The sequence below is a fragment of the Chelonia mydas genome, chromosome 19 (assembly GCF_015237465.2).
Source record: "Chelonia mydas isolate rCheMyd1 chromosome 19, rCheMyd1.pri.v2, whole genome shotgun sequence".
Taxonomy (NCBI): domain Eukaryota; kingdom Metazoa; phylum Chordata; order Testudines; family Cheloniidae; genus Chelonia; species Chelonia mydas.
Window position 1 is genome coordinate 17,574,043 of NC_051259.2, and position 260,921 is coordinate 17,834,963.

A 260,921-nucleotide genomic window follows, 5' to 3' on the forward strand; every position below is an offset into this window, starting at 1 on the left:
CACAACACCGCAACGTTCTCGCTCAGGGGTGTGAAAAAACACCCCCCCGAGCGCTGCAAGTTTCAGTGCTCTAAAGTGCCAGTGTAGACAGTGCACCAGTGCGGGGAGCCGCCCTCCCCTCGTGGGGGTGGGTTTTCACAGTGCTGGGAGAGCTCTCCCCCAGCGCTGGGGCCGCGACTACACCAGCCACCATTGCGAGTGAAGACACACCCTAAGACTCTGTCTTCAATTGCTGATAACTGCAAAACATTTCGCACTTTGGCTGAAGTTTCCGTTCCAGGCACCCGCCTCGGGCTGATTTCTTTTTTTTTTTTTTTTTTATTTCAGCCAAAACAGTTCAGCTGCTCTGAGACCCGGGCTTGGTAAAAATATGTTGTTTTGCACATCTTAAAAAAAGCTTTGTGACCTTTTCTTTGAAAAATTCTGGCACTGTTATGCTTTGGAGCAAGGACAGCTGCAAACAATTCACAAGACACTGGAGAAACAGGGCCACTATATATAATGAACAGGGCCAGATTTAGGGGCAGGCAACCTTCTGGGGTGCCGTAAAGCATCGGTTCTCAAACTTTAGTAACTCAAGGATCCCCATTTTGATTTAAAATTTTGCCGAGGACCCCCAAGCTCCCCTGCTCAGCCCCAGGCCCCACTCCCCACTACACGCCTTCCCCCAAAGTCCCACCCCTACCATTTAATGCCCCCTCCCCCGCCCCTCCTCTTTCCACCCCTCCCCTGAGCATCCCCCCCCCCCCCATCTCACCCTCCCTCCCAGCGTCTGCTGGGGAACAGCTGCTCCCTGGCGTGCAAGAGGCACTGGGAGGAAGGGGGAGAAGTTGATCAGTGGGGCCAGCAGCCCCAGACACAATTCAGCCCCCTCCCCTGAGTACACCCCATCCCCACTCCTCCCCCTTCCTCCCAGCGCCTCCTCCAGGGGGAAGAGTTGATCAGCAGGACCCGTGGACTCCCTGGAGTACCCTTGTGGACCCCAGTTTCAGAAACGCGATGGTAAGGTATTCAAAAGTTTAACAAAAGGATGGGGTACCAAAGATGCTCCTCGCCTGGTGCGCCATTTTGTCTAGCGCCAGCCCTGATAATGAAATTTGTTTAATCTGACACAATCTTAACACAATGTCCTGAAAACAGCTGGGAGAATACTGCGGGGGAAACACTGGGGAAAAGCTGCTTAGATTTTAAACATAATAATGTCAACTGGGGTTTTATGCTTAGTCACTGAAAAATATTCTATTAAACAATCTGCAGGTAGGAACATTTCATTTCATCTGCAAAATCTGATAAGTAAATACTGCAGAATATTTGCAGAAATCTTGCCTTTGTAATTGTGAACATTTGTACCAGAAACCTGATTCTAAGAATTATGTCAACCCAACTAGGTAACAGGATGTGAATTGTGTCCAACCAAGCTATCACAAATTCTGAAAAAATCACAATGTGCAATCTACAAGACCACAAATTACACACTGCAAGTATTTGACGAATAATTTTGAATGGCAAAGAAATTTGAGAAAACTGCAGTATGTTGCAAACAGTTTGCAAGGAAACAAAGAGGCAAAGTTTGGCTGATAAAAGATTTTTTTTTACAAATGACTCATCCAGCTTACACAGACAAGTGTAACATGATAGGTGCACAAGATACCATGTCTCCATTTTACCTGGTGTCTTCTCATTTACGGAAACACACTGTACCATTTAACTTACAGTAAAACACCTTAATGCAGACTCAGAAACATTTGAAACCATCACTGAAGTGTCACTGACTAGTTTTGAACAATTACTGGAGACTTTCTCAATATTTTGAAGATATCACTTTATTGTTAACAGATAAGTGCTTTTTTACAGATTGTAAGGGGACAGAAGAACTGAATGATAATACTTAGCATGTATCCACTCACTATACTCCGCACCTGAACATAGCCGTTATGTGGATAACTTACCCCCATATCTCAATGTCTGTACTCTGACCGGTTAAATTTTTACCCCCAGTCGGGGAGACTGCAGATTATTATGTAATCCTTACTCCACCAGCTCCTAAATCGAATTTCGCACCCCTTGATAATCTGTACCTTATCCCCTGACAACCAGAAACTTCTATGCTTGAACTCTGTACCGTTTCTTATTTCAACATTATCTTAATAAAATTATTAAACAGCACTTAACATCTTCCCAGTGCTTTACACAGGTCCTGAGACAGCCTCTCTCCTTGTGAGCAGTAGAGATCAGTTGTAGTATACAACCTTTGAGTCCCATGATTTTGGCATCAGTTCAGCAAAGCATTTGGTCACATGCTTGATGTCAGCAGGAGAAAAGCATGATTAAAGTTAAGGAAATCCAAGGGAATTTGGATTCATGCACTTGGGGAGACAGGACTGAGGTTATGTGCCTGGTTTCCCCTGGAACACATGAGATTAAAACAGAGAGAGGACTTTTGCTGAGATGAAATTACAAAGACCTGTTGTCAGTTCCAGTGTTCCACTGACATACTGACTTGCTGGGGCTGGCATGGAACAACATGCTGGGAACTCACCCATGTGACAACTTGTGGACGTGCCTGTGGCCACACTAATGTGCATCAGAATGGTGTAACCAGCTGAGAACTCCAGCGACAGAAACCTAGCTGGCACAGACTTGTGGGCACTCAGAATTGGGGATGACGTGTCCATCAGAAGAATACCACAGGAAACAGATGCATGTTCAAGACCTTTAGCCGACTAGCCTGTTGCAATTCCTGTAAAAGCACATTGTGGCAGAAGAGTTAAAAAACAAAGACTTATTGAAAACTGTTGATTCTTTGAGGAATATAATGTACAGATAACCAGTCGATTGGTTTTTATAAAAAGGGAAGAATGTGTGGCACAACGATTGTTGTGTAAGCAGTGTCAGGATGAGCTCCACCCTGACATCTGGTGGTGAGGTGTGGCAAGTTGTGGAAAAGAACTTCAGGGGCTGATCTCATTTGCATAGGCACACCCACCCCGCCTAGCATGAGGCCATAGCTGCCCAAATGGTCACTTTGGCTGCTGTGGGATCCCCAGTGTCTCTGTTATTGGGGCAGGAAGAATAAATTGTTATTACCCTGATTATGGGAACTGTGCATGGAACTGTACTGGGCCTTTTGTTAGGATGGAGGGACTCACCATCAACTAAGTGGCACTCGCTAGGCGAGGGTCATGGGTTCCAAAACTCTGAATTGAGAGAGGTTGGGGATAAGTATTAATACTTGGTGGCATGGGCCCCTTGGTGAGGGCCTTACATGCTAATTGCACTTCCTCCTCTCTCCACTGTGGAATATCAGAGCTAATTTTGATTTCATTAGAAGTTTAGTTAGAGGCCACTGAGCTCACTTTGGGCTAATAGTGCACTAGGGCTAAGGCTCCCCTACAAGCTGAATTCACCAAAGAGCTGAACTGACTAAGAGCTGAAATCACTGAGTGTTGTGTTAAGTAGTGGGGGAGCCTGAAGATATATTGTGGAGCAGTTTGCGGGATGGCTGGTGGAGCAGTTCATAGGACAGCAGGAGCTGCTGGTGGGATGCGGAGCAGTTCGTGGGATGGCAGGAGCTGCTTGTGGGCCGCAGAGTGGAGCTGAGCGAAGCAGTTTGTGGGGCAGCTGGTGGAGCGGAGCGGAACCCTATGGAGCTGTGGGGTGGTCAGCTTCAGATCATGTAAGGTGCCTCTTACCCCCGTCCCATCTCCACCCAGGTTGGGAGGTAAAGCTCTGCAGATAAACTTTCGGACTCTGGGGCTGCCCTGACCAGGGACAGAGACTTTTGGGTCATTGGACTTTTGGGACTTTGGGTGATTTGGGGTTGCTGGACTCAAGAACCAAAGGGAAAGGGGCATGCCCCAATTTGCTTGGGGTGGGTTTTTGCTCATGGGTTGTGTTATGAATCCTGTTGGTGGTGTTTCCCCAACATAATGCCACATTGTTTCTCTCTGTTATTAAAAGGCTTTTTGCTACACTCAGACTCCGTGCTTGCGAGAGGGGAAGTATTGCCTCTTGGAGGCGCCCAGCGGGGGTGGTATATATTTGTCCTAGGTCACTGGGTGGGGGCTCGAGCCGGTTTGCATTGTGTTATTGGAATGGATCCCCTAGATATTGAACCTGGCCCTTGTTGCTGCCAACTCTGACGGGCAGAAGGGTTACAGTTGTGTGGGGTGTGGCTGTAAAGGTCAAAGGACTCACCCCTGCTATGGGAAGGCAGGACCCTGAACTGCAGCAACAAAGGCCTTGTTTTTGCAGCAGAGCGGAGTAGAGTTGTCCACTTGCTGTTACTCCTCTCAAGTTAGCCCAGTTTGAGTGAGCGGTGGCCACCCTGTGAACTCACGGGCAAGTTGCTGTATCCCCATTGGCTCTGTGCTCACCCAGGTGTGGCACAAGACCTCAGGAGGCAATCCCAGGATTCTCAGCGTTGCAGTCAGCTGAGCGGCACTGTACATTCGTCTGCAGTATATTGCAGGAGAATTATTCTGCCTCTTCTGGGCCCACGAAGGAATTGTGGGAAGGCATCGGAGGACTAGTGGCACTTGAGTGGCAGTAGCCTGTGGGCACACTGCTGAGGTGTCATGTTTGAAGCTGACAAGTTGTGCTTATTTGAGCTTTAGCCCTTAACCACGGACGGGCCTGCCAAACTGAGATAAAAAAGCACCCCTGCTCTCAAATGAAAGGTTTCTGTGTATGGACAGGAGTCGAGTTAGGAGCAACACTTGAGTTAATTTAATTTTGCAGTGAAGATGAGCTCAGAGAAGTGGCTGTAGGTTGCAGCCCCCAGTAGCCACTATGTTCTGCTACGTTAAAGCGATGTCGTTGTCAGAGTAAAAATAACGCAGTTGTTAAATATAAACTCACGGGGTTAACAAGAACAACAACACACCAAAGGTGGATTTCAGGCAAACGGCTTCATTTTGAGGTAGGGAAAGGGCTGTATTTTGTCAACCCAAATCATTTTTGTCATTAATTGAGGTGGGAGAATCATGGAGTCAGACCAGAGAACAGGAGGAATTACTCCTTAAGCACCTATATGTAATGTGAAAGATTGTATTGTTACTGGGGATTTCAGTGTGGGAGACATATGCTGGAGGTCTCATCCAGTCAACAATAAAACTTAGAGATTCTAAAAATTAAAGATGATTTTCTAAGACAAAAGTTATTGCATGCAACATTAGTAGGGCCCTACCAAATTCATGGTCCATTTTGGTCAATTTCATGATCATAGGATTTTTAAAATAGTACATTTTATGATTTCAGCTATTTAAATCTGAAATTTCACAGGGTTGTGATTGTAGGGGTCCTGACCGAAAAAGGAGTCGTGTGTGGGGGGGTCACAAGGTTTATTGTGGGGGGTTGTGGTACGGCTACCCTGACTTCTGCGCTGCTGCTGTCAGCGGCGCTGCCTTCGGAGCTGGGCGGCTGGAGAGCGGCGGCTGCCGGCCGGGAGCCCAGCTCTGAAGGCAGAGCTGCTGTGAGCCGCAGTGCAGAAGTCAGGATGCCAGGGGATGGGATCGCCACCCTTATTCTGCGCTGCTGCCTGCCGAGCTGGGCCCTCAGTCAGCAGCCACCGCTCTCCGGCCGCCCAGCTGAAGGCGGCAGTGCAGAAGGAAGAGTGGCAAGACCACAACCCCCCTAAAAATAACCTTCCAACCTCCCTGCAACTCCCTTTTGGGTCAGGACCCACAGTCTGAGAAACGTTGGTCTCCCCCGTGAAATCTGTATATTGTAGGATAAAAGCACACAAAAGACCAGATTTCACAGTCCGTGATGCGTTTTTCATGGCCGTGAATTTGGTAGGGCCCTAAACAGGAGGTAACTATTTTGGCCCTCATTATCCCAGATGAAGGTGATTTAATCACTGGACTGGAAGTTGGTGGTTGCTCAGGGACCAGAGATCATGACCTAATTACATTAATTATGGGCAAACAGAGAACAGTCCCAACCAGTTAAATATATGCTTGGTAATTCAAAAGGACTAATTTCCCAAATCAGAGGAAAATTATGAGTGAAATTAACTGGGAAGAAAAATTTATACAGAAGAATGTGATTGAAAATTGGGAGCTCTTAAAGAAGAGTCTATTAAATGGCCAAATGGCATAATTCCACAATCAAGAAAGAAGACAGTTTTTGCTAAAAGTCCATCCTGGTGCAGTGGCAAAGTGAAGGCAGCAATTAGAAATAAAAAAGCAATATATAAAAAGGTAAATAGATGTAAGTTACAAGTTATGATGTGCAGAAAATTGATAAGGGAAGCTAAAAATATCTGGAGGAAAAACTCTGGCTGGCAGGACTAAGGACAGTAGGAAGGAGTTTAAATAAGTTAGAAGTAAAATAAATCCTAGCAATGGTATAGGCCTGTTACTAGATGGAGATGGTAAAATGATGTTGAAAAGCCAGAAGTGTTCAATACATATCTGTCCTGTATTTGGAAAGAATCAGGATGCTGTACTTATATCATCCAGGGATGATCAAGTACTTTCCAGCCCATTAAAACTACAAAGGATGTTAAACAACTTCTACTAGGAATAAATATTTGAAATCAGCAGGCCCAGATAGCTGGCACCCAAGTTATGTTAATTTTTCCCACTGATGTTAATTTTTAATAAATCTTGGAATACTGGGGAAATTCCAGAAGCACGTAAGGGTGCTAATGTTGGACCAAAATTCAAATACGGCAAGCAGGATGACCCAAGTGATTAGAGACCTTAGCCTGACAGCAGTACTGGGCAAAATAATGGAGAGGCTGATCTGGGATTCAATAAAGAGTTAAAAGAGAGAAATATAGATAATGCCAGTCAATACAGTTTTATGGAAAAAACAGGGCTCATCAAACAAAACTGATTTCATTCTTTGATGAGATAACCAGTTTGGTTGATAAAGGAAGCTGTTTATATGTAACACATTTAGACTTTTGTAAGGCATTTGACTTACTACCACACAAAATTCTAATGGAAAAATTAGCACTTTTCAATAGAAATAAAACACATATTAAATGGTGTAAGAATTGACTAGCTGACAGAGCTTAAAAAGTAGTTATCAATGGGGAATTGTCAACTGGCAGCGTTTCTCCTGGAGTTCTATAAGGACTGGTACAAGGCCCGATTCTATTCAATATTTTTATCTAAAACTTGGCAGTATAAAATCATATAAAATCACTGCTGATAATATTTGCAGATAACACAAGACTTGGGGGAGTGGCAAATATTTATGAAGAAAGGGCTGCCATAGGGCATGGCTATACAAACACTTTGCTTGCAGCAAGCTGGGGTGTAAATCTTCCCCACTCACTTGTCGTGCACATTGTCCATGAGGACTCTGCCGCTGTGCACCAACAGTTCCCTGGTGTGCTTTAATCGACTCCCATTTCAAAGTGGGATAGATCAAAGTGTATCGTGGAACTTACAGTTTGTGGCAGCCTTGTCCCCCCATACACAGTGCACAGCAGGCTAGTGCGGGGTAGATTTACACCCAGCTTGCCTCTAAGCATTTACCAGACAAAGCCACACAGAGAGATCTGACTACATTCAAACAAAATACATTGTAATATAGTCAGATGCAAAGGCATACATCTAGGAACAAGGAATGCAGACCCAGGGCCGGCTCTAGCTTTTTTGCCGCCCCAAGCAGCGAAGAAAAAAAGAAAAAGAAAAACCCGATTGAGCTGCTGCCAAATTGCCACTGAAGAGGAAGAGAGGGAATGAAGGACTCGCTGCCGAATTTCCACCGAAGACCCGGACATGCCGCCTCAATAACCACCTTCGCTGGTGCCTGGAGCTGGCCCTGTGCAGACCACACCTACAACACAGAGAACTATGGCCTGGACAAGGATTTGGAGGTTGGAGTGAACAAGCAACCAACTGAACATAAGCACCCAGTGTGATGCTGTGGCAGAAGGGGCTAGTGCAATCCTGGGATGTATAAACAGGGTGATGGTGAGTAGGAATAGGAATGTGATTTTATCTCTGTGTATGGCACTGGTAAAACTGATACTGGAATACTGTCTGTCCAGTTCTGGGGTTCACATTTTTAAAAAGGATGTTGAAAAACTGGAGAGGGTACAGAAGAGAGCCACAAAAATGATTTGAGGGCTGGAGAAAATGCCTTACAGTGAGAAACTTGGAGCGCAGTCTGTTTAGTTTAGGAAAAAGACAACTGAGAGGTGACTTGATTACAATGTACAAGAATCTTCCCAAGGAAGAAATACCAAGTACTAAAGGACTCTTTAATCTAGCAGGTTTCAGAGTAGCAGCCGTGTTAGTCTGTATCTGCAAAAAGAAAAGGAGGACTTGTGGCACCTTAGAGACTAACAAATTTATTTGAGCATAAGTTTTCGTGAGCTACAGCTCACTACATCCTCTAAGGTGCCACAAGTCCTCCTTTTTTTAATCTAGCAGAGAAAGGTAGAACAACCACCAATGCCTGGAAGCTGAAACCAGACAAATTCAATTTAGAAGTTACAGGCACAAATTGTTTCTGTGCTTAATCATCCTCTATGTTAAAACACTATCAAGGAAAGTGGTGAATTCTCCACCTCCAGACTGGTTGCCTTTCTGGAAAATATGCTTTAGCCAAACACAAGTTATGCTTTAGTCAAGCATGTTATTGGGCTCAATACTGGGATAACTGGCTAAAATTGAGTGGTCTGTGCTCTACAGAAGGTCAGACTAGAGGATCTAATGGTACCTTCTGATCTTAAACTATAAATCTTCCTCTCCGACTCCTATTTCAAACAGTGAGCGAGGAGATCCACCCCACCAACCAAAATGAAATATATGTAAGCAGTGTCAGTATGAGCTCCACCCTGACATCTGGTGGTGAGGTGTGGCAAGTTGTGGAAAAGAACTTCAGGGGCCGATCTCATTTGCATAGGCATACCCACCCCGCCTAGAATGAGGCCATAGCTGCCCAAATGGTTACTTTGGCTGCTGTGGGATCCCCAGTGTCTCTGTTATTGGGGCAGGAAGAATAAATTCTTATTACCCTGATTATGGGAACTGTGCTTGGAACTGTACTTGGCCTTTTGTTATGATGGAGGGACTCACCATCAACTAAGTAGCACTTGCTAGGCAAGGGACATGAGTTCCAAAAGTCTGTGAATTGAGAGAGGTTGGGGACAAGTATTAATACTTGGTGGTATGGGTTCCTTGGTGAGGGCCTTACATGCTGATTGCACTTCCTCCTCTTTCTACTGTGGAATATCAGAGCTAATTTTGTTTTCATTAGGAGTCTAGTTACAGGCTGCTGCACTCACTTTGGGCTAATGGTGCACCAGCACTGAGGCTCCCCTACTACAAGCTGAATTCACCTAAGAGCTGAACTCACTGAGTGTTGTGTTAAGTAGTGGGGGAGCCTGAAGATATATTGTGGAGCAGTTTGTGGGATGGCTGGAGTGCCTTGTGGACAGGTTGGTGGAGCAGTTTGTAGGATGGTGGGAGCTGCTGGCAGGCCGCGGAGTGGAGTGGAGCTGAGCAAAGCAGTTTGTGGGGCGGCTAGCGGAGCGAAGGCCTGTGGGGCGCTCAGCTTCAGATCATGTAAGGTGCCTCTTACCCCCGTCCCATCTCCACCCAGGTTGGGAGGTAAAGCTACGCAGATAAACTTTTGAACTCTGGGGCTGCCCTGACCAGGGACAGAGACTTTTGGGTCATTGGACTTTTGGGACTTTGGGTGATTTGGGGTTGCTGGACTCAAGAACCAAAGGGAAAGGGCATGCCCCAATTTCCTTGGGGTGGGTTTTTGCTCATGGGTTGTGTTATGAATCCTGTTGATGGTGTTTCCCCAACATAATGCCACATTGTTTCTCTCTGTTATTAAAAGGCTTTTTGCTACACTCAGACTCTGTGCTTGCGAGAGGGGAAGTATTGCCTCTCGGAGGCACCCAGCGGGGGTGGTATATATTTGTCCCAGGTCACTGGGTGGGGGCTCGAGCCGGTTTGCATTGTGTTATTGGAATGGATCCCCTAGATATTGAACCCGGCCCTTGTTGCTGCCAACTCTGACGGGCAGAAGGGTTACATATATAGACTCTGCAAGGCCACAGGGCAAGTCAGTGGCAGAGTAAGGATTAGAACTTTCTGACTCCCAATGGTGTGTGTTTTCCTGTAGATTTTCCTGCCTTTCCCATCCCTGCTCATTGCAATGAATGTTCGTGGTTAAACATCAGACAGCAGAATCAGTCAGATAAGGATAATGAAAGACATTATGGTTTTCCATGGTGAAATGGTAGGATTTTTCTAAGTAACCCTCACCCTCCCTAACACAGTGCATTATTCACACATACATATCTTTCAGGTCCTGCCATCAGCACGTCCAACACCAGATTAATTTGAAACTTTGTGCCTTTTTATAGTTGTAAAATTTGAGTAATCTGTTGTGCCTGTGTCCTCCAAGAGGAGACACAAAATGAAAACAGACTGCGCGTGTGTTGAAAAAAAGTTGTCAACACTTCATAAGAAATGGCAGATTATGATGTTTCATTTTTATTGTTAAATTGCTGTTGTGTCCGCATGGCTGTCATTTGTAAATCCTTTAGAGCTCCATTATAGTTTACTGTGAGTTAATTCTGGAGGGAAACTTCTCTCCAGTCTCCACTATGGATCTCTTGCCTATTATGTATGTATTCCATACATGGAACTTTGATTACCCCAAAAAGTGAGAGGTGCCAGACACTCCATAAAACCCACTAGGGACTTTGCTATTGATTTCATATGGAAGGTGCTCAGATACTATGGTATTGGGTGTCAGTATAAAAACAGAACATAGATTCATCTCTCTCTCTCTATCTAGTTTTACACCTTGTCCATTTATGTGCCTTATATATTAGTTAAAGTCAACATAAAAAAATCTTCTATTTCTGAGTCTTCTCCCATATCTGAGTCAGTGGGATATTTTGGGAACATAGGAATTGCGATACCAGACTAAACCAGGGCTCATGTCCAACATTGGCCAGTACCATATACTTCAGATGTGTGAGAAACCCCCAGATAAGCAGCTCTGGTATAACCCAGTGGTTTTCAAACTGCAGGTCACGACCGAGTAGTGGGTCGCAGAATGTAAGGCACTGGGGCGCGGCAGCTCTGGTCACAGGAAAGAAAGGAGAGCAGCAGAATACGGACCTTGGACTTCAGAAAGCAGACTTTGACTCCCTCAGGGAACTGATGGGTGGGATTCCCTGGGAGAATAACATGAGTGGGAAAGGAGTCCAGGAGAGCTGGCTGTATTTTAAAGAATCCTTATTGAGGTTACAAGGACAAACCATCCCGATGAGTGGAAAGAATAGTAAATATGGCAGGTGACCAGCTTGGCTTAACAGTGAAATCTTTGCTGATCTTAAATATAAAAAAAGAAGCTTACAAGAAGTGGAAGATTGGACAAATGACCAGGGAAGAGTATAAAAATATTTTTCGGGCATGCAGGAGTGAAATCAGGAAGGTTAAATCACGCCTGGAGTTGCAGCTAGCAAGAGATGTTAAGAGTAACAAGAAGGGTTTCTTCAGGTATGTTAGCAACAAGAAGAAAGTCAAGGATAGTGTGGGCCCCTTTCTGAATGAGGGAGGCAACCTAGAGACAGAGGATGTGGAAAAAGCTAATGTACTCAATGCTTTTTTTGCCTCTGTCTTCACGAACAAGGTCAGCTCCCAGACTGCTGCACTGGGCAGCACAGCATGGGGAGGAGGTGACCAGCGCTCTGTGGAGAAAGAAGTGGTTCGGGACTATTTAGAAAAGCTGGACGAGCACAAGTCCATGGGGCCGGATGTGCTGCATCCGAGAGTGCTAAAGGAGTTGGCGGATGTGATTGCAGAGCCCTTGGCCATTATCTTTGAAAACTCATGGTGATTGGTGGAGGTCCCGGATGACTGGAAAAAGGCTAATGTAGTGCCCATCTTTAAAAAAGGGAGGAAGGAGGATCCTGGGAACTACAGGCCAGTCAGCCTTACCTCAGTCCCTGGAAAAATCATGAAGCAGGTCCTCAAGGAATCAATTCTGAAGCACTTAGAGGAGAGGAAAGTGATCAGGAACAGTCAGCATGGATTCACCAAGGGCAAGTCATGCCTGACTAATCTAATTGCCTTCTATGACGAGATAACTGGCTCTGTGGATGAGGGGAAAGCAGTGGACTTGTTGTTCCTTGACGTTAGCAAAGCTTTTGACACGGTCTCCCACAGTATTCTAGCCAGCAAGTTAAAGAAGTATGGGCTGGATGAATGGACTATAAGGTGGATAGAAAGTTGGCTAGATTGTCGGGCTCAACGGGTAGTGATCAATGGCTCCATGTCTAGTTGGCAGCTGGTATCAAGTGGAGTGCCCCAAGGGTCGGTCCTGGGGACGGTTTTGTTCAGTATCTTCATAAATGATGTGGAGGATGGTGTGGATTGCACCCTCAGCAAGTTTGCAGATGACACTAAACTGGGAGGAGAGGTAGATATGCTGAAGGGTAGGGGTAGGATACAGAGGGCCCTAGACAAATCAGAGGATTGGGCCAAAAGAAATCTGATGAGGTTCAACAAGGACAAGTGCAGAGTCCTGCACTTAGGACGGAAGAATCCAATACACCGCTACAGACTAGGGACCAAATGGCTAGGCAGCAGTTCTGCAGAAAGGGACCTAGGGATTACAGTGAACGAGAAGCTGGATATGAGTCAACAGTGTGCCCTTGTTGCAAAGAAGGCCAATGGCATTTTGGGATGTATAAGTAGGGGCATTGCCAGCAGATCGAGGGACGTGATCGTTCCCTTCTATTCGACATTGGTGAGGCCTCATCTGGAGTACTGTGTCCAGTTTTGGGCCCCACACTACAAGAAGGATGTGGAAAAATTGGAAAGCGTCCAGCGGAGGGCAACAAAAATGATGAGGGGACTGGAACACATGACCTACGAGGAGAGGCTGAGGGAACTGGGGTTGTTTAGTCTGCGGAAGAGAAGAATGAGGGGGGATTTGATAGCTGCTTTCAACTACCTGAAAGGGGGTTCCAAAGAGAATGGATCTAAACTGTTCTCAGTGGTGGCAGATGACAAAACAAGGGGCAATGGTCTCAAGTTGCAGTGGGGGAGGTCTAGGTTGGATATTAGGAAAAACTTTTTCACTAAGAGGGTGGTGAAACACTGGAATGCGTTACCTAGGGAGGTGGTGGAATCTCCTTCCTTTGAGGTTTTTAAGGCCTGGCTTGACAAAGCCCTGGCTGGGATGATTTAGTCGGGGATTGGTCCTGCTTTGAGCAGGGGGTTGGACTAGATGACCTCCTGAGGTCCCTTCCAACCCTGATATTCTATGATTCTATGATTAAAAGTCCCATCGGCGGTGCTGCCTGGTCTGACACTGCACTGCATCCCGAAAGTGGCCAGCAGCAGGTCTGGCTCCTAGGTGGGGGGGCCACGGGGCTCCACACGCTGCCCCTGCCCTGAGCACCAGCTCTGACAATGGGAGCTGCGGGGGGGCGGTGCCTTTGGGCGAGAGCCACGCAAAGCTGCTTGCGCGTCTCCGCCTAGGAGTTAGACCTGGTGCTGGCTGCTTCCGTGGTGCAGTGCAGTCCGCGGTGCCAGGATAGGCAGGAAGCCTGCCTCAGCACCCCGCTGCGCTGCTGACCGGGAGCCACCCGAGGTAACTGGGAGCAGACCTGAGTCTCCCCCAAACCTGGAGCCCCTTCCTGCACCCCATACCCCTCATCCCTAGCCCCACCCTGCAGCCCTCACCCCCGCACCCCAACCCTCTGCCCCAGCCCTGAGACCAAACCCCCCATCCCCAGCTCTGTTGGGTCACGGGCATCAACAATTTCTTCAACTGGGTCAGAAGAAAAAAAGTTTGAAAACCACTGGTATAACCTACTGTAACAGGGCATGCTCTATCCCTGTCCTCTGATGCCCCAGAAACCTCTCAGACTCTGTCCAATAAGTGCTATGTACAGCACTTCTGTATCTTAAGCTCTTTCCAACAGGGCCAGAGAGGAACAGAGGTGTCCCTTCCTTGAGATCTCTGGACTCAACTTGCCCAGGTCCTCCTTCCTCAATGTGTGTTTCCTATACTCTTCAGCTGATGGCTAATTGGCCCATCCAATCTCCCAGCCTGATCAGCCTAGCTTGCATGTTCCTCGTCAGCCTTCTGCAAGGGAGCTGACCGATGCCTAAGGGATAGATAAGCCAGAAAACATCATAGTGGCACTATATAAATCCATGGTACTCCCATGCCTTCAGTACTGAATGCCGTTCTGGTTGCTCCATCTCAGAACAGACATCAGAACTGGAAAAAGTACAGAGAAGGACAACAAAAGTGAACAGCTTCCACGTGAGGAGAGGTTAAAAAGACGGGGACTGTTCCGTTTAGAAAAGAGATGACCAAGAGGAGACAACCCCCTTCAAACAGTAGAAATAAGAATAATAATATAATAACCTGTGGCATGGATCTAACTCAAATACCAATTCTAAACAATATACATCCAATATACTTATATTAGAGCTAACACTCCTTTAATTAACAACTTAAGAAACAGGGTATAACAGACTAAGATTAAACGTCACTACTAATTTAAATCCACAGGGGCAGTTGAATAAAATCAATTAACAAATACAATATACAGTAATAAATTAAACTTATGTAACCGGCATTTACGCTGCCACCATTCACCCCACCCTGCAGTGAATGCTCCTCTGGATTGCAGAGTCCTAGACACTTGCTTGCATGGGAGCGCTGGAAGATCTGCAGCTGGAGACACACAGACCCAACACAGTGCTATCAGTCTAGCCAAGGCAACAAGCTACACAACCCCACTGAAATTGGAGTTGGCTCCACCAAATGTCAGCAGCTCTGGGTCCTGGTTCGATGGGAAGATCCCTCTGCCTCTCTTCAGACTCAGTCTCTCTGCTGTGCCCCTTCCCATGCAAGTACTTTCCCAAACCAGCGTGGTGGTTACTCACAGTTCCTTGACTGCAGGCCCACCTCAGTCAGCTCTAGGCACAGCAATCGTCTCTGCTCTGACTCCAGTGAAGCCACCAACAGCCTGAGGCTCCCTACTTGATCAAAGACCCTGCAGGCTTCCTAGCCGCAGTTCCTGGTATGGACAGAGCTCCACACCAGCAATCTCACACCCTTTCCCAAAATGAAGTCCACCACCCCTCTCCCTGCATGAGGAAGTCTCTACTTCTTTCCCCAAGGCATCATTTTTTTCATCTTCCTCTGCAGCGTGGGGCACGGGTCACTTGCTGGAGGATTCTCTGCACTTTGAAGTCTTTAAACCACGATTTGAGGACTTCAGTAGCTCAGACATAGGTTAGGGGTTTGTTTCAGGAGTTGGTGGGTGAGATTCCGTGGCCTGCGTTGTGCAGGAGGTCAGACTAGACGATCATAATGGTCCCTTCTGACCTTAAAGTCTATGATCTAATTCTATGATCATGGGAGTTGTAGTCTCTAAGGCTAGATTGCATCACACAAGGTTTCCCCTGGAACACTCCCTACACCCTTTCTCTCCCTGGCTTGCGTCCTGCAGTCTAGGGTTCTCTGGCTACTTCAAGCCCTTTTTTCAGTCTTTCCTAGTGTCACTGTTCCCTCCTGCCAAGGGCCTGTCTTCTTCTCAAACGGGAAGGGGTTCCAGTCCATCCCCAACACCACTGGATGGGGGCAACCTATCAACCCACAACCCCAACCCTTTTCCACCTGAATTTTCCCCAGTCCTCCAGAGGTATCTTGGCCATTGGGTAGCGTTCTCTCCCCCCATGGGTACACTCCAGCCTCAGCCACTCCCCTGGCAAGATCCAGTGTGGCTTTACCACATTTTTACTGGCCAGTGAGCATCCTGAGGCAGTGTCCACTTGACCTCTCTCCTGTCCCTTCCCCACTTTTACAGTGACGGTCGGCAGTTTTCTCCTCCACTCCCCACAGGTCCCAGTGCAACTACAAAATTCAGCCAGCCCACAGTCCATATAGGCACAGTCTATCATTATATGTTCCTGGCTCCCACATTGGTAGCAGGTGATTTCTCGACTTCCTGAAGGAGTTGCTTTTGTCTTCTCCCTTTTTCCCCTCAGGTGGCTTTACCACTGAAAATTTTCCAACTTTCTTTCCCAGCTCTGGTTTCTTCACTGGGCACAGCCCCCTTTTGGGAACGTCTACTTGCTCATACTCCTCTGCATGAGCAGCCAGTATCATAGGCCGGGGGAGGCTGTGCCTCTCCAAACAGCCTGATGTGGCCCCACCCATGCTCCACCCCCAGGCCCCTTCTTCTAATTCCTTCGGCCTTCCCGCTCTTCCCTAGCCCAGGCTGGCTGGAGCATGCCACCGGGACACAGAGCGGCTGGCACTGCACCACCCGCCCAGCACTCAGGGTGCTGGGGTTGGGGGCCAGCCTAGAGCCCTGGGGCTGGGGGCACTCAGGCAGCCTGGGATGCGGGGGCCAGGAGCCATGGGGGGGGGGGGTGCTCTGGGCTGGGCTCCTGCAGGGGAGGGGGCAGAAGGTGAGGATGAAGGGTGGGGCCTTGGGCAGAAGGGGAGGGGCCAGGGGCTAGCCTCCCCCAACGGCTGGTTCACTGGCCACCCACGCTCCTCTGTGAGTTTGACTGCCAGTTCCAGTGTCATGGGTTGATGCCTTATAAGCCATACTTGGGGGATTCTCAGGCAGGCTTTGAAGAAATTGATGCAGAATGATGGAGTCCATGATTTCATCCATGCTCTACATATCTGGCTTTAACCAGTGGGTAGTCCAATCCGTTAATCTTTGGGTGAACAACCTGGGCCATACATCTCCAGCCCATCTAATGACCCGTAACTTCTGCTGGCACTGTTGTGTAGATGGGCCAATTTGGTCTAATATGGTTGACTTAACAACATCATAGTCTCTGGCCTGCTTGTCACGTAGGCCACGTAGGCCGCTTGAGCCTCCTGTGTGACATAGGGTGGTAACAAGAGGGTCCACATTCCTCTGTCCCAGACAGTGGCTATCACTACACTTTCAACTATCACTAGAAATGCATTGGGGTCATCCACAGGCCCATTTTACAGGCCAGCACCCTGTGTCTGACTGTCGTTCCCTGTAACAGGATTCACCAGTCTCTGAAGCAGCTGTTGCTCCGCCTGCACCTGTTCCTTGACAATTCCTGTTCTGCTGCCCCACCTGACCCGCCACCAGCGATTGTCTTTGCAGTTGGTGTGATTGTTGGAAGGACTGCAGAATCTTCTGGAGTTCCTCCTGCTGGTCATCCACCACTACAGAGTCTGCTCCATCTGCTAAATCCTTGCAGTGGCTTCCCCCATTTGTTTCTCTGTCACCACGGCTGGGGAAATTGGATTCCAGACAAGCCCCCGTGTGTAATGGGACATGCTCTATCCCTGTCTTCTGATGCCGCAGAAACCTCTCAGGTGCTGGCCAATAAGTGGCAACTTGTGTGATTTATTTACATTCCCATCACCAACACAGGCTCATGCCACAAATTATTTGCAGCACATCTTTACCTTTAGCTCTTTCCTGCAGGGTCAGAGAAAACCTTACTTGAGATCTCTGAACACACTGGGTTCAGGTAACTCAAGTCCTCTCTCCCCAACTTCCTTCCTGTATCTGTCTTACACCCTTCAGCTGATGGCTAATTGGCTCATGTAGCCTCCTAGCTTGATGAGCCAATTTATTTGCACCTCTCCAATCAGCCTTCTCCTTCTCTGATGCCCAAGTGATCAGAAATGCTGGCTCGGCTGCTAGCTTTTAGCCCTCTATCCACATCTGCCCTAGGGGAAAATTCTTCCTATCCATTGTTGTCTTACGCTCTGGATGTGAGAGTGTATATCCCTTCTAATATTGGGGGTGGGGAAGTATCATAAGTATAAAGGGAAGGGTAACCACCTGTCTGTATACAGTGCTATAAAATCCCTCCTGGCCAGAGGCAAAGTCCCTCTCAGACAGTTTTTGGCTGAGAAACATGACAGGATGGGTTTCAGAGTAGCAGCCGTGTTAGTCTGTAGTCGCAAAAAGAAAAGGAGTACTTGTGGCACCTTAGAGACTATCAAATTTTTCTTGATTCAGTCCTTCCTGCATTAACACTGCTCGCTACATCACACTCGGACGCATCTGTGGTTACTAGGAACAGTTTGTCAAAGTCTGGGGCCCTTAGCACAGGGTCAGACATGAGTGTCGCTTTAAGCTGGTTAAAGACCTTCTGACTTTCTTCAGTCCACTGAACGGCATTTGGCTGTTTCTTTTTGGTTAGGTCTGTCAGCGGGACGGCGATTTGGCTGTATTGCGGTACAAATCGCCTGTAATATCCAGCCAAGCCTAAGAAGGATTGGACCTGTTTCTTTGACTTTGGGACAGGCCACTTTTGGATAGCATCCACTTTGGCCTGTAGGGGGTTGATAGTTCCTTGACCCACCTGGTGTCCAAGGTAGGTCACTCTGTTTAGGCCTATTTGACACTTCTTAGCCTTAACAGTTAGTCCTGCCTCCCTTATGCACTCGAAGACTTTTCGTAAATGTTCCAGGTGTTCTGCCCAGGAATCCAAAAATATGGCCACATCGTCAAGGTAGGTGACTGCATATTCTCCCAATCCCTCTAGGAGACCATCTACATGTTTTTGGAAGGTGGCGGGTGCATTTTGCAGCCCGAAAGGGAGCACATTAAATTCATACAACCCGACATGGGTGATGAAGGCTGACCTTTCCTTGGCAGATTCATCTAGCGGTACCTGCCAGTACCCCTTGGTTAAGTGCAAGGTAGAGATGAACTGAGCCTGTCCCAGGTTCTCCAATAGTTCATCTGTGTGTGGCATTGGATAGTTGTCTGGGCGAGTTACAGCATTTAGCTTACAGTAGTTGTCAAGCTTCCTTCCCCACTCTAAACTCTAGGGTACAGATGTGGGGACCTGCATGAAAACCTCCTAAGCTTACTTTTATCAGCTTAGGTTAAAACTTCCCCAAGGTACAAACTATTTTACCTTTTGCCCTTGGACTTTCGCTGCCACCACCAAACGTCTAACCGAGTTTCTGGGAAAGAGTTGTTTGGAAACGTCTTTCCCCCCAAAATCCTCCCAACCCTTGCACCCCACTTCCTGGGGAAGGTTTGATAAAAATCCTCACCAATTTGCACAGGTGACCACAGACCCAAACCCTTGGATCTTAAGAACAATGAAAAAGCATTCAGTTTCTGAAAAGAAGAATTTTAATAGAAGTAAAAAGAATCACCTCTGTAAAATCAGGATGGTAAATACCTTGCAGGGTAATTAGATTCAAAACATAGAGAATCCCTCTAGGCAAAACCTTAAGTTACAAAAAGACACAAAGACAGGAATATCCATTCCTTTCAGCACAGCTTATTTCCTCAGCCATTTAAAGAAATCATAATCTAACGCATATCTAGCTAGATTACTTACTAAGTTCTAAGACTCCATTCCGGTTCTGTCCCCGGCAAAAGCACCACCCAGACAGAGACAGACCCTTTGTTTTTTCCCCCCTCCAGCTTTGAAAGTATCTTGTCTCCCCATTGGTCATTGTGGTCAGGTGCCAGCGAGGTTATCCTAGCTTCTTAACCCTTTACAGGTGAAAGGGTTTTTCCTCTGGCCAGGAGGGATTTTAAAGGTGCTTACCTTTCCCTTTATATTTATGACAATAGTCCTCATAAAAACATATCTCCCCATCTGGTTTGGGAACTAGACCCACTGGAGATGCCCATGCACTGCCAGAGGGGCGGATTACCCCCATCTGTAGCATAATCTGGACCTCCCTTTCTGACCTCCCGTCAAACAGTTTTAGCTTGAGGAGCCACCTGATAAGGTTGGGCTCTAATTGGGTGAGCATTATCTGTGTCAATGGAGTGGTATGCCTGTTCAGTCAGTCCTGGAGTGGCTGAGAACGTCGGTGCGTAGCTAGTGCACAGCTCCTGGATCTGCTGTTGCTGCGTATGCCCAACCTCTTCCACGCCACCGGCACTTTTCCCTTCGTAGTAGACACCTTCAGGCCACTCAGCGTCATCTCCTCCCTGGGCTGTAAACTGACAAACCTTTAATTCTCTGGAATAAAAGGGCTTTAGAGAATTAATATGGTACACCTTAGGCTTTCGGGTTGAGGTGGGGAATGCTTTGAGATAATTAACAGCTCCCAAGCGCTCCTGGACCGCGAATGGCCCTTCCCACGATGCTGCCATTTCGTGGTCCTGGAGCACCTTTAAGACCATGACCTAGTCCCCTACTTGGAAGGAATGCTCTCTGGCATGTTTATCATACCAGGCTTTATGCTCTTTTTGAGCATCTTGTAGGTTTTCTTTAGCAAGGGCTAAAGTGCTTCGGAGGGTGTTTTGTAGGTTGGTTACAAAGTCCAGAATGTTAGTTCCTGGAGAAGGTGTAAATCCCTCCCTTTGCTGCTTCACCAACTGTAACAGTCCCTTAACCTCGCGGCTATATACAAGTTCAAATAGTGAAAATCCTAAACTGGGGTCTGGTACAGCCCTGTAGGCAAAGAGCAACTGCTGCAACACTAGGTCCCAATCATTGGAGTGCTCATTCACGAATCATGGCCCCCAAAGTTCCATTAAACTTCTCCACCAGGCCATTTGTTTGATGGTGGTAAGGGGTGGCAACCAAGTGATTCACCCCATGAGCTTCCCAAAGGCTTTCCATGGTTCCTGCCAGGAAATTAGTTCCTGCATCTGTGAGGATGTCGGAGGGCCAACCTACCCGAGCAAAAATGTCTGTTAGTGCCTGGCACACACTTTTAGCCCTGGTGTTGCTTAGAGCTACTGCTTCCGGCCATCGGGTGGCAAAATCCATGAAAGTCAGTATGTACTGCTTCCCTCTGGGTGTCTTTTTCGGAAAAGGACCCAGAATATCCACAGCTACTCGCTGAAATGGAACCTCAATGATGGGGAGTGGCTGGAGAGGGGCTTTGACCTGGTCTTGGGGTTTTCCCAGTCTTTGGCACACCTCACAAGAATGGACATAGATAGAAACATCCTTGACCATTCCCTCCCAGTGGAACAACTTTCCCAAGTGGTCTTTGGTTCTGTTCACCCCAGCATGGCCACTACGATGATCGTGGGCTAAGCTCAAGAGCTTTACCTGGTACTTAATTGGAACTACCAGCTGTCTTTGAGGATGCCAGTCTTCCTGGTGCCCACCAGAAAGAGTTTCCTTGTATAAAAGTCCTTTTTCTACCACAAACCGGGATCAATTAGAAAAGCTGAGAGGCGGTGGGTTGCTTCGTGCTGCCGTCCAAGCTCCCTGGAGGCTTTCATCTGCTTCCTGCTCAACCTGGAACTGTTCCCTTGATGCTGGAGACATCAGTTCCTCACTGGATTGAGGCTCCCATCTCTTTGGGGCCATGGGTTCTAATCCCACCCCTGCCACCATGTCAGGGTTCCCTCCCCACTCTGAACTCTAGGATACAGATGTGGGGACCCGCATGAAAGACCCCCTACACTTATTTTTACCAGCTTAGGTTAAAAACTTTCCCAAGGCACAAATTTTGTCTTATCCTCGAACAGTATGCTGCCACCACCAAGTGATTTAGACAAAGAACAGGGAAAGGACCACTTGGAGTTCCTATTTCCCCAAAATATCCCCCCAAGCCCTTACACCCCCTTTCCTGGGGAGGCTTAAGAATAAACAAGATGGGCACAAACCAGCCTTGGATTTTTAAGACCCAAAAAACCCAATCAGATTCTTAAAAAACAGAACTTTATTAGAAGAACAAAAAAAGATAAGAGAACAACTCTGTAAGATCAGAACAGAAGATAATCTTACAGGCAGTCAGATTCAAATCATAGAGAATCCCTCTAGGCAAAAGCTTAAGTTACAAAAAGACACAAAAACAGGAATACACATTTCCTCCAGCACAGTGAATTTCACATGCCAAAACAAAGAAAACCTAACACATTTTCTAGCTAGATTACTTCCTAACTTTACAGGAGTTGGAGGGTTTGCATCCTTGATCTGTTCCCGGCAAAGGTATCACACAGACAGACAAAAGCCTTACCCTCCCCCGCCCCCACCGTCCAGATTTGAAAGTATCTTGATCCCTCATTGGTCATTTGGGGTCAGGTGCCAGCCAAGTTACCTGAGTTTCTTAACCCTTTACAGGTAAAAGGACTTTGCCTCTGGTCAGGAGGGATTTTATAGCACTGTATACATAAAGGTGGTTACCCTTCCCTTTACATTTATGACAGGGAGGTAGAGGGAAGGTGACATTGTGGGAAAGCTTGGTCACAGATACAGGTTTCGCATTTTGTTCCGAATTCACTGCGGTTTTTGCTCATCTTGATCCTAGGGTGGCCACCTTTGTTGGATGGAAATAAGGGAAAACCACATGAAAAATAAGAGACAACACTTTGTTTTAAGGGGCATTTTAGGGAAACACCATTTCCCTTAGCATTACTTGGATTTTTCTCTCAAGTGTACATTTCTACTGCCTTCAAGTACATAATACAATTATCATCAGCTTCAATTTAATGTTTACAATGGTCAAGAGATAGCCCTTAAAATAAGGGTTTGGTGGTCACCCTATTTGATCCCTTACAGAAGTGGGTTCATCAGTTCTGGTCTAGTCACTAGTCTAGAGCAGCTAACCTACGAACTCAGTTAGCTAAAGCCAATAGTGTAGACCCTGCACAGTCTGGATTTCCATCCTTGGCATAGGACAGGAACTGCACTAGTGGCTCTGTTGTATGATCTCTTGGTTTTGATGGACATTGGGCAGACATCCATTCTCATCCTTCTGGACCATTCTTCAGCATTCAACATTGGCCTTCTTGAAAGAGGGTGCAGGGTCCAGGGGAACATGCTGAAATAGTTTGAGTCCTTCCACTCAAGGTGAAATGAAGGATCAATCCTCTCTCCAATGCTTTTCAATATCGACATGAAACCTCTAGAATTGATAAGACATCACAGACTCAAGTTCCAGAATTATACAGATGACAACCCAGCTCTATATTTCCTTCACCGCATATGATAACACCACTGTCACTAAATTGGCTCAGCACTGGGCTGAGATTAGCTCCTGGATGAAGAAAGGCTGGTTGAATCATAGAATATCAGGGTTGGAAGGGACCTCAGGAGGTCATCTAGTCCAACCCCCTGCTCAAACCAGGACCAATCCCCAATTTTGCCCCAGATCCCAAACGGCCCCCTCAAGGATTGAACTCACAACCCTGGGTTTAGCAGGCCAATGCTCAAACCACTGAACTATCCCTCCCGCCCACTACACATAAGCAAGATGGAGCTTATGCTGGTTGGTAGCAGGAAACATTTTGAGGCGCTTTGTTTGACCTCCTGTGGTCGAAGATATACAGCCATAACTGGTTAATTCAGTTCTCAGTTTAGAAGTGCTCCTGGATTCCTCATAGCCACTAATCTCACATATAGTAACATCTGTGAGTAATGCTTTCTACCATCTCAGTTAGCAAGGAGACTGCATCTCATCCTAGTGGACAATGACCTGACTTCAGTAACACACATCTTTTGTTACCTTCCAGCTGGACTACACCAATACCCCGAGCCCTTAGAACACGCCAGCTACTACTGAATGCTGCGACATGTCTCCTCAACAATACAAGCTACCGTGAGCTCGTCTATCCTGTCCTCTGCTCTCTCCGCTGCCTTTCCATAGACTATATAGTCCAGTTCAAGCTCCTGGTCCTTATTTAAGACACTCAATGGCGTGGACCCAGGGTAACTAAAAGATCATCTGAAGCTCCAGGATTAGGACCATGGTCAACAATTCAGCTCCTCAGGCATAATGGAGCTGCCCATGGCAAGGATAAGTTCATCTGTGCAGGAGTTAGGGGCTAGTCTAAGGGTATGTCTACACTACGAAATTAGGTCGAATTTATAGAAGTCGGTTTTTTAGAAATCGGTTTTATATATTCAAATGTGTGTGTCCCCACAGAAAATACTCTAAGTGCATTAACTCGGCGGAGTGCTTCCACAGTACCGAGGCTAGAGTCGACTTCCGGAGCATTGCACTGTGGGTAGCTATCCCACAGTTCCCGCAGTCTCCGCTGCCCATTAGAATTCTGGGTTGAGATCCCAATGCCTGATGGAGCTAAAACATTGTCACGGGTGGTTCTGGGTACATATCGTCAGGCCCCCTTTCCCTCCCTCCCTCCGTGAAAGCAAGGGCAGACAATCGTTTCGCGCCTTTTTTCCTGAGTTACCTGTGCGGATGCCATACCACGGCAAGCATGGAGCCCGCTCAGGTAACCGTCACCGTATGTCTCCTGGGTGCTGGCAGACGTGGTACTGCATTGCTACACAGCAGCAGCAACCCATTGCCTTGTGGCAGCAGACGGTGCAATAGGACTGGTAGCCGTCATCGTCATGTCCGAGGTGCTCCTGGTCGCCTGTGTGAGGTCGATCAGGAGCGCCTGGGCAGACGTGGGCGCAGGGACTAAATTTGGAGTGACTTGATCAAGTCATTCTCTTTAGTCCTGCAGTCAGTCCTATTGAACTATCTTATGGTGAGCAGGCAGGTGATAAGGATTGCTAGCAGTCCTATTGCATCATCTTCTGCCGAGCAGCCATGAGATGTGGATGGCTTGCAGTCCTTCTGCACCGTCTGCTGCCAGCCAAAGATGTAAAAGATAGATGGAGTGGATCAAAACAAGAAATAGACCAGATCTGTTTTGTACTCATTTGCAAACCCACGCCCCCCGTCTAGGGGACTCATTCCTCTAGGTCACACTGCAGTCACTCACAGAGTAGGTGCAGCGAGGTAAATCTAGCCATGTATCAATCAGAGGCCAGATTAACCTCCTTGTTCCAATAAGAACAATAACTTAGGTGCACCATTTCTTATTGGAACCCTCCGTGAAGTCCTGCCTGAAATACTCCTTGATGTAAAGCCACCCCCTTTGTTGATTTTAGCTCCCTGTAAGCCAACCCTGTAAGCCGTGTCATCAGTCGCCCCTCCTTGCGTCAGAACAACGGCAAACAATTGTGCATCTGAGTTGAGAGTGCTGTCCAGAGCAGTCACAATGGAGCACTCTGGGATAGCTCCCGGAGGCCAATACCGTCGAATTGTGTCCACAGTACCCCAAATTAGACCCGGCAAGGCCGATTTAAGCACTAATCCACTTGTCAGGGGGGAGTAAGGAAATCGATTTTAAGAGCCCTTTAAATCGAAATAAAGGGCTTCATCGTGTGGACAGGTGCAGGTTTACATCGATTTAACGCTGCTAAATTCGACCTAAAGTCCTAGTGTAGACCAGGGCTAAGGCTGTGAAAGGAACTTGCAGAAGAGCTAAGAACTGCCTGAAACCTCACCACTTTCTGTTTGTGCCAAGAACAAGCTGCATTTCTCTGACCTTGCCTTCAATAACAAACACACACAGTTCAGCAGACATACAATAACCAAATAAATCCTCATACAACTTCCCTTTTAAGTAGGGCTGTCAAGCAATTAAAAAAATTAATCGTGATTAATCGCACTGTTAAATAATAAGAGAATACCATTTATTTAAATATTTTTGCATGTTTTCTACATTTTCAAATATATTGATTTCAATTACAACACAGAATACAAAGTGTACAATGCTCGTTTTTTATTTATTTTTCTTACAAGTATTTGCACTGTAAAAAAGAAAAGAAATTTGTTAGTCTCTAAGGTGCCACAGGTACTCCATTTCTTTTTGAGAATACAGACTTACACCGCTGCTACTCTGAAACCAGTATTTTTCAGTTCACCTAATACAAGTACTGTAGTGCAATCTCTTTATCATGGAAGTTGAACTTACAAATGTTCAATTATGTAAAAAAAAAACTGTGTAAAAACAATGTAAAATTTTAGAGCCTGCAAGTCCACTCAGTCCTACTTCTTGTTCAGCCAATCATTCAGGTAAACAAACTTGTTTACATTTGCAGGAGATAATGCTGCCTGCTTCTTGTTTACAATGTCACCAGAAAGTGAGAACAGGTCTTCTCATGGCACATCTGTAGCCGGTGTCCCAAGATATTTACGTGCCAGATGTGCTAAAGATTCATATGTCCCTTCATGCTTCAACCACCATTCCAGGGGACATGCGTCCATGGTGATGATGGTTTCTGCTTGATAACAATCCAAAGCAGTGCGGACAGACGCATGTTCATTTTCATTATCTGCCACCAGCAGAAGGTTGATTTTCTGTTTTGGTGATTCAGATTCTGTAGTTTCCGCATCCGAGTTGCTCTTTTAAGACTTCTGAAAACATGCTCCACACCTTGTACCTCTCAGATTTTGGAAGGCATTTCAGATTCTTATACCTTGAGTCCAGTGCTGTAGCTATCTTGAGAAATCTCACGTTGGTACCTTCTTTGCGTTTTGTCAAATCTGCAGTGAAAGTGTTCTTAAAACGAACATGTGCTGGGTCATCATCCAAGACTGCTATAACAAGAAATATATGGCAGAATGTGGATCAAACAGAGCAGGGGACATACAATTCGCCCCCAAGGAGTTCAGTCACAAATTTAATTAACGCATTTTTTTTTAATGAGCATCATCAGCATGGAAGCATGTCCTCTGGAATGGTGACCGAAGCATGAAGGGGCATATGAATGTTTAGCATATCTGCCACATATATACTTTGCAATGACGGCTACAAAGGTGCCATGCAAATGCCTGTTCTCACTTTCTGGTGACATTGTAAATAAGAAGCGGGCAGCATTATCTCCTGTAAATGTAAACAAACTTGTTTGCCTTAGCGATTGGCTGAACCAGAAGTAGGACTGAGAGGACTTGTAGGCTCTGAAGTTTTACATTATTTTGGTTTTGAGGGCAGTTATGCACCAACAAAAAATCTTCCTTTGTACGTTGCACTTTCACAACAAAGAGATTGCACTACAGTACTTGTATGAGGTCAGCTGAAAAATACTATTTCTTTTATCATTTTTACAGTGCAAATATTTGTAATCAGAAATAATATACACTTTGATTTCAATTACAACACAGACTACAATATTTTAAAAATGTAGAAAAACATTCAAAATATTTAATAAATTTCTATTGTTTAACAGTGCGATTAAACTTGCGATTAATCATGATTAATTTTTTTAATCACGATTAATTTTTTCAAGTTAATCACGTGAGGTAACTGTGATTATCGACAGCCCTACTTTTAAAAGACAAGGGAGAGAGAATCATATGCGATAGATAGTCACGTTGCTTAATGCACTTCTGGAAAGCACTCCTACTACAGTGACGAGGGCTGAATGAGAACCTGAATAGGAAGAAGAGTCACAGAGAAAGTGTGTCACTTATGCTCACTCTTGAGGTGATGGCTCCATTGTCCCAGTGGAACACAGCTGTTGTGGAAGGTCATGATCACCCAGAGTGAGAGGGTCCCTCAGATAAATTGACGTCTCCAATGAAGGGCTTTGAATATGAGAACTTGAATCTGATAATGATATTGAACGGGAAGCTAGTGCAGACAGAAGGATGCTGGGCTCTCAGTGGCCTGTGTTGTATTCTGAACCAATTGCGATGTTTACAGATGTATGGTTTCTCTCTTAGGGAGAGTGTGTTACAGTAACTGAACCTGGAAGTTATAAATTATGGGTCAATGTGGCAAATCCAAGAGCCAGAACTGGTGTGCAGGGAACAGTGTAACTGGGAATCTTGCTGCACCCTGAGTTCTGAATGGCAGAGAGAAGTGTAGGGATACGTGTTGCTTTGCATCCTTGCTGGGGCAGGTATCAGATATCTGTTTTAAGGGAAGGGGGTGAGATGGGCCTGTGCTAGTTACACTAGGGTGCAGGCAAGTGGGTGTTGGGGGTCTGTGCTGCTAGGAGGGTGGTGCTCAGAAGAGAGACTGACTGCAGCTGAGGACTGTATCTGTGACTGGTGGAGATCTGTGCCCTGACATCGTGCTGTGTATGTGCGGGGTTTCTACGTTGTTTGGAGGAGCTCAGTGGGAGGCTCAGTAGATGGGGTAGGGCTCCATGCTGCCAGAGGGGCGGGGGCTGTAGCAGAGACAAGGCCATTGCAAAGAAACTAAATTAATTCTTTGCATTGGTCTTCACAGCAGAGATCCCCACACCCAAGCCATTCTACTGAGGTGACAAATCTGAGGAATTGTCCCAGATTGAGCTGTCAGTAGAAGAGGTTTTGGAACAAATTAGTAAATTAAACAGTAATAAGTCACCAGGTTCAGATGCTATTCACCCAAAAGTTCTGAAGAACTCAAATATATGAAACTGTAGAACTGCTGTCCACATGCACCGGCTTCCTCCAGGCCCCGGGGGTGCTCAACCCCCTGCTCCGCCTTAGGCCCCGCCCCCACCAACCCTAAAATTAGCCTCTGTATAGTAAAGAATAGAATGATCAGACATGTAGATGAATGTGATATGTTGGGGAAGAGTCCACATGGCTTTTATAAAGAGAAATCATGCCTCACCAACATTCTAAAATTCTTGGAGGGCTTCAACAAGCCTATGGACTGGGGGGATCCACTGGACATAGTGTACTTGGACTTTCAGAAAACCTTTGACAAGGTCCCTCACCAAAGATTTTTAAGCAAAGTCATGGCATAAGAGAGAAGGTCCTCTCATGGACCTGTAGCTGCTTAAAAATAGGGAACAAAGGGTAGGAATAAATGGTCAGTTTTCACAATGGAAAGAAGTAAATAGTGGGATCCCCCAAGGATCTGTACTGGGACCTTTGCTATTCAACATATTCATAAATGATCTGGAAAAGGGGGTTGAACAGTGAGGTGTCAAAATTTCCAGATAATACAAAATTACTTAAGATAGTTAAGTCCAAAGCAGACTGTGAAGCATTACAAAGGGATCTCACTAAAGTGGGTGACTGGGCAACAAAATGGAAAATGAAATTCAACGTGGATAAGTACAAAGTAATGCAAATTGGAAAAAGATAATCCTATATTCTAATATTCTGTATTATACTATACATATAAAATAGAAGGGTCTAAATTAACTGTTACCACACAAGAAAGATCTTGGAATCATCATGGATAGTTCTCTGAAAACATCGGCTCAATGTGCAGTCTCACTCAAAAAAGCTAACAATGGTAGGAACCATTAGGAAAGGGATTGATAATAAAACAGGAAATGTCATAATGCTACTGTATAAATCCATGGTCTGCTCACACCTTGAATACTGCAAAAAAGATATATTAGAATTGGAAAAGGTAGAGAGACAGGCAACAAAAGTGAACAGCTTCCACATGAGAAGAGATTGAAAAGCTTGGGACTGTTCAGTTTAGAAAAGAAAGACTGAGAGGGAGACGATAGATTGTGAGTGGTGGGGAGAAAGTGAGCAGGGAAGTTCTATTTACCCCTTCACATAGAACACAAGAACCAGGAATCACCCAGTGACATTAATAGGCAGCAGGTTTAAAACAAACATAAGGAAGTACTTCACACAACGCACAGTCAACCTGTGTAACTTGTTACCAGGAGATGTTGTGAAGGCCAAAAGTATAACTGGGTTCAAAAAAGAATTAGATAAGTTCATTGAGGATACGTCCATCAATGGCCATTAGCCAAGATGGTCAGGGAAACCACGCCATGCCCTGGATGCCAGTAGTTGGGACTGGGCCACACAGATGGATCACTAGAACTCACCCTGTTCTGCTTATTCCCTCTGACGCATCTGGTGCTGGCCATTGTTGAAGAACATAAGAACGGCCATACTGGGTCAGACCAAAGGTCCATCTAGCCCAGTATCCTGTCTTGCAACAGTTGCCAATAGCAGGTGCCCCAGAGGGAAAAAACAGAACAGGCAATCATCAAGTGATCCATCCCCTGTTGCCCATTCCCAGCTTCTGGCAAACAGAGGCTAGGGACACCAACCCTGCCCATCCTGGCTAATAGCCATTGATGGACCTGTCCTCCATGAACTTATCTAGTTCTTTTTTGAACCCTGTTATAGTCCTGGCCTTCTCAACATCCTCTGGCAAGGAGTTCCCAGGGTTGACTGTGTGTTGTGCAGAAAAAATACTTCATTTTGTTTTAAACCTGCTGCCTATTAATTTCATTTGGTGACACCTAGTTCTGGTGTTATGAGAAGGAGTAAATAACACTTCTTTATTTACTTTCTCCACACCAGTCATAATTTTATAGATCTGTCATATCCCCCCTTAGTCATCTCTTTTCCAAGCTGAAAAGTCCCAGTCTTATTAATCTCTCCTCATACAGCAGCCATTTCATACCCCTAATAATTTTTGTTACCCTTTTCTGAACCTTTTCCAAGTCCAATAGATCTTTTTTGAGATGGGGTGACCACATCTGCACACAGTCTTCAAGATATGGGCGCACCAGGATTTATACAGAGGCAATATGGTATTTTCTGTCTGATTATCTCTCCCTTTCTTAATAATTCCCAGCATTCTGTTCGCTTTTTTGATGGCCGCTGCACATTGAGTGGATGTTTTCAGAGAACTCTCCGCAATGAGTCCAAGATCTCTTTCTTGAGTGGTAACAACCATAGGCGCCAACTTCTGCTGGTGCTGGTGGGTGCTCAACCCGCCCTGCCTCCGGCCCCACCCCAACTCCACCCCTGCCCCGCCCCCTATTGCCCACGGCCCACCCCCATTCCAACCCTTTCCCCAAAGTCCCCGCCCCCTCCCCGCCCCTATTCCAACCCCTTCCCCAAATCCCCGCCCTGGTCCCGCCTCCTACCCTGAGCACACAGTGTTCCCGCTCCTCCACCCTCCCTCCCAGAGCTTGTTACGCCACAAAACAGCTGTTTTGCGGCAGAAAGCGCTGGGAGGAGAAGCGGGGACGCGGCACGCTCAGGGGAGGAGGTGGCGGTGAGGTGAGCTGGGGCGGGGCAGGGAGCTTGGCTGCCGGTGGGTGCAGAGCACCCACCAATTTTTCCCCGTGGGTGCTCCAGCCCCAGAGCACCCACGGAGTCAGCACCTATGGTAACAACTAATTTAGACCCCATCATTTTTACGTATAGTTGGGATTATGTTTTCAAAAGTGCATTATTTTGCATTTATCAAGATTGAATTTCATCTGCCATTTTGTTGCCCTGTCACCCAGTTTTGTGAGATCCTTTTGTAGCTCTTCGCAGTCTGCCTGGGACTTAACTATCTTGAGTAGTTTTGTATCATCTGCAAATTTTGCCACCTCACTGTTTACCCCTTTTTCCAGATCATTTATGAATATGTTGAATAGGACTGGTCCCAGTTAGACCCCTGGGGGACACCACTCTCCATTCTGAAAACTGACCATTTATTCCTATCCTTTGTTTCCTCTCTTTTAACCAGTTACCAAGCCATGAGAGGACCTTCCCTCTTATCCCGTGACTGCTTACTTTGCTTAAGAGCCTTTGGTGAGGGACCTTGTCAAAGGCTTTCTGAAAATCTAAGTACACTATATCCACTGGATCCCCCTTGTCCACATGCTTATTGACCCCCTCAGTGAATTGTAGTAGATTGGTGAGGCATGATTTCCCTTAACAAAAACCATGTTGACTATTCCCCAACAAATTACATTCATCTATGTGTCTGACAATTTTGTTGTTTACTATAGTTTCAACCAGTTTGCCTGGTACCGAAGTCAGGCTTAACAGCCTATAATTGCCGGGGTCACCTCTGGAGCCCTTTTTAAAAATTGGCGTCACATTAGTTATCCTCCAGTCTTTTGGTACTGAAGCTGATTTAAATTATAGGTTACAGATGACAGTTAGTAGACAGAATAATGGGCTAGGTAGACCACTGGTCTAAGCAATACTGGGGAGGTTATGGGAGGGAACTGCGTGCAAGGAAAAGTCTCTCTCTAGCTGGGAGTGGTGGTCACTGCATGTGTTTGTGCTGGGGATGAGATAAGTGGGAGTTTCTATGGCTGGTGAGAGTAGATGAGTGAAAGTGATTTTGTGGCTGGGGGAGACTGGTGGGGGGCAGCCAGGGATAGGTCATGGGGAGGCTAAATGCCATGGAAGAAGGCAGGTGTGGCTCAAGGTGTCTGTGCTGGGGGGTGATCGGTGCGTGGGTAGTTGGGGGTGTGTGCCAGGGAGGGAGGACAGGTCTGTGCTGGAAGATCGAGGGAGGTAGCCTAGGGGAGGTCACGGGGGGGCTGTGGATCAGGGTGTCTGTGCTGGGGGGGTGCCAGGGAAGGAGGGGGTTATGTTGCAGGAATATGGGGGGGTAGCTGGGGGTATCACAAGGAGAAGGCTGTGCGGGGGAGATGGGGAGCAGACAGGTGTGTCCCAGGTAGGAGGGGGCTGTGAGGGGGGACAGATGGGGGAAGAGAGGGGTGTCTCAAGAAGGAGAGGGCTGTGCGGGGGGAGATGGGGGGCAGACAGTGGTGTACCAGGGAGGAGGGGGCTGTGTGCAGGGAGATGGGGGGCAGACAGGGGTGTCCCAGGGAGGAGGGGGCTCTGCAGGGGAAGTGAGGGGGAGATGGGGGTCTCCAAGGGGGGAGGGGGCTGTGCGGGGGAGATTGGGGACAGGCAGGGGTGTCCCAGGGAGGAGAGGGGTGTGGGGGGGAGATGGGGGTGTCCCAGGGAGATGGGGCTGCACGGGGGAGATATGGGGGGTAGATGGGGGTGTCCCTGGGGGAAGGGGCTGCGTGGGGGAGATATGCGGGGGAGATGGGGGTGTCCCAGGGGGGAGGGGCTGTGTTGGGGAGATGTGGGGGGGTGTCCCAGGGGGGGAGGGGGGCTGTGTGGGGGAGATTGGGGTGTCCCGGGGGGAGGGGGCTGTGTTGGGGAGATGTGGGGGGGAGATGGGGGTGTCCCCGGGAGGGGGGGCTGTGTGGGGGAGACTGGGGTGTCCCGGGGGGAGGGGGCTGTGGGGGGGAGATGTGGGGGGGGAGATGGGGGTGTCCCAGGGGCTAGGGGGGCTGTGTGGGGAAGACTGGGGTGTCCCGGGGGGAAGGGGCTGTGTTGGGGAGATGTGGGGGGGAGATGGGGGTGTCCCCGGGAGGGGGGCTGTGTGGGGGAGATTGGGGTGTCCCGGGGGGAGGGGGCTGTGTGGGGGAGATTGGGGTGTCCCAGGGGGAGGGGGCTGCGCGGGGGAGATGTGGGGGGGGGAGATGGGGGTGTCCCAGGAGGGAGGGGGGCTGTGTGGGGGAGATTGGGGTGTCCCGGGGGGAGGGGGCTGCGCGGGGGAGATGTGGGGGGGAGATGGGGGTGTCCCCGGGAGCTGCTCGGGGGAGGTGGGGGGCAGCGGGGGGGCGATGGGGGTAACCGGGGTGTCCCGGCACGGAGGGGCCGAACGGGGGGGTCTCCGGCCGCCCGCGCCCCCCGGCCGCTGCTGTCCCCCGGGCGGCAGGGGGCGGCGTCGGCGGCTCGGCTCCCTCCCGCCGGCTCCCGCCCTCCCCGCGCGGCGCGTCGGGAACATGGCGGCGGCGGCGGCGGCGGCGAGGGACTGAGCAGCTCGGCGGCCGCGCAGGTGAGGGGGCGGCGGGGGGCGCGGCCCGGCCCGGCCCCGGCCCCTGCTCCGGCTCCGGCTCCTCCCGTGGAGCGGCCCCTGCCCCGGGCCGGGCGCGCAGCCCCCGGGCCCGGCCCCCGCCAGGGCCTCCCCGCTCGGGCCCGCCCCGCCCCCGGGCTCTGCGCCCCGACTCCCGCCCTGCCTGGGGCCGGGCCCCCGCCGGGCCCTGCCTGGGGCCCTCCGCGAGCGGGCGCCGAGGCGACCCCCCCGGCCTCGGGGGCTCGGGTCAGCCGCGCCCGGCGCGGGTCCGGGGGCCGAGCGAGCCGCGCTGCGAGCCCCGGAGGGGCCCGCGGGCCGGCTTGTGCCCGGCAGCCGGCGGCCCCGGGGTGCGGCCCCGAGCGCGTCCTGACGCGGCTCCGGCCCCGGCCCCGGCCCCGGCCTGAGCTCGCAGCTCGGGAAGAGAGGCGAGCCCGGCAGGCGAGCCCCCGGGTTCGGGGCGGGGGAGCCCGCCCGTTTTCAGCCGCCCTGAGAGGCAGCGCCGCTCCGGGGCCGGCCGGGCTCCCGCCGTTACCGGGCCGGCCGAGCGGAGGGGCGCGGGCTGTGGCTCCGGCCTGGGGCCCAGCCCCGCCGGACGCTGCTCTCGGCAGCCCCGCTGCCGCCGTGGACGCGGTGCAGGCGCCGGGGCCCCTGCCGGAGCGGGGCCTCTGTCTGCACCCAGACTTCAGCGCTCGTCGGTTCAGCTTCCCGTTTGTGGCGCCGACGTGCGCTCGGCGCTGCGGGTTGCGTTGGCGCCTTTCTGTGCCCGGCGCGGCTCGCCGCGGTAATCTGGCGCTGGCCTTGCTCCGTGCCTGGCGGCGGGGGAGCCCGAAGTGCGGTGTTACAGCTGCCACCTGTTGCCCGGCTGTCATGTTGTCTTCGCTTCAGCGTGTGCTTCTGTGCTCCGGCCCTGACAGGGTTAAACGTCGGAAGGCATTTGCTTTTGCTAAACTCCCAAATATCTGACCAGTCACAACGGAGTGTTGTTTTTTTTTAAACCTAGGCGAGGCAGGATGGCCTTGTGGATAAAACTTCAGGCTCTCCTTTCTGGGACCAGGTTCAAGTCCAAAGCAAGACTCAGAAAGAAATAAGTTGAACTGTCTTAACACAGCCAGGGAAGGGAATTTGGATGGAGCAAGCAGTGCAGTTGATGATTGGTTTGATATAGTTGTCATTTCTGTGTTCAGATTTGCTGGCGTTTTTGGTATTTATTTGATCAGCTGTGGGCATTGAAAGCCGACTTAGAATCTAGAGTCTGCTGTGTTTTACTTAGCAAGACCTGCCTGTAGCTGTCTAATAGAAGCTTGGGCTGTTCGTGAAACACATTTCAGGGGGGAGATCGGAGGGGACCAGCTGCCTGTGACTTATTTATTGTTCTTTTTATTAATTTTGGGAGGTGCTCTGACACTGCGGGGATGAGGGCCGTATAAGTGCTTAGATAGATGGATGTGTAAGTTAATTCAGTAATAATACTTAGTGTTTATATGGCAGCTTTCATCCAAGGTGCTCGGAGTGCTTTATGGAAACTAATTATACCTCACAATCCCATGGAAAGTGGGTGAGTAGTATTAACCCTGGTTCACAGGAGGAGAAAATAAGGCAGAGAGAAGTGAAAGGACCTGCCAAAGCAGCACACTAACCAGTAGACCACACTTCTGTCTTTTTAAACTGGGAAAATGGCAGGAAATTCCTTCTCTCCATATGGATGTTTTGGGATGTTGCTGAGGTACTCCTCTCAGTGTAGCACAATATAAAAATGAACAAATAGAGGATGGTGCTGGAATATCTACCACTGAAAAATGTGGTCTCTTGCTCCTGAGGCATTTCTGCTGTAATGTAAAGGGTAATCCCAGTGACTGGGCAGATAAATCCCATAATTACTATCCCTTGGGGCTTTTCTTTGTTTCCCCTTTGAAAGGTATCTATAGGAAAACATCTGATCCTTCCACAACCCTCAGAATGATGCACTCTGATAGAACTGGAAACAGAGCAAGAAAAGGTTTGACTGTTGTATAAATAGCAAGATGTTTAAAAATAAACAGTGTCAAATTTGCTGCTGCATGTCATTGAGGTTTAGCTTACGTTTTTTTGAAGCTGCTGTGTAGAATTATGCCAATATTTTCAAGTCTGAATGGTTAAGTCTTATTTTCAGAATTGCTGAGTACCTCAGCTTCCTTTGACCTCACTGGAAGTTGTGGGTGTTTTGCACTTCTGAAAGTCAGGTCAATTATTTAGGTGCCTAAAATATGGAGATCAAAGCCTAACTTTAGGTATTGACACTTGACTGTTTTGGTCTTAGCTCTATAGTATTGTTTACTGTTGTTGTTTATATGATAAATCCTGCTTCATATTGGCTAAAAAATCCATGTGATGACTGTTTCTGTTTATCTCTTTGGAAATCAGTAACACTGTGTGTGGTCAGGAAGAGTGTTTATCAATCAAATTTCATATATAAATAAATACTTGCTAGCTGGTTGCAGAGAGTCACCTCTCAAAAAAGGACAATAGCTTTTTCTGCATCTCCAGCTTTATTTTCCCATTTCAATGTTTTTCACACTTTTCCCATCCTGGCCGTGATGAAGATTTCCAGACGTTCTAGCTCAAGACATTTTGAAGATAGTATGATGAGCCCACCAAGGATTTCATGATCGTCACTAAAGCCATATAGAATTTCACAAAGACAGTAAGGCTAGAACTCATCTCCTGCTCTGAAAGCACAGATTCCTACCACTTGAGCTAAAGGACAGTTACCATTAGCTGTAGCATTATAAGGTCTCTGACACACACCTGAGTAGTTCTGAAGCCATCCAGTAGAGTGTGGTGCACATACTAACAAGTTAGTCCATTACAAGAGGTAAGAGTGTATGTAACATAATACATATTTTTATTTGTTTTGGGTTTTTTTACATCAAAATTTCTTTTCCCTTGAGGCAGATATTGACCTCAAATTCTTTTTGGTCAGTATTTACATCACAGCTCCATGAATCATAACTTTTCACTTCAAGAGAAGTCCATATCTGTTAATAACTTTTTATATTATTTCAGAACAGCAAGCATGAGACTGAATTCACTTTATTAAAAAAAGAAAAAAAACCTCTCCCCAAAAGCCCCCAAGATATGTCCAGAGGTTAAAGCGAAAGAGTGAGTCAGCCATTGCTGGCTGTATATCCTTGGGCAAGTTGTTTCACTGTCTCCCTTGGATTCCTGATATAAAATGGGGATAATACTTAACTTTGACCTACTGGTCTGGAAACATAATGAAATAATTTTTATAAAATGCCTTGGCATCCTTGGATGCAAGGCGCTGTAGAAGGGCAAAGTGTTGGTATTCACCAACTAACCAACCTTCAAACTATAGGGAATATTTTTTGGGTTAGGAGGGGCGAGAAATGAGCTGCACCTTTTATCTTTTTACTTTATGTAAGAGTAACACAAGAAAAGATTGAGACAAAGGGGTGGACAGAGCACTGATCAGATTTGGGGGGGAAACGATGAAGAAACAAAACAGTAAACGTGCATGTAAACAAATCAGTTGAGCATCTGTGGGGAAGGGGAGGACTGGAGCTCTGGATGGCCTTGTTTTATGTACCTTTAGAATGTGTGTGACTGCTGTCCTACAAAGCTGACCAAATATATGTTTTGTCAGGCTGTGAAATTCACATACCTGTGTGCTGAGCTGTGTTTTTATGCAGAGGCCTGTGCTTGTTACATGAACCATTCTTATTTTCGGAATCTCGAGCAATATGCTACCCGTTGCTAGGTCTGTGAACTTGCACTTCAGTGCCATTGTAATTGAGAATTTGATATGTCTGAGTTTCTCATAACATTAATTAATATTTTCATCTTTGTCCGCTTCCCCTCTTCTTTTTCTTTTCTTGTCTATTTTTCCCATTGCACTGAGTATTCAGGGAAAACAGCTGAAATTCAGTTACATTTTGTGATGAGAAGGCAAATTTTGAATCTGTTAGTCTTTCACTCTCCAATTTTTCAGGTTAGTGGAGAAGTTGGCCTCATTATGGACTCGGCTTCACCCATTTTGTGGATAGACAGAGAATCTCCGTTCGTAGGGCTGTTGATCTGTGATACATTTGCCCAAAAGAACAGAATGATACTTTTTTCAGAGTAGCAGCTGTGTTAGTCTGTATCTGCAAAAAGAAAAGGAGGACTTGTGGCACCTTAGAGACTAACAAATTTATTTGAACATAAGCTTTCGTGAGCTACAGCTCACTTCATCGGATGCATATGAGCTGTAGCTCACAAAAGCTTATGCTCAAGTAAATTTATTAGTCTCTAAGGTGCCACAAGTCCTCCTATTCTTTTTGTAGAATGATACTTAGCGCTTTTACTGAGTTTTTTCTCATAAAGAGTTTTAAGTAATCCTTGCAACTCCACCGTGCAGTAGGTAGCGGGTCAGTATTGTCTTTCCTTTGGTGATAAGGAAACTGAGGCACAGAGATCAATTGATTTGCCAAGGCCAGAGAAGGAGTTTGCCAGAGTTGAGAGTAAAACTCTGGAGTTCCTGTCTTCCAGGTCTGGCTTGTGCCACTAGACCGAACACCTCTCTCTGAAAACTTTCTTCATGCTGCCCGTCAAATAGCATCAATATGATCTAAATTCACAAACACTTTTTGCAAGTGTCCGACAGCTGACCTGCTCAGTCCCTCCAGCCCTACTTTAATTAGCTCTTGTGTATGCCTGCATGACATAACATGAAGAGTCCAGAAATCTCCTGGGGGGTTGTTTTTTGAGCTTTGCTATGCTACAGGAATGGAGCTGTTAGTGTCACTGCAAGTTTGTAAAACTCAGCTGTCCTCCCATTCAGAAATACACAATTCCTCTTTCCTCTCTGTTCTCCTGACAATGTGCCAGAGACTGTGTGGGCCTCCTTCATGTTGATATGTTATCAAGGGAGCTGTTCCAATTCATACATTGCTGGAGCCACATTTACTGCTGTTTGGTGAGCATGCTGGGGGCAGATACAGTGCAATGCAATCTCAGTGGAATTGTTCTGGCTTCCCCTAATGCGTTATTGATGTCTGTGGTGCTGGGAAGGACACTAGGAAGAGTAGTTACTTTGCAGCAAGGATTACTGCCGTGCATACTGGCTGCGTGTGTGTGTTTAAAAACGTCTGGTGTTTCTTTCAGTTTTGGTGTCTGTACGCTGCAGTCCACGTTGAGAACTAGGCGCTGCAAGTCCTGACCCAAAACCATGTTTTGCTTAGAACCCATAACAACGTATCAGCCGTGTCTCTTTTGCTTTCATGTAGTTCAACTATGGGGTTAATTAAACCATGAATTGTATACGGCCAGTGGCTGATTAACCCTTAGAATGAATGTCCTCATCCATAGAGCGTTGGGAGCTGGGAACTCTGCTTCAGTCTTTGTTTTCATTCACCTCCCCCTGGACAGCAGCACTGCCATATTCCCTTTTTCAGCGCGATCTCTCCTTCCCAGCTCCAAATAAATCACATCCTCTGCCCCCAGCCCCTTCCATTCAAAATAGTAGGACACCCAGCGATTCACCTTCTCTGCTGGCAGAGAGCCTTGTGCTCCCTATCCACCATCTCCTGACTGCTGTCAAGTGTGCTAGCACATCCTCTCTGGGCCCTGTGCCAGAAACTCTGCCGTGACCTGCCCTCCCAGTATCCCTGCTGTTTCCCAGCCTGAGGGAGAAGCCAAGAGCCAGCAAATAGAGGGCGGTGGAGCGCTGTATGAGGGCTGGCTGAGAAGAGGTATGTTCTCTGCAGGGGAATGTGGACCGGTAGGACTCACTCTAGGCAAGTGTCCAGCTCTGGCACTCCCTTGCATTGGCCGGAAACATACCCTTCCCAGTCACAGCCCACCTCCTGCCATGCTGCTGCGCAGTAGTTGCCCTTAACTCTGTAGAACTGGCCAGTCCCCAGTGTTAAACACTTGGAGATTAGCTTGTATCTCGAGGTTTACAGCATGTGGATCAGACATTCTGAGTGTGCATTCCCTCTCCCATAATGTCTTTCTGGGAGACATTGTGGATTTTGTTCTTGGCAACTCACCTTCTGCAGCAATGCCCACTACTGCAGAGAGTGAGATGTTTGTGTCTCTCTCTTCCTGGGGGGGCATCTTTTTGATCAGTCTTGGTTCCATCTTTTTACGTAACATGGATTTTCTTGCTTCAGTCATGACAGAGCTATATGACTCTGCATGAGAAATGTTGCACGTTTCCATATTACGTGAGGGGTGTGTATCCAGTCAATGGGATAGTGACCAGAAAGGGAAGATGATGGAGTTGGAATGAGGTGGTTACACAATCGCCTTTCTAAAAAATTATGTTTTACAAAATGTAAATGGTCTTAGTGTTCGTGTTCCTGCTACCCATTGGCTGCTCTTATTTTTGCACTGACCCTGGGCACTTTGTCTGTCCTGTTCCAGCAAATTACAAGAACCACGTGAAAAACATCTCCACAGTTACTGTTCAGCTAATGGGAGACTGCAAAGTTTCAGCCTCAAACTTTCACTTAATTTAAATTATGAATCATAGAATCATAGAATATCAGGGTTGGAAGGGACCTCAGGAGGTCATCTAGTCCAACCCCCTGCTCAAAGCAGGACCAATCCCCAATCAAATCATCCCAGCCAAGGCTTTGTCAAGCCTAACCTTAAAAACTTCCAAGGAAGGAGATTCTACCACCTCCCTAGGTAACGCATTCCAGTGTTTCACCACCCTCCTAGTGAAAAAGTTTTTCCTAATATCCAACTTAAACCTCCCCCACTGCAACTTGAGACCATTACTCCTTGTCCTGTCCTCTTCTACCACTGAGAATAGTCTAGAACCATCCTCTCTGGAACCACCTCTCAGGTAGTTGAAAGCAGCTATCAAATCCCCCCTCATTCTTCTCTTCTGCAGACTAAACAATCCCAGTTCCCTCAGCCTCTCCTCATAAGTCATGTGTTCCAGACCCCTAATCATTTTTGTTGCCCTTCGCTGGACTCTCTCCAATTTATCCACGTCCTTCTTGTAGTGTGGGGCCCAAAACTGGACACAGTACTCCAGATGAGGCCTCACCAATGTCGAATAGAGGGGAACGATCATGTCCCTCGATCTGCTCGCTATGCCCCTACTTATACATCCCAAAATGCCATTGGCCTTCTTGGCAACAAGGGCACACTGCTGACTCATATCCAGCTTCTCGTCCACTTTCACCCCTAGGTCCTTTTCCGCAGAACTGCTGCCTAGCCATTCGGTCCCTAGTCTGTAGCGGTGCATTGGATTCTTCTGTCCTAAGTGCAGGACCCTGCACTTATCCTTATTGAACCGCATCAGGTTTCTTTTGGCCCAATCCTCCAATTTGTCTAGGTCCCTCTGTATCCTATCCCTGCCCTCCAGCTTATCTACCACTCCTCCCAGTTTAGTATCATCCGCAAATTTGCTGAGAGTGCAATCCACACCATCCTCCAGATCATTTATGAAGATATTGAACAAAACCGGTCCCAGGACCAACCCCTGGGGCACTCCACTTGACAACGGCTGCCAACTAGACATGTAGCCATTGATCACTACCCGTTGAGCCCGACAATCTAGCCAACTTTCTACCCAGCTTATAGTGCATTCATCCAGCCCATACTTCTTTAACTTGCTGACAAAAATACTGTGGGAGACCATGTCAAAAGCTTTGCTAAAGTCAAGAAACAATACATCCACTGCTTTCCCTTCATCCACAGAATCAGTAATCTCATCATAGAAGGCTATTAGATTAGTCAGGCATGACCTACCCTTGGTGAATCCATGCTGACTGTTCCTGATCACTTTCCTCTCGTGTAAGTGCTTCAGGATTGATTCCTTGAGGACCTGCTCCATGATTTTTCCGGGGGACTGAGGTGAGGCTGACTGGCCTGTAGTTCCCAGGATCCTCCTTCTTCCCTTTTTTAAAGATTGGCACTACATTAGCCTTTTTCCAGTCATCTGGGACTTCCCCCGTTCGCCACGAGTTTTCAAAGATAATGGCCAATGGCTCTGCAATCACATCCGCCAATTCCTTTAGCACTCTCGGATGCAACTCGTCCGGCCCCATGGACTTGTGCACGTCCAGCTTTTCTAAATAGTCCCTAACCACCTCTTTCTCCACAGAGGGCTGGCCATCTACTCCCCATGTTGTGATGCCCAGCGCAGCAGTCTGGGAGCTGTCCTTGTTAGTGAAGACAGAGGCAAAAAAAGCATTGAGTACATTAGCTTTTTCCACATCCTCTGTCACTAGGTTGCCTCCCTCATTCAGTAAGGGGCCCACACTTTCCTTGGCTTTCTTCTTGTTGCCAACATACCTGAAGAAACCCTTCTTGTTACTCTTGACATCTCTTGCTAGCTGCAGCTCCAGGTGCGATTTGGCCCTCCTGATTTCATTCCTACATGCCCGAGCAATATTTTTATACTCTTCCCTGGTCATATGTCCAACCTTCCACTTCTTGTAAGCTTCTTTTTTATGTTTAAGATCCGCTAGGATTTCACCGTTAAGCCAAGCTGGTCGCCTGCCATATTTACTATTCTTTCGACTCATCGGGATGGTTTGTCCCTGTAACCTCAACAGGGATTCCTTGAAATACAGTCAGCTCTCCTGGACTCCTTTCCCCTTCATGTTAGTCCCCCAGGGGATCCTACCCATCCGCTCTCTGAGGGAGTCGAAGTCTGCTTTCCTGAAGTCCAGGGTCCGTATCCTGCTGCTTACCTTTCTTCCCTGCGTCAGGATCCTGAACTCAACCAACTCATGGTCACTGCCTCCCAGATTCCCGTCCACTTTTGCTTCCCCCCTAATTCTTCCCTGTTTGTAATCAGCAGGTCAAGAAAAGCTCCCCCCCTAGTTGGCTCGTCTAGCACTTGCACCAGGAAATTGTCCCCTATGCTTTCCAAAAACTTCCTGGATTGTCTATGCACTGCTGTATTGCTCTCCCAGCAAATATCAGGAAAATTAAAGTCACCCATGAGAACGAGGGCGTGCGATCTAGTAGCTTCTGCGAGTTGCCAGAAGAAAGCCTCATCCATCTCATCCCCCTGGTCCGGTGGTCTATAGCAGACTCCCACCACTACATCACTCTTGTTGTTCACACTTCTAAACTTAATCCATAGACACTCAGGTTTTTCTGCAGTTTCGTACCGGAGCTCTGATGAATAATCTGATGAAGAAAGTCCTTTGGATCCTATATATTTATATAGATTTTAAATTCCACCCACTATATTGCCAAGAAACTATAGAGGAGAAAAAACCCTTAAATATCAAAGCTATGTTGGCCTTGACCTACCCCTGCCACTTCTCTTACAAACAGTGTTTCTAGTGCCTACTTCTGGTTCTTGTACAGTATTATTATATTATTTATTGTTTGCATTGCAGTAGCACTTAGGAGTTTCAGTCATGGACATCATTGTACTAATCACAGTAATTAACGGTCTTAGAATTCTGCTGACATCATCAGTGATGGTGGGTAAAGGTGAAACATATTTTATTAAAGCTGTATAGTGTGAATTGCTGAGTTATTTGATATTTTCATAGTTAAAATGCATATGGTTTGTATAAAGTTTTCAGGAAGTAATGTCCTTCATTAAATCAACAGGATGTCATTAAAAATTACACTTCAAAACATGATCTAGTGATACTACTGATAAAGCCATTGCTGGTGAGGAAACAACAGTAATAATGTTCTCCCTCTCGAGACAATAATATACATTTTAAATGAAGATATACTTTCTATGGAACCTTATGATTTACAACTAATTGCCATCGGGGGTTGGCCTAGATGACCTCCTGAGGTCCCTTCCAACCCTGATGGATATTCTATGATAAAAGGAGACATTTGTAACCTCTCTAAGGGACTATCATAACATCGTTATGTTTTTCAGGTCACTGGTTGATAATTTTTATGCCACACTGAAATGAGAGCTATAAAACTGAAATATCTTGAGATCCATTCTGTAGTTGGAGGAAATGGGGGTATTCTCCCAAACTCTGACTATGATAGTGAATTCTTTACTTTCAAAGTCAAAATGAGAGAGACGGTGAAATCCTGGTCCTGTTGATATCAGTGAGAGTTTTGCCATTGACTTCAATGGAGCTAGGATTTCATCTCAGATGTATTATTGTAGTGGAAGTATTGAGGCTCTCAGTAGAACATGTAGGTCTTCATAATATGACCATACCACTTCTTCATTGTGTGTTTTCTGTGCAGTAGCATCTACTGAATGCCTTCTACCAAAATGAACAATTCTGATGTATTTTCCTAGATTAGATTTTCAGAGTGTTGGTCCGTCCAACTTCATTAGCATCACTGTGGACTGTCTTGTGAGAAGCTGGAGCCACAATTGTACATGTTCATGGTGGTGAATTCTCTCTTGTAGTTAGCTGTGGCAGTGGAAATCATTGCTATAGCAGTTTTCAGTCTTTGTAGGCCCTGAACAATCATTCTTCTTCCATTTTGCATGTGCTCAATTTCTTGCAAAAACTTTTCTTTGCTGTCCACATAGAGTATATCCATGTTACAAGGCCGTAACTCTTGGTGTCTGTGGTAGCTTTGACAAGTGACTATTCTGCATACACTTCAGACAGATGTCCAAGCATTGGAGACCCTTATACTCATTGACCTACTTTCTGTGGTGTTAGCTAGACTCCTGCATAACTGTCCAGCATGAATTCAAGCACATGCTCAGTGGTACAGTTTGATATTTCAAAGTGACATAGCCTGTCAGGACATGCTCCACAGACAGTCCTGAGCTGTCAGCCACTGAGGCAAATGCTGGAATCTGTGCTGGCAGCAATATGTCAGCTTCCACCAGATGTGACTCTCTTTAATTTTAATCTCTCTGAATGCCAGTTCAGAAGCAGTGTCTCTCATGATTCCTAAGTTGTGCACCAAATCACTGGAGGTCAGAATGATTTTAAGACCACTGCACTCGGCACAGTGTTCTGCATCTCTGTTGTCCATGAAGTCCTCTCTGAAATGCTTGTGTAGTGGAGGATAGGCATTGGTGGTGGCTTTTAGAGATCTCTCATTCGATGTCATCCAGTGGATATCAATGACAGCTTGTCAGTACCGATCAGCTGTGATCCGCTCTATCTCCACACTCACAGCTCTTGTTGAGTCCGTGGTTCTTAAGAGTTGTAAAGGACATCAAACTTGCTGAAGACTCTCTGGAGGTGACTGACCCCACTGTCTTGTCATGTCATGTCTCCGGTCTGCGACTGCAGCAGTGCCAGATGACCAGGTTGCGACGAAGTAAAAGCTACTCCCTGCATTCCCCCCCCGCGTGGCAGTTTCTTCAACAGATGCAAAAGCAATAGTTGCTCTGCTTCAGGAAGGCTTCAGTGACTTGACCTTGCCTCAGGCAGCCCCAGAGACTCCGATATTGCCCTGGCATTCGGCACCAGCAAGAAAGTAGTTCTAAACCTGAGTAGCCTCATTATTGGTCTCCGTCTTACAGGAGGGCCAAGTGGTTGCTTGATGGTCTTGATTTATCTGTCATCAAGCTGAGCTTTGCAGTCTTCTGCATTGTTGAGACAGTTTTAATTTTCATTTATGGCGGTAAACTATTCAATGATACCAGCACATGCTGCCTCCGACGAAAGAACTCCTCTCGCATTGAACTTGGTCAATTACTGCATGTTGATGTCAGCTGAAATATCAGTAAATGCCCTCTAATATTTTGTGGTTTTATAAACTGTACAGGATATCTGGCAGGTAGTGTTAAGCAGTGTGCTCTGTAACAGTGTATTTTTTCCTTGTTAGTCATACTCTGCATGTTCTTTCGCAGCTACAGGATGGGATTTTGATTGCTTGTAGTCATGATTTTTTTTCATTGACATCTACTACACCTACAGTATTCAAAGTAAGACTACATAGAACCACACTTCTTAGAGAGTTGAGTGCCGTGTGTGGTTATTTTTTTATTTTGGTCAGTTTCCAAACTCTTGTCCTTTCACGCACATGGAACAACCCAGTTCCTTGTTCCTTGCAATTAGCCCTGGGTAATCAGTTTGGGTTTTCTCACAGGGACTGGCTAAGAATTCCCATTCAGTGCTGTTCTGCTAGATGTGGTATGTGCTATTGGGGTAGAGTAATTAGGTGGCACACAGGGACACTTGTTTTCTTTGTTGGAATCTTCACAAGTATTGTTTGCATTTTGCTGGACTTCTCTTCACAGTCAAACTCAACAGATTCCAGAGAACATTTTGCCTGTTTCAATAGACTCAAGATGTTGAATTCTGGGATCCCAGCTTTCTAAGTAACAAGACAAACCAAAGTTAATTCTATGCAGTATGAAATGCTAATAGCAATTGATAACAGAAATCTTCTCTGAGCTCATTTGGACTCCCCTGGACTGGTGCTGCTGCAGCTCCCTGTTTCTTCTCCCAAGAGGCACAGATGTATTAATACAGCTCTGTGTGACTGAAAAAATAAAATAAAGGTGTGTGTGTGTATACATACACTCATTGGTTTTGCTCCCCCACCCTCTGGGGTCTGTCTGGGGTCCTCCAAGCCCCCCTCCTTCTCCCAGCTGGCTTGGCTGGGCTCCGCTCTTATTGGCAGGGGCTCTGTTCTGGTGTGATCAGACTGTTGTTCTTGCTGGTCAAGGTGTAGTGTCTGAAAATTAAGGTGTGGCATGGCTTTTGCTCTAGGCTTGTTGGGTGGGCTGTTCCCCTGTCTCCTTCTCACTTTGTCAGGAGTTGGACTTCTGCATATCTTCTCCCCTTGAAACAGCAGCTGAGGCTCTCCTCTTTGGTTTCAGCAATAGCAGGTCTGTCATCTGTTTGGCTCTGCTACATGCAATCAGGGACAGCCTGGTGTTGGCTACCTTGATTGGCTTCCACTCTCCCCATATGATACCCTGGCAGCTACAATCATCTTCAGCATTTGCACTAACATCTCCCAGGTTCAAAAAAGAGAGCTGGTACCAGGGTATTCTTTGAGTAGTGTCCCTGAGGGTGCTCTATTTCAGGTGTGCATGTGAAGATTTTTGGTAACTGCCCATTCAGCCTCCACGTGTGCTCCAGACATTCTCGTGCCCTGTTGTCTTATGTGGTATCTTCATTACTGGAGGCTTGCAACCATGGTAGCCCATTCTGTACGATCCTCTGCTAGTCTCTTTGTGGATGAATAGTCCTTTTCATCGTCCCAGGATACCACATCATCCATTCAGCTTCTTTTTTTGCCTCATGTTCTTCTGCCATCTGTTTTCCTTTCCAGTTCCCCTAAGCATTCATCACCTGCTGAACCTCTTAAAATGTGCCCTGCAAATTGAAACTTTGTTTTCATAAGCTCTCTGACTAGCGTTTGCTGGTTCCAATAATTTCCAATGCTGTTTTGTTGGCTACATGGTCTATCCATAATATTTTCAGAATGCACAGCTACATAAGGACACATCTTGGAGAACTCCAGTTACTCCACAAGGAGAGTAATCTCTCCTTTTCAGAGGTGAATCCTTGCCTCTGAAGCTTATACATCTGCTTGGTGTGGCAGAGCCTGGATTTCTTGACTCTTGGGGTATGCAGTAGGGCTCACTTTCCCTAGGCTTTCTCTGAGACAGTGATTTGAATAAGGAATAAGAAGACTGAGTTGGAGAATTTTATTTGTGGTGAGTTGGAGGAGTTTTTTGTGGATGTTGAGTCAAGGAAAGCTTCTGCATATACCTCTAGGATGAATGTGTATGTTCCGGGAGTTTTGTTTGGGCTCTTTTGATTAAGTAGAAATAATTAATTTAGTGGTATTCTGAATCATTCCTGTAGCACCGTTAGTTTATATGCCACATTACATACTCCTGTGTGTTCCCTGCCATGAACTTTACAGTCTAAGACAGGGCCCTGCAAAGCATAGGTGCAGGGTTAATTAAATGAAACAAAATTCCCTGAGCATGTGTGCCGAGTAGAGATTTGGGGCCCAGTCCTACTCTCCTATTTGTAGCATGCTTAACTGCCTCTCAAAGAAGCCGTCACTGCCTTTGAACAAGGGGGTGTTTGGTTACCTCCTGTGTAGGGAGGACAGTCACACCTTGGCATTCCACCTTGATGATATTATGGAGCCCAAATGCTTGTCTCCTGCTTCTGTTTTTTAAAACCTTCCTCTGATACGGAGTGCTGAAACTGCTGTCTAAATACTATTGCATGGCTGTGCCTTCATAACAGCCAAAGGCAGAATCCTATTTAAAGGACTCCAGTGAACCACATAGCAGTTCCCGGGCAAACTGCAGGTTGTTTTGATTTATGTTTAAGGTTTGGCATATGGCTCAGTGCAAATTAAAACAGCTACATGATTGTAAAGTTACTATCATGACTGGCACCACTTTGGCCTCTTTGTTCAGTCTCATCCGAGTGCTTGGGGTATGAGTGAATTCCCCTGCTTCTTCTGGACACGATCCCTCCAGGTTAAGTGTGGAACTTTTTGGCATGCTGGCATGGGGCACAGTTTCACTGCTACTGCTCAAGCTATTCCTGTTCTGTGGACATAGATCTTCGTTCTTCAAGGCTGTTAGTCCCACAAGCCTCAAACTTTAATAAATAAAACTGAATTAAAGCCCAGATGGTCCAGAGGTAGGGCCTGGGACTCGGGAGACATGGGTTCAGTTCTCTGCTTTGCTCCCTCCTTCCTGGGTGACCTCACACAAGTCACTTTGTGTCTCCAGGCTTAATTCTCAATCTGTAAAATAATATTTCAGTGCCTCCTGGGTGTGCTGTGGGAATAAATTGTTAAAGATTGTGAGGTGCTCGGATGCTGCTGTAATGGAGGCCATCTCGGTACTTTAGATATCTCAACTGTAAGAAAGACTGCCCCCTGGGATGGGAAGATGGGTGGATTGGCCTCTGCTGGAGTGCAGCTGTGCTAGCAGGGCCCCACTGCAGTTATAAAACCAGCTAATAATTATTTGGGCCTAAGGTTACTGACAGCAGTGCCTCTGCAAAGCACTGGGAAACAGGAACCTGCTGCTTCTTCAAGAGCAGCTGAATGGATTTGTGGAAAGGCGGAGTCTTTGTGACCTTCCTTTCATGTCTGGATCTGGCACGTGGGCACCTGTAACCCCAGGGAGGAGAAATGATAGGGCAGTGCAAAGTGCTGGAAATCATATAAGCAGCAGAACCAAAGATGAAGAAATCTCCCCAGAGTAATTCAAAAACAGAGCTGAAGCCTCTATAACTCTATTTACAGTAACAATGGAATTTGCTTTGTATGATTTGATTACTGAATCCCCTCCATGTCAGACAATCTTCACAGTGGGGTGTTCTCCATCTCCAGGTCAACTGGAGGCAGATCTTTGCTCTGGACCTGGGCTTAGAACCATCCCTCATGAGGGGCTCTCCAGAATTCTCTACCTCCAAGCAGCAGATCCAGGACTCCCTTTGGAGCGGAGCTTTTACAGGATTTTTAAAAGATTGTAAAATCAGTGTGTCTCAGTCAGTTCATTGGCTTGGAGGTTTTTCTCCTCAAAAGGGCTACAACTTTAAAAAAAAAAAAAAAAAATCTGGCTTTCTGAGGAGGGTTTAAAAAAGAGCCCCTCCCTTTCCCCTCCTCCCTAGTCCTACAGGCTCTCCATCGTGATGGAGCAGCTGCAGGGTCAAACCTGAGTGGACAGTGGGGCAGCCAGCCAGCGCTGCTCCTTGCTGCTGCCAGTGGTACACATCATGTGTAATGTGCATATAAAGGTGCCCCAGACTTTCAAGTAAGTTTAACAGTGCTGGCCTGAATGGGGGCCTAACTAAACAAGTGCTTATGTTCTTAAAAAATGAAACAAGCCAACAAAAAATTTGAGTTTTTTAAGAACAGGTTAGACAAACGCTTGTCAGGGATGCAAAAAGAAAAGGAGTACTTGTGGCACCTTAGAGACTAACAAATTTATTTGAGCATAAGCTTTCGTGAGCTACAGCTCACTTAATGGGATGCATCCGATGCAGTGAGCTGTAGCTCACGAAAGCTTAGGCTCAAATAAATTTGTTAGTCTCTAAGGTGCCACAAGTACTCCGTTTATTTTTGCGGATACAGACTAACACGGCTGCTACTCTGAAACTTGTCAGGGATGGTCCAGGTTTACGTGGCCTTGCTTCAGTGCAGGGGGCTTGACTTGATAACTTCTCCAGGTCCCTCCAAGCCCTACGTTTCTATGAGCGGAACCTACAGAGAAATAAAGGTAGCAGAGGCATTTAAAGCCTCAGGTACAGTGCCTCCTATTATTATGCACTCTGTGAAAAGAGCAGTGATTTTTATGGGCAGAGTGATTCCATACCTCTTATGCAGAAGTCTATAGGGCTACTACAGGGACTTCTGCCCACACTTCTCTAACACTGTGGTATTGACATCCTCATCCTTGTTGATGCAGCATTTGTAGAAAGGTGTTTTGTGACAGGGTGCCTAATAACTCTAAAATCCCTTTCAATTCTACATTGGTAAATTGAATCCTTCTCCCACCCTAAGGGATGATTTACTGTTTTTTCTGCATCATACTGTGAAGACTATCTGACGTGGAAGGGACTGAGAAAGGGGAAATTCTGTCTTACCCGTGAATCTTCACTGTAGGACTTTCCGTGTCAGACAGTCTGACCTTTGGAGGATTGAATTATGTCCATTTTCTGACTATTGCTCATTTGTTAAATAGTTTGAAAGAGAAGAGGGTGTTCCTCCAGGAACTCCCAAACTTTCACATCAAGGCTCTGCTGCAAATGGCTTGCGTTGTATAGCACTTTTAAATTTTCTTGTAGTTAGTTTCCAAAGCTGAAAAGTACTGTCCTTCTGGAACGTTCTTCCTGTGGGGCCATCCTAAACCCAGATTCAGAGCAAATATCTGGCCTGCCTCCAGTTGCTATAGTGATGGAGAACACCCCGCTGTGAAGATTGACTGACATGGAGAGTCCTACAATGAAAACTCACTAGTAAGACAGAATTTTCCCTTTCTGTTTAGAATTCTGGAGACCAGAACTGTCTTGTGGGAACTGGCCAGTGGCTGGTATAATCTGGTATCCTGCCTCGGACAATGGCCCATGCCAGAAGCTTCAACTGGAAGACATACTCCTGCCCTCCTTCCTTTGCCTCACAAAATGCAGCTACTTATGTAGTACTATACCATAGAGAAGGGTTTTCTTGCTCACCCCAGCTACCACTCAGCTTTTACCTTGGAGCGTGGTATTGATAGGCTATGTAATTTCTGTCTCAGCTGTGTAATTACAGATGATGTTCTTTATCTGGATGTCTAATCCTTTTTTGAATGGTACTGCTGCATCGCATTGATAGTGTCCAGCAGCAGCAAAATTTATTTCCTTCTATCTGTTTTAGATGTGTCATGTTTTTAATGTTATAGAAGTATCTATTGTACTCTGGGACGGGCAAATGGGAGTCCTTGAGTGACCTTCTCTACACTGTTCATTATTTTATATAGCGCTAATATCTCTCCTCTGATTTTTCTCTTTTTCATATTAAATCATTCTGGTCTTTATTCTTTCCTTGTGTGACATGATTTACATTTACAAAAGGTGTATTGGTTTGTTTCTGTCCTGTTCTCCACATCAAAGGTGTATGTCAGAATACCTGCAATCTTTGGCGCTTTGGTGTAGCAGATTGAGAATTCTGTGGCAGCTTCATTTAAATTAAAATACGGAAGTTTTAATGCATAAAATATGATAATGCATAAAGCAAGCAGTACATTAGCCTCTGTTATTCAATTTGAGATTAAATTCAGTTTTTTATTTTGTCTCCATAGTTTCAGTTTTTGATATGCCACAGAGCTTTGTGTGTGTACTGACAATGCATACCTGCCTTGTAGAAGTTGTCCTGGGGAGCTGGAAGTTACAGCAGTTCTGTAGAGGCATACTGGGGCTTTTGGCATCTAGGGGATTGTGGGATAAGTACATTAGATGTATGTTTCTGCTAAAATGATGTTCAGTGAAATAGTTAAACTTCTTAGGTTTCAGAGTTAATGTCGTATTGAGATACATTTGCACCTCTGACCTATTTTTTCAGGAAGACTGCACTACATCAGTATACATTTGGTTCATGCTCTTGAATTTAACTTGATGATAATATAGGCTGGAAACTTAGTCTTTTTTTAAAAAAAATGAAAGCTTTGATTCTGGAGTGCAGTGCTGGATTCTGCAGCCAAAGCATCACAGGATACTGGTTACAAGTGTTTTTTAATTCTTAACTATTTTGTGTGATACTGAAGTAAGTTTCGCTGGCCACTGATTCCTAGGATCATCCTCAAGAGCTCCTTTGAAAAAACACACATACAACACTGGTCACCCTCTAGTCCTCCTGCATAGTAGCTCTTTTTAATGTTATATTATTTATTTTATTATTAGCTTGGCTAATTTGGTTTTTAGTTCTTTCTAAATTCCAATATAAATCATCTGGCTATGGAGATCTACTGGAATTTAATTTGTCTAACTGTGCCATCACCTCTCTTTTGATACCTCTGTCACTGACAGTGCCTCCTTATCTGTTCGGAGTAACCCCAAGGAAGCTAATTTCCTCTTATCCTGTGATGAACACTGGTTGAAAGCTATAATTTAGCTTCTGTATTGTTTCCTTCTCCTCTTTGATTGCCTCCTTTATATGTTGGTGGTCCAGCTGACACACACTCCCCAGGGCACTCTGCTTCTGAAGTTCTTGAAGAATTCCTCATCTATTTTAGAGCCAAATTCTTCCATCAGTTACTGGCACACCACTTTTGTTGTTTGTTCTTCAAATAGCCTCCTAGCCTTCAGTCCCTTGTACCATGTTGTGCATGTGTTGGCATGTATATGTACACCATTTTTCTCTTTGCTGTTCCTCCTCGCCTCCTTTACCTTTCTCCACTACAGTTCCTTCACCAAATCTGGAGGAGGAGGTGAAGGAGGCATTTCTGGAACAAATAACAGAAATAGCCAAAACACGTGATCTGAGAGTAGTGGGGGACTTTAACTACCCAGGCATCTGTTGAAAAAGTAATACAGCAAAAGAGAAAATGTACAGGAAGTTCTTGGAATGTGTTTGGGACACTTCTTGTTTCAGAAAGTAGAGGAAGTAACCAGAGGGCAGCCATTTTTGACTTGATTATGAGAGGAACTGGTTGTGAATCTGAATGTGGAAGGCAGCTTGGTTGAAAGTGTTCATGAAATGACAGATTTCATGATTCTAAGGAAAAGAAGGAGTCAGAGCAGCATAATAAGGACAATGGACTTCAAAAAGGCAGACTTTAAAAAACTCGGAAATGTGCAGTGTAAGGTCCCATGGGGAAAATATCTAAGGGAAAAAAATAAATTCAGAAAAGCTGCTAGTTTCTCAAAGAAACAATATTAGAGGCACAACAGAAAATCATGTGGTCACAAAGGGAAAATAGGAAGCTAATTTGGGCTGCACCAGGAGCTCTTTAATGACCCGAAGATCAGAAAGGAACCCTACAGAAAGTGGAAACATGGATACACTGCTAAGGTTTGAGTTCAAAAGAATAGCACGAGAATGCAGGGACAAAATCAGAAAGGCTAAGGCACGAAATGAGTTACACCTAGCAAGGGACATAAAAGCCAATCAGAAGGTATTCTGTAAATACCTAAGGATCAACATAAAGATGAAGGGAAGTGTAGGTCCTCTGCTTAGTGTGGAAGGAGAGCCAGTAATGGATGGCACCAATAAGGCTGAGGTGTTTAATGTCTGTTTTGCTTCAGTCTTCACTAAAGAGGTTAATTGTGAACAGCTGCTTAAAAAATTTAATATTAACAATAAGGGGGAAGGAACACAAGCCAGAATAGTGACAGAGCAGGTTAAGGAGTGTTTAGATGAGTTAGCTGTATTTTCAAGTCAGGAAGTCCTGATGAAATTCACCCTAGAGTACTTGAGCTTGCTGAAGCAATCTCAGAACTGTTAGTGATTATCTTCAAGAACTCATGGAGAATGGGTGAAGCCCTAGCGAAGGGCAAACATAGTATCTATCTTTAGAAAGGGGAACAAAGAAGACCTGGGAAATTATAGACCAGTCAGCCTAACTTTGATATCTGTAAAGATACTGGAACAGATTATTAAACAATCCACTTGTAAGCATCTAGAGAATAACACGGTGATAAGGAGTAGTCAAGAACAAATCATGCCAAACTAACTGAATTTCCTTCTTTGACAGGGTTACTGGAGAGGGGGACATTAGATGTGATGTACCATGCGTTTAGTGCGGCTTTTGACAGAGTTCCAAACGAGGGATACATGCTCTAGATCGGGGTGGCCAGCCTGGGGCTCTGGAGCCACATGCGGCTCTCCAGAAGTTAATATGCGGCTCCTTGTTTAGGCACCGACTCTGGGTCTGGAGCTACAGTAGACAACTTTCCAATGTGCCGGGGGTGCTCGCTGCTCAACCCCTGGCTCTGCCAAAGGCCCTGCCCCTGCTCCACCTCTTCCTGCCCCTTCCCCTGAGCCTGTCATGATCTCGCTCCCCCCACCCCACCCCACCCCCCCACCCCCGACTCCTGCATGCCACTAAACAGCTGATTGGGAGGGAGGGGGAAGCGCTGATCGGTGGGGCTGCCGGTGGGTGAGAGGTGCTGGGAGCAGGGGCGATGGGAGCTGAAGGGGGGCTGCTGACGTATTACTGTGGCTCGTTGCCAATATACATTGGTAAATTGTGGCTCCTTCTCAGACTCCGTTTGGCCACCCCTGCTCTAGATGAAATTACTATAAGGTAGATACAAAGCTGGTTGAAAGCTCATAATCAAAAAGTAGTTATCCATGATTTGCTGTCAAAGTGGGAAGATGTATTTAGTGGGGTCCTACAGGGGTCTGTCCTGGGTCTGGTGGTATTCAGTATTTTCATTAGTGACTTGGGTAACAAAGTGGCAAGTGTGCTTTTAAAATGTGTGGATGACACCAAGGTGGGAGAGATTGCTAGCACTTTGGAGGATAAGATTAGAATTCAAAATTGTAGACCAGTTCTCCAATTTACCAAGGTAATCAACCAGATGAAATTCAATAAAGACGACAAAGACAAGAGTCTGTCACTGTGGACTTGTGTAGGGCTTAGCCACTTATTTTAGGAATTTTCAATCGGGGTTTAGGCAGTATGGTACAAGTGAAACTGGCCTTCAGACCTCCTGTGACCTGGCTAAGAAGGGAAGCGTGACTTTTGACCTAAATATCTGGAGTAAATCTCCAGCTGGCTTTGATAATCAATAGTTTTTTTCTTATGACAAAAATACAAATCCTTTGACTTGCTGGAAATGGACTTACTAGCTAGCCCTCCTCAAACTGGGAAGCAAACACAGATCAGCAGCTAGGACTTGCATTGCAGCAGTACCAGGAAAAACATTTCCTGCCGCCATGTCCAGTTCCTCTTACTAATTGCACAGAATTGCCATGTGCAATTCAAACTGCAATTTCCATGCTGGAGATTGTGTTACTCTCATTGCCAGGTTAATTTTACATTTCCATGTGTTTCTTTAATAAATGTCAGGTCTCGCTCTCTCTCTTTGTTAGAGAGCAAGAACAACCCCCCACCGGGGACCTGTACAGTGAGCACAGAGATTCGCATATGCTGCTGTTGCTAATTTGCGCTGCTGCGATAAATTTAAAGTTGCTCACTTGTTGGAGAAAGACCCTTCTGGTTTCAGAAGGTTTGACGTGTATTGTCCACATTAGCAATAAGAGATTTTCTAAGCAGCCTGGGATGAAAGGATACTTATTTTTCTCCACTGCATATTTATTTAATATTGCAGACACTTGTATGATGCAGAGCTGGGAATTTTATCATGTTTATTTCTTTTGTCCTAGACATCTTCAGGTTGCTAAAGCCAAGCTAGTTCCAGCCTAGGGACGGCAGCAAGCGGTATAATGCGGAAGCCAGGCCCTCAGAAAGGTAAGTGGTAATGCTCGGTCTAGGCGAAAGCCCTTCGATTAGTTGGGTATAAACTAATGAATCAATTGTAGATCATTAGAGAGTTGGTATGAAAGTGGAGAGAAAGCTCTGGGGCAAAGCCCGAAGGGAGTGGAGTAGGTCTCCCTTGGACCGTAGTCCAGATGGGTAGAAGTTAAAGAAAAATCTCTGTTGTCATTTAGTCCATCCCTGTGCCAGTGCAATCTGCTCACAAGAGATGCAAAGCTGAACTGCTGTGGAGACCTCTCAGTCCCAGTGATGCTGCGGGGTGCCACCAGGTCAGGACAGAAATCACTGGGGGAATAGCACGGGGGAGCTCACCCTGCAGCTATCTGCACTGTACCTGCTTCATAGGTAAGACTTCAGTTCCCATTGCTGCAGAGTCCCTTCACCATCTTATGCACAATAACAACTGTCACAGACCTTTTAAGGAAGCACTTAGGCTGGCTTGGATGGCAAGACTATTTGAAGGGAGCTTTTGCTATTGTCATAGCACCCCTGCAGCATCTGGGGCATCATGTCAGGCAGCAATATTCCACTGTGAAGCCTGGTCCATGCACCATCTGCTAGTGCTCCCAGCATGATCTGAGCTGGTGCTTTCTGTTAGAAGCCCTTCTAATGAGGCATGAAACTGAAGACCAGCCTACCTTGTGGAGATCAAATATATCACAGGAACTTACCACTAGTTGCCTGAATCTTTCATCCCATTACAAGGCTATTGCAACTGCAGACACAGGGAGCACTGTGCAGTTACAAGCAAGCTGCCTATGTGCTGTTTGCCTAAACAGAAGGATAAACCCAAGCAGTCTGTTTGCATCTTAGCAGTTAAGGGCTTTTGTTCCTTAAAGAAATATTGATTTCCTTTAGTGTTGTTCCATACATGTGCATTTCACTGGAGTGATCTCATCACACTTTCTACAAAGGATGGGGGAGGGGAGAACAGTAAAGAGTGAAGCATCCACTGCAGTTTTGTTCACATCTGCCACATGCACACGTTTATTGCGGTAGATTTCCATGCTTGATTTCTTCCCCCTTCCCTTTATTTTTTTTATGTCTCCTTTGCTTCTCCAGAGGTTTATCCTGCAGGAGCATTATTCTCTTTCTAGCACCACTTGTCCTTTAATGAAGTGAAAGTAAATGAAGGAAAACAGGGAGCACATGCTGGGAGGCAGCTGGAGGGCCTGGAAATAAGAGGCAGGTTGATTAGTCATCAGTGTGGCCTCTCACACCGCTTGTCATCTTTTTGCTGCGTGGAGCAGGAGGCTAGCCACTGTTGCTGTTGTGACCTCTGTGTTGTGAATGCAGTGCCATATGTTCCAGAATCAATCCATGTGCTGGATACAAACAGGTTCCTGTCCTATTTACCTGGTTTTCTATAATTCACTGAACTTTTTTAGCTAAAGTAATTTGCACAGTGGAGCCCCTGTGTTCCTGGAGTTTCCTTCCCCTTTTGTTGGTTTTGTGTGCTGCTAATGAAGGATTTTGCATTAAAAAAATTAACTGCAGAAATGTGACTTATCCTGCAGCAAACTCAATAAAGTAATCCAGAAAGCCCGAAGTAGTGAGCATTTGAGCAGAAGTATGGTATGGGAGGGCACAATCCTGCACTGCTGGGGGTGGGGGCATTAAGTGCCCCCATAGGTATTCTCCATCTCTGTCTTCTGAGCTTTGTCTGATCCATCCTTGCTTTTCTCAGGAGGGTTTAGAACATCTCCCTCCATGTGAAGTATCAGTTGTTAGTCTGCCTGGGAACACAGATTGCCCAAAGCCACATTCTGATTGGCCAACTGGGCTCGTTTTTGATGGTCAGAGTTATGCACCAAGTCCAGTCATTCACATGTGGGGTGTCCTCACTATTATATTGACTGTATGTGACAGCAAAGGGAGGTGCTTTGGAAGGTGTGGGGAAAATAAGGAGCTGAAGGAGAATATGGCTGTTTTAACCTGGCCTCTCCCCTAGGTGGGCCAACTGCCCTTTCAGCAGTAGTTTGTGGCTCTTTCAGGTTCTTGTTGAGAGCTTTTAAATCCATTTCCCTACATCTTTTTCTCGTGTCCTTTCACCAAAAGCTTCTTTTCATGTTGGAAGAGTATATTTCATAGAGCTCCACAAAATTGCTTCTTAAAACAGCATCAAAATAGCTTAAAATAGCTTTAAAAATGCAATGGAAAATAAATGAGCTAGACTGTAATAGCAGTAAGGCATGCTGGGGTGTGCATTAGTCAGCTACCAGTGCATGGTGCAGCCTCGTTTGATAAGCAGCTCACCCAAACCGGGACTAGTAGCCTATTAATTCATGGTCTGTCGGGTTCCATGTGTGGAGTTGCCTGTTTCGTTGCTTATCACACTTTGGGAAGGGTCTTTAGAATCCCTCCATTTTTATGCCACTTCACAGTCTGTGGCCACCATCTTTGTGGGCAAAGAGGACTTGAAGTGACACCCTGTGGAGCCATTTCTTGAGCAGCCAGTGGGATGCTATCGAGCTGAATTTGGCTCTTTATGCAGGAGTTGAACAATACTCAGTGTTTCAGGCCCTGATGACCTGGGCAGTGAGCACCCCATATTGGAGCTAAGACTCCTGATATTTTGTGTGTGATCCCTTCAGGACTTTGGAGGAAACCCATTGATGCCCAAGCCCCTGGACCACCAGGAGAAGGGCTAGGTAGATGATGGGGAAGGGAATAGCTGCACTGACCTTTATTTGGAAATGGGGATCTGATCCAGGCTTCCCCCTCCCATAAAACAGTACAGGGGGAGGCAGCTTCCTTTCACTTTCATTTCCCCCCTCTCAGCATCTGTCCCTGAAGCCCACCAGCCTTTAGCCTCATTTCAAATGTTAAAAACTAGAAGGTGAAAAGGTTTGTTCCTTGCCTCTTGGCTCATCATTAACCATGAATATTAGCACATGAGAGCTGGTAGAGATTGAGACCCAGTAGACACCTGAGGGCGAATTTTCCTTCTCTTGAACTCAGTAGGATGAGGCAGATAAAAACTGAAATGGGGGCTTGGTAGATTCTGCCGTGGATGTTGATGGGGAGCGAGTGAGTCAAACAGTGGGAGCTTTTCTCTTGACTGGGGTCATTTCTTCCCTGGGAGATACAAAGTGCCTGTGAGTCAGAGGAAACCAAGGCAGTGTCCAGTGAGTAGCTGCTTGACCACCTCATGCTGATGAGTAGAACTGAATCAGACGGGCTTCCTCATTCACATGAATGCTTTGTTTCTTGTCTTAGCCATAGACTGGGTAGATGGTAGAAAGCACAAGTATGGCCACCCATCAGAGTCTCCTTCCCAGTACCAAGGTAAGAAGGTGCTTCTCAGCTCCCTTCTGGTTTCTCTCCTTGAGGTCTCTGAATTGCTGAGGACCGAAACTCACCGCACAGGCTGGAAAACTGATGCAAACTGCATTTAAGGGGCCTTGCCCGTAGCAGTAATATGTAGAAATGACTGTTTGCACGAGGATACATGTTCTCTGGCACTATAGGGTTTCCTTACTTCTAGGTGAACTGTTTCTTTCACGTTCATGTGAAATGGTTAATCCGGGCCCAGTCCTGTGGGTGCGATTGTGACTGTATCTGAACACGGAATACTACACTTTCCCATTTTTCCAGCAGCAGGATGTTGGTGTCCACCCCAGTAGACTGGAGCCCCTTGTGAGTCAGCCCAGCTGGCAGTCTCTTAGGAGCTGAGGGCAAGGTCTGGAGTTCTCAGCATGAGAGTTAATCACTCCTTTCCTCCCTTAGAGACCATGGTCTATCCAGTTCATTGGCAGGGCAGGTTGTGGTAGTGTGCAGAGCATCTGCAGATTAAGTTTATAAAACTGACAGTTCTTGCTGTCTTTCAGAAGAGACGTCTGGGTGAGTTCTGACTGCTTGGAGCAGTGTAATTTATGACAAGGCCCCACTTTTTACCTAGCTTTATAATCTGGGTTTGTTAGTAAGGTTTAATTTACAGATTCCCCACTAAACGCATCTACTGAGCCATAAGAAATTAACAAAGCATTCCCAGAGTGAATAGTTCCTAACATAGAACACTGCATGCCTTTGTGTAGGGCGTTCTTATGTTTCTTAGAGCCATTAAGACAGCTCCCTGCTGTGCATGGGGACTCTGTGTTATAGGGAAGTGTTGGGTCTCTGGGTGTCATTGGGCCCTGAGATATATCCTAGGGGGCAACTCTGGGGATTCTCATCTGTGTCTCAGGACTATGCCCGAAGTCATGAGCATTATCCACCATCAGAGGGCGCCATCATGGCTTGGAGAATCCTGCCTAGGCCCCTCCTGGTAGTCTGTAGGGGCTCCTTCATGATCTCCGTTTTGCTGGGTGCTGCATTGTTCCAGGGTGTGGGGAGGGTGTATTTTTTTTCAGGGACAAGATTGATTTGAAATGGTGCCTCTCTCTGAAATTTGATAACATGCTGGGTTTTATCCTTTATCATTCTCCATCCCATGCTGAAAGTCTCCAAGCTCCCAGCCAGGGTGAGGAATTGCTAAAGAGATGCACTGTGCTCAGGATCAGTTAATTGTCTATAAACTGAACAAGTACTTGCGTAACAATAGGAATCCCCTCACTGTAGCAAATGCTCAGCTGCATATCACAAAGCTCCACACAAGGCCTCCACATTTGGCTGTGACAGTACAGATACAGCTGCTTTCTGGGTGACAGGGTGTGACAAAACGGGAATTTTTCGTAATATTTTGTATGACTACTGTGTGTGCCACAGTTTCTCCTGTGTGCTGCATGGTTAAGTAGGTGGGTGGGAAAAGGCTGTTTGCTCATTGCAGAGACCTAGAGATCCAGGTGTGACTGTTGCCTAGCTGTCTGGGCACTGGGCCCAGACAATGGCCCAGTCAATTAATTATTGGGGGAGCCAATCAATGGCCCAGTCAATTAACCTAGCAATTAATGATTGGGGGAGCCCACCCTCTGCAGAAAGCCAGCCAGTTTTGACCAGCTGGAGAACAAAGAGCAGGGTGACCATTTTTGTCTGGGAAACCAGAACAAAGGACAGAGGAGGGCCCTTGAGGGGGCGCGGTCATTACATGTGGGCTGCTGGAAGCAGGTCTCACTCTTCTGGACTGAGACTAAAAGGGCACGAAGAGAGCTCTGGGCTCCAAACTGACCCAGACGGACCAGGCTGTAACTTTCTGTTCTTCGTGATAACCTAGGACTCTCTATGCTGTGTTCCAAACATCTAGTAAGCCTTCTGCTTTTACAGTGCTGGCTCAGAGTCAAGAGTTGGGGTGTACATTGCTCCTTTTGGGTGGATAAGTCTTCTCACGTGCCCAATTCAGGTGGACTCGCTGAGAGAAGCTTATGGTGTGTAGCAGGGGTGCTGAAGGCTCCGAGGCTTGGTCCCAGGAGACGGTAAAGCCAAGGGACGTATCCCAGTGAGAGTATGACCCCAAGGGGGTTAACACACTGAAGGTGTTCCTCCCAGGGACTGTTCCACAGCTGTGTGAGAGCACCAGATTCATGGATCTGTGACACAGGGGGTCCTAAACACAATGTGAAAATGGTTCCTGGCGGAGTTAAAACTGGACCAGGGCACCTCCTAGGACAAGGGAGTGGCAGCACATACTGTTCTAAACCCATTAATCCTGAGTGAATTCTTATTCTGTATGTGGCAGGGCAAGAAAGTGGAGTGCACTAGGAGTTCCACTGGTACTTGTGGTGAATGTGAAACCTAGATGAACAGCTCTGTGTTAGCGAGAACCCATGGAGAGTACAGTCAAGTAGGATCTGCAGGAATTCTGCTGTCATCAAAGAATGAGAGCCTGGCTGCTTGGGAGGCTGACTTCTTGCATTTTCGAAAGCCACTAATGTGATTGGAATTGCGAGCAGAGAAGACACTGGCGTTGTCGTTTTTCTGTACTGAATCTGGACAGACTGTCCTGCTTTCGTATGCTGTCCTGATACTATTTAGCAGGCTCACGTATGGACTGCAGGCTTTAATGGGATGCCTTGATCTGGGTAGGGCAAACTCTCCTTGCACAGATGCGACATGAAATGCACATGCATCATGTTCAACAGGATTGATGACTCCTTGAGGATTGAAATGCTAATGGAGCCCAAACCAGATTTCATTTAAACACACAAACAAAACTCCAGCTTCATTCAAATTCCAGGCAAAAGAATTGCATTAAGTACAACATATGGTTGTGAATTTAAACCGATGCAAATCAGGAAGTTAAGACTTATGTTGGTCACAAGTCCCGTAGCTTGACCTCTTGTGCACGTGGAGTGTTTTTCTTTAGTAAGTGGTTTTTAAAGTGGGCTAGGGCCCAATTCTTCCACTTTTACTCACGCTGATTAGTACCTTAATTGAGGATACTCATGGAGCAAAGCACTGCCTAGAGCAAGGAAGTGTGACAGCATTGGGCTTTTAATCAATATGTTCATGCTAGCCAAGTTACCCGGGGTGGTGTAGCTTTGAACTTCTTGGCTCTTGTTTGTTTAAGGCCCAGCTGTAACTCTGTATTATGGCATGTTCCTCACTGAATTTCCTGGTTTTGTTATGTTATAAGCATATTGGTTTATTTGACCCTGCTGAACAAATCAATATATGATTATTCAGGTTCATGTAAGAGTGGTGCTCCCTGCATATTGGCCAAAATTTGTGATTTGCAGGAGGAATGAAAGGAGCAGCAGAAGCTGGGGGGGGACACGGGACGGAGGGGTGTCTGACAAGTGAATTTAGTGCTAGTGAAAGATGCTAGAGACAGTGCTAGAGACCAAACTCTTTTCCCATAGAGCAGGCATCAGCAAGGCAAGCTTTCCTCCCTCTGCTCTGTCCACATTCTTCACCGCCGTCCGCTTTTAGGGGTGTGAGAGAGAGAGTTCGGTCTTCATGGTCCGTTCAGTCCTCGGCGCCTCTGCTGAGTCAGCCAGCAAGGGGGTCAGTTAGCGCCAGTTGAGATGCTAGTTTATGTGAAGTGAAGAGCTCACTAAGAACTGGACTCCAGCCACCAACTCATTTTGTATAAGCCACAGAACAGCCATTCAGCATACAGGGTTCAGTTGCTACCGACTTGGGCCCTAGAGGCAGAATGATCCATATCCCATCCGAAAAGTAACAGAACCCTGAAAACAGAATATTTGGGCTGTGTTATATGGGAGGTCAAACTAGATGATTACAGTGGTCCCTTCTGGTATTATAATCTATGAAAGTACCATTCCTAAGGTGGCATCAAAAGGTGGTTTGGCATCTGGCTCCTGTGCTTTCTTGAGAGTGTGCACCAGGGGTGCTAGGCTCCAGTGCAGACAGAGTTGGAATTGAATGTGCAAGTTAATAATCATGTTTGGATCAATCTGGGGAGGGACCAGAGAAGCCAAGGTTAAGATGACCAAGCCTAATGTATCTATATTAAATTGTTTGCTCTGTTTCCCAGTGCAGAGCTCCGAATATGTTCTCTACTCCCTGGCCAAAAAAACTTCTGGATATATCCTGCCCTGTTCTGCATCACTGACTGCTTTCCCTTCCTTGGCAAAACTCTTGTGTCAGTCCACTTGGAATCTGTAAAATGGGGTAATTTTCCTGCCTTTGTAAAGCGCTTTGAGATCTCTGGATGAAAAGCATTATACAAAGGGCTAAGAATTTTTATCACTTCTGCTACTAATACATTGCATTTGTGTAGAATGCACAAGGGTAAGTCACCCAAAGTTATCTGTGCCATTCGTTGTCTACAAGGGAGTGATTTTTAAAAGAAATGTCCTGTAATAAAATGTGTGCATATGTATATAAAGGAATTACCAATACAAGATTGTGGAGCCCTAAATTTGCCACATTTGTTCTGATTTTTTTTTAAAAAGTCAGTTTTCATTAAACAGAGAAGTCCTCTATCCCCCCTTTTTTGCCTCAATTCTTTAAAAATAAATTGTTACCAAAAAAAACCCGTGAGAACTGAGAGAGTCTCTGTTTCACTGCTGTGTGTCTACTGACATTATAGTGCAAAGGCAGCAAACAGCACTAGAGTTTAAGCTTACATAAGTTTCCATCCTAACACTCTGTTTTCAGTGGCACGCAGCTTTCTTAAAAATTCACTGTTCAGTCTGGAATCTTCTAGGTTTGGTCTCTGCCAAAAGGTGGATTGATTTAGAAAGTTCGAGCAGAAGGGCTTTGCCTGGTGTTGCATAAGAGGAGAGAGGAGGAAAATAAACCCACTTCTCCCATAGTGTAAAAAAGAAAAGCTTTTTTGGGTAAAAATCTGAAAAGCACCTCAGCCTCTTTTCAAAAGTGATTTAGGCATGTAGTGTCTATGCAGGTTGGTTAAACCTGGCTTATACTCGTTTAGCTTGTAAGGCATGTAAGAATGTCCATTCACAAAGTTGCACTGGTTTCACTAAACCAGTTTAAAATCACAGCTTTAGTTAAACTTAGACAACTTTTGTGTGTAAACCAGTCCTCAGTTTGCTTTGCAGTTAAGCCTTTCATCTTCTGGATTGCAGCTATGGGATGCCGTGCTCTTTGAAGAGACAATGAATGCTGGCTAACTGCTTAAAATACATAGCTTAGAGAAAGGAGCACTTACATTAACAATCTGTCAGCAGAAATATACTGGGCCATTATAGCAATGAAACAAGTTTAAATACAGTGTAAAAGAATGAAAAAATGTGTGCGCTACTAGTGTGCATGTAAGATTACAGACGAATGGTGTTTCTAATGTAGTATTTGAGAGATGGTGTCCTTACAGGTTCTGTCATTGTTCTTCCTGCATATACACATGGGGCAGAGTGAAGGTTGTGTGTATAACCTTAACTTTTGTATTTCCAGACCTTCGAGTGCTTAACCGCACCACCGTCTATTTTCTCCTTAATAAAGCTTTTATATCAAATAATAAGCAGATTAAAAACCTGATCTGTACAGTGGGAACTGTAACCGACTCTGTAATCATTCTGCTGCCACTGGTGCTCTTGTGATGATTTGAAAATAGAGGTCTCTTGGGTGCTGTTTGTGTGAATAGAAGCGAATGTCATGCAGGCTCTTGTAAAAGATCCTTTCTTATCTGCTTAGTCTAAGTGGCAGGAGTCTTGATCTGCTTCGGCCGCTTCAGTAAATTCCTCATTTAATAAGAAGTCTCCCTGGGTAGCTTAACGCTTTCCCTGGCCGTGCATGTACATTTGAAAAGCAGCACAGACAGTGGTAAAATGTGCTCAGCCCTTCCCCTAGTGGCGGTTTCCAGCTGAAGGAGCCTTTGCATTGAATAGGATCGCCTCTGTAAATCCCTGCCTGGAGGGTATGTCTGGGCTGCGATTAGACACTCACTTAGCCTGGGTCTACGCTGCAACTTTCAGCACTAAAATTGCAGTCGTTCAGGTATGTGAAAAAACACCCCCCCACCCCCGAGCGGCAAAAGTTTTAGTGCTGAAAAGCACCAGTATAGACAGTGCTGTATCGCTGGGAGCCGCACTCCCGACGATAAAGCGTGTTTACATTGCCCACGTCGCCGCGCTGTAACGTGGGCAATGTAAACACACCCTTAGATGCTCACGGCTGGCCCTTGCCAGCTGACTTGGGCTCGTGGGGCTCTGGCTGAGGGGCTGTTTAACTACCGCATAGACATTCGGGCTGCAGTCCTACCTTGCAGGGTCCGAGACCCTGGGCTCCAGCTCATGCCCGAACATCAGCAGTGCAGTTAAACAGCCCCTTAGCCCAAGCTCCGTGAGCCTGAGTCGGCTGGCATGGGCCAGCCGCAGGATTTTAATTGCAGTGTAGACAGACCCTAAGCTGTGAACCTACTGTCCAGGACCGGTGATTTATTGCTGACCAGTCCACTCATCAGCTACTACAAACTGTATGATTCCTGCCCAGATCCGTTTGGTTTCTTAAGAGGAAAAAGAGCCCCAGCTAAGGCAGCAGCCATAAAGGCAATAGAGTATAAAGCTTTGCTGTTGACTTTGGGGTGATTGAGCTCTCATCCTTCAGTGACTTGTTCTTAACTCCGAGACTGAGCAGTGTGTTAAATGTATGGCCTGAAGGAGCAATTTGCTGGGAGAGGCTGCTTTCTCCTCTGGCAGCTTACATCATCATGCAGCCTGTGGGTTTGTGAGATCGGTGAGAAAAGCAGCTTGTACCCAATGCAGTGCTACCACCTCCCCCTCTCCAGCCTGGAAATCCAGGATTTTGGCGGTGCAGAGGACAGGCCAATACAAGCCAGTTCTTCTCGTCTCTTGGATAGAGATCTGGCAATAATAGTGTAAGGAGCCCTGGGTGGCTGCTTTCCTGAGCTTTTTGCTGTTTTCTAGGGTCCCATTTTAACCCCCTTTTCCCCCTCTTTGCAGGTCACTTCACCTGGGATAAATACCTGAAAGAAACATGTGCCATCCCAGCTCCTGCCCATTGCTTCAAGCAGGTAATTTGTTGGGTGGCTTCTTGGGTGCAGGGGGCGAGGGTCTTTTTATGATCCTCGAGCTCTGATTCAGGACAAGCCTTAGAATAGGCTCTGGCCCTTTAATCCAAGACGGAGGTGCAGCAGGGAAAGCAGACCCTTGGCAGGACTGTGCATAGTTAAGCAAAGATAAAAGAGATACATTTATTCAAGCCATGAATGTTATAGAATAACCCAAAGGACTTAACTCTCAGATGTGCATGGGTGGGAACATCAAAGCTCTGTGTCTCTGCTGAGCTCAGGTGCTGGAGGGAAGTGTATATAAGCTAGATCATTGCTTAGTGTAGTTACGATTTAGATTTCACTGAATGCAGGCCAGTAAAGGGAGTTTTTTGCACAGTTTCCCTTCTGCAAAATGCCCTGGATCTCGGTGAGCTGTTTCACTTTCTCCTGGGCCATAGTATCCAGTATTGGCTATGTTGCCTGGCTGTGCAGGCTGTCAAAATCATTGGTCAGGTTGATGTGAGGGCCCAGGACTGAACTAGCGGGGGGTGGGGTGGGTCAGGATTGAGGAGCATCAGCCGAACTGTGTGTGGAGTTCCAAGATTAGCCTGAGCTACAGCTGGTGCTTGGAGCGCCTCACTCACCTGCTCAGAATGTATTTGTGTTGTTGTGTTTTAAAAGCAAAAAGCGTCTGTGTGTGTTCGGGGGCTGTTAAATAGCCCCTTGTGTGTTATGCTGGTGGGTGTCTCAGATGGGGCAAGGCCCCAGAAAAGGAGTTGGCTCAAGGTGAAACTTGTGGCGAAAGGTGATAGATTGTGGGTGGCTGGGTGCCAGGGCCTTCATTCACTGAGCTCTCCTTGCTGCTCTCTGCATTGGCCTGGAGGGCACTGCCCATCCGCAGTTGCCAGGAGCCGTGGGGCTTGGGGCTGGGGTTCTGAGAAGGAAATGGGACATATGTGAAGTCCTGGCTCTTGTTCTCTGCAGTCGTACACTCCGCCCAGCAATGAATTCAAGATCAGCATGAAACTAGAAGCCCAGGACCCCAGAAACACCACCTCCACCTGCATCGCCACTGTGGTGGGTCTGACAGGAGCACGGCTGCGCCTGCGTCTTGATGGCAGCGACAACAAGAATGACTTCTGGCGGCTGGTGGACTCTGCTGAAATCCAGCCCATAGGGAACTGCGAGAAGAATGGAGGGATGCTGCAGCCCCCTCTGGGTGAGCCTGAAATCCTGTCATCCGGCCAATGGAAAACAGCCACAAGCTGGGGGGGGGGACACCTAATACCCTTTTTGCTTTCCCTGCTCAGTACAGGAAGGCATGGACTGTACTCACCTACCGGGTCTTGTTTCACTGTGTGTGCTTACCAAGGGGCTGTCACTAATCTGACTTTCCTCCACGCAAAAACAGACAGGTTCTCCCACAATGCACTGGGAATCAGAGGGCTCAGTTTACTGAGGTGCTAAGAACCATGGGATATGACCAGAAGTCCTAGCACCTCTCACAGGTGAGTGGAGCACCAGTGTGGACTCACTGACTCTTGTGTGGCTTTGCAGTGTGGCTGCTCACACCTGGGCTATGCCAGCCCGGAGACTTAGCCCCATGTGCAGATCACGTGAGTGAATCTACTGTGCAGACATCCCCTCAGTCTCCCCAGCTCTAGGCTGGCCTGACTTTGGCCCAACACCTGTGGTCCCTGTGAGCTGCGCGCTTGGGCAGCCGTGCAGAAGAGATTCAAATGCTGCCCAGCTGGTTAGAGAGCACGCACAGCCAGCAGCATGTGTTCAGGTGCCCCTCCCCTGACATTGTGCCATCCTGCAGCTACTCCCGGGACCCTCCTGCTGGCTGTGCAGAGCAGGGGTGGAGGGGAGGAGGATGCTGATGTTAGGGTGTCCCCCGCCCCTGTACCCCATGTCCGCAGAGCACGGCAGAGGGGACAGCCTGGCTCAGGAGGACTCAGAATGTCTGAGGTATGAATGGTGAGTGTCTGAGTGCCTTTTTTAAAGAGACAGTGCACTGTTTCTGAGATTTCCCCAGCAGCCAGCTCACACAGTCTCTCTCTCTCTCTCTCCCTCCCTCTGTATCCCATCTCTGAGGAGGGGAGACAACAGGACTCAGGACAGATCAGAAGAGCTTTCAGTGAATGTCTTAAAGAGACAACGCACACAAACACACACACTCTCACACTGTGTGTCACTCACCTCCCAACACATACTTGCATTAATTTGTTGATACTTCTTGGTACTTTCTGCAATGCACATATATGCTCTGTAATTTTATTCTTTCAAAGTATGTTATTTTAGTGTTTTGACTGGTCAATGCATTTCATAATTTTTATTTCTCTCTTGCACTTAAGTTTAATTCTTTGAGTTGTGATTTTTAAAATGCCTAACTTGACCTGGCTGGAGTAATTAATTATCCCTATGGTAACTTTTAGAAAATATATATTATATCTAGGTTTTTTGTTTCTACTGGTGGCGCACATCCACACATACCTTGGTGCACATAACAAAACTTATTCCCACCTGGATGGAAAAAATGAGGGAACATTGGTGCGAGTAGTGACCAATCTAATTTGCAAGTCGGGCTCAACGGGTATTGATCAACGGCTCCATGTCTAGTTGGCAGCCAGTATCAAGTGGAGTGCCCCAAGGGTCAGTCCTGGAGCCAGTTTTGTTCAATATCTTCATTAATGATCTGGAGGATGGCGTGGACTGCACCCTCAGCAAGTTTGCAGCTGACACTAAATTGGGAGGAGAGGTAGATACGCTGGAGGGTAGGGATAGGATACAGAGGGCCCTAGACAAATTATAGGATTGGGCCAAAAGAAATCTGATGAGGTTCAACAAGGACAAGTGCAGAGTCCCGCACTTAGGACGAAAGAATCCCATGCACTGCTACAGACTAGGGACCGAATGGCTAGGCAGCAGTTCTGCAGAAAAGGACCTAAGGGTTACAGTAGACGAGAAGCTGGATATGAGTCAACAGTGTGCCCCTGTAGCCAAGAAGGCTAACAACATTTTAGGCTGTATAAGTAGGAGCACTGCCAGCAGATCGAGGGACGTGATCGTTCCCCTCTATTCGACATTGGTGAGGCCTCATCTAGAGTACTGTGTCCAGTTTTGGGCCCCACACTACAAGAAGGATGTGGAAAAATTGGAAAGAGTCCAACGGAGAGCAACAAAATTATTAGTATCAGAGGGGTAGCCGTGTTAGTCTGGATCTGTAAAAGTGACAAAGAGTCCTGTGGCACCTTATAGACTAACAGACGTGTTGGAGCATGAGCTTTCGTGGGTGAATACCCACTTCGTCGGATGCATGCAGTGGAAATTTCCAGAGGCAGGTATAAATATGCAAGCAAGAATCGGGCTAGGGATAACGAGGTTAGTTCAATCAAGGAGGCCCTCTTCTAGCAGTTGAGGTGTGAACACCAAGGAAGGAGAAACTGCTTTTGGAGTTGGCGAGCCTGTCACAGTCTGTTTAATCCTGAGCGGATGGTGTCAAATTTGCAAATGAACTGAAGCTCAGCAGTTTCTCTTTGAAGTCTGGTCCTGAAGTTTTTTTGCTGCAGGATGGCGACCTTTACATCTGCTATTGTGTGTCCAGGGAGGTTGAAGTGTTCTCCTACAGGTTTTTGTATATTGCCATTCCTAATATCTGATTTGTGTCCATTTATCCTTTTACGTAGGGACTGTCCAGGTTGGCCGATGTACATAGCAGAGGGGCATTGTTGGCACATGATGGCGTATATTACATTGGTGGATGTGCAGGTGAATGAACCGGTGATGGTGTGGCTGATCTGGTTAGGTCCTGTAATGGTGTCACTGGTGTAGGTATGTGGGCATAGTTAGCATCGATGTTTGTTGCATGGATTGGTTCCTGAGTTAGAGTTACTATGGTGTGGTGTGTAGTTGCTGGTGAGAATATGTTTCAGGTTGGCGGGTTGTCTGTGGGCGAGGACTGGCCTGCCTCCCAAGGCCTGTGAAAGTGAGGGATCGTTGTCCAGGATGGGTTGTAGATCACTGATGATGCGTTGGAGAGGTTTTAGCTGAGGACTGTATATGATGGCCAGTGGAGTTCTGTTGGTTTCTTTCTTGGGCTTGTCTTGCAGCAGGAGGCTTCTGGGTACACGTCTGGCTCTGCTGATCCGTTTCCTTATTTTCTTGTGCGGGAATTGTAGTTTTGAGAGTGCTTGGTGAAGATCTTGTAGGTGTTGGTCTCTGTCTGAGGGGTTGGAGCAAATGCGGTTATACCTCAGCGCTTGGCTGTAGACAATGGATTATGTGGTGTGTCCGGGATGGAAACTGGAGGTATGAAGGTAGGCATAGTGGGTGGGGGGTTTTTGGTAGAGGGTGGTGTTAACGTGACCGTTGCTTATTTGCACTGTAGTGTCTAGGAAGTGTACCTCCCGTGTAGACTGGTCCAGACTGAGGTTGATGGTGGGGTGGAAGCTATTGAAATTGTGGTGGAATTCTTCCAGGGTTTCCTTCCCATGGGTCCAGATGATGAAGATGTCATCAATGTAGCGTAGGTAGAGAAGGGGCATGAGTGAACGAGAGCTGAGTAAGCGTTGTTCCAGGTAGCTATCCTGCAGCAAAAAACTTTAGGACCAGACTTCAAAGAGAAACTGCTGAGCTTCAGTTCATTTGCAAATTTGACGCCATCCGCTCAGGATTAAACAGTCTGTGACTGGCTCGCCAACTCCAAAAGCAGTTTCTCCTCCCTTGGTGTTCACACCTCAACTGCTAGAATAGGGCCTCATCCTCTCTGATTGAACTAACCTCGTTATCCCTAGCCTGATTCTTGCTTGCATATTTATACCTACCTGCTTCTGGAAATTTCCACTACGTGCATCCGACGAAGTGGGTATTCACCCATGAAAGCTTATGCTCCAATATGTCTGTTAGTCTATAAGGTGCCACAGGACTTTTTGCCGCTTTTAAAAATGATTAGGGGGCTGGAGCACATGACTTATGAGGTGAGGCTGAGGGAACTGGGATTATTTAGTCTGCAGAAGAGAAGAATCAGGGGATTTGCTAGCTGCTTTCAACTACCTGAAAGGGGGTTCCAAAGAGGATGGATCTAGACTGTTCTCAGTGATAGCAGATGACAGAACAAGGAGTAATGAATGGTCTCAAGTTGCAGTGGGGGAAATTTAGGTTGGATATTAGGAAAAACTTTTTCACTAGGAGGGCGGTGAAGCACTGGAATGGGTTACCTAGGGAGGTGGTGGAATCTCCTTCCTTAGAAGTGTTTAAGGTCAGGCTTGACAAAGCCCTGGCTGGGATGATTTAGTTGGGGATTGGTCTTGCTTTGAGCAGGGGGTTGGACTAGATGACCTCCTGAGGTCCCTTCCAACCCTGATATTCTATGATTCTACTATTAAAAAATCTGTGAAACACAATATACTCTTCTCACGCCATCAGCCCTTCTCTCTCACTTCCATCATGTTCAGAGCATGATCATGAGCCATAGGATGGAGGGTGTCTTATTGGACCCTTTCACTTGTAATGTAGAGAATAACCAAGGAGAAGTATGAGAGTCCAGCTCAATCATTGCTCCTTAACCCACAACGCTTTACATTTACTTTCCGGTCATCCAGGCATACTTGTGCCCATGCACTAAAGGCCAGCACAGAGAATTGGGTATCAAGTATAGATGCTGGCTGGAGCACCAGATGGATGGGTTTAAATTACACCACCACTCTTAATTAGGGCTCCCTGCTGGGCAGTAGACTGACCCAGTTTGAGGCCATTAAAAGGGGGAAAAAATTCACCTGCTTCAAATAACGCTCCTTGAATGAAAGTGACAGACTCAGCATTTCATCCTTCTTGTTTAAAACTTTATTTGGATACAGTTATATAAATGGCCTGTATATTGGAATTCGCCCTTTCTTATCTCAGTTAAACACCACTTCACTCCTTGGCGGTGGCCAAATGGGTCTCCAGTGAGCCAAACTGATGCTGACTCTGTCCCAATTAACCTGATGCTATCATTCAGCTGCCAGGTCCCCATGAGGTATTTCTGTAAAGGACCCATCCAGTTAGCACATCCCTGTAGAAGTGTATTAGACTGAGCAATGGCGGAGGATGAAGGAGTTGCATATGGGACTCTGTGGTGGAGACCATTTCCCCTAAAGCCCCTCTGGAGGGTCAGGTGGACATACTGTGTAGGCTGTCAGCTAGCCGTGACTTGGGAATGGGGCGCAAAAGAAGAGGGATCTTGGCAGGGAAGGGAGTGGTGTGGGATGGAAGCCGCACACCTTACCACGTGAGGGTATGCGAGTCCTAGATCACTGCCAGTGCAGGGCACTGTGACTGTGGGTTCCCCAGACCGCACTGATGTGTGTCTGCTGAGGATCTGGCCCTATGAGTCCCTAACCCAGTTCAGTACAGAAGACATTGGCATGAGAAATCTCAGTTCTTTGATCACAGCCACCTTTTCTCACTTCACTCAGCTGAGCCAAAAAACCTGTATGGAGTTACTTCCTGCACATCTCTGGTGAAGCCAGAATGAGCCAGCTTTGGAGAACCTTTGGGTGTTGAAATGGCCCCAAACTTAAGCTTTGGAGCATACAGTGTATAGGCCCAGGTCTGGCTTACTGGCTGGATGTCATGAGTCTTGTCCCTTGTCATTTCCAATGTGTCATAGCTGCTAAGACCTGCCTGCTGAGATGGGGACTGAGAGGGTGAGGTTGAGAGGCAGTCCACTTCCTCCAAATACTTCATAACAAATTGTATTCTGGCCTTTATGGATCTTCCTGCCATGAGCAAGCTGATCATTTCTGGTGCGTTGCACCTCTCCCACTGACAGGCGAGTCAGGATCTGCTACGTCTGTCAACATTTGATTGAGCCATATTTTTAAAAAATGAAGTACCAGCATTGTGCCCATAAAATCTGCTGTTGCCCACCCACAGTAGGGTGCCTGAGACAAGATGCTCACTCAATAGGGGAAGCTGTATCTTGTGCGTATGCAGTTACCTGGACATGCCCACATGCATATTTTGCATATAAAGCCCAAGGGTCTGTTTTGAAAAGTTGGTCCTGATGACAGAGGTGTTTGTGCTATTCCTCGGTCTGCCACCAGAGGGCAAAAAGAGTAATCGCGTTACAGACTTGCAGCTCATCTCATGCAGTAGGTAGTTTGAACTGGATGTGGAGCATCTATCATGCTGGGTCATGATGGGACAGTCCCTGTCACTGAACTGGTTACCCTTGTGATCTGTCATAGAGGCAGGGTTGGGGACAAGAAGTGGCAGATAGTCGTCCTCCCCTCTCCTCCCCGCCTTATCTGCTGATCTCTCTTAGCCCAAGTACAGGTAACAAACCACACTCCTGAGCTGCTGGCCCTCAGCTCCCTCCCCACAGAGCACCAAAGCCTGGCATGTGACACTAAATGCCAAGTCTCTCACTTGGTGTCTTTCACGCCTACCGAAGCGCAGTTGTTCAGCTGCTGTTCCTTGGTAGCATGAGTAGAAGCTGCTGCTTGCTGGTGAACTGGAGGCTTGGGGGGACATTCTCCCCTTTCCCAAGCTCACCCGACCAGCTGGTTTTCATGTTCTGTTTCCAGGGTTCATGACAGAACTGTGGAGATCAGCGGTTTTCAAACTGTGGATCGGGACCACAAAGTGGATCACGATCCCATTTTAATGGGGTCGCCAGGGCTAACATTAGACTTGCTGAAGCCCAAAGGCCGAGCCCCAATGCTGGGGGCCAGAGAGCAAGGACTTTGTCCTGGGGTGGGGAGGCGAGGCTCGGGCTGTGGCTTTGCCCCTCCCCCTTCCTCCCCCAGGGGTGGCAGGGCTTGGGTGGGCTCAGGCTTTGGTCTCTTGGAGTTATGTAATAATTTTTTTGTCAGACGAGGGGCCACGGTGTAATGAAGTTTGAGAACCCTGGAATAGACTTAGCTTGTTGGGACACCTCTGACACTTGGGCCCTGTCTACAATGGCAAAACTTCCCCCTGTATTCCTCACCTCTGCAGCTCCCAGGGAACTGTCAGTGGAAATCCAGCCCCAGGGTTAACTTCAAAATGCTATAAGGATTTAAAGGGCAGCCCTTTGCCAAGCATCAGAAATTGACCCTTTGGAGCTGAGGTGCCAGGCTGTCAAGCCAAGGCACTGGCACGGGACTCCTCTTGTGAGCATGCTTTCAGGGTCTGCACTTCCTGTAGCTGCCCGCTTCCCACTTTGCGTTGGCGGAATGCCCATGGTAATGGGCTGGCAGAGGGGTGCTCCCTCACACCATATCCTAGCACAATTTCTGTCACCTCCATTTTCTCTCTTGTCCTTTGTTTTTTTTATTCCTTCTTGTTTTCTTTTCTGTGCTCTCCCAAAGAGGACTGAGAGCCTGGCCTTTCTGGGATCGGTAATGTCAACCATTAAAAAGAACAAGCCTTGTAGTTCCCCTTCCTTTCCCCCTTGTGGTGCTGGCATGTGTGGGGTGGGAAGCATTGGCTGCTGGCGTTGCTGATCAGACATGATGCATTTTCTTACTTGGTAATAGTTTAGCTTCTCAGGTACAGACCCATGTAATGAGGAGCTCATCAGCACAGGTGCTCGACCCCCGGCTTTGCCCCAGGCCACACCTCACTCCGCCTCTGCCCACCCCCTTTGCCCCCTCCCCTGAGCGTGCCCCATTCTGACTCCTCCACCGCCCCATGAGCCTCGAAACAGCTGATTGCGACAGGCAGGAGTCGCGGGGAGGGAGGGGGAGGCACTGATCGGCAGGGCCCGCTGGCTGGCAGAAGGTGCTGGAGGGAGGGGCGAATGCTGATAGGGGGCCTGCCAGTGCGTGCTCAGCACCCATCATTTTTACCCCGTGGGTACTCCAGCCCCGGAGCACCCACAGAGTTGGCGCCTATGCTCATAAGTAACACATGGAAACCCTCTTTCTCCTCAACATACCCCTCTGCTCCCCAGAAGCCCCTTCTTGGTGCTTCCATGGGCATTCCTGTTACTCAGGTGCCCAGCATGGTATTGATACCAATTGCTGTCACCATCTTACCCAGCCCAGCTCCTACCTATGCCTGTATCTTAGCTGCTTGCGACTCACCTCTGTGGGTGAAAGGTCAGCAAGGAAACTGCTGGCCTCCATAGGATGTGTGTATGCACCAGGGATAACGTCATGGGCCTGACCCGGTCCTTGCTCATTAATGTCTTCTCTGCATCCAGTTGACTGCCATGTGCAAACACAAATTCCATGCAGAGTGCTTTGCCAGCAGGGCCAGACAGGAGAGGGAGACTCTGTAGTAAGCCAGGGAGATGTCACAAAAGATGAACCAGTGGTCAGCATGGGTGCAAAGGCAGAGCTGCCAGAAGGTCAGGGCCTTTTATTACAATGAACAAAGTCGCAGCCATGTTTGATTGTTTCCAAGTGGGGAGCAGTGGCTGACATAATCCAGTTTGCGTAAAGGGCCGTTCCTAGCTCTCCTGTGTTCAGAAGAATATGGTGGTGGATCTTAAGGTGCATGAAGGCTGTGACTGGATGAATAGTGCAAGGTGTTCATCAGAGCAACCTGAGTTCTGCTTCACCCAATGGGCCCTGCCGATTTTTAATAGTCTCCATCTCTGCATCTGTTCCGCAGGTTTTCGGCTGAATGCTTCCTCTTGGCCCATGTTCCTCCTGAAAACTCTGAATGGAGCAGAGATGGCTCCTCTCCGAATTTTTCACAAGGTATCGTATTGCATGCAAAGGGCTCCCCTTGCCACAGGGCACCCAGGCCAGCTCTATGCTGTGCTCTCTGGTGTGTAGTGCAGTTAGACGCCTGCGGTTGGCCCGTGCCAGCTGACTTGGGCTCGCAGGGCTCGGGCTAAGGGGCTGTTTAATTGTGGTGTAGACATTCTGGCTCAGGCTGGAGGCTGAGTTCTGGGACCCTGTGAGGTGGTGCTCCAGTTTGGCCAATGAAGAAGAGTCCCAGTGAGACCTGGTGAATCAGAGCTGCCTGAGTGGGAGTTGGGCAGGTGAGAGCTACCAGGGGACTGTGGAAGGTCTTAGAAGGAAGCAGAAAGTTGTCCCTGGGAGAAGGCTGAAGACAAGGAGAGCAGCAAGAGAGTTTTGCTACCTGGTGTCCCCAAACCAGAGAGCTGAAGGCAGGGGGAGGTGCCTACAACTTGAAGCTGGAGAGGACTAAAGGCGGGGGAGCTGTGGACGGCTTACCCACTGACGTCTCCATGAGAGAGCTGGGCCCAGAGGAGCCTTGAGAGGGGCGGGCAGTGAGGGATGCTCCCAGCAGAGAGGCTGGGGGAGGTTCGCCCTGGGAAGAACAGGGTTACAGTCCAGAGGGAAGGCCTGGGGTCACTGTACTGGCAGAGGGAAAGAAGAGGGCTGAGCAGGAGCTTAGATGTGACTGAAGATACCAGAGTGCAGTGTGGAAACAGAGAGGCAGGCAGGGTGCCCACTGGGAAGAGCAGGGTTTTAAGGGCTATATACACTGGTTGTGGGAATTGTACTATGGTTGGGATTTTGTTGGGGATTCAGAGAACTGTGTTTGGGAATAAAGCAGCCCCAAGGAAGGGTGGTGATTAAGCAAGAGAGCCTGAAGTGGATTTACTGGGAACTCTGAAAGCGGGGCTGCCTGTGACACTTTCTCGCGTCAGTGTGCCGCTAAGACGCTCTCACAGGGTAGCTGCGTTCTGTCACCCGGTTTGTCTGGTCCTGAGTGCCGCAGGCACAGGGTGCCACAACTAGAGGCCTTGCCTATGCTCCTAGAGATGCATGTTTTAAACCAGGGGCCAAATCCAGCCCTGGTATAAGCTGGAGCCACCTCCTTTACCCTCTGACATGGGGCTGATGGGGGGAGGGATAGCTCAGTGGTTTGAGCATTGGCTTGCTAAACCCAGGGTTGTGAGTTCAGTCCTTGAGGGGGCCACTTAGGGATCTGGGGCAAAAATTGGGGATTGGTCCTGCTTTGAGCAGGGGGTTGGACTAGGTGACCTCCTGAGGTCCCTTCCAACCCTGATACTCTATGATTCTGTGAATTGGTTCTGGCTCCATCTAGCTCTGCTCTTGTGATGACATAGGCAGGGGATTAATCCAAGCCCAGGAGACACCAACACACACTACTCTTTTGTAACCGCCCTTCTGAACCCTCCCCTGTAGGAGCCACCGTCTCCATCCCAAAATTTCTTCAAGACTGGCATGAAGCTGGAGGCAGTGGACAGGAAGAATCCACACTTCATCTGCCCAGCCACCATTGGGGAGGTGAGAGGCTCCGAGGTCCTCGTGACGTTCGATGGCTGGAGAGGTGCCTTTGATTACTGGTGCCGCTATGACTCCAGGGACATCTTTCCTGTTGGCTGGTGCTCACTGACAGGAGACAACCTGCAGCCCCCTGGGACAAAAGGTAAGGACCACATCCCATCTCAGCTTCCTTGTCTGCTTAGCGCCTGCAAAGCACAACAAAGCAGACAGGGACTGGCAACCATGAGTCCTGCATTCTGTTCCTTGCTCTGCTACAGACCTGCTATGTGTCCTTGGGTAAATCCCTGCCCTCCCCGTGCCTCAGTTTCCCCACAATATGGGAGATATTTGTTCTGCTTCTGGGGCTGATTTGAAATCCTTGATGGAAGGTGCAGAGGAGTTTTGCGTTTTTCCCTGAGAAGGAGATTATTAGCAATCACTATTAACAGTAACAATATAGTGGAGGCTAGAGAGATTTGGAAAGCAGGTTTGTAAATCCCAGCTATTCCTGAGGAGGGAAGGACCAGATGGCGATGCTGAGTGAGATTACTCAGATCTTCACCCCTCCCGAGATCCCTCAGAACCTGTCCTGCCTCTTCAGAAAATACAGGGTCCCTGGTGCCTTCCATCCAAACTGGCAGCCCTGGGACTGCTGGGAATATAGCAGGGGGATTAGGGTCACATGGGAGCCAGGCCCATCCTAACTGAAAGGACTCTGCTCCCTACGGGAAAGGTGAGGAGGCGAGGGAGAGGCCCATCCCGGGGCAGTAGCACAGTGCCTGCTGTTCATGGTTTTGGGAGAGCTGGTTTGCCTTCCCTTAGGTTGTGCTGTCCACTGGGGACCTGGAAAAGGCAGGTCGTGCTGAGACAAGAAGCTGTCTGCTCCTCCCAGCCCCCAGCAGCCTTGTCTGCCGTGAGTTCGGAGGCTGTGACCCTGCGGCCGTGAGGGTGCCCCAGTGTCTGGAAGCTACATGGGGGCTGTTGAGGTGCTCTAACACCTGTGTGCCTCCCTGTAGCTGGAGTGGCCCTAAAGGGCTGCCACTCTCCCCAGCCAGGGCCGTTTGGCAGGTTCAGCGATAACCCTTCAGTGCAAGGCAGCAGCTAGATCAGTAGGTTGTTCCTTCAGCTTCACCCTCCCCATCGTCTGTGACCTTTGAAGCCAAGGATCTTGCTTTGATGGACACCTTCCCTGTTCTTAGTGTGGCACAGCTAGGCGGTCCTCCCAGAGACTGGTGAGCTGAGATCGCCTCCACTTTGCCTAGGAATAAACTCAGACGTGAGCTCCCCTTGGATTAGGAAGATGCATCCGTCTGATGGAAGCTGAAAGGCACTCTTTGTTTATCTTGGATCTCGGCTTCCAGTATAGTTAACTGTTGTGCTCCCAGCCTCCCCCTCTCTCCCTGCTGTTTGTGTTTCGCCTGCTGCCTCTCCCTACACTGTCATCTTACACTCTTCACAACCAGTGCTCAAGCTGCCCACAGGAGGTGCTCTTGAGCCAATGTGATTTACCCAGACCCTTTGAGATCTGAGCTCCAGCCAGGTTCACAGCACTTCTCTGGTACATGCAAATGGCTGAAATCCTTGGCTGGAGGCTTCTCTTCCTTGAAGTTAACCAAGGGGGCTTTGAGGATGATTTCATTGCAGTGGGAATTGATTCTGTGGGAGCTTCTCATCTGCTCAGCCTGGGTATCTGACTGCTCCTTCAGACCTGTCTGTGCTGAGGGCTGGGAGGGAAGTGGAGAGACATCCAGAAATGATACATGTCCAGGGGAACAGTACTGTATCATTGGGAAGTATTTGCCTACCTCAGTTGGCAGGTAGCTGTGACAAGTTTTCCCTCTTACATTGACCTCAGCCCAGGTGCTAGGCATGGGAGATCATAATGAAGAGCTCCCATAGAATCAGAGGAGGGGTGCTTCTGGATGTGATATGAGGACAGTGGTCACTCCTGTCTTGCCCGTACAGCAGGAAGAGCCTCATTCCTGGCAATTGAAAGGAAATTTCCTTGGCTGGTAGCATTTCCCCAGGGAAGTTCAGCTCAGATTCTTCTTGTCACAAGATTTTCCTTCCCCTCCTCCTCCCTCTCCTGGTGAGTACTGCCCCAACTCTGTGGTTTTATCCTGAGGAAGAGAAGTGCTGAGGATCCTTTCTTTCCTTCTGTCATTAAATCCCTCACCCCATCTGTTCATTCCTAACAGCTGCCTTCCCTTTGGACAAGGAGGGATGAACACAGCTCCCTCCAGAGCCTGTGAATTGCTGCTCCTAAGGAAGCTGTGGGGGGAAGGTTCACCTCAGACAAACTCCAGGCAAACAGTATGCCTTTTAATATGGCTACATGTTAAGAGTTACAGGTCTACATCTAGGAACAAAGAATGCAGGCCCAACTTACAGGAGGGTTGGCTCTATCCTGGGAGGCAGTGATTTGGGGGTCGTGGTGGATAATCAGCTGAACATGAGTTCCCAACGTGATGCTGTGGCCAAAAGAGTTAAGGCAATCCTGGGATGCATAAGCAGGAATCTCGAGTAGGAGTACAGAGGTTATTTTACCTCTATATTTGGGGCTCGTGCAACCGCTGCTGGAATGCTGTGTCCAGTTCTGGTGCCCACAAATCAGGAAGGATGTTGATGAATTGGAGCAGGTTCAGAGAAGAGTAATGAGAATGATTTAAGGATTAGAAAACGTGCCTGACAGTGATAAACTGAAGGAGCTCAGTCTATTTAGCTTAACGAAGAGAAGATTAAGGAGTGAGTTGATCAGTCTCTAAATATCATAGAACCACAGGGTTAGAAGGACCCACATGGGTCATCTAGTCTGACCCCCTGCCAACGTGCAAGATTTGTTATGTCTAAACCATCCAAGACAGATGGCTCCAGCCTCCTTTTGAAAACCTCAAATGAAGGAGCTTCCACAACCTCCCTAAGCAGCCTGTTCCGTTGTCCTACTCTTCTTACAGTTAGGAAATTTATCCTGAGATTTAATCTAAATCTGCCATTCTGTGGTTTGAACCCATTGCCGCTTGTCCTGCCCTCTGTGGCAAGAGAGAACAACTTTTCTCCATCTTTTTTATGGCAACTTTTCAAGTATTTGAAGACTGCTATCATGTCTCCCCTCAATCTCCTCTTTTCCAAACTAAACATACCCAGTTCCTTCAGCCTTTGCTCAGATGACTTGCATTCCACCCCTTTGATCATCTTTGTCACTCGCTTCTGGATCCTTTCCAGTTTCTCTCCATCTTTTCTATATATTGGTGACCAAAACTGGACACAGTACTCCAGCTGAGGTCTAATCAGCTCCAAGTAGAGTGGTACTCCTGCCTCCCGTGACTTGCATGCTGTGCCTGTGTTCATGCAGCCCAAAATTACATTTGCTTTTTTTGTAGTAGCATCATTTTGTTGACTCATATTTGAAGTTGTGATCCACCACAACTCCCAGATTCTTCTCAGCAGTGCTGCTGCCAAGTTTTCCCCCATTCTGTACTTGTGCATTCTGACTTTTCTTCCCCAAGTGTAGTACCTTTCGTTTGTCTTTGTTGAATTTCATTCTGTTGACAATTGCCTCGTTCTCCAGTTTATCAAGATCCCTCTGAATTGTAGCTCTGTCCTCCAAAGTTTTTGCAACCCTCCCAGCTTTGTGTCCTCCGCAAATTTGGTCAGTGTGCTCTCTATTCCTACATCCAGGTCATTAACAAAGATGTTAAATAACACCAGATCCAGAACAGATCCCTGTGGAACCCCACTTGAGACCTCCTTCCAATCCCACATCATTCCATTAATAGTTACTCTTTGTTTGCAGTTGTTTAACCAATTATGTAGCCACTTAATGGTAGTTCTGACGAGCTCACATATCATCAGCTTACTTATCAGATGGGGAATAAATGTTTAATAGCAGAGAAGGGTGTAACATGATCCAGTGGTTAGAAACTGAAGCTAGATAAATTGAGACTCGAAAAAAGGTGTAAATTTTTGACAGTGAGGGTAAACAACTGTTGGAACAACTTACCAGGGGTGGTGGTAGTTTCTCCATCACTGACGATTTTTGAATCAAGACTGGGATGTTTTTCTAAAAGCTCTGCTCTAGGGATTATAGTGGGGCACGTCTTTGGTCTGTGCTATCCAGGTCAGACTAGATGATCACAATGGTCCCTTCTGGCCTTGGACTCTAAGAATGCATGGAAGTCACACAGAGCTCGTGGGTTTTTTTTTAATGCTAGTAACTGAATTCAAGTGTAATCTGTCTGTTCCAATGGCTGCCGGTGGAGGTGGAGGAGAGGCTTTTCCTCATCATATGGCTCATGTGATTGACCACAGCATGCCCCAACTGCCCCGTCTTCAGCAATGTTTGTTTAGGTGGAGTTTCTGTAGTTGCCGGGGACTGGCCAATCATACTGAACCGGAACTTTCAGTGGTGGTGACTTGTATATTAAGGTTGCTTAACCCTTTAAAAATGTTTGACTGTTTTAAGAGCAGTAGTACCTCAGTGTTCAGTGAATGGGGCAGCGGTGCTGGGAAAATAATCGTGTAAACATAATACTGATCAGAAGAGGCTGCTAGGTATTCCCATTCCTGCAGGAAGGTCAGAACTCAAGACTGATCAGGTCTTTCCCTTTTTCCCTTTGTTGTTACGGAGCTTTATAGAATAGAGGGAAACACATTGTATGTACGTCACTAAAGACCCAAATTTCCTGAAAGATCTTGTACTTTCCTTTCCTACACAGAGACGGAATCTGGAGGTGAACTGGTAGGCAGGGAAGAAGAGTTCCTCACCGCAGGGCCTGGATGTTTCACTAATTCTAGTCATAGTTAATGTCATAGCGCACAAGTGAGATGATACCATACTTCCTAAGCTGCATCTAGGCCATCAAGGTTGAGCGAAGCACTGAGACATACGGAGGAATGGGAAGGGTCATGGTGCCAGCCTGTCAGCTAAAATATAATCGGGGTCTTCGGGAAGAATCTGGAAGTGAAGTGAGGAAGGTGTATAGGTCACGTGTCACTTTTGTAAAAAAATATCTTCAGCGTTTTAAGATTTTGTTGTATTCCTCAGGGCATGTGCAGTTAGTGTTTCATTTGGTTACTCTAGGATTAATTACGAGGTTAAGTTGGCTATAAGGTAATTCGCCCTAATGGGCATGGAAAAGTCTCTAAGAGAAGACGTGCAGGGACCAACAAAGGAGATGTCCAAAGAAGAGTTTTGATTCCACAGCAGTTCTCAGATGCTTGGTGGAAACTCAGTGGCTTGCACAGTCTTTCCTGGTGGTCAGCAGAATGACATTGGTGGGAGAGGATCCCTAGAAGCTCTTTTTCTTTTTCTTTCCCCCCTCTAGTGGAGCATGGAATGGAGAACTGCTGAACTAACATGCTCCCAGGGGATAGCACAAGAAAGGAAGGGCTGAATATGGGCAGGGCCTTGAATTTGATACTTGTGAGGTATCTGTTAGCTCCAACCTCCCACTATACATGAAACTGAGCAACTTGGCAATGATGTGCCTGGCTCTGGAGAAACCAGCATCCCCCATGCAATTGCCGACTGCTTCATCCAGGAGAGGAATGCCAATTACAGTTAAGGAAGAAACTGTTTCTGATCTGGGGGTGGGATGAAGGGCCACAGACCGGAAGTGAGGAACTGAGTAGAAAAGAGCCCTTGGCCTGATTTATGGAGCACTCAGGTCTGGGCCTGTGGAGTGCCCTGTGTGGTGATGGCTGTTCCCAGCAGAAGCCCCACTGGAGCTTTTTCTGAAGTAAATTCTTGTTTGCAGTTGTCTTTTTAAGGGCCCTCTCCTCTGGGGCTTATGCTCAAGTGCCGGGAGCCCTAAACATGCTTCACACATTGTTTAGTCATGTCTTGGACCGTTTGGAGAAGACAGGGGCTGTATAGCTGCTCACCAGAACCCAGCAGGGATCCAGGATGGAGAGCTCATGGCACCCCTCCATAGAGCTTCTCAGGAGCTGCCATGACAGTGTGATCCAGGAGCCCTGCATGCCTCCTGTGGCTGTGAGTAAGAGGGTCTTTCTCCCGCTGTGGCCAGGTGCTGGGCGTCTCCTTCCCTTCCCTTCTGGAAGGCATCTCACATTCTAGCACCTCCTCATGAAACCTTGTCACTACAGCATCACCCCTCCTTGGGACAGCCCCCTCAGTCTTTTCCACTGTAAAAGCAGCATTTAGCTTCAAGCCTCGACCACCCCCATCCCCACCCCTCCGGAGGCAGATAAGTATCATTATCCCCAATTCACAAGGGAGGAAGCTGTGAGACACGGCTTGCTGCAGCTTGCCCAAGGTCACAGGAGTCAGTATCAGATCATGGATTAGAACTCAGGACACCCTGGCTCCCAGTCCTATGCTCAGATCATTGGGTCACATCTCTCGCTCTCTGATGTCCAGTGCTTTAGAGAGATGTGGACAAGACCTCTGAGAATGCTGCATTTTATAGTGTGGTGTTGCTTTGTACCTAAACCTTCTAGACTGGGTCAGCAGTAGTGGAGCTGGAATTGCAACCAGGGTGGCTAATGAGGTGGCAATGAAAGCGTTAATTTTGTTGGGGCAGGCTCTGAGCTGGAGGCAGTTCTGTGCCTTATCGAGTGAGCTGGAAATTTGAGGAGTGGAGTTTCTGCCTTGGCACAAGCCCAGCTGGCAGAGAAGCTCTAAGCCCAGCCAGGCTGGAGAGAGCTAATAAAGAACACATCCTCTTGGTTACTGTGCCAAGGCCAAGGCAAGTTACAGTGGGTGCAGCAGAGATCCTGGTACTCCAATCAGATAAACAGCAGGCGCTTGCCCTGACTCCCTTTGTTCCTGTCTGCTGTTAGCTGTCAGTGCGCTGCTCCCTCTCTGTCAGACTGGCTGAATTTGAGACGGTCTCGCTCTGCTTACAAAACAAGCAAAAGTTAATAGTTTTAAATAGTTACCATGGGGATATTTTAAGTGGTGCTTGCATGCACTCCCAGACTTGCCATCTGTTGCATGCTTTATACAGTTTTCCTGTCATTCCAGTTGGTGTGCGCTGCACAGCCCTGGTTGGCATTGGTCTGGCCAGCCATTATGTGTTTAGTTGGGAGGCAAAAGCTTCAAGAGGGAAGAGAAAGCCAGGAAACGCTGAACCCCTCGTAGAAAGTTCACAAGGCTCCCTACCCCCTTCACGTTTCGCTGCTGCTGTCGTGCAGTTTATTTGTTAACTGCTTGGTGGCTTCACGCAGACAGAGATGGTGATCAGATTCTCGTGACTAGAATTTCCTCCCAGAGGCGAAGGTAACAGATACTTTGTGATTTTTCTTTATGTTCTTCTCTAGTGTTGCTAAGTTTCTTTTCCTCCTTTTGAGGTTAGGGTGAGTAGGAGGTGGGAGGGGCTGGGTGTCTGAGCAGAGGCAGGTGAAGATTTGCTATTTAAATAAGGTCGTGTGCTTTAGTGCTTGGTAGAGAGAGAAGAAAAAATAACTTGTGACTGTAGGGTTTGCAACTGAAAATGAATGTGATTCAGGGCTCAGGAAGCGAGGTAGCTGGCAGCACTCCAGCCCTGGGGAGCTGACTAGAGAAGGACGACAGGGCTGTCATGCCTTTCTGTACTGAGCTGTTTAGTTACTGCGTGATTTATGGCTCTGAACTCGACAAGGTTAGGACCGCACAGATAGAACCTGTGTGCCAACAGCAAGAGCAGCAGGAATGTTCTGCTGAGAAGTCTCTCCATCGATCTGCAGTGTTTGTAACGTACGTATTCTGAATGCTGCTGACTTTGGGTTTATTGTTGGAAACTAACCAGCCAGACTGTGAAACCATCTGGAGCACGGGATCCCGGTACTTAGTACTAATCCCTTCTCTGCTCTGAAATGCCAAGGGAGTGACAGTTTTATATCCTCAGCTCCCTTTGAGCTGCTCCTTGAGGAAAGGGGTTTGGTCGATGCAGAGTTCTGGATGAGGAGCTAAGAGGCACAAAGAAAGCAACGATCCAGAGGTGAAACAGGCACAGCCATAGAGACCTAGACTCCAGAGGCAGCGAGGGACCAGGGAGATGGGATTGTGGTCTAATAGCCAACTACAGAAGAACTATGGGAAGTTCTGAGGTGAGGTGCTCACCTAGTGGCTTGGTGACCCACTGGATAGGCATGGAGATAAAGCCCTGCCGAAGCACACTACAGACCAGAGCCCTTTGATCCTAATGAGCTTGGCCTCTGCTGCAAGGTGAACTCATTTGCTAGGCGTGTACCTTGATCCTTCTCATAACTGCATGCCCTGGGCTTGTGTGTTACTACTGTTGGCAGTTTGAATTGCCGTGGAGCCCAGACAAGCTCTCCCTGACAGGCTGCATCAAAGGGGCCCAGTGGAGGAGGGCATGACAGTAGGTCCTCTGTAGCGTCGTGGCAGCGAGTCTGGAATGTGGAACCTGGTCATGTGGTGGCATAGGAGGCTGCTGGGATGCTCCAAGTGGGCGGACTAACAAAAGCCTCAAAAAAAGAGAGAGGGAACTTGTCCTGGAGAAAGCAGAGATGCAGAAGTGGGTGACACTGGAAATAGGAGCCAACCTGTCCTTAGTACCAGAAGGCTGCAGCCAACTTCAATTTTCCTCATCCGTTTAATTCTGAAATTTCCCCCCACACAAGGAATTTGGACTTCATTCAGGTGGTTTCTCTCCCTTCGTGCCCCAGGGGGATTTTCAAAGTCTCTGTGTTGTAAAAGTCTAAACACAGTATTAGTTTGAGAACATTTTTTTGTGAGCGGGGGATGTGGGAGAAGGGCTTTATCAATGGGAACCTCCTACTCCTGGGTGAATACAGCCAAGGGTATCTTCCTGTCCCCAGAGTGATACTTGCTGGTGGAAACAGTCATTTGTGCTGGGCCTCTCATGCCACTGAGCCACACTGGGAGGCAGCCTGCTTGCTTGAGACATCAGCATGTGTCCCTGGTTAAACTCTTAGAGTTCGGTGTTCATGTTGTCAGGCTGGGCACTTGTTAGTGGTGTGTGATGCACTGACGTGTCTATAAGGAAGTGGTGCTCCAACCTTAGTTACCCTCATCATCCAGATTCCATCAGGACTGTTGTGGTGTATAAAGAACCTGTTTAATGGTTACACAGTATTAGACAAGAGTAATCACAGTACCTGTATCCCTGCGGATCTCTCTGTGGAGGTATAGTCTTCCTTGGCTGTGTGAGAGCTCTTTGCGCAACCCCTTTATATGTGTAACTCACTGCAGGACCTTCAGCCAGGCTGAGAAGCCTTCGGAGCAAACATTTCAGGCATGGAGATTGTTGCATGTCCTTTTTTTAGCCTGAAGAAGAGCTTGAAAGCTTGTCTCTCTCACCAGCAGAAGTTGGTCCAGTTACCCTCCCCCACCTTGTCTTTTTTTGAGCCAGGCAGATAACAGAGCTGACAAAGTGGCTTAAGTATGCTGCCTCCAGACCACTGTTCCCTCTAAGCTGTGCACGTGTGCGCGTGCACACAGATCCTAAACCCCGCGCACACAAAAATTTGCACAGAAGCACAATAGTTTGCACAGAAGAAATTTTTTGCACACACAGCCTGTCAAAAATTAGAGGGAACATTGCTCCAGATCCTGTCCTTTTTCAGCAGAAAGATTGAGGCCTGTAAACAGGAATATGCAATTCATAGAATAGAATCATAGAAGATTAGGGTTGGAAGAGACCTCAGGAGGTCATCTAGTCCAACCTCCTGCTCAAAGCAGGATCAACACCAACTAAACCATCCCAGCCAGGGCTTTGTCAAGCCTGACCTTAAAAACGTCAAAGGAAGGAGATTCCACCTCCTCTCTAGGTAACCCATTCCTGTGTTTCACCACCCTCCTAGTGAAATAGTGTTTCCTAATATCCAACCTAGACCTCCCCCACTGCAACTTGAGACCATTGCTCCTTGTACTGTCATCTGCCACCACTGAGAACAACTGAGCTCCATCCTCTTTGGAACCCCCCTTCAGGTAGTTGAAGGCTGCTATCAAATCCCCCCTCACCCTTCTCTTCTGTAGACTAAATAACCCCAGTTCCCTCAGCCTCTCCTCATAAGTCATGTGCCCCAGCCCCCTAATCATTTTCATTGCGTGCGTTGTCTCATTCTGAAGCTTTTTGCCAAGGAGACTAAATAGTTCAGGGTGTTGGAAATGATATGCAGGGTCTTTCGCTTCCAGATTATCTGTTCAAATCCAGATCCATACCAAGTGTCTGAAGGTCAATGCTGTCCAGTAGATTTTTGGTTTATGAGAAGACAAATAGTGTACATAGTCCTTCCCAGTGGATATGAGAGAGACAGTAGGCTGGTGGATAGAGCACTGGACTGGGATTCTGGAGATCCCGGAATAAAACCCAGCTCTGCCACTGGTCTTCTGAGTGACAGGCACAGAGAAGGACTTGCCCCAGTTCTCCTATCTGTGAAGCAGGAATAATGATACTCACCTCATTTGTAAAGTGCTTTGAGATCTACTGATGAGGAGCACTTGATTAGAGCTATTGGTGTGTCCACATTGCAGAAAACCCAACTGGCACAGGCACAGGTGGAGACCCTTTGCTGGCCTTGTGGAAAGGCTGCAGATTGAAGAATGAGGGAGCCAAGCTGCTTTCAGGGGAGCCCTGCGGTCAGAGTAGAGTACACGCAGCTGTGGGGAACTGGCTCTGCTGAGTCCAGTGCTGTGGGTACAAGAGACAGCCCAGAGGTGTGGTATAAGCACAGGACAGGGAATTTGGAAGAGCTGGGTTCTAATCCCAGCTGTGACCTTTCTTGGTGACCTGAAGTGAATCACTAAACCCCTCTGGTTCCACTTCCCACTCTGTGGAAATGGAGATGATCCTCACTTGCTCCAAAGCAGTGTTGAGAGGGTTAATGACAAATTACATCATATTAGTTATGGGATTTGAATGTGAAATGCCGAGTGAGTGATCAATCATATTGCCTATTGGAGTTCCAGACAGCCAGTCTGGTACCTGCCTTTCACCAGCACCACAGAGTGGGTGCCGTGAAAGGAGCCCAGTCACGTGTAGTGGAGTTTTAGGTGGACTTTTGTAACCAGGGAACTGTACTGATGTTACCTGATCTCCTTTCATGGAGAACACCTAGTGGCCATTATAGGGTTACAGTATGGGCAGTAACTACTGACCAGAGATGTATTCAGACTAGGTGTGGAGAGGTGACATTTTCCTGGGCCTGAGCCAAAGCCCATGGACTCAATGGGAATGTTTCCATTTGGATCAAGCACCATATCCTCTTACCTGGTCCACCCACCACCCTACCGATATGACTGTTGCACGGTTTTATCAGGCACAAACTAATGTCTGATCTACTGACTCCAGGGCTTTGATGAACAGTACTAGATAGAGTGAGCGTAACTTTCCTTAATAGCCCTTTTTGCCCCATATCTAAGATATGATCCTGCTCCAAGTAAATCTAAGAGACATGGTAGTTAAAATGCCAGGGCCCCATCCACACTAGTGCCCCCCCCCCCCCACAGTGCAGCTGCATCAGTGGGGGAAAAACAGTGAGAAACTTTGGGAAAAGCAGTTGTAGGGCAGACCAGGACTAAGGCTGTTGTTGCCAAGCCAGGCTTGACCTACTGCTGTGTGGTGCGTTACTAAGTGTGTGAGCTTAATATTAAGTCTGCAGCCCAGCTAATTACAAGGGCAAAGACTGTTTTTCAGTTTTCCAAGTATTTTGTTATTTCTTTGACCCTCTGAGAGTGTTTCTATAATCTCAGAGAACAGCCTGACAGAAAAATACTATTTCCTTGTACTCCCCTGTTGGTCTGTCTTTATCCACCTGTTGTTTCCTCTTCTTTGTTTAGATTGTAGGCTCTTTGGGGCAGGGACTGTCTTTGTGTTCTGTGTTTGTACAGCACCCAGCACAATGGGGTCCTGCGCCATTGCTGGGGCTCCTAGGTACTGCCATAATATGAACAATAATATGAGTAAAATCTTAAATAAACTGCTATACCTACTGGCCCCTTTGAGTTTTGTGCGCAGATAACCCCACGGGGTGTTCTGTTACCATTTAACCAGTGAGCCAGAGCTAAATGAAGATCAGAAAAAAGAGAAGATCAGAAAAAAGGTAAAAACTAGGGCTGTTGATTAATCGCAGTTAACTCACACGATTAACTCAAAAAATGATTTGTGATTAAAAAAATTAATCATGATTAATTGCACTGGCAAACAATAGAATACCTACTGAAATGTATTACGTATTTTTGGATTTTTTTTAGGTTTTCAAATCTCTTTATTTCAATTACAACACAGAATACAAAGTGTACAGTGCTCACTTTATATTATTATTTTTGATTACAAAGATTTGCACTGTAAAAATGATAAATGAAATAGTATATTTCAATTCACTTTGTACAAGTACTGTAGTGCAGTCTCTTGTGAAAGTACAACTTACAAATGTAGGGGTTTTTTGTTACATAACTGCACTCAAAAACAATACAATGTAAAACTTTAGAGTTTACAAGTTCACTCAGTCCTACTTCTTGTTCATCCAATCACTCAGACAAACAAGTTTGTTTACATTTATGGGAGATAATGCTGCCCGCTTCTTATTTACAATGTCACCTGAAAGTGAGAACAGGTGTTTGCATGGCACTTTTGTAGCTAACATTGCAAAGTATTTACATGCCAGATATGCTAAACATTTGTATGCCCCTTCATGCTTCGGCCACTATTCCAGAGGATATTCTTCCATACTGATGATGCTCATTTAAAAAAAAAAAAAAAAAAGCATTAATTAAATTTGTGACTGAACTCCTTGGGGGAGAAATGCATGTCTCCTGCTCCATTTTACCCACATTCTTCCATATATTTCATGTTCTAGCAGTCTCAGATGATGACTCACCACATGTTGTTCATTTTAAGAACACTTTCACTGCAGATTTGACAAAACACAAAGAAGGTACTAATGTGAGATTTCTAAAGATAGCTACAGCACTGGACCCCAAGGTTTAAGAATCTGAAGTGCCTTCCAAAATCTGAGAGGCAGGAGATGTGGAACATGCTTTCAGAAGAGTTTGAAGAGCAACACTCCAATGTGGAAACTACAGAACCCAAACCACCAAAAAAGAAAATCAACCTTCTGCTGCTGGCATCTGACTCAGATAATGAAAATGTCTGCGCTACTTCGGATCGTTATCGAGCAGAACCGTGTCCTCTGGAATGGTGGTTGAAGGCTGAAGGGACATATGAATCTTTAGTGCATCTAGCACATAAATATCTTGCGACGCCAGCTACAGCAGGCCATGTGAACGCCTGTTCTTACTTTCAGGTGACATTGTAAACAAGAAGCAGGCAGCATTATCTCCTGCAAATGTAAACAAACTTGTTTGTCTGAGTGATTGGATGAACAAGAAGTAGGACTTGTAGGCTCTAAAATTTTATATTGTTTTGTTTTTGAGTGCAGGTTTTTTTTTACATAATTCTACTTTTGTAAGTTCAGCTTTCATGATAGAGATCGCACTAAAGTACTTGTATTAGGTGAACTGAAAAATACTATTGGCTTTTTTACAGTGCAAATATTTGTAATAAAAATAGTATATAGTGAACACTGTACACGTATTCTGTTGTAATTTAAATCAATTCATTTGAAAATGTAGAAAATATCAGAAAATGTTTAAATAAATTGTATTCTGTTATTGTTTAACAGTGCGATTAATCCCTATTAATTTTTAATCGCTTGACAGCCCTAGTAAAAACCCTTAGAAATGTGCTGATTGGCACAAATACAAGGCAGAGCGGGGAAGTGTTCTGATCCTGGACATGAGGCAGACAGCTGGTATCTGGAGCACTAATACAGAGAAAGAAGAGAGGCCACTATGTGGAGACAGTCATTGGGGATGGGAATATTCAGCAGATTAACTGTGAAAGCCTCTCTTTAGTACTACTACTTCTCTGATGCCATGTGTTGTAACTGAGAGCAGTGCTCTATGATTCTCTTGGGGGTGCCAGCTGGAGCTGGCATGTGTCACTGATACCTGGTTAGACACTGCTGTTGGCCCCGAAGTTGTGGCTGTTTCCGGATGAGTGCTCGGAGAGCTGTCAGCTTCGTGCAGAATGGAGAGGCTGGGGATTAGTGTCATCCTGCCTGTAGTGTGGAGATGTTTATTTGGCTGTTTGTGTCTCTAAAGCAGGACCACAGCCGCTGGCTCTGCTGGTGTGTTGTCCATTAAGTAACATGGGGAATTTCACAGCTCATGTTCTGAGTAGCTGTTGGAGTCCTTGCAGGATGTTCTTATGCAGACATGGGCTGGGTTGGGCAGGTATCTGTCTTTCTAGTCCCAAACCCGCTCCTAAGCACAGCCTACTGCTCCCTCCCTTTCACCTCTTGTTAGCAGGGGGCCAACTGGAAAAAAAATTACACTTCCAAGCTCCACCCACAAAATAAGCTCCACCCATGAGAGTTGCCAGCATGATATACAGTTCACAGTAGATTGTGTAGGTGTTCCAGCCATAAGTCTGAGTACTCTCAGAACTCCGCCGGCTTGATGCTCCCTCAGAAGGGTCTGAATATATTTGTGAGCTCTGCTCCTCCTTTGTGGGAGGGGCTGCGGGCAGGGTTTGGCTCCTTGGTCAGGAGTGGGGAGAGTTGTGACCTCTTTCTTAAATGCCATGGAGCCAAAATGAGCCACTCAAAATAGACTCTGCAGATCTGTACTCTCCCTTTCCATTCTTACATGCTTTCATGAGCAGTGAAACTGTTCACAGGTTGACATTTAAAGTATCGCTGGGATCTGTGGTGACGCCTCCCTGAGCTGAACGGGCAGTGCATCCTTCACTGAGCCATTGCATTTGGCTCTCTGCAGCCTGAGGGAGACACTGCTGTACTAGTTACACTTGGGCACTTAAGAATGTTGCCTCAAGTGGTGTGAATGGGAGACCCGTCCACAGAGCGAAGCTGAGCCATTCTTGGCAATGCTGGACCTCCCTCGAGGCTGGCTTTTGTTTTACGGTTTAATTTTCATACATAGAAAAACACAAAAAATGACAGCTGAGCAGCCACAACTTAGACTAGCAGCTTCGTCAGTAACATCCAAGGTATGTGGGACTTGCCCAAACACCTGCAAACTTTAATTAAAATATGGAAGCAGTTGTTCCTACCTTGTAAAATTCTAAGCCTTTAAGAAATGGGATGTTCTTCCCCCAAATATTCATAATACCCATGTAAGTGGGTGGAACACTTTGCATATTTGGTGAATCTGAGACACAGTTCAGCACATGCTTTGAATTTCTAGCCACACTTATGCCTTGGGTGCTCAGGCCTGGCTTGAACAGGACCGTGTCAGGCTTGATCTACCCAAAACAGGGGTAGAGTTACACACTAGTGGAGGGTAGAAAGCAGTGAGCAGGATGGAGTTTGCAAAGGGACCCTGACTTTCGTATCATTGACAGTGCTGATGCACAGTTGCCGGTTAACGAGCTCTAAGAGGGGAGTGTGTGGCAAAGCACCTCGTGATTTCCAGCAAACAAAAGCATAACAAAATCCAGACTGCATGCTCCTTAGCTCAACCAGAAATTGAGCTTGATGCAGGAATTACTGGGTGAAGTTCTTGGAGTACTTGCTCATGTCCATTCCCTGCTAGATGTGTGCACACCATGTGCACAGTTGCCAGAGTTTATTCCCTCAAGGGTATCCACTGGGCCGGCTCTAGCCCCTTCTGGAGACGTGCGGTTATGTGCTGGTATAAGGGTGCCGCTGGCCACGCACCCTCTCAGTTCCTTCTTACCGCCCTTGATGGTTGACATCTCTTGCTCTGACAAGGCTTTCTTCCCATTGGTTTTTGGACTCTCTTGTTTCTAAGTTATCATAGTTAGTGTAAATAGATAGTTTCTGTCATCGAGGGACTCCTTCACCCCAGGGGCCAGGCACGCCCTGATCCCTGGGCTTCAAGCCTTGCACCTCCTGTGGAAAACATATACCTATGAGTGACCCCCACTCCAGCTGCTTGAAGTGCTTGGGGGAGACTCACGTGAAGGACAAGTGCCAGATCTGTCAGGACATCAGATCCCATAGTAAAAAAGACAGAGACATTAGCTGAAGGCTATCCTCATGGAAGCCGCCCTCAGACGACCTAAGAGCTGAGCCCCTCCGATTTGGAACCAAGCACTTTGGCAAAGCACTTCCCTGGCATCAAGCTCTTCCCTGCACCATTCATTCACCACTCTTCTCTTTGCCCTGTCGGCAGCCCCCCCAGGGTTTTCATGAAGTTTATGGCAGTAGTAGCAGCCTTCCTCAGACGTTGAGGTGTCCAGGTCTACCAGTAACTTGACAACTGAATGATCAAAGGTTGGTCGCAGGTTCAAGTACAGTACAGAACAGCATCAGCATGGTCCGAGACACCTTCTGAGTGCGGGTCTGCTGATAAACGAGCAGAAGTTAACTCTTGTCCCAGTTCAGAAAATAGAATTTATTGGGGCAGTATTTGACTCAACCCAAGGCAGGGCCTTCCTGCCGGAGGCCCGATTCCAGACCATGTTGGACCTGATATCCAATATCAGGGTCTGCCCAATCACAACAGCTCAGATTTGCCTCCAGCTACTGGGGCATATATATGTATTTACATGGCCCAGCACTCAAGGCTGCTCCTCAAACCCCTCCAGATGTATCTAGTGTAAGTTTACTCCTGGAGCAGACACCACTTGGACTCAGTGCTCATGGTCCCTCCTCTGGTCCTCGCATCCCTGGAAGGGTGGAAAGACCAGAGATCGGTAATGATGGGGGACCCCTCAACCCTTGATAGCCTTAGTCTTGGACGTGTAAGACCTAGGGTGGGGATCCCACCTCAACAACCTCGGGACTCAGGGCGTCTGGTCCCAAGAAGAACTCTCCCTGCACTTAAACATCAGGGAGCTCAGGGTGGTAAGCTTAGCATGCCAAGTGTTCCTCCCCCAGATCTCAGGCAAGGTGGTGCAGGTCCTGAAAGACAATACTGCGGCCATGTTTTACATCAACAAGCAGAGAGAGAGGCTCAATCTTCGGCCTTGTGTAAGGAGGCAAGCCATCTGTGGGACTTGGGCATGAAACACTCCATTCGTCTTGAGGCGTCAAATCTCCCAGGAGCCTGAACTGTACTGGCGGTTCACCTCAGGAGATCCTTTTCCTCTCGCCATGACTGGTCCTTTTACCCGGAGGTCACAGGTTCATCTTCCAAAGGTGCAGTCCTCCTCAGGTGGTCCTTTTCGCTACCAGGCAGAACAGGAAGTGCCATCAGTTTTGTTCACTGTGCAGGCTCAGCCTGGCTCCCTCTCTGACACTTTTGTGCTCCCGTGGACAGATCTCCTATTTTACACCTTTCCCCAATCTCCTTGGTTCACAAGGTCCTCCTAAAAATCAAACAGGATAAGGCAAGAGTTATTCTGATAGCCCCTGCATGGCCATGTCAACACTAGTTTAGCCTGCTTCGGATCTGTTGGTAGCAACTCCCCTTTCACTCACACTCCATCCGGACCTAATTTCACCAGACAATGGCTGGTTTCTTCATCCCAACAGCGCCTCCCTGCACCTAACTGCATGGATGCTGCATGGCTGAACCCTGAAGAACAGGCTTGCTTGGAACAGATCCAGCAGATCTTGCTAGACAGTAGAAACCCTTCCACCAGGGCTATCTACTCAGACAAGTGGAAGCACTTCTCTATTTGGGCTTCTCAGCGCACTCTCTATCCCCATCTTGATCTTCCCTGCAGTCTGTCATAGAATCATAGAATATCAGGGTTGGAAGGGACCTCAGGAGGTCATCTAGTCCAACCCCCTGCTCAAAGCAGGACCGATCCCTGACTAAAACATCCCAGCCAGGGCTTTGTCAAGCCTGACCTTAAAAACTTCTGGGGAAGGAGATTCCACTACCTCCCTAGGTAACGCATTCCAGTGTTTCACCACCCTCGTAGTGAAAAAGTTTTTCCTAATATCCAACCTAAATCTCCCCCACTGCAACTTGAGACCATTACTCCTTGTTCTGTCATCTGCTACCACTGAGAACAGTCTAGAGCCATCCTCTTTGGAACCCCCTTTCAGGTAGTTGAAAGCAGCTATCAAATCCCCCCTCATTCTTCTCTTCTGAAGACTAAACATCCCCAGTTCCCTCAGCCTCTCCTCCTCATAAGTCATGTGTTCCAGTCCCCTAATCATTTTTGTTGCCCTCCGCTGGACTCTTTCCAGTTTGTCCACATCCTTCTTGCAGTGTGGGGCCCAAAACTGAACACAGTACTCCAGATGAGGCCTCACCAATGTCGAATAGAGGGGAACGATCACGTCCCTCGATCTGCTGGCAATGCCCCTACTTATACATCCCAAAATGCCATTGGCCTTCTTGGCAACAAGGGCACACTGTTGACTCATATATCCAGCTTCTCGTCCACTGTAACCCGTAGGTCCTTTTCTGCAGAACTGCTGCCTAGCCATTCGGTCCCTAGTCTGTAGCGGTGCATTGGATTCTTCCGTCCTAAGTGCAGGACTCTGCACTTGTCCTTGTTGAACCTCATCAGATTTCTTTTGGCCCAATCCTCCCATTTGTCTAGGGCCCTCTGTATCCTATCCCTACCCTCCAGCGTATCTACCTCTCCTCCCAGTTTAGTGTCATCTGCAAACTTGCTGAGAGTGCAATCCACACCATCCTCCAGATCATTTATGAAGATATTGAACAAAACCGGCCCCAGGACCGACCCTTGGGGCACTCCACTTGATACCGGCTGCCAACTAGACATGGAGCCATTGATCACTACCCGTTGAGCCCGACAATCTAGCCAGCTTTCTATCCATGTTATAGTCCATTCGTCCACCCCATACTTCTTTAACTTGCTGGCAAGAATACTGTGGGAGACCGTGTCAAAAGCTTTGCTAAAGTCAAGGAATAACACGTCCACCGCTTTCCCCTCATCCACAGAGCCAGTTATCTCGTCATAGAAGGCAATTAGATTAGTCAGGCATGACTTGCCCTTGATGAATCCATGCTGACTGTTCCTGATCACTTTCCTCTCCTCTAAGTGCTTCAGAATTGATTCCTTGAGGGACCTGCTCCATGATTTTTCCAGGGACTGAAGTGAGGCTGACTGGCCTGTAGTTCCCAGGATCCTCCTTCTTCCCTTTTTTAAAGATGGGCACTACATTAGCCTTTTTCCAGTCATCTGGGATCTCTCCCAATCGCCATGAGTTTTCAAAGATAATGGCCAGTGGCTCTGCAATCACATCCGTCAACTCCTTCAGCACTCTCGGATGCAACACATCCGGCCCCATGGACTTGTGCTCGTCCAGCTTTTCTAAATAGTCCCGAACCACTTCTTTCTCCACAGAGGGCTGGTCACCTCCTCCCCATGCTGTGCTGCCCAGTGCAGTAGTCTGGGAGCTGACCTTGTTCGTGAAGACAGAGGCAAAAAAAGCATTGAGTACATTAGCTTTTTCCACATCCTCTGTCACTAGGTTGTCTCCTCATTCAGTAAGGGGCCCACACTATCCTTGACTTTCTTCTTGTTGCTAACATACCTGAAGAAACCCTTCTTGTTACTCTTAACATCTCTTGCTAGCTGCAGCTCCAGGTGTGATTTGGCCTTCCTGATTTCACTCCTCCAAGCCCGAGCAATATTTTTATACTCATCCCTGGTCATTTGTCCAATCTTCCACTTCGTGTAAGCTTCTTTTTTGTATTTAAGAGCAGCAAGGATTTCACTGTTAAGCCAAGCTGATCGCCTGCCATATTTACTATTCTTTCTACACATGGGGATGGTTTGTCCCTGTAACCTCAGTAAGGATTCTTTAAAATACAGCCAGCTCTCCTGGACTCCTTTCCCCCTCATGTTATTCTCCCAGGGGATCCTGCCCATCAGTTCCAAGTGGGAGTCAAAGTTTGCTTTTCTGAAGTCCAGGGTCTGTATTCTGCTGCTCTTCTTTCTTCCTTGTGTTAGGATCCTGAACTCGACCATTTCATGGTCACTGCCTCCCAGGTTCCCATCCACTTTTGCTTCCCCAACTAATTCTTCCCGGTTTATGAGCAGCAGGTCAAGAAGAGCTCTGCCCCTGGTTGGTTCCTCCAGCACTTGCACCAGGAAATTGTCCCCTACATTTTCCAAAAACTTCCTGGATTGTCTGTGCCCCGCTGTATTGCTCTCCCAGCAGATATCAGGGTGATTGAAGTCTCCCATGAGAACCAGGGCCTGCGATCTAGTAACTTCTGCGAGTTGCCGGAAGAAAGCCTCGTCCAGATCATCCCCCTGGTCTGGTGGTCTATAGTAGACTCCCACCACGACATCACCCTTGTTGCTCACACTTCTAAACTTAATTCAGAGACTCTCACGTTTTTCTGCAGTTTCATACTTGAGCTCTGAGCAGTCATACTGCTCCCTTATATACAGTGCAACTCCCCCACCTTTTCTGCCCTTCCTGTCCTTCCTGAACAGCTTATATCCATCCATGACAGTACTCCAGTAATGTGAGTTATCCCACCAAGTCTCTGTTATTCCAATCACATCATAATTCCTTGACTGTGCCAGGACTTCCAGTTCTCCCTGCTTGTTTCCCAGGCTTTGTGCATTTGTATATAGGCACTTGAGGTAACCTGCTGATCGCCCCTCTTTCTCAGTATGAGGCAGGAGCCCTCCCCTCACAGACGTTCCTGCCTGTGCTTCCTCCCGGTATCCCGCTTTCCCACTTACCTCAGGGCTTTGGTCTCCTTCCCCCGGTGAACCTAGTTTAAAGCCCTCCTCACTAAGTTAGCCAGCCTGCTCGCAAAGATGCTCTTCCCTCTCTTCGTAAGATGGAGCCCGTCTCTGCCCAGCACTCCTCCTTCATGGAACACCATCCCATAGTCAAAGAATCCAAAGCCTTCTCTCCGACACCACCTGCGTAGCCATTTGTTGACTTCCACGATTCGATGGTCTCTACCCAGGCCTTTTCCTTCCACGGGGAGGATGGACGAGAACACCACTTGCACCTCAAACTCCTTTATCCTTCTTCCCAGAGCCATGTAGTCCACAGTGATCTGCTCAAGGTCATTCTTGGCAGTATCATTGGTGCCCAGTGAAGAAGCAGGAAGGGGTAGCGATCTGAGGGCTTGATGAGTCTCGGCAGTCTCTCCGTCACATCGCGAATCTTAGCTCCTGGCAAGCAGCAGCCTTCTTGGTTTTCCCGGTCGGGGCGGCAGATAGATGACTCAGTCCCCCTGAGGAGAGAGTCCCCGACCACCGCCACTCGCCTCCTTCTCTTGGGAGCGGTGGTCATGGAACCCCCAACCCTAGGACAGTGCATCTCATTCCTTCCAATCGGCGGAGTCTCTTTCTGCTCCCTTCCCTCAGACGTGTCATCTGGTCCACTCTCCGCATTAGTACCTGTGGAGAGAACATGAAAACGGTTACTTACCTGTGTCTGCCCTGCTGGTACATGGACGTTCCCCTTTTTTCTTCTGGAGGTCACATGATGCCAAATTTCTTCACCATCCTTCTGTCCCCGTTGTGCAGCCTGCTCTGAATCTTCAGAACCTTGTGCCCATAGAAGCCTATCCTGACATCCGTCCAGGAAATCTTCAGTTTCTCTTATGCAACGCAGGGTCGATACCTGTTGCTCCAGACCTTGAACGTTCTCTTCCAGTGTGGAGACCAGCTTGCACTTTGTACAGACAAAGTCGCATCTGTCCTGTGGAAGAAAGACAAATATAGCACATCCGGTGCAGGTCACAACAGCTGAACACCCCCCATCCATATTACCTTCCTTCTACGAGCTTCCTCAGGAGTTGTAGTAATTACTCAGAGAATCCGGCAAGATGTAAGCCTCAGTGGGCTTTCTGCAGGCGAACTCCCAGGCAAACTCCTTTTGTTTGGACTGTTTGCTCCAGTTAAAGCAGCAGGGCCTGGCCCTTGCATCTATTAAGGTGCATTTAGCAGCCATCTCAGCCTTCCACCCACCAGTGAACAGCAGGTCAATGTTCTCTCATGAGATGACGGTGTGGTTTCTCAAGGGCTGGAGAGGCTCTGTCCTCAGGTCTGCAAGCTGACAGCCTTCCCCTCCTCCCATGGGACTTAAACCTGGTTCTTTCAAGACTCACGGGTCTCCCCTTTGAGCCATTAGCATTGTGCCCCCTGCTACTTCTCTCTGGTTACCTTCCATAACTGTTCTTCGAGATGTGTTGCTCATGTCCGTTCCATGTTAGGTGTGTGCCACGTGCACTGTTGCTGGAGAATTTTCCCTCAGTGGTATCTGTCGGGCTGGCTCTAGCACCCTCTGGAGTTGCACAGTTATGCGCCAGTATGAGAAGCGCCACCGGCCCTGCACCCTCTCAGCACCTTCTTGCCAGTAACTCCAACAGAGAGGCAGGAGGGTGGGTCACGGAATGGACATGAGCAACACATCTCAAAGAACAACAACTACGAAAGGTTAAGTAGCTGTTTTTTCTTCTTTGAGTCCTTTCTCATGTCCATGCCATACAGAAGGTAGCCTTCTTGGTGGCAATCACCTCGGCCAGAAGGGTCTTTGAAATCAAGGCCCTTATGTCAGAACCACCTTACACTGTGTCCTTTAAGGACAAGGTCCAACCGCGCCTCCATCTGGCCTTCGCACCAAAGGTGGTGTCACAATTCCATAACAACCAAGCCATTTCTCTACCAGTCTTCTTCCCGAAACCTCATGAGAACTCTGGGGAATGGGGGCTTCACTCATTGGACGTTAGGCGTGCCCTTGCTTTTTATATTGCAAGGACTAAACGCTTCCGCAAGTCCACGTAACTCTTCGTAGCAATAGCGGAAAGGATGAGAGGTTTTCCTCTGTGAGCCCAGAGGATCTTGTCCTTTTCTGTATTTGGGCCTGCTATGAGCAGGCGAATGTCCTGCCTTTGGCCATTTTAACCGCTCACTCCACAAGGCTTTGTCAGCAGCGTTTCTCACACAGGTCCCAGTCCAGGACGTATGCAGAGCTGCAATCTCGTCATTGGTGTATATCTTCACATCCCACTACGCCATCACCCAACAGCCCCAAGACGACACCAGTTTCAGAAGAGTAGTGTTTCAGTCAGCATGTCCATGAACTCCGAGCCCATCTCTGGGGGGACTGCGTGTGAATCATCTTGCATGGCATGGACGTGAGCAAGCACTCTAAGAATTAAAAACAGTTACTTAACCTTTCGTAGTTGTTGTTCTTTGAGATGTGTTGCTCATGTTCATTCCGTGACCCACCCTCCTGTTTCTCTGTTGGAGTAACTGGCAAGAAGGAGCTGAGAGGGTGCAGGGCCGGTGGCGCTCGTCATACTGGCGCATAACCGTGTGACTCCAGAGGGCGTGGAGCCGGCCTGGCAGACACCAGTGAGGGAAAATTCTCCAGCCGCCTCAAAATCTAGGAATCTGAGTATTCCACTGAACACCTTGTCTCCGTATTAGACATATACTGAATGCTAATCCTTCTGCAATTCCCATGCTTGAGTCTTTGCATCCAGCAAATTCCTAACAGGATTTTCTTTGGAAACAATCTGTCTTTAAGTGCATGGTAAACTTGCTCATCTCCATTGAATATCTCTCTAATCTCTCTTCTGGGCTAGATCACTCCCATACCAGTGGCATGGGACAGGGCCTGCCAGTCATGGGCACTTACAGCAAGAAGGAACCACTAACCATATTCTCCCTCCAAGAAGAGTAATTTTAAAGCCATTTTAGGTAGAGAGAATGTTAAATAAAGATGGTTGAACTGTGTGGACTTCTGGACAGAACCAGTGCCTTACCTGTTCGTTTGATCAGTGGGCGTACACCACTGGTCGTCATTAGAAAATCAGTTACCAACGATTATCACATGATGGCATCAGTTTTTCCCTTGCTTAGAGCAGGGATCTCCGTTACGTTAAATGCTGAGTGTTTAACGGCTACTGCTGTGTCTCACGGGAGGAGAATGACAGACAGGGAACGTATTCTGCTCCACTGTACAGCCTGGCCCCAAAGATTCTTGTTTTTATTTTATTTAGGCTTGGACAAGGCTGTGGGAAGCTGCTAATTACAAATGCGGTTTTCTGGTGTTGGTTAAAGTGACAAGGAGACTTATCTTTAATAGAATCTCTCACAAAGTTTAGCTGAATTTAACAGCAAGGTGAAGCTGCAAATATTGCCGGTACTACACACCAACTGCATATACATCATGGATCCCACAGCTGGGAAAAGATGTTTATTCCTTTAGAAGCCGATGGCTTAAGTTTTCTGGCAAGGGTCTTTGCTGCTTCAGCAGGCTGGAAATGCTGCAGCAGATCTATTTTTATGGAATTACTATCTAAATTACCAAGTCAATCAGTAATTCTGGTGTTCATTTGACAGTAAATCTGATTTGTTCAGCTTGGGCCCTAAATTTCCCATTTTCAGTGTGCCACAGGTATTTGTTCTGGCAATATGGCTGCACTGTAGAAATTGTCTAAGGGGAAGCTGGAGGTTTTGACAGTTGGGTAGAGGACGGTATGAGCTTTCAGCACTTGGGAAGGCATAGGGAAGTGAGTAATGGGTGTGGGATAAGCACACTTGCTGGATGTTCCAACTAAAATATTCAGCAGTACAATAGTCAGTGTTGGCATTTAAACTGTCACAGTTCAATTTTTGGAGTTAACGCTCCTTTACAGTGAGTGGGATGGTTCATGCCTTTCAGAGCTGTTTCAAGCTGTATGCAAACACTGCTGCATCAGTTACTCTTGGGGCACTTTTGGAAGATTTTCTTTTCAACAGTAAGGGCTTGAAATTTTTTTTTTTAATTTGATTCTGTGGTAAATTTCACTGCTGCAGACTAGAAGGAGGCTGGCTTAAAATAAAGATGGCAGCAGGTTCTTGATGTGTGAGATCAGACTCTGCGAATTCAATGTTGTCTGAATAGAGGGAAATGGTTAGTTATCTTGCAGGATTCATTACATGTGAAGAAAACTGATCATTCTTCTGGGAGCCAATAAGCAAGGGAGGTTCAGCTCATGGAGCTTAAGAACACATGGAGTGATCTGAATAACGTAGTTAGATAATGAAGTGTCAGTCACTCTGATCATTCATGAATTGAAGAGCTATGTGGATGAGGGCTGTGGTTGCATAATCGGAGCTCCCATGCAAGTGGCAGATGCCTTCCATTCTGACATTTTGCAGCATGGCTAAGTCTGGTACCCTATAAAATATGTAGAGAACTCTCTCCTCCCCTCCTACACAAATCTGATGAACTACTTGTCACTCCAGCATGTAGTGATGTTCCTTAAGGTTCCAGTTAACATAAACTTCACGAAAGCTTATGCTCAAATAAATTTGTTAGTCTCTAAGGTGCCACAAGTACTCCTGTTCTTACTGCCATGAAAGCAGCTGAGGCCATGGCTATACCAGTCTGTTACAAAAGAGCCTCACCGAAACAGCTATTCCAGTTCCGTGTGCCAATAAATATTAACATTTAACTTGGACATTACTGTATGAGCCTAGAGCAGACCAAGTCTGTCTGTCTGGTCTCAATAAGGCCTGGATTGATCACAGGTTTAACAGAACTGCGGTACTACCCCCTGTAGCAGACACCACAGTCATCTGGAAAATAACCAGCCATTTCAAACATTCAGCTTGCATTGCACTTGTGCTATTGTATTACTTTTCTGTCCGGTCAAGTATTGATTCCATTGCTAATATACTCTTTCAGACATGTGGTAATAAATCTTGATCACCCCACACCCATTTTCTGTATATCTTCCCACTACATAGATGCCTTATTTTAAAATTAGGTTGCTGAGTGACAGTGTACTGACATTTATCATAGAATATCAGGGTTGGAAGAGACCTCAGGAGGTCATCTAGTCCAACCCCCTGCTCAAAGCAGGACCAGTCCCCAACTAAATCATCCCAGCCAGGGCTTTGTCAAGCCGGGCTTTAAAAATCTCTAAGGATGGAGATTCCACCACCTCCCTAGGTAACCCATTCCAGTGCTTCACCACCCTCCTGGTGAAATAGTTTTTCCTAATATCCAATAGACCTCCCCCACTGCAACTTGAGACCATTGCCCCTTCTTCTGTCATCTGCCACCACTGAGAACAGCCGAGCTCCATCCTCTTTGGAACCCCCTTCAGGTAGTTGAAGGCTGCTATCAAATCCCCCCTCACTCTTCTCTTCTGTAGACTGACTAATCCCAGTTCCCTCAGCCGCTCCTCCTAAGTCATGTGTCCCAGCCCCCTCATCATTTTCGTTGCCCTCTGCTGGACTCTCTCCAATTTGTCCACATGCCTTCTGTAGTGGGTGTAGAAAGAGGCCCTGAAACATAAACCCTTGTATCAGAGGCCTGGTCTGAGGCCTAAAGCCTGAACCAAAGTACTTCCAGGGATTGCTAAGCAAAGCTGAGCTGTGAGCCAGAGGCAGGCCCTAATTGCAGAACTTGGTAAGGAAAGGGCTCCTAGAAAGCATGCCCTAATGATATAAGTAGTAATAAGAGGAACGTTTGCCAAGATGGCACCTGGACATCCCAATATGAGGACACTTCACAGAGATAACAAGGAACAGCCAGGTGCATCCCAAAGACAGGGTCAAAAGGACAGCATGATGGACAGACCTGTTTGTTTGAACCAACATGATCAAAGTGGGAGACAGCACCCTCATGAGTCAAGGGGCTGTACCTCAATATGTCAGTAGGGATGAGTAATCTGTCCTGCAACTGTATAAAAATAGGTCCTGGAGCGCATATCTTTGTCCAGCCGAGGGGGCAGTGGAGTGTCCCACCCCTGACTGAGCTGTGTCCATTGCCAGGGGGCACAAATTCATAGTATGTCCCGTAGAGTCTATAGGAAACTATTACTGTGCTTTGTTTGACAATAAACCTGGCCAGGTGCCTTCATACCTTACTAGAGTCTGTGGTCATTGGGTGTTCTCTTGGGGTCTGCTGCGTCAGCTATCTGCACAGAGCCAGGGCAATACACAGAGGGAACACGCACACAGCCGACTGTTATTGTCAGACAAGAGCAGAGCACCACACCGGTAGCTACCGACAACAGTGGGGGGCCCAAAACTGGATGCAATACTCCAAATGTGGCCTCACCAGCGCCCAGTAGAGGGGAATAATCACTTCCCTCAATCTGCTGGCAGTGCTCTTACTAATGCAGCCCAATATGCCTTTGGCCTCCTTGGCAACAAGGGCACACTGCTGACTCATATCCAGCTTCTTGTCCACTGTAATCCCCAGGTCCTTTTCTGCAGAACTGTTGCTTAGCCCGTCAGTCCCCAGTCTGTAGCGGTGCATGGGATTCTTCCTTCCTAAGTGCAGGACTCTGCACTTGTCCTTGTTGAACCTCATCAGATTTCTTCTGGCCCAATCCTTCAATTTCACATCATTTACAGAGCCAAGCACATAAAAGCAAGGAGATTAAAAGTGAAGTCGTCCTAAATCTCATATTATCCACGTACTAAGCACAGTGGGCCCAGTTCAGGGCTAGGTTGTTGTCGTTTGCCCCACTGAAGAGCGAGTACAGCGTGGGTCTAAAACGCTCTCAGTCAGCAGTGTAGTGTTTCACGCCCACTTTCCGCTGGTGTAAACGATTCCAGCTGGTGCTGGGTAAATGGAGAGACGGGCAAGCAGCTCAGACTCCCATCGGCCCAGGCCCCAGGTGCAGCAAGTCTCCTTCTCTCACGTAAGCTGCAGGAGGGAAAGCCTGAGTCAGTTGCCCAAGGGCCCAGTGATTCATGGCCGAGATGGGAATGGACCGCAGAGCCTTGCCTGCTATGTCCACTGAGCTAACCTCACCTCTGCCAAGGTCTGGGTGTGGCATCTTGTTTACATGTGGGGGCTGGAATCCCTTCACCCTGCCAGCCTGAGCCCCCACCAGAGAGACACCCGTACAGCAGCACTGCTCTCCTCGGACAGTTGGTGGGAAATAGCCGGGGCTCTGTGACCGACAGCTGCCTCTCCTGTAGCAGTGACCAGTGGGAGCGAGGAGTTGGGCTAGGAGCTGAGGGGGACACTGCTGACTTTTTCACTTAAGGGTCTTAGTTCGTATTCATCCCTCCTCCCAAGTAAACCCCTTGCTGTTGTGGCTGGTAGCTGGAGCTTATGGACTCAGTGCAGTACACACAAGCCTGCCCTGGCCTCCCACAGGCCACTTCTCCTAGGCTCCTCTGCTCCCCCGTGGAGCCTTGCCCCTCTCGGCTCTGCCCTTTGTCTAGGTATTGGCCCCTGGTGCTGTAGTGCCTGAGCACCTTCACAAAGCCCCAGCCATCTGGCCTGCATTCCCGCACTGAGGCTTGACCCAGGGTGCTCTTCTCTGGTTCATTTGTTGCCGTTGTGTTTGCACCAGCAAGGTCTGGTGTGTCTCTCCTTGGACGTAAATGAGGAGCTCATCCCCACTCCGGCCTTAGCAGTTTCCCTCAGGCTGTGGTGGGAGGAAGGTTTGAGCCCGTAGCCTTAAGGAGGCTTTCTTGTGGCTGGGGCACCTGCCTTGAAGCTAAAAGTCTCCAGCCTACATCTAGAATAGCCTGTGTGCCTAGGAGATGCTGGCAACATCTCTGCTCTGGGTGCTGAGGGCTTCAGGCTGGTAAAGCCTGTGAGATAGCTGTTGAAGGTGCAGGCTAGGCCACCCCATTCCTGTCAAACGCTTGTAACCCTCTAATGGGCAGAGACAGAATATGGGGTGATCAGCCACTTACTGCTCACCTGATCCAAAACTGCATTTCCCCTTGCTGACTAGCATGTTCATCTGGGTTCTCACAGGGCTCTTACCAAATGCACAAGGGCTAGCCACCTTCCCACCCACTCCTCTAGAGGTTGAAATCAATATCAGGCTCTCACTTAAGAGGTGAGAAGTCTGGAGCCTGCCCCTGTGAGCAAAGAGTAAACAGATGGGACTCGGGAATTAGGGGTGTATTGTCATTTCAGTGCCCTCGCACATAGGGAGTCCTCTAGTCTGGGAGATGAAGAGTGGCAGTTCACCTCTGGAAGCTGTTGTTTACAACTGTTGACTTAGACAGACATCACTGCATCAGTTACACTCAGTTCACATGTTGAAGGTTTTCTCCATGACCATGAGGGTAGACATCTGGATGGACATTTACAATAGCAATTACTAATCTATGTGCCTCCATTTGAAATATCCATTGGTATCTCAGGTTGGGCTCCCAAAACCTGATGCACCCCAAAATTAGTGGAAATTCCTGAAAATTTGGGCCTTATTTATTTTTTTTCATAGATATTTAAATTCTAGAGCAAAATATTAATCAGCTGAGCTGGGTCACTTCACCTCCTGTCCCTATGAGAAGATGAGCAGATGAATGACTAAGGGGGGATAAAGGGGATGCAGAAAAACAAGGAAACTTGAGAAAAGGGCTGAGAGGAAAAAGGGGCTGTCCCCTTTAATAGTAGGCAAGTACCCAAAGGGCTGTGTTTTGATACTGGGGCAGACTGACCTTGCAGCCTGGAGAGCCCTAAGAAGGAAGTGCAAATGGACTGCAGGTGCCAGCTGCAGGCAATTTGGTGTCACTTCATTTAGGTTGGGCAGTACCTTGAGTGGAGCATGCCATCTTATTTGGTCTGGACAGGAGCTAGCACTTCGGGTTGTGAGTAGCAGCCCCAGTCTGTAGGGATCAAGGGTGGAGGCCGCATCTCGCAGCTGCAATGCATTGGAAAGTTGTGGGCACTGCAAATTTGACTTTTTGCCTGCAAGTACTAGAAGGGGCTTTCGAACACAGCACTGCCTCTGTGACTGTCAGGCGGGTGCTGACCAGCCCTCCTGTTTGGAATGTTCTCTGTGCGTTCTCCATGATAGGCCACCACATACAGTAAAGAAAGGGCAGGACTTGATAACAAGGTAACTTATATGAAGAGGTAGGACTAGAGTCTTGCTTCTCAGGGAGTTCAGTGCCAATGAAGTAAATGATTTAAAAATATTATGTGAACCAAACTGTACCATAGAATCGCTATGGCTGGTAATTCCATGTTTGAATATTAAGAATATAGCAGCAGTGTTATACTACTGACCACCTGACCAGGATGGTGATCATGACTGTGAAATTATCAGGGAGATCAGAGAGGCTATAAAATAAAAATCTCAGTAGTAATAATAATAATAATTAATAATGGGAGATTTCAACTATCCCCATATTGACTGGTGTGACAAAGTTCCTCCTCTGCCTTGGTGGGTCCTGCGCTTATTGGCGGATTTGTTCACCTCAGAGATTCACGGCAGCCCTCAGTTTGGCCACTTTTGCTAGTGGCTCAAACCTGCCGTTCACGCAGCTAACTTCATCACTGGCCAGCATGGGGAAAGGGAGGAGAACAATCCCCACAGTCTCTGCTGACCCACCTAGTGGGTCGGGGGACAGGCCAGGGACCTTCCCCTCTGGTGGGACCCACAGTCCAGGTCAACTCCTCTTGTCTCAAATAGGGAGTTGAGGGGGATGGGGGGAACCCGGCCCCCCCCTCTACTCTGGGTTCCAGCCCAGGGCCCTGTGGATTGCACCTGTGGAGTGGCTCCTCTAACAGGTGCATGACAGCTAGAACTCCCTGGACTACTTCCCCATGGCCTCGTCCCAACACCTTCTTTATTCTCACCACAGGACCTTCCTCCTGATGTCTGGTAATGCTTGTACTCCTCAGTCCTCCAGCAGTATGCCTACTTACTCTCGCTTCTTGCACCTCTTGCTCCCAGCTCCTCACACGCGTCTCACTAACTGAAGTGAGGTCCTTTTTAAAACCAGGTTCCCTGATTAGCCTGCCTGTCCTAATTGATTCTGGTAGCTTCTTAATTGTTCTTGAACAGCCCATTATCTTACTCAGGGAAAAGGGATCTGCTTAATCTGGGGCTAATATATCTACCTTCTATCACTGTCCTGTATCACCTATCACCGCACTTTCTATCACTGCACTCCTGTCCTTGTTATTTTATTAGTTGTGCCCCGGAATCATTTGGCTTCCGGGTCCTGTGGATCCTCCCCTTAGGCTGGGGATGTGGCGGGGGGTCCTTTAGCAATTCCTGGATCCCAATAGGATCACTCTCCTGTAGCCATCTGGCCTGACCCTGTTACACTGGGTACATGTCACCTCAGGACGGGATACAGAAAGAAAGTTTCTTGATACCTTAAATGATTGCTTCTTGGAGCAGCTAGTCCTGAATCCACAAAGAGAGAGGCAATTCTTGATTTAATCCTACATGGAATACAGAATCTGGGCCAAGAGGCGAACATAGCTTAATTGCTTGGTATTAATTCAACATCCCTGGGGGGGGATACCAAAGTAGCTACCGTGGTAGCTTTTAATTTCAGAAAGGGGGACTACACAAAAATGAGGAAGTTAGTTAAACAGAAATTAAAAGGTACAGTGCCCAAAGTAATAGAGGCTCAATTTAAATGTATACCCAAACTAAAAAAAACCACAAGTAGGAGGACCAAAAAAGTGCCACCATTGCTAAACAACAAAGTAAAAGAAGTAGTTAGAGGCAAAAAGGCATCCTTTAAAAAGTGGAAGTTAAATCCTATTGAGGAAAATAGAGAGGAGCATAAACTCTGGCAAGTGAAGTGTAAAAATGTAATTAGGAAGGCCAAAATAGAATTTGAAGAACAGCTAGCCAAAGACTCAAAAAGTAACAGCAAAAAAATGTTTAAGTATATCAGAAGGAAGAAGCCTGCTAAACAACCAGTGGGGCCACTGGCTGATCAAGATGCTAAAGGAGCACTCAAGGAAGCTAAGGCTATTGCAGAGAAGCTAAATGAATTCTTTGCATCGGTCTTCACAGTGAGAGAGATTCCCAAACCTGAACCATTCTTTTTAGGTGACAAATCTGAGGAACTGTCACAGATTGAGGTGTCATTAGAGGAGGTTTTGGAACAAATTGATAAACTAAACAGTAATAAGTCACCAGGCCCAGATGGGATTCACCCAAGAGTTCTGAAGGAACTGAAATGTGATATTGCAGAACTACTAACTGTGGTATGTGAACCTATCATTTAAATCAGTTTCTGAACCAGATGGCTGGAGGATAGCTAATGTGATGCCAATTTTTTTTAAAGGCTTCAGAGGCAATCCTGGTAGTTACAGGCTGGTAAGCCCAACTTCAGCACTGAGCAAATCGGTTGAAACTATAGTAAAGAACAAAATTGTCAGACACATAGATGAACACGATTTGTTGGGGAAGAGTCAGCATGGTTTTTGTAAAGGGAAATCGTGCCTCACCATCTACTAGAATTCTTTGAGGGGGGTCAACAAGCATGTGGACAAGGGTGATCCAGTGGAGATAGTGTACTTAGATTTTCAGAAAGCCTTTGACAAGGACCCTCACCAAAGGCTCTTAAGCAAAATAAGCTGTCGTGGGATAAGAGGGAAGGTCCTCTCCTGGATCAGTAACTGGTTAAAAGATAGGATACAAGGGGTAGGAATAAATGCTCAATTTTCAGAATGGTGAGAGGTAAATAGCCATATCCCCCAGGAGTCTGTACTGGGACCAGTAGTGTTAAACATATTCATACAAGAACTGGAAAAAGGGGTAAAAAGTGGTTAGGCAAAGTTTGCAGATGATACAAAACTACACAAGATCGTTAAATCCAAAGCTGACTGCGAAGAGGTACAAAGGGATCTCCCAAAACTGGGTGACTAGGCAACAAAATGGCAGATGAAATTCAGTGTTGATAAATGCAAAGTAATGCACATTGGAAAACATAATCTCAACTATGCATATAAATGGGGTCTACATTAGCTAAATTAAATTAGAGATCTTGGAGTCATTGTGGATAGTTCTCTGAAATTATCCATTCAATGAGTAGCAGCAGTCAAAAAACCAACAGAATGTTCGGAACCATTAGGAGAGGGATGGATAACAAGACAGAGAATATCATATTGCCTCTGTATAAATCCATGGTACTCCCACATCTTGAACAGTGCGTGCAGATGTGGTCGTCCCATCTCAAACAAGATACACTGGAATTGGAAAAGGTTCAGAAAAGGGCAACAGAAAGGATTAGGGGAAAAGAACAGCTTTTGTATGAAGAGAGAATAAGAAGACTGAGACTTCATCTTGGAAAAGAGACGACTGGGGGATCTGATAAAGGTCTATAAAATCATGACTGGTGTGAAGAAGGTAAATGAAGTGTTATTTACTCTCTCAACACAAGAACTAGGGGTTACCAAATTAAATGAATAGGCAGCAGGTTTAAAACAAACAGAAGGAAGTATTTCTTCACACAACGCACAGTCAACCTCTGGAACTCTTTGCCAGAGGAAGTTGCGAAGGCTAAGACTATAACAAGGTTAAAAAGGAACTAGATAAATTCATGGAGGATAGGTCCATCAATGGCTATTAGCCAGGATGGGCAGGGATGGTGTCCCTAGCCTCTGTTTGCCAGAGGCTGGGAATGGGCAACGGGATAGATCACTTGATGATTACCTGTTCTGTTCATTTCCTCTGTGATGCCTGGCATTGGCCACCGTTGGAAGACAGGAGACTGGGCTGGATGGACCATTGGTTTGACCCAGTGTGGCTGTTCTCATGTTCTTATGATAATTGAGCAGTCCACCTAACTTAAGGCAGAGTGTCCCATGTTTTAGGAGGAAGGGCTGCCGTATGGCTAAAGCACTGGACTGGAGGTCAGGGGATTTGGGCTCCTACATGAGATGCAGAAAAACCATCTGCACGCTCAGCTCTGAGCTCTCTAACTAGGGCTCAGCGAAGGTTGCTGCTGCCTGGGGATGGCGGCGTTTACGGACAGAAGCCACTCGTATTCGGACCCACAGCTGTGTGCGCGAGTAATTACGTCACCGTGTGTAAACGATGGTCGTCGTCCTCCTTTTGACTGCAGTTGTGATTCCAAAGAGCCCGTTCCCTGTCTCCGAAGGAAGTGCTGAGAAGCCCAGCATGCACGGCAGCCTGAAGACTGCTTTGGGGCTCCAACCTGAGCAAAAGCGTCGCAAGTCGGGCAAGAAGCGCGGCCGGACGCCCAAGGCCTTGATCCATCACCCCATCCCTACCCCTTCCAAGTCCGTGGAGCCTCTGAAATTCCCCAAAAAGAGGGGACCAAAGCCTGGCAGTAAGGTAGGTGACAGGGTATGTGTCTGTGATCACATGTGAATGGGGCGTGTGTGCCTCTGGGGTGGAGAGCAGCTGTGTTTTGTGCAGGGGGCTGGAACAATTTGTACAGTGCGGGTGCTGAGAGCCAGTGAACCAAACTGTAACGCCTGTGTGTGATGGAAACCGCACCCCCAGCACCCTCCGTCCCCTATGCTTTTGTGTGTGTAAGAGGCAAAGTCCAGCCCTAGGACTGACGGGTAATGGGAGCACACCCATGGAGTGTGGGGGTTGGGAGCATCTCCAGACTCCAGCTCCTCAGCCCCGCAGGGGCTGGCAGCACATGCGCTGGGCAGGGGTGTGGAATGGAGGGAGTAACTGGACTCCAGCCTCGCAGCCACAGGGATAAGCATATTTACAAGTGTCAGGAAGCATGGCCAAGCAGGGGGTGGGGTCTGAAGAAGGCAGTGGTGGGGGGGTGGGTAGAGCAGGATGGGGGGAGCGAGGTCTGCTGAGGGCGGTGGCAGGGGTAGGGGGGGCGGGGTCTGATGAGGGCAGTGGAGGGGTAAAGCAGGGCGGGGTCTGAGGAGGTTGGTGGGCAGGGTTTGAGCAGGATGGGGGTGGGGTCTGATGAGGGCGGTGGCTGGGTGGGTAGAGCAGGGTTGGGGGTGGGGTCTGATGTGGGTGGGAGGGTAGAGCAGGATGGGGGCGGGGTCTGATGAGGGCGGAAGGCGGGGCAGGATGGTGAGCTTGTGTAAAAGGAGAACTCTTCCCAATCCCTTTCTGCAGAGGAAACCTCGGACTTTGCTGAATCCAGCCCCCACCTCTCCAACAACGAGCACCCCAGAGCCAGACACAAGCACTGTGCCCCAGGATGCTGCTACCATCCCCAGCTCTGCCATGCAGGCCCCCACAGGTAAGCTGGGGTCACCCCCTCAGTGAAGATGATGCAGTTAAGGAATCTGGGGGAACCCAGAAAATATCAAGTGAAGATGCCACGATTTCCAAATGTGGCAGTGAGTGTGGCCGATGCGGAAATGAGAGCGGCCTAACGCAGAGAAGAATCAGGCTGGAAAGAGACCCAGAGGCTCCCCAGGCCTTCCCTCATCTCCTCTGCTTCTCAGGACCGTGGCTAGAGCTAGGCGATTGCACTGCATTTTCCTGCCATAAATTATTGCTTAGTGGTACCTAGAGGCATCCCCTGTGGGTTGAACGCTCCTTTTGTTCATAGAGGATGTCTGCATAGACACTCGAGACCTTTCACTCTGGGCTGAGGCGCACCTTGCAGCCAGGTGCAGAGTGCTCTCTTGGAGCCGTATGGTTGCACACTCATGCGAGCAACGCAGCCGCTCTAGGAGGGGCATTTCTCCGGGCCCAGGCTGCTCTGAGGCAGGAAGGGCCTCAGCACTCTAGTTCTCTCTGAAACCAGAGAGGGGGGCAGCCTCTGCCGTCAAGTCACCCCAGAACCCTGCAGTAAAAGTCAGGGTGTCTGTTGCTGAGTCTTGCTGGGTCCACTGAGCTCCTAGTAGTGTGGAGAGGCAGCCAGAGTCGCTTTGGGCAAAAAGGAGCAAGGGTCGAGAGCCTAGAAAGACCAAGCTAAGGTTTCTGTGGGGTTCTGTTCTTGAGTCAGAACTAAAGCTGGCCCCGGAAAGGGGAGTCTGTTACTAGCTCTGCCCAGCACAAGGTATGGCCTGGGCCCACTCCCCCTCAGCACAGCTGGACCGATATCCAAGGAAGCCTAAGGGACCTAGGCTGGAAATTCAATGGGAGCTGGGTGCTGAACTCCCTTAGGCTCCTTTTAGAGTCTCAACTGTTATCCGGACACTCAGCACGCCATTGTGCAAACCCGCCCACAGCTTGGCATACTTGGAGCACTAGGACAGGGGCCGTGGAGGAGATGCTAGGAGGATGGAGGATGAGCCCAAGGGAAGCGAGTAATCAGCACTGTGGGCTTGTACCTCTTCTAAATATGCCTTGTGCTGGTGGGCAGCAGACTAGTGACTATGCTGGACTGGCTTGGTTCACCCTGTTTGTGAGTGTATGACAGCAGGCAGGCCCTGTTCTGGCAGGAGGGCAGGGCTGTGGGCAGGCGGCTCTTGCGGGGTAATGGTGGACGTATGACAGCAGGCAGGCCCTGTGCTGGCAGGAGGGCAGGGCTGTGGGCGTGCAGCTCTCGCGGGGTAATGGTGGGCGTATGACAGCAGGTAGGTCCTGTCCTGGCAGGAGGGCAGGGCTGTGGGTGGGCGGCTCTTGCAGGGTAATGGTGAGCCTATGACAGGGCAGGTTCTGTGCTGACAGGAGGGCAGGGCTGTGGGCGGGTGGTTCTCGCAGGGTAATGGTGAGCGTATGACAGCAGCCAGGCTCCATGCTGGCAGGAGGGAAAGGCTGTTGCAAAGCAGCGATGCATACGCTGGGCAAGCAACTCTCGCAGGGTAACCTTGAGCCTTCTCTCTCTCTGCAGTCTGCATTTACTTGAACAAGACCAGCAGCACCGGGCCTCACCTGGATAAGAAGAAAGTTCAGCAGCTGCCTGACCATTTTGGACCAGCCCGTGCCTCTGTGGTGCTGCAGCAGGCAGTACAGGCCTGTATTGACTGTGCTTACCATCAGAAAACTGTCTTTTCCTTCCTGAAGCAAGGCCATGGGGGAGAAGTCATTTCAGGTAAGAACGAAGCTTTCTCCCCACTGCCCTGCTTTCTAAGAGGTCTTTGGTGGAACCCTCTCCCTGGAGCATAGCACCATCCTGTTGTCAGCTGTGGCCATCCCCAGCTGGGGAAGTCTCCGTGGGAGTCTGTACAGGGATGATGTATAAAGCCCAAACAAGCGAGGATGACTTCTCCAGCATAGGTGGGGTGTATAACATGTTTGTGCATGTAGGAATAAAACTCCCATGTGCCTTCCAGCCAAGAATCACAGTGCCATTCTCAACCACTAATCAATGCAGTCCCACAGCACCCCATGAGCTAGGGAAGTGTTGCTTTCTTTCCCTGTTTTACAGATGAGAAAACTGAGGCACAGAGAGGTGACTTGACCTATCCAAGGCCACACAGCTTGTTGGTGGCAGATCTGAGAACAGAATTCAGCCTCCTTGGTTCCCAGTCCTGTGCATTAGCCTCAAGCCCATCCTCCTCTGTTTCATCAGTGTTCTTTGTGCTACATTATGTTTGGTTTTTTCAATGATACCAGCTGCTCCCTAAACCTGTAAGGGAAAGGGGAACGTTCAGCAGCTTCAACTTGATCCATGGTGGTTCATGTTAGTTGTTCCCTGCCTCATTAGCCATCAGTGTCGGGTGCCTGAAAATGTACCCATGAGCACCAGGGAATTGTGCTCTGAGTCCTCCCGGAGGTGCCACAGAGAGTCCCACAGGTCTGGTACAATGGGCTGGAAAGTGTGAACCCTTCTCTTCTGGACTTTGCCTCCATCAGGTCTATCAGAATGCTGCTGCTAGACTCATCTTCTTGGCTCTTCGCTCTGACTAGGGATTTGGGTACACAGGGCTTTATTGCAGACTGACTGTTGGTTTTTCTAATTAAAATGGGCTGTGTCCACACAGCATAGTTCTTCCAAATCAACTGTGCGAATTGGATAATCCACTTTGAAGTGGTTTAGGCTCATTTCAAAATGAGTTAATGTGGAGAAATGTTCATATGGACACGTCTGTATTTTGGATCAACTTTTCAGTCTTCCCACTGATATCCCACACTGCATTGCTTCACGCCAGGACTGACTTGTCTGTGTGTGTACACTGTCTGCTGTGCTGGGCTCGTGGCAACTGGATGTCCCCATGTTTAAATGGTGGGGCACAGATTCCACACTCCTGGAGTGTTACAGCAAACACCTGGAGATGAGCAGCACAGGGGTTTCCTTGCAATCTGGGGAGAGGAGCCAGTGCAGTCATGCCTAAACAGCAGCCACCCTGAGGAGAAAATATACATGTGTACAGCTAAGCAAATGGCCGAGAGGATCCATCCTGGGACATGGCTCAGTCCTGCAACACGGGGAAGGTGCGTCACTGGCAGGATGACCAAGAGGGGCTGTCCTGAGATGTGGCTCACTCTTGCAACACAGGGAAGCAGTGCTGCCGGCAGAATTATAAGAACAGCCAAGGACAGACATGGCCTGACAGTGCTGCAATTACCTACCTCTGCTTTAAGGAGTTGGATTGGATTTTCCCAGGTACATTGAGGATAGTGCTAAAGGCACCAAGGAAAACCCCAGTCCCGACCAGGACACGGAGGAGGAGGAGGTGGTGTCCCCAGAAAGCCAGGATCTCTTCTCCAGGCTAGAGCCTGACCAGACCCCCAAGGAACAGATAGCCCTCAGGAGGACACAGCCTGATAGTCCTGGGCAGAGGGCCTCGGCCAGTAAGTATGATGTGCTGTATTACAATTAAACTGTGTTGATGGGGTTAAAACTTTGTTCTGGGAGCCCATTAGTTGCCACCATTTTGGGTAGATGTGAACTCTGCTTCTGTCCCCCTCCTCTCATGCTCAAAATGGTGTCCATGCCTCAGAATTAGAGTTCTGCAGGGTTTACTCCCCTGATATTTTCATTTCCCACACCAGGAAATTTTTCATCTGTCACACCAGGCCCCCACTCTGCAGCCCCGGTTCTGTCTTCCTTGTGGGCCCTTCTCCCAGTCGTCCACTGTGGACTGCCCCCAGTCCTCCTGCCACAGTCAAGCTAATGGTACCATGGTGGTTGTAATGTAGACATGCTTAGTGAAACATCACTTACAGGAAAGTAATACAATATAAAAGACTTTGCTTCACAGTTTAATGCCCTGAGATTCCAGCTCTGTTAGCATTTCATGAGGTATATTGCCTGAGTTAAATGCAGCGAATTAAACTCCCATCGTCTTTCTGAACCAGTCCCTTCTTTGCTCTTGGTGATCTGTATTAAGGTTACATCCTCCGACGTTAGGTGCACATGCAGTTACTAACACGGCCTCTGCAACTCCCCAGCCCAGGCAAACCTTCAAATCCTTCCACCTACCCCCACCACCCCACCCATGCAAAGCACTGGCTAAGCCCCCCTGCCTACTGCAGCCCCCCACCGCACCAACTGCCTAGGATTAGAACAGGAGTCATGTGCAAAGAGGGAGTAAGGTGAAGCTCTCCCCAGGTTGAGAAGGGACCATTGAAATGGCATTCCGAAACTGAGGAAAAAGCAACATTTTATCATTCCGATTCTGGTCCCTATGGCAATTATAATAACTACTTCTGTTTCTTGCTTCCCAGCTTCAGCCCCCGTGAACAGGACTGTTAGCAACTTCCACGTGCCGGACTAATCTCTGGGCCAGGGAAAAGAAGGCTGAAGACCATGTTTGAGGACCTCAGGACAGCATTGTCGAAGAGGGATAAGAAGCCAAAGGAGTGGAGGAAGTTCTTGCAGAGGGAGGACAGAGAACATGGAGAGAAAGAGAGACAGAGGCAGCTCCTGGAATTCACGCAAGAACAGACTGTCTTGATAGAGAACATGATGGCGCCATATTCTGCCACAGCCCCACCACCTCAACTCCAACCCACTCCAGCCCTGCAATCGGTGAGCAGCTGGGAGCAGCAGTACCCTTCCAAAACTCCGGCCACAGGCATTTCCCCACCCCACCCACCAGACTGAAAACAGCGAGTATTGGGAACCCTCCTTCGCCCCCATAATGACAAACAGTGCTTTCTTCCTGTGTCACTCCACACGCCAAGGAAAGACACTAGGCAGAAATCCTGCCCTTACATATGCCTGTGACTTGTGCTGCACTTCTGCAGCGTCCCATTGAGTGAAGCTTGCACTGTGTGCACTGTTCTATGTTGTGGTTCATGTTACGATGAATACATGGTTCTGATCAATAAATGTTGTTGTTTACACTATTTGATGTTCAGTAAGTGATTTTTGACAAAAGTTCAATAAACTTTCATAGCATACCACCTCTCCTATGCACATAATAAAATGCCCTTTCTCAAAACCATGGCACAAAGTATTTAAAAAGCAAAATAACCTTTTTTCACTAGCCCATACAGAGCAATGAAACCCTGCCACAATGCACAATCAAATTACATTGCAACATTTCAGCTCCTAGCCTCAAAGTAGGAGCTCAAGGCATCCCCTGACCTTGTGGCCTTGACAGTTTGCTGCAGTATGCAGTGGCCATTCATAACATTCTGAAAGTCTCTACCTCTTCCTCCCACCCATCAGCAAGGCTCTCTCCCTGCTCTCTCAGATGTGCAAAGCACAGCAAGGCAGTGATCATGAGCAGCCTCCCACCTCATCATGAGACAACGTTGTCTCCCTTTTAGCCTTCCATGCGCATACTCCAGTGTCATTCTGCAGCTACTCAGGCCAGAGTCGAACAACTCCCTTTTCCTGTCCAAGTCTCCAGCAGAAGGCTTCATAAGCCAGGGAAGTCCAGGGTGAGCTGGGTCTCCCACACTGATGAGGAATCACAACACCATTAATGTCCATAGCCATCCTGGAAGCAAAATTTTCACTTTTCATTAAATAAAGCTGTGTGTTTCAAAAGATCCTGGTAACATGGACTCTCCAGACCATCCCACTTATTATTGGTGAACCTGCCGTAGAGGTCAGCCAGGCCTAGGAGCAGCAGGGAGAAATACTCCTTGCTTTTGATGAACTATGAGGCCTAGGGAGAGGGGCAAAGTATAGGCATATGGCAATGGCCCTGAACAATTCAGAAACCCCAGCCATGCCGATCCATCAACAATCTCCTGTGCAGTGCCAGGCTTTGTGACCCCGGACATCAGCACACACCTCCATGACAGCAGCCCAGATGGCTGATCTACCAACACTAAACTGGTTAGCTACTGATCAGTAGCATTGAGGGTGGTGAGCTTCCTAATAGTGATGGTCATGCCCCTCTCCACACTGAGGGCAGCTCTCATGTTGGTATGATGCCACTGCAGCTCTGGGGTTCCTCGCAGATGTCTCGGGAAGGGCCTGTTCTCATCCTGAAGTTCTGCGTCCACTGCTGGTCACCTCAGGCCAGGATCATTATCCTTCCCCCCCCCCGTGGCCCCCCCAAGCCAGAGTTGGCATCCCAAACCCAGAAACAGCATCCTGTGGGGTGAAGCTGCTCCAGAAAAGCATTATCCACAGTTAGCTGCTCAGTTTCATCCTTCTCCTCCTGCTCTACCAAAAATAGCTCAGCAGCATGACAGCTGCCCAGATGTGTGATCACAAATACAGCTGCCCAGATGTGTGGTCACAAATACAGCTGCCCAGATGTGTGGTCACGAATACATGCGTGGCAGCCTGGGCCGCAGTACACAGCTGTGTTCCTTCTGTGCTGGCTGACAGCAGTTTGAAAATGGCACTGACTCTCAAAAACCACATGACTCCTGGGATGTGATGAGAGGAATCCTGGGAATTTGCTGCTCTGACCCCAAGACTCAGAATTCCAGTGCCTTATGGTAGATAACCCACAATGTACCATGAGAAAAATCCCAGAATGCACAGAGCCCAGCAGCGGGACAGCACCATGAAATACCCACTTAGAACACTGAGCACCTCTTCGGAAAAGAGTAAATGCCATGTGTACGCTCTGATTCAAAGAAAGTAGGTAAAAGCCGGCCACGTGCACACAGTTACTTCAGAATAGTTATTCCGCAACTGTTAGTGCACACAGAGCTAACCCACCAAACCCCACCATGCAGACAAGCCCAAGGTCAGTTCCTTCTGACATCCTACCCCTGGCTTCTCTGCTACCCCTCACACACAGAAAAGCTTCCTGTAAAAATTCACAAAGCTGCTACATTGCCCTCCTTGAGATCCTTGGATGGACCCCGAGCCAAGGGCTAGAGAGTGCACAGAGAGCACCAGTTAGACCTAAGGCCTCCCTTTTCTCGGTCTTGCCCAGTGTTTGGGTGGATAATGTGACACCACCCAACAGGTGTCTTACAAGAGAGCGTTCCCCATGGCAGCTCTCCCGGCCGCAGCTGAGGGGCGCAGTGTTAGTGAGCCAAAGCCCAGGTTTCACCCTCCAGCTGTGAGGTTGTACTCCAGACTCTCCAGAGATTGCCAGAGTCCTCCAGGAGTGGGTGAGGGGTGGAGCTTTTGTTGTTTCTCATGCAAAAAAACCCCCCAGAAATAGCCCCAAGTCCCTTCTCCGACCCACTTTTTTTTTTTTTTTTTGAGATACTTTGAGGTCGTATTTGTCCACCACCCAGGAGCAGAGCACGGACCCTGTCCTTGCATGCCCTGCAGTTCACCTTTAAAGATAAGCTCTTCAGGCACAACAGATTCGCACCTGCTGCTTGGTGCAGCAGGCTGGTTCTGGCCTGTCCCAGAGAGGAGACTTCCCCGGCATTAAGCCAGGGGAAAGCAGTGGCTTTTGTTTGCTTTAGCTAGCCAGGGGAGGAGGAGGTACAGGAGCTGGCTGTGCAGGCTGGAGTTTATGTGTTCAGCTCTGCTTGTTTCTGTCTCCAGCGGTGTTTGATCGGGAGCAGCACACTCTGAACCTGCCGGCAGTAAACAGCATCACCTACGTCCTCCGCTTCTTGGAGAAACTCTGCCACAACCTGCGCAGCGACAACCTCTTTGGGAACCAGCCTTTTACTCTGAACCATATGCAGCACTCCCACGAGTACAGCCACGACAGGTACCTACCAGGTAGGAGCTGGGGCTGGGGGTGGGCTTTCTGGTGTCCCTCGAAGCACCACATCCTAACCAGACTTTACCCTTCAGCTAAGAGATGGCAGTGGTACGGACGGCAGTGGTACCCACTGTTTGTGGGTTCACTGCACGACATCTAATGTCACTCTCACCCTCAGGATCCCCGATGCTGCACTTTCTGCCTGTACTTCCTGATTTCCATTTGTGCCAACAGATCTCCATTCATCTGTCTCACCCTCTCTGCATCGTCATTCCCTGCCTTTCCTTCGTGGCTAGTCTGAGAAATGTAACCTGATCTAGGTTACTGATCCATTTAGGAATTAGGCTAGTGAGAGACTTTGTGTAGAGAACAGAAAGGTGATCCCAGGCATTAGGTAAATGGAAAGTTTAACTAAGTCGTACCTAAATCATATCTGTCATGGCTGTGACTCTTGTCCCACCAGAAAGAACACCTGGTGCTTGGTGCCAGCAGAAAAGCTCAGTTTGTACCTAGGGACTGGGAGCCACACTGCTGGCGTATTGTGCATGGCTGGACTTTGCTTGTCTCGGCATAGCTGGTGCTCTCACTGTCTGAAGCGACACATCCTGGGCATGTTGGCTCATGCCACTGTGCAACAGAGACTAGGTTGCAGTATAGCTTTGCAATTAAAGTGCTACGAGGTAGACTCACAAGAGGACAAATAATGTCCCAGCAAGGACTAAATGGTGACACCCCACAATGCAGGAGGGATGGACTGCCATGTGGGAGCCCATGGCAGGCTGCTGGAGTCCTCTAGAGGGGATGGGAGAGGAAATCCCTCTCAAGCTCTTTATCTCAAACTCGATAAAGGTTCCAGGGCTAATGGGTCATCCTGTCCCTTTGCTCCACCTCTCCAAAATTGGTGAGTGACTAGCTCAGCAAAAGTGAAGGCAGCCCAGGATTCACATTGGAAACCACCTACTGTTGGCTATTGGCTGGGAACTAGGAATCTCCAGTGTGCAGAGGAAGCTCCTGTGGGGAATGGCTCTGGGAGGGAGGAAGAGTTGCTATTCCCGGGGAGATGGGGTCAGCATGACTCCTAGAGGAACAAGCTCTGATCTGGTGAAAATTTCCATGCCGTAACCCGTCCTGCACTTTTGCTGTGCCCTGCTTCCCCTCCCACCACCGCTTCCCAGGAGCCAGCAGGCCCGCAGAAAGGAAGGTGGGGCATGTTGAGAGCGGAGGCCCTATCAGCCTGCCCCTCAGAGTGACTCCATGCGGGGAAGGGTGGCTAGCAGCAGTGTGAAAAGGGTTTCTGGCTGCTAGGAGGCTGATGGCATCATCTGGTGGTGCTCTCAGGGGCTGGATCATTGGGCTGGTGGGAAGGTTTTCCTTAGTGGAGGTGCGGGGAGGACTGTGGAGGGGGAAGGGATCAGCAACAGGGAGTGAGGGCAGATCCTAGAGAGGTTTTTGGGGGAAAAACAAATAGGTGCAGCAGCCTCTTTGTACTGAGCCCCTTGGGGAGGGTTCAGATGGTTACACCAGGCTGCTGCGCAACGCAGCGGAGGAGATCGCTTCTCTAGCTCCAAAATCCTGGGAGGGGCATCCTCACGGGGACTGGTGTTGGGTCCGGTCATGTTAACATAGGCATTGCATTTCTGAGTGAGGACGGCAGATACTATGTTACTGAAATTCACAGATTACTCCACATTGGGAAGAGTTTTGGAGACCAGTGAAACCAGAGAAGAAAAAGAATTGAGTGAGGTTAGGCCCAGCAGATAATGATGAGATTCAGCCTAGAAAAAGGTTTCAGAGTAGCAGCCGTGTTAGTCTGTATTCGCAAAAAGAACGGAAAGGACTTGTGGCACCTTAGACTAATCCATTTATTTGAGCATAAGCTTTCGTGAACTACAGCTCACTTCATCGGATGCATTCAGTGGAAAATACCTAGAAAATTGCCTAGAAAAAGGCAAACTAAATACATCCTGGGGGAAATACAACCCAAATCACAAGTGAGAGCAGGCTGGAAACATTTGGGAAGCAGCAGCTTTTCAGGAAACCAAGAGGTCGTTGTGGGCAGTAAAGTGGATCTGAGCTCGCCATGTGAAATGTTGCAAAGAATCAGATACAAATCTGAAGGCATCTCATCACAGATCATCCTGCTAGATGGCCCTGCGGAGACTGTTCCTGGCAGGTTATGTACAGTACAAGGACCTTAGTGTTAGAAAATTGGAGCCATGCTGGAGGGAAGGGCATTTGGAGAAGGGCAACAGTGCTGACGAGGGAGCTGGAGGGATGGGTTTGAAGAACTCTGGGTATAACTGGGCCAAATAATGACTAAGGGATAGAGAATTTACTAATTGTCTAAAGCCTGCATATATGTAAAGGCTGCACAGACTGTGGAGGGAAGGAATGGTTTGGGGTGAATTGAGATATATAACCAGGAGAAACGAGATGAAATTAATTAAAGGAGGTGGAATGGCTACAGCACCTAATAGCTGTGTGCCGTCACCTATAGCTGATTTTCAGAACGTTGCAAAATTAAAATTAAATTTGAAGCCATCAAGATCCAGATGGCTCCCAGAGGTTTGACAAGCCGATGTGAGGTTCTACATGGGTCATAGATGATCCAGGCAGGACTGAATTTCCCAGGAAGTGTCTATTCCTAAGTAGGGCTTGTTCTCTTTTATAGACAGAAGCAGTTCATTAGACGGCACTCTGCAGGGACCAGGCCGAGGTACAAAGCGTTACTCCCAAGATTCCCCTCCATACAGCGCTCCTCTCTCCCCCAAGTTACCAAAGAATGACCGTCACCCTTTGGAAGGTGAGCACAGCATCGCTTCCCAAACCTGGCTGTTACAGTTACTCTTAACCAGTGTAGAATGATTGGATTTACAAAGCCAAATCAGCCATGGGTCCAGCAAGTCTGTTTTTCAGACTCCAGCAGGGGCCAGTGCCTAAGGCTTCATAGGAAGGTGAAGAAAATATAGCACCCCAAGCCAGAACCATGAAGCAACCCTTTATGACCCCTGCTTTGATCATCTTGTGCCATGAAGCATGAGATTTGACTATCCTTATTTTAATCTCCTATGATTATTATATGTTGTTAATGGTCATAAAATTATCCAGGCATTTTTAATCAATCCAGCCACAGTATTGTACTCCATGACCACCTGCTGTAGTGAGTGCTAGGGGGAACCTGCTATCCTTTTCCAGCCATTTTTCCCCCAACATCCCATCCGGTCCCTCAGTCAGCACCAATTAGTGCATGAGAGCTCTACCAGGATTTACCTCAATGAGCAGCATCCGCAAAATCAGCTAAGTAAACCCACCTGCCCAAACCTCTTGGTTCTCGGAGAGTTTCCTTTCAACTTCTAAACTGTCGGTCACATGAATGCTTGGGAGGATGCGCTGGGCCACATACCAAACATAGCTGGATGAATGCCCTCTTTGGCACTTGGTCCATACATTCATACAATATCAGGGCTGGAAGGAACCTCAGGAAGTCATCTAGTCCAACCCCCTGCTCAAAGCAGAACCACTTCCCAATTTTTGCCCCAGATGCCCTAAATAGCCCCCTCAAGGATTGAACTCACAACCCTGGGTTTAGCAGGCCAATGCTCAAACCACCAAGCTATCCCTCCCTCCATCCATCAGCCTGTGTGTGCGTGTGAGATATTTCCAGAGGGCTGGTGTAGCTGGAAGCTTTCTCTGCTTAAGGATTTGAGCTGAAAGATCCAGGACTGTAGAGCTTTCTCAGTCAGTCTTCGTGTAATGAGCAAATATGTGTTAAGCATCCTGTAGCCTTTAGACTAACAGATGTGCAGTGCTAATGGCCTTGATGTAAGGATGCAGACTGTGTTAGCCAGGAACGAGTGTGAGCATCAGATGCTCTGTTTAAATCCCTGTGTTCAGTAAACATTTGGAATAGAATCCATGTCTTGAATCAGAGTGAGTCTGTGCAGGCCGTTTTCAGAGGCAAAGGGGACTTTTCTTGCACAGTTCACTGGTCTGTAAAATTCCTTCCGGCCAACAGGTTTCCCAGGGAATAGAAATGAAAGTCACTTTCCTTTCACTCACTTAACCTTAGACCAGCTCCAGGCTATTACTGCAGCCAGAGCCTCAGCACTCAGGCTGACGTGCAGTGTGGTGTCCAGAAACACCCCGATGACGGGAACGATTAGTATGTAAGGCATCAGGGTGTTTAGTTAGTCGAGTAACAGCCTAGAAATAACTAGCAGCTAATCTGTCCTTCCAGAAGTGGGTTCCCCAGCTACAAGAGAGGAAAGCCCTTGTCTGCACTACAAAGAGAATGCTTGCGAGGGTTTCCAGTGCTGAATGCAGTTTGGCCGTAACCTCAGTTGCTTAAGTGGTGCTGAATGCAGTTTGATTTGGGGCTACGCATGCAGCTGACCTGTCATCAGCCCTAGCTCAGCTTGTAGTGTCCACAAGGCTTCGGACAAGCCTGCAGTGTCACTGTTCAAATGGCTCCTCTTTGTTCATTGCACAGGAAATTTGTTTTTCCAGCTTTCTTCTGTAAAAAATGGTTCATTTAATTCACCCAGAGAGAAAATGTCCTTCATAATAGGTTTACAATTAAAAGACATTCGCATTTGTCATGTTTGGTGCAAAATGCAGCATAGTCCAGGTGTTCCACTTTACCTTCATGGTGATCACGTTTGTCATGCGTTGGCAGGTTTGAAGGCTGGGAATGGTGACTGAATGCTGTGCCCACAGTGTCACTTCAGCACCTCCTGCCTGTCAGGATGGAGGCTTTGGCATGGTTGGAGAATTTGCGATCCAAATATTTTCTTCTTCAAAGAGCAGCTTGAATTCTGTGCTGGGACAAATGCATTTGATTCCCCTCTGCCAGCCTCCATTTCTAGATGAGACATAACAAGGCCCAGTAGCTGGCACTGCTGAGGCAGAGACCTGGCTGGTGACTACAGGCTGGTCTCTTGTACCGTCTCCTCAGGCTGTGTGGTTGACATGCCCCATGTTTCATGGCTAGCCAGGGTTGTCCCATCATCTCATCTGCTCTGAGGTTCCGAGGCCTGGGTGCATTGCATGGGTCGCTGCTGCTGCTTTCACCCCACACTCCTAGGCCATCACCGCACTGCACAGCATTTCCTCTAGCATCAGTACTGATCTCTGGTGCATTCCAGGTCTTGAGCCCCCCAGCAACCGCAGCTCTTGGGGCTGCATGGATTTCATCTCGAGCCAGGAAAGGCCCAACTGAGGATACAGCTTGCTTGCCATCTTCCCTCGGTTTCTCTCCTAGTTAGGGCTGGTTTCTTTCAAGTAGTTAAATTAGTGCAGCAAAATTCTCTCTCCAAAATCCCCAGTAAGGAAATACATTTTCCCTGAGAGCTTCTGTTCCTGGTACCTCCTTACCTGTATGGCTGGAGGATTCAGCAAAACAGCCAGGTTTAAGAGATGCATGTCTTGAGCACTACACTTTCCAGTCTCATGCCTTAGAAGCTTGGGGGAAGGGAATTTGCCTGATTCCTGCTCCCTCTGTCTTCAGTTGTCCCCTGGATCCATAGGGACTGGGAATCTCAGCTCCAGTCTGTGTATGGAAGAGACTGTAAGATTTTCCGGGGGGGACTCAAAGAAAGAACAAGTTCTTCTTCGAGTGGTAGCACATATAGATTCCAATTAGGTGTGTGCGCGCTGCGTGCACAGTCATCGAAAAGTTTTTCCCCGAGCAGCACCCGTTGGGTTGGCCGTGGAGCCCCCTGGAGTGGCGCCTCCATGGCGCTCAATATATGACCCTGCCGACCCAGCGCCTCCTCAGTTCCTTCTTACCGCCAGTGACAGTCGTTGGAACTTTGCAAGCTCTCCACGTTTCCCTAGTTTCTCTTTAGGACTGTTTGTATTTGGTGGTAGGTTAGTTCTTAGTTATTGTAGTTCTAGTTAGTAGTTAGTTAGCTGTTGGGCTTGGGAGTTTACCCTCCACCCCGACTGCGTGCTCCTTGGGGGACTTACAGGCTGAAGTCCCAGGGGTTCAAGCCCTGCAAGTCCTGGAACAAGCCCGTGCCAGCAGGCGACCCTCATGACACTTGTTTAAAGTGCCTGGGGGAAGCGCATCGGTCAGAGAAGTTCAGGATTTGTAAGGGCTTTGGCCCCCAAACCAAGAAGGAGCGGGACTTTAGACTGAAGCAGCTCCTTATGGGGGCAGCACTGAGACCGCAATCCACATCGGTGCGGCAGGACCCAGCGTCGAGTTCCTCAGTGCGCAGTGCCCTGGCGGCAGTGGTGGAGGCGGCAGCGTGGAAGGAGTCTGGTAGCTCCCCGGCACCGAAGATGGCAGGACTGGCCCAGCACCAATCCCATTCACCGGCGCAGAAGCAACACCAGAAGCAAGGGAGGAGTGGTTCCCTCACTTCAAGACCCACCATCAGAGCCATTCAATGGGGCGTGTCCCAGGGAGGAGCCCCCGGCACCAAAACTTTTGGAGCCTGCACCGTTGACTTTGGCCCCACAAGGGGGACCGTTGAGTCCGGTGCAGTTGGACTCCCCAGGTCCAGTGATGGAGGATGTATAACTGCCTTTCAACCCAGACACCTTTGAGGCCACCAGGGACCTCACAGCGATGACGGCACGGAGGTCCCTGGCCCTTTGCATCAAGCCTCTGATACTGCCGCAGGCAGCGCAGTCCCGGGGAAAGCCGGTGATGATCCTCCTTTGGATGCAGACTGCAGGGGGGAGGCACCGCTCAGAGTCCCGGCGCCAGTTGCACTCCTGGCACCAATCAAGGTCCTGCCAGCACTCCCGCTCACGGCGCAGATCGCCTTCGCGCAGTAGGTCCCGATCTCGGCACCGTTCATATCGGCCCCGATCCGGCTCTCTGCGTAGACCCCGCTCGCGGGACTGCTCCAGATCGCGGTACGGTTCCAGTTCACAACTCCGCTCCACAGCTTCATGGCACCCTGCAGCACTGCTTCCTAGACTTGCGGCACCGCTCCCTGGCTCAGCTGCACTCAGCACCGCCATGGTCATTGTGGTCCCAGTCCCCGTCTTCGGACTTGGAGACAGGTTCCAAATATTCGCAGCATCCCCGGCACAAGTCGGCGCGGGAAAGACCTGACGTCGGTGCAGGGCCATCGCCTGCATAGTGGCACGGCCAGCTGAGTGGCCATTTTGGACCTCATGGGCGTAGCACCAGGCCCAGGGTTCCCAAGTCCAAGGCCTCACACTCAGTGGCGTCCGAGCCTAGAGTGCTGGAGGCAGTGGCCAGTCGCCCCTCCCCTAAGGGTGCAGAGGAGTCTGCGGTTGCACCACCTCCTCTGGAACCCACCCCAGTTCCTGAGCCAAACCCTGGAGTGGCTGGCACCCATCTAGAGGTGGGACAGGAGGTCCCCAAGGACCAAGAGGGTCCAGAGGATCCAGTTCCTCCACTAGCATCCTCATCATCCTCCCCGGACGAAGTGGTAGCAGGCACCTCCGTCTAGGGGCCACCCCCTATAGATAGCCGTACCCACCAGGAACTCTTGCACAGGGTGGCACGAAATATGAACCTGCAGGCTGAGAAGGTGATAAAGCTGAAGGACCCTATGGTGGACCTCCTGGCACCAGAAGGGCCATCCAGGCTCTCTCTACCCCTCATCAAAACTGTCCAGACCAATGCAAATGCCATTTGGCAGAACCTGGCCTCCATCCCTCACACCGCTAAGGGTGTGGAGAGGAAGTACTTTGTGCCCTCCAAGGGGTTTGACTACCTGTTCACACACCCACAGCCTTGCTCGTTGGTAGTGTCAGCAGTAAATGAGAGGGAGAGGCAGGTTCAGCAAGCCCCAGCACCTAAATCTAAGGACACCAAGCACCTGGATTTATTCGGACGCAAAGTTTACTCCACAGAGGCTTGCAACTCAGGATTGCCAACCAACTTGCAATCCTGAGCAAGTACAGTTTTAACTCCTGGAACTCAATGCTGAAGTTTAGGGAGCTGGTACCAGCAGAGTCCAGGGAGGAGTTGGGGCAGTTGTCAAGGAGGGCAAGGTGGTGGCACGGACCTCTTTACATACCTCACTGGACACTGTGGACTCGGCAACATGCACCTTGTCCTCAGGAATGGCTCTGCGGCATAGTTTATGGCTGCAGGCCTCAGGGCTCCCGCCCAAGGTTCAGCAAACTATGCAAGACCTACCATTTGACGGGGTGGGCCTGTTTGCCGAACAGACTGACTCAAGACTGCATAGCCTCAAAGACTCCAGGCGACAATGAAGTCTTTGGGTATGCATACCCCGGCAACCCAACAAAAGCCCTTTAGGCCCCAATTGCTGCAACAGCGCCCTTATCCTCCTCAGCTGAGGCAGGATTTTTACAGGTGCAGGGGTAGGAATGGCAGGCGTAAGCCTTCCCATCCTCCGTCCGGGCAGGGCCAGGGCCCGAGTAAGCCTTGTCGGGCTCAAAACAGACATTCTTCTAGATGTGCTGCTCATATCCATTCCAGTTAGGTGTGTGTGTGTGCCATGTGCACAGTCATCAGAAAATTTTTCCCCGAGCAGCACCCTTCGGATCGGCTGTGGAGTCCCCTGGAGTGGTGCCTCCAGGGCACTCAATGTATGACCCTGCCGACCCAGCACCTCCTCAGTTCCATCTTGCCGGTTACTCCGACAGAGGGGAAGGTGGGCAGGTTTGGAATGGATATGAGCAACACATCTCGAAGAACAACAGTTACGAGAAGGTGAGTAACCATTTCTTCCTCTTCGAGTGATTGCTCATATTGATTCCAATTAGGTGACTCCCAAGCCTTACCTAGGCAGTGGGGTTGGAGTGATGGAATCGCTGATTGGAGCACTGCTCTGCCGAAAGTTGCATCATCTCTGGCATGCTGGACAATGGCGTAATGAGAGGCGAACGTGTGCACCGAGGACCAAGTTTCTGTCCTGCAGATTTCTTGGATCAGGACCTGGGCCAGGAACGCTGCCGATGAGGCCTGTGTCCAAGGGGAATGTGTTGTAATTGCCGGGGCTGGTGTCTTGGCCAGCTCGTAGCACATGCAGATGCAGGACTTGATCCAGGAAGATATTCTTTGAGATGAGACCGGTAGGCCTTTCTTGCGGTCAGCCACCGCTATGAACAACTGGTTCGATTTCCTGAATGGCTTGGTGCGTTCGATATAGAAGGCTAAGACTCACTGAACATCCAAGGAGTGCAGCCTCTGCTCACAACTACTGGCATGAGGCTTTGGATAAAAGACAGGCCAGAATATGTCTTGGCTGGTATGGAAATGGGAGAAAACCTTAGGCAGGAAAGCAAGGTGAGGTCTGAGCTGCACCTTGTCTTTGTGGAAAACTGTATAAGGTGGGTCAGAGATAAAGGCCTTTAACTCAGACACCGTTCTTGCCGATGTAATGGCAATTAGGAAGGCTACCTTCCACGAGAGGTAGAGAAGGGAGCAAGTCACCAGCTGTTTGAATGGGGGCCCCGTTAACTTGGAGAGGACCAAATTAAGGTTCCCACGCAGGAACAGGCTGTCTAATCTGTGGATGTAGCCATTCCAGATGCTTGAGGAACCGTCCCACCATGGGGTTGGTGAAGACAGAGCACCCAGCAATTCCGGGGTGGAAAGTTGAGTTAGCCATTAGGTGTACTTTTATGGACGATGCTTCCAGGCTTTGCTGTTTCAGCTGCAGAAGGTACTCCAGAATAAGAGGTAACGACGCCTGAAGTGGGTGCATATGATGCTGGTCACACCAGCAACTGAACCTCTTCCACTTCGACAGATACGTGGCTCTTGTGGAGGGCTTTCTGCTGCTGAGTAGGACCTCCCTCACCTGCTCTGAGCACAGAAGCTCAATGGGGTTCAGCCAGGAAGCTTCCAGGCCATGAGGTGGAGGGACTGTAGGTCTGGGTGATGAAGCCAACCATGATCCTGAGTGATCAGGTTGGGGAGGAGCAGCAATGTGACCGGGGTGTCGACCGACAGATCCAGAAGCGTGGTGTACCAGTGTTGTCAAGGCCACGCTGGTGCCACCAGATTTATTTCCACCCCATCTCTGCAGACCTTGAGCAGGACCTTGTGCATGAGAGGGATCGGGCGAAAGGCATAGAGGAGACAGCCTCCCCAGAGTAGCAGGAATGTGTCCACGATTGAGCCTTGGCTGCTTTTCTGGAAGGAGCAAAACACTGGGCGCTTCCTGTTGCTCCAAGCTGCGAACAGGTCGATCTGGGGAAACCCCCACCTCTGGAAAATGGTGTGAATGACATCTGGCCAGATGGACCACTCGTGGCTGTGGAAGGACCTGCTGAGGTGGTCCGCCAGTACATTCTGGACTCCTGGCAGAAATGATGCTTCCAGGTGAATGGAGTGGGCTATACAGAATTCTCAGGGTCTGAGGGCCTCCTGACAGAGGGGCGAGGACCGTGTTCCACCCTGCTTGTTGATATAAAACATTGCCACAATGTTGTCAGTCATGAGTGCCATATATTGGCCTTGCAGTTGAGATTGGCATGAGAGTCACGCAGCTCTGAGCTCCTTGATATTGGTATGGAGAGAGAGCTTGTGCTGTGACCAGTGCTCCTACATTAGGAGATCTCCCAGATGTACGCCCCAACCTAGAGCACCCATAACCAGAGACAAGGAGAATTGAGGGCTGCTGAAGGGGACTCCTTCACAGACTATCCGAGCATTGAGCCACCACTGGAGTGACTCTAGTGCCTTCTGTAGTACCGTGGCCACTAAATTCAGGGTGCCACACCCTGGGAGGGTATGTCGAGGCAAGCCAAGTCTGTAGAGGCCTGAGCCTCAGCTGGGCAGCCATTCCATGTACGTGCAGGCGGCCATGTGACCGAGGAGGCTGAGGCAATTCCTCGCTGTAGTAGTTGGGTACTCTCTCATGCATTGAATTATGCATGCCATGGCTTGGAATCAGGACTCCGGCAGACATGCTCTTGCCTGGATCGAGTCCAACACTGCCCCGATAAATTATATTCTGTGGGTCGGTGACAAGGTTGACTTGTTCACGTTGAGGAGGAGACCGAGTCTCTCAAACGTGGATGTGACCAGACTGACCTGCGACTCCACCTGCTCTCTGGTGTGCCCCAAGTAGCCAGCTGTCAAGGTAAAAGGTATACCTGCACCTGCCTCCTTCAGAGGAAGGCTGCTACCACCGACATGCACTTGGTGAACAGTCGTAGGGCTGTCGACAGGCCAGAGGGAAGGACCGTGAACTGATCATGTTACTGGTCAATCATGAACCTTAAGAAGCGTCTGTGAGCGGGGCGAATCACTATGTGAAAGTATCAGAGTAGCAGCCGTGTTAGTCTGTATTCGCAAAAAGAAAAGGAGTACTAGTGGCATCTTAGAGACTAACCAATTTATTTGCGCATAAGCTTCCTTGAGCTACAGCTCACTTCATTGGATGCATTGGATGCATCGGATGAAGTGAGCTGTAGCTCACGAAAGCTTATGCTCAAATAAATTGGTTAGCCTCTAAGGTGCCACTAGTACTCCTTTTCTTTTTATGTGAAAGTACACGTCTTTTATGTTGAGGGCGGCGAATCAGTCTCCCAGCTCCAGGGAAGGGATAATTATATTGAGGGAGACAATGCGGAACTTGAACTTTACCATGAACTTGTTGAGTACTCGCAGGTCTAGAATGGGTCTGAGACCCCCCCTTTGCCGTGGGGATTAGGAAATAGTGGGAACAGAATTCCTTGCCCATAGCTCTTCAAGAACCTCCTTCACCATTCCTATGGCGAGGAGCGCCTGCACCTCCTGGATGAGGAGTTGCTCATGAAAAGGGTCCTTGAAGCAGGATGGGGAAGGGGGGTGGGAAGGGAGAGTAGGAGCAGAATTGGCAAGAATATCCCACTTCCACTGTGCGAAGAACCCAGCGGTCTAATGTTATTTGGGACCACGCATGGTAGAAGTGGGATAGACGGTTAAAAAAACACGGGGAAGGATCCAGTGTTGAGACAGGTGCTCCGTCCTCGGGTGCACCTTCAAAACAACAGTTACGAGAAGGTGAGTAATTGCTTTTTGCAGTTCCAGTCTCAGGATATCTCAGTTTGGTGCCAAGAGGATCTGGGCAGGCTGATAAAACCAAAAGGAGTTTCTGACTCTGTCTAGCACCATTCTTCTTTGGTGGCACAAGATAAGTCCTTTACTAGCCTCCCACGCCCCCACCCCAAGAAGTATGAGAAGGAGACGAAAGATAGTGACAGATATAAGTGGCAAAACATCCTCCAAAACCTGTCTCTGGTGTCCCATCTGTAGTCACAGCTGTCAGCCTGAGGCGAGCGGATTGCTTGAAGTGCTCTGGACTGCTCACGGAAGGAGGAAGATCTCCCTCTTGAAGGTCCAGTTGAGAGACTAGAGAAGGTGAAAATTCTCCGTCCACTTTGAAGTCTGGTCATTTATCAGTTGCCCTTCAAATAGAAAAGCTGTTTAGACGCCCAGGTCGCCTCAATCTGTTCTAGCACTGAATGGGCAGAAATGGACGTGGCTGAAATCTTTCTTACCGTGCCAGGCAGAAATCTGGCCTCCACCGTCGCAAGTCTGATATTCCTGCTGCCTCCTCTGATGCCAAACTGAGCATTGGCTCATCTGCTGTGGACTTAGTCCCCTTTACCCCTCCTCCCAGGCATTGCATGGAGTGGCATTGCCCATGACTGGAGTGTGCTAGAGTTAACTTAGAAGAGTTACAACGTCCGGTGCCCTGAACCCATCTGCCTTCCCCACTTGCTTTGAAAGTTACAGTCCTTCTATAACTTGGAACAATAAAGTTGTTTCCTCAGCAGCTTCAGGGAAAGGGATTTCACTCCTGTTGTTTCCTCATCACAAAAGGAAGGCAAAAGCTCCACCCCATTATGGACCAGAGAGCACTCCGATTCATTCCCAGCTCAGCACAGTGATCTCAGTGACCTCAGCCCCCAGCATTCCTAATGCCATTGGATTGGTTTGCAGCTCTTAATCTTGTTTACTTGCATATCTTTAGCCAGCTCCCAGGAAGTGTCTTTCTGCCTGCCTGGGAGAAGATTGCTCTCGATATTACTCTTTCCTCTTCGAGTGCTGTCGCTGTGGGTGATCCATGTCAGGTGTCGGTGCATCCCACCGCCGTTGAGCCATGCTGGAACTGCAGAGCCAAGGGACAACTGAGACTACAGCTGTGGAAGTGGGCAGTAAAAACCTATTTATTACCCTCTTCCACAGCTGTAGTCTAAGCTGTCCCATGGCTCTGTAGTTCCAGCACGGCTGCAATGTGGGCTCACGTGCTGGGGATGGTAGCACAGTTTCCCACATCAGATCTGGTGGTTGTTGTGTGGGTTTTATTACTCGGTTATTTACCCTTTTCCTCTGCTCCCATCCCCGCGTCATGCTCCTGCATTGGGCTCGGTTTGGCTGTAGGCTCATGAAGCCGTTTTCTGCAGGCCAAGGGAAGAAACCCAGGTGCCCGGAGGAGCAGCTGCCCAGGCTTCGTGTCTCCCTCCTCTCAGGCCACAGCAGCGGAGTGGCAGCTCAAATGACTCAGAACTGTTGTAAGCGTCTCTTTGCTGGCCCTGGGAAAAGTTGCTCTTGTGGCCGGTCTGGGAAGCGTGTCCTGCGATGGCTGCATAGCACATTTGGTACAAAGGCAACACGCCTTGGTCTATTAACCGCTTTCTTCTCTTGCAGTTAGACTTAGCAAGTCCTTCACACAGAACTGGCCTGGAATGGTTCCGTAGGGCTCTGGGCTGGCGGGGCTGACTTTGTCGTGTAGCAGCTATGCCTTCGTTAGCAGAATCCATCCTGACCATTCACGACTCTTGCACAAAATATGCACAGAACCATTCACAGCAAAGGAGAGTACCCCAGGGCATTAGATGCGCTTGCTTAAGCTGTAAATCATCCCTACGAACATCATATAACCATCCAGAACATACAGCCCACCTTCTCCCCCCATCTCGTTCCCCAGCCTTCCCCCATCGCCTGGGGAAAAGGGGAACCTAGTAGGTGCCCCAGAGGTCAGTAAATCCTGCTTCGAGTCAAGCTAGAGAGAAAGTGAATTCCAATAGTGTGGGCCTGCAGCGAGAGCACCCTGCTGCCCGCTCCCTCCCACTGGCACCAGGGACGGGGCAGCGTGAGCGCGTCCGTTGTTCTCAGCTGCAGAGGCCTCACTCAAGCTCAGCCGTCATGTTACTAGCTGCAGTAACGTTACATCCCTGCTAAGGCCCCAGCCTCATGGCAGGGCCTCCCACGCCTCTATCTGCAAGACCCTCTGGGAAGCCTCATTTTAAATGAGGAGAACAACAGCCTGTTGGGCACGTTATTGAGCCCAGTTCTGCGTTCGCATAGAGCCCTCCTGGCAGGTTGAAAGGGACAGTGGCGGATGGTTAATGGCACCTCAGCCCTGGAGCCAGCCTGACAGCAGCAGTGACAATGGCGAGTGACATTAGAACTAACCCTGGTGGTTGATGAAGGGGACCTGGTGCTGTCTGGGGAAAGCCTGTGCCAGTGTCCATAAAAGGCCTGTGTCAACAGCTGGAAAACCCGAGCAAAGCCAGTCAGCTGGGCCCGTCCTTTGAGGGTGCCTACATCAAGAGAATGACCCAGAAGGGCTCAACCCAGTCCTGTGGCTCTGGGTCCCAAGGCAACACTTCCTTCCACTCAGAGAGCTGTTCTTAGAGCAAGAGCTTAACCCTTGGCTGCTGCGGCCAGCAGTAAGGATAAGTAAAGCAGGCAAGGCTTTGGAGCCTCGGGTCCCATATGGGCTCTGCAAGCCACCGCCGGCTCTGTCTTCCTTTCAAGCAATAGAACCAGTGTGTGTGTGAAGACCAGGGGGGTCAATTCACTTCCTGGCCCAATTCCCCGACCCAACAGGGGGCTGAGATGGTGCTCAGTTGGGGAGGGAGGGTTCACATTAGTGGATGATAGCAAAGGGAGGGGGAGAGCAGGAAAGAACAAAATGCCTGTAACTCAGATTGTCCCAGAGATCCTGTTCCCACTGGTGGAATTGTGAGCCGGAGAAGGAATTCCCCTTCTGCGTGGATTTGGGGAACACTTCCAAATCTTATTCAGAGCAGGCGACTTCCCACCCTTGTCTGCCACTGGCAGGCAAAGGAAGGTGCTTGTGGAAGCAGCAGGAGGATGTGAGAGTGCAGGATGGAACTGGTGCTGATGCTACAAAAGGAACGGGTAGGGCACACGCCTTGGTATGAACCATAAATGCAGCTAAATGGCGCTCAAGAGCAGCAGGACTGAAACTTGCTAGACAAACACCACGTTGCAGCACTTAATCAATGACCCCTTTCCGTCTGATTCCTCCGGCACACCATACAGGGAATGCTGCTGCTGCTGCTGCTTGTGTGTGCTGTATAGAATTGTAACTGTACTGCATACCCCTTATTGGTTCTGACTGCAGCTTGGTGCCTTACAGGTGAAACCTTTGTTCTGGGAGATGGCCTCCCAGGTCCCCTGGAACCTCGCTTGGACCCAATGGACTCTGCCTTGAACTCTGTCAATTCATCCAGCCCCAGCAGGAACTGCAGAGACTACCGCTTGCAGGGATACAGGCATCTGCACCAGCCCTCTAGCCTCACTCAGGGCAATGCTTCTGCCTTGCGTAGGCTTAGCTCAGGGGGTAAGTCATCCCGCCAAGGCTCTTTGGCAATATGGAGCTTTGCTAACTCCCGTTACATCTTTCTAATGCCAGCAAGTACCCGAGACTGGCCTCTACATTGTCAGTTAAATAGGCAGTTTGTTAAGACAAATGTTCTCGAGATGGATGGTACGTTGGGTGGAGTTGTGGGTGGACAGTCAGTGAACGGCGTGGGGGCTGACTAGGGATGTGGAGGTCAGTGGCTGAATGGGTAGAAATGATGAGCTGGGTGGCTGGCTAAGTGTGCAGCTGCTGATGAACACGTTGGGGTGTGTAAGCTGAAGCAGTTCAGGTGATGAGTCGATTGCTGAATGGGTGGGGATTTGAGGGGTGGTAGCTGAATGGACGGGAAGCAGCTCGAGTGAGGAGAACTGACTAGCAGAGTTATGAATGAGGACATGCAGGGTGGATGTGTGGGCAGATGGGATGCATATCAGGCAGCTGATGAATGGAAGAGGTGAACCTAGTTGAGTGGGTGCTTGCCGATCACTAGTGACACGTCAGTTCTATTGTGATAGCTATAAAATAACCGGTGTGTAGCACAGGTGCAGTGAAGCTGCTAAATGCAGTAAATCGGCACGTGTGCCAAACCCATCTGTTTGTAAGGAAATGACGTGTGCCTGTGTGCACGACCTCACCAAGGTAGCGAGAGTTAAAACCAGCAGCAACACAGCGCACTTAGGAGTTGGGTCCCCTTCTCCATGGCATTGTGCACAACTGACCCCGACGCCCGAGAGCTGAGATACTGCGGGTCTGTGTGGATGGCAGCTCCTCGTGAGACAGGCGAAGCACCTGAAGGGAGCAGAGCCACAGAGAGGCTGCAGCACCATGGAGAACTGGGTGCGGCATGTGCAAACACAAAGAGACTCTGTTGATGGCATGTTAAGGTTGCACAATTCAGCGTTCAGGAGACAGGAAATGAGAGCTGAACATTCAGCCTGCAGTCTGCCTGGGTGTGTATGTAACAATGCAGGCTTTACTTATAGGGACACGTGTTTTAATATTAAAAACAGTATTCTACAAGTTTAGCTGCATATGTGTCATTAAGATAAGCCGTGATTATATTTAACAGCTGTATCGTAATGCACATGCTCAAGAGGACAGAGCTACAGTATTGCGTTCACCCTTTACTTGGCATTTCCTGACCCTTGAGTGCTTACCCATGGGAGCTTTAGTTGCTTTAACATTTTTTGTATTTCTTTGATTATTTTTAACAAATGAAAAGATCCCAGTTCTCTAATGGGTGCCAGTTGGCAAAGGCCAGCTTGGCAAACCGTGGGCTTTGTAGGCATTGGAAGGTTCACTAGTGTCTGTAGGTGTGGCATTGCCAGACCTGGGCATGTAATTTCCCTTAGAAATGTGCGGTTCAAGGGATCCTTTACAATGCACAAACTCCTCCCCCCTGCCAGCCGTGCCGCTCCCTTCTTGTCCCTCAAAACTGGAACTTTTCTCTCCGTTTAATTGAAAACACTGTCAGTTTAAATGGCAAAAATAATGTCTGCACGTTCCAAATAAACCCCTCAATGTAGTGGGAGAAACAAGGAGACTGAAGAGCTGGAGCAGGGCATAGTAAGAGGCAACAATGAGGCAGGGTCCAATGGGGCATATTGGAAAATCTGCTTTACTTGCCCAGGGAACCACTTTCAAACGTTTGTTATTCTGTAAAACCAAACCAAAGTTTTCCGACCTAGCAAGTGCAGCCAGTGAGCAACAGGGCCAGACCAAGGATCAAGCCTCTTCTCTTTTTGCCACAGCTCTGTTCAGCTCTTTGGAGAAAAGCTATTCCCTTCACTCACCATAGCTCGGGAACAGCACAAGGGATCTCTTTACCTTCAGGAAGAGACCAAGGAGGAGCTGAGAGCTCCCTGAGAAGGCTGGTGGTGGTTAGCTTGCAGCAGCACCACTATGTAGGACAGAGGTCCCCAAACTATGCTGTGCGCTCCTCCCTCCCAGGGGGGGTGCAGAGAAACTTTCAGGGGGGCATGGCTGGGGTCGGGGGAGGAGTGCCACCCAGCTCTGCTCCTGTCCCCGGCTGCCAGTGTCCCAGCTACTGGTGTCTCAGCTGCCAGCCCCGACCGAGACTCTAGCCCTGGCCCCACCCCCAGCTGTGGCCCCAGTCTTGACCCCTTTACCCTTGTCTGTGTCCCCCCACTCCCAGAGCTGCAGCCCCAGCTCGGGGGCTGGAGGTGGCGTGGACGGGGCAAGGGAGGGCACAAGTTATAAAGTTTGGGGACCACTGTGGTAGGAGCTTCACAAACACCCAGAAAGATAGTCCCTGCCCCAGGACAAAGGAAGATGCTAGGTGCGGGAAGTGGGTGTAATGTAGGATTAGAGCGATCAGGCTAATGCTCTGCTTTTGTTTAACGAATGTGATACATTTTCCATCCTCCCTCCGTCATTCAGCCACCTTGCCACCCCCTCCCACCAGTTCCCAGCGGCCTCGACTTGATAAGAAACGAGCGGATAAGTAAGCAGAGGTAGAGTTTTGTGAGCCCCTGAAAGTAATCGCACGAAGCCTGAAGCTGATCCAGTGGAAAGGGAGGCAGTCTAGGCGTTCAGGATGGAGGTCAGAATGGGCAAGGAGGGTGCCCTCACCAGCTGGGCTGGATGAAGCGGGGAGAAGTCACGATGTCAGCAAAGAAGAAGTGCTCAGCAGTGTAACGAGCACAGAGCAGCCAAGTAGGATGGAGGTGGAGCCAGGCCAAGGGGAGGGTGTTCGAGTCCTTGGCGAGAACAGTTTCAGTAGAGGACAGAAGCCAGATTCCAGAATGGAGCTGTAGAAAGTGGCTGTGAACGATGCACTTAATGAGTTGGGAAGAGAAACAAAAGGAGGGAGAAGGGGTAGTAGCTGGAAACATAGCTGGGTACAAGGGACCCCTGCTGAGTGGGGACTGTTCTGGCCACGAGGGCACAGGGGAAGAATCAGGCAAGAGAGGCAGACGGCGATATGGTCACAGGCACCTGGAAGGGGTTGGAGGAGGGGAGCCTGCAGCTCTAGGGAGAACTGGAGGGTGCTGTGTTGAGTTTGCAAAAGACAAGGGAGAGCTCAGGCCCTGCCAGGGTGCGTTCTTAACATGGTGTCTGGCAACGTTTCAGAAAGGGTAAGAGAGAAACCAGGAGAGAGGGGTAAATCACAACCTAAACCTAAACTCCCATCCACATGCACGCCAGCGCCATGCTGCCCTCAGCCTTAATCCTACCCCGTCCGCACCAACACCATGCTGCCCTCAGTGTTAATCCCACCCCGTCTGTCCCAGCGCTGTGCTGTCCTCAGCGTTAATCCCACCCCGTCTGCCCCAGCGCCATGCTGCCCTCAGCCTTAATCCCAGCACCGTGCTGCCCTCAGCCGTAATCCCACCCCATCCGCTGCAGCGCCATGCTGCCCTCAGCCTTAATCCTACCCCGTCAGCACCAACACCATGCTGCCCTCAGTGTTAATCCCACCCCGTCTGTCCCAGCGCTGTGCTGTCCTCAGCGTTAATCCCACCCCCGTCTGCCCCAGCGCCATGCTGCCCTCAGCTTTAATCCCAGCACCGTGCTGCCCTCAGCCGTAATCCCACCCCATCCGCCGCAGCGCCGTGCTGCCCTCAGCCTTAATCCTACCCCGTCCGCACCAACACCATGCTGCCCTCAGCGTTAATCCCACCCCATCTGCCCCAGCGCCGTGCTGCCCTCAGCCTTAATCCTACCCCGTCCGCACCAACACCATGCTGCCCTCAGCGTTAATCCCACCCCATCTGCCCCAGCGCTGTGCTGTCCTCAACCTTAATCCCACCCCCGTCTGCCCCAGCACCGTGCTGCCCTCAGCCATAATCCCACCCCATCCGCCGCAGCGCCGTGCTGCCCTCAGCCTTAATCCCAGCGCCGTGCTGCCCTCAGCCTTAATCCCAGCACCGTGCTGCCCTCAGCCGTAATCCCACCCCATCCGCCCCAGCACCGTGATGTCCTCAGACTTAATCCCACCCTGTCCGCCGCAGCGCTGTGCTGTCCTCAGCCTTAATCCCACCCCCGTCTGCACCAGCACCATGCTGCCCTCAGCCCTAATCCCACCCCGTCCACGCCAGTGCCGTGCTGCCCTCAGCCTTAATCCCAGCACCATGCTGCCCTCAGCCGTAATCCCACCCCGTCTGCCCCAGCGCCGTGCTTTCCTCAGCCTTAATCCCACCCCATCCGTGCCAGCGCCGTGCTGCCCTCAGCCTTAATCCTACCCCGTCCGCACCAACACCATGCTGCCCTCAGTGTTAATCCCACCCCGTCTGCCCCAGCGCTGTGCTGCCCTCAACCTTAATCCCACCCCCGTCCACCCCAGCGCTGGGCTTCCTTCACCCTTAACTCCCACCCCTGTCTGTACCAGCACCCTGCTGGCCTCAGCCTTAATTCTCCACCTATCTGTGCAATCACCATGTTGCCCTCAGCCTTTACTCCCTGTTCACACCATTGCCATGCTGGCCTCAGCTTGAACTCCCAGCCCGTGGCCATTTCAGCTCTGTGCTGATATCCACCCTTGCACCCCAGCACTATCCACACCAGCACTGTGCTGGCATCGTCCGGAACGCTGATGCTGTAACTGTTTCTCTCTCATTGTCTCACCCTTCAGGCTCTGATAGATACCTAGGACCTAGAGACACCTCCCGGCTGAACAGCCGAGACCCCTCTTCCTGGACAGTGGAGGACGTGATGTATTTCGTACGAGAAGCTGATCCACAGCTGGGACCCCATGCCGATCTCTTTCGAAAACACGTAAATATATCTGTGTGTATATCCAGCTGGAGGGCCGAATCCTCCTCTGGTGTAAATTGGGGTGCTCCAGTGATGTTAACTCTCTCAGTCATAGAGATGGAGGCAGAAAAACCCAGTTAGATGCTCAAGTCCAGCTCTCTGGCCAATGCAGGGTCACCCCCAAGGTACATTTACTAGTGCTGTGTTCGGAGAGATCTAACCTAGCCTTGCCCCAGTGAGATCAGGCGTCACTTCCTCTGTGGCTGAAGGTAACTCAAGTGATGTGAACATCTATGTGTATCCCCAGAGAGATAGGGCAGAGCATCACCAAATACTCTTGTGCCGCACTCCAAGGCTGTGAACATGGGCAGGCGTTCCAGCTCTCAGCTGGGATCGGACTCAGGGTCTTCAACACCAAAAGAACTGTGACACTTACTATTTACTCTCTTTACTGAAATAATGGTCACTCCTGGAACCTTGAAATGCACCTCCCCTGCAGGGAAATGTCTCCCTCATGATGAATCCTATTGAATGGCAGTGAATTGCTGGTCAAAAGACCCTTCCACCACCACAGGACAGGTTGGATTGAAAGGTTCCAGGTCTGTATGTCCTCGTGTATCTCTGTTAAATGTAAAACCCTGCAGTAATTCACTGAGAAGGGTGTATGGTTAAAATTACAAGGGTGGAAACCCCAACTATGAGGTTCCAGCAGGCCCTTTGCTACTTTTTGCTGTCATTTCACATCCTAAATGGTAATGCAGGTGCAGCCAGAAAAACAAGATAGGACCGTGCTGCGTGCACCTGAACCTGGAAGATGCTGAGCACCTGGCCATGTTCCAGCAGAGCATTTAAGCACATGCTTAATTCCAAGCCTGTCTCTCATCCCACAGGAAGTCAGTGGCACGACTCACATGCTTATGTGCTCTCCTGGCATGGGACTGGAATGCCCAGCAGGCCTTACGTTCCCTGAGCACAGGTTGCAGCTGCAGGTTGAAAGTTGCACGTCCTGACTTCTGGTGACTTTTTTAAATTTTGTGATCTCGTCCATTTGAGGAGGCACATTGGCAGCTGCTGGTGCTCGGTGGGAGACACTTTTTATCAGTAGACAGTACAGATGGCTCTGAAATGGGAAGATGCTTCTTAAATTATATGAGAAGAGTGTCTGGTGCTTTACCAAGGGTTAATGCCGCAGGCGCTGGGTCTACAGTTCTGAGAAATGTTTTCATGACAAAAAAGTGACTATTTGCAGGATAGTGCAGATTGGACCGAAAGTTTCAGAGCCCTCAAATCACGGTAGCTGTTGGTTTGGTTCAGGTTGAGTGGTTTGTTCTTAGAGGCTTTTTCTGTGTGTGTTTCAGTGAGGCATCTAAACTCTCCCCCCTGCAAACTGTCCCACTGACAGCCTCTTGTCCCTTCAGAGCTTGTGGCCTAGCCAGGCACAGAGAACGGTGTGTGATGATGTCACAAGGTGGGGGCCAGTAATAAAGGGTTTTGTCCAGCTCAGGCTTCAAGCTTTAAGCACGTTTGACTTACATGCTGTGGGACTGGCTGACTATGTGGACCTAGCCACACTGCCTCCAGCTGGGGGAATCACAGGACGTGAAGTTTGCTTGGCCTTTCCAGAAACCTGCCCTCGCCAGCAGAGACCGGCTGTTGGGAGCATTGAATGTTTGTTCCCTTAGGCTACAGCCTGGAATTGATGGAGGGTACGTTGATGTTTGTGTCTGGCCACCCTGGGGTGAGTTTACAGTTGTATTACCTCACCCGTGCAGGCAGCCCCTCAGCAGTGCTTTGGGCCTTAGGTCTCGTGGAAGCAAGTAGTGCCTTTGTACACCAGGTGACTCCTGTCAGCGCCTCTTCCCACTGGGAAAGCTTTGCCTGCTACCCAGGAAGGGCTAGATCGGGGGTGAGGTGGGGCTTGTGCAGTCTGTGCCATTTGTTAGGGCATAGCAGATTCCTCTACTGGGGGCAGCCCCATTACCACACCCCTTCTCAGCATCCTGCTTCCTTTCCAGCGTGTGCCAAACAACACGAAACAAAGGAGAAATTGAGAACAACAATTGTGGGGTTAAGGCACTGGTCTGGGAGTCAGGAGGCCATGGTTCAATTCCTGGCTGTGCCACAGATCCGCTGTGTGACCTTAGGCAAGTCACCTGATCAGCCCATCCCTCTGCTCGCTGCTGAGTGGGGAGGAGAGCCTTTGGCTCCCGTGCATGGGGTGCAGTGAGGCTAAAGGGAGTGATGCTTGTGAAGTGTGTTGAAATGCTTGGGTGAAAGGTGCTACAAAAGTGCAGGTTAGTGCAGTTAATAACCATGGGAAGTAAAAAGAAAAGGAGGACTTGTGGCACCTTAGAGACTAACCAATTTATTTGAGCATGAGCTTTCGTGAGCTACAGCTCACTTCATCGGATGCATGCTGTGGAAAGTATAGAAGATCTTTTTATACACACAAAGCATGAAAAAATGGGTGTTTACCACTACAAAAGGTTTTCTCTCCCCCCACCCCACTCTCCTGCTAGTAATAGCTTATCTAAAGTGATCACTCTCCTTACAATGTGTATGGTAATCAAGGTGGGCCATTTCCAGCACAAATCCAGGGTTTAACAAGAACATCTGGGGGGGGGGGGGGGTAGGAAAAAACAAGGGGAAATAGGTTACCTTGCATAATGACTTAGCCACTCCCAGTCTCTATTCAAGCCTAAGTTAATTGTATCCAATTTGCAAATGAATTCCAATTCAACAGTCTCTCGCTGGAGTCTGGTTTTGAAGTTTTTCTGTTGTAATATAGCAACTTTCATGTCTGTAATCGCGTGACCAGAGAGATTGAAGTGTTCTCCGACTGGTTTAGGAATGTTATAATTCTTGAGATCTGATTTGTGTCCATTTATTCTTTTACGTAGAGACTGTCCAGTTTGACCAATGTACATGGCAGAGGGGCATTGCTGGCACATGATGGCATATATCACATTGGTGGATGTGCAGGTGAACGAGCCTCTGATAGTGTGGCTGATGTTATTAGGCCCTGTGATGGTGTCCCCTGAATAGATATGTGGGCACAGTTGGCAACAGGCTTTGTTGCAAGGATAGGTTCCTGGGTTAGTGGTTCTGTTGTGTGGTATGTGGTTGCTGGTGAGTATTCGCTTCAGGTTGGGAGGCTGTCTGTAAGCAAGGACTGGCCTGTCTCCCAAGATTTGTGAGAGTGTTGGGTCATCCTTCAGGATAGGTTGTAGGTCCTTAATAATGCGTTGGAGGGGTTTTAGTTGGGGACTGAAGGTGACGGCTAGTGGCGTTCTGTTATTTTCTTTGTTAGGCCTGTCCTGTAGTAGGTGACTTCTGGGAACTCTTCTGGCTCTATCAATCTGTTTCTTCACTTCCGCAGGTGGGTATTGTAGTTGTAAGAATGCTTGATAGAGATCTTGTAGGTGTTTGTCTCTGTCTGAGGGGTTGGAGCAAATGCGGTTGTATCGCAGAGCTTGGCTGTAGACAAAGGATCATGTGGTGTGGTCAGGGTGAAAGCTGGAGACATGTAGGTAGGAATAGCGGTCAGTAGGTTTCCGGTATAGGGTGGTGTTTATGTGACCATCGCTTATTAGCACCGTAGTGTCCAGGAAATGGATCTCTTGTGTGGACTGGACCAGGCTGAGGTTGATGGTGGGATGGAAATTGTTGAAATCATGGAGGAATTCCTCAAGGGCTTCTTTTCCATGGGTCCAGATGATGAAGATGTCATCAATATAGCGCAAGTAGAGTAGGGGCTTTAGGGGATGAGAGCTGAGGAAGCGTTGTTCTAAGTCAGCCATAAAAATGTTGGCATACTGTGGGGCCATGCGGGTACCCATAGCAGTGCCGCTGATTTGAAGGTATACATTGTCCCCAAATGTGAAATAGTTATGGGTAAGGACAAAGTCACAAAGTTCAGCCACCAGATTAGCCGTGACATTATCGGGGATAGTGTTCTTGACGGTTTGTAGTCCATCTTTGTGTGGAATGTTGGTGTAGAGGGCTTCTACATCCATAGTGGCCAGGATGGTGTTATCAGGAAGATCACCAATGGATTGTAGTTTCCTCAGGAAGTCAGTGGTGTCTCGAAGGTAGCTCGGAGTGCTGGTAGCGTAGGGCCTGAGGAGGGAATCTACATAGCCAGACAATCCTGCTGTCAGGGTGCCAATGCCTGAGATGATGGGGCGCCTAGGATTTCCAGGTTTATGGATCTTGGGTAGTAGATAGAATACCCCAGGTCGGGGTTCCAGGGGTGTGTCTGTGTGGATTTGATCTTGTGCTTTTTCAGGGAATTTCTTGAGCAAATGCTGTAGTTTCTTTTGGTAACTCTCAGTGGGATCAGAGAGTAATGGCTTGTAGAAAGTGGTTTTGGAGAGCTGCCGAGCAGCCTCTTGTTCATATTCCGACCTATTCATGATGACAACAGCACCTCCTTTGTCAGCCTTTTTGATTATGATGTCAGAGTTGTTTCTGAGGCTGCGGATGGCATTGTGTTCCGCATGGCTGAGGTTATGGGGCAAGTGATGCTGCTTTTCCACAATTTCAGCCCGTGCACGTCGGCGGAAGCACTCTATGTAGAAGTCCAGTCTGCTGTCTCGACCTTCAGGAGGAGTCCACCTAGAATCCTTCTTTTTGCAGTGTTGGTAGGGAGGTCTCTGTGGATTAGTATGTTGTTCAGAGGTATGTTGGAAATATTCCTTGAGTCGGAGACGTCAGAAATAGGATTCTAGGTCACTACAGAACTGTATCATGTTCGTGGGGGTGGAGTGGGTTTGTGGGGGGGGAGAGAAATCCTGGATTTGTGCTGGAAATGGCCCAACTTGATTATCATACACATTGTAAGGAGAGTGATCACTTTAGATAAGCTGTTACCAGCAAGAGAGTGGGGTGGGGGGAGAGAAAACCCTTTGTAGTGGTAAACACCCATTTTTTCATGCTTTGTGTGTATAAAAAGATCTTCTATACTTTCCACAGTATGCATCCGATGAAGTGAGCTGTAGCTCACAAAAGCTTATGCTCAAATAAATTGGTTAGTCGCTAAGGTGCCACAAGTACTCCTTTTCTTTTTGCGAATACAGACTAACACGGCTGCTACTCTGAAACCTGTCATGGGAAGTAAAGAACTCCAGCAACATTGCACCCTGGCTGACTCTGGCCTGTCTCTTGGCCAGAACCACCTCAGAAAAACCAGGATTTTAAATCCCGTCTCTGGACAGACTTCTCTCTGAGTGAGGGACAGAGGGGGAATCTGAAGATGAAAACATTATCAGACAAAGCCCATAAAGTAATTCATTCTACTCCTCAAAATATCACAAGCCCAAAGTGCTTGCGGGATGGAATTTGGTGTTGACACAGGCCAAGGTCTCTGTTCGGCTGTCTTGTGGGAGTCCTCAGAGTAGCTGTTTAATCAGTTTCACAATCACATTCACCTTTGTACTTTCAGAGTTCATTTGGGGGCATCTCCGGCTTCCCCAGCTAAGCCCACTGCACATTGCCAGCAGGCCAGTTCAGAGTCCTGGGGTTTAGCAGGCGCTGCCCAGACCTGAGGAGGCCCCAAGCATCCAACATGTTACTTCCCTTTCCCCCGGCAGTCACCCACCTGCACGTGGCCCCGCAGCAATGGCTGACATGAAAGGGGGGCTCCATCTGGCTGTGGCAGGAGGCACATTCTCTTTCCTGACTTCCTCCTACGTAGTCGTGGCTGCAGGAGCCTTGGTTCTCGCTGGTTTCACAGAGATGTGGGGCTGCTCTTTGCAGGGAGGAGCCTGGGTATTTTTAGAACAGCTGGAATCAACAGGCCGGGGGGAGTCAGTATCATGTGAGCAGCCAGCTCTTTAACCGACCTCCATGGGCCACAGACCACGGCTTAGAGCCGCTTAGTGCATGTCCGAACAGCCCTCAGTCACCCCCAGTCACCCCTTATGAATGGGCTGTGGCTCGGCAAACCATCCCTGTTGTCTAAACAGCCCCATCCATGGCATGCTTTGAGTGTCATTGATCAACCCCCTCCAAATGCTCCAGTTAAGCAGAGGCACAGCTCGGGTGGGAGAGAGCTGAGAGGGGGTGGGGGTGGACAGTGGAAGGTTTAGCAGCTGCGATTTCCTTATGGAGCCGAGGATGAGGTGGGGGAGACGGAGGGAGTCACTGCAAGGAATGTCCTGCTCTTTTGGACTCTGTCTTTCTCCTTTCTGAACTGCAGCCCCTCCCTGCCAGGCAGTGCCACTTGAGCCAGCCTCACAGTAGGAATTATCTGCCCGGCCGGGATGTTGGGTTGTTCTTGTTTGGCCAAGGGCGGGCAGATGGGAAGGATTCGTGATCGTTGGAGTGGCTGGCCTGGGTTGGTGGGAGCTGCGGGGCAGTGGCTAGGGAGGGAATGCCTTGGAAATGGCTGACACAGAGGCTTGTTAGGCTGGCATCAGTCAAGTGTTCCCATGGGGTTTACAAGAACTTAGTGAAGTGTAGGGAAGGAAAACCTGCCTAGCCCCGGTGCCAGCATCCCCCACAGTACTCCTGGGAGAGAGAGTTCCAGGGGTGCCCTGGCTAAGCCAAGCAGTGATTTCGGGCTAGTGATGGTGCCAGCCGGTGCCAGGATTTGTAGGGCAGAGCGAGCCTTGCTAACACTGACCTTCTCTTGCTCCCTGGTGCCAGGAGATTGACGGCAAAGCCTTGCTCCTCCTGCGGAGCGACATGATGATGAAGTACATGGGGCTGAAGCTGGGTCCGGCGCTGAAGCTCACCTACCACATCGACAAACTAAAGCAAGGCAAGTTCTGAGAGGACTCTTTGCGGGACAGCCCATGGGAATGCCGGGCTCCTGGCCACACCCAGTCGCGCCCCCCTGCAGACTGGTACGCATGCATACACCGCAGGCAGACACGGCCCTGAATTGCCTGCAGATCACTACATGGATCCACTGACCCCCTCCTTCCACTGTCAGGAGCACAGTGGGCACGTGAAAGGAGACAGACAATTTGTTGGCTCCCCTGGGGACCAAACAGAGCTCGACTCATGGATGTCCTGACGCAAACAGAAGAACCCTTCCTTTACTCCTCAGTTGACGCTCGTCTGCAGAGCCCAGGCCCTCTGCACCTGACACACTGTGTTTCGCAGAGCTCTTCAGAGCCCTGGGCTTCTGTGGTGCTGGATCCTTTCCCCTTTGGTCCCCTGCAGGAATGCGACTCTCTCATGTCTTTCCTCTGCCCCGGTTCCCTGGTCTCTCCTGGCTGTCTGGTCCGGCCTAGCTTTGTTTCCTCGCTCTGTGTCAGATGGACAGCTCTGCTGCAGATCCTACCATGCTGGCATGCCAGGCTGGGCAGGACAGGCTGTGAGAACCCAACTCCTGGAGTTGCAAATCCACTCTGACTAACACTATGGCAAGCTTAAAAGACTGTGCACCCTGCTCCCAGCCTTCCGTGAAGGGCTGTGTGCGGGGGACTGCAGCCCAGAGCATGGTCACACAAGCCTGCTAGTCCTATCTTGACAGAGCAGCCTTTCCTCCTTGGCTGGGTCCTCCTGCCCCGGGGGGCCCGTAGCTGGTGGACTTCCTCATGCTGGCGATGCCAAGGTGGCAATTCCTTTGTATTTATTTCTGACAAGGAGGGAAGCTCAGCTGAGGCAGACACCGCTGAGAGCCCAGAAAGGACTGACGCCTTCCCAGTTAGCGTGGGCTGTGGGCTCGGAGGGCTGGGCGCCCTGTTGAATTCTCCCTTTTTTAAGGTGTCATCTGTTTAGGAAACAACTATGAAATGTTTTGTATCTGTTATGAAATCGCAACCCTCAGAGCTCTTTACCCAGCAATGTAAAGGTTCGTCTGTCCGGATGGTACTGTAGAATGGCCTTACCTCTCCATTTCATTCTGCTACCCATCAGCAGGATCCAGGGGTGTGTGACCGGGGGCTGGCTGTGTGACAGCAGGATCACAACTTCTGGGAAGGCCCGTCCCTCTTTCTGCCCTTCCTGGGCCTGTCCCAGCTCCCGGCCAGCACAGCTTGTTTCAAGCTGTTTAATGTATTTATTTGTGATGGCACTTGAGCAGTGACCCACTGTCCCACATCTGAGTTGCTGCAGCGGTAGAGAAATGGGGTGGAGAAGAGCCTCGCCAGTGCCCCACACCTTCCGTGGGGAAGGAGCCTGCTCCCTAGGGAGCCAGTGGGACTTTTTTATGAACTCCAATGGGAGCAGGCTCTTCGTCGCAGCTGTTAGAGCCCTGCAATGGAAAACAAGGGCTGGGTAATGCCCGCACAGTCTCACTGCCTGGCATGTGACAAGCAGAGGGAAGAGCTGCCCTGCCCCTTGGTGTGCCCATGAGTCAGCTCGGAGGGCATGGTGGGGTTGAACCCTGGCCTGCTACCCACATGCTGAGAACATTGCCCAAAGGGACAGGATGTAGGGAAATCTCCATCACAAGCACTTCTTTCCTCTCCTGCCTTTCCCTCTTGCCGTCTGTCCTCCCCCAGCCAGGGGCTCCCTGGCTCAGAGTGCCACGGGAGCTCTTATGTGGCTCTGCTTTACCCCTAAGGGGAAATTGGAAAGAAAACCCACATGTAATAAAAGGCTATTTGTAAAACAAGGTCTCTGCTAAATCCTGGCGGCTGTCCCCAGTGCCCAGCACAGCACAACGAACGAGGCGAGGGGCTCGGCCCCCTCGCCGTCCCACGGCCAGCAGCGGCCCGGGAACCTCTGCCTTGGTTTTCACCTTTCCTTTGCTGCTGTCCAGCTGCAGACGGGCCTCTCGCAGGCAGGTCCCAGGGCAGTGGGGCCAGCGCTTTCCTCTGCACTTACTTTATGTTGAGTTGTTTATAAATAAAAGAATAACAAAGTTCCTCGGCTGGCTTTGTCCGGTGGTTAGAGAGGCCTTGAAGTGCCTGCTGTTGCAGCGAGGCCCATTCTGAAGGGCTGTCAGCCCCCCATGCAGCCTGGGGGCTTCTCACCCATGGCGAGCAGGGGTCTGCCCCTGCACTGTTGCTTCTCCACGAGGGAGGGCGCTCTCTGCCACTGGAAACTTGTTCTGCTGGAGGCTGCAGCCACGTACAGATTGGAATGAGCCATTGGCAGTCTCTGGCCCAGTCCTGCTCCTCCATGATTTGTACCTCCGGCTCCTGAGCATTTACACCTTTGAAACTACCGCAGCAAATGCAATCCAGGGAAGCTGCCTGGCCAGTCCGGTGGCTCTGCGAGAGCTGTCTCCTGCGACAGCAACTCCAACCGCCAGAGACGTGGCAGCAGCTCGCCTGACTCGGGATCACAGAACTGAAGTTCCCAGCAGTCGATTGTGTTTAATCCTTGGAACCTTTAAAACTCTGTCTCTTTACTACCCCTCTCCTCACCTGCACTCACCTCCGTCTGCATCTGGGGGAGCCCCTGTGGACTGGGCGTCTCAAGGAATTGACTGGGAGCCTAGTGAGGAGCTGTAACGATGCTGCCTTTGGTGGGACACTTCTGAGAGTATCAATTCAGAACAAATTGCTTAGAGCAGGGCAGTTACAGTCCAAAGCTGGGGTTTCTTCACTTCTAAGGCACACCAAACCAGCCAGGCAGAGAGGACTTTGGTTTTACCCCACTAGCTTAACCATAAGTCATACAAGCAATTCCCTTACACACTCCAGTTTCCCAGTATCACCACCAGTGCCACTCGTTATGGGGACGAATGGTTATGAAAACCAATACCCCAGTAAAAGGAAAAAGGTTCTCCGGACCCCAAAGGATCAAGTCCCAGACCCAGGTCAATATATAAGTCGGATCTTACCCACAAATCGCACTGTTGCCAATCCTTTAGAATCCAAAATTGAAAGGTTTATTCATAAAAGAAAGAAATATAGATGAGAACTAAAATTGGTTAAATGGAATCAATTACATAAAGTAACGGCAAAGTTCTTGGGTCAGGCTTATGGAATCATAGAATATCAGGGTTGGAAGGGACCTAAGGAGGTCATCTAGTCCCACACCTGCTCTGGTAAGTACAGTCAATTTACAGAGGGCTCTTTCTGCCAGAACCAGCCAGCCTGGCTCTGGCCACACGCCCTGCCTACATCCTCACGCTTTGCACGTCCCAGCACACCATACACGCCACCACACGCACCTTCCCTGCCCAGAGCTCCTTGCCCTGGCTGCTCGGCTGCAGACCCTCCCGTGGTGCTGCCCAGTCCCCCGTAAAGGCTCTGAGTGTAACTAGGCTCGGCTGCCCCAACTGCCTTGTTCAGGGCAGCTCCCTGCTGGGATTTCATCACCCAAGCCTCGGCGCGGCCGGCCATCTCGTGAGGGGCGCAGCTCAGGCAGGGCCATGTGCCCATTGCTCTGCATTGCTGACGTCCTGCTAAATGAAGTGCTATTACCCAGGCTCTGAGCAGGGCGAGCTTCCCGCCCCACCGTGTGTCAGCCGGCTGAAGCATTCTGCACGTCGCGGTGCAACGCAAGGCCACGAAGGGGTTGCTCAGTCTCAGGAGCTGGGCGGAGAAGTGATTTTCCCACACACTAGCAGAAGGTGAAAGCCTGTAATGGGGCCATCCTTTCCTCTGGCCTCGCCCTCACCGCCCCGATCCCAGGGCCTGTTACAGGAGGTCAGGATGTTATCCCCATGGCGTGGTGACAGGATGGGCCTAAGCGCTCGAGTCAGCGCCAGTCCCAGGACTAGACTCAGGAGCGCTGGCAGCTGGAGCTGTGATTGCAGAGGGCGGGTGGAGTGCTCTGAGGCGCTCACCTGGGAGAGCTTCGCTGGTCACCTCAGGGTCAGAGGCAGCAATCCCCCTTCCTCTGCCCTGAAACCATCTTCTTCACGCACTGTTCTGCTCATTCCTCCCCCAGCCCCACCTGAGCCTCTGTCCACTGCTTACACGACTCCAGAGACGGGCTGCATTGCTCTGCCCCTGCTCGCCCCAGCATCCCCACCTCACCTCCTGTGTCTGCCCTTGCCCCAGCACCCCCACCTCATCTCCTGCATTTGCCTCCTCACCACATCCCATCACCCCCACCTCACCCTGGCACCCTACCTCACTTCCCTCGAAGAATCATTGAATCATAGAATATCAGGGTTGGAAGGGACCTCAGGAGGTCATCTAGTCCAACCCCCTGCTCAAAGCAGGACCAACCCCAACTAAATCATCCCAGCCAGGGCTTTGTCAAGCCGGGCCTTAAAAACTTCCAGGGAAGGAGATTCCACCACCACCCTAGATAACCCATTCCAGTGCTTCACCACCCTGCTAGTGAAATAGTGTTTCCTAATATCCAACCTAGACCTCCCCCACTGCAACTTGAGACCATTACTCCTTGTTCTGTCATCTGCTACCACTGAGAGCAGTCTAGATCCATCCTCTTTGGAACCCCCTTTCAGGTAGTTGAAAGCAGCTATCAAATCCCCCCTCATTCTTCTCTTTCGCAGACTAAACAATCCCAGTTCCCTCAGCCTCTCCTCATAAGTCATGTGTTCCAGTCCCCTAATCATTTTCATTGCCCTCCACTGGACGCTTTCCAATTTTTCCACATCCTTCTTGTAGTGTGGGGCCCAAAACTGGACACAGTACTCCAGATGAGGCCTCACCAATGTCGAATAGAGGGGAACAATCATGTCCCTCGATCTGCTGGCAATGCCCCTACTTATACAGCCCAAAATGCCATTGGCCTTCTTAGCAACAAGGGCACACTGTTGACTCATATCCAGCTTCTCGTCCACTGTAACCCCTAGGTCCCTTTCTGCAGAACTGCTGCCGAGCCATTCGGTCCCTAGTCTGTAGTGGTGCATGGGATTCTTCTGTCCTAAGTGCAGGACTCTGCACTTGTCCTTGTTGAACCTCAACAGATTTCTTTTGGCCCAATCCTCCAATTTGTCTAGGTCCCTCTGTATCCTATCCCTACCCTCCAGCGTATCTACCTCTCCTCCCAGTTTAGTGTCATCTGCAAACTTGCTGAGAGTGCAATCCACACCATCCTCCAGATCATTAATGAAGATATTGAACAAAACCGTCCCCAGGACTCACCCCTGGGGCACTCCGCTTGATACCGGCTGCCGACTAGACATGGAGCCATTGATCACTACCCGTTGAGCCCGACGATCTAGCCAGCTTTCTATCCACCTTATAGTCCATTCATCCAGCCCATACTTCTTTAACTTGCTGGCAAGAATACTGTGCGAGACCATGTCAAAAGCTTTGCTAAAGTCAAGGAATAACACATCCACTGTTTCCCCTCATTCACAGAGCCAGTTATCTCGTCATAGAAGGCAATTAGATTAGTCAGGCATGACTTGCCCTTGGTGAATCCATGCTGACTGTTCCTGATCACTTTCCTCTCCTCTAAGTGCTTCAAAATTGATTCCTTGAGGACCTGCTCCATGATTTTTCCAGGGACTGAGGTGAGGCTGACTGGCCTGTAGTTCCCCGAGTTCTCCTTCTTCCCTTTTTTAAAGATGGGCACTACATTAGCCTTTTTCCACATCCGCCTCCTCACGGCGCCCCAGTACCCCGACCTCACCCCCCGCGTCTGCCCTTGTCCCAACACCCCCACCTCCTCACTGCGCCCCAGTACCCCCATGTAATCTGCTGTGTCCGCTTCTTCGCCCTGCACCGACACCCCCACCTCAGGCCCCGCGTCTGCCCTTGCCCAGCACCCCCACATCTGCCTCCTCACCACGCCCCAGCACCCCCAACTCACCCCCCATATCTGCCTCCTCACCACACTCGAGTACCCCCACCTCAGACCCTGCATCTGCCCTCGCCTCATCGAGCCCCGGCACCGCCACCTCACCCCCCGCGTCCACCTCGTCAACCCGCCCCAGCACCCCCACCTCATCCCCCTGTAATGTTGTGGCCTCTGGCGGGTCACTACTGAGAGTATCAATTCAGGACAAATTGCTTAGAGCAGGGCAGTCACAGCCCAAGGCTGGGTTTCCTTTACTACTAAGGCGCACCAAACCAGCCAAACAGAGAGGACTTCAGTCTCACCCCCTGGCTAACCATAAGATATACAAACAATTCCCTCCGATACTCCAGTTCCCTTGTATCACCATCAGCGCCACTCCTTATGGGGACAAATGGTTATGAAAACCAATACCCCAGTAAAAGAAAAAAGGTTCTCCCGAACCCAAAGGACCAAGCCCGAGGCCCAGGTCAATATACCAGTCAGATCTTACCCACAAATCACGGTGTTGCCAATCCTTTAGAATCTAAAATCTAAAGGTTTATTCATAAAGGAAAAAGATAGAGACGAGAGCTAGAATGAGTTAAATGGAATCAAATACATACAATGGCAAAGTTCTTGGTTCAGGCTTGTAGCAACGGTGGAATAAACTGCAGGCTCAAATCAAGTCTCTGGAGAACATCCACAGCTGGGATGGGTCCTTCAGTCCTTTGGTCAGAGTTTCTGTTTCTAGCAAAGTCCCTCCAGAGGTAAGAAGCAGGACTGAAGACCAAATGGAGATGATGCAGCTGCCTTTTATAGTCTCTTGCCATGTGGTCTCGGCTTCCTTGTTTCAAAGACAAGCTGTCCAGCACGTGGCCTGGAAAAACCTCAGAGTTCTGTCCATAGGCAGGTCCCTGCACACCTGGCTGAGTCACAAGGTGTGTCTGCCTTCTCTCAATGGGTCAGTTGTGTAGCTGATGGTCCTTAATGGGCCGTCAAGCAGGCTAGGCAGAGCTGATACCAAACTGTCTGGGGTGTCACCCAGAAGCATAGCACAAGTTTCAAATACAGACGGTATAGAGCCAATACTTATAACTTTAAATACAAAAATCATACATGCATATAGACAGCATAATCATAACCAGCAAACCATAACCTTGTCTTAGACACGGTTGACCTCCTTTGTACAAGATTTGGTACCACTATAGGACCTTGGTTGCAACAATGATCTATATGGTCCCAGTTCACGTAAATAACGTCACAGCCCCGCATCTGGATCCTCGCCCCACCCCAGCACCCCCACCTCATCCCCGCATCCGCCTCCTCACCACACCCCCACCTCGTCCCCCACGTCCACCTACTCACCTCGCCCCCTCACCCTATCTCTTCCCCTGCGTCTGCCCTCGCCCTGACAGCCCCATCTCACCCCCCCATCCGCCTCCTCCCCACGCCCCAGCACCCGCACCTCATTCCCTACATCCACCTCCTTGCCCTGCCCCAGCACCCCCACCTCACTCCCCACATCCATCTCCTCATCGTGCCCCAACACCACCACCTCACCGCTGCATCTGCCTCTTGGCCCCGCCCCAGCACCCCCACCTCACTCACTCCTGTACTCACCCCTCTCCAGTATGGAGGGGAGGGGTAACTGGGACTGTGCGTTCTTTGGGCAGTGAACCATGTCTTTGTCGTGTGTGGCTCTGGCATCGCTGCCCCCCATGGCCTTCGGGAGATGGGAGCCTTGCCCATCGTGCACAGCCATCGGTGCTGGAACTAGGGGGCTGCAGCACCCCTTGACTTGAAGTGGTTTCCATCCTATCGGGGTTCACAGTTTGGATCAGTGTCTCTCAGCATCCCCACTATACAAATTGTTCCAGCACCCTGCTCACAGCTGAGATCCACTGACCGTCTCTCCACATACAGAGCACAGGCTAATGGACCTGCTGCTGTGATGGAGGGTGTTCCTGTCTGCCTGCATCTTCGCGAGCAGGCTGGCTAACCTAGTGAGAAGGGCTTTCAACTAGGTTCACCAGGGGAAGGAGACCAAAGCCCTGAGCTAAGTGGGGAAGTGGGATACCAGGAGGAAGCACGAGCAGGAGAACGCGAAAGGGGAGGGCTCCTGCCTCATACTAAGAAAGCAGGACAAACAGCGAGTTATCTCAAGTGCCTATACACAAATGCAAGAAGCCTGGGAAACAAGCAGGGAGAACTGGAAGTCCTGGCACAGTCAAGGAATTATGATGTGATTGGAATAACAGAGACTTGGTGGGATAACTCACATGACTGGAGTACTGTCATGGATGGATATAAACTGTTCAGGAAGGACAGGCAGGGCAGAAAAGGTGGGGGAGTTGCATTGTATGTAAGAGAGCAGTATGACTGCTCAGAGCTCCGGTATGAAACTCCAGGAAAAACCCAAGTGGGAGAATAACGTGAGGGGGAAAGGAGTCCAGGAGAGCTGGCTGTATTTTAAAGAATCCTTATTGAGGTTACAGGGACAAACCATCCCAATGTGTAGAAAGAATAGTAAATATGGCAGGCGACCAGCTTGGCTTAACAGTGAAATCCTTGCTGCTCTTAAATACAAAAAAGAAGCTTACAAGAAGTGGAAGATTGGACAAATGACCAGGGACGAGTATAAAAATATTGCTCGGGCATGCAGGAATGAAATCAGGGAGGCCAAATCACACCTGGAGCTGCAGCTAGCAAGAGATGTTAAGAGTAACAAGAAGGGTTTCTTCAGGTATGTTAGCAACAAGAAGAAAGTCAAGGAAAGTGTGGGCCCCTTACTGAATGAGGGAGGCAACCTAGTGACAGAGGATGTGGAAAAAGCTAATGTACTCAATGCTTTTTTTGCCTCTGTCTTCACGAACAAGGTCAGCTCCCAGACTACTGCACTGGGCAGCACAGCATGGGGAGGAGGTGGCCAGCCCTCTGTGGAGAAAGAAGTGGTTCGGGACTATTTAGAAAAGCTGGACGAGCACAAGTCCATGGGGCCAGATGCACTGCATCCGAGAGTGCTAAAGGAGTTGGCGGATGTGATTGCAGAGCCATTGGCCATTATCTTTGAAAACTCATGGCGATCGGGGGAGGTCCCGGACGACTGGAAAAAGGCTAAGGTAGTGCCTATCTTCAAAAAAGGGAAAGAGGAGGATCCGGGGAGCTACAGGCCAGTCAGCCTCACCTCAGTCCCTGGAAAAATCATGGAGCAGGTCCTCAAGGAATCAATTCTGAAGCACTTAGAAGAGAGGAAAGTGATCAGGAACGGTCAGCATGGATTCACCAAGGGCAAGTCATGCCTGACTAATCTAATTGCCTTCAATGACGAGATAATTGGCTCTGTGGATGAGGGGAAAGCGGTGGACGTGTTATTCCTTGACTTTAGCAAAGCTTTTGACATGGTCTCGCACAGTATTCTTGCCAGCAAGTTAAAGAAGTATGGGCTGGATGAATGGACGATAAGGTGGATAGAAAGTTGGCTAGATTGTTGGGCTCAACGGGTAGTGACCAATGGCTCCATTTCTAGTTGGCAGCCGGTATCAAGCGGAGTGCCCCAAGGGTCGGTCCTGGGGACAGTTTTGTTCAATATCTTCATTAATGATGTGGAAGATGGCGTGGATTGCACCCTCAGCAAGTTTGCAGATGACACTAAACTGGGAGGAGTGGTAGGTACGCTGGAGGGTAGGGATAGGATCCAGAGGGCCCTAGACAAATTAGAGGATTGGGCCAAAAGAAATCTGATGAGGTTCAACAAGGACAAGTGCAGAGTCCTGCGCTTAGGACGGAAGAATCCCATGCACCGCTACAGACTAGGGACCGAATGGCTCAGCAGCAGTTCTGCAAAAAAGGACCTAAGGGTTACAGTGGACGAGAAGCTGGATATGAGTCAACGGTGTGCCCTTGTCGCCAAGAAGGCCAATGGCATTTTGGGATGTATAAGTAGGGGCAGATCGAGGGACATGATCGTTCCCCTCTATTGGACATTGGTGAGGCCTCATCTGGAGTACTGTGTCCAGTTTTGGGCCCCACACTACAAGAAGGATGTGGAAAAACTGGAAAGCGTCCAGCGGAGGGCAAGAAAAATGATTAGGGGACTGAAACAACATGACTTACGAGGAGAGGCTGAGGGAACTGGGATTGTTCAGTCTGCGGAAGAAAAGAGTGAGGGGGGGATTAGATAGCTGCTTTTAACTACCTGGAAGGGGGTTCCAAAGAGGATGGATCTAGACTCTTCTCAGTGGTAGCAGATGACAGAACGAGGAGTAATGGTCTCAAGTTGTAGTGGGGGAGGTTTAGGTTGGATATTAGGAAAAAAAATGTCACTAGGAGGGTGGTGAAGCACTGGAATGGGTTACCTAGAGAGGTGGTGGAATCTCCTTCCTTTGACTTTTTTAAGGTCGGGTTTGACAAAGCCCTGGCTGGGATGATTTAGTTGGGGATTGGTCCTGCTTTGAGCAGGGGGTTGGACTAGATGACCTCCTGAGGTCCCTTCCAACCCTGATATTCTATGATTCTGTGATTCTTTGATCTCCAGGCAGTCACAGACCGCACAGACACTGGTGGGCATGATAGCCACACTTCATTTCGGCTTCCTGGAGGAGCAGTTCAGTGGCCCCTTGTTTAAAAAGAGTTGAACCAGTAGAAGCTGCAGCGCTACGCCACATGGGAAGGCATGAGCAAGAACTAATCCAGGTAGAATGAGAGGGCTCCCTGGCACCAAATGCAAACGTCGATATTGGGGCACTGGTAGGTAGCGCTGAGCGTGTCTGGGTGTGTGAGAAGCAGACAGGACCAGAAAGCCAGAGGAGAAAGCAAGGGAAGCAGTAGGAGTGTGGCCCTAGGAGGAAGCCATGAGAGATAGTTTCTTTTGGGCACAGGACTAGCTGGAAAGCAGGCTTGGATTTCTTAATAGGAAACTGGCTGCTGCTCTTTCTTCCTTCTATGTTCAGGGAAACAGAACTATATACGTTCTTTGTAAATAAATAGGATTGCACCAAAGAACAGAACTGACTCCATTATCCATTTCTCCTGCTAACAGAAACAACCCAGGAACACCCTGAACATTGGCTAATCACTCAGGCCACAGGGCGGCAACAGTCCTTTTGGGCCATTTCTGACAGGTGCATGGAGCATTAGTCCGCCCCATTCCCGCTGGCATTCAGTGCCCCGCACAGTGACATCTCCCTTTACGTCAGGCACCTCACTGATGATGCTCAATGACCTCACAATCCAGACACCTGGTTTAAAGCCATCTGCTTGCTCACAGCAGAAACGGGCAGGGCAACGAAAGCCCTGGGTTGGTGTGTTTCTGGGTTGAGGCACCAGGAGCTTTGGAAGGGTGACCGACGCTGGAGTCTTTCTATCCTGACTGATGTGACCACCAGCCCCTTCATGGTAACCCAGCTCCTGTCTCCTTGCTTTTCTGAGATCCCTGGGAACTAGGAAGGGACAAGAGCTTCTCCCAAACCCCCAGTCCACAGAGACTGCTCTGAGACGAAGATTCAAGTCCCAGGAGTGTGCTGTCGTGTGCTCTGCCTGGGCCCCCAGGTATTGTTCTGGTTATAACCTGGGAGCAGCCCACTGGACTGAGTGCTGGGCTGGTGGGAGTGGGACTCAATCTTCGGGGGCAACCAGAAGTGGTCTTTGAAAGTGATTCTCTTTCCAAGGATGGTGGCTGGCCCTGTCTATGCACCAGTTGTGCTTTGCTGGGGCTGTGATTTTTGACCAATCAACCCCCAGCCACACCAGTCTGCCCATAGTGAAATCAGTATAAATGCACTTCTGCTCTAGCTAGTCCTGTCCGGGAAGGGGAGGAAGCTGTATAGACAGAAGGCACCTCTAGAGCAGTATAAGGGGGCTCTCCCCTCTCCTCCTGCTCTCCCCTCTCACCAGCCCAAACCCCATGAGTAGTACAGGCCTCACTGTGTTTAGTGGCTTTACGCGTGCAGGATTTGCTACGAGAGGGTATTTCCCAGTGACCAGCGTCGCCTTCTGTCTGCTCTCCCGGTAGCTCAAAGCACAACAACATCCACACGTTAATTTGTGGCTGGTTTGTTTCCAACACATTTTTATCCAGCCTGTGCACTGAGCACTAGCCATGCAACATTTGAGCAGTAGGCCTCAGTTCTTCTTCAAGTGCTTGCTCACGTCCATTCCGCCGCAGGTGTGCGCTCCCCACGTGCACCGGTGCTGGAAGTTTTTCCCTTAGCAGGATCCATAGGGGACCGGCTCTGGCGCCCTCTGGAATGATGCCTGTATGGCGCGGTATAAGGGACGCCAGCTCCTCCCACCCTCAGTTCCTTCTTACTGCCAGTGACGGTGCTGGAACATTTTCTTGCTTCGGCAAGCCTCCTCTGTCTCAATCCGTTGATACGAACTTTTCCCTGTAAATAGTTAAAAGTGTTATTAGTTTCCCTTAGTTAGTTCATTAGTCCTGGATGGGACTCAGCGTAGGGAGGGGCTAATGTATGGCAGTGACACCGCTCCAGGGACACAAGACAATGGTCCTAGGAGCCTCACTACCAGCACGGGTCACCATCGGGGCGACACTCTCCATCTCACCGGTCGACTCACTCCCACTCTCTGGGCCAGCACCACTCGAGAAGCATGAGATGTCGATCACTGGGCCACCACCACAGCTCTGCCGAATGCCATCCATCTCCAGGAGCTTAGCACGGGGACTTGTCACCCTCAGACAGATCCCCGTTGCAGCTCCAGGATCGGCACCGCCATGACCGGGACAAGCAGTCGGCACCGTCCTGGTTTCCCAGACGAGGTCCCTCTTCTTCAGACTCCGGTACCAAGCAGGAGTCCATACCAGCGGGCCAGGGCCCTGCGCCAGGGGTACCTACGCTACTGTGGCGCTGCCCATTGCATCACAGCCCCAGGACCAGTGGCCTGTCCCATGGTACGCCTGGAATTCTTGGGGGTTCCTGCAGTCCTCGCAAGAGCTCAGGTCGGCCTCAGGGGCCTCGGACAAGCCATCATCCACTGTCTCCCTCCTGCTCCCTGACGCGGAGAGTGCCGGGGAGAAGACCCCTCAGCTCCACCTGGCTTCCACCGAGAAACCAGCCGAGCAGCCTTTGGAGGCAGCAGTGCCTCCGGTGCCCGTTTCCTCCTCGTTCTCATTGGATGAGGCGATTACAGGGGCCCCGCAACTCATCCAGTCCCGCAGGATGATGCTAAGGCCCATCAGGAGCCGCGAAAGAGGGTCGCCTCAAACTTGGGGCTTCATGCTGAGGAGCTGAAGGAACCCTCAGACTCCCTATTCGATGTCCTCAGCTCGGCAGCAGCCTCAGACGAGGCGGAGTCCGCAGCCAGAACAATGGCCTCAGCCATCTCAATGAGGAGGGCATCTTGGCTGCACTCGTCGGGTCTGTCGACGAAGGTCCAATGCCAATGCAGGATCTCCCATTCAATGGCCAAGCTCTGTTTGCAGAACAAACAGACACAAAGCTACACGGGCTAAAGGACTCCCGGGCGATTCTGAGACCCCTGGGCCTCTGCACCCCGGGGCCAGCCAGAAAGCGGTTTAAACCCCAGCAACCCATTCTCTGGGAACCAACCCAGGTCGGAGCCTGCCCGTAGAAAGGGCAGAGGCTATAGACACTGGCAAGATCACCAGCCAGTGCCCTCTGCCCAGTCGAGCTCCACCCTCAACCAACAGGGTGGTAAGCGGGCATTTTGAGGGTGCGACCAAGGGTGACCTACCAGCCTGTTCCCTGGATCCTGCTTCCCCATGCTTCTCCAACTACCTGTCTCCTTTCCTCCCTGCACGGGCCTCTGTAACTTCAGTTCCTGGGTCCTCAATACCATGGTGCAGGGTTATACCCTCCAGTTTCTTTCTGTCCTCCCCTTCCACCTCTCTTCCCTGTCCCTCTTCAGGGACCGTTCTCGCGAGCAACTGCTCACCCAGGAGGTTCAGAGCCTTCTGCAAGTGGGGGCCGTGGAGGAAGTCCCTCAGGAGTACAGGGACAAGGGATTGTACTCTCGGTACTTTCTGATCCCCAAAGCCAAAGGGGGTCTGAGACCCATTCTGGACCTGTGAGACCTCAACAAGTATCTCAAGAAGTTGAAGTTCCACATGGTCTCCTTGGCCTTCATCATTCCCGCCCTGGATCTGGGAGACTGGTACGCCGCCCTCGATTTAAAAGATGCTTACTTCCCCATATCGATATTCCCAGGACATGGGTGATTCCTGCGTTTCACGGTGGGCCCGCCCACTACCAGTTCACAGTGCTCCCGTTCGGCCTGGCTACAGCCCTGAAGGTGTTTACCAAATACATGGCAGTGGTGGCAGCCTGCCTCAGGTGGCGAGGCATCCGGGTTTACCCGTACTTCAATGACTGGCTTATCAAGGGCCGCTCCAGGTCTCAAGTCCAGCGAGACATCTCATGCTGCAGCTCACGTGCCGTGCCCGAAGCCTGTTGATAAACGAGGAAAAATCAACATTAGTCCCAGTACAAAGGATAGAATTCACTGGAGCGGCTCTCGACTCCACCCTTGCCAGAGCATTTCTGCCACAGGACAGGTTCAAGACGATGGCGAGTCTCATTGCCAGCATCTCGGCATATCCACTAACCCCGGCCCGGATCTGCCCCAGGTTGTTGGGCCACATGTGGCGGCCCCCATGTCCAGCCTGCGAGGCTCAGGCTGCGGCCCCTCCAGCGGTGGCTGTCCACAGTCTACACCCTGTCCGGAGATCATCTGGACAAGGTTGTTACGATTGCATCGAAGGTACTTACCTCCCTGCAGTGGTGGACCAATCCGAGGACGTTCCTGGAAGGAGTTCTGTTTGAGAGTCCTCGACCCTCAGTATCTCTGATATCGGATGCCTCTGACCTTGGCTCATCTCAGCACATTGTGGATGCAAGGGACGTAGTCCCCAGAGGAGCTGATATTGCACATAAACATCAGGGAGCTCAGTGAAGTCCGCCTAGCTTGCAGAGTCTTCCTGCCACACCTTTCCAGCCAAAGTGTGCAGGTACTCATGGACAACACAGCCTCAATGTTTTACATCAACAGGCATGGGGGGGCTTGCTCGTCGGCCCTCTGTCGGAAAGCGCTCCGATTGTGGGACTTTTGCGTCCGGCATGACATCCACCTGGAGGTGTTGCAGCTCCCCGGCGTCGAGAATGCGCTGGCGGATTGCCTCGGCAGGTCCTATGTCTCTCCCCACGAGTAGTGACTCCACCCAGAGGTTGTGCAGGTGCTCTTCCGGAGGTGGGGGGCCTATTCGCCACCAGACAGAACAGGAAGTGCCAGCAATTCTGCTCTCTCCAGGGCCTAGGCAGGAACTCCCTCTCTGACACCTTCCTTCTGTCATGGGAGGGGGATCTGATGGACACATTTCCACCAATTCCGCTGGTCAGCAGGATCTGAGCAAAAGTCGGAAGAGACAAGTCAAGAGTCATCATGATAGCCCTGGTGTGGCCGCTCCAGCACTGCTTCAGCCTACTCATGGATCTGGCCGTGGCTCCCCCATGGCCACTGCCCAGCTGTCCAGATCTCCTCTTGCACCCACAGGCAGCTCCTGCACCCAAACCTTCCCTCTCCCCGACCTCACAGCTTGGCTGAACCCAGAGGAAAGGGCCAGCTCGAGCCAGGTACAGCAGGTCCTCTTGGAAAGCAGAAAGCCATCCACCAGAGCGACTTGCCTGGCAAAATGGAAGCGGTTTCCCTGCTGGGTGGAGGAGTGTGGCATCTCCCCAACGTGGTTGCCTGTGCAGTCCATCCTCGATTACCTGCTCCACCTTAAGCAGCAAGGTCTTTCCTCCATCAAGGTGCTCTTAGCAGCCATGTCGGCTTTCCACCGCAGGTCCAGGCAAATCGGTGTCTCATACGACATGTCCATCTGGTTCCTCAAAGGACTAGAGCAGCTCTTCCCACCGGTTCGGCACCCGATTCTGCAATGGGACCTCAACCTCGTCCTCTCGAGGCTCATGGGGCCTCCCTTTGAGCCACTGACCTCCTGCCCCTTGTCGCATTTGTAGGAAGGTAGCTTTTTTTGTAGCCATTACCTCAGTGAGGCAAGTCTCCGAGATTAAAGCCCTCACCTCGGAGCCCCTGTACACAGTTTTCTACAAGGACATGTGTAACGATGCTGCTTTTGGTGGATACTTCTGAGAGTATCAATTCAGGACAAATTGCTTAGAGCAGGGCAGGTACAGTCCAAAGCTGGGGTTTCTCCACTTCTAAGGCACACCAAACCAGCCAGCCAGAGAGGACTTTGGTTTTACCCCACTGGCTAACCATAAGTCATACAAGCAATTCCCTTAGACACTCCAGTTTCCCAGTATCTCCACCAGTGCCACTCGTTATGGGGACGAATGGTTATGAAAACCAATACCCCAGTAAAAGAAAAAAGGTTCTCCCAACCCCAAAGGTCCAAGCCCCAGACCTCCGCCAATATACCAGTCAGATCTTACCCACAAATCATGCTGTTGCCAATCCTTTAACATCTAAAGGTTTATTCATAAAGGAAAAAGACAGAGACGAGAGCTAGAATGGGTTAAATGGAATCAATTACGTACAGTAATGACAAAGTTCTTGGTTCAGGCTTGTAGCAGTGACGGAATAAACTGCAGGTTCAAATCAAGAGTACATCCCCCGCTGGGATGGGTCATTCAGTCCTTTGTTCAGAGCTTCAGTTTGTAGCAAGTTTCCTCCAGAGGTAAGAAGCAGGACTGAAGACAAGATGGAGGAGCTGCAGCAGCCTTCTACAGTCTCTTGCCATGTGGCCTCCGCTTTCTTTGTTTCAAAGACAAGCTGTCCAGCACATGGCCTGGAAAAACCTCAGAGTTCTGTCCATAGGCAGGTCCCTGCACACCTGGCTGAGTCACAAGGTGTGTCTGCCTTCTCTCAATGGGTCAGTTGTGCAGCTGATGGTCCTTAATGGGCCGTCAAGCAGGCTAGGCAGTGCTGATACCAAACTGTCTGGGGTGTCATCCAGAAGCATAGCACAAGTTTCAAATACAGACGGTATAGAGCCAATACTTACAATTTTAAATACAAAAATGATACATGCACACAGATAGCATAATCATAACCAGGAAACCATAACCTTGTCTTAGACACCTTATTTTACCCCCTTTATAAGATTTGGTGCCACTACAGGACCTTTGTTGCAACAATGATCTATATGGTCCCAGTTTGTGTCAATAACATCACAACATGGTCCAGCTGTGACCCCACTCGGCGTTCCGGCCTGTTGTGGTGTCTCACTTCCACGTTAACTGGGATATCTTTCTCCCAGTTCTCTGTCCAAAGCCGCACTCCACTGCAGAGGAGAGGCGGCTGCACACCTTAGATGTCCAGCACGCTCTGGCCTTCTACCTGGAGCGCTCCAAGGCCTCCGCAAGTCGACCCAACTCTTTATTGTGGCTGCGGACAGGATGAAAGGCCCACCGGTGTCCTCGCAGAGGATCTCTAACTGGATCATATTGTGCATCCAGACACATTATGAGTTGGCAGGGACTGAGCCACCGCCTATACTAAAGGCCCACGTGACCAGGGCACAAGCGTCCTCAGCGGCTTTCCTACCGCACGTCCCCATCCGAGACATCTGCAGGGCCGCCACGTGATCATCAGTACACACGTTTACGACGCATTACCCCATTACCCAGCAGGCCAGAGACGACGCTGGCTTTGGCAGAGCTGTGTTGCAATTGACACGTCTATGAACTCCAACCCGCCTCAGGTGGCACTGCTGGGGAGTAACCTACAATGGAATGGACTCAAAGACGGCTGCCCTGGGCAGCACAGCATGGGAGGAGGTGAGCAGCCCTCAGTCGTGATAGAACAGGTTAAGGACTATTTAGAAAAGCTGGACGTGCACAAGTCCATGGGTCCAGATCTAATGCATCCAAGGGTGCTGAGGGGGTTGGCTGATGTGATTGCAGAGCCATTGGCCATTATCTTTGAAAACTCATGGCAATCGGGGGAGGTCTCGGACAACTGGAAAAAGGAAAATATAGTGCCCAGATTTTGAAAAGGGAAGAAAGAGAACCTGGGGAACTACAGACCAGTCAGCCTCACTTCAGTCTCCAACAAAATCATGGAGCAGGTCCTCGAAGAATCCATTTTGAAGCACTTGGAGGAGAGGAAGGGGATCAGGCAGTCAACATGGATTCACCAAGGGCAAGTCATGCCTGACCAACCTGATTGCCTTCTATGATAAGATAACTGGCACTGTGGATATGGGGAAAGTGGTGGATGTGATGTATCTTGACTTTAGCAAAACTTTTGATACAGTCTCACAGTATTCTTGCCAGCAAGTTAAAAAAGCATGGATTGGATGAATGGACTATAAGGTGGATAGAAAGCTGGCTAGATTGTTGGGCTCAGTGGGTAGTGATCAACGGCTCGATGTCTAGTTGTCAGCTGGTATCAAGCGGAATGCCCCAAGGGTTGGTCCTGCGGCCGGTTTTGTTCAGCATCTTCATTAATGATCTAGATGATGGGATTAATTGCACCCTCAGCAAGTTTGCAGATGACACTAAGCTGGGGGGAGAAGTAGATACGCTGGAGGGTAGGAATAGGGTCCAGAGTGACCTAGACAAATTGGAGGATTGGGCCAAAAGAAATCTGATGAGGTTCAACAAGGACAAGTGCAGAGTTCTTCACTTAAGAAGGAAGAATCCCATGCACCGCTACAGACTAGGGACCAACTGGCTAAGCAGCAGTTCTGCAGAAAAGGACCTGGGGATTACAGTGGAGGAGAAGCTGGATATGAGTCAGCAGTGTGCCCTTGTTGCCAAGAAGGCCAACTGCGTATTGGGCTGCATTAGTAGGATCCATTGCCTGCAGATCAAGGGAAGTGTTTATTCCCCTCTGTTCAGCACTGGTGAGGCCACACCTGGAGTATTGTGTCCAGTTTTGGCCCCCCCATCCCACTACAAAAGGGATGTGGACAAATTGGAGAGAGTCCAGCGGAGGGCAACGAAAATGATTAGGGGACTGGAACGCATGACTTATAAGGAGAGGCTGAGGGAACTGGGATTGTTTAGTCTGCGGAAGAGAAGAATGAGGGGGGATTTGATAGCTGCTTTCAATTACCTGAAAGGGGGTTCCAAAGAGGATGGATCTAGACTCTTCTCAGTGGTAGCAGATGACAGAACAAGGAGTAATGGTCTCAAGTTGCAGTGGGGGAGGTTTAGGTTGGATATTAGGGAAAAAAATTTCACTAGGAGGGTGGTGAAACACGGGAATGCGTTACCTAGGGAGGTGGTGGAATCTCCGTCCTTAGAGGTTTTTAAGACCCAGTTTGACAAAGCCCTGGATGGGATGATTTAGTGGGTGTTGGTCCTGCTTTGAGGAGGGGGCTGGACTAGATGACCTCCTGAGGTCTCTTCCAACCCTAATATTCTATGAAGAAAAAAAACACAGTTTCGTAACTGTTGTTCTTTGAGATGTGTTGCTGATGTCCATTCCACAACCCGCCCTCCTTCCCCACTGTCAGAGCTTCCAGCAAGAAGGAACTGAGGGTGCGGGGAGCCGGCAGCGCCCCTTATACCTCACCATATGGGCACCACTCCAGAGGGCACCAGAGCTGGTCCCCTACAGATATCACTGAGGGAAAAACTTCCGGCACTGGTGTATGTGGCGAACACACACACCTACAATGGAATGGCATGAGCAAGCACTTGAAGAACACCAGTTACAAAACAGGTTAACTGTCTTTTAGTCCCGAACAGGACTTAGCCCAGGGATGGGGCATGGCCTGGTCCCTGGGCTTCAAACCTTGTGACTGTTGCAAGAAACCCATGCCAGTCCATGATCCCCAGAGAAGCTGTTGGAAGTTCTTAGGGGAAACCCACGTTAGCCACAAGTGTCACATTTGCAAGAGCTTCAGACTGCGGAACAAAAAGGAGCGGGACAGTTGTCTCAGAGCACTCCTTATGGAGTCGTCCCTTACACTGGCCTCAGAGCCGACCAGATCAGACTCTACTCCCAGCACTGCGGCCTCAGTGCGGAGTGAGCTGCCATCACTGGCCTCAGACCGGCACCGATCCACATCCCTGGTACCCGCTAAAAAGCAAAGAGAGGCTGGGAGGGGGCGTTCTTCTACATCCCGTAAAGGGGAGGAGAGGGCCGGAGGAGAGCAAAGATCCATGAGGCACAGCTCTTCCCCTCCGGACGGCGGTCAGGCTCCGACTCCCGCTGAGCAGTCGAGCCCACTCCAAGACCTGCCCGCTACCCCGGGAAGTGGCAAAGGCACTCAGCACCTGGTGATGCCATCCATGCCGGAAGCTTTTCAGGCCACTAAGGAGATACTGTCCCTTCCAGTGCCATCCACACGGGCTGCTGAGGTGCCCTGTTGGAGGGATAAACCTGCCTTGGGACCTTTTTAACGGTCCCCATCAGTGCAGCACTGCTCCTCGCCACAGGGGGTGCCCCATCAGTGCCCACCTGAGCAGCGCCACCAGATGCGGGTCGGCTTGCCTGCCAGAGTTCCCGGTGTCTGTCCCCGGACTCCAGGCAGCGTTCCTCAGGCTTCATCACTCATGGGCTGGCACAGACCTGCAGAGGTGCATCCTTAGTCCCCGGAGTCCTGATGCCAGGAACACCTGAGCCATTCTCCCAGCTCACGGCACCACTCCGAAGGGTTCAGACATCGGTTCCCAGAGCCCCGTCACCAACTGCTGCTACGGTTCACCGCGGGCATGTCGACGGTCTCCGACACGTCTGTCTACTCACTCACGTTCCCGCTCCCGCTTGACGGAGTGACATCGCTTGTTAAGCGTAAGGCGTCGATCCCTGGGGTACCAATGCCGATCCGCCAAACACTGCTGCCAGTCACCAGGATCATGGCACCGAGAGCCATCGCCCTCATACAGGTCCTCAATGGAGAGCCGTGGCCAGAGCCGACGGGCTCGAGGTAGACAGGCAGCCTTGGCACCATCCTGGTCCCCCAGACGTGTGTCCCCCTCCTTGGGCTCCGACAGCGAGGAGGAGATCCTGCCTGCGGGCCAGGGTCACCCGCTGGGGGCCCTGGTATTCCCTGCTGGGCCACCAGTGGCAGCATGGCCCAGGGCCAGTGGCCTGCCCCCTGGCCAGTCTGGAACCCCTGGGGATTTCCCCAACCATCACAGGGGCACAGGTCGGCCTTGGGAGTATCCGACAAATGGTCGGGAACAGTCTCCCACCCACCCCCTGATTCGGACGCGGAGTCAGAGTAGGCTCTCCAGGATCAGCCAGCCTCGGCTGAGGCTCCCATGGCAGAAGCAGCAGAATTGGCAGACCTGCCTGTACCTGCCTCTTCGTCGTCTTCGCCTTATGAGGTGATAGCGGGGGCCCTCTCACCCAGTTTCCCAGAACAATGCCAAGGCTCACCAGGAGCTCCTGAAGAGGGTTGCCTCAAACCTGGGGCTGGAAGCCAAGGAGCTGGCAGAGCCCTCAGACTCCCTGTTTGATGTACTGAGTGTGGGAGCCCCCACCAAGGTGGCATTGCCAGTGCACAAGGGAGTGGTGAAAAATCACTAGACCCTGTGGTAGACACCCTCCTCCTGCACCCACATCTCCAAGCGGGCAGAGCGAAAATACTACGTCCCCGCTAAGGGGTATGAGTCTCTATACCCACCTTCGCCCAAGCTCACTGGTTGTGTCAGCGGCCAATGAGCATGACAGACCAGGCCAACCGGCGAAAAATGCCTAAGAACAAGGAGGCAAGGAAGTTAGATCTCTTTGGTAGAAAAATTTATTCTTCATCCAGTATCCAGCTGAGAGTGGCCAACTATCAGGCCTTGCTTGGCCGTTATGACTTTAATATTTGGCAGTCCATGGCCAAATTCTCAGATTCACTACCAGAGGAACCCAGGAAGGAATTCCTGGCTATCCTCGATGAGGGCAGGGCGGTGGCCAGGGCAGCCCTCTAAGCGGCCTCAGATACGTCAGACTCTGTGGCCCAAACCATAGCCTCAGCCATTTTGATGAGGCAGGTGTCCTGGTCGCAGTCGTCAGGCCTTTCGACAGAGGTTCAACAGTCCATCCAGGACCTCACATTCGATGGCCTGGCACTGTTTTCCGAACAAACAGACAATAAATTGCATGGCCTCAAAGGAGCCAACCCTGGTCAGAGCCATTTCGTAAAAAGGGAAAGGGCTATAAGTGCCGGCAAGGCCACCAGCGGGCATCCTCTGCTCACTCAAGCTCCATCTGTAACCAACCAGGTGGGAAGCAGGCATTTTGAGGGTACACTCGAGGGCGACCTTCCAGTCTGTGTCCTGGATCCTGCTTCCTTGTTGTTTTCCAACCGTCTGTCCTCCTTCCTCTGTGCCTGGGCCTCTATAACATCTGACCGATGGGTCCTCAGCACAGTACCAGGGGGATATACCCTCCAGTTTATTTCTATCCCCCTTCCTGTGCCTCTTCAGGGACCCTTCTCACAAGCATCTGCTTGCTCAGGAGGTGCAGAGCCTTCTGTGGGTGGGAGCTGTGGAGGAAGTCCTGCTGCATTTGAGAGGGAAAGAGTTTTACTCCCGCTATTATTTTTTCCCAAAGGTCAAAGGGGTCTATGGCCCATCCTCGACCTGCGGAGCCTCAACAGGTAGCTCAAGAAGTTGAAGTTTCACATGGTCTCCTTGACCTCCATCATTCCTTCCCTGGATTTGGGAGACTGGTATGCTGCCCTCGATTTGAAAGACACTTACTTTCACATATTGATATTCCACAATCAGACGTTTCCTGCATTTCGTATTTGGGACCGCTCACTACCATTTTGCAGTGCTCTCTTTTGGCCTAGTAACAGCGCCAAGAGTGTTTACGAAATGCATGTTGGTGGTGACGGTCAACCTCAGGCGTCGGGGTATCCAGATTTACCAGTACCTTGTGACTGGCTTTCAAGGGCTGCTTTAGGGTCCAGGTCAACATTAATCCCAGTCCAGTGGATAGAGTTTATTGGGGCGGTACTCAACTCTACCCGAGCCAGAGCATTCCTGTCAGAGGCCAGGTTCAGGGCAATGTCAGATCTGATTGCCAGCGTTACTGCACATCCGCTCACCATGGCCTGGGTCTATCTGACTATTGGGTCACATGGCAGCATGCATGCATGCTGCGCCCCCTTCAGATGTGGATGGTATCAGTGTACTCCCTGGCCAGCCATCACCTAGACAAAGTCATCACGATCCCTCCGAGGGTACTTACCTCTCTGCAGTGGTGGTCCGACCCAAGGTTGGTGTTGGAAGGAGTGCCGTTTGCGAGCCTGCAACCCACGGTCTCCCTGATATCGGATGTGTCCAAACCTCGGTTGGTGAGCACATCGGTTGGTGAGCTGCGGACTCAAGGGTTATGGTCTCGAGAGGAGCTTGTGTTACATATAAACGTCAGGAAGCTCAGGGCCATCCATCTTGCCTGCAGTGTCTTCCTTCCCCAGCTGTCCAGTTGGGTAGTGCAGGTCTTGACGGACGACATGACCTCCATGTTCTATGTCAACAGGCGGCGGGAGCGCGCTCATTGGCTCTCTGCCAGGATGCCGTCCACCTGTGAGACTTTGGCATTCAGCATGCGATCTACGTGGAAGCCTTGCATCTTCCCAGCATCCGGAACACACTGGTAAATTGCCTCAGCAGGTCCTTCTTCTCTCACACGAGTGGTCACTCCACTTGGAGGTCATCAGGGCCCTCTTCCAGAATTGGGAACCTGTTTGCCACCAGACAGAACAGAAAGAGTCATCAGTTCTGCTGTCTCCAAGGCTTTGGCAGAGGCTCCCTTTCCAATGCTTTTCTCCTGTCATGGCTGGGAGACCTGATGTACGCCTTCCCGCCAATTCGGCTTATCAGCAAAGTCCTTTCAAAAACCAAGAGGGACAAGGCACAAGTCATTATGATCGCCCCGTCGTGGCCACGCCAGCACTGGTTTGGCATGCTTATGGACCTGGCTGTGGCAGCCTCATGACCACTGCCCAGCCAACCGGACCTACTCTTGCAGGATCACGGTCGGGTCCTGAACCCAAACCTCACCTCTCTACTGCTCATGGCTTGGATGCTGCATTGCTGACTCTGGAGGAACAGGCCCGCTCTAGTCAGGTACAGCAGGTTCTCTTGGAAAACAGCCCTCCACCAGAGTGACTTACCTGGCAAAGTGGAAGCTTTTTTCCTGCTGGGTGTCTGAGTGCAACATCTCCCCGACCCGGTCGTCTCTGCAGTCCATCCTGGATTACCTGCTTCACTTAAAGCACTGGGGCTTGCCTTCTTTTCGATCAAGATGCACTTGGCAGCCATATCTGCCTTCCCTCCTCACATCCAGGGTAAATTGGTATTCTTGCAGGAGATGTCAATCAGGTTCCTGAAGGGCCTTGAACGTCTTTCCACCGATCTGGGACCCAGTCTCCCAATGAGACCTCAACCTAGTCCTCTACAGGCTCACGGGTTCCCTCTTTCTTGGTCCCTTTCCCATCTGTTGTGGAAGGTTGCATTCCTTGTAGCGATTACCTCGGCAAGGCATGTATCCGAGATCAAAGCCTTCACTTCGGAGCCACCATACACGGTAATCTACAAAGACAAGATCCAGCTGCAGCCCCATCTGGCTTTCCTGCCTAAGATGGTGTCGCATTTCCATGTCAACCAAGATATCTTCCTCACGGTGCTCTGTCCGAATCCTCACTCTACCAATGAGGAGAGGCGGCTGCACGCTCTGGATGTCCAGCACGCCCTGCGTTCTATCTGGAGCACACCAAGCCCTTCCGCAGATCAACCCAGCTCTTTATCGTGACATCTGACAGGATGAAGGGCCTTCCAGTGTCCTCTCAGAGGATTTCAAATTGGATCACCACCTGCGTCCGTACTTGTAATGATTGGCACAGGCTGTGTCTCCACCGATAGTGAAGACTTACTCGACTAGGGCTCAGGCGTCTTCGGCTGCCTTCCTGGCGCATGTCCCTATCCAGGACTTGCTGGGCCATGATGTGGTCTTCAGTACACACGTTCATGACACATTACGACATCACCCAGCAAGCCAGAAATGACGCTGGCTTTGCCAGAGCTGTGTTGCAATCAACATGTCCATGAACTCCAACCCGGCTCCGGTGGCACTGCTTGGGAGTCACCTACAATGGAATGGCCCAGGGTTGCCAACTTTCTACTCAAACAAAACCGAATACCCTTCCCCGCCCCCTGCCCCACTCCTCCTCTGAGGCCCTTCCCCTTCTCTGAGGTCCCGCCCCCAGTTCACTCCCTCTGTCGCTTGTTCTCCCCACCCTCACTCACTCGCTCATTTACGTTGGGGTACAGGAGGGGGTGCGGGCTCCGGCTGAGGGTATGGACTCGGGTGGGGCCAGGGATGAGGGGTTTGGGGTGCAGGAGGGGGCTCCAAGCTGGGGGGTGGAGCTGGGGGGTTTGGAGTATGGGAGAGGGCTCCAGCTGAGGTAGGGGCTTGGGGTGTGGGAGGGGGTATGGGCTCTGGTCTGGGGGTTCAGGTTCCAGGGTGGGGCCAGAAATGATGGGTTCAGGGTGCATAAGGGGGCTCCGGGCTGGGGGTTGGGGTGCGGGCTCCAGCTGGTAGTGCGGGCTGTGGGGTGGGGCTGGGGATGAGGGGTTTGGGGTGCAGGAGGGTGCTCCATGCTGGGATCAAGGGGTTCAGAGGGTGGGAGGGGGATGAGGGCTGGGGCAGGGGTTGGGGTCTGGGAGGGGGTCAGGGGTGCAGGCTCCAGGCGGCGCTTACCTCAAGCAGCTCCTGGAAGCAGTGGCATGTCATTCCTCCAGCTCCTACGTGGAGGCATGGCCAGGTGGTTGCAGGCGTCACCCTCGCAGTTCCCATTGGCCATGGCTCCCAGCCAATGAGATCTGCGGAGGTGGTGCTTGGGGCAGGGGCAGGAGCAGTGCATGGAGCCCCCTGGCTGCCCCTATGCCTAGGAGCTGGAAGCGGGGACATGCCAGCCACTTCCTTGAGCTGCGCGGAGCCAGGTAGGGAGCCTGCCTTAGCCCCGCTGCGCCGCCGACTGGACTTGTAATGGCTTGGTCAGCGGTGCTGACCGGAGCCGCCAGAGTCCCTTTTCAACCGGGCGTTCCAGTTGAAAACCGGACACCTGGCAACCCCAGAATGGACATGAGTAAGCACTCGAAGAAGAAGATACAGTTACACCCTTTCATAACTGTTGTTCTTTGAGATGTGTTGGTCATATCCATTCCATGACCTGCCCTCCTGCCGCTCCATCGGAGTTCCTTCCGGCAAGAAGGAGCTGAGCGAGGGGGGAGTCGGCGGCACCCTTTATACCGGTGCATACACGCACCACTCCAGACGGCATTAGACCTGGTCCCCTGTGGATACCACTGAGGGAAAAACTTCCAGCACCGATGCATGCAGCGAGCGCACACACACCTACCATGGAATGGACATGAACAACACATCTCAGAGAACAACAGTTATGAAAGGTAACCGTCTTTTGTGACTGGTCAGATAAGTCACATGCTGTGGGAACTTTCCTGGCTTATACACTACCCTGGTGAAGTGGGCTAGCGAAAGGATCTGAGTCCTCGCTCCCTCTTCCTTTACCCAGAGCCCTGGTTGACTCGAGGGCTCCCCTTCCACTCTCCTGTGCAGCAGAGTCCTCGTAACCCAAACAAGGCTGGGCCCAGGATTCCTGGGGGGCTCGACCCCCACCTTGTTGTGGTCACTTGGGATAGGGGCTAGGGTGTCCCCACTCCACTCTGGATGCTTGCCTGACCCACTGATCATTGCATACAGCGCAAAGCAAATACAATTTATTAAACAGCAACCGATTTAAAAATAAGGAAAAAATGGGAAAGGTGAAAGGAAAACCCGTCACCCCGCTCTGTGACCTGGGGATGCCACAACCAGCGTCTCTGGCACGTCGGGGCAGTTCAGTCTGTTCCTCACACGTCCCAGGCCCCTGCCCAGGCCCTGGCCGTGCTGCAGGGATGCTGCGGGTCGGACACTCGCTCTGGCGGTGGCCACACGCCCTCAGCTCTGGGTGGCAGGACCCTTCTTCCCAATGTCAGCCTCCTCCCCCATGCCGTTGGGGTACGGTCGTCCCTCCCCCCAGGTCTGGCCTGCAGGGCCCCTTGCATTGGGCCCGCTGCCCAGGGTCCCCCTCGCCCTCCCCAGCTGCTCCCTGCACCCGGCTCCGGACGGCTCCAGCCCCAGCCCTGCTGCTGCTGCTCTGCCCCCCTCCCCCTGGGCTGCTTCTCTGGCCCCTCTGGCTCTGATTATTGCACGTCTGCGCCCAGCACCGGTCTGCTCCCTGGGCTGCTTCCTGCCGGCGCGGCCCTGCTCCCCAGCTCAGCTCGGGCCCCTGCTCTCCCCTGAGCTCGGCCCCACTCGGTCTGACCCAGGCCATTCCAGCTCCCATGGACGAGGGGACCCCCCTGGCCTCCTGACGCCCTCATTGGCCTGCCCGCCCTGTCAATCAGGCTGACCGGGAGCGTTGGCCTCTCCCCATTGCCCCTGGGGACTGTCAGTCTCAGGGTCCTGATGCCCCATCCACCCTTCCCCTTTCTTTTGGGACTGGGAGCGAGCAACCCAACCCCCCGCCCCCCGAGCGTTAATGAGGGGCCAACAGCCCCCTGACAGTGATTTAACAAGTGTTAATTTACGTTTTGAGAGTGCTAGGCATTGTGCGGCCCTATGCCCTGCCCTGAAGAGCTCACAGCCTAACACAACAAGCATGAGCCGAAGAGAGAAACGGAGCTAATGTACCTTTCGAACTCGATCTCCGGTATCCCCGCCGGCCAGCCGTGCCCCCAGGGCCGCCAGATTCCTTGCAGGGGCTGCAGCATGGCTGGCGCTGACACGGGAAGTCAGTGGTCTCAAGGCAGCGCTGTTGGAGTGGGGACGAGGCCAACGTCGTGAGCAAGGAGGGGTCGGAGCTCGGAAGGTTTAGATAGTGAGGCCAAGAGGAGGAGTGGGAAAGCAGGGACCTGGCAAAGGGATTAAGAGGGTGGCCTGGTCCTGGCGGCTCTCATCTGCACCTGATGGGCGGAGGGACACGCTGGCAAGCCTTTGGCAGCATTTTCATCCCAAGCCGCGTCCTGGCTGTTCTCTGTCAAAGGGCACCGGAAAGTAGGGAGACGCCTCCTGGTCTGGTCTGAGTCAGCACAAACGTCGCTGGCCCTGGGCATCGCGCTAAACAGCGCAGACGTCACCCAGCACACGCAGCTGGCAGCCCCAGCATGTTGCAAACACACGTTAGGATGCTGGTCTTGCAGTCAGGGCTCCTGGTGCCCTTCCAGCTCCACCATTCGTTCCTTGGTGCCCTTGGTCAAGTCGCTTCCCCCTGTAACAGGGAGGTACCGCTGCCCTCCTTTGCCGAGTGCTCTGGAGCTGCAAAGCGCAGGCCGGGCTGGTGTCAGGGTGGCAGACCTGAGGCTGCAGTGGGCTGGCAGTCAATCTCACCACAGTCAGTGTGCGCACCTGGCAGTGAACCAGGGGCAGGGGCCTTTCTTCTGACGTTGTCCTCTGCTCCAGTGGGGCCCAGCCCAGGGCACAAGGGAGGGTTCTGCCTACACACACCGGCAGCAGCTCCTCTGGGGTGCCCATCAGCCATGGTCCTGGAGCAGCCCCTCTCCCACACCCATGGACGTCGCACACTGGGCACAGAGAGAAGGGCTGCTGTGACCCATAAGGACCCCCAGGATGTTTCATCCTCAGAGAGGGGAGCCAGGCAAACTGCTCCTCTCCTGCCTCAGCTGGGCCCTCCAGCTCCACAACCCCACAGCCTCCCCTAGGCCCTGGCACTGCCCTGCGCCAGGCCGACAGCCTCACTCTGCCACCCCCTGCAAACCTCAGACCTGTGCCCTCCCATCAGGAATCAGGCTGGCCCTGAGCCCAGCCTGCCTGGCCCGTTCAGCCTGTGGGGCCTTCACCACGAGGGAGTCGGGGTCACGCTCCTGAGGGCACTGCTGAGGGGTTTTGGTCTGTGGCCCGTGAAAGTGGCAGGGCCAGCGGGGCATGGGGGGCTGGGGTCACGCTCCCTGAGGTACCTGGTATCACAGAGCCCCTCCCGCAGTGGGATTCCCGCCCCAGGGTGAGGGGTCAGTGAGGGCAGCAGCAGGACTGGAGTGTTGAGTGGAGCGGGGGACAGGACGGGGGACCCAGCGCCAGGGGCGTGAGGAGGAGAGTGGGCGTCACAACAGGGGCGAGAGCAGTTGGGAAGGAGGAGATGGAAGGCCCACACCTGGGGGTCAGAGGGGACCCCAGGGACCCAGCAAAGGGGAACGGGTGTGGGGAGGCAGAGGGGATACACTAAGCTGCGTTTGTTCTCCATCCCAAGCACTATCCAATCGACACAGGCCAGGGCATGTGGTGCCCAGGGCAGCGGCTGTGCTCATGCCATGCCAGGCTTGGGGAGCCAGCCCCCTGTGAGTACGCAGGGTGGGGCATGGCAGAATCTTGGGGTGAGGCGTTTGGGAGCCTACTGGCAGGAGCAGGGCGCTGCCAGGCTCCTGGGGAGCTCTGTGCCACGCTGTCTCTGTCCCTGCCCGTTGCACTCCCTGGGGCGGGGAAGAGGGTGCTATGCTGCCAGGGCAATTGGACAGGCAGGAGCCCAGCCTGCCATCCTCAGCCTCCTCCTAGCAGCCCTCGACTCCTCCCCATGGCCTCAGTGCACTGACCAGGTAGGAGTGAAACACCCGGGGACTGCGTGTGCTCCTGGGCGCTATTGCACGACAGAGGCCTGGGCATTGGGCTTTCTCCCTTTGATGAGACAAAAGGCGCAACGCTGCACAGATCAGTGCTGGCCCGTTTGCCAGCAGCTCTGCACTGACTTGCTCCTATTTTGCAGGTTTGCAGGCGATTGCCTGGACCCTGCTGCTAACGCTGTGGGCGACACTCCCCCACCCCGCGCTGGCTCTACTCCAGGGCCGGCAACAAGGAATTTCTGGGCCTAGCTATGCAGTCGAGGGCTGAATTGAAGGATCTGCTCTCTCCCTGGCTCGTTCCGTGCAGAAGATAACATTGTGCAGGGGCTGCAGCCGCAACAGGCTCCTGCAGGCGGAAAGGCGCCTTTGGGTTTATCATGGTGCTCCACAGACCAGCAGCCCGGCCAGCAGCAAAGCACAGAGGCAGCACGATGGACAAGAGCCACTGCTAGACCTGTTGCCTGAACCACTGGACCTGGAGCACCGTGACTGCTGGAGACAGGGACCAGGGAGCTGTTGGCACTGGGAGCTGGATGGGGCTCTGAGCAATGGACGATTCACCGGAGGAGACGACGGAAGAGACAGCAGGGGAGCCCCTGGCAGGGCCCGTGGAGGAGGCGCTCCCGTGCCCGACTCACGTCTACACACTGTGTATTAGGAACCTGAACCCCAAGTACTCGCAAGAGGTTCTCTGCAGCATGCTGAAGGACATTCTGGGCACCGCCAGCCTCCCCCTGCAGCGGCACGACATAGAAGTGGTGAAGAAACCGAGACGGGCCTACGCCTTGGTGCAGGTGACCACGGAGCTGAGCCTGGAGAACGTCCTGAAGCAGCTCCAGGTTGCCTCGGACATGGAGCAACGTCTCCTCAGGGAGCTAGTGGTGAAAGGGAAAACCCTGGTGGTGGAGGAAGGCAGGAGAGCCTTGCCCAGCGCTAAGGAGTGCCAAGAGGTAGGCCCAGGCATTGTGTCGGGATAGGCACAATGAACTACACTAGCGGTGTGACAGCGAAGGCCGGGGGGCGGGCTGGCCAGGGCTGGCCATGCTGCCTCTTGGTACTGAGATCACCAGGGCAGCAGGACAAGGGGGAGTTCCCACCCAGGAGACCTAAGCCCCAGCAGCACTTCCATCCGAAGGCTGGGCGCTTCCTTACTCCCCCCTTCCAAGAGATGAGCTACCTCATCCCATGGGCTGGAGCAGGCGTGTGAGCTTCTCAGAAGCAGAAGGCCCCAGCAATCGGCACCGCCTGCATGATTCCTGGGCCCCACGGTTTGCTCTGCAGCAATGCCGCCTTCCTGGCTTGGTCCTGGAATGGGGCAGAGCTTCCCCATCGACCCCAGCGCTGGGTTCCCCGTCTGGCCAGCTCGTGAGGTCATCCACCCTGGGGTAGCTTTTCTCCTAACCATCGTGTCTAGGAGATGCGCTGAGAGAGGACACGCCGAGATACAGTGCAGTCAAAGATGACATCCACCCCTCTGCTCGAGGTCCTTGTGCCACCTAATCCCTCTTAACCCCTGTTAAGGGACTGCGCTGGCCAGGCCTTGTGTGGCCCCCTGCCCGAGGGAGGGGGGGTTCACCCCCTCTGCATAGACAGAGCCAGAGCTGCTGACCTTTTTTTAATCACTAAGTTGTTACTACATTCCCCCTCCCATTAGCATCGAGGAGACAACACGGCTAAAAGAGACCAGCTGGAGTCCGTTCCTTCTTGTGCACCATCAACAGAACCGTTTGCATGTTCCAATCCGTTCGACTTGGGCAAGTCCAGCCAAGGCCCTGGGGCTGTGTCTCTTGGGGCATGATTAGGAGACAATGAGGGTTGTCCCTGTGCTACCAAGGATATAATTTGGCCCCGTGGAACCTTTAATACAGATGATAATGTGCGGGAAGGAAAGAGTCCAGCTTGACTCTCAGATCCCAGAGAAATTGGCAGGAGCAGTCAAGTAACCAATGCACTGGAAAACGTGCTACAGGGAAGGACCTGGCAGTGTCCAGGGAGATAGGACTGTGTGACGTGGACTGACTTACATAATGGGCATCCCCATTGATTTCAGGGCAGAATTTCATTGATTTTTAAGGCCAGTGGGTACTACTATGTTCATCCAGCCTGACTCCCTGCAGAACACAGGCCAGAGAATTTCACCCAGTGGTTCCTGCATCCAGGATAGTAATTTGCAGTTCTGCTCTGACGTGTGACTGAGAATGGCATCATGGGCTCCATATTTGTTTTTTCTCCATGACTCCAGCTCAGGCATGCTCAGTCTACTGCTAAAAAGACGAGCTGTCGAACTGCCAGCGCCGCCAGCTCCCCCAGAACCTGGGAGTCAGGCTGGGCTCTTTTCCTCCTCACACGTCAGCACCAGTTACAAAGACGCTGTATGGAACCCCCAGGCCTTCAATGGGTTTGCCCAGGGACAAGGGGAGAATGAAGTAAATGGTTCTGGGGATGCTGCACGAGACACAATAGGCTCCAGCGCCCTCGCCTGTCACTGGGCTGCTCTGACGGGAGTGAGACGCTTGCAGCTCGGCTGGTGATTCTCACAGGGGGCAGATCTGAGCATAGTCACTTGTTGCAGCCGGACTGCAATTAAATAAAAGGGCCCATGTGCTTTAAAGCCTGAATATTATTACGACGAGGGCCCTTGTGCTGTTGTTATAACGCTGGCTGCAGTCGTCCGTGTCGCCCACACGCTGCGCTGTCTCCATATCTGTCTCTGCATGCATGTGACGTTTACTCTTTCTGCCTCTGCACAGAGTGACACAGAGGTGACTGGTGCCAGCACCCCAGAGTCTCCCGTGCTGGGGCGTTTGCAGTCTGGCAAGAGCAGGCTGCGGGGGTCCGAGGAAGCCCAACCCAGCCCTTGTTGGAAGGGCCCCCCTCCAGCCCAGAAGCTGGTGGAGCGGCCGGCAGTGTTTCTTAGCGGCACCAGGTCAGACAGCGCCATTGTTCGGCGGGAGATCGTGGGCCAGGAGCGCTTGTTCTATGGAGCCTTCATGGGGAGTGAGACCAGGAACGTGGAGTTCAAGCGGGGTGGGGGGGAATACCTGAGTGTGACCCTCAAACACCACGTCCGGAAGTATGTGTGCGCCTTCCTCAACAGCGAAGGGGGCAGCCTCTTCGTGGGGGTGGAGGACAACGGCTTCGTGAATGGGGTCAGGTGTGGGCACAAAGAGGAGGACCGCATCCGCCTGCTCATCGACTCCCTTCTGAAAGGGTTCAAGCCGCAGGTGTTCCCTGACGCCTACACCCTGACCTTCATCCCTGTGGTCAAAGCAGAAGACACCGGTATCTTCCTGAAGGTGATCCGGCTAAGTGTTCATCTGCCCAGACAGCAGGGAGAGCTGCTGCTTTATGAAACGGACCAGGGGGAAGTGTACCTGCGCCGGGACGGCAGCATCCAGGGGCCACTCTCAGGGAGCGCCATCCAGGAGTGGTGCAGGCAGGTAACTAGCATGCAAGGGCTGCTAATACAGCAAGGCAGCAAACGGCTGCTAACTACAGGGTGAGCCTGAGCTGCACCCAGCGATGCTGTTGCAGCCTGCCCTGCAGGGGGAACTGCAGCCCCCCATGCCGAAGGGATCCAAGGGGGGATTCACCCCTGAGCAGAGTCAGTGCAAGGCTGAATTCCACCCGTCTGTGGCTCGGCTCTCACCAACAGGCCCTAGGCAAAGCCATGGGGAGATGGTTTGATCCGCAGACCCTTTCTTTGTCTGTCTGTCTGTCTACGTACACGCCTTCCCTCACTGGCTCTCTCTCTCAGAAGACTTGGTCACAGTGCTTTCCGATACCCACTTTGTCCCTTGTATTTGTCCATGTTTGTTGTCTCTGGCCCTTACAGCACATGTGTCGTGTAAAGGACCCGCATGGGCACAGCAGGGTCCAGACAACCATGGTTATTAACTAGCCCTGGCCACCTAGGCCAGCTACAGACACACACTGCTGATCTTCAAGGTCCTGGTGGTTTCCGAGACAGGAGACAGTGAGCACCATTAGATGCCACCCAATTCCTAAACACCACAATTTCACAGAAGGGTTAGGAGCAAAAATACACACGGTGGAAAATAACGCTGAGACTCCAAGAAATCACTGTTTAAAGTAGCTCCAGAAAACTTAGCCATCTCCGCACTTCCACCAAAGTGCCTAACACATTTTGATTAGAAGCTAAAATGATCACTCTTCATTTGGCAAAGTTGTCCATCACGGAGTTCTGATTTGGTGCCATTTCTTGTGAATGGATACAATGATAATGATCTTGAATTATTATAGTATTATTAATTTAACCTGTAAAATGTAACTACATATTCCAGTCTTTACTTACCTATAGTACAGTTGCTTCCCGCACCGCTGAAATCCAGCCACCTCTGAGGTGAAATATGGCAGATTCGCTAAGGCCTAGGGCTGGGTTAGGGTCAGGGATCGGGTTGGCATTAGGTTGACTGTAACTTTATGGTTAAGGCTCAGGCTAGGTTTAGGTTTTGGCCTAAGTTGCAGTTAGGGCTGGGGATACTTTACATCAGGTGAGGTTACTGCTCTGCCTAGGCTTAGGGTTAAAGTTAGGCCCAAATTAGGGTTACTTCTCAGGTGAGGGTTAGCACGTTACTGCTCAGTGTATGCAGGGTTATGGTAAACTTTTAGGTTCGGGTTACTTCTCGGTCTAGATTTAGGGTTAGGAATATCTTTAGGGCTACTGCTTGGCTTACACCTAAACCTGGTTTAAGAGTAGGCACAGATTAGGGTTAGGGTTAGGTTTGGGGTTATTGCTTGGCCTATACCTGTGGCTATGTTTGGGAATAGGGTTACTTTCCAGCGTATGTCTAGTTTTAGGGTTAGGTTAGGGTGACTGCTCAGGGTAGAGGGAGTGGTACTGCTTGGCCTAGGTCTCGTGTTAGGGTCAGGTGTTGGTTTAGGGTTAAAGTTAGGACTAGGTTAGGGTTAGAGTAAGGAATAGTGGTCACCCAACACCCAGGATTAGCATTAGGGTTAAATTTAAACCTATATGAAGGTTATTGTTAGAGAAAGCATTCAGCCTAGGCACTGGGTTAGGGCTGGTGTTAGGGTCACCTCTCAGCCTAGCTTTAGGGTTAGCATTAGGCCTAGTGCTAGGTTTAGGGTTACCACTTGGTCTACCCCTAGGATGAGAGTAAGGGTTGGGGTTAGGCCTGTGTTAGGGCTACTGCTGGCCCATATGCAGGATGAGGGTTATTGCTGTAGCCTGCAGAAAAAATGGATCACCCAGGCCATATCACCCCCAACCCCTGCTCCAGTCATCTGCAAATTCAGTTCAGATGTGCCTGCCTTCTTTCCCCCCTCATCCTGCCCTGGCTGGTTCTGGGACCTACCCATTGCCCCATCTTCACTCGCTCCCCAGGCCCCTTCCCTTATCGCTCCAGTGTTCAGATGTCCTGTGTGCTGACCATTGTCTGAATCTCCTTAGCCATTTCTCTGCCCTGTGTGCCACGTCTCTTTTAATCTCATGTCAAAGGCACTGCTCTTGCTGGGTCTCTCTAGCCTGCCTCTGAGAGGCTGTGTCATTTCCCATCCAAAGAGCTAGTGTGGGAGAGGAGTGCTCTATAATGTAGATTCCCCCAACCCCTCCAGAAATTTACTCTCATCATTAGCAAGAGGGTCACCTTCATATTCTTTTAAGGTTTTTGTACCACCAGCTTTCTTCACTGCTCCCCCTCACTCAAGGCTCCAGCACAGAGCTTTTCACACACAACAGGCAAGGCTACTGGTGTGGCCGTCACAAACACTGGCATGTTTGCAAGTGTTTTTGCCAGGTGTCCTGGCTGAATTCTAAGCTGGGTGATTGCACTCTACCTCCCTAGCAGGCTGCTCTGATTGCAGGGAGGCACTAGCCTCATTTTCAGCTGTGTAGGCTGATATTTGGCTTTGGGTCCATGCCGTCCCTCTGCCTTTCTTTTTGTGCTGTCATGTTTAGTTCAAGGCTATTATTTTTATCACATAGGGACTAATAAAACAAGTCACAGAGGCACGGTTTGCCCACATACAGAAGGGAGGGGCTCAGTGTCTGCAAAAAGCAATCCCTATCCTATAGGCGGAAGTGGCTGGGGTCTTGTTTTTTTTCTTTCCTCAAAAGCTCTTGTAGCCTTGCTCCCTGCTTTTATAAGGGCTGGTGTAGGTTGGTTAACACTACACCCAAACCTGGCAAGTCACCTGCTAGAATCTCAGCTGTAATGAACCTGCAGAGTAGCGGCTTCGCTCGCAGGTGTTCACCATGCAGTGAATGAGCCCATGGATGTGACAAGGGAGTTAGGGCGAGATTCACAAAGGGGATGCAGACATTGTAATACTGTGCGTGACAAGGTTAACTCCTGGGTGACCCGCCATCCAGTGGAATTCACAGCCCCAAGGTAGACCCCATACTTCCCCATACAGTGCATAGGGAGTGTAGGGCCTAAGAGAGGGATTCACAAAAGCCAGCACAGGATCTGCCTAAGCTAGTCAGGAACGAAATGCTGAGGAAAGGGGCAAGGCTTAGGGCTCAGCTCCACAAATGTACTTTGGTGCCTAACTCCCCTTGATCTGGGTCTTAGGCACCTGACAAGCAGGGCGGGGTGCCTGTCTCTGCAGATTTCAGAGTAACAGCCGTGTTAGTCTGTATTCGCAAAAAGAAAAGGAGGACTTGTGGTTAGTCTCTAAGGTGCCACAAGTCCTCCTTTTCTTTTTGTCTCTGCAGAGGGTTCTCAGCCATATACCCTCTCCTGGAGGTAGGTGCCTGAGCCAGGTCAGCCCTTTCTTGGGAAAAACAAGTGACCCCCTCACAGCCACTAGCCCCTGGGTTGGGCACGGAGGTGGGAGAGTCAGGTTCACGTCCTCGCTCCAATGACCATTTATTAGTTACACACAGTGGAACAGCCTCCATAGGGGAGAGAGACCCACCCCCAACAGCCTAGTAGTGGGGACGCCAAAGCAGGGAGCATAGGGATTCAAAGCTGGCCCTCCCACAGCCCAGGTAAGTGGGCTAGTGGGTAGCCCGGGGGCCAGGTGGACAGAGACACACACCTGCTCTTTCCCCTGGCTGCCTTTTGTGCAGGCTAGCCATGCTCACAGCACAACTCCCACATCAGGCCCTGCATGCAAGCTCGTGTGAGAAGCGCACTGGGGATTAGGCGTGACCTAGGGCTCAGACCAGCTCATTAATTAGCTAGCCCTGCACATGCCCACCAGGAGGAACTTAAGGGTTAGGTGGCAGCTGAATGGTAATTTTGTGAATGGCAGAGGTACCTAAATGTTGGACTTCAGCACCTAAAGAAGCAGTTAGGTACTTCAGTCCCTTTCTGAATCTAGCCCGTAGCTGCTGTGCCCGTGGCTCTCAGACAGAGTGACTGTGCGGTTGTACCTCCCCAGAAATGGACAGGAGAAGTGAGGAAGCTGGAAGAGCGGATAGAGAGTTTGATGAAGGAGAAGGAGAGCCTGCAGCAACAAATCAACCAGCAGCGGAGCCGGAATCCCAAATCTAGATTCTGCACCATCCTGTGAGTCACAACAGAGCAGGAGCGGGAGCAGCACGACTGGAGCCAGGGGAAAAAGTAGTAAGGAAAAGAAATCAGTTCATTTATATTTGTATAGATTTTGAAAGTAAATTCATTGCAATATAGAGCACTGGCCGAGTAACTCCAGGGTAAGGCTTGCCTTGTTCATCTCTTGGCAGCATGCCGCCCTGCAGCTGATGGCTGTAACACAGCGTATTTGTTGTGAGTTTGACTCCAGCTCTGACTAGCTGGACTTTATGCCATTGGGAACCTCTGCATCACTGATCGCTCTGCCCATGAAGTTACAAAACCCCAGAGACTATGAACAGTATTTCCCTTGTGAATTCAGGTGGAAACTGAGACAGTCTCAGTCCAGGGGAGAAATGTTTTCAAAACCTAGCAACTTAATTTAGCCAACTAAGGAAGTGCTAAGCCCCCAGAGATAGTGTGTGTTCCTCATCCAAACTGGCAACTGTGTGCAGATGTGGTTGCCCCATCTCAAAAAAAGATATATTGGAACTGGAAAAGGTTCAGAAAAGGGCAACAAAAATAATTAGGGGTATGGGACAGCTTTTGTATGAGGAGTGATTAATAAGACTGGGACGTTTCAGCTTGGAAAAGAGACGAATGAGGGGGATGTGATAGAGATCTATAAAATCATGACTGGTGTGGAGAAAGTAAATAAGGAAGTATTATTTACTCCTTCTCATAACACATGAAGTAGGGGTCACCAAATGAAATGAATAGGCAGCAGGTTTAAAACAAACAAAAGGAAGTATTTCTTCACACAACGCACAGTCAACCTGTGGAACTCCTTGCCAGAGGATGTTGTGAAGGTTCAAACAAGAACTAGATAAATTCATGGAGGATAGCTCCATAAGTGGTTATTAGCCAGGATGGGCAGGGATGGTGTCCCTAGTCTCTGTTTCCAGAAGCTGGGAATGGGCAACAGGAGTAGATCACTTGATGATTCCCTGTTCTGTTCATTCCCTCTGGGGCTCCTTGCATTTGCCACCATCAGAAGACAGGATATGGGGCTAGATGGACCTTTGGTCTGATCCAGTATGGCTGTACTTACTGTGCAGCCACTCCAGCTTGAGTAATGATTATGTATAAGAAGCAAGGCCATGCCTGTTTTGAGTCTTGGGGGTGTCTCACCTAAAAGGTATAAGTTAAGCTTTTCTTTCTATTTGTACTTTAAATAAGAAAGGCAGTGCTCTTCTTGCAACACCCTCTACTCTCTTCCTAAACATCTTGTGAAGGGCAGCATCAATTATCCATGCCCTGGCTGGCATATCTCATTGTCTACCAGGTGGCTTTACATTGGAAGAGGACGGGCCATGGTATGGGGGGCATGTGGCAGTGGGTATTATCATAAAGCAGGTCTATGATTAGTCTATGATTATGATAGATTAGTCTATGATTTAGACGTACCACTGCTTTCTGAATATCTATCCTACCACCTTGGGACCTTGGCGATGCTCAGGGGCTTACCCCCACCTTCTCACTGCCACTGCGGCCTTGGACATATTTAGATTTGGGAACTGAGCCTTCTGGAATGCTCCATAAGCAGGGGGCCTTGGCCCAAAACTCGGCCTGAGCAACTGTCATAGGTTCCTGTTCATCTGAAGTGAATTGGAGACATGCCGTATCGAAGGGCATGTTAACCTACAAACTTTTGCCCATGCAAGTTATGTTGGCATAAAGCCACCATAGGCGTATACTTGGTGCCTTGCACGGGTGCTGTGCATACTCACCAAAAGCACTTGTGTCAAAGCACAGTGCAATACACCATGAGTAGGTATGCCAGTGTGCAACTTGCTCGTGTCCAACGCACTATCTTTTGGGAAGTTTTGGCCACATATGGTGGGACAGAAACAAATCACACAGGGGTGACTGGGCACAAGGGGTCAAGTTTCAGTCTTGCAACTTTCTCCACAAAACAAGGCCATCGCTATCCCATCATTTTTGCATCTATTGTGAAAATCCCACAAACCCACATCAGACTTGTTACTGCCTGTGATCTCTGACAGCAGTACAGAGCCTGCACAGCTCTGCACTACTGTCATGAGCATGATGATCCTCTGGTATCTGCAGAGCTGCAAGAGCCATGGGGAACGTGAAGATTTCCTGGAGTCAGATTGCCACGGGACAGGGCAAGAACCACTTAGATTGTTGGTGGTGTTCATGGAGCAGCTAAAAGGGGGTGGGGGTGCTGCTTCTGGGCCTGAGAAATAAGCACAGACTGGTGGGATCACAACATAATGTAGGTTTGGGATGAGAAGCAGCGGATGCAAAACTTTCAGATGCAAAAAGCCACAGTCCTGGATCTGTGTGCCAAGCTCACCCCAACTCTCCCGTGCAGGGACACCAGAATAAGAGCTGCCCTGACAGTGGAGAAGCGAGTGGCAGTTGCATGGTGGAAACTTGCAATGCTGGATTGTTACCAATCAGAAATTATTCTGGAGCAGGAAAAGCCACTGTGGGGCTGCTGTCATGCAAGGTCATTAATTGTCTCCTGCTGCACAGGACTGTGATTCTGAGCAATGTGCAGGGCATAATGGACAGATTTGCAGCTATGGGGTCCTGAACAGCAGCAGAGTGATAGATGGCACATCTATCCTTATTTTGGCACCAGAGCACCTCACCACGGAGTACATCAACGGAAAGGGCTACTTTTCAAAAGTTACATAAGCACTGGCGGATCACCAGGGCCGCTTCACTGACATCAACATTCGTGGCTCAGAGGGTGCATGACGCTTGAATCTTTAAGGACACAGGACTGTTCAGAAAGCTACAAGCAGGGACTTTCTCTTTTGACCGCAGATTACCATTGGTTATGTTGAAATGCCAATAGTGAGCCTGGAGGACCCAGCCAACCCCTTCTTCCCAAAACCTTGCACTGGCCACCTTGACCGTGCTAAGAAAAGCTTCAGGGACCAGCTCAGCAGGCGAAGACTGAGAGCTGAATGTGCTTTTGGTAGACTGAAGGGATGACAACCTGTTTACTCATGAAAACGAATCTCAGTGAGAAAAATACCCCAACGTTACAGCTTCCTGCTGGGTCCTGCAAAATGGGGGTGGCAAAGGCAGAAAAGTTTCTGCTGGGGTCGAGCTAAGTTTGACCAGCCACATACAAGGGTTATTAGAAAAGCTCAACAGCTCAAGGAGGCTTTGAAACTTGCTTTGCTGTCAATGTGTTATGGCTAACTGCTCCACCTAGCCTGGCAGTTTGGGGGAGTATCAGGAATGGTGCTGTGCTTGGAGCCCATCTATCAGTACAATACAGACAATGCACCTATTACATTTGTGGTGCTTGCTGTACATTTATGATTATTACATTGTTTGTCACTGATCCTGTGAGCTGTGTCAAAGCAGAGGCATCAGTAAGTGGGTGCTTCAGGACCCCGCTGCCCATTCTGCAGCATGATGGGAACTAATAAAGATGAAAGACCTTTATGAGGAACAAACACTTAAAAAAAAATTCTGTGCAAGTTAAGAGCAAATACTTTAAAACCTTAATTAATGTATGGAACAGACTTAGAGGGGAAGGAACATTCATGTCCAATTTAGCCACATGCACATCAGTGTACGTGAAGCTGTGGTGGTCCTTGATGTCCCCTGCTGTGGAGTGGTCGGGGTAGAGATGCAGTTCCCTTGTGCCATGTGGGATAGTAGGGGGAATGGTGTAGGGAAGTGTTATACTGGAGTTCTCCATGGATTGCAAAGGGAGGTGAGTCCCTGGCTGATGAACCGGTAGGTCCACAAGAGTCTGCAGCATCTGCGTTTGCGGCTGGAAAAGCCCCATGATGTCCTGGTGCATCTCCCTCTCCTTTTCCTGCTGGGACGCCTGGGTCTTTCTCCTGTCTGCTCTTTCCTCCTCCACACAGTCTGCAATATCCACCCTCGAGGCTCTCTGTGCATAGTCTGATGCAGCACTGGTTTGCAGGATCTCGCTGAACATGTCATCCCATGTCCTCTTCATTCTCCTTATTTAGCTCCGATGTTCAGTCAGTGGGGAGGGGGATCCCCTCAAGGCTGCAATGGCAGCAGGTACAGCTAAAACCCAGCGATACCATTGTCAGCGTAGTCACAACCGAAAGAGAGAGTTAAGGTTCAGAGCTCTCTTTCCTGGCTCCCCTAAAGGTTTCAACAAGACATGCTGATTGATGCTTCTGCTCGGAGCACTTGTGCATGGCGTCGCTCAGCTGCAAGCATGGCCCGCAAGGGACGAGGGAGATGATATAGGGCAGTGGCACTGAATCCTGTCACCATTTTCCACAGGCAGTGGTTCTAGCTGATCTCTCGCTCCTGAGGGGACCACAGGCAGACAGCACAGCTGCTTCTGGTGTCCTGAACCCCTGGGCGCGTATGCTGCTTAACTGTTTACTGCAATGGTGCCTGCTGACGTTATCTCTGAGTGGCGTGGGAAATGTCCTACTGAGGAGGAAGCAATAAGGCTGCCATCCCTAGAAACCTTCGGGAGAGGTTTGCTAAGTACCTCCGTGAATGTTTTATTGAGCTCTCAGGAGGATTCAAGGGACAGCTCTAGTAGCTAAAGAATCTGATCTGCACAGCTTCCCCTGCCTAACTGTACAGGGGAATGAAAAACCTCTTTGCGTACTGCTACACTTTCTGGTACAAGTAAATAGTGAAGAGGTGATAGCTGTGTCCTGCTAAGTTGGAGGAACCATCATTGTAATGGAAAATACATTTACACATTTACCTGAGGAAGGAAGCTCACCCAGGCTCAACTGCCAGGACTGCAGTGGAGTCTCAAACAGGCCCTTACTCTCGGCATAGCTGAACTCCCTGCTTTCACTTCCCCCATCCTCCTCTTCTCTCCTTGCTATTCACACAAGGGGCCTGGGACTTGGGCTCCTCGGAGGTATCCACAGTGGTGCGGCAAGGTGATAGCAGGTCTGCTGTTGGCACTGGATTGACTGCTGGCCTCCTGATAAGCCTGTTGTACTTCCTTTGTTTTCATGTGACTGCTAATCCCTGTCACCCCTTCTCCTTCATCAGCCACGCAACCTGCTCAGGCCTCCACCTGTCTACAGCTGTGCCTACAGCCTCTCTTCTGCCCCCAGGCCCAGGAGAGCCAACAGCTCCTGCCTACTCCAAGCCGGAGCACAGCTGGAGGGTGGAGTTGGCACAGGGGGCTGAGTGCCAACACCAGTGAGCGGCTAAGTGTGCTTGCTAAGCTAGATAATCAGGAAAAGGCATTTCAAAAATGTGTGGGGCTTTAAAGGATTGGAGGAGTTTTCTGGTCTCCCTTACCCCTGGGCAGTGGAGTGCACAATTGTGACTAGAAAGGTCAGCATCAGGCACTGTAGGACAGTTGCTGGAGGACTGTCAGGGTCGACACAGTTAATGCAGGTTTCAGAGTAACAGCCGTGTTAGTCTGTATTCGTAAAAAGAAAAGGAGTACTTGTGGCACCTTAGAGACTAACCAGTTTATTTGAGCATGAGCTTTCGTGAGCTACAGCTCACTTCATCGGATGCATAGCATATCGTGGAAACTGCAGAAGACATTATATACACACAGAGACCATGAAACAAAACTTCCTCCCACCTCACTCCCCCGCTGGCAACAGCTTATCTAAAGTGATCATCAAGTAGAGCCATTTCCAGCACAAATCCAGGTTTTCTCACCCTTCCCCCCCCCTCCCCCCCACACACATACAAACTCACTCTCCTGCTGGCAACAGCCCATCCCCCTTTGAAACCCCTCTTTATAATGCGCATGATAATCAAGGTGGGTCACCTCCAGCACTAATCCAGGTTTTCTCACCCCCCCCCCCCACACCCCCCCCTTTTCCAAAAACCACACACACAAACTCATTCTCCTGCTGGCAACAGCTCATCTTACAATGTGCACAGCAATAATCCAAGTTTAACCAGAACGTCTTGGGGGGGTTTTTGCAGGAAAAAAACAAGGGGAGACAGGCTACCTTGCATAATGACTTAGCCACTCCCAGTCTCTATTCAAGCCCAAATTAATAGTATCCAATTTGCAAATGAATTCCAATTCAGCAGTTTCTCGCTGGAGTCTGGATTTGAAGTTTTTTTGCTTTAAGATAGCGACCCTCATGTCTGTGATTGCGTGACCAGAGAGATTGGAAGTGTTCTCCGACTGGTTTATGAATGTTATAATTCTTGACATCTGATTTGTGTCCATTTATTCTTTTACGTAGAGACTGTCCAGTTTGACCAATGTACATGGCAGAGGGGCATTGCTGGCACATGATGGCATATATCACATTGGTGGATGTGCAGGTGAACGAGCCTCTGATAGTGTGGCTGATGTTGTTAGGCCCTGTGATGGTGTCCCCTGAATAGATATGTGGGCACAGTTGGCAACGGGCTTTGTTGCAAGGATAGGTTCCTGGGCTAGTGGTTCTGTTGTGTGGTATGTGGTTGTTGGTGAGTATTCGCTTCAGGTTGGGGGGCTGTCTGTAGGCAAGGACTGGCCTTTCTCCCAAGATTTGTGAGAGTGTTGGGTCATCCTTCAGGATAGGTTGTAGATCCTTAATAATGCGTTGGAGGGGTTTTAGTTGGGGGCTGAAGGTGACGGCTAGTGGCGTTCTGTTATTTTCTTTGTTAGGCCTGTCCTGTAGTAGGTGACTTCTGGGAACTCTTCTGGCTCTATCAATCTGTTTCTTCACTTCCGCAGGTGGGTATTGTAGTTGTAAGAATGCTTGATAGAGATCTTGTAGGTGTTTGTCTCTGTCTGTCTGAGGGGTTGGAGCAAATGCGGTTGTATCGCAGAGCTTGGCTGTAGACGATGGATCGTGTGGTGTGGTCAGGGTGAAAGCTGGAGGCATGTAGGTAGGAATAGCGGTCAGTAGGTTTCCGGTATAGGGTGGTGTTGATGTGACCATCGTTTATTAGCACTGTAGTGTCCAGGAAGTGGATCTCTTGTGTGGACTGGACCAGGCTGAGGTTGATGGTGGGATGGAAATTGTTGAAATCATGGTGGAATTCCTCAAGGGCTTCTTTTCCATGGGTCCAGATGATGAAGATGTCATCAATATAGCGCAAGTAAAGTAGGGGCGTTAGGGGACGAGAGCTGAGGAAGCGTTGTTCTAAGTCAGCCATAAAAATGTTGGCATACTGTGGGGCCATGCGGGTACCCATAGCAGTGCCGCTGATCTGAAGGTATACATTGTCCCCAAATGTAAAATAGTTATGGGTAAGGACAAAGTCACAAAGTTCAGCCACCAGGTTAGCCGTGACATTATCGGGGATAGTGTTCTTGATGGCTTGTAGTCCATCTTTGTGTGGAATGTTGGTGTAGAGGGCTTCTACATCCATAGTGGCCAGGATGGTGTTATCAGGAAGATCACCAATGGATTGTAGTTTCCTCAGGAAGTCAGTGGTGTCTCGAAGGTAGCTGGGAGTGCTGGTAGCGTAGGGCCTGAGGAGTGAGTCTACATAGCCGGACAATCCTGCTGTCAGGGTGCCAATGCCTGAGATAATGGGGCGCCCAGGATTTCCAGGTTTATGGATCTTGGGTAGTAGATAGAATATCCCAGGTCGGGGTTCCAGGGGCGTGTCTGTGCAGATTTGATCTTGTGCTTTTTCAGGAAGTTTCTTGAGCAAATGCTGTAGATGCTTTTGGTAACTCTCAGTGGGATCAGAGGGTAATGGCTTGTAGAAAGTGGTGTTGGAGAGCTGCCGAGCAGCCTCTTGTTCATATTCCGACCTATTCATGATGACAACAGCACCTCCTTTGTCAGCCTTTTTGATTATGATGTCAGAGTTGTTTCTGAGGCTGTGGGATGGCATTGTGTTCCGCACGGCTGAGGTTATGGGGCAAGTGATGCTGCTTTTCCACAATTTCAGCCCGTGCACGTCGGCGGAAGCACTCTATGTAGAAGTCCAGTCTGCTGTTTCGACCTTCAGGAGGAGTCCACCTAGAATCCTTCTTTTTGTAATGTTGGTAGGCAGGCCTCTGTGGATCATTATGTTGTTCAGAGGTATTTTGGAAATATTCCTTGAGTCGGAGACGTCGAAAATAGGATTCTAGGTCACCACAGAACTGTATCATGTTCGAGGGGGTGGAGGGGCAGAAGGAGAGACCCCGAGATAGGACAGCAGCTTCTGCTGGGCTGAGAGTATAGTTGGATAGATTAACAATATTGCTGGGTGGGTTGAGGGAACCATTGCTGTGGCCCCTTGTAGCCTGTAGTAGTTTAGAAAGTTTAGTGTCCTTTTTCTTTTGTAGAGAAGTAAAGTGTGCGTTGTAAATGGCTTGTCTAGTTTTAGTAAAATCCAGCCACGAGGAAGTTTGTGTGGAAGGTTGGTTTTTTATGAGAGTATCCATTTTTGAGAGCTCATTCTTAATCTTCCCCTGTTTGCTGTAGAGGATGTTGATCAGGTGATTCCGCAGTTTCTTTGAGAGCGTGTGGCACAAGCTGTCAGCATAGTCTGTGTGGTATGTAGATTGTAATGGATTTTTTACCTTCAGTCCTTTTGGTACGATGTCCATCTGTTTGCATTTGGAAAGGAAGATGATGTCTGTCTGTATCTGTACAAGTTTTTTCATGCAGTTGATAGATTTCCACTCCATGCGGCTAAATGCAGTGCCTTGCATAATGACAGGTTTCAGAGTAACAGCCGTGTTAGTCTGTATTCGTAAAAAGAAAAGGAGTACTTGTGGCACCTTAGAGACTAACCAGTTTATTTGAGCATGAGCTTTCGTGAGCTGCAGCTCACTTCATCGGATGCATAGCATATCGTGGAAACTGCAGAAGACATTATATACACACAGAGACCATGAAACAAAACTTCCTCCCACCTCACTCCCCCGCTGGCAACAGCTTATCTAAAGTGATCATCAAGTAGAGCCATTTCCAGCACAAATCCAGGTTTTCTCACCCTTCCCCCCCCCCCCCCCCCACACACATACAAACTCACTCTCCTGCTGTCAACAGCCCATCCCCCTTTGAAACGCCTCTTTATAATGCGCATGATAATCAAGGTGGGTCACCTCCAGCACTAATCCAGGTTTTCTCACCCCCCCCCACACCCCCCCCTTTTCCAAAAACCACACACACAAACTCATTCTCCTGCTGGCAACAGCTCATCTTACAATGTGCACAGCAATAATCCAAGTTTAACCAGAACGTCTTGGGGGGGGGTTTTGCAGGAAAAAAACAAGGGGAGACAGGCTACCTTGCATAATGACTTAGCCACTCCCAGTCTCTATTCAAGCCCAAATTAATAGTATCCAATTTGCAAATGAATTCCAATTCAGCAGTTTCTCGCTGGAGTCTGGATTTGAAGTTTTTTTGCTTTAAGATAGCGACCCTCATGTCTGTGATTGCGTGACCAGAGAGATTGAAGTGTTCTCCGACTGGTTTATGAATGTTATAATTCTTGTGAGCTGTTGCCAGCAGGAGAATGAGTTTGTGTGTGTGGTTTTTGGAAAAGGGGGGGGGTGTGGGGGGGGGGTGAGAAAACCTGGATTAGTGCTGGAGGTGACCCACCTTGATTATCATGCGCATTATAAAGAGGGGTTTCAAAGGGGGATGGGCTGTTGCCAGCAGGAGAGTGAGTTTGTATGTGTGTGTGGGGGGGGAAGGGTGAGAAAACCTGGATTTGTGCTGGAAATGGCTCTACTTGATGATCACTTTAGATAAGCTGTTGCCAGCGGGGGAGTGGGGTGGGAGGAAGTTTTGTTTCATGGTCTCTGTGTGTATATAATGTCTTCTGCAGTTTCCACGATATGCTATGCATCCGATGAAGTGAGCTGTAGCTCACGAAAGCTCATGCTCAAATAAACTGGTTAGTCTCTAAGGTGCCACAAGTTAATGCAGGGTTTACTTTGATGCTGCAACAACCTCAGTACAGCAACCATGGTTCAGTGCTGCTCAGGGAGGTGGTGTCGTTATGTCAGCATCAAGGGGCGCTTACATCAGTGGAAGACAAATTTAAGCATAAGCACCTGCAAGGCAGCTTATGTCAAACTAACTCTGTAAGCCTAAGAGAAGGGAAAGTACAAATAAGTTCGCAAAAAGGAGTACTTGTGGCACCTTAGAGACTAACCAATTTATTTGAGCATAAGCTTTTGAGAGCTACAGCTCACTTCATCGGATGCATGCTGTGGAAAGTATAGAAGATCTTTTTATACACACAAAGCATGAAAAAATACCTCCCCCCACCCCACTCTCCTGCTGGTAACAGCTTATCTAAAGTGATCACTCTCCTTACAATGTGTATGATAATCAAGGTGGGCCATTTCCAGCACAAATCCAGGGTTTAACAAGAACGTCTGAGGAGGGGGGTGGTAGGAAAAAACAAGGGGAAATAGGCTTCAATAGAGACTGGGAGTGGCTAAGTCATTATGCAAGGTAACCTAAGTTAATTGTATCCAATTTGCAAATGAATTCCAATTCAGCAGTCTCTCACTGGAGTCTGGATTTGAAGTTTTTTTGTTATAATATTGCAACTTTCATGTCTGTAATCGCTGGAAATGGCCCAACTTGATTATCATACACATTGTAAGGAGAGTGATCACTTTAGATAAGCTATTACCAGCAGGAGAGTGGGGTGGGGGGGAGGTATTTTTTCATGCTCTGTGTGTATAAAAAGATCTTCTATACTTTCCACAGCATGCATCCGATGAAGTGAGCTGTAGTTCTTGAAAGCTCATGCTCAAATAAATTGGTTAGTCTCTAAGGTGCCACAAGTACTCCTTTTCTTTTTGCAAATACAGACTAACATGGCTGTTACTCTGAAACCTACAAATAGATTGAAAGTCATGCTGACAAGGCAAACAACAGCTGTTAGCTGCAAGGAGGACAGCAGTTTCACACTAACATCAGTCAAGTACTGAAGCTTTGCATATCAGCATGTGAGAGGAGAAGAGACTGAGATCACATGATCAATGCTGTCCCCAAAGTGTTCAGGCACCCATGAGTTCCCCAAGCCCAACTCAGGTGCTGAGTAGTTGCCTGCAGCTGTGATCTCATGCAGTGAGCATGAAGCCCAGGCCCTAGAGAAGTAGGGTGGATGGTTCAGGGCAGTACTCTGCCCTCTGACCCACAACTCCAGTGTGGGGCTAGGAAGTACACTGTCCCCTGTTCATGAGACAAAACAAAGAACCGGTCCAACTGTCATTAAAAAGCCCAGATCCCTGGTGTGCAGGAGAATGGGGATTAGGAACAGCGTCCTGGACCATTTCTTCTAATTGTGCCTGGCTGACGCCCTGAGAGGAGAGCTCTGCAGGGCACTGCTGAACAGGAGCCATGGTCATTCGTCACAACTGGGTGATCAGAGGTGCCCTTTGCAACTGGTGAAGTTAAACAATGTGGGGTTTTGCTGCTCTACAAAAGCTGCATGAGGTGGTTAGCAGCAGCTCCATTCAGCCCCAATGCAGCTATGCAGGAAGCAAGAATGCTGCAGTAATGGAGCATCTTATGCATGGAGTCTACTGAAAAGGGAAACTGACCAGAAAAGTCCAATCCCCTCAGGAAAACCTCATTGCCTGGAGAACCAGGCCCTAGTCCCTGATTCCAGTGACAACTCCTGTCGATTTGAACTGGGCCCAGAGTTAGGTTCTCAGACTGGTTTATCTTCCTGCTGCAGCCCTTGAGTGCTGAGGTAGATGAGACTGGCCATGCAATGGGAAGAAGAAAGGCAAAGATAGGGAAAATCGAAAACAAAAGGAATGGCAAAGGGCAGAGAAGTGTTGATTCCAGTATTTGGGACCTACTGATGAAGATGATGGTGCACTTGAACTGAAGTTCTGCACCGTGGTATCGGGGGGGCTGCATGGGGTATATTTTAGCACCACATACATCCAGCATAAAAAAAAAAGGTGCTCACCCTTACTAACTAATCCAATATATTTGAGGCTGTGTGGGTGGAGAGAGAGTTACACTTAAATGTTACACCCCACACTGCCTTGGTCCTTTGTCCTGAAATCTGGAAAAAACATGGTCAGCTCTGAGGTATTTATTAGACATTTTATGACCAAACAGTTTAATTTCTCAATCATTAACAAAATTATTATTAGAAAGGAAAATAATAATCACAGATAAGTGAGATCACAATACTAAAGAATTAGTCACTTTATAGGAAGTGTCTATTTCAATACATAGAACCTCACTACCAAAGATTACTATTATAGGACAGTTGTAATGGCACATACAAACCACTCCAGGAATTCTTACCAAAATCCCCCTCAATAAGATGCAACCTTACAATGGAGATTTCTTAAAATGTGTATTTAGGAACAAAGCCTGGAGGGCTGCGAGTGTCAGGAGGACACAGTATTGAGTAGAGTTTTCACGCTGTTAGAATAGAGTTTTGAAGGTGTTTGAGAGTCAGATAACGTAAGGGTTAATCCTCCATCAGGCGAGACACAGACAGCTTTGCCCAAACTTTAATAAACTGAAGAGGGTTTAGGACATGACACAATACAATAAAGAAACGGTCTTCCTTTCTTCTAACTTGCTGAAGACCAAACTTTGTTTCTCACAGTGTGGCAAAAAGGCAGAACAAAAGGAATCACCCCATTTCACTCACCCCATCCTCATCTCTGGCAATTCTGAGAATATCACTAGTAGGCAGTGCACATTTAAGGACTAAGCCAAATAATACTGTAGGCAAGTTGCTAAGCTCAACTTTTAGGACAATGGCACTTTTTATTGCATTCAGGAAGATGGACATGACAAAGAGGCAAGGGAAAGTTTCCCTTTAAAGTGTTAATAAAATATAGCACCTTGAATGTTTCAATCCAAGGTGAATAGCAATGAAAGCTTTTAAAGGCAGCATCTGAAAACAGTTCATCGCGTTCTTTTCTATACCACCCCCTTGATGCAAGGAGTTAAGATTTCCCAGCCCAAGAAGCAGCACCAGAAAATGCTGGCATTAAAGGGCTAAAAGTTATGCCTCATTCACGCAAAGATGTGGTTTCCTGACACTGTGGCATTTTTACATGATCTCAAGTTAATTACATCCCTGCAGAGTGACATGTCACAGTTAGAATCAGAGTTGATCATGTTCATGAACAGATTAACTCTTCTGCCAGATTTTCCTGGTCTAAGTTCATTGCTAGCACTGAAAGCACAAAAACCACCAGTGCCAAAGAGTTTTAAATAGTAGTTTTAAAAAGATAGGCTGCATAAAGCACAATAAACTGACATCCCACCTTTCCTAGCTCAGCTCAAGAGCTGAATGAAGAAAGCCCCAAAATTTGATCTCCTGCAAAGAGTTCAACTGTATGACAACATGTGGTGCTTGGAGAAAGCAGCCCAAATACCAAGTTTCTGAGACACAAACTCATGCTAGTATTACCGTGCATTAAGAAGCATGTGCGACTGGATTCTCCACGGTGAAACTAGAGCCTGTTCCAGCATTTAGCCTTCCTGACTTTGTTTTGATTCTCAGAGGTGGTCAGAGCTGTAGAGAAGGCCCAGAGCTGCATGCACCATGGCGAATGCTCCTCGGAGTTATAAGGATCGACAGAGGAACATTCAACAAAAGACAGCAAAAATTTAGAAAATAAAAAGGGACAAGATTTTGTCAAAATTATAAACATAAAACTTAAAGCCCATAGCTGACAGCGTTCAGGCTATTGCTGTAAGAAGTCTAGGAAGTCTAACGAAGACTCTGCTCCTCTTCTAGTGAAGATCCACCTGGACAAATAAAGGACAAGAGTAGGAATTACTGAAGACCAAGAGCACCAGATTGGAAGTGCAGAGTAGATTCCGCTCCGCCTTCAGTGGTGTGACTGACATGCACTGCACTTATCTCCCACCCTATAGGAGTTCCACATGTAGTGCCTACCTCACGAGGCTCTTCTTCCCCAGAATAATGCCGCCTGCTAGCTTATAGGGGGCATTGAGACAAGTTAAAACAAAATGCATTATCTACCCCTTTGAAAGAAAGCCGGTTATATAAGACAGCATTAAAGTAAACTAGAAAACAAACACTGCAGAGCTGAAGAATAAAATCAGGGTACCTGCTCCCTTGGGCTAAGCAGGGTCACATCTTATCCCAAGAAGCAAAATCCTGATTCCTTGGGCCAGTTATTAAAGCAAAAATGACAACTGAGTTAAACCCAGATTTATGTGCTAATGTCCCCACTAACCAGGCTGTGGGGGAAATCAGCACAGAAATAAGTACAACGGCTTCTGGGAAGTCTTTGAATTTCCATTGATGATCTCCTAGAATGTGGCATCACAAGCACCAGATGTCTCAATACGATCCACAGTATCTGTAATATCATAGGCTTTCTGAGATACTTTCAGTGACTCAAGGTACCAAGAAAACTTTATGGCGGGAGAAGTTTTTAAAGAGTATTTCTGTTCCAAGTGCAAACAACCACCTTTTTAGGGAGACCTACGCACAATAGTCTGGTAATTTTCTGACACTCATTGCAGTTCCTTTGAAATGATCGCTACTAGGAGGAAAATAACTATCCCATCCTATGGCTTTAACAACAAAAATCCTCCCTCATTCTTGCAAATACTATATGTACGTGCACAAATTCGGCTTAATTTATTAGAAAAATACCAAGTACGCCTACAGGATAGGTAGAAAGTCATAGCTGGGAGCAATGGAGAAACTAACATCACGTTCAGACACCAACTCCAAGAAGAAAAGGTGACTTCACAAAACCAGTTACAACAATTTTGTTTTCCTGCAGAAGCTTGAATTTTAGGACTTTTTAATGAGAAAAAAATTTGAGGTTTTAGTATTGACAATAAACCTAATTTTCACAGGTGCTCAGCCTCTGCAGCTCTTGTCTGAGTGGCGAGAGCTCAGCACCTCTGAAATTCTGGTTCATTGTTTTGACGTGGGAACCTGTAGTCAGAAAAGCTGAAAGAGTGATAAGGACACCTAATCTACCTTTACATAAGAGGCAAACAGGCAGATGAGCCTATAGGTAAATACACGTGATCACAGCCTAAGCAGGCTAATTTACAGGGCTTTTCCCCCCTCCTTTTGAAATGTTTCTATACCAGGTTTCCTCATCAAAACAACAGCAGCTTTTTAAATCCTCAGCTTCTCTCTCTACTTGGTGTAATGTTTCAGATAAAGGTTCTACAGAACTAAATCTAGTAATTGACTCTGAGTCTCTCATTTCAAGAGTGCATAGTACATTTATTATTTAAAGAAAAAAAACTCCCATAAAAAGTACCTTTTTGTACTTTCTTAGCAAAATGGGCAGGCAGCAAAGGGGATCAGAACCAGCGACGGCATTCCCAGACACAAAAATACCATGCATCACTCAGAACGCAGCTGGCATATATGCACAGTGCAAGCTGACTTACATCGTGCCAGTCTTTTTCAGACTGATTTGAAGAATTCAGATGTCAGGAGGGAAGGAAAGAAAAGATAAAGGAGGAAAGAGACGGACGTCATGTTTTAACATTACCGGGACTTAGTCATGATTTACTGATGGGAACTTCAGTTCTGTGATCTCAGAGTCAGGCGAGCTGCTGCCACTTCTGTCGCTGTAGGTGTCCCTGTAGAAGTCAGACAGCTTTAGGAAAGGGAAGCTCTAGCAGAGATTACACCACAGGACTAGCCAGGCAGCCTAGTTCAACTGCACTTGTTTATAGTGAGCACAGACCCTTTAGAGATCAGGCTGCACATCATGGCTGAGTGGGAGCTGGCTGTAGGTGTAGCAGGTTGGGGGTTCTAGATGACACTCTGCTGCTCTTGTCTTTAAAGGCAGGGATCATTCCCCACAATGGTTTTTCTTGCTTAATTTTGTGGAACAGCCATCAGTGGCCTTCCTTGCTGGCCTCCAGGCGCCTCCACAGCTTTTCCCCAGGCACTACACAACCAGAACACCAGGGACCTTGGCCTTTATTTACTTCTGAACAGAGTTTTTGGAAACCTGAAACCCTGCATGAAAGGTTAAGAATTTCTCCCAAGAGAGAAGTACAAAACCCAGTAGGACATGTGTCAAACAAAGCATGTTAAGACTAAAGTCTGTGGTCTCTATGGGAATGAGGCTAAATCACAATGACCTGGTTTAAATTTAGGGGTCTGTGCATTTCAAAAGCTATTTAACCTCTTCATAAAGGCAAGCACAGCTCCAGTGACATGTCAGGTAAGCTAGCCAGAACCTTTAGTATAACCCATTCTACTGCAACCGTTCCAGGGCAGAGGTCCTGCTGCCTTTTATCTGGAGAGAGCTATTTCATAGGAGCTTTGATAACTCAGGAATGAGAAGAGCTGTAAGACAGGCACAGGCACCTTATGCCTAGAACATATGCTAAGCATGGAAGCACATGGTATGTTGGTGCAATGAAATACAGACTCATCACCAAGAGGTGAAGTGTTTAATCGGCAGTAGATTATAACAACCCCAAATGTTCCAAGTTACCTCTTCCCTCCTGACAGCAAAGCGACCAGCACTGCCCGATCTCAGCGCAGCCGTTCCCAGCGGCACGTTTAGAGAAGGGAAATCTAAGGCCTTGTCTACGCTACGGGGGGAGATCGATCTAAGTTACGCAACTTCAGCTATGTGAATAACGTAGCTGACGTCAGTGTACTTAGATCTACTTACCGCGGGGTCCACACTACGTTACGCTGACTGGAGACGCTCTCCCGTCGACTCCACTTGCACTTCTTGTTCAGCTGGAATTCAGGAGTCGATGGGAGAGCGGTCTGTGGTCGATTTAGCAGGTCTTCACTAGACCCGCTAAATCGACCACTGATGCTGTAGACAAGCCCTAAGATAAGTCATCTCAATATTCTCAAGGTCTAGATATTTCACATTTACATTCTCTTGGTCTTCTGTATTTTGGTTTTGTGCCCGCCTAGCTCAGAGATTCAAATGAGCAGGGTTGGAGTACAAATGCCAGCCATTTCCAGGTGCTATTATACCAACTGCTGTATGCAGGATGCTTGCAACTCCACCCAAGAGTTTCAACGCTTTTCTCGTTGTAGTAAATTATTGGGTCCACTTGTGAAGGACACAGCTTTTCCTGATACACAGTCGCTTGTTCAACATGCTTTCTACTGTGCTTTGCTCCGTTACCAAGCTGTCTCTGCTGCCTGCTGTGCTCTACACGCATCATTTCCCTGTGTGACCGAAGGACATGACTGCTTCATCTTTTAACTTCTTACAGCATGTCAATCCCTCTGCAACCCGGGCCAACAAAAAGTGAGAAAGGAATCTACTCTTACTTTGGATCCAGCCAGAGGACAATACAGAGAACAGTGTGGAGATTATCTAGGTGCGCCATCTAGGCCAACAGTGGTCATGTTGTGCCTGGTAATTGTTTGAGTGTTCATGGGGAAGATCCCAGCAGCTGTCCTTACCTTAGGCAAGGGCCAGGCCCAACCACTATGCCTGAGAGCACCCCGGCATACCCGTTCCCCAAGGAATGGTACAACATGCATACCCCTTGTTCTTTGCAGGGGTCTGATCCCCCTTAAAGGTAAAACCTTCCCATGGTTCTGTGTTGGGCAGAATAACTCCACAACCCCCCCATGTAGGTCAGAGTCTTCAAGGCACAGTCTAGCCCAAGATGAAGGAGATGAAAGAAGGAAAGCTGAAAGTACGCACTTGATTTTTTTGTGCCGGACATGCTGGGATCCCCATCCCTGTCAGATCTTGGGAGTCCCCAGCACAAGTGTTAGAGAGTCAGCCATGGTTCACTGGAGAGCTCTGTACTATAGGAAGTCAGGCACTGAACTAGGATACTGATTCAAACCTACCTGGGTGAGAGCCTGCAGCCCTTCTGTAGATAATGAGTGAGCCGCCCTGCGGAGGCCAGCAGGAGGCCAAAGTATGGGGGAGACGGCTTTATGGGTCTGGATAGGAACTCTGGGTGATACTGAACACCAACAAAAAATGGATGCTCTAAGAGAAGAGAGAAAAGCACGGAGTGTGTTAGGTTAATTCTGAATAATGAGTCTCTGAGATCACCACTGAGCAGCCACATCTTATGTTGGAAGGCCCTGCTGGATAACCTCCTCACACCTGGCATCTGCTGCTGACAGACCGGCTAGAGCAGGGGTTCTCAAACTTTTCCCTTCCGAGGCTCCCCAACATGCCATAAAAATTCCACAGCCCACCCAGGCCACAACAGGTTTTCAGTAGATTAAAAGCCAGGACCAGCGTTAGGGAGCAGCAAACAGAATAACTGCCCAGGTTCCCACGCCACAGGGGGTCCCACAAAGGTAAGTTGCTCAGGCTTCAGCTTCAGCCCAGGGCAGAAAGGCTCAGACTTCATCTTCAGTCCCAGACAGCAAGGCTTGGGATTCAGCTTCCTGCCCTGGGCCCCCATGAGTCTAACGCTGGCCCTGCTCTCTGATTTATTTGGGCGGACCCCCTGAAACCTGTTCTTGGCCCCCAAGCCCCTGGTTGAGAACCACTGGTCTAGAGAACATCATTAGGATCCGAGCTGCACAGCCAAGCTGACAAACTCAGACCTCCGAGTTCCAACCCTGGCTTTGGTTCCTTCTGTGCTCTGGGAGGTCACCTCCCTGCTCTGTCCTTCATATTCCTCTGTCCTCCGACTCTTAACAGTCACTACTATTTTGCATTTCAATAGCTCTGTTCGGGGAACAGACTTGAGATATTGAGATCTTACCCTGATCCCAATGAGAAGCTGCCATGTCAGACAAAAAACTCTCTCCTTGACAGACACACCAACTCCCAGCACAGCTGCTCAAGTGCTCACCTTCCAACTCAACCACTTCCATTCGCTCTCCTTCCACATCCTGGCCTACGAATTTCAGGCCCTGCTCTTCAAAGAAGCATTTCAGTTCTGGATTCACCTGAGGAAAAGCAGCAAAGTACACGTGATCTCTCAGGCTCTTCAGTGAGAAAGCTTACAAAGAGCCCAGAATACACCAACTGATACCTCAAATCTGTGTCTGTGTCTTTCTTCCAAGAAGTCATGATCTCCATACAATTTTCCTGCCCAGAAAGAGAGGACCTTTTACTTTCTTAATTACATCCAAAATCATGGTAAACTCCACTTGATGTTCCTACTTCTCTTTAACCAATTTATAACCCCAGCCTACTTTCCCCACCATCTTCCCCGTGTTAGCCACAAATCATACAATCTGCACTGCAGCATTACAACTGAGCATTAGCCAGCATTAGCTCCTAGGCATCCTGCCATCCAGTGGAATTTACAGACCCGAATTAAGAAAAGGAGTACTTGTGACACCTTAGAGACTAACAAATTTATTTGAGCATAAGCTTTCGTGAGCTACAGCTCACTTCACTGGATGCATCCGATGAAGTGAGCTGTAGCTCACGAAAGCTTATGCTCAAATAAATTTGTTAGTCTCTAAGATGTCACAAGTACTCCTTTTCTTTTTGCGGATACAGACTAACACGGCTGCTACTCCGAGACCTGAATTAGGTACCTAACTCTGGGGAGCCTAGGCACCTACGAAAGGGATTCACAGAGACCAGCAAGCTGAACAGAGAGCTGCCTAAATCAGCCAACAGGAAATGCTGAGGAGCAGGGTCTAAACCCCACCCTCGGAGGTAGTCAACCACCTGTCTCCACTCAGACTTCACAGCTGGGAACACTCTCTTGGAGTCAGGCACTTGGCCAGGCACAGGTCAGACCCCCTCCCCATTACTGCCAATAGCTGAGGATTAGCACACTCACCTGTGATCTGGGAGACCTGTTTTCAAATCCCCACTACACCAGTTTTGGAGCAAGGACTTGAGCCCAGGTCTCTCACATTTCAGGTGAGTGTCCTAGCCACCAGGCTATTTGGTGAGAGTCTCTCTCAATCTTCTCTGCTGAAGTTGTTCCATTCTGTATAAATCATTAAATACGCATTGGGCCTGACAGAGGTGGTGAGAAACTGACACTGTTGTCTGGTGTTTGGAGCACTCCCCAGGGACGTGGGAGAGTCAGGCTCCAGTCCCTGCTCCAAATCAGGAAGAGTGGGAATTCAAACCTGGGTCTTCCACATCCTGGGTGAGCCACTGGGCTATTTGGGTACTTTGGGACAGAGACATGTGTCCCCCGCCCCATGGGTGTTCTGAGCATGCCTCCTGAATCAGGTCCCACAGGCGAAATAGGCGAGGAGTGCTTTGCCTGAGAATGGGGGTAGGGCTCAGGTATGAGCTAAGGCCCCGACCAGCAGAAACTTCGGCATCTATGGAATTCAGGCATCTACAGCCTAAGACAGCAGCGGAGTAGCTCAGTGGCACCTGAAGTGACCGTTATGGCTTAAGGACCTTTGTGGATCTAACCCAGAGTGACTGGTTTCCACCAGAACCTACTTTTTCCAAAGACAGGGAGGCTGATGTTTCACTGCCACCACAGAAAGTCTACGGAATGCCTCGCAGACAAGTCTGAGCCATTTTTTTTTTTTTTAAAAGCATTAAACAATCTGACTAACTTTCTAAATCTCACTTCTGTCCCACGCGACACTGTGTTCTCATGAATCACTTCGGACACTAGAGAAGATAGAGGAGTAAAAAAATCCCATACTCATGATCGAGTTCTTGGTTTGGAAGAGGGTTCTCCTTTTGCCAAGCCTCATGGTCCCACCCATTTGCCCAGGGTTATGTTCTGGCATGTCTATGACCTAGAGGAGATTATTAAAACAGTGAACTGTGACTGAAACAGGAAGAAAAAAACCCAAAACAGGATTCAAATGCAAACAACGTAAGAAATATAAACAACTAAATCTGTCTTAAGCAGCCACTCCAGTGGCCCAGCACAATCAGACATTTAATTGACATTTAATTGACATTTAATTGAGGTGTTCTTTTAATGAAGATGCAGAATTGTATTTGGTAAGTTTGGCGATATTTTGGGGCAGTCTCAATATAGGAGATAGTCTCATAATGCTGGCATCTGTACAGATCCCAATGTAATCACGGTAACAGGATTCCAACTGCAGGGCTCTACCTGCAAAATCAGAATCACCATCAGCATGTGGTGGCTAGACTTATAAACTTGATATTTTAAACATACTCCTTTCCAGAGTCTGAGAAAAAGGAGCACTGTAAATTATTGTAGCTGAGGTCACAAACTGTCCCAATACTGTGGGTTGTTGGCTGGCTTACCTAGCTGAGATTTTTATGGACTTGCAGCCCTAGTTCTGCGTGGACAGAGACTCAATTGGCTCAAGAAGAAAATGCTTAAGAAGTTAATGTTTAGGTAGGTTAATATTTGGCACTGTCACCACTAACTTTCTCTGTTTGGTCATATCCACCATTCCACTATAAATTTTGTTGATTGCTCTGTAAAAGTCATCAATGCTGAAAACTGCCCTTTAAACTCTCAGGAGTAAGTTCTTTGTTTTATAAAAATGCATAGATGGAAAAAACCCTCTGTGTCTGTACATTCTACAGCATATGATCCCACTGCCAAAAAGATGACAAATTGATTTAAGGTAAACCAAATTAGGACATTTACTTCCAAAATAAAAGTGCCCATACACAGACTTGCATGAAGATATCAAGAGATGTAAATTCCAATTTCAGATATTTCAATACAAGTTTGTTTAGCTTTATCTACGCACAGAGAACACTTCTAGCTTTGAAGGGGGGTCAGAACAAGTCACACTTGAATCATACCATACTCACCACTGGATGAGTAGTTTTGGGGTCAAATTCTGTAGAATTGGCATCTGTAAAATGACATTCTTAGATTAGAAGCAAGAAGTCACACACTGAACATGAGCTCATGAAAGCTTATGCTCAAATAAATTTATTAGTCTCTAAGGTGCCACAAGTATTCCTTTCCTTTTTGCGGATACAGACTAACACGGCTGCTACTCTGAAACGAGTAAGATAGAAATGAATCCCACTCCCATACTCATGTGAGCAGTACCAACTTATGCAGGGACCACTTGTGAGAGCAGAATCTGTCCCATAAACCAAACAAGCCCAGATGTATTTATTAGCCTTCTTAGATAAGTATTTCTCAGTTTAGGTAGAAGCTGCCATCTTCCTGAGGACAGCATCATCATTTGTGACAAAGGCAATGTGCGAGACCATTATGAAATACTGTAAACCAGTTTCCAATTTGCTTTAAACATCAGAAAAAATTGCTTATTTTCTGGAAATTAAATCTTTTGTTTCACATTTTAATTCTAACTAGCAAGCAGACTTGAAACTGGATTACAGTATTTTATAGTATATTTATATCTACAGTGACAAGTATCTCCTACCTTGCTAACTTTCAGTTTGATGGACTGAGCAAAGTGGGTACAGTTTTCCTTTAAGACTGGTTCTTGGAGACATTTTTCCCCAAAAGCCATCTGCTACCCACAAAGAATGGGGAGTAGCTACAGCCATCATCCCAATCAATCCATTAATAACCTGAACTCAGAAAGTTAGTTATCACTGCAATTACCTTGCCAGCCGAGAACATTGCGCGCAAACTCCACAACTGCGAGCTGCATCCCCAAGCAAACTCCTGTAGAAAGAGCAGAGAGTATGAAAATGACACTGGGTAGCGAGCTGGGATGGTCTCCAAGAGCATGCAGTAATGCAAAGCTCTGCACTTTGGCACCTGCATAGATGTCTACAACACAAAGAAACACACTTTATTTATAGAGGAAGGATGTCTTGTGGCTACGGCACTGACTGGGACTCAGACCTGGGATCCACTCCCTGATCTGTTTCAGACCACCTGTGAGACTTTGGACAAGTCAATTGATCTCTGGGCCTCAGCTGCCCATCTGTAAAATGGGGATAATATTTCCTCTGTCACACTACTTGTCCATATGGTCTAATTCAATTTTAAGTAAGAGTCTCTGCCCAAAAGAGCTGAATATAAAGCCCAACACAATGGGGTCCCCATCTCATTTGTGCCCTATGTGCTACCTTAATACAGATATTAACAACTTCTTGATAGACACTGGCAGCAGTCACTGATATGCCAGGGCTGCACTGGAGAGTAAGGTATCTTCCCTTAGTACATGGAGTCAGAACACAGTGCTTTAAAAAAATATTTATATATATTCACACACAGTGTCACACAACTGTGAATCAAGAACAATGCTGAGTACTGTATGTGTCTCTCTTATCTTTTCTCATTACATGCATGCATTCTGAGAATTAAATTATGGGGGAAATGAGTACAATCAACCACATCCAGAAGAAACTCAAGTTTCCTTGGGAATATTAAAAAACATTTTAAATGCTGCTTTGGTGTTCTGTTAGTTTTAAGTGCTAGTCATTAGCTATACAATAATATACCACCCACCTGCATCAAGAGAACACTATGGGGTTAAGAAAGCATTAGCACATAACAGTCTAAAGCAAGAGCTTGATTCATCCACAATAGAGATGTCTCTGATCAGAGGGCTACAGTGGGATTCAGATTTTGGATGTACACCTGTTGGCTCCTTGCTTCCCCCCTCCCTCCATCATTACTTCATACTGTCAGATATGTTTTATTTCTCACCTAACAAGGGCTTTTTTTGTTTTCTTGCCCAGGAAATAGCTTGAATTTTCCCTTCTGTTCCTCGAACGCCAAACCCACCTGGAACCAGGACTCCACTGTACAAGGGAAGGGGGAAGGAAAAAAAAAAAAATCCAGCTACGTGAGACTTGCAGTTTTCTATACCCTCCAAATAAGTATTGCAGCTCTTCTGCTTTAAGACCTTGGAGTTACAAGACCTGACCAATTCATTTTACTACCAAGATTCCTTTGAATATAACTACGTGCACAGTAGTGAAAAGCCTAAAAGTGCTTATAAATGGCAAGGAATATCTGTACTAAAATAATCTGATGAATGGGATTAAATGACAAGATTGCCTATGACAGCAGGGGACTGGACTTGTTGACCCATAAGGTCCCTTCCAGTCCTGTCTCCCAATTTTAAGATTTCTCTGTGTGAGCTGCAGGATTTTGTAGGCAAACACTTGTCAGAGCAACATTCATAAAAAAGTCTAGTTTCTATGTAATAAATCTCTGTGGACAGACAAATATAGGCTGTAATATGAGAGGCAGTGTGGCCTAGCGGACTGAGCACTGGACTGGGACGTAGAAAATCTAGGTTCTATTTCCAGCTCTGCTACTGGCCTAGTAGGTGCCATTGGGAAAGTCATGTCCCTGCTCAGTGCCTCAGTTTCCCCATCTGTAAAATGGGGCCAGTGAGCTCATTTAAGAGCTACAGATGAAGAGTGCAGTATAAGTGCTAGGTGCTGTTATTACTGCTGGTCTTCACATGACCCAAAAGAGCAGGACCATGTATGCAGAATAGCGTACGTGCTCCGCAACAAATGTCTCTAAGCAATAGACTGAATAACAGATAATCAACTAAACTGTAGCACAACATGTCCCAGCTGCAATTGCAAAAACACACGGATTCTGCAGGTGATTCTTTGTATTACTGACCAATGGCAAGAAGTGGATATCTGCTTCCCTAAATAACTGATCACTAGTTATGACCCGCCACTGCTCGTTCGGCTCACTCCACCCCTTCCCTGCAACCTAGTCTCTCCCTTCCTCCTCCAACATCCCTCTTTCCTACAAAAAAATTATAATCCCACATTTGTACCCTCCTCTTTCTCCCAGCTTTGGCCATCCCCTCAATCCTCACCCTTCCCCATCCCACTTTTCCCCCAGTGGCCCTTCCCATGCCTCACACTGCCCCCCACCCTTTCTCCTTCTCCTCCTCAAAACCAGCCAGTTGTACACATAGCTAGTCTGTGTAATCACATTGCTATTGCTGGCCCTCCCTCCCCGATTTGTTTGTTACAATTACGCAAAATTATATTGTAAACTCTGCGGGACAGGGGCTTTCTCAGTGCATAGCACAATGTGGGGAGGGTCCCTGAGTACAACTGTGTACAATCATTTAGAAAATATCAGCAAAACCAAGGGAAGTCAGATCCTCTTTGAGGAAAGGCCTTAGGTTATGAATTGCTTACTCAGCACTACAGAGTTTCTGCCAGGCCTCATGGTATCGCACTGGTTCTTCTTGTAGAGTAGCTGGTTCCAAGTCTGCAGAATCAATATACTAGGAAGAAATCCAGGAATAATCACAGTGAGAGAGACTGGCACAAGACCCCCAGATACCAAACCCTGCTGTTTAGTTTTCATTGAATCTAGATGTATTAGACTCCCTACCTGCCAACACAGGCTTGTTTCTTATCATACATTTACTAGTGGCTTGCTTGGTCTGATTTTCCACCTGCTAGGCAATATAGCTTCTTGTTCATAATCACTACAGTCTTTAATTACATGTGCAGACACCAGGCTTTCTGGAGGTCCTCTACCTCACTGAGCAGTTTGGATGGTGACTGATAAGGCCTGAGTGGTAAGTAAGGCTGAGGTCCACAGGTTTTAGATTGCATGCAGCGTATAAGCCACACTTACAATAATGAGGATAAAAAATTCAAACAAACAGTCTCCTTAACTGTGCATGTTCAAGTTGCACACTGAATGTGGCAGGCGTCCAGGAGAACAATTAGACTGTGTTATGATGGCACATATGAAAAGGAGTTACAGTTCTGCAGGCACTCTTATCCTTAGCATCTCCTGACTTTGGGGAGTTTCACTTTTCTCTTCTCTCTTAAATAGCTCTTTAAGCCCCTGTGTAACACCTACATGCAGGGGTCCCCTGTGCCCATAATGACAGACTAATGTTACAAGCAAATCCTATCAATAATCAGGGAAGGGAAATGATGGAAGGCAGCCCAGCCTTTGTACAAATGCTACAATAAATTAAGTGCCAGTGCACAAGACATATGTCACTAGTCCAATTACAAAGAGTGCTGCCACACACCTCTTGGGTGCCACTTCATATTTAGAGATAACATGCTTTAAAGAAACTTTTCTTTAAAGTTTCAGATGAAAGATGGCAGACATTTCAGTACTCCAAGAATGTTCACGAAGTTCAAATATGTTCCAAGAGGCTTACAGAGACAATCAGTTTCCAGCTGGTGTCAAGATCACAGTGGAATAGTAGGACAGAGTACCATGAAGCTTGACAGTGCCACCAAATTAAGTCAGACTACCCTACAAAGAATTGGTTATAGTAATGGCTAGAGGAAATTCAAAATGAACGCTGGCCTTCCCAACACTACTCAGGGTCAACACTGAACACCTAAAAAAACCAGACAGTGCACATGTATTATATAGGTTTCAGAGTAGCAGCCGTATTATATAGATCCTCTGTTCTGAAAGTGGGAGGTTGGTTTGCTATTGAGTTGTATGCATGTAACAGATGTTTGGATGCTGTAATCCAAGGGAAATGAGTTATAATATTCCTGGCTGCTGAATCATTCTGAAAACTGTGAGGTGTATCCTAGATGTGTGCAAAAAACTGTAAGCAAGAACAATCTGGTTGAGATACAAATACCACTCCAGCTAGGAAGGGGGAAAAAAAAAAAGAGCATACCTTTATCTCAAGTTTGTGATTGATGGCCAGTGCAGAGTGTTCCAAAGCTTTAATGACAGAAGCATAGGAATCTGAGAACTTGGTGTATTTGCCAACAAGTGCAATGGAGCAGGTCTCTAGCAAACGGTCATATCTAGAAACACAAAACCAAAATACAGGGCTTGTTCATTGTTAATGGGAATTGATGGGTACTGTGCACTTTTCAAAATCTGGCCTAATGGGAGCTGGCCGCTTGAAAGACTGGCTGCTGACCCCTTTTACAAGTCTGGCCTTTGAACAGTTGTTACTCTGAATGAATGACAGTAATCTGGGGACTTTCCTTTATCAAATAATGGAAGAAAAATTCTGCTAAGTAGCCACAGAGAAGAATAATGGTATGGTAGAACAAATAATTTCTTACCTTTATTTCCAGTTATCTTTTGGTCGGTTTTAGGTTTGTTTTGCTTTGTTTTTGATGAGCTTAGTTGTACTAGGTCCAAAATAGGTATCAAATTTATTAAATAAAAGTCAGAGGAAAGCACAGTCAATTTTGTTTATCTTGCACAGTATTGTCCTCTGTGCATTCCACTCAGTCCGTTCCAATGGCTGAGGGAAAAGAAAGACTTCTAAATCCCACAGGAGTGCAGATTTCCACAGCCTGGCAGTGCAAGATGTTACATTCTTGTTTGCAGGATCTGGAAAGCCACAGGACTCTCTGGGCCTGATCCTGAGCATTCACATTCATACTGAAGTCAATGAAAGTTGCAGGTACTCAGCACTTCTGAAATGGGGCCACTTACTGAGGTTCCAAAATATGCCTATAAGCAGGGCTTTGGAGCGGAGCCCAGAGCTGGAGCGCAGAGCAGCTCCGGAGCAGTGAAGCTGCAGGTTTTTGCCTGGAGCTGGAGCAGAGCTAGAGCATAGCTCCAAAGCCCTGTCTATAAGTGCCTAACTTCAGGCATCCTGCTTTGAAAATACTGACCCAAGTTACTATAAACTTGGAGAGCACAACTCTTGTCAATCTGAATTCCTCCAATCATTCCATTCAGGTCAGATACCTTTTTGTTTCGCCTTTAACAGCAGCACCCATAAATAGTAAAGAGAACATTGAAAGGCAGCCCAACTTTGGTACAATGCTGCAATAAACTGTCTGTGCACTAAACATACATCACTAGTCACATTATACATAGTGGTGTTATGGTTATTACTTTGCTTTGCCTTTGTAAGCATATTTATATTGTACAGTCATATTTAATTTAGTTTTCACCATCCATGTGATTAGAACATTTTAGAATTCTAGAGTACTAGAATACTTAAGGAGCTGAAGAGACCTCTGAGCCATTAGCAATTATCTTTGAGAACCCAAGGACGACAGGAGAGATCCCAGAGGACTGGAAAAGGGAAAATATAGTACCTATCTATGAAAATGGGAACACGGACAACCCAAGGAATTATAGACTCTCAGTTTAAATTCGGTACCCAGAAAGATAATGGAGCAAATAATCAAATGAACAATTTGAAACCACCTAGAAGACAATAAGGTGATAACTGTCAACATGAATTTGTCAAGAATAAAACATTACATGCAGTTCTTTGACAGGGTAGCAAGCCATTTGGACAGGGAGAAGCAGTAGATGTGATATATCTTGAATTTAAGGCTTTTAGTATTCTTTCACACGGCTTTTTCATAAGCAAACTAGGGAAATATAGTCTAGATAAAATTATTATAAGGTGGGTGCACCACTGTTGGAAAGCCATATTGAGAGAGTAGTTATCAATGGTTTACAGTCAAGCTGATAGGGAACATGGAGTTGGATCCAAAAAGGATCTGTCCTGGGTCCAGTTCTATTTAATACCTTCATCAGTGATTTAGATAATGGCATAGAGAGTGTACTTATAAAGTCTGCAGATGACACCAAGCTGGGTGGGGATTGCAAGTGCTTTGGAGGATAGGATTAGAATTCGATACTGACAAACTAGAGAAATGGTCTGAAATAAATCGGATGAAATGCAATGGGGACAAATGTAAAGTACTCCACTTAGGAAGGAATAATCAACTGCACAACTACAAAATGCGAAATGACTGCCTAGGAAGGAGTTATACAGAAAACGATCTGGGGGTTATAGTGGATCCCAAACTAAATATGAGTCAACAATGTAACACTGTTGCAAAAAAAAAAAAAAAAAAAAAAGAAAAGAAAACATCATTCTGGGATGTATTAGCAGGAGTGTTGTAAGCAACACCCAAGAAGTAATTTTTCCGCTCTACTCAGCATTGATATGGTCTCAACTGAAGCACGGTGTCCAGTTCTGGGCACCACACTTTGGGAATGATATGGACAAATTAGAAAAAGTACAGAGGAGAACAACAAAAATGACTAAAGGTCTAGAAAACATGACCTACAAAGAAATACTGAAAAAACTGGGTTTGTTTAGTCTGGAGAAGAGAAGACTGAGGGGGAACATGATAACAGTCTTCAAGTACTTCAAAGGCTGTTATAAAGAGGAGAGTGAAAAATTGTTCTCCTTATCCAGTGATGACAGGACAACAAGCAAGAGGCTTAATTGCAGCAAGAGAGATTTAAGTTAGGAAAAAACTTCCTAACTGTCAGGGTAGTTAAGGACTAGAAATAGATTACCTAGGGAGGCTGTGGAGTCTCTGTCACTGGAGGTTTTTAAGAACAAGTTAGAGAAACACCTGCCAGTTTGATTTAGATAATACTTAGCCCTGCCTCAGTGCTGTGGACTGGAATAGATGACCTCTCGAGGTTCCTTCTAGTCCTACATTTTTAGGATTACCCTCAACCACCGTACCAAAAGTCGCTAAATCTTAAATACACCAGTGAAAATTTGAGTTAGTTTAGCTGTTTTTCTCCACTAGCTTTACAAAGTAGTTCTGCAAGGTCACTCATTTCTCACTCCCTGCTCTACAGCGGAGCAGGGAGGAGTCTGCACGGTAAAGGTGAATCAAGGTTTGTTCATTTAGAAGTTTCTGAAACTTACCAGTTTCTTATACCTAGGGCCCTACCAAATTCACAGCCAAGAAAAACATGTCATGGACCGTAAAATCTGGTCTCCCACTATTAAGTCTGGTCTTTCGTCTGCTTTTATCCTATACTATATAGATTTCACAGGGTAGACAAGTGTTTCTCAAACTGGGGGTCCTGACCCAAAAGGGAGTTGCAGGGAGTCACAAGGTTATTTGGGGGGGAGGGGGGGATCGCAGTATTGCCACCCTTACTTCTGCACTGCCTTCAGATCTGGGTGTCTGGAGAGCGGCAGCTGTTGGCCGGGCACTCAGCTCTGAAGGCAGAGCCCCACCAGCAGCAGCGCAGACGTAAGAGTGGCAATCCCATACCAGGCCATCCTGACTTCTGCGCTCCTGCTGGCTCCAGCTCTGAAGGCTGCCCACCATCAGCCGCACAGAAGTAAGGGTAGAAGGACCCCAACCTCCCCTACAACGACCTTGCAAACTCCCCACCCCATTAACTCCTTTATGGGTCAGGACCCCTAAAATCACAACACCATGAAATTTCAGATATAAACAGTTGAAATAATGAAATTTTGTGAAATTGACCAAAATGGACGTGAATTTGGTAGGGCCCTACTTATACCCCATGGAACATACAATGTTGAAAGCTTCAGTACATGCTTGAATGTTGACTAAATCCTGACTTCACCATTTCCCTAATGGTGGGGTGTTTGTTACCCTGCTGTCCAGGGGGGTACTAATATGTGCCAGGGAGTCCACGACAGAAGACACATCAAGAGACAGCTGCTTTGCTGGGTTGGAAGTGAAAAAGAAAGAATGATGTTGTTGTTGAAATGCCTCCAATGACTCCTAAACATACATCAATAATTTCTAGTACAGCTGGCCTGTTCAGAATAAAAAGGAAAAAATCCTAAAGCACACATTCCTGTTCCCCTTTACATTATTTTAGGCATGTTTTGAAGTAGTACCAGGTTACGGGCAGAGGATGCAGTTCTAAGGAACTCAGTAAATAAACTGCCCAACAGTATCTTAGTTCTCCGTGTTGTTATTGTTGAATAGTTAACTATCTAAAAATAAAGTGCATTGTTGTGAAAACAGATAGAGTTTTGGGGGAATTTGAAACACAGGCCTTCTGGGGAACCATTCCCTAGCTGACCACTGAAAGTCAGGGCACAATCCAATTCCAAACTATTCCCGATGGTGGAGCCCACCTGTCAGCCATCTCCTTCCACTTCATGAGCATCCTCCTGGGCTGCTTCTCTATGGGAAGGTCAAGCCTGCGGCGGAAGTAATCAACAACTCCCTGCTCCTCTAGTAATAGAGGAACCCGGTAGATGGAAGAGACATCATGAACACAAATGACCTGTTCATAAAAAGTGAGGGTCATTAAAACATATCCATATGTACCTACAAATGATCCTAGCAACTGGACACTACTACTTCCTTCTGCCTCCGGAAGGCAACTGTGTGATCATTTAACACACATTTACTCAAAATGAACAAAAATTGATTTTGAATTCAAACAGCTTATAAGAACATTCTTCCTAAATGAATGGTCTAGCCAGAGGAGCTAATATTTTCCTATGGCTCCTCACAAAAAGTGCCGCTAATGGAATGAAGTAGGAAAGAGCAAATGCAGCTCCCACTTGAATGCACAGGGAAGCAAAAATCTCAAAACTGTCGTCAGGTAAGATCTACTATTTAAAATAATAAATGCAACTGTAAGCCAGTTTCCAGTGACTAAGCGTGCACTTTACAGAACACCCAGCACAACTTGGCTGTCCTCATCCTTGGCTGTTTCAGTAGAGAGACCACTGACTGAATGGGCCATAGAGGTTGAACTCCAAACCCTCCCATGCTCCCTGTTTATTTTGCCCAATTGCAGCTGGTCTTGAACTGATATTACAAGCTCTTTGGGGTAGGGACTCTCTTATTTTAGGATTGTGCAGTGCCCGGTACAATTGAGCCATTTTCTGACAGGTGCCCCTAGGTACTACTGTAATATAAACCCGTTATAATTGATCTCTCCAGACCAAGACTGAGGCATGTATGCAGGGCATAGAGAAGCTTGTATTGTTAAGAGAATTTGACAACTTCCATCACCACTAAATTTACAAAAAATGTTTTTAAAAAATAGTTAATTTAAGACTCGCCAAACCATTCTGTAAGGCTGAGAAGGGGGATTATTTCAATATCTCTAGTCCATTCAACTCTTCATGTTCCTGATGAAGGGATTAGACTTGTGATACTTGTCCGCTGGGAATAAGACTGAACTTGAAATCTCACAAAACATTCCATTCCAACTTTGAAAGTCCTGCTTCCTCCTGGATTCAAATGGAAGCTGCATTCAGTTCTCCACAGAAAGAATTAAACAGCAATTTCTCCTTATATGGTAAAAAGCATTTAGCATTAAAGTGTGATTATGGTTCAAATGGAGAGTATGTAAAAAAATGGCACCCACTTAGTCAGTTTACTGAAAATTCAATACTTTTTACTTCTATCTGCCCTGCAGCTAGATTTTATTCTAGTTTACACAGCAACAGAATTTTTAGCCAATATCCAACTGCAGAACTGGGGACAATGCATGAACCAGTAAGACTCAGCTTGACTTTGCAGTGCTAGAATTTAGAAAACTATTTTTAAAATGAGCAAGCTTAATCTGGAATAATTGAGAGACAAATATGGTGCCCCATGAGGATTTCATGAAAGTGATACTTTAAGGTGTTATCCCTTTTAGTCTATAAAACACTTATTGTAGTAACTTCATCTTTTGTTCATACCCAATGATTTATCTGCTGACAAATAATGATTGCTTATCATTTAACAATGAGTTTCTTGTACATGAAAGACATCACATTCTGGAGTGAAAAATAAATGTGTTGCAAATAGCACTACAATTTCCTGGATAATCTCTTCTTGTGTAATCTGTCACTAATGTGAACAGGCAGATATGAGCAATGCCCAAGTATGACCATTAGATAGCATATTTTATACAAGGAGTAATGTGCAAAACACACTGACAAATCCCATTACTCAAGGTAGTGCAAATACTTTGAGTTCTAAACACTGGTTTTAGAAGCCACAGTCTTTCCTAAATGCAGAAGGAATTTAGAAGGTTAACAGGTCTCAAGAATAGCCATTGGGAAATAAGAGAAATCTGTGCAATCTGATTTAACAATTGTAAGAGGTTTATTGTACCTAATGTATTTCTGCCTATTCAGCCAGGTATCAGGCTTACACAGAGAGGAATTGACAAATATATGTGAGAGACACACGTATTTAAGAACTGGAGATAAGAAACATGTAGATGTATTTTTAATGTATAGCTAACACAGAGGAGCTCTAGACACCAAATAAAATGTTGCTCTCAGCATCTCACAAATGGCAGAAATACTGGTTACAGGGAAAGGGAGGAAGAACAGCAGTTTTTACCTGTTCTGGTTCTACATGACAGAACATAGAGATCTTCTCCTTTACTGAGGTGTCTAGCGGAGTGGAGCATCTGCACACAATCTAGCAGAGAAAGCAGCAATATCAAAGCTGTGAAGCAGAACAGCAGCACTTGGGCATTAATCTGACCAGTCACTAAAAACAGTTTCTATGCCAAGTTCCTATCATGGATTATTTGTCAATATAGTTTATTACTTCTGTACCACCACTGGTATAAAACAGCATCCTGTCATCCCAAGTCCAATTTAGATCAGGAAAGGTTGCTGAAGGATGCCAGCCCCACACTTTCCAAATGAATGCAATACAGCAAAACTTACCAAGTCTGGTGAAAGACCAAGTCCTCTGAGTTCACGAACACTATTCTGGGTGGGTTTAGTTTTCTGCTCTCCTGTAGAACTTGGCTAGTAGTCAAAGAAGACCAAAATATATTATTGAACTAATGTCTAGATGTGCATATGAGGAGTGCAATAGTCATTCAAGCCCTCATATTAAGTTTTAATTATGGGTCAGGAACCCTGAATTTATGATAGTCTTTCCCTCATTTCACTGCCAGAGGGACTGCAGAGTATTGGGGAAGGGAGAGGGAAAACATGAAGACTTTAGCTGGACAGAAGCTCAAGGTACCTGTCGAGTGCGTGCTCCCTCTAAGTGAATAACGTTTTACTCTTTGAGAGAAGGGGGCCTGAATTAGTTGTTCCCCACCCCCAGGAACTAGCAAACTAGTTGGCCTGCTGTACCCCATCTACATCCAATAGTGCTGGATAATCACATCAGATAGATGTTTCTGCTAAAATGACCACCAGTGAAATATACAGTAGTATTGTAGCGGTGTTGTTCCCAGGATATGAGAGAGACATGGTGGGGGAGGTCATATTTTTTACTGGACCAAATTCTGTTGGGGAGAGAGACAAGCTTTTGAAGTTCTCTGTCAGATCATCATGAATTAAAGAACACTCAAATCTGAGAGTCTACACAAGGTTACAGTGTCAATTAAACCTCTTACTGATGGAGACAGTTTAATCAAATTTAAAATGCACATTACATCAGAACTATTCAACTTTGTAACTAAAACCACTCAAAAAAAAAAAAAAAAACTTTAGGGACTGCCTGAAAGAATATCGTGAAAATGACTATTTTAAAGTTTGAGAAGTTATCTGATTTATTTTATAGATTGTGTTATCTCAGACTTACAAGACGACACATGTAAAGAGAGGCTGTTAAAAGGGTACCAATAAGAAACGCAGAACCCAATTCTCTTTTCTGTAGTACCTTGTGTAATCTGCACCAGCACAAATTGGGTGAAAATGGTATCTACTCTGATTGATAGCATTTTACAATCACTTTACAAATGTGTAAATGGCTGCTCAACATGCAGGGAAATGGGACACTAGACTCCCAGAGTGCCCTCAGTTATAACAAACAAATAAATATTCCAAAATTGTGCAACAAATATATAAAAGAAATACAGATGTTTACATTTGCTGAAATTCCCAACTATTTACTAGGCACACAACAGTATCCTTTGGGAGGATATAGGTACTGTAGGCTAGCTGTGAACAGCTATGTCTCTACATGGTCTGAATTATTTTCTTTTGTGCACACTTATGCTTTGCATTAAAAACACACACTACACAGATCTCTTTCTGTGTGTGTGTTTGTTTATAAAATAAACCCTAATTATACAAGAAATCCCTGGCCATCACAGCTTTCCATGGACTTACCTGGGGAACTAGACTGACATGAATATTACAGAAGTTCTCTCTTTTGGCTTTGAACTGGAACTGGCGGAAAGCCTCGATGAAGGGCATACTTTCTATATCTCCCACTGTTCCACCAAGCTAAATGAAAGAAAACCATTTAGAATAGCACCAAACTTCTCATAACTGATCCTACCCAGTATCTTTCCGGTCTCTTCACATGATTTAAGAGGGAAAAAAAAAAAAGGAAACCAGCCTACTGCACAGCCATTATCATTGTCACTGTGCGGAATCTCTGAAGAAATAACAGCAGGATTTTTGCTGGACATATGGTGTCCTTTAATGAGATGCTGGGTATTGGATGATGTGTTCCATGGCATTTTTCTGTTCCTCTCAGATAGCTGTACATGGCCAGATGCAGCGTAAGCAAAGCTGGCCAAGAGAGGGTCTTTGGGACACCACACTCTTCCTTCTATCCAACCACTATTTTAACTCCTTAACGCCCTCTTCTTATGACAGTTTTGATTGCAGAAGAAAAGCAGCTTCCCACGAGGCCAATGTTGCTCTAAGAATTGATATGCAAGGACATTTGGTTCACATGCCTTACTACCCTGGAGTCCAGGCATATTAACTCTGTGCTGAAACTGAGCTCCAATGCCCTAGGCAACAAGAAACCCAAAGTACCACCAAAAAAAGAACAGGAGTACTTGTGGCACCTTAGAGACTAACAGATTTATTTGAGCATAAGCTTTATAAACATTAGTTAGTCTCTAAGGTGCCACAAGTACTCCTGTTCTTTTTGCGGATACAGACTAAAACAGCTGCTACTCTGAAAAAAAGTATCACCACTTCACCCTGATAGAACACTGCGCTGACATGCACACAAAATGGGATTTGTTCTTTTTGAATTGTCCCAATCAATAGAATGAAAAATTGTTTAACAAAAAACCCATTCTGTATAAGGTTTAACTGCCAGTGCACAGTTCCATTTACTCTGCATGACAATCAAGACTAAGGAAGGAAATGCTACAAACCTCAATCACACACACTTGGGGTTCAATGCCATCTTCATCCACAGGAATTCGTGCCTGCCTCATTACCCACTCCTGGATAGCATCTGTGATGTGGGGGACAACTAGAAGAGAAATAGGGGCAAAGGTTAAAACCACAATCTGCATAAATTGGAGTCTAAAACTCATTGTGTAGCAAGTTGAGATTAACTGGCCATTACTTCTCATTCACATCTAATGTTATGTCTTTTTAATCAAAGCATTCCTTTTAATAAGTGGTAATTCCTAGTCATGACCTTTCGGATGAGGAGATGTAGTCCCACTCCACATCTCGGACAACTGTAAGTGATGTTTTTCAGTTGGAAGCCTCCAATATGAACTGTATTATATGCAGAGCCTGGAGAGTTTTGTTATTTTAAAATAGTCTGTGAAAGCAGTTTTATGCAAGCAGACAAAGATGACGTGTAAAAAGAAAAAAGGGGGGGAGGGGGAGCAAAAAGATTAACTCAATCCACAGGGAATGCAGCTTCCAACCTGAAATCACAAGAGCAGGAAGGCAACTTTAAATGTTACTAGACTGTGTCCTGTAGTATTATTTAATGAGTTATAAAAAAGCAGTGGCCCACCTTAAATCAGCCACAAAATGTACATGATCCACAGGATACTGGTCTGAAAAGGAGATTATTTGTATGCAGTGTAGTTGAAGCCATGATGGTCCCAGGATATTAGATTACTGACGCTTTGGGTTTGTTTACACTAGAAAGTTGTCCTGCTTTAACTACAGTGATACAGTTAAGCAACACCACTAATGTGGGCAGTTCTATCCGTATAAAAGGGGTTTCACTTTGGTATAGCTATTTCTATATTGGAGCATACCAATACTATGCTGGTGTAAGGCACCTCTATACCAGTGTAACTGCACCCACACTAGGACTTCTACAAGTATAACTATATTGGTTAAAATGTAACACCACTGACTGATATAGGTATTGTAGTACAACTTGCAAGTGTAGACCAGTCCAAAGAATTATTCAATGTCCTCTTTGTAACTCAAATGAGATAATAGATGTAGAAATACCCAAGACAGAGACAGATTTAGCTTTATATCTACAAAAGGTAAAGCAAAGCATTGCATCACCTTGGACAGTTTTGCCTAGGTAATCTCCCTTCCTCTCCTTGTTGATGACATATTGATAGATTTTCCCAGTGGTCAGATTATTGTCCTTGGTGAGACGGATATCAAGGAAGCGTTCATAATTACCCAAATCCAAGTCTACCTCCCCTCCATCATCCAGCACAAACACCTCTCCTGCAGCAAATGATAAGATGCAAAAAGATCAGCGTCAGCTAGACAAAGTGCACGCAAGCAAGCTGTCTTTCTGAGACAACTGAAAGAGTTCAGTGTCAGAAGACAGCTTTTTGATAAAATAGTTTATTTTATACAATTAAATACCTTTAAAAGAATAGCTAATAAGAATAAAACCCTCATAGATCAGAAAGTGGAATAGGATTAACATATTAAAGAATAAATCACTGCACAGCCTGCGTATAACAGACAAGAGTCTGAGCTTATTTATGATGACATAAAACTGAAGTAAAGCTCTTGAGATCAGACTTTCACTGAAATGTATTCTAACCCCAGTTCAATAAATCTGTAAGGAAATATTTACAAGTCCAGCACAGTCATTTACTATGGAAATTATTAGTATCAATATTTGTTCTAGGTGAATCTACACATTACAAAGGCTTTAAAGAAAATATAGAAAAGGATTCCCTTTATAGGCAAACAGTCTTCAGTACATCTTTCTAAGAGATGTTTGTTTAAAGATCACAAAATCCTCACCAATGTTGTCTTATCCACTTTCTCCAGCTATTCATCTCTCTCTTTTCCCTCTCACTCAAAAACAGTTTTTTATTTCCTTCTTATGCAGATAAAAAGGTTCAGGCCCCCCACCAAGCAAGTAGTCAGGTCCTACAACTGCAACAAAAAGGAGCTAACTGACAATATACAACTTTCACCTGAAATCACTGATGGGCTTGTCACTGATGCCTAGGAATTAGCCTTTGCTAATTTCAAACCTTCATCCTGGAGAAGGTGTAAGAGTGTACAGAATAAGTTGTTTATATCAAAATATTTCCCTATTCCCCACAAAAGCCTTAGGACCATACAAAAATTAAATTAGAGAAACTTTATGAATGCGGAGTTCAGCTTACCATGCTCATACGGAGAGAAGGTTCCTGCATCAATATTAATATATGGGTCAATTTTAATGGAAGTGACATGTAACCCACATGATTTCAGGATTGTCCCAATGCTGCTTGCAATGATCCCTTTCCCAATCCCTGAGATGACACCACCTGTGACTAGAATGTATTTCATTTGTCTAAGGACCTAGAAAAGAAAATATTCTTTGTTAGACAGCAAGATCTGTCAATTTAAGTGGACAAAAACATATGGCCAAACCGAAGTAAGAATGTTCTCTGAAAAATATCTGTGGAACAATAAGAGAAGTATAGGAAGACTGAACATATTCACAGAGCAGAGATTTTAGAGCAAGTATTCACAAACAGAAGAGGTGCACCGATGTCTACTGGACTAGCAATAAACCACGTACAGTCCTTTTCTAATGGTATGCTTCACTACCAGATGCTGTGTGTCATGGAAATCTTGCTGCTCCAGTTGAGTGAAGTCCCGCCCCATTCGACAGGAGCAGAGTAAAAGAGCAACAGAGTCCATATTCAAATGGCTGAGGAGACCGGGACCGAGCCTGGCAGCCGGGGGTTGCAGGGCTCAGGCTAGCGTGCCTAATCTTGCTGTGTAGACACTGCAGCCGGGGCTGGAACACAGGCTCTTATGCCTGGGAGGAGTAAGGGGGCAAGGGGCAGAGCCCAGGGAGCTGCAATGTCAAAGCACCGGCCCCACAGCTATATCTAGCCCACTGGCACAAGCCCTGCCGCACCACCCTGGGCTGAACCCATTGTGCTCGGCGCTGTACAGTGACCCCCGGCGGCTGGCAATCCAGAGACCCTGGCGCTCTGCTGGGCGGGGGGGGGGGGGCGGTAGCACCCAGCGGCCTGAGGGGGGGGGGGCGCCACGGCGGCAGCGAGACACCCCGCCCCTCCCCCCAGCGACCCCAGCCGCTAACCCTCCTTAGGGCGGGCCCGGTCTTAGCCCCGCCCCCAGCTGGGCCGCAGCCCGCCCTTCCCCGACCCGGGGCTGCCAGGGCCTGAGGGCTCCCCCTGCGGCCGGCGGGCCCTCCCGGCCCCCGCGTGGGGCCGCACCCCGCCGGGCCCGACCCCCACAGCGGCTGCCCGGCGCGCCCGCGCCCCCCCCCCGGCCCGGCCGCCCGCCCGCCCGCGCGCTTTCCCACCCCGCTGCTGCCATGGTTCCGTCCACTCCCCCCTCGCCCCATGGCCCCATCCTGCCCCTCGCTCTCACCGCGCCCGCTGGGCCCGGCGGCGGCGCGAGGCAGCTGAGCGCGCGGTCCCGAGCCGGCTCGGAAGTGAAGTGAGCGCATGAGGCCGGCGCGCCGGCAGCGCACGCGCGGCGCTGAGAAGACGCGCCTGCGCAGTGAGCTCCACGGGCGGGGACTGCGCCGCGCTCACCACTGCTGGGGGGGAGGGGCTCTCGGCGAGGGGGCGGGGCCCGGTCGGGGGCGGGGCCCTGGAGTGGGCAGTGGGAGCTGGGTCTGGCGGGGAGCTGGGCTGGGCCGGGCCGGGGCTGCTGCCGAGCCCGGGCCCCGCCCCTCGGTCCCTGGGCCCCGCCCCCTCTCCCGGGCCCCGCCCCTCGTCGCCCCTGGGCCCCGCCCCCTCCCCCGGGCCCCGCCCCTCGCCGCCCCTGGGTCTGGGCCCGGCTCCGGCCGAGGTGCCGCGTCACAGCCAGCAGCCCGGGGGAAATGGCCCCACTCGGTCCCCTCAGAGCCGAGCCGGCCCCTGGAGCCCGGCGCGCGGCGCTCAGGGCGGGAGGGGCCGGGCTGTGCTTGTCTGTAGGGCGCCTGCCGGCAGGCCGGCCTCCGCTGGCCCGCGCCTCTCCTCAGCGGGTCTCGGACTGTGGGTCGGGGCCCCAGAGCGGGTCACAGCCGCATTTTAACGGGGTCGCCGGGACCAGCATTCGACTTGCTGGGACCCCGGGCACAGGCTGAAGCCCAGGCTTCACCCCCACCCAGGGCGGTGGGGCTGGGCCTGTGGCCCCCTCTCCCCCCACCCAGGGCGGTGGGGCTGGGCCTGTGGCCCCCTCTCCCCCCACCCAGGGCGGTGGGGCTCGGCCTGTGGCCCCCTCTCCCCCTACCCAGGGCGGTGGGGCTCGGCCTGTGGCCCCCTTCTCCTGCCCTGGGGTCATGTAGTAACTTTGTTGTCTGCAGGGGGTGGTGGTGCAATGAAGTGTGAAAAGCCCTGCTCTGGCTATTTGGCCTTGTGAGGCACGGATTAGTCTGGTTCAGGGTCTTTGACCTGATGATGGAATTGCTCCAACCCATTCCAGCCAGCTCCTTTGAAGAGTGGGAGCTTCGTCTAAACTCCAGTTAGGTACAAACCAATGTTTAGAAAGTCCCTAGCATGCTAGGGTGTTACCAGACAAATATTATTAATATATTAACAGAAAGAGAGTCATTTGCAGTATTATTGTAGCCGTGTCGGTCGCAAGATATTAGAGAAACAAGGTGGGTGAGGTAATATATCTTTTATTGGACCAACTTCTGTTGGTGAGAGAGAGAAGCTTTTGAGCTGCGCAGAGCTCTTCTTCAGGTCAGGGGAAGGTACTCAAGAGTTTCACAGCTAAATACAAGATTGAATAGATAGTTTAACTTAGTGGCCTGTTAACACCCCTGTAGTCATAGGAGAAAAAGTGGGGTTAGTGGGTTACAGATTGTTGTAGTAAGGCATAAATCCAGTGTCTTTATTATGACTGTGATTTTTAGTGTCTAGCAAAGTTATGAATTTAAGCTCCCAGGCTCATCTTTTGAAAGTGTTGTGCAGGTTTCCTTTGAGGATGAGGACTGATAGGTCCTCTAGGTAGGTGAAACCAGACAATCACTATGCTCTTGCACGAACTCACACAGGAAAATGATATAAGACAAAATCACCACATCACTCTGGGTGAGCACCTTTCACAAAGCAATCACTCTGTGTCTGACCTGTCAGTCCTCATCCTCAAAGGAATCTGCACAACACTTTCAAAAGACTTATAGTGTAAGTAATGTTTTCCTTCTCAAAAGATATCAGCAGGGCAGGGATATATTTAATTTTCAACAGATGTAACCTTCACTACTACTAAAATGTCAGATGCCTATAGGAAATGGGTGAAGAGCAGCTCAAGCTGAATCCAGGAAAGTCCAAAATAATGCTGGCTGGAAAGGGGAAATGCTTTGTGAGCAGGCCAAAATGTTGTCTCCATCTTCCACTGAAGCTGCACAGCCCCTATTCACCAAAGTTATGTGAAATCTTGGGGTCCTGTCTGAGTCCTCACTAAGCTAGCATCAGTTTCCAAAAGTGCCTTCTTTCACCTCCAACTTGCTAGGAAATTTCATCCCTTCCTCCTGGACAAGGACCTGGTACAGTGAGCCATGCATTTGTCACCGCAAGGCTACATGACTGAAACTCATTGTATTAGAAGCTGAATGTGAAGATGATGCAGAGACACAGAATGTGCAGCTGGCGCAGAATATGGCTCAGGCTGCCATGAGCACAGCAGGCCTGTTCTCAAATCCCTCCACTGGCTCCCAGTCAGCTTCTGAAGCCAGTTTAAGGGCTTGGTCTTAATTTTCAAAGATGTTTACGAATCAAGCGCTAGCTACATCAAAAACCAAATTTTGATCTATGAGCCACTGCAACAGCTGTGCTCCTCTGGGACAATGCAGTTCACACAGCTCAGAACGAAGCATGTGAAAACTGGGGACAAGGCATTCTTTGTTGAGGTGATCCAGCTATGGAACAATCTTCTAGAGAAGATCAAGGCAAATCCAGAGTCTGGCCATCTTTAGGAAATGTTGTAAAGACTTCCCCGAGAAAGCCTTTCCACCGTAAGTGAGAGACACAATTGTTTGTATTCCCAAATCCTTCACTGTTGCACCCAAAAATACAAAAACAAAAAAAGTCTATCCCAAGCAGAGTTTTGACCCTGTAAAGGGAGAAGTATCAAGACGCCATGAAATTCCACTGTGGACTTGGCTATTATTATTGATTTTACATGGAAAGCACTTAGATAAACTCTTGCTTTTGGACAGTAAGTAGCTTGGGAGATATCCCAACATGGTGAAATAAAAAAAACACTAACAGACAGTGAATAGGACCAAATCCAATAAGCAATGAGTTTGTGACTAGGAAAACAAGCTCCTCAGTCTGGCCCATAGTTAATAATGAATATCCCAAAATGGAGCTTGGGATCCCGATCCTCTAAGAAGAGAGTCTGAAATGGCTCAATGAGATCATGTCTGAACAATAGTGCTTGAAAACATATGAAGTAAGTATTACATGGCTGCATTACATATATCCATGAACGAGACATCCCTAAGGGCTTGATGGGTGCTCTCCTATTTTGGGGAACTTCTCTGGCCTGTGTTATACAGGAGGTCACACTAGATGATCACAGTGGTCCCTTCTGGCCTTGGAATCTATGAATCCTGCTTAGGAAAGGTTAAACCTTGACATTATCCTTACCCCAGACCAGCTAGATCATGGGTTTAAGAAATGACCTCAGTCAATAATTTAGAAATAGTCATAGTGACAATGTAGTGTTCTCTAGTGCCTCATCTACCGGATGGGTGGATAGTACTGTTCAGGCCAATGTAGGATAGGTGAGTAGACTGAAGAGGCCAGTATGGAAGCAGTACAGACTTCCTTTTTTTCCCATTCTGGTCCCATTGGTAGACAATTGTTGAAAGCTGAATATGCTATTTATAATCTTCTGCTAAATACGCGGGCTGAGAAGCATCATGATAATCAGGCTGGCTGTGTTCCGTGACATCCATTGAGATAATACAAAAGGAGTGCAGAAAATTGGGGTATTCTACTTCTTTCACAGAGAGAAGGGAATCTTCTGGCTGCTCTTGGAGGTTAACTGCTGTTCCTGGTTTGCAAAAGAAGCAGAACAGAAGAAAAAACTTGTTAGGAACAATTGGAGCAGCTAAAGAAAAGAAAAGTAGCAAACACAGAAAGGGCTGTCAGTTGCCCATACTATAGCTGAAGTTCACAGTGGGGCCAGCTCATATGGAAGTCAGTGAGTGTTTTGCCATTGACTTCTATAGAAGCAGGATTGTGCCCTTGTAAATGTACAGAAATGATCTAGTGCAGGGGTTCTCAAAACTTCATTGTGCTGCAACCCCCTTCTGACAAAAATTACTACATGACCCCAGGAGGGGTGGCCGAAGCCTGAGCCCAGCTGAGCCCCACTACCCCACATTGATGGGCCAAAGCCCAAGCCTGAACTCCACCAACCCGGGTTGGGGGGCAAAGCTGAAGCCCAAGGGCTTCAGCCACAGGCATTGCAGCTTGGGCTTTGGCTTCAGCCCAAGGCCTTGAAAAGTCAAAGCCAGCCTTGGTGACCCCATCGTGACCTACTTTAGGGTCCCAACCCAAAGTTTGAGAACCATTTATGTAGTGTAAAATCCTGGCCGCACTGAAGTCAGGGGAAGCTTTGCCATTGACTTCAGTGGGGCCAGGATTTCACACCCAGTATTTTGTCTAGTTTCATTTTAATATGTCCCAAGTCAATGGGATTTCATAGAATCATAGAATATCAGAGTTGCAGGGGACCTCAGGAGGTCATCTAGTCCAACCCCCTGCTCAAAGCAGGACTGATCCCCAATTAAATCATCCCAGCCAGGACTTTGTCAAGGCAGGCCTTAAAAACCTCAAAGGAAGGAGATTCCACCACCTCCCTAGGTAACCCATTCCAGTACTTCACCACCCTCCTAATGAAAAAGTTTTTCCTAATATCCAACCTAAACCTTCCCCACTGCAACTTGAGACCATTACTCCTGGTTCTGTCATCTGCTACCACGGAGAACAGTCTAGATCCATCCTCTTTGGAACCCTGCTTTCAACTACTTGTTTCAAGTAGTTGAAAGCAGCTATCAAATCCCCCCTTATTCTTCTCTTCCGCAGACTAAACAATCCCAGTTCCCTCAGCCTCTCCTCATAAGTCATGTGTTCCAGTCCCCTAATCATTTTTATTGCCGTCCACTGGACGCTTTCTAATTTTTCCACCTCCTTCTTGTAGTGTGGGGCCCAAAACTGGACACAGTACTCCAGATGAGGCCTCACCAATGTCAAATAGAAGGGAATGATCACGTCCCTCGATCTGCTGGCAATGCCCCTACTTATACAGCCCAAAATGCCATTGGCCTTCTTGGCAACAAGGGCACACTGTTGACTCATATCCAGCTTCTCGTCCACTGTAACCCCTAGGTCCTTTTCTGTAGAACTGCTGCCTAGCCATTTGGTCCCTAGTCTGTAGGAGTGCATGGGATTCTTCCGTCCTAAGTGCAGGACTCTGCACTTGTCCTTGTTGAACCCCATCAGATTTCTTTTGGCCTAATCCTCTAATTTGTCTAGGTTCCTCTATATCCTATGCCTACCCTCCAGCGTATCTATCACTCCTTCCAGTTTAGTGTCATCTGAAAACTTACTGAGGGTGCAGTCCACACCATCCTCCACATCATTAATGAAGATATTGAACAAAACCGGCCCAAGGACCGACCCTTGGGGCACTCTGCTTGATATCGGCTGCCAACTAGACGTGGAGCCATTGATCACTACCCGTTGAGCCTGACGATCTAGCCACCTTTCTATCTACCTTATCGTCCATTCATCCAGCCCATACTTCTTTAACTTGCTGGTAAGAATACTGTGGGAAACCGTGTCAAAAGCTTTGCTAAAGTCAAGGAACAACACGTCCACTGCTTTCCCCTCATCCACAGAGCTAATTATCTCGACATAGAAGGCAATTAGATTAGTCAGGCATGACTTGCCCTTGGTGAATCCTTGCTGACTGTTCCTGATCACTTTCCTCTCCTCTAAGTGGTTCAGAATTGATTCCTTGAGGACCTGTTCCATGATTTTTCCAGGGACTGAGGTGAGGCTGACTGGCCTGTAGTTCCCCGGATCCTCCTTCTTTCCCTTTTTTAAAGATGGGCAATACATTCGCCTTTTTCCAGTCGTCCGGGACCTCCCCCGATTGCCATGAGTTTTCAAAGATAATGGTCAATGGCTCTGCAATCACATCCGCCAACTCCTTTAGCACTCTCGGATGCAGCACATCTGGCCCCATGGACTTGTGCACGTCCAGCTTTTCTAAATAGTCCCGAACCACTTCTTTCTCCACAGAGGGCTGGTCGCCTCCTTCCCATGCTGTGCTGCCCAGTGCTCCCAGTGGGAGCTGACCTTGTTCGTGAAGACAGAGGCAAAAAAAGCATTGAGTACATTAGCTTTTTCCACATCCTCTGTCACTAGGTTGCCTCCCTCATTCAGTAAGGGGCCCACACTTTCCTTGACTTTCTTCTTGTTGCTAACATACCTGAAGAAATCCTTCTTGTTACTCTTAACATCTCTTGCTACCTGCAACTCCAAGTGTGATTTGGCCTTCCTGATTTCACTTCTGCATGCCTGAGCAATATTTTTATACTCCTCCCTGGTCATTTGTCCAATCTTCCACTTTTTGTAAGCTTCTTTTTTGTGTTTAAGATTAGCAAGGATTTCACTGTTAAGCCAAGCTGGTCACCTGCCATATTTACTATTCTTTCTACACATTGGGATGGTTTGTCCCTGTAACCTCAATAAGGATTCTTTAAAATACAGGCAGCTCTCCTGGACTCATTTCCCCCTCATGTTATTCTCCCAGAGGATCCTGCCCATCAGTTCTCTGAGGGACTCAAAGTCTGCTTTTCTGAAGTCCAGAGTCCATATTCTGCTGCTCTCCACTTCCTTTCCTGACAATTCCACAGTCTGATCCATTTTGTCATCCAGAAGTTTTTTCTTGATAATCATCACAAATTTTCCCTTTTTAAATTTCACACCATTATTTCTTGTTCTTGAATGATCCTAAATCAGGAGTTCTTCAACATTTTCATAGAGGTGTGGACTATATCTTAATAGATGCTGTATGTATACTCCAGTCACAGAACTTCTCTGTAGCAACTACCATTGTTGACATGAAGAAGTAATATTGGGAAATAAATCATTGGATCCCTCGATTTCATATTGCTACACATTATTACCCCAGGCTGCTTTTTCATATTATTTGTTTTTCCTCTTCTCTTTTTTTCAGGCATCATCTCCTTCTCCTAATTGGATTTCTGCAAGTAAAGAACATAACTTCTTATTTTTGAATGCTAAACTCCACTTGCCTCTATCTGTCCCATCTCATCTGTGCTGTGCAGTCCTCAGATGTGTCCTCTGTTTCTCCAGTTTTTGTTTTTCTATCATAGCTTCATGTCCTTTACATTTTTGTTTTGTTTTATGGATTGTCACTTATACTTCACTTGAATTATGTATCGAACTTGAGTGTCCTCAACAGGAGTTTTCTAAATGTACTGAGGAAATGTTATGATGATTTCAGAAGTTAATTTTTTTAGCCCCTGATAACTGAGTGTAGTTTTTTCTAAAGAAAGTTTCCTGACTTTGTGCTGTGTGTTATGCACTCCAAAGCTGAAGCACTTACATATTCTCAAACAAAAGAGTTAAAATTGAAAGTCCATTTCAACTGAGTCCAGTAGCATCCAAAATGTGTGTACTTTCCATACAAAACTTCTACACCTGAACATAGCAACCACAAATGTTAGAAAATCAGGAAATGAACAGTGAAAGGAATCCAGCCAGTTCCTCCGTTCTTTACCATACTGGAGTGTTTATTGTCACATACTACTTTTTCCACAGGATAGCTGCCTCATTCAATGCACACGATTGGCAGTGCTTGGGAGATGAATCAGACAGCTTATGCAGTGAAGGAAGTCTGTAGGGCCCCTGCCTCATAGACTCGTAGACTTTAAGGTCAGAAGGGACCATTATGATCATGTAATCTGACCTCCTGCACAACGCAGGCCACAGAATCTCACCCACCCACTCCTGCAATAAACCTCTCACCTATGTCTGAGCTACTGAAGTCCTCAAATCATGGTTTAAAGACTTCAAGGTGCAGAGAATCCTCCAGCAAGTGACCCATGCTCCACGCTGCGAAGGTGAAAAACCCCCAGGGCCTCTGCCAATCTGCCCTGGAGAAAAATTCCTTCCCAACCCCAAATATGGTGATCAGCTGAACCCTGAGCATGTGGGCAAGACTCACCAGCCAGATACCCAGGAAAGAATTTGTTGCAGAATTTGGAAGGTGTTCAGTTAAGGAGGCAAGGCAGGAAGAGAAAGGATGGCCTTGGGATTAAGGCAGTTGCACGACATCCTGGAGAATTGGATTCTGTTACTGCCTCTGCCATGGAGTTCCTGTGTAATGCTGGAGAGGTCACTTAAATTAAAATGTTCACAGTTGGCCATGAACAGTGAACTACTCATTCTCTGGTTTCAGAGTAACAGCCGTGTTAGTCTGTATTCGCAAAAAGAAAAGGAGTACTTGTGGCACCTTAGAGACTAACCAATTTATTTGAGCATAAGCTTTCGTGAGCTACAGCTCCCTTCATCGGATGCATACTGTGGAAACTGCAGAAGACATTATATACACAGAGACCATGAAACAATACCTCCTCCCATCCCACTCTCCTGCTGGTAATAGCCCATCCAAAGTGACCACTCTCCTTACAATGTGTATGATAATCAAGTTGGGCCATTTCCAGCACAAATCCAGGTTTTCTCACCCCCCACCCCCCCCTTTCCAAAAACCACACACAAGCTATTACCAGCAGGAGAGTGAGTTTGTGTGTGTGGTTTTTGGAAAGGGGGGGTGGGGGGTGAGAAAACCTGGATTTGTGCTGGAAATGGCCCACCTTGATTATCATACACATTGTAAAGAGAGTGGTCACTTTGGATGGGCTATTACCAGCAGGAGAGTGAGTTTGGGGGGGGGGGGGCGGAGGGTGAGAAAACCTGGATTTGTGCTGGAAATGGCCCACCTTGATTATCATACACATTGTAAGGAGAGTGATCACTTTAGATAAGCTATTACCAGCAGGAAAGTGGGATGGGAGGAGGTATTGTTTCATGGTCTCTGTGTATATAATGTCTTCTGCAGTTTCCACAGTATGCATCCGATGAAGTGAGCTGTAGCTCACGAAAGCTCATGCTCAAATAAATTGGTTAGTCTCTAAGGTGCCACAAGTCCTCCTTTTCTTTTTACTCATTCTCTGGAAACCTAACTTGAGGCAGGCACCAGGAGCTAGATTTTTGAAAGGGCTGAGCACTTACAGCTGCAACTGAAGTTAATGGGAACTGGGTTTGGAACATATTGTTGCTCCTTTTTGACCTGAGAGAACTGAATTGATGCAGAATTGTGATTATTAGACCTATAAATTTACTCTAATTGTAGTCTTAAATGTAAAAGTATCTAAACATTCTTAAGATGTAACAATAACCTATAAGTTTTTACCTGCTTGGGAATTAACAAAGGAAAATAGGTCAACTTGTTTTCAATAATGAATATTATGAAAAAGTGCAAGAAAACAAGTCAGAGAGACCAAATTCAAACAAAAAAGGGCCTACTGATATGATTCAAGTACTGTGCTGAGATTGGACTTATTAAACAAGATATGGGTCTGGAAACTAATGGACCAGAATCGGTGTTGTGGATATTAGGCCTAATTGGTGGACAAAATAATAAGGGTGTGAACCGTGCTGCCCACTTTCCCCCTTTTGGGGAGTTCTTAAAGAGACAAAAAAAACTTTATCCCAATGAATCCCAGCTCATGTCAACTCATCTCATCTTCCCTGATCCCAAGACAGAAGGAAAAGACCAGATTAAAGGATTTCCTTCCTGAGAGGAAGGGCATCAGGCCTGGCTCTTGTTTAAAGACCTGTGGCCACACATTGAATGAAGATTAAGAGAAATATTTAATAACTACCTATTAAGTGAGCACTTTCCACTCTGTGTATTGAATGAGGCAGGGATCCTGTGGAAAAAATAGAACGTGATCACAAAATTAAAACCTGTTTCAAAATACATACCATACGTTCTGCACATTTTGTGACAGCAACTGGATTGGTCTTTCCCATTTTATTCATAAAAATATTCTTCCACTCTGCCATGCCATTCCACTCTGAGAAAACTTCTCTTGCTACTGCTCTAACATAACTTAGTGCACCCTGGGAACACAATTCTTTCAAAAGCTTTATTATAAATTGTGGTCAGATGTTTGGCTGTGAGTGTTCTTTCAGTGTGCTCATCCCAGCTCTACGCAGAGAGCAGAGATAGCAGACTTTGATTGAACTGCCCAATAACCATGAAGCACTTACATGAGACGAAAGTGGTCAGGAACAGTCAGCATGGATTCACCAAGGGAAGGTCATGCCTGACTAATCTAATCGCCTTCTATGACGAGATTACTGGTTCTGTGGATGAAGGGAAAGCAGTGGATGTATTGTTTCTTGACTTTAGCAAAGCTTTTGACACGGTCTCCCACAGTATACTTGTCAGCAAGTTAAAGAAGTATGGGCTGGATGAATGCACTATAAGGTGGGTAGAAAGTTGGCTAGATTGTCGGGCTCAACAGGTAGTGATCAGTGGCTCCATGTCTAGTTGGCAGCCGGTATCAAGTGGAGTGCCCCAAGGGTCGGTCCTGGGGCCGGTTTTGTTCAATATCTTCATTAATGATCTGGAGCATGGTGTGGATTGCACTCTCAGCAAATTTGCGGATGATACTAAGCTGGGAGGAGTGGTAGATATGGTGGAGGGCAGGGATAGGATACAGAGGGACCTAGACAAATTGGAGGATTGGGCCAAAAGAAATCTGATGAGGTTCAACAAGGATAAGTGCAGGGTCCTGCACTTAGGACGGAAGAACCCAATGCACTGCTACAGACTAGGGGCCGAATGGCTAGGCAGCAGTTCTGCGGAAAAGGACCTAGGGGTGACAGTGGTCGAGAAGCTGGATATGAGTCAACAGTGTGCCCTTGTTGCCAAGAAGGCCAATGGCATTTTGGGCTGTATAAGTAGGGGCATAGCCAGCAGATCGAGGGACGTGATCATTCCCCTCTATTTGACATTGGTGAGGCCTCATCTGGAGTACTGTGTCCAGTTTTGGGCCCCGCACTACAAGAAGGATGTGGATAAATTGGAGAGAGTCCAGTGAAGGGCAAGAAAAATGATTAGGGGTCTGGAACACATGACTTATGAGGAGAGGCTGAGGGAACTGGGATTGTTCAGTCTGCAGAAGAGAAGAATGAGGGGGGATTTGATAGCTGCTTTCAACTGCCTGAGAGGTGGTTCCAAAGAGGATGGTTCTAGACTATTCTCAGTGGTAGAAGAGGACAGGACAAGGAGTAGTGGACTCAAGTTGCAGTGGGGGAGGTTTAGGTTGGATATTAGGAAAAACTTTTTCACTTGGAGGGTGGTGAAGCTCTGGAATGGGTTACCTAGGGAGGTGGTGGAATCTCCTTCCTTAGAAGTTTTTAAGGTCAGACTTGACAAAGCCCTGGCTGGGATGATTTAGTTGGGGATTGGTCCTGCTTTGAGCAGGGGGTTGGACTAGATGACCTCCTGAGGTCCCTTCTAACCCTGATATTCTGTGATATTCTATGATGATATTCTATGAACCACAGACTCGGTTTGTAGCGAAGGAACTCGATCAGGTTTATGGTCGACGAAGCAGGAGTATTGGTGCACAAGGTATGGAAAAAGTCCTATCCCAAGAGATGATGCATGTCCAGCCAGAGATGCACAATGTAATAAATGCACAACTGTAGTGGGGCAGTTGCCCCACTTTGGCAGACAAAGGGTTAATAGCAGCCCTTGGAGTGGACGTGCAGAACCCAGCCAATCAGAGAAGGGCAGAAAGGTAGCCAGTCAGAACCGGGCTGGGCTCTATATAAAGGCTGCAAAGCAGACGAGACAAGAGTCTCTCCCTGACAAGCAAGGGAGAAGGACTGGCTCCCAGGGATAGCACCTTAGATAGAGCAGCGCTGGGCAGGCTCAGGGGAGCGGAGGGAAAGCTCCAGCCTGATACCTGCCAAGCTGAGGCCCCTGAAAGAAAGGGCTGAGAAGGTACAAGGGCCAAAGGGGAAGTGGCCCAGGATGCACGAGCAGTAGAGGGGAGAGAAAGAGCAGGACATGGCTGCCACCAGAGGGTCCCTGTGCTGGGACCCAGAGTAGTGGGCAGGCCTGAGTCCCTCCCGCCCTCCTTACACTGCACCTGGCCGTGGAGGAGTGTGGCCCAATACAGACTGTGGCTGGCCCCTAAGGCAAGGGGCTAGACTTTGGGGCTGCAGTTGGCCACAAGGGCAGGTGCAGACTGAGGACTGCTGATACCCCTGAAAGGGGAAAGAACCGAGTGGGGCATAGCCGGAGGGCTGTGTCCAGAAGAGGGTGCCGCTGAGCGGGGAGCAACGTGGGTCCCAGACAGCAGAGCAGACAGTGGGCTAGACATCACCTGCGGAGGGTGTTCAACAGCTGAACAGAGCTAATTTCTGGAGTGACCAGCAGGAGGCGCCAGCGGTGGTGAGTCTGCGCCCCATTACAACAACATATGGACATTTTGAAACTGCAACATCAAAGCAGTCAGATAATTGACTCATAAATTGCAGACAATCAAGAGCCATTGTTTCTGGGATCTATCACATATGATGGCAGAGTCTGCCTGGAGAGTGACACTTAATATTTATGGAAAGATTATTGACTTTTAAATTGACTCAGGAGCAGATGTCACAGTCATCTCAGAAGGGACTTCCAGTCACCTTTAACCCCTCCCAAGAGCTGAAGTCACTTGACAGAACTCTGACTAGCCCTGCAGCTATTCTGAACTGCAGGGGCCAGTTCAGCACAGAAACAGCTTACAAAGACAAAAGCTATGCATTCAGAGTGCATGTGATGAAAGACCACCAACGTTCACAGCTGCAGCATGGCAGCCAGGATGGGTCTAGTGAGAAAGGTGGAAGAACTCGATGGAGGATTTGATGATACTGGAGTTTTGAAAGGAAATCCAGTACAAATCAATTAAGAGAGAATGTGGAACTATACACTTTACAAACACCTCTCCCAGAGAGACGCTGGAAGAGATCAGATGCAGATTTATGTGAACTCAGAGGACATCATTACCAGCATCCAATCTATTACCTGGTTGTGGACTATTTTTCCAGGTGTATAGAAACACTTAAGACATAACATGTAGCAGTGTTATTGAAGGGAGGGGACATGGCCTCCCTCCAAGATTGACAGGGAGAGACCACTGCCCGCCCGCGATGGGTTGAGACAGGAAGGCCATGCCTGCCCTGCCGGAAGCAGAGGGGTGGGATAGGAAGTACAAAAGGTGGCCCTGCAGCTCAGTTGGGCTGGAGCCGCCGAGAGAGACAGATGCTTCCAACCCACTGCTGGAACAGGAGCCTGCAGAAGAGTGCTGCTGTCTCAAGGACTCACCAGAGCTGCTGGACATGCCAGACTCTGAGGAGCTGCTGGGATTGTCACGGGCGGAGTACCATGGGGAGACGGAGGACGACCCCGGGATTCAGGTACTGCCTGAAGAGAGGGTAGGAAGTAGTCCAGGGATAGTCGGCTCTAGTCCAGCTGTGTTGCTGCCTTGACCCAGGTCAGCGTGTTGCGGTTGGATTCCCCACTGACTAGGGTTGCCAACCCTCCCGGTTTCGTCGGGAGTCTCCTGGAGTCAGGCTCTATCTCCCGGAGGCTCCTGAAGCCAAACCGGGAGATTTTCGGCCGCTAAAAGTCCAGCGGCACAGCGGGCCTAAGGCAGGCTCCATACCTACCCTGGCCCCGCGCCTTTCTCGGAAGCAGCTGGCACATCCCTGTGGCCCCTGGGGGGCAGGGAGCAGGGGTCTCCGTGCGCTGTTCGTGGCCCGAGCGCTGACTCTGCAGCTCCCATTGGCTGGGAACTGCGGCCAGTGGGAGCTGTGGGGGCGGAGCCCCCTGACTCCCCCAGGGGCCGCAGGGATGTGCTGGCCGCTTCCAGGAACGGCGCGTGGAGTGGGCAGCACACGGAGCTCCGGCCCCGATGACCTTGGGTGACTCCCGGTCGGCAACGCAGCAGGGCTAAGGCAGGCTCCACCCCACAGCTCTCATTAGCAGCGGTTCCTGGCCGATGGGAGCTGCGAAGTTGGCGCTCGGGGCGCGGGCAGCGTGCGGAGCCCCCTGGCTCCTCCCCAGGGGCTGCAGGAGTGTACTGGCCACTTCTGGGAGCAGTGCAGGGCTAGAGGAGGCAGGGAGCCTGCCTTAGCCCCGCTGTGCTGCAGACCAGGAGCCGCCCAAGGTAAGCGTTGCCCGGCCGGAGCCAGCGCCCCTCAGCCCCTCCCGCAACCCAACTCCCTTCCCCAGCCCTGAGCCCCCTCTAGCACCCAAACTCCCTCCCAGAGCTTGCAACCCAAGCCCCCTCCTGCACCTGAGCTCCAGGCTCAGCCCGGAGCCCCCTTCCACACTCTGAACCCCTTGGCCCTAGCCCAGAGCCTGCACCCCCTCCTGCACCCCAACCCCCTGCCCCAGCCCGGTGAAGGTGGGGGAGGTCAAGCAACAGAGGGAGGGGGATGGAGTGAGCAGGGCAGGGGCCTCAGAGAAGGGGCAGGGCAGGGTCGAGGCCTCGGGGAAGTGGCGAGGCAGAGGGTGCGGCAAGGGCAGTGGTGAGCTGGAGCCGGTTCGCACCAGTTCACTAGAACCGGTTGTTAAATTTAGAAGCCCTTTTAGAACCGGTTGTCCGTCATGTTCTAAAAGGGCTTCTAAATGTAACAACCAGCCAAAAGTGGTGCCTTAGGTGCCGACCCCATGGGTGCTTCGAGGCTGGAGCACCCACGGGGAAAATTTGGTGGGTGCAGAGCACCCACCGGCAGCTCCCCGCCCCAGCCCTGGCCCCAGCTCACCTCTGCTCCGCTTCCGCCCCTGAGTTATGCTCCGCCCCGCTCTGCTTCTCCGCCTCCCCCCCACCGCTTCCCGCGAATCAGCTGTTCGCGTGGGAAGCCGGGGGCTGAGAAGCAGGGGGCGGCTTCGCGCTCAGGCCCAGGGAGGCGGAGCGGAGGGGAGCTGGGGGGGAGGGGGGGGCACGAGGAGGGTCGCCTGCGCCGCAGCAGGTAACCCGGGGCAGGGGTGCAGGGGAATCGGTTCCCGCCCCAGCTCATCTCCGCCACCTTGGGCCTGAGTGCGAAGCCGCCGCCTGCTTCTCAGCCCTCCCAGGCTTCCCGCTGAACAGCTGATTCGCGGGAAGCCGGGGGGGGTGGGTTCAGGGGAGGAGGCAGAGCGGAGGTGAGCTGGGGCTGGGCGCGGGGCGGGGAGCTGCCGGTGGGGGCTCTGCTCCCACCAAATTTTCCCCGTGGGTGCTCCAGCCCCGGAGCACCCAGGGAGTCGGCGCCTAAGGCACCACTTTTGATGTGATCAGTGGGGGGAGCGGCCGCTTCCCCAGCTCTCCCCCAGCTACGCTACCCCGCCTCTAGGAGCCAGAGGGACCTGCCGGACGCTTCCTGTGAGCCGCCCCAGGTAAGCACCGCCGGGACTCCCCACCTCGCCCCCCAGCAGGTCCCTCTGGCTCTTAGGGGCGGGGTGGGCACCCACTGTGGTGGCCCATGAGACCCTCCTGCCAGGTTCGGGGCAGTCAGGGGACCAGGGAGGGGGATAGATGGGGCAGGGATCCGGCGGGGGCATCAAGGAACGCGGGGGGTTGGATGGGGCAGGAGTCCCGGGGGGCGGGGGTCGGTCACGACCCCCTTGTGCAGTGAGGAGGGAACTGGTTGTTAAGCTTTTGGCAGCTCATCACTGGGCAAGGGTGTTCGGGTCTGTGTGATTAGACAGTTGGCAACCCTACCGCTGGCCCAGTGGCAGAACACTCTGCCCCTGTTAGGGCCCTGGGCTGGGATCTGGTGGATTAGGGTGGGCCCAGGTCCCCCTATCCCCTGCCACTCTGCCCCTCAGGTGGTAGCCTCCCCACCTGAGACCAGGAGGCCTGTTAGCCTACCATCCACCAGAGCTAGGACATTAAACTATTCACTGCTCCGCACTGCCTGAGGGCTGGAGCCTAAGACTGTGTGGTGCCCCGCCCTGCCTGAGGGCTCGGCCCCTAGACTATTGACTGCTCTATCCTTCTTGAGGGCCAGAGTCCTAGACTGTTTGGGGCTTTACCCTGCCTGAGGGCTTGAGTCCCAGAGACTGCTTATTGCCCAGCCCAGCTCAGAGGGCCTGGGCACCAGAGATAGCGAATTGCCCCCTTTTTCCAGACTGCCTTTAACAGAACAAGACAGCGCGGAGGGATGGCCAATCGTCTGTGCACCCTTACAGTTATGAAGAAACAAGTGCACTTTTACTCATTTTGGTACTCCAGAACAGCTAGTGATGGACAATGGACCACAGTTCACTGTAGCAGAATTTAAATAATTCTGAACAAAATATGATTCTGATCATATATCACTAGCAGCCCACATTATCCACAAGTGACTGGAGAGGCTGAGAGAGGTGTACAAACAGCCAAGAAAATCCTACTGCAGGAAGATCCATCCCTTGCTCTCCTGAGTTACAGAATAACACCGATACTGGATAGTCCAGCACAACTTCTGATGGGTAGACAACTCAGAACTACTGTTCCAATTTTGGAAACGAATTTATCTCCAAAGTGGCCAGTCATGAGGAAAGTAGTCAAATTGGATAAAAACACTAAAAGAGGTTACGAACACTTTTACACCAGACGTTGCTCAGTGAACTGCTGGGTCTAGATCCCAGTGACCACGTTTGTGTCAAACTGGATGGAGAAAAAGGGTGGACAACTCCAGCTGTCATAAAGAGAGAATTCAGAACCCAGATGATTTGCGATCGAGGTCAACAGTGGAGAGCTCAGTAGAAACCACTGACATCTACAGTTTGTTCCTCAGAAAGAACAGTCAGCAGAGCAAACTCTACAGATGGCAGATGCAGAACAAGAAGAAAACTCAAGGATTCCAAACTGACCGCAGCCAGATGACCAAATTGTAACGCTTCAGGTCGTGTACTTAGAAAACCAGTACGATTCAGAGACACTTAACAGACTGAACAGTACTGAACTTCAATGATAACATAAGAATGGCCAGACTGGGTCAGATCAAAGGTCCGTCCAGCCCAGTATCCTGGCTACTGACAGTGGCCAATGCCAGGTGTCCCAGAGGGAGTGAACCTAACAGGTAATGATCAAGTGATGTCTCTCCTGTCATCCATCTCCACCCTCTGACAAACAGAGGCTAGGGACACCATTCCCTACCCATCCTGGCTAATAGCCATTAGTGGACTTAACCTCCATGAATTTGTTTAGTTCTCTTTTAAACCCTGTTATAGTCCTAGCCTTCACAACGTCCTCAGGCAAGGAGTTCCACAGGTTGACTGTGTGCTGAGTGAAGAAGAACTTCCTTTTATTTGTTTTAAATCTGCTACCCATTAATTTCATTTGGTGGCCCCTAGTTCTTATATTATGGGAACAAGTAAATAACTTTTTCTTATTCACTTTCTCCACACCACTCATGATTTTATATACCTCTAATATATCCCCCTTAGTCTGCTCTTTTCCAAGCTGAAGACAGTGTGATAGTGTACGTATTGTGAATGGTAGGAAGGCAGAACTTAAAGGGGGAGATGCTATGGAACGTTAAACTGTGTTATATGTTTAGCACAATGTGTAACATAGCTTATGTCAGCTAACCCCAGACATACCTGGCAGATCATTACATGATTTTACAATGAACACATCCGGTGTGTACCTTGCTCGGAAGGAAGCTCTGTGACCAGAGCGGTTAAAGGAGCGTGACACTGACATCCCTCATCCATACTGCTCTCCTGCATTCCATCCATGCCCCACCAGTCTTCTCCATTTTGGACCTCTGTCTAGCTTCCCCCGAGCCTCTCAATTCTGAGATCAAGAAGTATAGCCCATGACACTGGTCTGTGACCCCACTCCCTGTGCCTTCTGGTTGCTTTTCCCCCTTCCTGTCTATGCTACCTCCTAGACTCCCACACCTCTGCATTTCTCCCCACTCTCCTATCCCCAGTGCCCAGGCTCATCTCAGCCACTGTGGCAGCACAGTCTCAAGTAAGGAGCTCAGTTTATAATTATGAATATTTATGAACATTTTTAAAGTTGCTATGTACAGCTGCGAAAATAGCTGGTTCTGTTCTTCCAGTTGCCCCACTGGTTCCCTGGCCCTGCCTCTACAGTCCCTCCACCCACCCCACCACCAGCACAAAAACAGGGAGGGATTTTCATCTCACTCAGCAAGGCCAACAAAACGAAGTAAAATTGGAAATTGCAGATGAAGTCATTTTGGAGATATCATGAAAAAGTTAGAAAAATTCAAAACTGACCAGGGATGTTTTACTTTAAAACTTTTTGTTCAGACTTCCGGGAAAAACTCTAACCTGGGCTGAGGTGTGGCATGTGAAATTTCAGAAGGATTGGTTTCCACAGGAGTCTGCAAATCACTTATATTATGGGAAGCCAGTTGCACATTTAATTATGGAGCTGCTAATGATGCTCCATGGTACTTTAAAACATTTCAGCACATTTGAGCAGAGCATTTTTGGGGCATTACATTTTGACTTTGCAGGCCACAAACTCCCTGGGCCTTTTCTTTGACAGGTTCCTGCAGAACTTCATATGTAGGCCACACATTCATCTTGTGTCAGAGCACCTGTGCTCACGTCTATGTATGTGTGTGTCTGTGGGGGAGCTCTCATGCTCTGTGGCAGTGGTTCTCAACCTATTTACCATTGTGGGAATACCTGTATGGCCCTGAGGATGTCACATGGGCCGCAGCTGTGTGCTGACTGGGCCACAGGTTGAGAACCACTGCTCTATGGTATACCCTACAATCTCTGTTTATGTGTCTGGTAGTAAAGATAACTGGAGTCTCAGCAGTTTCATGGCTTCAGAGTTAAGCTAGTGGCCCATTATTCTGAAGACACTCAGTCACTTCACAGTTTTACGGTTGAGAGGCTCATCTTTGACTAGCCGTGTGCTTTTGCTACATTTCTTCTCAAACAGAATGATCTCCGACCTCTAAGGAGAGAGCACTACACAGCAAGTCTGGCACATCCGTGATGGTGCCAGTTCAGTGCTTTCCACTCAGCAGATCTGCTACTTGTACACAGCGTGAAATCTGCTGACTTGTGAGCACGTGAATTTGTACTGCTATTAGCCCTGCAGAGCCACCTCAGCTAAGAAGGAATGATCTGGGTTCTATTGCTTCTTGTGCATCATCAATACAATTGTTTCCTAAATTCTAGTCAGTTACACACTGTGGTTACACAGGTGTCACCCAGGGCATAATCTAAACACTGGGATTGCACAGGTGTCACTAAGAGCCTAATTTGACCAGCTGAACCCTTATTCTTGGCTATGATGCACGGAGGGAAAGGGACCAAACTTCAGTCTCAGATGATCTGAAGGGCAGTTGGCAGGCCAGGCAGTTAGAGAAAATTAGTGATACCCTCACCCCATTTCCAGCCCTTTTACACCACATAATAGTCCAGAGATGCATAAAGGATCGTTAAAAGACCTCTTTCCAGTTGAGGGAGGATTCCCTTGATGCAGGAACTGCAGAGATAGATAAAGGCGTCTCCCACTGCAAGTCCTGTTCTAGGGGTTGTGTCAGGGACAGTTGGCATGTAGTAGTGCTGAGATTTTGGATAGTGCTGGAGCGCATAGAACAATCTGGGTGTGCTACCATAACTTAGGGTGCAGAAGTGGTTTAAAGTCTCCCTAGTCCCCGCCCCACCATGGTTACAAGTTCTGCACTGGCCTCCACACTGAATCTCATCCAACATATTTAGCTCTGAACTCAGCACACTTGATCTGAAGTCATTTCCAAATGATAGCCATGGGACTCCACAATGCCATGTTTGCAGACCCACCTTTAAACAACTATCAGTTACACACTTTGGCTTTGTGATGTTGCCTCTAATTTTGCTAGCAGGATACTCCCTTGGAGCCTTCTCCACCACTTCTTTAAACTAGAGCCAGTTTTTATCCGTGGGCCAAATAGAGACCTGGAGTAAGCCTGTGCAACTCTGTTGATGTCAGTGGCTTTGTACATTCTTACACCATTCTGAATCTGGGCGTGTGTTTGCTATCACATGCTGTCTACACATATCTGTTTTCCACCAGTGGGATAGAGGTTTGGCAAGTCTCTGGAGAAGGGCGTAGGCAAGCTTTGAAGCTGAAATAGAACTCAAGAGCAAATTTGATGCTGTTAACTGAGTGTCAGATTACCCAGTTCAGTAATAACTCTTGTCCTAATCAAGCAATACGTGGCTAAGGCAAAAATCCTGTGTCTTTATCAGAACTGTCCACTAGATGGTAGTGTTGGTCAGTAAGAGAGCAATGGGGAGTGGAAATAGCTAAAGCAACAAACAGGTCACCATGTGATAGTGCCATCTAGGCAGATCCTTCTGATCAGTTTCCATCAAGGAGCAGTGCCGTGAAACACACCCCACAAATGTTAGATGGGATTTGCAAATAGTGTCCTTCTAAATGTGGGTCTGATATTGCACAGTAGAGACTATTAGAGGTTTCCCTCTGTACTGTAGAGGCTGTGAAGCTGTGACCCGCCCTTGCAGGTCCTGTTCCGTTCAGTGGGGTCTCTTCATCTGCAAGGACTCACCTACCTTTCCCACTCCCCCCCCTTCTTCTTTTTCTGTGGAGAGAAAGAATCTGCTCTCTCCCATTGCTGGTGCAGCCAGCAAGGAGGCAAGGAATGAGGCTGCCAGAAGGTGCCATAGAGACCAAAAGTGGTAGCAGAGAGGAGATAGGAGAACAGCTGTAATCTGATGGGAGGGTAAGATGAGGGGCTGGGAACAGAGTGGAGTAGTACAATACAAAGGCAGGGATAGGAGGAAGAATTGCTATTATAGTTCTGAAGGCAGCATGGGCCAGTCACTAGCCCTCAGGAGGGCTGGGTTCTAGACCTAGACAAATTAGAGGATTGGGCCAAAAGAAATCTGATGAGGTTCAACAAGGACAAGTGCAGAGTCCTGCACGTAGGATGGAAGAATCCCATGCACTGCTACCGGCTGGGGACTGACTGGCTAAGCAGCAGTACTGCAGAAAAGGACCTGGGGATTACAGGTTTCAGAATAGCAGCCGTGTTAATCTGTATTCGCAAAAAGAAAAGGAGGACTTGCTTGTTAGTCTCTAAGGTGCCAAAAGTACTGCTTTTCTTTTTATGGGGATTACAGTGGACAAAAAGCTGGATATGAGTCTACAGTGTGCCCTTGTTGCCACGAAGGCTAACGGCATATTGGGCCTCATTAGTGGGAGTATTACCAACAGATCGAGGGAAGTGATAATTCAGCTCTGGTGAGGCCACAACTGGAGTATTGCGTCCAGTTTTGGGCCCCCCACTACAGGAAGGATGTGGACAAAATGGAGAGAGTCCAGCGGAACGTAACGAAAATGATTAGGGGGCTGGGGCACATGACTTATAAGGAGAGGCTGAGGGAACTGGGGTTATTTAGTCTGTAGAAAAGAAAAGTGAGGGGGGATTTGATAGCAGCCTTCAATTTACCTGAAGTGGGGTTCCAAAGAGGATAGAGCTAGGCTGTTCTCAGTGGTGGCAGATGACAGAACAAGGAGCAATGGTCTCAGGTTGCAGTGGGGGAGGTCTAGGTTGGATATTAGGAAACACTATTTCACTAGGAGGGTGGTGAAGTACTGGAATGGGTTACCTAGGGAGGTGGTGGAATCTCCATCCTTAGAGGTTTTTAAGGCCCAGCTTGACAGAGCCCTGGCTGGGATGATTTAGTTGGGGTTGGTCCTGCTTTGAGCAGGGCACTGGACTAGATGACCTCCTGAGGTCTCTTCCAACTCTAATCTTCTATGATTCTATGCCTGGCTCTGCAGTGATCTTGGGTATGTCATTTCTCCTCTCAGTTTCCCCATCTGTAAACTAGGAGAGAATGATTCTGACCTTTGTAAAGTGTTTTCATAGGTTGAAAAGCAATCACTGTGATCATCTAGTCTGATCTCCTGCACAGCAGAGGCCAGAGACTTGCCCTGAATTAATTCCTGTTTGGACAGGAACAGATCTTTGAGATCTGACTAAGAGGGAGGAATTGGTTGCAGATTTCTGAAGGATGAAGGCAATTTGTAAGAACGAAACTGTGAAATGATAGATTTCTTGATTCTAAGGAAGAGGTAAGGTGCGAATAGCAGAACAAGGAAAACAGACTTGAACAAAACAGACTAACAAACTCAGAGAACTGGTAGATAAGGTCCCATGGGAAAAAATCTAAGGGAAAAAGGAGTTCAGGAGCTGGTGGTTTCTAAAAGAGACAATATTAAAAGGTACAACAGCAAACTATCCCGATGCAAAGGAAAGATAGGAAGAATAGTACAGGGCCAATCAAGAGCCATCAAGAGCTCTTTTATGATCTTGAAATAAAAAACTGAATCCTATAAAGTGGACAAAAAGGACAAATTGTTAAGGATTAATAGCACAAGCATGCAGGGACAAAATCAGAAAGGCTGAGGGATAAAATGAGTTACACCTAGCAAGGGATATAAAAGACAATATGAAGAGGCTTTATAAATGCATAAGGATCAAGAGAAAGACAAAGGAAAGTGTAGGTAAGGGATCGGCAACCTTTGGCACGCGGCCCCTCAGGGAAAGCCGCTGACGGGCCGGGACGGCTTGTTTACCTGCAGCGTTTACCTGCAGTGATCGTAGCTCCCACTCGCCGCGGCTTGCCGTTCCGGGTCATTGGGGGCTGCAGGAAGTGGCGCGGACCGAGGGATGTCCTGGCCGCCGCTCCCGCAAATACACGCTGTCACTTCCAACTGGTACATCCTCAGAGTATAGCAAAAATTTTTCTTGTTTGTCCCTAAGTGTATGACCTTGCATTTTGCACTGCTAAATTTCATCCTGTTTTTATTAGGTCATCTGGATTATCGTATGATATTCCAGTCTTCCTCCGTATTGGCAATAAATACCAATTTTGTGTCATCCACAAATTTTATTAGCGCACACTCACTTTTTCTGCCAAGGTCATTAATGAAAATGTTAATAAGACTGGTCCCAAGACTGATCCCCAAGGAACTCCACTAGTAACCTCCCTCCAGTCTGATGGTTCATCTTTCAGTATGACCCGTTGTAGTCTCCCTTTTAACCAGTTCCTTACCCACCTTTCACTTCCCATATTAATCCCAATCTTCTCCAACTTAACTAATAATTTCCCATGTGGAACTGTATCAAATGCTTTACTGAAATCCAGGTAAATTAGATCTACGGCATTTCCTATGTCTAAAAAATCAATTATCTTCTCGAAGACGGAGATCAAGTTGGTCTGGCACAATTTACCTTTTGTAAAACCATATTGTATTTTATCACAATTACTATTAACCTCTGTGTCCTTAACTACTTTCTCTTTCAAAATTTGTTCCAAGGCCTTGCATAGATTGAGGTCAAATTAATGAGCGTGTAGTTTCCTGCATCACCTTTTCCACCCTTTCTTAAAAATAGGTACTATATTAGCAATTCTCCAGTCACAGGGTGCAACCCCCAAGTTTATGGATTCATTAAAAATCTGTGCTGTTGGGCTTGCAATTTCATGTGCCAGTTCCTTTAATATTTTTGGATGGAGATTATCTGGGCCCCCCGATTTGGTCCCATTACACGGTTTGAGTTTGACTTCCATACTGGATGTGTAATTTCTACTTAGAATCAGAGAAGATTAGGGTTGGAAGAGACCTCAGGAGGTCATCTAGTCCAACCCCCTGCTCAAAACAGGACCAACCCCAACTAAATCACTCCAGCCAGGGTTTTGTCAAGCCTGATCTTAAAAACCTCTAAGGATGGAGATTCCACCACCTCCCTAGGTAACCCATTCCAGTGCTTCACCACCCTCCAAGTGAAATAGTGTTTCCTAATATCCAACCTAGACCTCCCCCACTGCAACCTGAGACCATTACTCCTTGTTCTGTCATCTGCCACCACTGAGAATAGCCGAGCTCCATCCGCTTTGGAACCCCCCTTCAAGTAGTTGAAGGCTGCTATCAAATCCCCCCTCACTCTTCTCTTCTGCAGACTAAATAAGCCCAGTTCCCTCAGCCTCGCCTCATAAATCATCTGCCCCAGCCCCCTAATCATTTTCGTTGTGCTCCACTGGACACTCTTCAGTTTTTCCACATCCTTTCTGTAGTGGGGGGCCCAAAACTGGACACAATACTCCAGATGTGGCCTCACCAGAGCTGAATTGAGGGGAATAATCACTTCCCTTGGTCTCTTGGCAATGCTTCTACTAATGCAGCCCAATATGCCACTAGCCTTCTTGGCAACAAGGGCACACTGCTGACTTATATCCAGCTTCTTAAAAAGAAAAGGAGTACTTGTGGCACCTTAGAGCATCCGATGAAGTGAGCATCCGATGAAGTGTAGCTCACAAAAGCTTATGCTCTAATAAATTTGTTAGTCTCTAAGGTGCCACGAGTACTCCTTTTCTTTTTACGGATACAGACTAACATGGCTGCTACTCTGAATCCAGCTTCTTGTCCACTGTAATCCCCAAGTTCTTCTGCAAGGCGTCCTCTGTCCTCCTGGGGCTCTGAACTCTGGTTGTCTCCATTGACTCTTCCCCTCTTCTTTTGGACTAGCTGCTCTTCTCTTCTTTCTTGCCCTCTCACCTTCAGTGACCACCTGCTGTGCCCTTTCTTCATTATCCAACTCCGCAAACCTGTTCCTGAGCTCTATTTCCCCTTCACTAGCTGGTCTTGTCCTCCGCCTGGTTCTCATAGTCACATGCGTCCACTGGCCGCCTTCCTCACCCAGCAGCCTCCCCTCAGAGTTCTCCAGTCCAGCTTGCATCTGCTAGTCTTGACTTTTCCCTTCAGCCTCCTCTTGCCCCCCATCCATCTGCTCAAATCCCCTTCAAAACTCAACCATAGTTTCAACCTGCATCTCCAAACCTCGGATCTTCCATCAGCTCTATCAGGCGGCACTTCATACAAATGAAGCTCTTTTCAGGTACTTGCTCCAGGATAACGTACATCCTTCAGCTGCCACATCCGGTCAGCTTCATTGTCTCTCCCCTTCCTTGGGTCACTACCACTGCTGCCTCTGTAGCTGTCACAGCCTCCCCGCCTAAATGCCTGTCAAGGAGAAAAAAGGAAAACACACACATACACACACACAAAACAAAACCAGAACACCACATACTCCCTCCCCCACACTCGCCTGAAAAACTCCCACTCAAACTCCCCTGTGCCCAGCTCTGTTTGTTAGCTTGTGTCCTGCTGGCTGACTCCTTGTCTGCTTTTATAGGCCTCATAATCAGGGCTCTGCTGTGACCAAAGGCTCTGCTATTCTCAGAGCACACTGCCCCCTACCAGCCCCTGCAAATGAACACACACATAGCAAGCAAGCAAACTGAGAACTCACTGTGACAGAATGCACCCCTGTGTCCACCCCCATTACACTTGTAATAATCTTTGTACAATGTATGTCGTGCAAGGTATCATTTGAAAACTCATAATTTGCTGGTTTATATTGCCCTGATAAAATATGTGTGACAACACTGCATGTGAGGTTATAAGATTTCTCTGTATGATGTTATTAACACTTGTTCCAAATAGAGGTTGGCAAACAGGTCTGTCTCAAACAAAAGAATGTGCACTCTGCTTAATTTGCATTTAAGCAGTAAACAGAGTCATCAAGCAGGAAGGGAGACAAAGGGAGTTCAAACAGGTGGAAAAATCCGCAGGGAATAGCCTTACATGTAGACATTCGGTCTCCTGAATCTCAGCTAGAGGTGTTTTCCAAGAGGGGGGCTGACACTATGAAAAGGAGGAATAAACTCCCCAAGGCATCCCCTCCTTTATCTCTCTCTCTCGCTCTGTGTCCATTGATTCACTGACTGTGGAGGGACAAAAGAAGCAGCCATTAAACAGAAGAAAAGGTCCTGGCTGAAGAAGTTTGGCCAGTAAGACTGCTGAGAACATGTGGTGAGAAAACATTGCTTTGAATTGAACATAGTTCGTTGAGTTAGGCACCAGTTGTGTTTTATCTTTATTTTCCTTGTAACCATTTCTGACTGTTGTGCCTCATTACTTGTATCTCTCTTTGTCGTTAATAAACTTGTTTCATTGTTTTATCTAATCCAGTGTGTTTAAACTGAAGTGTCTGAAGAACTATTTGAAATAATAAACTGACATATTATTATCTTACAGACTTGTGTTGTCCAGGAGAGGGCTGGGTGGAACAGGACGTACGTTTCTGGGGGAAAGCTAAGACTGGGAATGTGCTAGGGTCACCCTGCATGGCACCCAAGGCTGGTAAGAGCTGGGTGTGGCTGGCTGGCTGCAGCACACACACAGACACAGCTGGGAGTGACGTACATGCTGGAGGCTGTTTGTGAGCAGTCCAGACTGGAAGCTACAGTAGCAAGACATTACAAAGGGCACCCCTGGCTGGAGGGGAGCTATCATTGGTCTGGATTGTACCCTGGGTATGGCACACTCACTCCCTGCCCCTCTGGAACTGAGGCTTGTTTCCCTTCTCCTCCAGCAGCTCTCTGCTCAAACCCCCCTGATTCCAGCTCTGTTTGCTGGCTCCTGTGACGCTCTGGCTGCACAGCATGGGTTCTAGAAGGACTGCAAGAGTGGGAGGAGGCCAAGCTCCGCCCATAACGGCCCGACTCTCCCGGAGCCCCATCCCACCCTACTGGAGCCCCTGTCCCCCCTTCTTACCTTACTCTCCCTTCTGACCAGCCCGAAGTCCTCGGGTGATGGGTTCTTTCTGCCTCCCAGCCCCGACGGGTCCCCCGCACCCAGAGGAGCCTCCGCTATAGTTTTGGTAGCTGACAGGTGAGGGCCCAGCTGCTGGCATGTGGATCAATGCTGAGCAGGCCATGGGTGCTGGCCAATCCAGCCAGGTCACAGCGCACTCCCTCCCAGCCACATTTTAAAGCCGGGGTGGGAGGACAATGGCCCTACGGGCACCAAAATCTGTTGTAGAAGTGGTGGTGGGAGGCAAGGTCAAAGTGGCAGAGGAATTAATGCTTAACTATCCCGCAGAGAGCGCATACGTTTCATTTGTTAAAATGCGGGTGGCCCCCGGTCCCCCCTGATTCTGGCGCCGGTGCTACACAGCAAAGAAAAACTCGCGGCTGGCCCATGCCAGCTGACTTGGGCTTGCTGGGCTGGGTCTGCGGGGTTGTTTCATTGCTCTCTCGACTTCTGGGCTTGGGCTAGAGCCCAGATCCTAGTACCCTGCGGGGTGGGAAGTCAACACAGCAATGAAACAGCCTGAGCCCCGTGTGCCCGAGTCAGCTGGCTCGGGCCAGCCGTGGGTTTTTCTTTGCTGTTTAGTCATATCCTCAGAGCACCTTTCCCAGACCTGCAGCATTCTGAGCTTGAAAGCTTGTCTCTCTCACCAACAGAAGTTGGTCCAATAACAGATATTACTTCCCCCACCTTGTCTCTTTAATATCCTGGGACTAACACGGCTACAACAACACTGCAAATAACATAATCAGTGTCCAAGACAGAGCGTTCCAGCTGTCAAAGGCTTGCGCATTGCAAGGAGCTGAGTTCCCTTGGCTGGCACTGAAGTCTCTGCAAACAGAGGGTGCTGAGCACCGCAGCGGCTCGATCCCATTGGCAGACCTGTGGTTCTGCACACTTGCTGTCACTGCTTTCTGCGTGGCTTTGCCGTGGTGAGCTGCATGTGGCACTTCGCAGTGATTTCGCTTAGACCTGCTGAGAAGCCTTTTCCCCTTTGTGTGCGAGTGCTGCTCCTGCGTCTGCTCCGATTCTGGCCTTTTTACAGCATCCCAGTGAGGATGTTCAGCTTTCGTTCTCTGACCGTGTCACAATACCCGGAGGGATTTCATTTGTCATTTTGTGCATTTGTGCAAATTACAAATGCACCATGTAATGCAGCTGCAGGGTGATACGTGCACGTTTGTTCCCATTGGGATTCTGAGCTATGTCTTCTGTAACCAAGTAACGTAAAGGGACAATATCAGCCATCGGCGCCGACTTCCTTATTTCCCGGGGGGTGCTCAACTCCTGCTCCATCCCAGGCCCCGCCACTACTCCATCTTCTCCTAAGGCCCCACCCCCACCCGCCCCCCGTTCCACCCCTGCTCTGCCTCTTCCTGCCCCATTCTGCCCCCTCCCCCGAGGGCGCCCCATAGTTGACTGGTTCCTCCCCATACTGGGGGGGCATAATCTAAAGGGGAGGTCACGTGTCCTCCCTGGCCAACTCCACCCCTGTGCCCAGCCCGGGGCCACCACGCTCTCCCCGCCCCACATTACCTGCAGGGGCGTGCTCTGTCCTTCCGCTGCGCCTGTCCCCATCCCCCCCAGCACATTCTGCTGCTCTCTCTGGCGGGAGGGAGCCACTTCTAATGCCGGCCCCTCCCGGTCGCCGCTCTGCAGCCTGGCAGCTGCCTGAGAGAGCCTGGCTGGGGAGGTGGTTTCCGCTCCCTGCCCAGGCACAACCGTCGGGGAGCGTGGCTGAGCGAGCCAGAAACGTGCCGTGGGAAGGGGGCTCAGGGTCTATCAGGTAGCTGCTAACCTGCCACGCTACAGAGCAGCGTCCCAGCGGCTGAAAGGGGCTGGTCCTGCCCCTTCCACTCCTGGCCCCCCCACCCCTTCTCCCCAGCTTCTGGGGAAGCCCCCCGTGATGCATTACCCAGCCCCGGCCAGCCCCATCCCTTCCACCCGCGACTACTTCCCCTCCTCCCCAATGCCTCCTGCATGCCGCTGAACAGCTGATCATGGCGGGTGGGAGGCACTTGGTGGGAGGAGCTGATCCGCAGGGCCTGCCACTGGCGGGAGGTGCTGCAGGGGAGGGAGAGGAGAGCCCTGCAAGTGGGTGCTAAGCATCCACTATGAGCCTTAAAATTATAGTCCCTCATTCTACTCTTATTCACATTGGTGTAGGTCGGAAGTATTGCAGTGCACCTGGCACAAGAGGACAGATCAGGCCCATAATGTATTAACTTTTAACGTAGCTTTGTAGTGTAACATAACAATGTCGACATTTTGAAATGTATTTTTTCAAATATTTTTCTTCTTTCTACAGGTTGGAAACATTCCCCCTCATCCCCAAATTACACTAATAAACAGCACCCTCCAAGGCTGTTGAACTGGACAGGCCTCGATTGAAGAGCAGTCATTTGGAACTCCCTAGATCTCTCGTGACATGATTACATGGTAACTTGCATGTTTGATTTCAAATGAAGATTCCTGTGAGCTGACACTTTAGGTGTTATATTACCATTAATGAAACATGCGAATACCCTGGCAGCTCTGACAATATTAAAGTTGCTAATATGGCAAACCTTTCATGCTAGCAATAGTCATGTCACTCAATGAGCAGCACAAAGGTTTTAGCTGATCTTGGAATGGGTTCATGTGTCACTTTTGTCCTGCAGAAGCCAGGGTGTCTGAAATGGAACAATCCAGGGGCACACCCACATTTTGTGCAGCTGGAAAGTTGTAAATGTGGCCCTGAGATAAGCAAGGTTTGGGTGTCCCTGTACTGAGTCTGACCTCACACCTTGTTACTGTAGGGTATATCTACACTGCAATTAAACACCCCTGGTTGGCCTGTGCCAGCTGACTCGGGCTCGTAGGGCTCGGGCTAAGGGGCTGTTTAATTGCAGTGTAGACGTTTGGGCTGCGGCGGCAGCCTGAGTTCAAGGCCCTCCCCCTCGCGGGGTCCCTGAGCTTGAATGTAGACACCGCAATTAAACAGCCCCTGAGCCTGAGCCAGCTGACTAAGGCCAGCGGCGGGTGTGTAGTGCACTGTGGACATTTCCACAGAGTCCTAACAATATGACCAAAACATTGTTTCTACCTCATGTACCTTGAGTGATGTTCTAAAACCAAATTTCTCAAGCTTTTTGTATCGGGGACACAAACATCCACCTGCATTTCTTTTCTCCTAGCTGGGTGGTTCCACAGTGCTTTGTGGCCACGAGGACTGTGGGATGAGAGCTAGAGAAAGAGGAATTGTCGTCTTTGTGATCTGGCGTTACAGCGGCTGGGCCCTGACCCTCGACTGGAGGCTCTAGCACAGTATAAATAACAGTGTGTCTAGGTCTGTCTGTCAGCCCTGAAACGAACCCAAAGCCCCTTTACCTAAAAATATCAGTTCAGATGTCTAATTAACAGTGATGTATGATTCCATTATTTGCAAACCCGAACATTTACCAGCAAGGCAATGAATAGCTAAGAACAGCATAATTCTTACACCACAAAATAATAAGCAAACATGTTATTCTTCTAAAGAAAGATATACTTCATCACAGCCACCTTTGCTCTGACCCTTGCATTGCTGGGCTTTAGGCTATTATTTTTGTCATGTTTATTTCAAGGGGTGGGGTTCAGTGAGAATTACATCAGTTATTGGGCCAGATCCTGGCCTCCAGGCAGGCTGCTTTGTCATGTTCTAGTGACACAGAGCAGCCTCAAACCTACTGCAACAGGGCAACCGGGGAATCCATGTTTCATGTCATGATGAAAAATGTTTGACAACTATAATGTGTTTAATATGTGAACAGTCTAAGATTGACGATGCCCTTAACTATTAATTTGCTTGCTTTTAAGTATTTGGGTTCTGCATATGATGTGCTAAATAATTATACTGTTGTCACAGAGCAACCCTAATGGAATTTTGAAACAAGGATTATTGCTTGTGGCTCTTCCAAGGTTTGCTTATTTTTAAACACAGGTTTTAAATAAATCTGAGGACCATGACTAGATTATTACATTAAAGCAGTGAGTGGCACTAGCCAAGCAATTCATTTCTCCTGCACAGCCCTGCCCCGCTCGGTACACTCCTGACAAGATGCACACTCGCAGTTTGTAATGTTAGTCCGACATGCACAACCCAGCTCAGCCGGCCTTCCATTTTACAGTTAGCAATAAGCTAACGGAGTCAGACCCGAGGCTAGAGCCAGGTTTTCTAAACTCCAGCATGTCGCGGCATGTGCAGGGTTCTGTAACCCAGATACTCTATATGATGCAGGCCTGAGCAATAGAGGAGAGCGGTAACAGGGTCATCCCAAAAGAGAAGCTGAGGAGAAAGCCAAGTGAACGTAGTAGAATATAATCTCTGAGTCAACCACTGCTCTCCCAACCCAACAATGCAGTGGATGTGTCCTAGGGGTTTCCTCGTTCAGTTCACTCTTGGGAATCCATTCACAACCACAACCTGGAATCAGAGTCAAAACAACATCAGCTCCCTGTGCCCTCCAAAGGAGCTGTGAGAACGTGAACTATTGAGATTAAATTGATCTCTGATGCAAAGCCGAACCTGTTCCAATCATCTGGCCTGGGCGTAGTGACGAGAATGCAGAATCCCAGTGGCTGTTATTCCCGGGAACACTCTTCCCACTGACCTGACTAAGCAGATGGTTCATTAGATTTGGGTAGCTATGGTTTCCCTTCCTCCAACAGCACCTAAAGTAATGTAACATATAATTGGAAGAGACAGGCGCCTGTGTGATGAATGCTGCAACCACCATGAAAACCTTTCAAGTAAACATTGGCTTTTTCTTCACAGCCCGCAACAGTAAGAGCCATGACACTATGCCTCATGTTTCATTGGATAGCTGAGTGATCATTTAAATGCTGGGGCACCCATAGAATCCAAGGCCAGAAGGGACCATTCTGATCATCTAGTCTGGCATCCTGTATCACTTCCCTGAATTAATTCCTGTTTGAATGAGAGTGTAGCTTTTAGAAGAACAACTAATCTTGATTTAAAAATTGCCAGGAATGGAGAATCCACCAGAGTAATTGTTCCAATGGTTAATTGCCCTACTGTCAAAAATTTGTGCCTTATTTCCAGTCTGCATTTGTCTAGCTTCAGCTGCCAGCCATTGGGTGTTTTTGTACCTTTCTCTGCTAGAATAAAGAGACCTCTATTATAAAAACTTTGTTCCCCATTTAGGAACTTATAAATTGTGATCAAGTCATCCTTTAACCTTCTCTTTGTTAAGCCAAACAAACTGAGCTCCTTGAGTCTATCACTGCAAGGCAGGTTTTCCAATCCTTTAATCATTCTCATGGCTCTTCACTGAACCCTCTCCAATTTATCAGGAGCCTTCTTGAACTGTGGACATCAGAATTGGACACAATATTCCAGCCACAGCCACACCATCGTCAAGTACAGAGATAAAATAACCTCTCTATTTTGGGACATTTGGACAGTTCTAACGTCAGTAAGAAATGGGGCAGGGGTTTAGATTAGTTTTTATTTTCAACGGGTCATATGCTCAAGTGGTGTAAACTGCCGTAGCTCCATTGAAGTCCATTGTCTTACAATTCACACCAGCTGAGCATCTGTCCCAGAGTGTCTCTAGCAATTCTTTTGTGTCTGTGCTGAATTGAATTTTCATGACACACGCAGGAGGCAGGATTTCTAGATTCACAGGTTCCTAGATTTTAAATCCAGATGGGACCATTAGAATAATCTAGTCAGACCGCCTGCAAATATGTGCCAAATACAGAGATAATATAAAAAGAAAAGGAGTACTTGTGGCACCTTAGAGACTAACAAATTTATTTGAGCATAAGCTTTCGTGAGCTACAGCTCACTTCATCGGATGCATCTCACCAAAGCTTATGATCAAATAAATGCGTTAGTCTCTAAGGTGCCACAAGTACTCCTTTTCTTTTTGCGAATACAGACTAACATGGCTGCTATTCTGAAACCAGAGATAATATAACCTCTCTACTCCTGTTAGATATTCCCATTTATACATCTAAGGATCGCATTAGCCCCGTTGGCCTGTGTCACACAGGAGCTCGTGTTCAGCTGGTTATTTACTAGGACTCCGAAGTTTTTTCAGAGTCCCTGCTTCCCTGGATAGAGTCCCCCATCCTGCAGTCATGGCCTGCATACTTTGTTCCCAGATATAGACATTTACATTTAGCCACATTAAAGCACGCATTGGTTGCTTGCACTCAGTTTATCATATGATCCAGATCATTCTGTATCCAGTGATCCGTTCTCTTCATTATTTACGACTCCACCAGTCTTTGTGTCATCTGCCAGCTTTATCAATGTTGATTTTATATTTTCTTCCAGGTCATGGATTAAAATGTTAAATAGCGTAGGGCTAAGAATCGCTCCCCGCTGGACCCTACTAGAAACACACCTGCTTGACAATGATTCTCCATTCATAATTACATTTTGAGACATATCAATTAGCCAGCTTTCAGTCCACTTAACATTTGCCTGTTAATTTTGTATTGTTCTATTTTTTAAATCTAAATGCCATGTAGGACCAATTAAAATAGCTTAGAGAAGCCTAAGTATATTCCATCAAACTGTTACTTTTTATCAACCAAACTTGGAAACTCATCAAAAAAGATATCAAGTTAGTTTGACAGGATCTCTTTTGGCTCAGGTGCTGTCCTGAGAGATAGCAGCATTAAAATGTTGACAATAAACCCAGAATTGGTGTGAATGCCTCTTTTTGTGCTTTCCCCTTGGTGTCCCCTTGTCTGACCATTCCTAAAGGCTGGTGATTAATAGACCAAGCCAAAGTGCACAAGTCAATCAGCTGCAAATGTCAGATTTAATAGAAGGCATAAATGTCTCCTTTTAAACGCAGTCCATGTATAATCGATACCCTCTTATTATTCCCCAGTGCTCGTGATTTGTTTGCACAAGGACTTTTAATTGGGAAGCCTGGAATTATTGAGAGAAGGTAAACAATAAGCTTGAGACAATTGATTTGAACACAGCAAGTCAAAAACAAGGCTGATACTGAACAAACTAGACCATATCAGAACAGAGACCCTCCCGCAGAATGGAAATGCTGAGATCTGACTAGCTCTAGTGAGGTCCCAAGAAATAGCTGCTGGTGTCATGCAGTCATCAGTAGCTGAATGCCAAGAGCAATGTGGCACAGACTCACAGAGGCAAGAGATGGCAAAGACCTTTCAGCTTCCTCTCATCCATCTTTTTGCCAGTGCAGGGTTGTTCCCTACAGACTTCTCTGTAGTGCTTTGTCCAATCTAATTTGAAAGCTCAAAGGCAATGATGTTTCTCCCAAACCCTAATACCTCTCAGTTTAGGTAACTATTGTTGTGAACACTCTGGAGCAGAACTGCAGGTAGCAGAGGAGGGAAAGCCTAGGAGCAAAGCTAGTCACCATATTTCACGGCGACCCATGGAGTGGACTTAAAGGAAGTGGTAGAACTGCACAAGTGTATTCTGTTGCTGACTCTGCATGTATTCGACTGGGCTACTTTTGCACTGATTGAGTCACCACTGGAATAGACTGACCATGAGCATAAGTATTAACTTTTCCTGGTAAACATGACACCATCACTTGCCCAACATGGAAGATAAACTAAGGGGTGGAATGTCTCCTCTGTGAGGCAAAAGGCCGTTTAAGAGTCTTATCTGTCATGATTCCAGCCTAAGGCCTTGTCTACACTGCACAGTATTGTTGATGCAAGTTACGCGGATGATAAAAAAACGGTAATAATAACCAGTAAATAATAACATCGCTTGTGCGTGTTCACACAGTGCTCCTTCTGCCAACAAAGCGCATCCTCGCCTGGCGCTCTAGCATTGACAGTGAAAGCAGTGCACGGTCCGTAGCTATCCCATTGTGCAACTCACCACCTTCTGCAGCAATGCCCTGTGGGAAGGTGGAGTAGATCACAATGCATCATAGGTGAAGGCTCAACGTCCCATGATGCAGTATTTTCTGTTCCATCATTCCAGGGGCTTCCGACTCCATTTTGCAGCATTTCTTAACGGCCCTTGTTTACTGTGCACCTGCCATATCTTCCAATCTGATGGGTCCCTCACTGCTCTCCACTGTTGTGGTCACTGTTATGAATATAGCGTGGATGGCCACGCAGTACATCATGAACTCCCAATCTGAACAGGAATCACAGTTACCTGACCCGCTGTGTCCTATGGAAAGAAACACCAGATTACTCCTGGCATTCACAGAGCAGCGCACACAGTGGACTATTGCTTTGGGGCTCGTGGAACAAGCACTGAGCAGTGGGGTCACATTGTGATGCGGGTCTGGGATGATGAGCAATGGCTGCAGAACTTTCAGATGCCAAAAGCCCCCTTCCTGAAACTACAAAAAGAAAAGGAGGACTTGTGGCACCTTAGAGACTAACAAATATGAAAGCTTATGCTCAAATAAATTTCTTTGTCTCTAAGGTGCCACAAGTCCTCCTTTTCTTTTTGCGGATACAGACTACCACGGCTGCTACTCTGAAACCTTCCTGAAACTGTGTGCGAAGCTCGCCCCCGCACTGCGGCACAAGGACACCAAAACGAGAGCTGCTCCCTTGGTGAGAAGTGCATGGCGATTGCTAAATGGAAGCTGGCGACCCCAGACTGCTACTGGTTGGTCATGAATCAGCTTTGAGTTGGGAAGTCCAACGTTGGGGCTGCATTAAGGCTAGTGTGCCTGCAGATCCAACAACTCAGGTGTGCGCCAAGTGGGAGAGCGTTTGCTGTGTGGAGCTGCCATGGTCAGCTGGGAAGATGCGATGTGAACTCTCCATGCTGAGCAAAGAATAAGTGGAATTTCAAAAAGTTCCAGGCCTTTAAAGTGGTTGGGGTGGATGCCTGTGTATCTGGGTGCAGGGCAGCAGGGTTCAAACTGCTGACTAGAGTGGTCAGGATGGGCATTAAAACTAAGTGTGGTGTCTACACTGATACTTTGCCACTAAAACTTTGTGGCAAAATGTCCTATGTCTCTCGTTGAGGTGGTTTTATTTTGTCACCAGAACTGCAGAGTTTTGTCACCAACAGGGGCATTGCAGTACATTTGGCTGACAAAACTCTGTAGTTTAGACAAGGCCTCAGAAGACCCAGATGTTGGAACGAATTAGATTCAAGTTAAGTTAATTCCAGGCTGCATTACTGTCCTCCTGCTTCTCTGCATTACATGAGATCAAGCGAGCCAAGCAGCGTTGGGCCTGGTCATTACTAAAGCTCCAAGGACCTTCCAGGGTGCTGCGTGGATGGTGCTGGGGCGCTGTTCCTCTCGCACCATCACGGCGTGTTTTTAGGAGGTGCTGAGCGCCTGGCAGAGCCTTTCCCAGGCGCGCGATGAGGCTGAGCTCTTGAATTCTGTTTGCATTCAAGATTCCGTGGCATTTTATTTTTTTAAACACAGGAGATGCTAACACTAGTGTCTTGGCCAGATTCCAACAATTGATGGCATAACCGCTGCGGTGTCAGCTGGATAAGGTTTTATATTCTTCCTTATTTATTGTTGTGTGCTGTGTCATGTGTGTAAACAGCTACCATACTCCACTCCATCCGTGGCTGCATTTAAATGGTGACTGAAGTTATTCCTACATATCCTGATATTGGGTCAGAGCCTGAATGCAACACTGTAAGACCCAGATTCAGCATGGCACTTCAGCCAAAGTCTAACTTTGTGCACATGGTCAGTTCTATTGACTGTGGTTGCTAAACTGGGTTCTAAATCCAAAGAAATTCCACTGGACTCAATGAAATCAGAATCTGGCCTATAGTTTGCAAAGCACTGTGGGATCCTAGGTGCTGTATAAATTCAAGATATTATTATTACTGTCTCTAGCTATCACTTTACCACTGCAGCTGCTTCTGCTGTGCTCATTCAAAGCTATCAAAGCTTTTGATACGGTCTCCCACAGTATTCTTGCCAGCAAGCTAAAGAAGTGTGGGCTGGATGAATGGACTATAAGGTGGATAGAAAGCTGGCTAGATCATCGGGCTCAACGGGTAGTGATCAATGGCTCAATGTCTAGTTGGCAGCCGGTATCAAGTGGAGTGCCCCAAGAGTCGGTCCTGGGGCCAGTTTTGTTTAATATCTTCATTAATGATCTGGATGATGGCATGGACTGCACCCTCAGCAAGTTTGCAGATGACACTAAACTGGGAGGAGTGGTAGATACGCTGGAGGGTAGGGATAGGATCCAGAGGGACCTAGACAAATTAGAGGATTGGGCCAAAAGAAATCTGATGAGGTTCAACAAGGACAAGTGCAAAGTCCTTCACTTAGGATGGAAGAATCCCATGCACTGCTACAGACTAGGGACTGAATGGCTAGGCAGCAGTTCTGCAAAAAAGGACCTAGGGGTTACAGTGGACGAGAAGCTGGATGTGAGTCAACAGTGTGTCCTTATTGCCAAGAAGGCTAATGGTATTTTGGGATGTATAAGTAGGAGCATTGCCAGCAGATCGAGGGACGTGATCATTCCCCTCTATTCGACATTGGTGAGACCTCATCTGGAGTACTGTGTCCAGTTTTGGGCCCCACACTACAAGAAGGATGTGGAAAAATTGGAAAGCGTCCAGCAGAGGGCAAGAAAAATGATTAGGGGACTGAAACACATGACTTATGAGGAGATGCTGAGGGAACTGGGATTGTTTAGTCTTCAGAAGAGAAGAATGAGGGGGCATTTGATAGTTGCTTTCAACTATCTGAAAGGGGGTTCCAAAGAGGATGGATCTAGACTGTTCTCAGTGGTAGCAGATGACAGAACAAGGAGTAATGGTCTCAAGTTGCAGTGGGGGAGATTTAGGTTGGATATTAGGAAAAACTTTTTCATTTGGAGGGTGGTGAAGCACTGGAACGCATTACCTAGGGAGGTGGTGGAATCTCCTTCCTTTTGAGGTTTTTAAGGTCAGGTTTGACAAAGCCTTGGCTGGGATGATGGGATTGGTCCTGCTTTGAGCAGGGGGTTGGACTAGATGACCTCCTGAAGTCCCTTCCAACCCTGATATTCTGTGATTCTATGATTCCAGACACTGGCATGATGTGAATTCTCTGCCTATTGAGGATGGTTTCATTTCAGTTGTCAAGGACAATGCATTAAAACACTGCAACAGAGACAAAGACTGAAATTAACATTTGTAAAGGAGAAAAAGGACAAAAGAAATGGTTGTGAGACTTGTGACAAGGAAGAATGTGAAATCATCCTCAGCATTATCGGGCTGCACTAGGGGAAGGATGCTGGCTGTCACCCTGTTCAGGAGAGGAGCAGTCGGCACACTGGCCTGTCGCCAGTGATCTGCCCTCGATGGGAAGCATGGAAGCAGCGTGTAACATTATACTGAAAATGTGCAGCTGACAGCTAAAACTGGAGGTTGCATAGAGCCTTCTCCCATCATCATGACATGCCTGCTGATGTGACTGACTCAGGTGGCGCCCAGCCCTCTGGTCCCTGACACTGTAAACCCAGGGTCACGATCCACGTGGACACTCAGGCATGGGCTGAGAAACACTGAGCCTGAAGACTTGAGACCCGGGTTTACACTGCAGCCTGGACAGACCAGTAGTGTCTAGTGCGCACGCTCCAGTGAATGGGACGTCGTGGTGAGAGATGGACGTGTTCTCTCTGGAGGATGGGGTGAAAAGGGCTGATCTGCTCTTCGACACAGTGTTTTCCTGTTTCAATGTGTGATTATTTTTAGAGCCCCTACTAACACCTCAAATTCATTCTGGTTAGGAGTATTCTGCTATCATCAGCATTTATGTGCCACCGAGGTATGTGCTTTAGAAATACCTGAGAGAGGCATGCTTGTGCCTTCTCCCACGCCGTTAATGACTCTGCCGCTAGCAATCCCATGCAGGGTGCAGCATGGAGAATCCCAGCAGAAGGACAGGAACAAAGACAAGGTGTTTTTAGAAGTGACACGCACCTAAGCAAGGTGAGCCAGACCATCACCAGAAAGAGAAGATTCAGTAGAAGGAGTGGAGGCAGGAGGGACCTGGCCTCCCTTCTGGAGCTGAAGCAAAGCCAGAGACTCACAGTGGAAGGTGATGGGAACTGCATTCGGGAATTTGTTGTTCTGCCTCGATCTGTATCTCTCATGTGCTCTCGAGGAGTAAAGTGTGTGTGTGTTTTAGAAATTCCTGTGTGAGGTCTGTGTTTCTAGCTTTAACTATCATGTGGTCCATGAAGAGTTAACTATAAGCAATTAGGGAGGCGTGGGAGCTTCTGTCCTGGCCTTGCACCCTAGACAGGGAATCTTCCCCAGGGAACGTACCCTAGAGGCCAGAGGCAGAGACAGTAGCCAAACTATGTCCAGACCTAGTTGGCTTGAAAAGCACTTGGGATCCAAAGGTTGGTTTCAGTACAGCAGACTGGAGACCATCCACTGGGAGGACTCAGCCAGGGCTGTAGCTGTGCCCTCCTTCAGTAGCAGTAAGGCTGGCAGGAAAAATTCCCTTGAAATATTTTTTCACAAGTGTTTGGTAATTTGTCAAAATCCAAATGTTCCACCGAGATGATTCAATTCCAGTGAAGTCCCTCGGGAACTCTGCCTGGTTTCCTGCCAGCTCACCTGTAGGCTC

General features: G+C 48.7%; 3 protein-coding genes and 1 long non-coding RNA gene across 21 annotated transcripts; 3 read left to right on the forward strand and 1 right to left on the reverse strand.

Moving 5' to 3' along the window:
- The first annotated feature begins 33,171 nt into the window (after window positions 1-33,171).
- Window positions 33,172-148,221, forward strand: SCMH1 (Scm polycomb group protein homolog 1). Of its 18 annotated transcripts, none has more exons than XM_043532410.1 (16): window positions 33,172-33,286; window positions 55,022-55,106; window positions 58,353-58,421; window positions 65,399-65,469; window positions 66,433-66,667; window positions 75,034-75,122; window positions 76,548-76,791; window positions 110,309-110,541; window positions 111,304-111,430; window positions 112,976-113,176; window positions 118,952-119,134; window positions 121,250-121,342; window positions 121,789-121,920; window positions 134,462-134,665; window positions 139,281-139,435; window positions 146,051-148,221. In XM_043532410.1, exons 2-16 carry the CDS (start codon window positions 55,082-55,084, stop codon window positions 146,174-146,176), a joined length of 2,187 nt encoding a protein of 728 aa, XP_043388345.1. In that variant the 5' UTR covers window positions 33,172-33,286; window positions 55,022-55,081; the 3' UTR covers window positions 146,177-148,221. The 18 variants fall into 18 exon arrangements, with proteins under 18 accessions (XP_043388345.1, XP_043388351.1, XP_043388347.1 ...); XM_043532418.1 differs by lacking the exon at window positions 58,353-58,421 and adding an exon at window positions 55,307-55,478 and having other exon boundaries at window positions 33,270-33,286; XM_043532417.1 differs by lacking the exons at window positions 33,172-33,286; window positions 58,353-58,421 and adding exons at window positions 34,521-35,300; window positions 55,307-55,478.
- A 9,784-nt stretch (window positions 148,222-158,005) lies between these two features.
- LOC122463352 lies at window positions 158,006-173,327 on the forward strand. The gene is made up of 3 exons (XR_006286618.1): window positions 158,006-158,017; window positions 158,962-158,966; window positions 173,245-173,327. It is a non-coding gene; the product is annotated as an uncharacterized LOC122463352 (long non-coding RNA).
- Window positions 173,328-175,920: 2,593 nt separating this feature from the next.
- On the forward strand, window positions 175,921-183,102 carry SLFNL1 (schlafen like 1). Its single transcript, XM_007066105.4, has 3 exons — window positions 175,921-176,552; window positions 178,353-179,042; window positions 182,971-183,102. Exons 1-3 carry the CDS (start codon window positions 176,151-176,153, stop codon window positions 183,100-183,102), a joined length of 1,224 nt encoding a protein of 407 aa, XP_007066167.3. The 5' UTR covers window positions 175,921-176,150.
- Window positions 183,103-195,473: 12,371 nt separating this feature from the next.
- On the reverse strand, window positions 195,474-222,177 carry CTPS1 (CTP synthase 1). The gene is made up of 19 exons (XM_037881665.2): window positions 221,985-222,177; window positions 220,760-220,937; window positions 219,684-219,854; window positions 218,570-218,670; window positions 217,560-217,676; window positions 216,156-216,239; window positions 215,821-215,901; window positions 213,600-213,751; window positions 209,418-209,550; window positions 207,946-208,034; window positions 206,474-206,568; window positions 205,418-205,480; window positions 204,646-204,689; window positions 203,543-203,639; window positions 201,941-201,996; window positions 201,758-201,854; window positions 200,790-200,934; window positions 198,490-198,580; window positions 195,474-196,744 (listed from the first exon to the last, which is right to left on the reverse strand). Exons 2-18 carry the CDS (start codon window positions 220,923-220,925, stop codon window positions 198,496-198,498), a joined length of 1,776 nt encoding a protein of 591 aa, XP_037737593.1. The 5' UTR covers window positions 220,926-220,937; window positions 221,985-222,177; the 3' UTR covers window positions 195,474-196,744; window positions 198,490-198,495.
- Between the last annotated feature and the right edge of the window lie 38,744 nt (window positions 222,178-260,921).

What these genes read in the sequence shown, in the direction of transcription:
- SCMH1 (XM_043532410.1), top strand. Translation starts at nt 55,082, where the DNA reads ATGCGGAAGCCAGGCCCTCAGAAAG. An exon ending in TGCCATGCAGGCCCCCACAG is followed by an intron (nt 111,431 to 112,975) that starts GTAAGCTGGGGT and finishes CTCTCTCTGCAG; the next exon opens with TCTGCATTTACTTGAACAAG. An exon ending in AAATTGGAGCCATGCTGGAG is followed by an intron (nt 121,343 to 121,788) that starts GGAAGGGCATTT and finishes TCTCTTTTATAG; the next exon opens with ACAGAAGCAGTTCATTAGAC.
- SLFNL1 (XM_007066105.4), top strand. Translation starts at nt 176,151, where the DNA reads ATGGACGATTCACCGGAGGAGACGACGGAAGAGACAGCAGGGGAGCCC. An exon ending in GCGCTAAGGAGTGCCAAGAG is followed by an intron (nt 176,553 to 178,352) that starts GTAGGCCCAGGC and finishes GCCTCTGCACAG; the next exon opens with AGTGACACAGAGGTGACTGG. An exon ending in TCCAGGAGTGGTGCAGGCAG is followed by an intron (nt 179,043 to 182,970) that starts GTAACTAGCATG and finishes GTACCTCCCCAG; the next exon opens with AAATGGACAGGAGAAGTGAG.
- CTPS1 (XM_037881665.2), bottom strand. Translation starts at nt 220,925, where the DNA reads ATGAAATACATTCTAGTCACAGGTGGTGTCATCTCAGGGATTGGGAAA. An exon ending in CTTCTCTCCGTATGAGCATG is followed by an intron (nt 219,855 to 220,759) that starts GTAAGCTGAACT and finishes CATTTGCTGCAG; the next exon opens with GAGAGGTGTTTGTGCTGGAT. An exon ending in GACACAGACACAGATTTGAG is followed by an intron (nt 201,855 to 201,940) that starts GTATCAGTTGGT and finishes GCTTTTCCTCAG; the next exon opens with GTGAATCCAGAACTGAAATG.